Below are 283,226 nucleotides of genomic sequence, written 5' to 3'. Positions count from 1 at the left end.
GTATGAAGTCTTTTTCCACCCCTAAAATGTCCTGTTAATCCTCACTTGGCTTCCCTTGCACCGCCCCAAATCCTCCTCCTTAGGTGAGACAACTGAGGTACAAAAATGTAGGTCAGCTATTTGCCTGAGGTTCTGCAACCAGTCTAGGTCCCATCCTGACACCTTTCCCCGCCCCCACCTGCTGTGGCATCACCTCAGGGAGGATGATGGGGAGGAATGTGCAGCAGAGCCCGAGCTCCTTGCGCATTGCAACAGGCTGCGTTGCTCCCTCACTGAACCTATTTCTCAAAGGGCAGGTGTAATCTGAAAGGGACAGGTACAACCTCTATATAAATGTTGTAGATCCTTTAGTTGGAGCTACGTGCAACAGCAATATCTCCTCTGCCATGTCACTTCATCCCTCAGCCGGAAATAGGGATGGAAATGCTGTAAAGTAAGTGATGTCAAGAGCTTCAAAAGCTGTTGATGAAACAGGTGCAAAAAGAGAGGCCTTAGTGGTCCTTGTTGCAAACCCTGACAAACGAGAGATCGGTGGGGAACAGCATCGTTAGCACAAACGAGCCAGGCCAGGCTCAGCCCAACGCCAGCTATGGAGAGCATTCGGTGTTAAACAGCACATTTATCTCCGCTGTTCCCTCTGAGCCATGCCAATCATGGTGGTAGTTTTTGGGGTTATTGGTCAACACGTGTGGAAACACACAGGGCACGGTGGAGTGGGATCATCAGGAAACCCTTGTAAGCCTGCAGGATACACTTCTTCCAGCCTGGCTTTCTGTTCATGTCCTTGTTTCCCAAAGTTTGCAGGCAGGATTCCTCCACAGGGCACCCACACCTGTGCCACACATTTAGTGGGAGATGCCTGTAGCATTAAGAGCATTGCAATCTAAATGATCAATTGTTTAATATATTGCAAGCTGGTTACCCCTCCTGGATGTGCCATGTAACAAATGGAGTCGGCTGAGATCTCACAGCAGCGAGCTCCTTGCTTGATTTTTAGCCAGCGAGTGCTGTTGGTTTGAGCTTATAAATACAGCCCAGTGCTGCCACCACCTCCTCTGGCAGCTGCCTCGCTGGTCCTGGCCTTGATGCGAGACTTCAAAGAGCTGCTGAAGGATGGGAGCAAACCAGTCTGGACGTCTGAGAGGGGATGTCAGTGCTACATGGGGCAGCTCCTACCCACAGCCCCGCTGAGCTGTGGGGATCAGAGGGGGCAGCCCCAGACACACTGGAACAGGAGAAATGTGTAACAGGGATCAGGGCAGATGCTTAATCGATGCTGTTACATATTTTTATCAGATGTGCGAGGACTCGAAGTAAAACTGAAAGCGTGTAACTCAATGGAAATGTTCTATACCTGACATATAACCAACACACTTAGGGATATGTGCGGTGTTTCACTTATGCACTTAACTTACTTAAAAATCCATATTAAGTATTAGTTCTATTTCAATATTGTACAGGTCACATTTTATGTTAAGGTTCCATTTATAAATAGTTTATAAAGATTAATAGATGTTTTAATCAATAGCTAACCAATAGTTTAGTGACGGGAAAGCCCAGCAGAGGGAATTGCCCTGAGGGTTGCAGGCATTTTGCTCTGTTTTGGTGATGTTTGACCCCTGTTCTGGACTGGGACTGAGGACTGGTACTATTGATAGCAGTGGGATGCAGCACTTCTCCCATCACCAGGTACCCTATGATCACGGGGGCTCTAGGCTGGGCTCTGAGTAACCCACATCGCTACCAGGGAGGCTCGTTGTGGGAGACAGCCCCACTTCTTGCCCCCTAAACTCCCAAGAGGGAGGCAGATGATAAGGGCTCAGCTGTGGTACAGGGTCCGGCAACCCTGTGAGTCTGTGGGACCAAGTGGTCCTTTCTGAGCATCTCATCCCCCACTGGAATTTCTGGGAGGGATCTGTATTCTGTACCTGGGGAATACATTTTGTTGAAACCTAGTTATAACTTTTTAAAAGGTTCTTCTGAGAAATAATTCTGTATTTTTTAATACTACTTTTTTTGTTATATGCTTTAAAGACTCATGCCCACATGGGTACTAGAGGGAAAAATCTAATTATATATTTTAAAAGAATACAGTCAATTCAAAGGAAGACAAACATTAATGTTATAAAAATTGATTGGTCAGAGGTTTCCAAAGCAGAGAGATACGTGCCCATTCCTACTGAATTTCAGGAGGAACTGGGTGTCTAATTCCCTTATGAGCCAAACTCCTGTGAAAAGCCTCCAGAACAGACCCTGTAATTGAATATTAAGTGACTTCTTCATAGTTCTTTATGTACCATCACCCTGGAAATGCTCGAATGACAAAACAAGACCTCAAGTCCTTGACCACCCTGGAAACTCAAGTGAAGCCATTTAACAAAGCCCAGAGCCAACTCCTCTGCCTCCAAACCCTTCTCTGCACATGAGTCTTTGAAGAACTTTTCCATTTTTAATAGCCAGAAATATCTGCCTGCTAAACTTTAACTACAACTGTACCCAAAGCCCGTCTGTCTAGCAGCAGGTGGGCTAGTGAGAGTCACAGTCCTGCTGGGATACAGCCAGCTGTTCCCAGGAATGAATCTCAAGTAAATTAACAAACACCACACAAACCTGTCAATTGAATCATTCTTGATTACTGTAAATGCTGGGCTACCCGTTAAGGAGTTTCTCTCTCCGTGCAGAAGGAGTTTCTTTACGTACCGTGTGTGTAACTGGGGCAGTGACAGCTCATCCTCCAGACAGGGTATCCATGGAGGTGGCCAACTCGGGCCAATGAGTTTGAAGTGGTGGAGAGGTCCAAGGTAGTTCCCTCACATCTCTGAAAGTTCTGTGAGCTTTCAAAGGGCTCATGAGCTATACGGGGATAGGTCAGAGCATCCATCATCCCATACCAGGCACATCTGCCTCTTTTTCCTTTTGGAGGCTTCTCCTTGGCACCGGTGTGGCCTCCAAGTGGATCAAAATCCCATAGACCCTCCAGGACAACCCTGCATGCAACAGCCATTTTCCACTTGGCAGGAGGACACTGAGGAGAGAACATCACCTCTGCAGAGATGAGAGAGCTGGAAACATGTTGTGGTGAAGGCAGGAAAGCTTCTGATACCAGATAACAGCAGTCTACAGAGGCTTGTAGACATCATATAATAATCAGGGTGCTGGGTGAGAAGCAGGTGGTCTTGGCTGAAGATCTGTCCATCCAGTGTTTGGTTTTGTGCTTGAGCTTTGATGGTGCATCCAAGCCTACTGTGCAAAATTACGGACCTCCTCTCACGGGTGGAACAGCAGCCAAATCCCTGACCGCCGGCAAAGCCATGGCAAAATTCAGCTGGGGCTGTCTGCCTGCACTGCCTGTGTGCGGTGGGTGTCCTGGAGTGAGGGTGTGGGAGAGCCAGAGGTGACCAAGCTGCTGAGCAGCAAAGATGTGGGGGTTGAAGGGCCAATTGAGCGAGAGCGGCTGGTGGAGAAACACGGAGGACAGGGCTGGAGGCTGCTGACTGCTGCCAATAACGATGACTTGGAAACAACAGCAGGGAAGGCAAAAACACATTAAGGGGAGAAAATGGACTGTCAAGAGCCAACAGACTGAACAAAGCAAGGATGTGGTCTAGGAAAAGCTGCAGGGGACACCACAGGGAGGGAAGGGAATGCCTGCAAGGCGCTTGGGGGTAGAGGATGGAGGGGACATGAAAAAGACTGTGGTGGCCCCAGAGCAAGCGCTTTGGGTGTCACTCTCACCTTTCCCTGGTTGAGCAGTGGCCTGGCCAGTGGCTGACACTCCTTCTTTGTGCTGTATGAAACGTGGTCCATCGCCTGCAGCCATTAGTATGAGCTGGGGGCAGCAGCTTGGACCTGTGGAGTGGAGTATTGGGTAGCTGTGTAAGACACCACTCATATCTTCAGAAGGAACTGACTGTTGGCAGTTTTCAAGCTAGAAATGGCCGTAAAACTGGTTAACCACATTGCTTTGGTGGTGTTTGTTCAGTGTCCCTGTTTGTTCTTCTGGTTGGTGATGGAAAAGAGCAAGGAGGAGCAGTGCGGCATCACCTTGATCCCATGCAGCAGAGCCCATTGGGATAAACCAAGGTCTTCCCATGGAGGAAACACCCTGCTTTGTGCAGCGCATCAGACACGTGGGCAGAGCGTGGAGCCCACATGGGGCTGGGGGCCACTCCTCGCCTCCCCTCCACAGGACTGGTTTTGCAGGAGGGTTGTTGCATTGTGCTTTGCAGCGGGGCACGTGTGGCAAAGGGTGAAGGCATCGGTGGGACGTACCTGTGACATGTGCAAAGCTCTTGGTGTCTGTCCCCAGACGGTCTCCAGGCCTGATCCCTTGCCAGGTCTCCGTAGGGAATTCCAGCGCTGGTGCTGGTCCATTCAGCTTAGGGCAGCCTGGGAATTCGAGCTTTGACACATTCCTAATTGACAATTGAACCACAATTTAAATCCATGTAAGTCAGCAGACTTAGCACCAGGTTTCTGCTTGTGTGAGAACACAGTCTGAACCGCAGCGATGTCAAGGACCCACAACGAGAGCAGCTCCTGTTGACTTCAGGGAGAGCAGAATTAGTCCCAGGATGGAGGATTTTGCTTGGAAGGGTGCATGGGAGAGGGAGCATGGCCTTAACGTTATCACTGGTAAATCTCTGTCTATCTGGATATTGGCAATGTGTTTCCCCAGCTGCGTCAGTGTATGTGTTTGTGTATACAGACTCAATTTATGTCATTTTGTAAGCAGATAAGTGTTTGTGCCAGACTCTGTGTGATTTTGTGAAAGGCGTGCTTACATGTTTGGATAGATTTAATAACAGCATGCATGTGCGCGTGTTTATATTTAGACAGGCTCATGGGAAAGGCTCAGCACGCAGGGAACAGCATCAGGATGGCCTGGCTGGGGAGGGTTTCTGGAGGCTTGGAGCTCGATCTGCCTTTTGTGTGGGCAGCAGTGAGGCTGGGTCTGCCTGCATCCATGCAAGGGACGTTGCTGACCCTGTGTCCCAGGTGTCTTGCATGGTCAGTGGTGCTCCTGCACGAAGTGGGAGATGATGTATTTGTGTGCATGGTTTCTGCGCTGGATGTGAGACAAGTGTGTATGCCATTTAATTTTGGTGGATGCCTCAGGAGGATGGATTTGCAAGATTTCCAATGTACAGGTACAGAAGAGAGATGTTTATGAACCCATAACAGCACCCCTTCGTATCCTCCAAGATTTAGTGTAGTGTGGATGATGTTGGCATAAATGCACAGATGAGTGTGTACTACAGACCTATACAGCACCAACACGAGTGTGACTTTTATGTCACTCCTGACTCGTTCCTGCAGCGTGCAGTATGTCCCAGGTGGAGGGCGCTTCCCAGCACACCCCAGCATAGCTGAGGCATCACTTCAGAGTTGAGCAAAACTCCATCTCGTCAAGAGGTTATCCGCAACAAGTCTGCTGCAAGCTGAGGCCCATTTGTGGCTCGAGACCGCAGAGGCACTGGCTGTTTAATGCCACACGCAGTTTCACACACTGTACCTTGCAGCAGGTGCATTGCACTTGGAGACACATTTCTAAGAAATGTCTTTCAGTATTTGAAATACCTGTGCTTGTCTCATGGCTTTTTGCACACAGTGGCCCAGCAGGGTTGCAAATGGGGTCTGCCACAGGACACCCTTGGGGTGGGTTTTGCTGGTGGGGTGCTTTGTGGGGCAGGGGTTTCAGTCCCCTTTATGAGGATTCTGGGGATGCAGGCATCGTGCTCCTGCACCCGAGCCCTGCTGCACGCTTGCTTGGCCACCGCCCTGACTTTTGTCCTGCCGTTTGACATCTGTGACTTTTAAGGCGACGCATCCCCAGTGCTGAGCCCTGCTTGGCCCCGCCACCCCGGGCTGCCATCCAACAGCATCTGCCAGCCCCGGCCCCCCCCACCACCGCCACCACCAGCACCCCCATCCCGCCGGCTCCCCGCCGCCCGCCGGTCCTCCGCGCTGGCAGGCAGTGAGCGGGATCAATAAGACACCTCCGACTCTTCTATTTACAAACTAGCTGCCTTCAGCAGCCAGGCTGTTTAAGCACTTCATTCCCATTCAGGAGGGCCATCTGCTGCCTTTTGCTGTAAGTCTCTCTGAAAACCTCAGCCTTGACAAGCTCGAGATATGTCAGCGCAGTTATCAGCGGAAAGCAACATCTGCCGTGCCTGACACCCACTATTGTAGGCCATTTAATCTGTCCCCCTCCTCCCTTTAACTGCAGACAACAGCTCCCTATATTATATTTTCCCACTCAATTAGCACTATCATCCTGCTGAAATAGAGGCCAATTTACCTTTAATGACATCATTGTTAGGAGAGTGGCAGCCCTGGCCGGTGGCTGGCGGGAGGCAGCCCGTCTCCCCGGCTCGGCGGGCGCGCGGGCAGCCTATCCGCACTGCCTTCACCCCGACCGCAGACATTGTTTCCGACAGTTTGCAGAGGCAGTGTGGCGGAAAATTGAGTCCAGATTCATTAGGTTTTTTTTTTTTTCCTCTTCTACCCCCCCCCCCCTTTTTTTTTTTCCACCGTGCACTGCTCAAGTCAGTTAAATTGATACATTTCCTAACAAAATTGAAGTGCTTTGTGCTGCCAGCGGAAAGCCTGGTGACCCTGCGCGGCCCACCGAGCAGCCAAAACGAGTTGATGGATCCATTAGGCCGCGCAGAATGCCTTCCCCCTCTGCCTCCGCTCCTGAGTGACACTGTAAATCTGAACCAATTTCAGTCCCTAATCATCATTACAAACCCCTCCACTGTTCATTTATTACTCTACAATTCTAATACAGCACACGACTGGGTCAGCGCGCGGGGAGCTGGTTGCGGCTGTGGAGACAGGCTTAAAGAGACCATAATCCTTCCCAGGTTTTATCGGGGAAGCAAACCTGATTTGGCCCCCCCTGGTCCCCACGTGCTGCCCCCTGCCTCTGGTCCAGTGATCAGATGATGTCTGTCTGGGATGGTGGTGGGGATCATGGGCTCGGGAGCTGGGAGGATCTGGGGGGGCCGAGGGGAGAACACGTCTGTCAGATGCAGGAATCAAAGCACGCCACATGAGCCCCGCAAGGGATAGAGTGCCGCTGGAAGGCTGGCGCAGCCACTCTGGCCCCAGCTGTGGAATGGACAGGTGTCCAATGGGTGCTGCAACCTTGCAGCCATGCAAAACGGCTGTGCAAAGTGGGTGTTGGGGTAGGCGAGGAGATGGCATGTCCCTGGGAAGGACCACGAGGCTGGGGGATGTTGTGAACTGCGTGTTTATTGAAGTTGCCCATCATTTTGGGTTAAAAGAAGGTCATCTTTTTGGAGTTGAAAAGCCTCAATGGACGTCCCTGCAGGGATGGCTCCTCCAGGTGGAGGTTGGTAGAGAGGCTGGTGGGACCCAGCTGATGCCAGCTCATGGCCACTTCCCACCTGGCCATCCCCGCTCTGAGAGTGCCGGAGGTGCCACCCCACTCCTGCTGGCTTGGTGAAACCTCACCCTGGCTGCAGGTTCCCAGCATGGAAAGCAGATACCGATTGAGTACTTGACCTGCTAAGTGTGTTTGCATGCCTGGATCAAACACTCTTCCAACAGGCTGCTGAAGAATTTATTTATTTGATTTGATGTGACTGATTTTTAATTTTTTTCTCCCTTTATAGCAACATGCCTATCAACATCTCTGTAGGTGCGGAAGCAATTAAGGAATTTGAAAACACACAGAGTAAATAATCAGATCAATGGCGTAATGACATGGCTTGCTGGCACCTGGGATTGCTTTGGGTGGAATCAGCAGTCATTGGGGCACTTGCTGCTGGAGCAAGATGGGTCACATGCAAGACAGGCTGCTCCCGTGTGGGAGATGGGCTGGGGGACCAGGGTAGAAGGGGGTGGGCAGGTTGTGGACACCAACAGTCTAATCAGAGGCTGAGCAGAAGGGTACCCAACTAAGAAACTTATTGCTGAAGAGTCCACTCTTCTCAGGTGGGTTTTACCCATGTAGGGTTTTCTATGGAGGGTTTGGTCCTCGCATGATGGGGCGAGGGGGCAAGAATGGTAGCCTTGCAAAAGACTCTGATAGACAACCCCCTCTTTGCAACTTGCTCATTCAATAAAACCCTGGGTAGCCAGTCTGGACCTCATGGGAAAGACTGGTGCCTTTGTTGGGATGTCAAAACCTGAGCTCCTGACCACTCATCTGCCTGCATGATTGTGAGAATGTCAGACTCCAGAAAGTGTCAATTTTTCTGCTGGTGACAACCAAAGTGGGCCTTTTTTTGCAGCTCATGTGCCAGATGTGTGCTTCGTTTCCTGCTACACGGTCCCAGGCTCGAGGTCAGCCTTGTCTGACAGGGAGACGTCACAGCTGCCAAACCGCGCCGGGGCCAACCGGCAACCCCGGTCAGCCTCGGCCGGAGTGGCCGCTTCAGCTGCCTCTTGCACTCACAGCAAAACTTCCTAAAGTTTTCTCTGCTCGCAGTCCTCATTAAGAGCAGCAGCAGATTTTGTTGTAAAAATGAAATGGCATTAAAAAAAAAATATATTTGAAAGAGCAGCCCTGAAGCCAAGGGAGGTTGGTTGTGGGGTTTCCTGTGGAGATCTGGCCAAGGTGAATAGCTCTTTGCTTCAAGAATGGTCTTGGTGAACCCATCTGGATGTCTGTTTCCAAGTTTGTTTCCAAGCTGGACAGGAGAGCAACACCTCTGCAATGATGGCACCACTGCCTGCAGGCAATGGCCATGTTTTTTAGGAAGGTCCCCCTTCAAGTCTTTACCAGGTCAATCTGGTTGAACCGCCCTCTCCCCATCACCCCCACATCCAGACGTTTATGTGGAGCTCAGACAAGCGTCGGCCCTGTGACGCAGCTCCCGTACGTCAATGTGTTGGCCCTTAATGTTTCCTCTCTGTTTACAGCCTGTCGGATGCCTCTCAATCCGCACTGTTGTTAATGCTCATATCTAAGGCAGTCTGGATTAGTTTCTGAAGTAGCATTTTGTGAGGATCAATATCAAATGCTTTGCTGAAGTCTAGATGCGTTACATCTTCTGTAAGGCCTTTCATCCACTAATTTTGTAATTTGATCCAAAAAAAGAAGCTATCAAGTTGGTCTGGCATGACTTGTTCTTTATAAACCAGTGTTGTTTATTGCTTGTGATTTGGTTATTCTCTAGGTGCTTTCAAACATGCGCTAAACAGCCTATTAATGCCTTCTGTGACACTCTGGGTTTGACGAAACCCAGCCGAACCTGCTGCTTGCACAACTGGGTTCAAGCACAGCTCGCTGGCAGCTGCTGGGACATATGTTTGCTGTGCACACCAAGGGCCTGATGCATCTCTCACACTGACGTAAGGCAGGAGTAAGTCAGCTCAGTGGCAGGCTTGAGCATCCAGAAGCAGGTCTGATGCAGCAGATGTTGTGTTGCTGTTGCAGGCAGTATTCCTGAGCTTGATTTTACCTGCTGTTTCCCACCATGACCCACAGGATCAGACTTAAGGGTTTCTCTTGGGGCAGTGGGGTGGAAATTGCTGGCTACATAATCAGTGTTTTATGCCACTTAACTGAGCGGTTCAAACCTTTGGGTGATTGCTTCAAATTCTAGTGTAAAGGCATTCGGGCTGTGTCCAAATCAGTCCTCTAGACTGCCTACTACAGAAAACGTGAGGGTAAATACTTTGAAGCAGTGTGCTAGCATTTGTATCTGCTCTGGTAATGAAAGTATAGCCCTGGTGCTTCCTATAGCATTGCCTGGTGCCTGGTCCAGACCCCCTTCCTCTTCTGGGGATGTCTCATTGAGTTCTGGGGACCCTCACCTGGGGATGATGATGGTGGTGTACTGTGCTGTGCTGATGTTATCCCGAGGACTCTCTGAACAGCGTCACTGGATTGTGGCTTGGCATTGCCAAGTCCAAAGGTCCCCTCCCCTCCCTGATTACAGTGAAGCAAAGATCACGGCCAAGATGCTGAAAGAGCCCAAGGGGTACCACAGCCTTTCTGTTGCATTAGCTATGCTTCCAAAGCCTATGAAGCTTTGCTGCCGTATAAATAATGGAGCTGACACAGCACCTTCTGGGATATGTTTTCTACAGTTTCATAAGACCTTCAGTACCTGCCCAATGGTGCCTCAGCACCACCAGCCTCCCTGTGATCTATAATGCTGACAGTTCAGGAGGCTTTTGAGGGATATGGCATACAAGAACGAATTTCCAAAGTATTGCATGGGCTTGGCATTGTATTGCTCCCTGCTGACTCCCTGGACTCGTGCAGCACTGCAATACTCTGAAAATTAACTCCTTTATGGCGCAACACTCAAATCACGCAGCCCAGGGGAAAATGGGACAGATCCAGCCCGGTGGGATTGGTTGCACAACACACTGCTGGTATAGCCTGCTCCGGCTGACAGTCCGGCTCTGGCACAGCTCTCCAAAGCCCGCTATGGCTCACAGTTAAGCCAAGGAAAAGATTAATAAGACTTGTTGTAATCTCTTCTGGCATCCCAAGAGATTAAATAGTTTGTTTCACTGCTGGAGCGTAATCTTGAGAAGGACAGAATTAGCCTAAGGAGGATCATGGTGAAGGGTCCTTAGCAGTGTGATTTAGAAAGTCCATCTGACCCAGGGTGCTGATGATCCTACTCTAGTTGAAAATCCACTGTCAACCAAGCCACTTCTACCTCTTCCCCACCTGCAGCTGGGACTTTCAATGGATTTCAAGAAAACAAAAGGTGAACTAAACCCATCTGCGGGCACGAGGAGTCTGTAAAAATGGAGATGCCTCTGCAGAGCTCAGAAACAGGTGACTTTTCTGTGCATTTTCCCCCAGATGCGCATTTTCTCCTTCAGAAGAAAGTTTCCCTGGGTTCAAGCCAAGCTCACCCAGAAAGACTGGGAGTCTTTCAGAGACCATGAATTTCTGGAAGGGAAAATCTTTTGCATTTATGGACACCAGCATATCCAAGTCTTGCATGACAATGGCAAGCAATAACCAGCGTCTCGCCCTATAAAACAGATGTGAGGGAATGATAATATGACCTTCATTCATCGTTAACAGCGTTTATCATGCGTTAGCCCCAAAATGGTCTCTTAAGGTCATCCTTTTCCCAGTAGAAGGTCTGGCCTGTTGTTTTAGGAAGCAATGCTTTGGTGTGGGCATGTGGCTTTGGTGTGGGCTATGGCAACACCCTGATCTCAAAGCTGCTTATGTGGACAGAGCTCTCAATGGGTTGTGGGAAAAATGCAGTGGGTGATGGAGGGTGCTTGCACGGCAGGCATGGGGATCTCCCTCAGAACAAGAGTCTGTGAGTGTGGAGCCCAAAAGGGAGTTGCAGAGCATTTAACACAACCAAATTAACCCCTGTAGACATGCAAACACTTGTTTACAGAGTAGAGAAAAGCAGAGATGGAAATTTATGGTGTCACTAAAAGAACTTCTCACCTGGAGTACAGAGAAGAGGAAAGAGATAGCAATATTTCCCACTGAAAGGAGGAAGAAAAGCTCTTAACAAATCAATACCCTTATTTAGTCAATAAACCCACAAAACAACCCCTCCAGGGGATAAACATGGAGAAAATTCACAGCTTGCAAACAGGCAGGCTCCAATTCTGTCCTTTGACAAGGCGGTCACAGTAAATGCGCTCATCTCTCTTGGTCTCAGGGAGTTCAGCGTGGGCTGGTCTTTTGGGAGCACATGGGGCTGGGGGAGGCTGGAGGCTGAAGCTGCTCACCTGGGAGCTCAGGCGAAGAGGTGAAGGGTCTCAGGAGCACCCTGTGGTGAGGATGAGTGCGTTAACTCGGGTTAATGTCCCTTCTTGGTGTGGTGCATTGAGCACCACTGGCTTTGGTACTGTTATACTGGAGAATGGGAAGGAGTAGCTGGGTCCGGGCAGGGATGCTGGAGGCAGGCCAGGAGCATGCCTGGGGCAAACCTCAGCAAGAAATGCATGAAGCTGCTCTCAGCAGTGGCTCAGAAACGTGTCCAGTGGAAATGCAGAGGCACCTTAGTTTATAGAGAAGTTTGCAGGGCTGTGAACTTTCAGCAGCCAACAGCTGGAGTCAGAAACTTATGACATGACTCTATGATGTGCAAGGTGTTAAGAAATTAATTCAAAATGCTTTCTTTTTTTCCCTCTAAATATATATATTTATTTTTTGCTTAGCCTGCAGGCTTTACATCTTCAAGCTTTTCTCTGTAACTATGAACTAGAAATTTGCTTGGAAGAAATCCAAATTTTTCTCTTATTCACAAGATTTCAAGAGCTGGAGCTTTGCAGAAAAAATGTCTCTGTCATTACAGTGCTCATGGTAGAGTCCCAGGAGCTGCCACACCAGAAACACAGCCAAGCAGCACCACAGCACAGAATCCCAGCACCTTGCAGGGGAATCCACCACCCTTCAGCAGCACGAGCACTGGATACCAGTTATCTCAAAAGAATTAAAATGAAGGCTTTTGTAGCAGTTTTGTTCCATCATAAATGAACCTTTGGCCTTTTTGAATTCATTTTGTCTTTCTGTCCTCAGCCCGGGTCCCTGCAAACCCAGCTGTCCGTGCTAGACCTGGGAGAAGACACTGACCACCAGAGCCAGCAGGGACTTCCTGATGACTCAGCAGGGAAAAAATATAAGTCCTGTATGTTTTGGGCTGTGCATATTAGACTGATGTTGACTGAGATACATAGAGAAATGCATTATTCCTTGACCAGACACCTCAGAAGCAGATCAGCATTAACCCTGCCTCGGTTAACTCATCTTTACCTTCTACAAGGGATGTCCCAGCTATGGAGGAGAAGAGGGGATTGCAAACTGCTGAGAAGGGGTAGCTGTGCTATCACATTGCACAGAACCCTGAGGTTTAGAGATGACATATTCTGTCTCTCAGCTGAGCTTTGCTGGGACCAGTAGCTGTGTGGAAGCCAAAGACTCTGCTGTGGGGCTGTACCACTGACATGCTTGGCCATGCCGACACTCCAGGGTGATGCCTCCATCCATTGAATGGATCAGACCATGGGACTGCATGCCAGCTTTGCTGGCCATGCAGCGTCTCTCCTTTCTACTCAGAACATGAAGCTGAAATAGAAACTTCAGGCCAGATTTTACAGGCGGCATTTTGGTTGGAAAACTGGAGGAATGAAAACAAAGCCAGTGGCTTTCCATAGTGGTATCCAAGACCTCCATGACCTGATGGAGCAGAGAATTATTTCCTTCTGGGTCTATGATTTTCTCCACAACATGGTTTCAGGCTGTAACCTGTGTTAAAAGGGAGACATCCTCAGCCATGGCTCACCAATGTCGCTCCACTGAACTGTGAGATGCTCAGATTTATTCCAGCCAAGTCCTGGCCCAATATATATGTTTCATGTTATATTTAATTATTTTCTGCTCCTCTTTCCTTTGATGCTGTTCACTACCCAGAGCATCCGTCAAGAAATGAAGCACTTATTAGTGTACGATAGCACCTGTCCTCTTGTGTTTTTGAGAAAGCTCATGCTTGAAATTCAGCCAGAGGTTGAGTTATAGGCAATACTTGACTGTTATTGTTCAAATCTGGCTCCTAATTGTGTTTTGGAGCTGGGCATTCACAACTGGGAAAGCTCCTGCCTAATCTTATCTATACTCTGATAAAATGTGTGAATCCCAGTATGTGTTAGTATTTCCTGTTCTGGCTCCTTCCAGAGACTGGGAAGTTTTCGGACTCATTTGGGTAAGGTTCAGCAGACCCATACTGAGTTTAGAAATGGGGAGAGCCAGGCATGGAACGTATGCAGGAGAATTCGCACCCAAACCTGTCTGTCTGCTTTGGGTACCTGGGTTTGCTGACCAAGAACTGATGTAGGCGCCTTCTGTATTCGGAGAAGAGGTTCAGAAATTCAGGGAGGGACAAGTCCAATAAGTATGCAAGAGGCTGCTACTTTGGCGTAAAAGTGAGGAACACCTTTGTACTTTGGGGTCTCTCAAGAAACCCAGATGTCTCCAAAATGAGTATCTGGCCCCAGTCACCCGACTCCAAAACCCTGTCAGACCTCGGATATAGGGGCCAGACACCAAACTCAGTTCTGCTGGTAAATCCAGAGCATTTCTATCAAAATGCTGAGAGTTATGCTAGCATAGCTAGGATTGCATCCAGGCTCCTACTAGCTAATGCTTTAGTAATTGGATGCAAATGCACTGGGGTAGGCAAGGTATGGGGGGTTCAGGAAGATAAAGGCACCTCAAATATGCTGTATAGACAATCTGTGTTTCCTGAAAGAGAGACATCTGTATCTCTAAATTTAGAAACGATACTCTCTTTCCAGTGGGTAATAAACCAGCAAGCGCTGTACATATTTTTTTCTATTTTGAATTCTGTTAACTGACAATTTAACCTAAAATCCCTCGTATTTTCTACTTGTTCAGCTGTAAATAGAGACTGACAGTTTATTTTCAAACATCCTGGTTAAAAAAAAAAACAACCCACAACCTACCAACATTTGAAATAAATACTTATGGGTCCATGACAGACTACAGACGTGCAGTCAATGCTCCGCAGCAATCTCTTGGAGCTGTCACACTCCGTGATCGGTCTTTTACAAACACAAACACTGTTGATTTCTTATCAAATGTAAAACCTCCGCAGCTCTTTCGTAAATGGTTACCGCGAGCATGAAATCGACATTGTGAATCACATGTGACACTGCCTTGTCTGCTTGTAATTGAGCCGTGCGGGGAAGGCACCGGCGCCGCGCCAGCCTCACACGCGCCCCGCTCCCCAGCACCCTGCGAGGAGGGAGGATGAGCTTGGCCCGGCTGGGTGCTGGGGGGTTTATTTCTTTATTCAGTGCAATAAATGCTCCATCCCACCTAGGTGGTGGTTTCAGTTTCTGTGGATGGGGTATGGATACCTGCAAGGGGGATGTGCTCCTTTACAAGGGTGGGTTTGGGTGGGAGACTGCATGGGAAAGGGGTTTTGGGTGCTGGCTGTTCCATCCTAGGAGTGGCGGGGGCAAAGCGAGACCGGTGTGTTAGCAGAATCCCTTTCTGCCTGGCTACCCAAAATACCATCTGGAAACCAGGAATCTGTTGGGGTGTCATCAACAAACAACCCAGATGAAGCCTGTGGGTCCCAGTCCCAGTCGTGGTCCTGCAGGATCCCCCCTCCAACAGCACCTGGGGTCTCTCTCCATTTCTGAGCATGCAGTGGGGACAGCATGGCATGTCCTGGCTGCTCAGTGTCCGCTCAGCTTGGACAGACAGGTGCCCTCATCCTCTCCCTTCCCAATCCCTGCTATTTTTTAGTGTAGCCCAAATGAGTAATTCCCTGGTTTGAAGTTCCCTGGGTGTCCCTCCAGGACCCGGCTTCAGTCCTTACTTTCGCACTTTAGACACATGAAGTGGATCTGTTCTCTGAGCCTCCTCGGCTTTGGGTCCAACTGGACAACCCTGAAATATTCTCCTCTTTGCGCAGACATATGACCTAGCTTGGATTGGTACAATCAGGGTGACCTGTTAAAATGAAGCACAGAGATACAACAGAGTTATGAAACATTTACATAGAAACATTTCCTGCATCTCTATCTATAAATAAAACTATGTCCTATTAACCAGGAGGTGGAAGATGAGTAGAAATAGAGTGGTCTATCTATTTATATAATGATATAATCTATCTAAATAAAACTAATCTATTTTTCATGCCATCTATTTCTCTAATCTAAAATATACTCGTTACCATGGAGCAATGATGTCACTAAAATGAATGACACCCATAAATGCAGACGAGCTGTAGTTATTCTGATGATCCAGGACTTCTCTCTTTGCTCATTTGCTTAATTTTACACATGTGAGGAGTAGCTTGGAGCTAAATAGGATCACACCAGCAGCAAGCTGAGCAATGTTCCTGCTGGCTGCATACTCAGGGCTCCGATCTGTGATGTATCACACTCCGTGTGATTTTGTGTGCACGCGTGTGCCACGGAGACGCTTGTGCACAGTCACCAAGAGAAGTGCAAACAGACCGCCTTTCACAATTCATTACCAGCATTACCAGTTCTGGATAACTGTGGTTTTATTTATCAGTGTTCTGGAGCAGCACAGGGTTGAGTGCTCTGTGTGTTCTCCATTGCGAGAAGTTCAACTTAATGCAATGTTGCATTTAATTTATGGAATGCAGCCCGTTGCTATGGCGTTGAGCACGTAAAAAAAATCAATAAATAAGTGAAATTGGTGTCAGTGGGAATTTTGTACAAAGATGAGCAGTAGAGTATGACTCTTAATTTACAAAGGCGAAGATACAATTTAATTCACCCTTTCTGGATGTAGTTTAACCCCCTCCTCTTTGGAGAGGGGCATCTCCTGACCAAGAATTATGTCTGTTTTGATTTTACTGAAGAGTAATAAAAAATGTTTTCCTTTTGCTGGATTTATTGAGACCTATGGTGTTCCATGACAGGATTTTCATATTCAAGACTAGAACTTACAGTCTAGAGCATCCAAAGGAAATGAAGTTGTGTATCAGTATGAGATATGCATTTGTGGGAAAGTCCTTTGAAATGCAAATAGTGATTATTTGGTGAGCCAGGCAGGATCAAGTAAATAAGAAGTCTCCAGTATACAAGATCCACCTACAGGACTGAAAAAAAAATATCCATCTGGTCAAAAACGACAAGACATTGTGTCCTGTTGGTGTGGCCTGTTTGCATGGGGTTGCCCACAGGGTCACTTCTCCTCCACAAAGTGGTCTTAAAACAGATACTAATTCAGCAATGTTGTATGTTTTTTTTCTTTTTTAAAATACCATCAGTCAGACAGTTTAAACAGGCTCTAGCTAAAAATAGAGTAAGTTGTGGTGTGAAGTGGATATACAGCTGTGGCCATATTAGCTGCCAAAGTGTCACTGCATTTGGCTCTGGAGGGAAACAATCCTACAGAAAGAGTGGATAAACGAGGAAGCAAGGCCTTACACATAGACCTTTTTAATAGAACCAGAACTACAGAAATCCCCATATCTATCCAAGATCGCCGCCTCTTGCCTTCTGGGCAGCAGCTTCACCAGCCTTTAATGAATTGCCCAAGTGGCACAAACTTTTGCACTTCTCTTCCCTTTGCCACTGAGCTGCAGGAGAATTTGGGCAGGTGATTCCCAGGAGGTGAACGTGCGACATCCCTGATGAGCCTGGGAGGACGAAGCCAGAGGTGGAAGCAGCCCAGACCCAAGGTACTAATCTATGTTGTGCTATCAAAATAGTCCGTATGCTCACCAGCCAGGCCCTAGCACCTGGATGCCAACTAGAGAGGATTTACCACTGAGCTCTGTATGTAAGGTTTCCTGCATCCTTTGTTGCTGCCATCCTTTTGGTTCTTCATCTTCTCCTTCCTGCCTCTGTGGAGGCTGAAGCTGTGACAGATGCATCAGTTGGCTTGATTCAGAGACCACAGGTGCCAGCAGGAAACATCCTCTAGACTTCATCAGATTTTGGGATGGACTCCTGGAACCCCACTTGGAAGCAGTCTCCAGGATAGCCCCCTTTGTGCTGACCCACATTCAGCCCTTTGCTTTTCCCATCTGGAAAAGCCCTGGCTGCTCCCAGCGATGACTTATTTCAGAGGACTGGCTTCTTGAAAGCTGCTGAGGATGGCAGTGGGCTTGGATGCAGATTTTCTTATCCTTTGAGGGTCTCCTGCTGCTCCCATGCCCAGACACCTCTCACAGGGTAAGGATGGAAGGGAGCAGCCCAGGAGCACCCACCCTGTGGGAGAGTAGTCCTCACCAGAGACTGACAAGCCCCTGGCCATCCCTGGCTCTGCCTGAATGAGAGGGGAGGGGAAAAAAAAATCAAAACTTTAAGGTATATGAACTGTGAAATTAAATCGAAATACTCAAATAAGGAATCACATAACAACATAAGCAAAGATGTTTACCAGGGCTTGAAGTTAAATACAGATTTTTTCATAAACCCTAACACCAAATGCAATAAAGTTCTCTGGAATGTTAAATATAATTTACAAGGGAAAAAATGTGCCCTGCTGCCATAAACCATCTCGCGCACTGCCCCTTTCCAGGGATCAGGCCAAGAGCAGAAGGAAACGCGCACTGTGATACCTTGCTCAGGATTTCCCTATCCAAAGTAATCACAGCCGCACTCGGTGAGCGAGCAGCCCTTTCCCAATCCACAACGCAGCCAACAAATGGGAGCTAATTAATCTGTGCTGCAGCTACAGCGAAGGAGCTGCTTGGAGTAGTAGCGCTGGGTTGGGCTGCTCGCCGGCACGGGGTCCCAGCTGCCCTGGTACGGGGTCCCAAACAGGCGGGAGCACGGCCCAGCGCCTTTCATCGCCCATCTGGACTTTGCAGTGCCTCTGCTGAAGCTGGAGAGTTCGGTCCAGGGAAAATCACAGTCTCACAGGACGCTTATTCCTTGACTATTGCCCTTCTCTCTCCCCTGGCGTATCTGACATTAACACCCCGAACTGACAGCACAAAGGCGGCATCTGGATAGCATAGCCTGTGGCTCTGGAGTCACGGCTGGTGGACTTGTGGTGTATCCAGATATATTCATTAAAACACTAATCAAGCAGAAGCTCATTTGTGGAATTGTCTTTGAATTTAAAAGGGAAAAAAGATGGTCAAACTACAAAGCCACTGCAGTCCAGAAGCGCTCTTCCCATAAAAGACATTCGACAGCCCAAGCCAGTTAATGCCAGCCCCACTCCTGGATGCCCGTACGGGTTTGCCAGGTCCTGTCGAAATGCCAGGGAGTGACTATCCAGGCATGGTGGAGGCAAGCTGGGGACGAAGAGCTCCTCTGACATGCTGGGAGCTGCTCCCACACCTCTACACACAGAGGCAGGTCTGTGTGTATGTCTACGTGGGTAGATCCTCTCCTGCAGTCATATTGGCATGTGACAATTATTACAGGAAAGAATAGAAATATATAAAATAAAAAACACACATATAGACTATTTCACCATCATCCCCCTCTCTTGTGATGGGGTGCAAGTCTTTATCTCTTCCTTCTTATCATCAAAACTCTGAGGCTGTGAATTGCTCCCAAAAGTGAATGTTGCCCCCACAAGTGTAATCTTGATGGGACTTAAAAAATTTCTAGATGCAAGAAATGGTCTGTCTCATGTTCCCAGTCTCCACAGCAGCTTTAGTAACAGCAAGCATTTCATGGGAGCAGAACCAGCACATACCAGTCTCTGTTCTCTTCATGATACAGGCAACAAAGAGGGAGAGATGATGCTTGCACAGACCCCAGATTTGGTGCATTTTGTCCTGGACCAGTGGCAATTCTGAGTTTTTGGACTTGGACCTAGGACAGACCCTCCTCCAAGGGGCAGGCAGTAAAGATGTGCTGCTGGAGATGAACATTTATGCTCAAGGGAATTTTTCCCTCTAAAGACAGGTTGCTGGGACTTGTTCCTACTGCAATCGGGGACAAAACTCCACCTTGACTTCAGGAGGGTCTGAGGGCTGTTCGGGAGCCGGGCAAGTTGCAGAGGGACTCTGGTAGCTGGAGAGGATCAGTGGTGGGGTCCAGGGCTTGGGAACAGCCAGACTTAACCAAGAAAAACTCAACCTCTGTAAAGAACCCCCAAAATCCAAAACCCAGATCACCCAAACCTTATAGAAGAGAAAGTGCCCTCAAGACTAGCTCCCCACTAGCAACTTGGCTGGACAAGGAGAGATATATGTGCTAAAACTGAACTAATTTTCAGCCTCTTGGTGGAAACAAAATGACTGTTGCTATCATGGTGTAGCGTGAAAGCCTGGGTCACGGGGGGACGGGAGACAATCCTTTGTTCCAGCAGTCCCAGGTGCATCATGTACTGGGCAGAACTTTAGCTTACAATTTGGGATTAAAGTAAATCCTAGTATTTTTCTGCATGCCTGCCCGCTCCCTGGCTCCCAGAGACTGCTGGGTAACTGCCTATTATCCCGTGGTTCCACTTCAGTGCCCTCCCCAATAAAACTTTTCATATCCTTATAAACGAACTAGATTGCCGTGTTATAAACATTTACACTGTGCTAACAGATCATCTCCGCACATCAGAATTGGCTAAATTCCCTTTTCCAGATGAATATATTGAAGGAGATTAGAGATATGATAGCTTTTCAGATTGCTGAACCCAGAGAAATTAGTTTAGTGAGCATTTACAGAGGCTAAATTGGAACCATTAAATAGTGGATTAAATTGATGGTACTTTCATTGTCTGTCCTTCGGTACTGCTGTAAAATCAATTAGCCGTCACTATTCCATTCTCCATATAGTGAGATTGTCAGCCTGGCTAGGAGCTGCAGAGCCTCACAGCAGTAGCAAGCAGTGTGAAAATACACCTATTAGGTGATGTGGCATGAAATAACATCATAGGGCAGAATGTCCCAGTGAGATTTATCCCAGCCTTATCTCTACTTTAACAGAGAGGGGACAGACAATAGACTGTGGTGACACTCTTATCCTCCGAACATGTGCACCAGGATGCTCTCTGGACTGCCAATTATTACATCGCCTCTCGACTGTCCTGAATTTTGCATCGGAAATCCCTGCTTTGCCCCCCTCTTAAACTGGCAGTGTCCCACATTAGGAGATGAGGATTTGAGCAGAGTAGGTCTGCACCTGATGTGGGGGAAAAAAAAAAGAAAAGATGCCAACTTTCTCCTGCTTGCTGTTGTTACAGCAGCTCTAAGTCCTGTTAACTGGCTGATTTATTAGCATGTCTCCAGCCTGTTTCGGGGGCCAGCACAGCTTTGCCACAGCCAAAGAAACTGAGGCACAGGCACTGGTGTCCCACCACTTCCCTGAGAAATCAGAGGCATGACACAGCCCAGAGTACTGCTGATGAGGACCATGCCAAGTACTTACCAGCCCTTTTCCGCTACTTGTTTTGCACTCTTTCTTACACAGGAGAAAAACCAGTAAAGGGTAAGTAACTTGCTCCCAGGTCATGGGGTGAGTTGGTGCAGATGAGGTCCCTTCATCCTCAACTCACCAACTTCCCACCACTGCTCTGCCAGGAAGAGAGCAAAGCCCTGGAGCACTGCTTGCAACCCCTGCATGCAACTACCTCCTAATGGGGAAAATTGAAATATTCCCCAAGTTTGTGCTATTAGACTCTTCTCTTAAAGTGTGGAATTAAAAAGTAGTGAGGAAAACAAGTGTCCTAAATTTAAGCTTTAACCTTTTGACCTTGCTTCTGCGGTTTTTCGTCCCAGGGGAGGTCTCAGCCCTGGTTTGAAAAGATATCGTCCCCATTGTCAGCTGTGGGGTGAACTGCAGGAGATTTTCCATCCCCAGAGAGCTTTTCTTTCAATCTTTAAGTTTTCTATTGAACATAGAAATGGAAAGAAACCCACATTTCCAATAAAACAGCGTCCAGTTCCAATTTCTTGCATTAACATGGCAAAGTTTTTAAATCCCTTGTCAATGTCTTAGTTTTGCTTCATGAAGGAACCATCTGGAGCTGCTGGCCTTCATATTAAATGCTTGCTAGGCTTGTAATATGGACACTCTGTCTCCTTGTTGTCAACAATGCTCCTCTTTGCAGGGGCAAGATGGGACCCCAAGTGCTGCTCACTTAGCTTAGTGTCCTAAACTTGGAGGATGCTCAAATTTCCCTTTATTCTGAGCAGGAAGTGAGGTGAAGTGGTGATTTCAGTGCAGCACTGTTCTGCCTGATCTAAGCCTTTCTCTTTTCTGGCGGAAGTGGATGCAGAGCAGCAGCCCCATTGAGATCTGTAAAACACTGTGCACACTCGCTGCAAGTTCTTGCTCCCCAAATCTTCATCCCTCGAGTCCAAAAAGATGTCCTGTCTATAATGATCATGCAGTGAATATGGGTAATGCTCCCACATGTTCTCAGCTCACGGAAGTGGAAGGTAACAGGTAATCTCAGCCCAAAACTTTTGCCCTGGATTTGGCCATGTTTACAAAGACACCCACTACTACTCCCCTAATCAGGTCTCCCCCTCCTCCAGCCAAGGCAGCAATCAGCGCTTCATTATCACTGGAATCTCATCGCTAATTGAGGTCTGAGAGCCTTTATTTCCTGGACATGTCATGCATGGTGAGGGCACCACCTTTCGCAAATAAATCATGTCATCATCTGTTTGGCATCACTCCCCCTTGCAGAGGGCTGAGGATCACAATAAAAATACTTTTTCTCTCAAAAACATCCTTAGAGCTTCATCCCCTCCACCACTTGGCCCTCCACAAGTACCTTGGGGTTTCCAGCACCTCTCTGTAGGCAGAGCCTCCACAGTGGATCTCCATTGTCAGTCCTGGAGGGAGTTTGTCATGCTATGGGTAGCTGTGTACGTGCAACAGCAATTTCCCTATCTAAATCCATTCATAGCCAGCATATTTTTTTTAATACACCAGCATCTTCTGCTGTCCCTCCTCTTGTAATTCTTGCAACTCTCTTTCTGTAGGAAACATCTTGCCCCTTCTAAAATTTTGCTTCTCCAACTTTTCTGGGGTGCCTGTCTGTGACTGCTGTAGGGACAGATTTAGTGAGTGTAAGTCAGCTTCAGGATGATGCAACCCGTGCTGGTGCAAATCACAAACTTCCATCTTTTCATAGTCCACACTTCCCTCCCAGGGAAGGAAGAACTGATGTGACCTTGAGAAAGTCACGCTGCCCAGCCAAGCCTCAGTGTCCTGTCTACTGGGACTCAGATCAGGTACATCAGAGAAAGCCCTTTCTTGTGTGGAAACAATTTCTTCTTCTCTTCTTTCTTTGAAGTTAAGCCTTTGCTTCTCCTGTATTTTTTATCGCATGGGGCATTCTCTAAGGATCTGTCTTAGTTCACATTATTTCTTATTTATCTTAAAATTTCCACCTCATGGCTTCGTCACTCCCTTGTGTTCTCCCAGCCCAGCTGCATCACTGTCCTACTTCAGCCTTGCCCATGATGCTCACCCTACCGTGCAGCGCAGATGCAGCAGAGCAACAACTTTAGCTTGGGAAAGTACAGTTTGGCAACCTACTGTCTTAAAGTTTCTCAGCCTGGTGACTGTAGCCCTCAACGGCTCACTGTGGATCCCATAGCAGATTGTAACAAGTCACACTTGCCGACTCACAAGTTCACCCCTTGTTGCTGATGGAGGGTGCTGTTCCTCAATCAACAGAGAGCTTCAACAATCAGCCTGCAAGATAGATCTAACTGCTTCTGCCATTGCCCCATTTATCTTCATTTCCATTTTTGCGTTGATGGGTATCATACACCACAAAGAGCCAGCCCAGCCGTGAAATGACACCGGACTGCCAACCTCATAATTATCCGGGCTCACGTATCAATTCTCTTCAATCCCTTCGTGACACTCCATTGCTTCCTCATAACTTCCTCATCTGACAGATCAGCACTGTGCACCCGAACCGCCTGAGAGCCCCTGGGTAATAGCCTCAGGGACAAAGTTAGCCCTGGCAGAAGTGGGCAAAGATGCTTGTTGGCTTCAGCGGGTGTTTTGCTCACTTCGTGCCAAGCCTGAGTTTTGTCCATCCTCTCTTCCATTTCCATGAAGTCCTCAGCTCCTTTATCTGCTGTATGGAAAAAGTCTTGGGGGGTACTGTAGTGTACAGGAACATCCCTGGCTTATGCAGAAACTTGGAGATGACTGTTTACTGTGATGTAGTCTGTCTTAAAGTAGTCCTGTCCCTAGGCACATTCATATTTTCCTTCCTGATTTTGCACTAAGACAACATTGAAACATCTCCTGAGGCAGGATGAGGTTGGTGCTGGTGCAATGCACACCAACTTATTGATTAAGTGCAGAAAGCCTGAGCTCCACCCTCTGCACCCACCTCCGCTGCAGGTTCTTAGCAAAGCATGAAGGCCATGGTAAAGGGTTGTCTGTCTTGGAGACCAAAGGCCACCAACGCCCAGGCTGGAGCAGGACCTGGACCTTGGTCCTGGGCTCATGTGGGAGCTGCTGTGTACCCATGTGGTTTTATACTCTTAAGCGTGGGTGAAAAGCCAGCAACCGGTGCATTTTATACCTGCCTATGGTTCCTGTGCTTCCATCTGGCCCTCACTGGCTCAGTCCTGGGGTTGGGGGCTGCTCCCCTGGGTTCAAGGTGCAGCGCTGCAAGGATCCACCCTGCTCCAGAGCTGTAAGAACCTCCCACTCACTGAGCATGCCCCAGGGATGGTTTGGCCGGACTCTTTTTCCTCTCCTTGGGATGAACATAAAATGCCCCATGTCATCTAAAGTGATTGTACCATGGATTTGGACATGATGTGAAGATGTCAGTGGGGCAAGGGTGGGAAACATTGGTTTTAAATTTCTTCCCCACACAGACTGGCTGTTTCTCCCAGAAGATCTCTCCTATTTTTGGGCACAGTGATTGCAGGATGGGCCACAACCGTGGAAGCACTGGGGAGGGCTCTGCAAGAGGGCTACTGGACTTGCCCCATCCCATTCAAACAGACTGCAATGCCCAGTAGCAAACCTCATCCCAAAATCCCCCAAACCCCTTGGAGCTGTTCCCCCTTCTCAGCACCCAGGGAAAATGCAAATCATGGACAGATACCTGCCACAAGCCAGAGGAGAAGGGGTGCTGGGCAGAAAGCTGGCAGGATAATCCTTGGAGAAATTTTATTCCTGCAGCCACTTGCATCCCAGGGCCGGGTGGGCAAGGAAGCCTCACTGGCTTCCCCCGGTGCTGGCAGAGCTGTGCAGGCAAGCTGGGCGGTGGGTGTTGTGCTGCCCAAGCCCCCTGCTGCTCGAGGCAACTGCCTTCCTTGCCTGCGTCCTGGGCCCCTTCTGCCCATCAGATAGGCACAGCGTGTGTCCCCGGCAAGGGGGGGAGGCCAAATCCTGCCGTCGGGGGGAAGAGGGTGGCTTGTGCGAGGTTGTGCTCAGCTGGGTGCAGGGCTGCTGAAGTCAGGGAGAGCCTCACCACTGATTTTTAATTTGCTTTGGATTGTGGCCATTATCATTAGAATAATCTCAAGCAGGTGATAGGCAGGAGTAAATTAATTCTGAATAAAAGCATTTGGGGGTGGGCGCCAAGGAAAGGCAGGAGCCGGCATTGGGTCCTGCCTTCATGGGTCGGTCAAAGAGGTCGTTTGGTGGCAAAGTCGACTTGGACTCGCCTTGGAAGGAGCATATTTCCCCTCCAACATTGCATTTGTTTCTGCTAAAGATCCCCAGATCTGAACTGCACAAGCCAGTGTTTAACAGCGGATGCAGAGGGTGGTAGGAGCGGGGTTATTTATGCGATTTTATTTTTATTTTGCCTTGTCCACTGAAATCATGTGCATGCAAACAATTGAAAATAAATTATCTCCCATCTCCAGAAAGAACCTTTCACTGTTGTTCCTGGAGCCACCCGGACACATGAACAATTAATCCTCGACTCCAGGCCCAAGTGACTCAACCAATAAAACAGCTGTCAGCTGCCGGTCCTGGGGAGGTGCTGCCTAATATCCCAGGAGAGGATAATTATTCTTATCTGATTTGGCTCTGGAATGAAATCATAAAAAGCCTCGTCCCATTCTGTAAATTCAGTTCTTCTTAGCAGGTTAAGCAGAGCCCAAATGACTAACATTTCTGTCAGCACTGACTCTGGCTAAGGGCTAATATACCATGAAGAATAACCCAATAATAAATCTTATTATAGGGAAGGAAGGAAAAAAAAAAAAACAAAAGAGAGCATGCAAGAGTGTGAAACCTCAGAGACGACCCAGGAGGGTGCGAGGCAATTTCAGTGGCTGACAAAAGTGGTTTCAGATTGCCGTTCAGAGGGAAATTTCTGAGTCATTTTATTAAAAATTCCCCAGAATATTGACCCAAATCTGAATGTTTTGGGTGGAAGTGTTTCTGGAGCCAGAGGCTTATTTTCTTGTTCTTTGGGTGTTTCTCTTTGCTACAGGCGATGCCTCTTGGTGTGCGATGAGCAGATATTGTAACGACCCCCCCACCACAGAGAGAGATGCTTCTTTGAAAGCACAGCGGTGATTTGGGAACACTGGCCCCGAACAAGCCTTCAATGCTCCCTGGGATGGAAAATCCCCCTGGAGCCCGGAGGTGGAGAAAACTGATGCCACATGCCACATCCCCCTGGTAGGTAGACCCAGGTCCCTTGAGTCTTCCTGTGCCTGGAATGTCTCCAGGGATCCCCATCCAAGCTTGTCAGACCCACCCCTGTACCCCGCTGTGCTGCAGGGACAGCCCAGTGCAGGAGCAGGGCTGGGTCACCCAACATCTTGTGGTAGCAAAGAAGCCAGAGGTGGAGGCTGAAATGGGTGAAAGCTCCAAAACCAAATGACTGGGTCTCTCCCTTCAATGAATGCAGGCTCAGATGCTGAAGATGATGTCTGGGAAGGACCTGCTCTTTGGAAATGGTGAGCTCTCCCTCATCACAGCAAGATTTACTGCCTGGGTGGAAAGTGCTTTGTTGGGGGGATGGGGCACGGTGTTGAGTTTAAAGTTCAGGATGACCTTTGTTGTTGCCTTTCATACCACCGATCAAGAGGCTTCTGGAAATAATGACTGTGCAACTCAATCTGATGTCCCTGGGTCTCTATTTCCAGCGGTACCCCCGGCAGGCAGTTTCCCAGGCGAGCAGGTTGGATGCTGTCTGAAGCACCGTCTGGCGGGACCCCAGCAGGGTGTGGGGATGGCTGGGGAGAGAGCTTGAGGGGCCTGTGGGGTCTCTTGAGTTTGGGAAACTGCTGAGAGGTCTGGCAAGGAGGAGCTCTGCAGAAGATTGATGGCACAGCTCTGGTGGTACCAAAGTGTTTCTCCAGCACCTGGCAAGGACGTTAAGGAAGAGTGGGGCCTTGGTGGCCAGGGCAGACTGGAGAGGAGCCTCAGACCTCAGCAGGGAAACCCCAGTCACTGCCATGCAAATCATGTGCATCTTTGCCTTTGGTTTGTTGCTCCATCCCAAGAAACCAGCAGTGGCTGAACACTTCGGGACTGCAGGGACAGGGACAAGGAGCTGAAGGGGGATGGTAAGGAGATGTCCCCCGTGCCAGAGGGACTTGGGGCCCGTCTCATCTTCCCAGGGCTGCCTGGGTCTGTGACACCATGACATTGCTGTTACAAAGCATGCGATTCTCCCATGCCTCACTGGAAGGGCGGCCAGATACAATTTCAAGGATAGGCAAAGCCAGGGCTGGGGGTACTGTCAGGTCAGCAATGCTGTCTCTGAGCTGAGGATGAGAAGTGAGGAAGAGCACCAGGGTACAACTGCACTGGGAGGGTGGTATGTGCCCAAGGCAAAAGGGGTTGCAGCGAGGGTTTCTCATGAACTGGCATGACCCTGGCTGTCCCTACAGCACGAGGTGTTTCAGCAAGGAGCAGGGCAGCTGTGCTGATGAACGGCAGGTATTTAGAGCAAGGGGGACAGAGCCCACGGATGTCACCCAGATGCAAGGTCATCCTCCATCCCTCCTAGGCAGAGACAGCAGCTTTTATGGCTCTTTCCTCTTTGGAGTTGCCTACAACCATTGCACGGGGAGCAAGGGTGCAGCAAAAAGCAATATAAATACCACACATTGCCACTTGTGTCCAGAGTGCCTCCCAGGCAGGCAAACCAAATCTCTAAAAAGGTGGACAAATATTTGCTGAGAAAGGCTCTTCCAAGCCTGGCTTGGGTTCAGGCTGATGGCTGAATTGTACATATAATCTGGAGATGCAAGGCCTGGGATTTGGATTTTTTTAAAAGAGAGATTTATCTGTTTATGGAAGAAATGTTAGGACTGCTAGGATGTGGTATAATCCCTCAGAAATGAACATAAATCTGGGATGGAAACAGCATATATAAATTTCTATAAATCATATGGTCTTTACTACAATCTGGGTACAATTAGATAATACTGCACTAATAAAGCTTAATACAATTCATTTTCAGCCTTAAAACCCCTCTGAAATTCTGTTTCTGGAACAACTTTGATTTATGCCTCATTTTCCTTTCCAGTGATTGTATCTCCATCTGGTGGGAGTGAAGAACTGGTAAGACTGACCAGCACATACAAGCTAAAACCACGTGGGAACAACAGTTTCAGTTGGAGGTGAGCTTTACTATATGCAGGTCTAAAGAGAGAGAGACAACTGCTGAAATCACCCTGCAACAATATATTAAGCCACCTCAGGGACAGAAAAATAAAAAAGAGGAGTGAAGCGTGATCACATCAGGGATCTGGTCTCCGTCAAAGCGAAGCAGAGAGTGGTCCAGTAGTGCTGGTAAAATCAAAGATCCCTTAGAAACAGGAGCACCTACGATGAGGAAACTGCAATGGTTCAGGAATGGGCTCAGGTGGCCCAAAGGTGACCGTGGGTTGCTCCAGTCAGATGGAGGGAGAGGGTGGTCAGTGATAGGAAAGGCTCAGTGAGCCCTGCTGAGATGGGCAGGGCCCGTCTGGACGTGGAGCTCAAGACAAAGAAATGAGTCCAGAGAAAGTGATGGATTGACAGCAGTCGCATGGGTAGTGGGACAGCAAAAATTGCCTCCACTGTGAGTTGTGATGCAAGGCGAATACCTTTTTCAGCTGAATACCTAAGTTGATGATCATATATAGCTGGTGCTTGGAAGGATATTCCAACTTCTCCTCTCTGCAAAGGCAGACATTTGCATGTACATCGATTAAATTTACCCATGAGAGATCTTGGTCCTGTGTAGCTTTGAAAGTGTTCAGACCTGATTACCTTATTAAGTCCAACGCTCATTTTTAAGCCACTATCTATAGAAGACATCATGCTCCAAATTGTACCTGGCTTAGCTTTTATCTCAGATGCCTGCTTACCATAAAAGCCTGGAAAGGCAGTACAGTAACGTCTTCCAATAAAAAAATTAAAAGCTGAGATTTCTCTGGCCAAGGGAAGCAATCAGTCAGTGATATTGAAAGATCCATCCTCAAAGTATAAATGAATAGGCTTCTAAATCAGTCAAACATTTTAAACATCCCTTTTGTAATTGACAATTTTGTAATATTTATTCACAACAGATCTGATTGCTGGATTCCCACTGGCTCCCCTCAGGAGGGTTTGCGTGAAATCAGTTTGAAATGGTGTGTCAATTTTTTTCTGAAGTCACCATCTGGCTGATAGACTTGAGTCTGTTCTAATACACTGACCCAGTGAATCGCTGCTAAACAATTCCCAGGGGTCTCCACTCCTCTCGCAGGCAATCCGGGAGAACGCTGCCAGGAGAGAGCGGGTGAGACAGGCATATTTTAATGCGTTATGTTGAAGGATTGTAAAAGAATTTGATTTATGTAAAGAAACAGAAATCTTAGGATGGTCCCGTTCACTCTTGCGCTCTCATGCTGGTTTCAAATGTGAAGGAAGGTTCAGGCACGGCATTAATGACCTGAAACTACCTGAAATTGTGCCTGGGGGTGGTGGTGTGGGGAAACCCCAACAAATAAAAAGCCACAAAAAGCGCCCCTCCTTGATCAACAGCAAGGAACCCAAACGTGATAGCAGCAACCCCCGCAGTTCAGCTGGCAAAAATAAATATTGGATCAAATACATTGCACATCTATTTCAAATATGTGACAGTATATAGATGACACTGGAGTCCTGCAAAATCAGCCCCATTCCTTATTATCAGAAATCCCTGGGATGAAATACAATGGTCCATGCTTAAAAATAGATTGGTTTAACTTACGCTGTGAAATGAGGTCTCAGCATATGTGTTTTGTATGTTCTCCTACATACCAGCGATGAATTCATATGGTACGTGTTGATAATTAGATGCTTCCTCTCATCATCCCTCTGCAAAGTATTGCTGCCACCCTCGTGAATTATGTTTTCTACTATGCAAGAGACTTTGTCATTGTGTTCCTGAGCTCCAGAGCACAGGCGCACACACTGCCGTCACAGATGCAACGTTGCATATGTACCTATACACATATGTGTGTATACATATCCACGTATACACATAAGCTTGGCATAATTTTAGGATGACTAATTTTTTTTGACAGGCGAGAAAATCCTCATTATAGCATTTGTTTTTTTCCATTACCATCAATCATTATTGTATGTGTGATCAAGTAGAATTTGTCTTTGGCTGCTTAAAATTTTCTTGATCGCTTTTCAAGGCTGAATATCATCTCTAGATAAATAAGACTTACTGTAATAATGTGCATGTTAAAGAGTTGATCCAAACCCCACTGAAATCTCATGAAGGGTAGTGGCTCAATGGACATTGATTTAAGTCCTAAAGGATCATTTGTTTCTCAATAGAACCCCGGTAAGAGACTGAACATGGAGAATGTTTTATAGAGTTTGATTAATTCCCTCTTCTACCAATGGAATAAGGCTATGGCATGTAACTGACAAAGGCAGAAGAATAAGTGGATATCTAAAGCCTGTGAAAGGGTCCAGAATACCACAAGCTGGTGAAACAAGCAGAAAAGTTTTTCGCAAATCTATTAAATTTTAAAATGAATTTCCTTCAGCTATGCTGGGGTCCGTTCTGCAGGTCTGTCTGATGGGAACTGAGACAAAAGTGTTTGGGAAGAAGGGGAAGGAGCAGCAGGAGCAAAGGTTAAATGGAGACCAGGAATAAACTGAAGCGGACATCCAAATCCATAGACCAGGGTAGCAGCCATGGGGCAACACGTGTAGACTGGGTCGGGATACCTCCAGGATATCTTGCCTTATCACCACATTTGAAGGACCTTGCCTTCGGTGGGTCTTGGGATGCTCTCAAACATCTTGGTGTCTCTACACCCAGCATCTGTTGGGGCTGCTTCTCTCATCAGAGGGCATAAAACTCCCCCCAAAATTCATCCCACCATTAAAAACGTGCAGGGAATCAGAGCTTGCCAGGACTGGATGGCAAGCGGTCTCTGCAAGCATTGTAATTAACAGTAAAGGTAATTAAACTTTTAACACAGGCTAAGCTCAATATCTAAGATCTGGGGGTTAATGTAGCAGTTTTCAAAAGGACAGGAAAATAAAGTAGTAATAAAATAAAATGAACGTTGCAAGGACTCTGAGGCATGCTCGTCCTCTGCACAATCCAGTGACAAACGTGTCCTGGGTTTTTTTGGCTGCAGGAAGCCCTCAATGCTCCCTGGCTGCTGGTTAATTATTTTGTTACTGTGGGGCTGGGCAGGTTTGGTCACTGTGTGGATCACAAACCACTGACAGCCTGGAGGACAGGAAGACAAGCTCTGAAGCAGCTGCAGAAAAAAAGTGTTTGCATCCCACTTTCTCTCCCCATTTCTGGGCTTGCAAACCGGGGAGAAACAGATGGGAGGGAAATAAAATTGACAGATGAACATTCAAAGTTTATCCTCATTTTTAGTGGGTCATAGCGGAGACCATTGCGGCAATGCTGTGCAAGATGTTCTTGGGATTTTTTCTTCTTCTTCCAAGTAAGTTTGGTGGTTCTTGGGTTATAAAAAAGGATGAGAAACAGAACTAAACTGTCCTCTAAGGTTTGGGCATGTTTGGGGGTCATTGACCCTTGCCAAGCCTGTGAAACTGGTATGGAGGAGCCCTGTGCAGGGTCCTGGGTGCTGCTGAATAGGAGCAGGGGCAGGAGCACCCATGCTGAGGTGCTTCTCTCTCTGCATCTCGAGTGCCAAGAGGTTTAGCAGGTCATCCCTTCCTGGGCTCCCTCCTCCTGTCCCCTGTCCCTGGGGCAAAGTGCCCCGCCGGCGCTGGTATTTCTCGGTGCAAGCCCCCGCAGGTGAGGGACATACATCTCTCTAGTCTTTGTCACGGTCAGGTCACTTTGCCTGTTGTTTTGCCAGTTTCTCCCAGGCTGGATCTAAAGAGAAAAGCATTTTTCTCAGGAATAGACTTTTTGTCCTTGAAGGATTCTGCTGTTGTCTCCTTACTTCTCTTAATTGTATAACCCTAAGGTATGCCTCAGATTTACACAGCCTAAATCCAGCCTTATTTGACTATATTTGTCGTTATTCCAATTAATTGTGCGTCAACTAATTTTGTAACATGGCTATTTGCATGTCAAACCAGGGTCCTCATGCTGTTCTTTGCAGTGTAATTGCTCTGGCTAAGTGAATACCAGGAATATTCCTAAGGTTTCAGCCATTAATCATGGTCTGTTGAAAGGAATATTAGCACCTTGGGAAATAAAAAAAAAAAAAAAAAGATGCAAAATATCAATGAGATTTTTTTAAATTAAAAGGAAACCTTAAATGCAACAACAAGATGAGTATGAAGGCCAAGGAAAGTCCGGCCAGGCTTACAGAGGCCAAGTCCTCTGGAGGTCTGGAGGACTGGGAGATGCTTGCTGACAAGTGAAGGGGCAATGGTTGGGCTTTCTTTTCAGGGCGCCCATTTTGGGGGTGTTTGGGCAAAGCTGCTGAGCAAACAGTGATAGGACTCCAACCATGTACAGGAGCAGGCAGCCCAAATGTCAGTGGGAAGGTCTTTTTAGAGTTGGATGTCTCGAGGAAGCAAAGTAGAGGGCTGCCTAGTCCAACCCCATGAACATGGGGAAATAGTTGGCTATTCTGGATGTGGAAAGTCAAGGTACTGCTGTAGGGGAGAAGGCTGAGGTTGGGGATGGACCCTGCCACTGTGGGGGGCATGGTGGGGGTTGTTCACAACGGGACAGCAGGCTGGTACCCGTGCAGGGACATCCCGGTGAAAGATTCCCTCCTGGGTTGGAGAAATTGCTCCCTGAACTCTTCACTCACTGCCCTGGTTGGAGAAGACACCCAGAGAGTTGAAGCTCCCACCGAGGCTCCCACCAAAGCTCTCCAGGTAACCAGTGCTGAGACAAATGCACGATCACTCTCCTTAAAACATCCTCAGGACTATTTTGGGAGGAACAAGAGAGATGAACCGTGGCCTGCTTCCAACCACCCACGTGTGTCCCCAGAACAGCAGAGGCACCTGGTGATGAACGGTCCCTTCCCTTTGGGGAGGGATGGGTTTTTATTGTCAACACTGTTTGCCCTGCTGATGTATATAAGGTTGCTGTGGGAGAAACCAGCTGAAGGCTGCAGTGATGGAAAATGCTATTAATATCCTTAGTGAACTATTGCTAACTTAGTCAAAGAGTTAGTGACAGATCCAGTGCTGAAACTCAACTGCTCTTGGTTCCCAGATAGGCAACAGGTCCATTGCATTTTGCTGCTCCACATTACATAGCTTAGGTGTCTCAGAAAAAAATCATGTTTAGGAGAGCATCAAGGATGATAATCAAGGATTATCAAGGATAATCAGGATCCTCAAGGACGTAATCAGGATCCTCTTACACATTCACAAGAAGGAGGCTTACAAGGTGCGGAGCCTGCAGCGATGGCATGCTTTTGGCCATGTTTCAACACCTTTCCTAAGCTGGTGGGAGGCTTATGAATGCCTGTGGGTCCTGCGCTCAGCTTTTTTAACCCAGGCTCCTAGGGGGATCAGGACTGTCCCCACTCAGCTGTTTCCCATCCCTCATGCTGCTGGATGGGCTGTGACTCCAGTTTCTGCGTCTCTCCCTGCTGCCGAGGATAAAGTGAAAGCAAAGCTGGCCCTGGGCTGCTGTTTGCAAATAGAGATGAAGACAAACAGATGAGTTCGAGCTGCTGGAAGGAAAACAACCCTGGCGGCTCCTCTGCTTAATGGTGGGAACCTGGAAGTGTAAACAAAACCCTGGGCAGGTCGTCCTCATTCCCACCAGCCCTTGGAGTCCACCGATGTTTTTCAATCTTTACCTCCTAGAACCAATCGATTTCGTGCCAGCCTGTAACTTTTTACTGATCTTGTGGCTGTTTCAGCTAAAGACAACCAGGTGCTGTATCCCTTCTCCCCCACCCTGCGCCGGGACCTCTCCTGCCCCCATTCTCTCAGACCTGGAGGGGTCCCCAGCTGCTTTTTCATCAACAGGTTCACAACCGTCCTGCAATCGCAGGTCTATGCCCCGATCGACATGGCCAAGAAAGATGCATGCAGAGAGTTTTGTCATCCTCCTGTTTCAGCACTGGGTTCCCGACACCTTTTGCCCTCCACCATGAAACTGTCCACTCCTTTTAAAACTCAGAGAACATTACTCCAAAAGCTTGCTAGGTTTCTGAGTAGCAAGCCACAGGGTGAGGAGGTGCAAGCCCCTCAAGGCATACTCTCCTCAAGCCCCAGCAGCATCTCCCCATTGGCAGTGATGCAGTTACAGGGACATCCTTTCACTGAATGTTCATGGTTTGGCCACCACCCCAGAGCCACGTGTGGCAGAGCCCAGGGATGGGCAAAGAGCAGGCAAATTAGTTTGGGCAGAGAAATAGAGATGTATCTGGGTGCAGAGCAAAGCCCAATGATGTTTCTGTGAAAAGCATCGTGAGGAAGCGCTGTGGAGCAGACCCGATGCTCTTATCAAGCACAGCTCCCTGGAATTGCGGGAGGTTTGACTCGCCAGGCTGCTGCATTTTTCCCTGCGCATCAAGTCAGAGAAGCGAACACAGTACATCAATGCTCTTTATTTTTTTTCATTTTTTCTGACAGTCCCTTAATTAGCATGAGATTTCACAAAATTCACCAAGGCAGCCATCCATCTGTTTTGATGACTTTCAGTAACAATATTTATCATTGCAGAGTGTCAAAACAGTAAAACCAGATGACATTTATGCAGAGGGCTCCTAACTACTTTAAAAAAGGCCCAAACCTTGAAAGCCTCCTGCAGTATTTTGATGGGAATTGTTTGCAGACACAGATCTGAGAGTAATTCCTTCCTTACCCACACAAACATTATAAATAAGCTATAGAAAAATTTTCCAAGGGAGGTGCAAGGATGGCATACGCTTCCCTCTAGCAATTTTGTTCCAAGCGGTCAGACGAGAAAAAAAGAAATCTCTGACCCTGATGTCTTTTCCTGGTTTCACCCCAAAAAATATTAATTTTGGTGAACACTTTCCACATTTCAAAAGAGTCCTATATAAATTAGTTCATGCCAGTGACTCTTCTTAAGAATTTTAACCTGATCTCCCATGCAGTAAGAAGGGGAATTAAAAAAAAATAATCTGCTTATTTAACTTTACGGTATTTAAACCAGTATATAAATGAGAATTAATAAATCTGCATTTCCTATTGTCAGCACTAGTTGATTACAGCACTGTGGAGCCCTATCAAAGGGTGCATACGGCACACTAAGTTCTGCAGTGTGTTTAAATTATCCATAATAAATTTACCTAACAAATTCAAGTGTAGTTGCATTTTCCCCTTGTCAGAGTTTCTCTGGCTGGGAGCACTAGTTATGCTCTGGCTTAAAGGATCCCCATGCATGTGGGAGAGGATGAGCTCCTGTAACCCTGGTTTTGATGGCTTTTTGTAGGGAAAGTGGCTTTGTTTAGCTGAGCGATACCCTCAGCTTGATCTCTGATTGAACGCTGCTCCCTCCCTCCATCTGATCTCTGGCAATGTGAGGTTTTAAAGCCATTTTGTGTTCACAGAGTAATTCTGGAGATTTTTGTCCTGCAGCTTTTGGATGCTCTGTGTTAAGGTTCGTTGATGCGTTTGCAGGGGCCAACACCAAAATGGAGCAGGATGCTGGGGCGAGGCACCGCGGCATGAATAGGCACCACTAGCCAAGTTGGGTTTGTGCAAGAGCATCCCATTGAAGGGTGAGCAAAGGGATGGGGTAGATCTGCTCCTGGAGGAACTTCCCAGGCTCCAGGTCCAGAGCAAGTCAGTGCTTTCCTCCTCAAGCCGGGGGTGGGGAGCCTGGACCCCGTGGAGCCGGGCTGAGCTCCATGCTGATTGCATGCATCTGTCTTCTCCTGACAGCTCTGCCTGTTAGTGGAGTGAGTCTGCTGTTTAATTTACCTGACTTGTTAACAGCTGCCTGTTTTGAAGTTGTGGGAAGTAGCTGATTTCACATTTACAGTCGAAGCATTGAATTCCCATTGGGCGTCTAAAATTCACAAATAATCTGGTAATTTGTCCACTGTCTTGGGAGCCCACGGGGATGCTACTCAGTGTATATCACAGTGTATATCACCACATTTTGGTGAAAAGATTGACGAGCAAAGAGGAGCATGGAGCTGGCTGGCCGTGTGCCAGGAGGAGCTATCAAAACTGAAAGGCTCAAGGAAATCTCTGCCAAAGAAAGCAGGCACAGGGAGTTGTACAGCCCCCCTTGCAGAAGGGCTGCAGATGAGGGCAATGGGGACTGCCTTTGGGGACTGGCCAATTGCAAGGAGCCACATCCCGTTGCTGCCACTGGTGGCCAGAGTGAGCCAGAGCATGGAAATGGGGTGAGTGGGTTTGGCATGTTGCAGCCTTGGCCCCCCGAAACATCTTGTGTATCAGATCAGTCTGTACAACATGGGGGCAAGAGAGAACGAACACGGAGCTGAGCTCAGCTCTGGATTGAGCCCGATCTCCATGATATAGATCTCTCAGAGGGGAAATTGACTCTCAGGAGTGCTGCTGCAGACAGATATCACACCCGATAGCTGCAAGTGGAGCAACAAATCTTTGGAGTCTCTCATCATTTATTGCTCAACCCCCCATCATTCAGCATATCAATAACTGGCAGCCCCAGGAACCAAAAGAAAGGAAAACACCGTGTGTGCATCCTGGGGCATCCCAAGACTGCACGAAGGAGGATTTTCACAGTCAAATCCACACTGAGCACATTCACCATCACTTGCACAATCCATAGAGGATTGTGGGAAGGGCAGACTCTCTGCTACACCCAAGTCCTTTCCCCAGCTGCTACAGCAAGTAGAGAGTGAGCAACCTCCAAGCTCAGGGTCTGACTCTGAGTGTCTTCTCCTGGAGTGCAAACCACCGCGTGCCTGTGCTAAGGAAAGTGCTGCGGCTCTCCCTGAAATCAGTCATGTTGGATTTGTAAATGAGTTTAGAGTTAGGAAAGGCAGGCTGCAGACATCCCAGCAGAGCAGCAGGTAATCAGTAGGCTGTCCTCTATGGGGAAGGTGTTAAATCCTTCTTGGAGTGCTGACAAAAAGAGTTACAGCCCATATGCTTATTGCCAGAAAAATAATAAAAAAATAGAATTGGTTTAACCAAGTCTAACAGCCATCAGAAGGCTTAGACATGTGCTCTTGCCCTGGAGAGTTGGTATACAGAGGTGGGGGGAATGTTTTAACCCAACCTTGCCATCAAATGATCAAAGCCAAACCAAGAACAGCCACCAGCCCAAACTCCCAGTGATCCCAATGGGAGAAGGATGTGGTGGTAAAACTGAGAGTGGGGAAATCCCCCCTGCAAACCCTGGTGGCTCATGAGCTCCCTCCCAGGAGATAGCTGGCTCTGTCTTCCCCCAGCAGTGCTCCTGCTAAACCTCCATCCTTGCTGTGGGTAAGTCCCTCCTCTGGGATGCTGCTGTGGGGCTGGTTATGATGAAAGGTCTCTGCCAGCCGGGCCCTGCATTGTGCCAGGGTTTGACCCACTTTGTTAGGTTCTCCTGGGTCTTTGGGGCAGCAGTAGGGTGCAAATGGGTGGAAAATTTTACTATTTGTGATGAACACATTTGTGTCTTGAAGTCTGGGTGTGATGAGACGGGAAGACCCATCTTAAGACTGAAGATTATTAGACTTAAGAGACCTCTCTGACCAAAAGGATAGGAAGGACCTTGTCAAAAATCCAATGAGTGCATGAAATCAGAGTGGAGGGGAGAAAAACAAAACTAAGTGGCAGCCCAGGTGATGCTGCTCAGCCAGGCTGGCGGCATGGGGCAGCCAGTGCTGGGGCTTGGCTGCGGTGTGTTCTCATTTGCATTAACTAATGCTGTTTGGCATCGTGTAATGCGTTATTGTTTTTATTGTTCTTGTTGTAAATACACCTAAAGGCATCTTATAAATAGAATTAATTATAGTTGTTTAATTCATTAGTTAAGTACATAGCGCATTCTGCTCGCTAGAGAGGCATGGATGGCTGCGGTCAGGGCACACAACATATAAATCAATGTATGGTCACGTTCATTGTGTCTGGGCCTGCAACACCAGATCTCCAGATCCTCTGATCTCCCGTTTTCCACTTCACTCTCAATAGTGTCCTTTTTCCTCAAAAGCTCATGTGAAAATTAAATAGTTGCAAGGAAAGTTTGGAAAGATTGGTCTACAAGAGGACAGCACAAAGGGAGGAGGAGGGCAGCAAGCTTGGGTGAAAAGCATTTCAAACCCTTTCAGGGTTGTGAGGTCCATCCTGGGGACAAGCCTGCCTAGTGGAGAGAAGCCAAGGATGTTCCCGCACAGGGTGGGCCACCGCAGGGAAGGGGGCACCCATGAGGGCACATGTGCATGTGCAGGCAGCAGCTCTGTGAAAAGGCACTTTGCAGCAAGCAGATGAGTTTCCCAGTGTAGAGGCAATCCAGGCAGCTGTGTCTGAGTGAGGATATTCATGTCAGCCTCTGTACTGCCTCTCCTCCAGCCCAGGCTGGGGACAAGCCCAGCCCTTGGGAAGCAACAGAGAGAGAAAGAAGGGGCTTACAACCAGGTCACTGGCTGCTTTGCAACTTGTGCCTGTTCAGCCTGGCAGCGATGGAAACCAGCTCCCATGGCATGGAGGCTTTCTTCCTCCCCTTCCATCTAACATGGCTCACAGCAGAGCTTTACAAGCTCATCCCGCCCCAGCCTGGAGCTGCCTCACTCGCAGGAGCAGAGCTGTTTTTATCCGAATCACAACACAACTGAAAAAACACAGTGGGTCAATACATCACAGGGCACAGACTTGAAAGGGAAGAGAAATAAAACTCCTGTCATTGATGCAGGACAAACCCTGCTTCCTTTCCTCTGATGCTTGAGATATCCCCAGGGCTGGGAACTTTCCCAGCCTGAGGATGCTGATGGAAGCTCAGACACTTGCTAAAGCATGGAGGCAGGTGAAGGAAAAGCTGCTGGATAACCAGTGCAGAGCAATGGCTATGACCACTGGACTCAGAAGGAGCTGGGGTCTGTGGTTGCTCTGACACTGCTTCACTGGGTGGCCTTGGGCAAGTCACCTTCCCTCTGCATTGCCTTTGCCCAGAGGCCTCCCTGGCACCACCATCTCCCTGCCATGTGTTTGCAAAACACAGTGCGATGGTCCCTCAGCCTCCACTGGTGCCTGTGGGCACAGCTGGACCTCAGAGCTGCTTGCAGGTGTCGATGCCCTGCCCTATCAAGTCCCTGATGGACTGAATGGGTAATGGGATACTCTTCTCATCCTCCTGCACAGCTGGAACCAGCCACAATCCCAGTACACCACATGCTGCTGTCCCCATGTCCCCATCCTCCTGAGGAGCTGAGTCATCCACAGTGGACACAAAGCCCAAGCCAGGACCTGAGCACCTTGCAAACAGGCAAAGAGAAGTTCATCTGTCTGGCAAAAGAGCAGGGTGGTGGAGATTTAAACACCATCAGGAAGAGGTTCAAGTCCATCTTTGGTCACCAGGCCTTGTTCTGCACTAATAGCATATGGAAGGAGCAGAGGCACTGGAGAGCTGGGTCACATATCTCAGGCAGCATTGGTATGCCTGGGATCAGGGCAGTTTTTTAAAACACATCCCACTTCTCACCCACATCGAGGCCATCATGAGCATCTTCAAAAGGTGTTTTTGCATCCTTTTGCAGGCAACTGCCTTTAATTAGGGCAGAACAGGGGACATTCACAACAAGATGGGAAAAAAAAAATAATCAAAGAAAACCCAGTGAAGCCCCATGTGATAATAAAAGCTGACTCTAACTAACAGTTGTTAGTCAGACATCGTTAATGATATTATAAGCACTACCATGTGCTAGGCAAGCTGTGACACGCACCCCGGTGGACATATGGATAATAAGATCACATGCCTATTTCAATCAAAGCCATAAGTACGAACTTGATCTGAATCGGAAGAAAGCCACAGCTAACAGTAGCTGGAGATGTGCTTTGGGAAAGCAAGGTCCTACGGTTAAGAAAATAAACAGAAGAGGGAATTATAGGCTACAATGTAGGAGCATGAGACAGCCCAGCCCAAGTGTGCTCAGCACCTCTCAGCATGCCAGGGAAAGAGCCTGGCTCTGAGCATCTGCAGTGAGGGCCTTCCAGCTCCAGGGCATCGCTGCCATCTCAAGAGCTAAAGGTGCCCATAGTCACCTCCATCAGGATTTTTCCCCTACACTGACACACCACAGCGTTGCTTTAGCTCAGGGGCAAGACATGCTGGAGTTGCGAAGGACAGAGGTGCTTGAGATGCTTTACCTTGATTCACCCGCTCCATATAGCCAGCTGCACACTGCAGTGCGGTGCAGAGACGCCCATGGCTCCCTCCAGCCCACACCTGAGCACAGCCAGTGAAGTCACAGGCAGCTCACTGTCATTAGAAACAGTGAACATAATCACCAAATTTAATGCCTTTATCATTGTTCAATGGATCAGTGAACAGAGGAGCTAAAAGAAAGACAATTAGAAGCGTCAGTCTATGCTAAAATTTTTTCCATTGCCTTGCTTTTGTCTAAAGAGTTATTCATTCCCTAATTGTGAAATGTAATTTTGTTTGGAGGCTTTTGTTACATTTGTTTTGTCGTGTGGCTAATGCAGTTATTTGCCGCACACAGCCTCTTTTCTCCCACTCAGCCCATTTAATGGAATTCTTCGGCAGCTTTGATTTAAAACCATTTTGGTTTAGTGACCAGGACATTTCTGGAAGGGGGAATCAGATTGTTACCTGGATTTCTGAGCCGTATTTTGCTCAGCAAGTTTCACTTCTTTAAACGCATGCTTTTGTGAAGGCCTTTAATCTGGCATTTTTGGCTCCAGTGGAGACAAATCTCAGCAAGAAACAGCATCTCCTTCCCAAACCCTGCACCCTGGGATGGGAGACAGAGGGCCCCATGCCCAAATCCTCTTCCCACTCTTTTTATGAGAAAACCCCAAGAAATGACCCCCTCTGTGCCCTTCCTCCCCCCCCGCACACACATTCCCACTAATGGCTGCAAAATCTTAGGCTGTCACAGACTTTTCCTTCCGGCGAAGGATGCCCAAACAAGCCAGTGCCACCTCAGCCCCGCTGAGGCTCGGTGCTCCGGCTGCTTTGCTGCCTCTTGAAATGGCTGTGCACTGCACAAACCCACAGGATCTGTTTTCAGTATGTCATAAACCACACCTGAAAGTTGTTTTTTCCACTCTAAGTGTTTAACTAGAAGGCCTCCTACAGCTCCAGAGCCCTGCTGAGCCTGGATGGCAATGCAGGGAGTGAGTAAATTGCCCTTTTAGCACGTTTTCTCCGACAAGAGGATTTTCAGTCCTAGCCCCCCTCCATGTGAAATCTAGAGCGAAGGAAGACTGATTTAAAACCAATCACTAACACTTACACACAGCCCCTTATTCGAGCATCCCAAGCTTCATCTTAGACTATTGAATCAATCCTGTCTCCACTGTCACCTTTCCTAAGTAACAAACCAAATCAGATGATGGCATGGTTTCCTCTAATTGACTGAGCTGCACAAGTGTATCCATATCTCAGGATGTGGGCATCAGCCGTGCTACGGTGGGGGAGACAAAGCATGCAAAGATATCAATAAATCCCAGGCTGTGGGAGGGAGGAAGCAGGACCAGACCAGGGCATCAAGGTCTGGCACTCACAAGGCTGGGGACCTCTGTAGAGGAAGTATAGCTTGTTGGAGCACCCATGTTCAGGTGTGTGGAAGCTGGGTGTCTCCTTCATCCCAAGATCATGCATTGTTTGTGGAGAAATGACCTGTCAGACCATGACTTAACATGTGTCAATTTGAAACCACATGCAGGACAGGTCAGCTTGCCTTTTGGATTCATCTCTTTCACTGAAAGCGATGGGATATCTGGTTTTAAAAGAATTTTTTACTTCAAAGCCACAGTTTTCATGATTCTTCCAGCCAATTCTGCTGGGCTCACTGAAAACATCTCCATCTTCTGTATGCTGTGATACCCTTTGGTGCCCACCCATTTCTCCCCAGAGCTAGTTCCTCCCACCCCTACCTCCCGCATGGCTCTCCCACTGTCCCCAAACCCCAGCTCCCTCTTGCCCCTTCCCTTTTGTCTTTTGAAGAAGGGCTTTCAAGCTCCTGAACATGTGTTGAAGACATGCCTATTAATAAGCGTCTTCAGAAAGAAGAGGGGGTAAGGAGGAGAGATAATGAAGAGGGAGGAGGAGAAGCTAAACAGAGCAAGCATCCTTATAAATGAATTTCCCTGGCAGAGCCTAAATTATTCAGCAATTGCTGCGGTCACGAAATCCAGGGGCAGTCGGGCCCCTGGTTCCCAGCATCCCTCGGAGGGAGCCGTGCTGCGTGGGGCTGGTGGGGGGGAGCGCCGGCGTCAGGGCTGCCCATCACCGTGCTGCCAGGCTGAGCAGAGCCTGGGGCTGGGGTGTGAGCGGGCTGGCTTCAGGAGACGGGCGAGGGACTGGGGTGTGAGCATACCGGATCGGGCTATGGACCCCAGGAGACACAGGAATCACTGTTCAAATCAGATTTTCTCTGCAGAACTGAATAACGGGCTTTAACCCTTGTGGGTTTGTGCTTTTTGGAGATGAGAGATGCTTGCTTATCTGCTGGGCTGGTACTGAATGCCCTCTGAGGGGTAATGCTGGTGACCAGGACTGCTGCCAGCAGCAAAATACTCCCTGTTTGCCCTTGATAAACTTTCCCCCTTTCTGCAGAGGTGTGTGCATCGCCACCAGCTCTTGCCCCATCGCCCTGACTTGGATGGAGCTCATTGCAATGACAACCTGGCAAAGAAAAAACCCAACCCCACCAGGAACTGCAAGCTTCAAACCAAGCCTGGCTCTGTAAAGCCCATAAAACCCAAGCCCCGCTGCCCCAGCTGGGCTGCCTGCCCACTCAGCCCACGCCATCCTCAGAGCAGGAGCGCCTAGTCCCAGCGCACAGCACTGGGGTGATTTAAAGTCTCGGCTCCACGAGGCACCTCTGGAGAAGTGAAATCACCGACTCGTGCGGCAGAGCTGAGAACAGGTGTGTGAAAATCAGCACCCAGGCACCCGCTCGAACAACGTTGTTTTTTCCTTGCGTGCCATAAATCAGCACGCTAATCTTTCACTGTCCAGCGAGATCTCTCACTGGGAGGGTGATAAATTGCCCTCCAGCCCCTGACAGCTGCTGGGAAATCACTCACGGCCCGAGACAAACCTCTAAATCTGACATTATAGAGTGTTGAAAGGAAGAATGTCTGTTTTTATAACCTACCTCAGTTATAATAAATATTTAAAATCCACATTAACATCCTCTTATAGTTACAATCTGCCCTCTATGGAACAGTGTCCAACTTAGATTTAATTAGCAACTGAACCTTTCCAGCCCAAGCTCCTAGTTAGGCTGAAGATCCAAATCCCCAGTGAAATGCCTCTGTTTTCTTAAACTACCTGCACTGTAATAAATATTAGCCATGTCGCCAGGCAGCCCTGTTGGAGACAGAGCTCTTTTTGTCTTCTCAAAGGCTAACATTTAATTTAAATGATAGGGTCTTTCCAGACTCTGGGGGGAATTTCTTTCCTGCTCTCCAGAAACTTTGCCATACTTCACCTCCAAGAACTGGCGTATTCCTTTGGCACCAGGAAGACACAGGAATGGAAACACCTCGATGCAGGTACGAGACTGGAGCGATGAAAACAAAATCCAGGCACAACCGTTCTGGCTCCTGGTCATGGACCTGTGCTAGAAACACAGAGCAGAGACCTCCCCCTCTGTCAAACTGCAGAGAATTTGGGAGCTGGATTTCAAACTCCTGCAGTTGGCTTCTCTTGGAGAGCTGGAAGAAAAAATACCTATGCAGAAGTTTTTGCATGTTCACTCTATTCTCACCTGCTTTTGCAGGTTGCCTTATTTTCTCATTTATTATTTTACGTCAATTGTTTTCCAGAAAACAACATTCATACTTGGTTCTCCCCTCTGTCCTGACTAGCGTTTTGTCAGAGTATCTTTTTTTAAAATATCACAGGAATAAACATGGGCAGAGGTGTTAAGAACGAAGTTCCCTTCATGTCCCTTAACTAAAAATCCTACACTCATCCATTTTGAACTTTGGTGATTTCCTCCCTGTTGTGCCTATCTGCCGCTGCCATATGACTGTGTCAGCCCATGACAGAAGAAGGAGGAGTGTAACAGCCAGAAATCATCCTGACCCACATGTCTGCAACCCTCCAGCTCCAGAAGTGCCCGGGAGCTGCTCCACCAGCCCATCCAGATGCCCTCCTCTGGCAGGGCTCTGTGGCCAAGGCTGGGGGCGAGGCTTGCTAAAAAGCCTGGAGGTGGCAGCCACCCTGCCAGCACCCTGCTTTGGGGCTGTGGTTAATAGGAGAGGGGTCAGGAGGCTTCAGACGGGAAGGGGAGGCAGGACAGCTGCAGCCTCTGAACATGCTTCCCCTTGGTTTCGTATTTGGGCACCCTGCATCCAGCTCAGCTGCTGCTTGAATCAATAGCAGTGTATCAATCAAGGCATCCCAGAGGAAACCCGCTGCTCATGTACAAATAAACAGACATTTTCCTTCTGCAAGTCATAGAAAGCTGTGGACGTCTCCTGGCATTGTCTGAACTAAGGGTAAATGGGACGCCGCATCTTCGGCTGCACAGTCAGAGTGTAGGTTATGGAAACCGGAGTGTATATTATGTGCATTGGATATAAATAAATACGCAGACACAGCTTGGCCTGTGTTAAACAGACAGACGTGGACTTCTGTTTCATTTCCAACTCCCTAAATGATGGCAGACGCCCAAAAGAGTATGCAGCTTTTAAAAGAGCATCCTCCAAGCCCTAATATTTCGCCTCCCATGTAAGCCCCACACTGGGAGCTTAATCCAGATGACTCCAGCAAATGCAATCTTCATGAAAGCAAAACCAGGGCCATCCTGGTGGCACTTGGGTGATTTGATACCCTGATTGGGAGCTTCTTATCTCTTCTTTTGCAAAGTACATTTGGTTTCCCTTTTCCTTTCCAATTAGTTTCTGGTTGTATCAAAAGAAAGCTCTTAGGAAGGGGCACAGCAGACCCTCAGCAGACAGCTCGGGTGAGTCTCAGATCTAGCTGGGAGCTGGCAACCCATTGCTAAGTCATTGCTGTTCTGCCATCCTCCAAGGACAGCAGGAGATGAAAGGGTGGCTGATCAGCCCCTCACCCACCATTCTAGGCAAAAGCAGAGCCAACTTCCTACCCCTCCTCACCCCAAACCACTCCTGCCCCAGCATCTGTTTGCATAACCTGCCTGCTGTGAATCTTGCTTGGGTTTGTAGAGACAGCGTCACCCCCCTTGGGAAACAGCCAGCGCGTTTTACCAGGAAACCTGCTGTTTTACAAAGGGTTTATGACCAGCGGGTCCTACGTCTGACAGAAGTTACATTCTCAGGCATTCAAGGTTTGTTTTTTTGATTATGCGGGAAGTGGTGTGAATGGAAGTCACAGAGCCCTCGAGGGAAAGAGGTAACATGAATCCCCAGCAGCTTTCTTAACCTTTGCTTTTGCAGATGTTTTCAACTTCGCACAAGGAGCTCCCAGGAAGACTCAGATGCAGAGCACATGGGATGAAAGATGCTGAGACATCCATGCTTTGCACTGTGCTGAGATTGCAAAGATGATAGTGTCTTCCTCCTCTGCCCATCCAAAGGAGCAACGAAGGGATGCACAGCACTTCTGGGGTGAGCAGGGAAACAGGTCTGGAGGAAACTGTTCTCAAGGCCACAGTCTTACCCTACTGGAAAAGAAGGGTTTTCCAGCTCTTCCTAGATGCCAAACTACTATTTAATAGATATTTGAGAACGTTTTGCACAAGATAATCCCAGACCCTCCTAGCTAGTTCCAGAGAGCAAGCAGAAAGCAGCAGCCTCCCACAGCAACAGCACAGCATTGTGCATAGACCTTCCATCATGCACGCAGTGGTGGGTGGTGGGAAAACAGACCCCTCCTGGAGAGGGTAAGGAAGACTGAAGATGTCCAGGCATCCTCAAATCCAACTAAGCTGCTGTGCTGAGCATTTGTCACGCCCAGCTCAGAGACCCCCAAGAAGGATTGCTTGGAGCCATGTGTCAGATGCGTCTAGAATTGTTCACTGAGGAAGGATGAGGACTTAGGTGGAGCTCAAGTCTCCAGCCCACATTTATATTTCCTTAGGATGGCAGATGTGAAGAGTTAGAGCCCAAAAAGAATTAGGTTCTGCAACCTCCCTTCTAACTCCTTGCCCAGCTTACTGCAGTTGGTATTACGCAGAAAGACGGACTAGGTAAACTTATGGTGTCTTCTAGCCTCAGCCAACACCTGTGGAATCCCAGGGAGCAGCTGAAAAAACAAAGAGAAGAAGGAAAATCAACTTTCCTGGCAGAAACACTGCTCCAGCTCCCTAAAAGCCAGTGCTCTGTTTGGTCCAAAACCAGAGCCAGCTTGAAAAGAGGTTGGTCCCCAAGGAGGAGGGCGTCTGGGGAGTCTGTCTGGAGGCTGAAGCCAAAATGCCATGTGACAATGGGCGAGCGGGTGAGAAGAACAGGCAGAGATGAGGTGTAGCTTTGCAACTGCTACAAGCCGCTTGCCAATTTTATGTCTGAAAGCCTGTTGCGGACAGTCGGTGACTGGCTCATTGTGAACACTGGCGTTCAGTTCCTTTATATACAGCTATTCCCCGCAGATTGCATCAACCGAGCTGCTTGCCAGCAGGACGTAGCTGTGTACCGTCATTAATCAACATCATGCTTCGAGAGAAACGCTGAGTTCATTCTCATGTGTCTCCTCAGACCTCTGGGGACTGACTTGCCTCTAGCCAAGGCCGGTAGTCACCTGGAACAGTTTTCCAGCCCCCCTAAGCAGCAGGAGTGTCCATTAACTACCACGGATCGGTGGGGACGGTTTGTAAACTCCGGATACATACGGAGGGGCCTGGGCGCTTATTGGCTGGTGCTTTCCGCTCTCAGAAATGGGTCATTTAAACAGAAAACTGTAAAGTGTTCATGCCTCTGCATGCAGAGAAACTATCAAAACAAGCTGCCGTCTCTGTGCCACAGACCAGGCATTCAAACAGAGACTTGGGGCATGTTGTACGGGAACGAACCAAGTGCTCCCAGCAGATTCCTTTCCTTTTTCTGATGTTTCACACAATAAACATTTCAACTCTCCGGCGTGAGAGCAGACCTACCCCAATTACCAGGACAGCTTGTTTTGTTTGGAATAATAGTTAAGGGTCCCATCCTACATCCCCAGAGCCAGTGAGAAAACTCTCCTTGCCCCCAGTGGGCCTGAGTCCAAAAGAGCCCCCTGGTACATTAGAGACACCGGTGTTACTGGGAGAGTATTTTTGACTTTCTTTATGGAAGCAAAACCAGTTCAAGCAAGTTCTGTCATGGCTCCACCTACACCAAGGTGGAGACATTGTGGCTTCCCAATGAAATGCAAGGCAGAAGCTGGCATCACTGAACGATGCTGCTATAGGCTGATCCGTGACGGCAGGCCACCACAGTTTCAGTGTCCTACAGCTGATTGACCTTTAGTCCATGTCACTTGGACATCTGCAAGCCAGAAAGCAGTACCACAGACCCTGGGGCCTTTGAAATCTCAGCTCTGCAGGGCTACATCTCAGAAAGGTGGAGAGGGAAGGCTTCAGAAAGAGACGAGAAACCTTTAAGATTTGGAAATTAATGCACATTAAGAGAAAAAATATATTTGGCTTAGTGAATAAGATCTGAATAAAAACAGCTTGTCAATAGTTGTTACGTTCAGTACGGGCATTATACAAGGTTGGGTTGTTTTTCTCACCATGGTGAGCGGTATGCATCTGGGAAGTTCAATGACATGGACGAGAAATGAGCTGCAAAAGCATTAGAGAACAAGTCTGCAGTGGTCCTAGAAAGTCAGGATGTTCATCTAGGAGCCACTGTCAGCTGCTAGAGCAGACAGCCCAGAGGAAGGATGTTCTGGAGGGAACTGGACGATGAAATAGGAGCCCAGCAATGAAACAGATCTTGGTGAATCATCATCCAGCCCTCCTGGCGCGCATGGTAATAGAGGGGCTATTTTTGAAGGACCACAATGCCAAAGAGTAAAAAAGTCTTGGAGGGCTTGGAAAGAGGAAATATGCAGCTATAGCTGCCCTGAACCCAGATGTGGCATTTGAGCAGGTACAGTGAGAGCCCTTCTGTGAATAACCTCTAGGTCATTCAGACTTCAGGGCTATGCACACTCCATCTCTGCCTTGTCTGAAGGCTCCAGTAAAGCCCATCAGCTCACTCATTTACCTTGTTAAATGCCATCTGTGCATTACCAACCATGTGTCACATCCAGTTATTCCTACCAGCTCCATCACTGCACTCAGCAAAGGTATATTCACAAGCAGGATGAACTCCATCTGCCCATACTACCAATATATAGCTCATCAAGGCAGCTCCTGTATTATCCCACCTTCATGGGGGTGATTTTACCCTCTGAAATATTTGGAATTTCCGCAAGCAATCTGATCCACCTTGTTACAGACTTCAGAAGACAGCACCACTTCAAGATGAAAAGTATCAACAGAGAGGAGATAGGTCTACACTTTTGGAGTGTCTCAGTGCAGAGAGACTTCAGGATTTTCCTCCTGTCCTTTGAGCTCTGAAAGCATCCCAAAAGTACATAAAATGCACCCCTTGCAAGACCCTGTCTAGCCAGGCAGAGAACCCTGTGGCTGTGGTGTGGAAATAACCTATCATTGAGCATCGCTCTCATCCCATTCTGGTTTCAGATTTGTGCCTGGATGGACTAAGGATGAAGACCTGATGCATCTGAAAATTGATAGATGTCTTCACAATCTGCTAAAAAGATTATGGCTGGTGGCTTCTTGAGCCTCCAAGCAGGTTCATCATTACCACAGGTTTGACCCTGCATCAGGCAGGAGCACAGCTCCCAAGCAGTCTTCAAGTTCTTCAAAATCTGTCTTTGAAAATGAAGGGGCAAGCATATTTTCAAAAGGAGAACTGTATAGCAATGTAATTCAAAATCAGTACAAATATGTCCAACTTTCCCCCTTTTTTTTCAATTTTTTTTCCAGGCAAGCACTGTTTGTCCAGGTTTGCTCCAAAGCCATGAGTGTTTCTGAACAAACTCTAACAACTTTCTTTCCTGAGCCTGTTATTTCTAAGAAAATACATGTCTCTGCAGAGGTTAGGTGAATGGCAGCACCTGGCTGGTCCCATCCACCAGTGCTGAGCACAGCAGAAGTAGGGTGCCCAATGTAAAACACCTCTGCTGCTTCACTTTGCCCCGTGAACTTTGGGTTTAACATAAAACCCCTTTGTAGCAGTGGCCTGAGCAGATGAAAGATGTGGGGTTTAATCTGTGCATGGCCTCCACTCTCCCGCCCCTGGCAAGATGTTGAGCTGGTCACTAGTGTTGGTCCTAAAAATCTCTAAAAGAATGAAACCCAAGGTGTCCTAAACTGGTGTTAACCCTACTGTATGCACACTCTGGGGATGTTTCTGCTTACTCTCCATTGTAAAGCAATTCTCCCAGCAGTGTGGCTTGCAGCTTACTGCACTCTCCTTTCACCACATGTGTTTTGCATGGGGCAGGAACCACCAGGTGCTTCAGCACCCCTGGTGTGAGCACCCTTCACGGCACCTCCCTGCCAGTGCCGTGCTGGATGACAGTGTTGATGAGTGCTGGCCCTGCAGTCCGGGTGGTCACAGGTGAGCAGGGAAAAGCCAGCCAAGTGGTGGCTTGGATGTCTCCTGAAGCCCATCGCCTGCCTGGGCACGGCAAACCCAGTGGCTCCACACCCTTCCATGCTGCTGGTGCTGGTGAAGCAAAGGGTCCGAGGGCTGTGCTCCCCTGTGTGAGCTGTCAGTCTTTCTGTCCACCTAGATTCATCTGCCTTTGTGCACCTTTCCTTGCAAGCGGCAATTCCTGACAGCTAATATTTCACAGAAACAGGAGCCAGCTTTCTCCCTCCCTCCTTTTTTCCCCTCTCTCTCTCTTCTGTTTATGAAGCTGAGGGTAAGTGTTTAATTAGTTGCCTAATTGCCTGGGTAATTGGTAGACATACTCAGCTCTCCAAGTAATCAGTCTGAACAGGCCTTGAAAATATCTGGCCCAATATTCATTAGTGCAGTTAAATCGTTAAACAGTTACTGTGTTGGTTCCTGACAAAGCCCCGCCAACGGCTGCATTGGCTGCACCGCAGCCCTTGTGGGGCTGGGGACAGACCTGGGGAGACCCTGCACCCCGTGAAAATGGCTCTAGCTGTGCACACTGCCGGAGGGGCTGGGGAGGGTGTGAGGGGCTGACGGAGGAGAAAAAACCCCAACAAGTGCAAAGGGTGGCGAAAGTGGGAGGTCTGTCCCCCTTGCAGGGGATGTAGGTGATGGGAGGAGATGCCTCCTTTCCCCACTTGTTCTCTTGCTCCAGCCTCCTCTTTCCCTGCACTGGCAGCACCGGTCCCCGCTGCGGGCAGGCGGCCGCCCCTCTCCCTCCCTTGGCCACTGCAGGTTTGGAAGCCGTTTTTGCCATTAGCCCAAGCATCAATGTGAATATTGTCTCGGCGGGCTGCCCTGACCAGAATAACTCATTAAAAGGGTCTCAGCCAGTCCTGTTCCGGCTCAGTACAAAGGCATTGTTCTGCCAAGTGCTGCCAACACACTGCCTGCCTGTCCATCCATCTGTCCATCCTGCCTCCCTCCCCGTGGAGGGGGTCAGCACCAGGAAGGATCCCAAACCTTGAAGGTGGTCTCCAAAGGGCCCCTCTTCCCCACAGTCAAACTTCAGTAGGGGTCTTACAACAACTTCAGCCTCATAGGAAAGTCCAGATGCAAATTCCTGCATGGCCATCCGAGAGGCCACACTGCAGTGAGGAGGAAGGCATTGACATGGCTGGGTTTTGGGGCAAAAGACCTGAGACTTGAGCAAAGGAACCAGCTTCCCTCTACCTGCTGCCTTGGTTCCTGTAGTGGATTTTTTTGATATCATAAGATGCCACAGAAGATAAAATTAAAAGCGAGTGAAATGCAGTTGTAGCACGGTGTAGCTGGGCAGGGCTGCTGGCCAGGGAGCTGCTCAGAGTGCTCCCATACGGCTCCAAAGCATGTGAAATAGCTGAGCCCCTAAATGCTATGCCCAGCTCAGCAGGTGGTCAGCCAGGATATATGACCTCAAAGTTATTTCTAGCAGTAATTCAAGGAAAATACATGCGTTACGAATTGGGCCCTTAGTAAAAGGTTGCTTGGCTGCAGATCCTTGTGCAATTAAGTGCAGAGGGGACAGGAGCCTGCACTGCCTTCCCAGTCAGCTCCAGCCAGCACACCCCTACTTCCCCTCGGTCCTGCCAGAAGACTGCGTCCAGCAGCTCTGCATGCTTTGTTTTCCACTGAGCTGGCTCATCCCTCTTGCCAGTGCTATTTTGAGTTCATCTGCTTGGGGTGTGAGTCCATGAGCTTATTGCTCCTTACCAGCTCACAAAGCTCCCCAGAAACCCTCTGTGGGACAACCCAAAGAAGGGACCAAGGTCCCAGGCAATGGCAGAGGGGGACATGACAGCATCCGGGCAAGTAAATTCCTAATCAGATCTCAGACCTTGGTTTTTGCCAGGGAAACAGTTGGGTTCCTGGCAGACAGGACACTGACCTGAAAATGATGACAGGACTTGGTCCGTCAGACCCTGGGGCAGCCAAGTGGCCCTGTGCCAGCACTGCCAAGTACCAGCCTCCCCATGTGGAAGGCAGGGTGAAATTTGGGGCAGGGCAAGAGGGAAATTGGAGGAAGACATAGAAAAGGTCCAGAAAGGGAAAAGGGAAACAAAAGCTAAGGGGAAAGAAGGGAGAATTTGGGCATGGGCTTTGACCCAGGGGTGAGGAGGAAATTGGAGATAGTTAGTTAAAAAGGGAAAGGGTGCTGAAGAGATCAAAGAAGCATTTTGTTCCTGTGCAAGAGATATTGACAACTGGAGGAGAAAAATTGGGATGGTAACATAAGGATTTAGGGGAAGGCGGAACACCCTGATGCACAGAAAAGCCAGGAGATGTGCATGAACGGGTTGCACGGGTGCTACCTGACCCCAAAGCCCCAGGAGAGCTGACAGAGAGCATCTTGGGGTGGCCGTGCTTGTCAGAGCAGCCAGCCCACCAGGCAGGAGCCATGTGCTTCACTGGCACGCAGGGACACCTTCCTCCTGTGCTCTTCCTTCTTTCATGTGGTTTTTGGGATTTCCAGGGGAATATCCCATTCTTTTTGGGGAGGATGGAGGAGTTTCTTGAGACTCCCTCTGTTAGGAATGGGGATGAGTCCCTGCCCAAGGGAAAGTTTTTGGGCACCTGGGAACGCTGTTCAGGCTCCAGTGAGCCTCCTGGGAAAGACGGAGACTGTGCAGGGGGAGGAATGTCAGAGGTGAATAAGAAATAGGTTTCCATCCATTACTCTGCTGGGCGGTCCTTTCGAGTCACTGGCTGGCTTTGTTCTCACCAACATCTGTAAGAGATTACAGATGCCTTCCTAGCCGAGGACATGGACGGGATCTATAAATACCACGAGCCGGGGGTTGCTGCTGTCAGAGGAGAGCTCTGCCTGGGTGGCCTGGAGGCAAGCCTTGGACAATGGGCCCTGGAATCACAGGCTGTGTCCCTAGCTGGGTGCCCCGGGGAGATGTGACTAGCGCAAGGTGGTGACACCACAGGCAGGGTCTTCCCAGGGCTGTGCTGATGCACGGCCAGCAGCAGCTGGAAATGCAGTTGGGCAATGGGAGCACAGGGCTGGGGGGTCCTCAGCACCAGACCCAGCACTGATACCTGCTCCTCACTGGCCTTGAGCAGCTCATATCGTTTTTCACCTAAGACCAGACTGACCCCTGCAAGTGGACATGGGTTATTCAGCACTTTTTTTCTTTTTGGCAAGGACCTCAAATAGCTGTTCCCTGTAAAGCTGAGATAATACATGCCCAGGCACCACGGCAATGGGCACTATTTAAAGAACACAGAGCAGAGCTGTTAATGCTTGATCCTCCCAACTTCCCTGTGTCAACACCATTCCCCCGAGACCATCCTCTAATTCCTGACTCCATCCCGGCTCTTGCTCTGAATGTCGCGAGACTTTATGTGGTTTAGGCAGCACTAACGCTGTCCAGCAGGAACTGAATTCTCCAGTGAATAACTGCTTGAGCATGTCTTTGTTTGCTCAGCTTTTGCCACTAAAAAAGGATCCTGATTTTATAAGCTGTTGGAAGTCTGAAGATCCAGGACTACCCTAACACATTGTTAGTCACAATTATCCCTTTCTGACAAAGGATTCCTGATTAGGGCTGTTGCATATTCATCTGTAGGCTGCGCCAAGCTTGGCTTTGTTTTTCAAGGTCGAGGATTGCATTTCTTTGGATTCAATTCCCATCCTAGACGTAGATTACAAGGCAGGAGAGGAGGAGGCAGCTGAGGTTGCTGGAAGCATTGAATCCTCCTGGTATTGCTCAAAACATCCACCAGACACGTGCCAGACATACCACGCAAACCAGCCATCCTCACAGCCTTTGTGGGTTTTGTTAGGTAAGCCGGGCAGCCTCAGAACTGACCCTGGTTTCATGTATGACATGTTGACATCAAAGAGTGGGGAACCCCTTAAGTGTCCCTGGTGCAGAAGGCTGCGTGCTGGGCAGGGATCTCAACGCAAAACATGCTTCCAGCAGTCGAGGCTTCATGAGCTCCTGTTTCATGTCCTCCCTGGGGCCCTGTCCCGTTTGCCACTGAGGGAGAAGGGATAAAAGGGGGCCTTAGTCAAGAGGGAATATTTCACAGAGGAACTTTAGCTGCTCTCCCCTGCTGATTCCTCCACTTAAAAAAAAAAAAAGGGAAGAAAAGGAAAAAATAATTACTTCTCAGCCTCTAACCTTTCCAGCAAGTGACTTTGTAATAAATAATCCACATGTCTCTCCAGTGCAATCCATCAGCAGTAGCGCCTAATTACTTTAGACTCACTTTGAAAACCCTTCCAGTGCCACTTTCAGATAAATAAAAAATTAACGTGGAACTAAAGCAATAACCTGGAGAAAGTTTCCTGACTCTCCCTCAGTTCTCTCCAAGTCTGGGCTGATACCTGGAAGGCTCCATGCCCAAAGATGATTTCCCTTGTCATGCTGAAAGGTAAGCTTGGGTTGCAGTTCGTGGCATGGGGAAACAAGCCTTGGAGTGTCCCTGCGGACACCCTCCTCCAGACATGCAGATGCTTGGAGAAATAGCTGGAGGCAGACCCAGTGCAACCCCTGTGCATGAAGACTTTTTTTTCTGAATCCCTTTCCTTGGGAAATTTCTGTTATTTGTTTCTAAGTGCATTTTACCAGCAAGAAGGTTCCGGTTTCCTTCTTGGAGTTGTTAATTTCTCCCCAGTTGTGCTGTCTTCTGCATCACCCCTTTCTTTCTCATTCCCAAGATTACAGCTGCCAGAAAGGCATTTAAAGTCTGGCTGAGATGACTTGCCCCCCCTTGTACCCCTCACCAGCCCCAACAAGGCTAAGGGGGCATGATTTCTGCAGTGACAGATGCTCCAAGCACTGTGCTCCCGCTCAGCATGCTGGGCACGCTGCAGCACGAGGGCTGCGACAGAGGAGACAGGGGTCACTTGAGAAATTATTTCTGTAATGGGTCTGTCCTCTAGCAGAGACAGGAGAAATTCCCAGTCTTCCTTGCCTGTTTCCAGCTGCAGCATCTACGTCAGTTTTGAGGTAGAGGGATGAGTGAGTGCATGAACACAAATGCAGTGTTTGTTGCTAGAGTGCAGTGAGGTGCTGCATCCAGAAATGTTCAGAATGGAGCTGGACACCAACGGGCAGCACTTCTAGGGAGAGTCTTTGGAAGTGAGTAGAATAACACTGAGCAAGCCAGTGACATACTCATGTTAGGGATGGTGGGCACAGAAGACAGCAAGAGCACCATCTCCAGTGCAACCCTTGGCATCCTCTGCCATGCAGGGATGTGTTTTAATGGAGCTATTACCAAAGCAAATGGGGTTTAGCTGTAGAACTGTTAGAATAGGGATGGTTAGATGAATTTCATTACACTGGAAGTGAACTTGTTCTGGCGAAAGACCAAGCTGGAGGGAACTGATAGTGAGAGGAGGAAAGATGCACAAGCATGCACAACCACGGGCAAGTGTGGTTATATGAAGAGGTTCAGGAGCTGTGGGTGTTCATAGCACCCAGAGGCACAGGGGTTCTCCTGTCACCCTCCTGGAGAGGGTGACAAGGAAGCAAGGGATAGACAGCTTGGCTTGGGAGTACTGCAGGGTACAGGATGCTGGAGATGCTGTTACTGGTAGCAGGGCTGCATTCCTGCATGTTCTGGATTTGCTGGTGCTTTTACCTGCAAACTGCACCCGTTTGTCACAGAAGCCAATAATCCACATGCAGGTAATGGAGATCATGGCGGGACAGCTGCTTCCACTGGCAGCCCAGATTCCTATCGGACCCTGTTAGTCTCTTGAAGGAGTTTTTTGTCTAGAAACAAGAAAGATACTGATTTCTTGGTATTTCCAGCAATAAAATCAATATTAAAAAACTGCCTGCCTTTCATTTTGCAAAGACTAAGAGCACCTCAGGTCTTTGGCAGCTGAAAGTTGGGGCTTTCTAAGAAGACTTTGTCCACCTCTTCTTCCTCATCTTTTCACCCCACTTCTGCGTTCCCTTCTTTCTCTTCTCTCATCCCTGTGCTTAAGGCCCTGGGCAATACCCGACAAGGAATCAAAAACTAAAAAACAACAACAAAAAAAAGAAGCAAAATTAAATATCTGAGAAAAGCAGGCCCAGAACCAATAAGGTCTGATTTCACTGTAGGTTACCACAGCCGAGGCAGCAGTGTGTCAGGGGAGGAAGATGCTTGAAAAACCTCCACAGGAGAATTAATTAAACGAATTTCACTCTGCCAATTGTTTGTTATTTTTGCTGACCTCACCAAGTGGATTAATATTTAATTAGCCTTTAGGAGAAGTGGAAAGCACTTATTAACCTGTTATGTCAATCTGTCAGGCCTGGGGTCTCAGGACAGGAGCTGTTACCATGAAACAATAGAATTATCAAGGTCTGTTTCTCTGTCTCGGCTGTTATCCCTTTGGAAAGCGGGTTTTTGGGGGGGGACAGAGGGAGGGGACCCACTACACCTAGCTGAGGGGTGTTTAAAAGTGAGAGCCCCAAATCTAGATGTCTTTTTGCGGCCAGAGCAAGAGCTGAGGAAGCCATACGTGATGTCCCAGGCACAGGTGGGAAGCACATATGGATATATGATCCCTTTGGAGGTATTTTAGAGCTCAGGCTAGATCTCGTCTGGTGTGATGCTGGTGACTAGGGAAAGGTTTGGGCTTTCCTTCATTTTTCTTGTTTAAAAACACTGCTTCCTTTATATTGTGTTTATAGTTATCATAGTTCAAGAAGTGCTAAACTTGGTGTTGACACATACTCCTCAGTGGGGAGATGCAATGGGGCCCTGCAAGACACAGAGGTCCCGGGTGAGTCTCCATTAAAGAAAAGCTCTAAAACAGAAAACCAGGATGAACACAGATGGCAGAACAAGAAACCTGTCCCCACTGGTGACAAAGACCAGAAGGTCCCCAGCCAGTGTTTGAGCTCACGTAAAGCTGGTGAGTCTCAGCCTGGGATAACAACCATGCCTCCTTGCCACAGGGCTGGGTCTGGCCCAAAAGAAATAAAACCTCAAGCTCAACTGAACCCTTAGGAAACATCCTCAGCAAAACAGTGAGATGAATGTTGTGTGCAAGTTAGTGAGACTGGGAGGAGCTTATAGTGGCTAAAGTGGATTAATATCTTTGGTGGAAATTCTCCCAGACTGTGGGCATGGAGACTCTTAACTTACTGCTCAGAGAGGAGCCAAAGCAAAGTGTCTTCTCCAAACCTCCCCAAATCCTGATGGCCCTGGGCATCCCATGCAGCTGGGCGCCTGCAATTTGACTTCAGCTTTGTGAGTCAAAACTAAACCTCAGGTTAAAATAACCTACTGAGCCTCTCTAGGGGTTTTCAAAACCCCACCAGCAAACACAACCAGCATCCACACCCTGGTTTTGCTGTCTAACAAGCACACCAGAGAGACACCATCCGCCACAAAAGCCAATTTCCCCTCACAGGCAGAAATCTTCAGCAGACGGCAAAAATAACAAACCATATTCAGGAAAGTATGGGGCTGTTGGCAGCGGGCACGGGCTTGCAAGTCCCTTTCAAACTCTGTACGCGAGGTGAAATGAGCAAGCAGAGGTGGAAGTGGGAGCACTCGGAGGCAAGCCCTGAGCGTGCAGCTTCATGCCGTCTGCCAAGGCGGGTCATGCTCCCCCCCTGAGATCTGTACCGGCTTTTGCAGGCTTTGCCCGAGTCCGGCCACATCCTGCTGCCTTGTTCCCACAGGGCAGGGATGCTGTCTGCAACGCCATCCTGCCTGGACTGGGTGCCGCTACCGCTACTCTGTGACAGGTCATATCATTGATTATTATTATTTTTTTTAAATTAAAATCCTCCTGAGCTTTATTAAATAGGGATGCTGATAGGTAATTAAATCGCAACTTAATTAAATCTGTCTGCTCAATCCAACCGCGGCATGCTGGCTACTCTGCAGTCCCTGTGAGAGGTGCTGTCGGTGGAGAATGGCAACGTGAATTAAACAGCATCATGCTCGGCACCGCCACCTCCCCACTGGGCACAGCTGGGAATGGGATGGATGGGTTTCTCTACCTGTAGGGTGACCCACAGCAACAGAAGGAGTCGGGGAGACCCCACAGGAGATCTAACCTAACTTCACAAGAGCTTTTCAGGTAGGGGTTGACTCCCTTCAGCATGGCAGGACCAAACAAAGATGCAGGAGGCAGATTGGAGGTTTTATGACTACCTGCTTTGACAGAACATGATAGTGTTGGGCATGAAGTGGTGTGCAGGTAGGGAAGGACTTCTCCTTCCACTGGTCTGCATCACCTCTGTGGGGTGAAGGCCATGGTGACCATCTGGGATTGCAGAGAGCTTGCAAGGACAGGAATCTGGATGGGAGAAGGGCTCCGGCTGGGGCACCATTTCCCTGGGTTAGTTGCCCCCTCTGCCCTTTTGGATGGAGCAAAAGGTGCTGTATGACACTGCCCACACTGATGTTGAGCCTGATGGTGCTGGGTCCTAGGGTCAGATGAGGAAAAGGCCTGTGGAAGAGGTTCCTGTGGTCCTCTGCTCTTTCTAGCAGGTTTTGCAGATACAAGCCTGCACTGGTGAGCACCAGCCCCCAGCCCTGGCTCTCCTCTCCAGAGTTTGCTGCCTTCCCATCTCTCCAGCTCAGCTGCTCCGAACAAGGGGCCAAAGGCAGTGACGTGGGAAAATAACCAGGCAGTCTTGCTGAATCACTGGGCTGCTCATCCCAAGGAAAACAGATCTTGGAAAGAATTTATCTTTTTTCTTTTTTCCCTTTTTTATTTTAACGCAGGCTCAGCTCGCTGCCTTTCCCAAACCTCAGATGATGCAGTTGCCTTTGCCCAGCCCTGGCAGGCAGCATCAAGGACCGAGCAGCCTCGAGGACAGACACCCTTGATGCTCACACCGTGGATGCCCCTTTGAGGAGACCCACCTCACCTAACAGCAGCCCCAGGTCTCTGCTTTCTCATGCGGTGTCTTTTTCTAACACTGCAGTTAGCCTGGAGAAGAGAAAACTGAGGGGGGATTTCATAAATACCTATAAACATCTAACGGGTGGGTGTCAGGATGATGGGACTAGGCTCTTTTCAATAGTGCCCAATGACAGGACAGCGGGCAATGGCCACAAGTTGGAACACGGGAAGTTCCACCACAATATGAGAAAAAACTCCTTTACTGTGCGGGTGCCAGAGCAGGGGCACAGGCTGCCCAGGGAGGCTGTGGGGTCCCTTCCCTGGAGACATTCACACCCCGCCTGGACGCGTTCCTGTGCCCCCTGCTCTGGGTGTGCCTGCTCCAGCAGGGGGGTTGGATGAGATGATCTCCAGAGGTCCCTTCCAACCCCCGCCATTCTGTGATTCTGTGATTCTGTGGGTATTGATCACCTCTCTAGGAAGCCTGTTTCAGATTTTGACCACCCTCTTGGTAAAGAAATGCTTCCTAATGGCCATGGTGCCTCACAGTCGAAGGCACCATGCTTCTGAGAGAGGTCTCACAACCACCAGGGTTCTCCCAAATTTGCAGCCTAGCATCCAAGTACCTGAGCACCCTCCAGGTCCCCCTGCACTCCTCCAGGAGATGAATGAAGAAAACCTCACCAAAAAAAACCCCAACAAAACCAAAACCAAAACCAAACAACCCAGCCCAAAGGGCAGCAGCATCTAATGAAAGGGAGAATCCCAAAGAGGTGGACAAGCTACAGGGACCCTATTCAAGGGTGACTTTCATGCAGAAATCTTGGGAGATCAAATTCCTAATCTGCTTCCACCTCAGAGGTGGAGGAGTGAAAGTCCTACTGGGATTAGTGTTTAATGCTTGAGTTGGCAGGTGATGCCCTGCGTCGGGATGCTTGGGTTCCCTGCACTGCCGCTGAAAGAGACTGGTACGCAAGCTCAACCAGCATTCATCCCGGATATTGGGGATGACCCTACTCTTACGCAGAGGTCAAGGAGAGGTGGCCAAGTTCAGGATCCCCCACATCATTACAAAGTGTTGTGTGCTGGGGCTGCAACAACAGATGAGTTGTCCTGTCTGTATCTGCTGGGGCGTGTGAAACTTCAAACCTCCTAATTGTTTTAGAGCCGCTGAGGTGAGCTGCTGGAACACAGCATCGGGGAGGGCAGTTGAGAGAAAAGGCAGCTCATTCCCACCACTGGCTTTGCATTTCTGCTCCTGGTGAGGCCACATGTGGCAGAGAACTGCTCTGCTGGAAGTCCACACATGACAGCCTCAGCTCCTGTGCTTCCCACCAGGAAGAGACAGGGATGGAAGGAGAGTTAGGTCAGCTGCAGAGGGACAGAGTGGGACACAGCCTGGGAGGTGGGAAAAGACCTTAATGAAGGTAAAGACATAGGCAGACCCCAGGACACACAGACAAGCCGTTATAAACCCTGACTAACTCTCTGAAAAAAAGCTCATATTAACAGAGCCACCTGTGGAGGAGGCTTTATTTTCTCTCCTCTGCTACCAGAAGACTTTCTCCATTGGAAGTACACAGCCTTAATTTTGAGGGGCTGGTTTGAAGGCCAGACAATGGCACAGTGACTGGGACAGAAGCATCTATGACGAGGAAAAGCTTTTTGCTCTCAGAAAAGGGGAGAAAATTAACTGATCATACCCTGGGACTCCTTCATGAATGCTGTAACATCATCTTAGCAGGTACTTGAAAATGTTTGAAAATGTTGTGCTGACTCTTGAAAGAGGTCTGTTGTGAGTGAAATGATGCAATCATGGATGGTCATTCACATTTACACTAGATCTCCTCTTCTATTGCACACCTGCCTCCTTCCTATCTAGGTTTCCCAGATCTCTCCCTGCTCGCTGAAAGTGGCCTGTCCACTGCTGGTTTTTAGGTTTCCCTAGACAGCTCTGTAAAAGTCACCCAAGTTTCCACAGAATATGACCAGGTCTCCAAAAATAATTTACATAGGTTCCCAAACCTTTGACTCTGGGGCAACTACTCACCTCCAAGTAATGAATGGCTGGCAGGTTCTCAGCAGTTTTATTAGCAGCTACATGTCATCTGATTTTAGATTCTCCAGGAAAGCAATGGGAAGTACCAGAAGGTAGTGCTCTGAGCAAGTGTTCTGCTGTGCTCTGAGGCTGTGGGAGATACTGGTGATGAACTTTCTTTTTCTATCTCTTGAGAGTAGATGTGTGCAGAATAGCTCAGACCTCTAAGTAGTATGACAAAGAGGTTAGTTGATAGTCAGTAGATGTTTGCTGAACTTCACAGCCAAAAGCTTCTTGAAAATGGGGTGCCCAAGTCAAACTTTGGAATAAGAAAGTTCTGATCTGTATCTAAACGTCACTGTTGCCCTATCACGAGAGGGCAAATCTATTAAATTCTGAGCCAAGAGTTTGGACATATAAGGGTTTAGGTCCAGAAAAGGATCTACGTTTTGCAGTGCAGCCCTTCTCTTCTTTGATAGATTGTTTGTTTTTTATTCTTTCATGTGTCCCAGGTGGTGCTGGGACACGTCAGACCACAGGGCAACTTGAAGTAGGTAATTTGGCACGAGAACATTAAAAAGCAAGAGGAGGAAACTATAAATTCAGAGTGTAACCACCATAAAGTATTCTCTTAATTCCCAGCCAGCCCCTTAAAGCACAGATAGCTCTTCCCCCTGCCCACAGGATACCTTTCCCTCCCCATAGGGTGTCGTGTTATGGCTCGGACAAGAGAGCATCATGGGAACAGTGACCCTGATGGTTTTCACATGTGTTGCAAGATCTCGTGGAAGCTCTGCCCTTTCACACGCTGGACTTCTCTTCTGTGCAGTATCAGAGGTTTGGCATCTGATGCCCCTGTTTCATTTCTCAATGTCTGCTGAAGGGCTTCATCTCATCCCTCCTCTTCCCTCCTGATTGGTGAAAATGAACCATCTGCCTTTAGAGGCGGGAATGAACCATAACCCTGACTCCTAAATTGGCTGTAACTCTCATGGCAACATCTAAGAACATTTACGAGGCTCCTTTCTGGGAAAATAACACAGACAAGCCATCAAAATCTTTCCTCATCTCCTCCTTATGTTGTCCCAGGTTTACAGACCCTGGAGAAGCTGCATGTGAGGCTGAGATCTGCTTTCCAGTAAGTCGTGACTAGCAAAGTGTCATAACTTTCCTTTCCTCTACTACAAGTTGTTAATGGAATCGCTACATTTCTGTGTTCCTTCCTCTTAACCAGAAATTTATTTCTTGCACCTAAAAAGCACCAAAGTGCCTAAATTAAGTTTTCAAGAGTCACAAGCATTTATGAACCCAAATCTCATAGAATTTCCTTCCAAATTGTTACTCTAACAATGCCCTTTCTCCCAGTTAGACCAGTCTCTTCTCATTTGCACTTTCTCTCCATTTACCCCCTTTCTGGTTACCTTTTAACCAAAGATCATTGCCTGATTTTTATTCTTGGTCATGCTTTAAGGGCCAGTGTTTACTCCATGATGAGGAACAGGAAACGCTCAGACCTCATTGCCATTTAGCTGGTTACTGCCCTGTCCCCAGCTGAGCCAAACCACTGCTCTCCTGTCTTGCAGCCACATCTGCCTGCTCCCGCGACCATGGTGTCAAGTGCATGGCAAACAGCGGTTGGGAAATTAGGCATATTTGTTGTGAACTTCAGAGTATGAAAAAGAAGATGGGTTTCTGAGGGAAATTGGTCATGGAAATCTGTTTCTGGTTTTGCTTCAAAAAGAAATGATGAGCTGTAACTTAAAAATGACACAAAAGAAACTGCAGTGGAATTAATTTTTAAAAGGCCATTTTTTAGGGAAATTTGAAAGGTTGTTGGAAGAAAACACTCCACTGATCTGGACATCTTTTCTCACTTACTTAATACTACTGGTGGGCCTCCCATTTCTGCTTCAGAGCCTATTTATCTTCAGTGCTGCTCTTAAAGGCAAGCACCTCTGATGAGGATTTAATTCTAGTGTACAGATTGTGGAGTGGAAAACTCATGTTCAAAGTTTTCTTGTAAATATGTAGGTGCTTTAAACGTACTCATATAGCTGAAGGCAAATTTTCTGAAATCAAATATTATCTAATATTACAGAGATGAGCCTTTAAACAGGGAACACCAGAAGAATGAACAAAGTCAGGGAAGAGCAAACTGAAGGGAACTTTTTGAAAGCCAGAAACAGCTGGAGCCAAGCATGAGAGAGCAGAAAGGTACTAGTGCCGGAAAAATAGGGTATGACGTGAGAAATGGTGATAGGAAATCAAAAAGGGCATCTGGCAGACTAAAGGGAAGGTAAAGACAGAGAGAAAGAGAGTGAGAGCAAATGGATAGGGTAGCCAGAAACAAGAAAATAAAGAGTAAATCTAATCTTTATTGTCTTTAGAGAACAACAAAGAATTTGCATTCTGCAAAGCTATTTTTGAACATGGGCATGTTGCAGAAGACACTAAGAGAAGACAGTATGCCTGAGTACCACCAGTAAAGTGACAGAGTGGTAGACGAATGTCATCCACCTAGGGGTTGCTAGAACTTGAAATCCCAAAGCATGATAGAACTTCATGTCTCCCCTTAGCTGGTGTTACCTGCTACTGTCAATGATTTTGATGTTGGTGAGCCTCTGAACCAGCTGCTGGTGGCAGGAACTGCCATGTATGTAGAGCACAATGTCTCACAAACCTTGAAAAATGTGGAGGCCTCCCAGCTGCCCATGTGCATGAAGCATGCTCCTTCTCCAACTCTGATCCCAAGGGAAACAGCCAAGAGGAGCTCCGGAAGGTCAAAATGCAATTAAAACCAATGAGGTTTTCTACTACTTAATGGGTGCAAAAGAAAGAAGGTCTGCCTCCTTGGTCACGCCTCTCCCACCCACGCTGACCACACCAGACTGTCTCCTCAGTCTTCTCTCCTTCCCTGATGCACCTTGTGGCCCTCCTCATTCATAACATCAGCCCCTCTGATGACCAGGTCCAGCAATTGGGGGACAATTAGGTAAATGTGTAAGTTTGGAGGGGAGGGGATTTACACCTCTGTTGCCCTTGCAGTGAATTACCAGGGCTGTTAATGGGCTGGTGCCCCAGTGCCTCGTAAATCGTGCAACTGAGGCCAAGCGGTGACGGGTGGCTTTGATCTGGACACGCTGACCTGCCATGAACAGGAAAAGGAAGAGGTGATTTTTCATGGGTTACTACTCACTCCAGCCTCCAAGTTTTCCACTCTGCTGAAACTTTGACAGTGCCTAATAATCCATCAGCAAGCCTTTCCTTGCTCTGCTTCCACTCCATTACCACCTTCGTGTTCCCATTTAGCTTCTTTCACACAGACCCCGGAAACATTGACTGTCTCCCACCCTCCCAAAGCAGCTTGGAGGATGGGATCAAGGGCTGGGGTCACTCCACACATTTCTCCTGAAGAAAGGAGTCAAAAAGTGGCTGCTGAGATGAAGGGAGTGAGCTAGCTTGTGTCTACAAAGCTGGGAAGAAACTTTCAGATGGGATCTAATGCCCCATTACCTGCAGGGATAAAAGCCTGATTCTTCACCAGGTGTCCTTTTCCCAACCCTTAACAACATGTCCTTCACACCAGTAGCTCTTTGGACAGGGATTGTCTTACTCCCATGTATAGCAACAAACACAGTGTGGTCTGTCCCCTTTGCTCATGGTACTGGGCTGCCTTTGTGCTGCCAAGAGGAAAAGGTACCATGAGCGTTGGCCCCATGGGCTCTGACAGTTCATGGAAAGACCCAGGGGGCTTTCCACCTCCAGGAGCTTCACCATCTGCAGCCCCCGCTCCTGAGCAGCGGTACCCCACAGTCCTTGGTATCCCCCATTCCCTGGAGAAAACCCTCCTCTCTTCTTGGGTCTTGCCACTTTGGGGATGTCATTGACTTCAACTGAAAAAAAAAGCCAGCCTGCTCTCCCAGAAACCCCTTCACAGCAGAAATATTGCAATCTGGGTAGGAAACAACACAGCAAAATAAACCCCAACCATCACCAATTCACTGAGTGAGCATGGAAGTGTCTCTAAATCCACATGCCTAACAGGATGCAGTAAGGCTCACACCTACTGGAGAGGGACCACCTGGGATGTCAGAGCAACTGGTGTTGGTGAAACCTTGAATAGCCTCAGAGGAAAAGCAAATAAAAGCCTGTCTTCACTGTTGAGATGTCATCTGATGTGAGAGGGTTAGATCTCTTACAGTCCATTTGAGGAAGAGCATGGGTTTTCTACAGGTCTCTTGTCACATCTACCAGCCATGCCAGGTGTCTTGGATACTTTAGGATGTCTCAAGTAATGCAATACATCTGGGTACCTGAGCAGAGTCTTTCATCACAACGTTTTTTTGCCAAGGGCTGCTGCTTAGATTTAGTCTCCGGGCTCATCATTTCTCTTGACAGACCCTTCCTTCTATCTCCTATATATTAGACCAATACACTGTATGTGTTCAATTTTGCACCTTCTGCCTTCTGAATGGAACAAAATCCTTGGAACTGCACTGTTTTCTTACACTAATGAATTCTCCAAGAGGGGTAAAAACTACCTCAGTAATAAATGCAAACTGTGAAGGCTTGATGTATCTGTTTTTCTGTTCGCCTCCACTGCTGCTAGACAGAATTAGCCCTCACCTAATACAGAGCGCAGACTTGATACAACCTTGTTTAGCACAATTGGATTGAATCCATTATATTGACAATATCAATTTGTGTAATTCCTACATTAGGATTTTGTACTAAACTGTATTTGAAAGGAGCTGTTCACCTTGATTAGCTCTTTAATTGCGGTTAAAATCCAAAGTAATTCAGATACCAGCCTTGACTGTGGAAGGAAAGGGCCATGCCATGTGACAGTGCAGTCAATAACTGCCATGTTCCCCATGGACACAGCTCCCATGTTTTATAGGCTCTGGGTCTCACCACTGCCTTAGTGCATCCATTTGCCTTCACTTTGACCAGACCCTTGGGGCTTCACCTCGCAGGCTGTATCGTAAGAGCAGGCACTCAAGGTACGCTCTCTTGGACACATTCCAGCTAAGCTATCCTTTGCTATCCATCCTAAGCAGAGCTGTAACAGGGCTGGGTACTACCCAAGGGCTGCTCAGAAAGGGATAGGAAGGAGCCTGTCTACAAAGCTAAATTTCAGTTGCAAACGTTGCCTTACTCACTTTGTGGTCTCTTAGCAGTGGAAAGAAGAGAAGAGTGTTATTATAGCACATTAAGAAGCCCACATCTGCCTGTCAGTGCCCAGATGTCTGCAGGGCATTATGGGGACCCTGGAGAAGGGATGGACAGGCTTGTTGGTGTTTCCGCAGGCACTAAGTTCTCACCAAAACTCAACAGGAGCTGGGTGCCTAATTCTCCCAGGTCTGCAGGAAAAGATCAGCTGTGTGCCCTGAGGTCTGTGCTGGTGCAAGTGTTCTGGCAAGCAGCCAGAATGGCAAGCAGGAGAAAAGGCCATTTCCAGGCCTCCCATGTGCTGAAGGAAAAAATATATGGGATGAAGCCTGGGTGGGTGGGGGAACCCTTTTAAGTCAATGAGGAATTCTGCCAGAAAACAGCAGAAGGAGCAGTTCGGCAGGAATTAGAGAGAAGAAAAAAAAATCTGGCAAGAGATACAGCTTGAAAGATGGAGCACTTCATTTTGGGCAAACTGAATGTTTCAATTAAAAATGACAGAGCTGCGATCCTTTAAGAGCAGTCAGATTTTAATAAATTTTTCATGAATGGAAGCAGCCCCTATCCTGAAGACCTGACAAACTCTCTGCTCATTGGAGATCATGCATTCTCCTGGATCTATGTCTTCCTGGCATCAGATGGGATTGCCAGCCGTGGATCAAAGAGAAAAAGCACAAAAAGGCCTGCCAGGCATCTTGTGCTACATATGTGTGCAGAATATAGTGTGCAGAGAGGAGACGGATGCCTAGTGCTATGGCAGGGAAGGAGATGGTTCATGGGAAGTAAGAGTAAACCAACAGTGGAGAAGAGGACATGGAGACGAAAGAACAGGCTGTGAAGGAAACTGATATCAAGGAGAGGAGTTTGTGAAAGACAAGAGCACAGCAGAGCAGTGAAAGTGGAGACAGGGAGGGAGGGAGGCAGAGGGGGAGGGAAAAACGTACCCTCTGTGCCTGGGAAAAAGACAATAAAAGCTGCAGACTCCTGTCACGCAGGACAAGCCCGGCACTATTTACTGTTTGCTCATTTAACCTGGTTAATTTTTAATAATGTTGAAATTTTCATTTTAATAATTTAGGTAAATTATTTATTAAACCACAGGATAAAGGGATCATAGCAATTATGAATTGACAGTGTTACCTGAGGCTCATGAAAAGGTAAGGGGTTTTGCAAAGTCCTTGTTATTGGATAAACATTAAATTAGTAACAACTTCACATCCAATTCAAATTACCTTCTTCCAAGTCTAAGATTGCTCTCTCTTGGTCTCTCTTGGGAAAGAGCACTGTGGGCAAAGAAGGTTGCGGGGAGCCACAGCTGTCCTGTGTGGGGCTGGGACATTTCTCCTAGATGTCCCTGAGGCAGGGACAAGGCAGTTTCTCTATCAGAGAATGGCAACAGGGTGACATTCGCTGCTCTGATAATGTAGAAATTGTAATGATTTAGAAAAACCAATATGTTAATACGAAAAGATGGCTGGGTGCGTCTTGTGTGGCTATGACTGGGGAGCGGTGGTGGCTTTCCTGGTACAAAAAATGTCAGCAGAAATATGCTGGTACTTCCTACCTATTGCAGGGCTCCTTATTATACTTCAGCAATGCAGCCTCCCAAACCAGTTCACTGACCACAGGAATTGACTGTCTGATGCCAACTGCCTGATGAAGGGTTCCTGAGGAAACACAGCCCCACTCCTGGAAGATCCCAAGGGTGTTCTGGAGAACTTTCTGTAGAAATCTGCAGGCTGCCCCCTGAGGAAAGCACCTTAGTTGAGCAGAAATTGGTGCTTTACAGAGACACAGCTCTTCACTTAAAGTAATTGTATTGGGATTGCAAAATAAAGCCTGAAGTATTTGAAAGGGTGGAACTGATGAACTTTAAAAACACCTAAGGAATCCAGATACTTTCTGAAAGAGCAAGAAGTTTTGCTTTAGAGTAAAAATCTAAATGGAGAATGGCGAGGAATGGGAAAGGAGAGGATAAGGATGGGATCTGAAACCTGGTGACCTTGGTTGGAAAAGTGCTGCAGCATTTGCCCAACTTTCATCAACATAAACCTACAGAATTCAAACCAGCTATCTACAATTTAATAGCAATCCCAGGTTTTAAGTGTTGTAATGAATCAGAGCCAAGTTTGCATTTTCATATTTTGTGATGTTTAATTTTCAAGCATTTTGTTTTAATTACCAGTTTCCAATCATTTTTATGTTAGCTCTGAGTGCCTTTCCTACATTTTCTTCTCAATAATTAAAACTTTTTAATAACATTACTTTCAATCAAAGGATTTCAATTTATCTTGTAACTTAGTTCTATCTTAATAAGTTTCTTTTTTCCCTGGGAATTTCCTAACTTTCAGTAAAGGAAATAAGCTTTATAAAGAGTTATTTTTTTCCTTTTAACATATTGAGAGCTCAATTGTCTTGGAAAAATTCTTTGGAAAAGCATTGAGACACATTCAGAGTCCTAAATATTTGTACACAAGATGGCTCAGATACAAATCTGTCTTTCCTTCTTTCTGGTTTAAATAGCCAATGAAACAAGGTCATAAACAAACATGTCCTATAGATTTGAGAAAATGCCCTCTTACTTTTGCAATCTGCTCAAGCACATTTTTGTATCATGCCTAACAGGTGAAAGGAATAGAACCTATTAACTGAGAAAATAATGTTGAACAAAGTATACAGCTGTGAATGCATGCTTAATCCAACTGGAAGGCCTGCCTAGCTTATAATAAAATAAACCAGCCTCATTACAACAAACCAAAAACAAGTGAAAATACAGTTCTTCAGAGTCTCTAGGCCCCACGTGAAACTAAACTTGCCAATCTCCAGGGTTTATAAGTTGCCAGAGTTTCTAAACTCTGGAGAGCTTAGCAAAGTGACTACGAGGGATGTGCATACTTTACAAATGAAGTCACAGACAGATCTTAGAAATTCATAGGTAGAGAGGACCTAAGAGATAAATATGAATCACTGAGATCTCACCAATATGCTAAAGCACTGGCTGGCATTGTGGACAGTCCGTTATACCTGCATCAGTGTATTCCTGAGAATATCAAGTTAACTAAAACCAAACAAAATCACCAAAGCACCTCCCTTGGGTATCTCAGCTCTCCTTTCTTTGCCCTCAATCTTCCCTTGGATTCTTCTGCCAGGGGATCAAGCAATAAATTTCAAGTGTAAAAACATTTTGTTTCTGTGAGTCAATGACAATGAAAAGATACCAGAGCCAAGCAGCTTTTCACCAGAAAATGCAAACATCACAAAGCTATGGAGTTTGTTATGAATCCAGCGTGCCGAATTTTTAAATGAAAACTGATCAAAATCCTTCATTCTGGTAAGGTCCAAGAGTATGTTTCAAATTAAGCAATTGTTTTTAAATTTTTTAGTGCACAAGAACACTAATGCACAGGCTATTTTAAACCTCTTCCAAGATCATGATATCATAGGACATATTAAACCTGTTCCTTTAATAGTCAGTTTTTAAATTTTGGCCTTTTGTTACAGTATCAAACCTTTCTACAGAAAGTCTGAGCTTCTCGTACTTCAAAACTCAAGCTCACAACGGGAATGGTGTTACAAGCTGCCATGGAGCTCCAGTCTCTGGAAGCAACCCATGACCCAACAACCGACTGCAACCACAAGTGATTTGGTGCAGGTTATTTACAGCCTCTTTAACTTCCTTTCTACAAAACTTCTCTTCAATCTAAATTAAGGCAATTTGGCACCTTCAGGTGTTCCCCAGCGTCTGGGAGGCTAATGAGCTGGGGTGGAACAAGGTGCTCTTTGGGTGGAGGCGCCCATTGGCTCCTAGGGGGCCCCGAAGGATAGAGGAGCTCCTCTGCCCCCAAAGCACTGCTGTCTCACATGCTTTTTTTTTTTCTTCACAGGAAGTGTTTTCCTTGCAAGGTGGCTGTAGCCAGAAGAGGGTTTTGCAGGCTCACAGCTCTGACTGAGTACATCTGACATCTTTGCTGCTGCCGAACAGAGACTATCAGCTGTTTGGTAGAGCCCACACTAGGATAAACGTGCCAGGGCAGGAAGCAATTAATAACAACATCTGATTACTTAGAGCAGCTCTTCACAAACTCCTCCTTGGCTAGCAATAACAAAGGCCTCTGCCTGTGCTCGTCCATCTCCCATCATTGCTGCCATTGGTCTTGGATACCCAAGATAACCGTTACTGTTTTTCAGGGATGGGGGCTGATCCAAAGCGTAATTGAAGATGAGAAGAAGCCTTCGATGGATACCAGACACCAGTTAGCTTTGGATCAGTCCCTTGGGCAGGAGCAAGGACGCACAGAGAAATTCAGATGCACAGAGCTCATGTTCAGGAGCAGCACACCCGGGAGCTGCCATGAGCCCATGCCTTTGCCGCAAGGACAGCTGTGGGGCTGCCAGAAAACCCAGCATGGCCAATGTTGCTGCCCCCCAGTGTGAGGGGCCCTGTCATCTCCCACCCCACATGCTCTGTACTGCAGCCCTGTCTTCCACCATCCCTCCCATCTCTCACTTGGGCAGGCAAGCAGAGCCAGGAAGGGACACTGCGCATGTTTGTCTTTATTTTAAGTTACCAACCATTTCCTCCGCCCTTTTTTATGTTGTTGTTATTAAAATTCTTCAAAAAGGAAAAAAAATCCCTCCCCCTTCCTTGTCCCTCCCTGCCATGTTCCCAAGGTGCCAACTAATCTCCGATGCCCAGCTTGTACACAGCCACCTCTAATTGCTCCTGCATTTTCATCTGGTGTAAGTTCAGCCATCGCTACAGCTGCCCCTCCTCCCCCCGGGAATTCACACCTTCATTATCACTCTTTACTGCAGAGCCGTCTGCAGGCTCCCGGCTCCGAACAGCAGCTCCGATAAAAAATAGAGCAGCTTTTCAGTGGTTTCAATTTTAATTACCAGCATCAAGGCAGCTCGCATTCTCACCAGGCTGTTTCGCACTAATTAAAGTGAGGAGGAGTTTATGGAAGGGACACCAACTCCACTTCACTCCCTCATCTATTATTTACAGACAGTAATACAAATAATTTCCAATTTAAACAGTCTGAGCTGGCCAGCAAAGAGGAGGGAGAGATGAGGAGAACGCTAAGCAAGGAGAAACTCAAATAAAGAGCAGAAACTAAGAGGAGGGGATGGAAAATCGACTCCCAGTGCCCTCTAGTGGGATGATTTCCTGAGGGGTCCCAAGGTCGGAGATGTGAACATGCCCAGGAGGCCCAGTGAGGTGGCAGACACTGGTTTCTCCTTGCCTGGCCTCACCAGTGACCTTCAAGACATGACCAAGCACCAATGAAAGACTGTTTTGGACAAAAGTCCAGTTTGCTCCAGCCCTGCAGTGGTGCAGTGGGTTTGGTCCCATGCTGTTCATCACCGGTGATGCTTTGACTTTCCCATGGGCATAGCAAGGTGCTGGTGGAAATGGGCTCTGAAAACCAAGCCCAGGTAGGCTCTGGGCTGGCAGACACCCTGGTGTTGGGTGCCCAGTCCAGCCTGAAGGCACTGGTCCTGGTGGGGTATGAACCTGGGGTAACGTTGAGCTGCAGTTCAGGAAAGGGTTTTCTGGGTGTCGTGGGAAAATCCCCCCATTTAGAAGATGGGCTGTCCACACGGATGACCAACTCCATCTGTCAGCAGATACGGTTTCCCAAGGCCAGGATTGTTTTCTTGCCCCGTCCCTCTCTTCCTGGATGGGAAATGTTCTCCATCCTTCAGACAGGCTCCAATAAATCTCTCCTAGTGTGGCATGTGCCCAGCCTGAGCCTGGAAGTTTTATGCATTTGGAGGAGAAACCCTGAGAATGGGAGGTAGATGGTTCCCACCCCCACAAAAACAATGCCTATAAACAGAGAATGTTGACAACTCCGCTGCACAATAGATTTTTACCATGTCAAGGAATTAAAACATAATAGTGTCTCGGCCACGTTGCTTTGTTTGTTCTCGTCAGCATAGATGAGGCAATCAATACCAGTGAACTTGTGTTATAGCTCTGATCTTTACAGGGCCCTGAAATGATGTCATCTGTGGGTCACATTCGGATTTCATTTAAAGCAGTGCTGATCAGGAATACTCCAATAAGAACAGGGTTACCCTGGATTTACACCAGGCTAAGGCAGATAAGCCTGAAGATCAGTGACTGAAGGAGAAGAAGTTTCAGCATAAATGATATTACTACAGAAAAGTAGCTTGATTGAAGCACAGGTGTTGAATGTTAATCGCTGTAGGCTTGATCCAGCATCTGTGTAAGTCAAAAGCAATATCCCATTTGCTGCAGCATCTCAGGATTAGATCAACGGCAGGTAAATACTCAGAGACTAATTCATCTTGTGTGTGAAGAGGTGAAGAGTGTGGGGAGTGCCTGGGACTTCAGTGAAGGCATTCCTGATTTATGGCAGGGTGCAAAAGAGAATCATGCCCCACCTTCTGTTTTTTGGGTGCTTCGGGGGATAACAATGGCATTTGGAGCAATTTTACCTTGAGGTTATCGATTCAGACCTGGGCCAGGTTGACTGCCAGCAGAAGCTATTACCAAAGGACAGCCTCTGAAATGAGTGGTGGTCTTGGATATGATAAAAATTTCCACTCGTACAAAAAGAGCAGGTATTTCACAGATCCTCTTAACAAAAACAACTGACACGTTCCAGCTCAGGGTACACCACTGTCTCCCCTTTGGTAAAGATGAGACTTGGGGCTGATGCTTGACTTTTGTTAGAAATGTGTGAGCTCAGCGCTGGTGAAGTCTCCCTCTCCTTCTAGGGTTGGTACTGAGGAGAGTGTAGGTGCAGTTGCAGATGGGGCCTTTGGCCAGGATGAGCATGGAATCAGTTTTTTCCAAAATTCACAATTCCTTTGTGGCATTGACTTACAGTGTCTTTGCTGTTGGCCTCAACTGACTGTCCCACTTGATCCATGAGGAAGAAGCCAAGGTGTGTACCAACACAGAGACAAAACCTCTTCCTTCCCGAGGGGTGGTTTCTAGGGCCTGAGCTGGGTCATACTGATGGAAAGGAGCCAGAGCCTGTGTTGAACCCTAGAGGACTTCACCTTCTAGACCTCAGGACTAGTATCCATCAAAGATTTGGGATAATCTACGTGACTTTTCACCATGTGCATAGTGTGAGCACACTGATATCTTTGTGTTAGACACCATCACCAGCCATCATCACTTCTTTGCTATTACTGCCCCAACCACACTCCTGCACTGGCACAAAAGCCCCAGTATGGACCAGAACTGGACCTTACCACCCACCCCCATGATATACAGGGGTGCTGGATCCCAGTCGTTGAGCATCCCAGAGCATCTTAGTCCAAGTAACATGTATGGCAAAAAGAAGTAGCCGAGAAGCTCAGTCCTCATTCATGTGCATGTGTCATTAATGGAACAGCTGCAGGCCTGACACCCCATTGCAGTTTCCCTGCAAGGCTGAGCGGCTTTTGTGCTAACAGGGGCTCTCACTATTGGGTCGGTGGGTGACCTAGGGGCCATGGGGTCAGTCTCCATCTATCTTTTGCTCCACATCTGACTGTGCCTGTCTAAAGAGAGGGGAACAGCCTTGCTCACGTGCCATAAATGGGTCAGACCCTACACGACGCACACTCCCTGCATGCTGGCAGAGCCCAGCTCAGCTCCGGCACCTGCCAAATGCAGCTGGAAGCACAAATCATTTCATAACTGCTGGTGTTTGTATGGCTGCGTCTGGGTACTCCTGTGGCCAGGCCTGTACATCTTTGTTACGGGTAACTATTTACACTTAAAAAAAATATACAGTGTCATATTTGCTCTCATCTGGATTCATGAGATGGATTTTGTAACGTTCCCTGTGGTGAAAACCAGTCATTCGTGTCTGCAAATAAACACTGCCATTTTGGCCTCAACCAGCTCCTCTCCAACAGCATTAGTTAATTGTACTTTAAAATCCCTTTTTCTGTCCTAAAATGTGCTTTCTGATCATGCTCTCAGTGCAAATATGGTAAATAACAAACCAATATGAACAGCCACAAAGCCATAAATGTTTTACAGCTGTTAAGCCAACGTCCGTGAATGCAGACAAAAATTCCTCCTCCGTTCCCAAACTCCAGCCCCGTGCAACGAGCCTGGCCCAGCTCAGAGGGGAGCGTGCAGCCGAGTTGGTGGGTGCACCATAAATGTGCCCAGTTAGTAAGAAAGGGCTTTTCACCACAGATCACAGGGAGCCCCTTCGTGGAGCTGAAATGCCTTTGCACCAGGTCTCTTGCTCCCAGCCAGAAAGTATCTCTCTCTCTCTGATGAGAAAAGGGGTTTTTCTAATTTATTGCTTTTATGGGATTGTTCCTCCACAGAGGCACAAATAGCAGCATATCAATAAAGCCAGTCGTTTGAAGTTGGATATTTCCACCTCTGTCACAGCAAAATAATTAAAAAAGGATTCACAAGATCATAAATTGCATGTCACCAAGGACACAGCCTCCTTAACCCTTTAAAAGCCAGGCTGTGCCCACCCATGGCCCATATTACTCAAGGCATGAAGACACATTTGTTATTTTTAGCATCTCAGCCACAAGGGCTTTCTTGTCTGGAAAGAGGTACACTAAGGACCTGTCCACACAGGGAAGGAACTAGCTGGTTGGCAGGATCATAGCCCAGCTCTGGTATGCAAATGCACATATAGATTTGATTTTCAGCCAGACAAACAAGAAGCCATACTGCAGACCTGCAAGAGCTGAGCATTTAGTCACATTGAAGTTAAAACACATTACAAACACATCAGGCATCGGGGAAAACACTTTCAAACATATTTGAAGAGTGGCAGCATGGAGAAGGCCTAAAAACATTTGTTCTCAGTTAAAAGCTCCTCTGGCTCTAGCTAGATAATAGAAAAGGATGGAGCCCATCTGGGTCAGAAACTTGTGTTATCCTGCTGGTCCCTCCCCAGCACAGACACAGCCAGATCATATTCCAGCTCACTGGAGAAATGAGTTAATGCAAGAGGAGAGAATGCGTGTTTTCTAGGCAGGTTGCAACTTAGCTCCCGATACAACAGCCAGCTTGTGCTCCAGCCTAATTTGATCACAGCCAAGGTTAACAGCCATTGTTAAACTCTGCAGGTCAAATCCTGCCCCCTTATAAATCCAGAACTCTGTGGAAAGGGCTGGAGGTGTAAATCTCCAGGTCTGAGCCCTGATGGCATGTGGGAGGTGGACTCCCCAGTGCGGCAGGGCTGGGTAGAGAGGCATGAGACTGAATAGTGTGTGCTGGGCTGCAGGCAGAGGAACAAACAGGGCCAGCAAGTGCCTAGGGGGGAACCCAACCGGCAGACAGGTGACAGGTAGTTGCTTTGGGTTTGCTTTTAAAAAGACCACTCTCCAAAGCACGCGGGGGTCTGTCATGTTAGCAGAAGTCCCACTGGGGGTGGATTAGTGAGAAGAATGGAGCCAAGTGTGGTTTAACACAGGGCGGTTATTATATTACACTTATCCCATGGCTACATCCACCATAACCAGCATGTGAGGGAGGGGTGAGCATTTGCCTCCTTATACCCTCCTGACCCCAAGACAAAACCCCTGGAAAATAGTGCTTTTTCCTTTTTGTTACCCCAGCAAGAGGATGGTGGATAGCGTAAGGGCTGGGCGCATTTTGCCCTGCCTGAGGTTTCTTGTGTAAGCTCCTTAGAGAAAGAAGTAAAGAAAATAGCCCTTCTGGTATCCCCTTTTGGTAACACAACCTAAGAGTTTACTTGGGACGGACACTTCTGGAAGAGCAATGTTGGGGTATGTTAATCCATCATCAGAAGCTCAGGCAGAGGTGGTGCCCAGCACCCAGGTGGCACCCATGGCACTCCTCACCACAGAGCCCACATGCAGCTCTGCAGTGAGCTGTGCAGCCTCCAAATCTCCCAGTCCTGAGGCAGTGGTAAGTGGTGCCATAAACAGACATATAACTAGAGGGAGAGGCATGATTCCCCTCTGCCTGTGCTCTGCACCAGCACAAGAAATAACAAGGCTTGGTGCAGTCAGCAGGAAAAGGAATAAGCATTGTGTTGAGGAACCAAACACACTCAAATGTTCTTATTAGACACAACAAGGTTTTACCAGCCATGGGAGATAAAAAATACATATTGTGTAGGATAATACATAGTGCAGAGGGTCTAAAGTTAATTTTTGACAAGTACGGGGTTGCTTGCCCTGTCACAGATCCAGAAAGTCTTTACACCAAAACAGCATCGGTTTGGTCTTTACAGCACCTTTTGCTCTTTACACCAAAACAGCATCCGTTTAGTAATGACCAGCAATGAACACACTAAAATTAAAACCTTAAGCCTGGATGTTGGGAGGAGGAAAGCAGATGTAGAGAAACGACACAGCTGGTGGGTGCTCGGTTTTAACTAATACCCTTTCCAAGGCTTTTTTCATCTCTGCAGTGAGGACCAGAAGGGCAGGGTCTCACCAAGCAGACCCTTTGCGTGGGTGAAAATCAGGAGCAGACCCCAATCCTCGGGAGCCCTGCCCTGCCTTCCGGCCCTCTCTCTACATGACACCAAATTAGGTCCCGTCAGTGGCAGAGCCGCAAACCAGGCAGACAGGGCTAAATGGCCCCTGGGTGCAGGATTACCAGGGCTTTGCGGGAGGATGGGGTGGTGTGGGGAATTGCGGCTCCCTTCCCATCAAGGCCAGGCAGAAAGGCCCCCAAGGACGAGGGAGTGCATATGGAGAAGGGCAGCAGCTGAGCTCTGGCTGGAGATCCCCGGGGACCTGACAGAGAGGGGTGGGAAAAGCAGGGCTGAACAGCAGTGCCCAAAGCAGGACCAATAAATGGCTGCATGTCAGGGAGGGAGAAGGTGCCTGGCCCACGGCTCTGGTTAAATGGGAAGAATAAAGGAGACAGAAGAGATGACTTCCCTTAGGGCTGACACCAAATGTCCGCAGGAACAGTTATTTTTGCTGACCCCGCCTGATGCCACCATGGGAGAGCAGTTAGTGAAATCCTATGGGTTTATTAAGGCATCAAGAGTCCTACAGGGATAACAAACCCATTTCCCTCTCCTGTCCTCATGGTCTCCAGACTTCCATGGGTTGTGAACGGAGGTCTGTAGCAGGCCATGAAATAAAGCAACACCTTTTATGCTTCAGAGCAACACACAGAGATATCTGTGCCTCTGCTGGAAAACTTCATTCAGGAGTCCACAAACTGGAATAAGTTAAAATCACCATTTTATTCCTAAATGGTAGGAATAAATTGCTGTCCTTCTAGATAATTTTTTCTATTATCTATCAAAAAGAAAGCATATAGATAAATAATGAGATCTTACAGTACCTATCAGACTAGCTATAATAAGCATTTTGAGCGGGACGAAATACTGTCTTATTAGGAGAGCTGAAGGTGTGAAGTTTGCCACCAGCTCCAAAGTGTAGAGATGCTCATATGACATCTGTCTCTTAATATTCGTTAGCAAACTGATGGCTAATGTAACAGGGACCTTCACATTATCACTAATCCATCAATGATACGCATGTGGCTCCCATCACCATAACACCAGAGTGCCTCTAGCATCCCTGCAGCACGCCTGTGAGGAGCAGCAAGATGATTATCCATGGAGAACCCAAATAATCCTAACCTGAGTCTCTAAGCAAGTGATGAGGGGGTCTGAGGGAGATAAAAATCCTTATACTCCATGCAGGGGGAAGAGTCTTGATGGGATCAGGTGGTCTGAGTGCTTGACAACCTTCAAGCTGGATCCCAGTCCCACTGAAAGGGGTTGTCCCAGAGGAGGGTTGTCTGTGCTTGTTTTGCAACACCAACAGCCAGACTGAGTTGGGACAGAGGGGTCTGAGAAAGCATGTGGGGAGGTAAAAGAAAATGGGGGGGATGTGTCTCTCCGCCAGCTTTGTCTCAAAGTGGTCTCATTTGGCCTTGGGATGAGCTGGGGGTGAGGGTGTTTTTCTTTGGCCTTCCTATCACCAGCCTTGAGGCGGACACTGATCACTGCTTTGAGGCACATGGAAAACTCAAAGAGGTCAGAGCAGAAGTGGAGGAGCCATAGCATCTACCCTCTGCACCAGTGATGGGACCAGAGGGCTGAAACCTCAGCTGTGATTTCGAGAGCTGTGGACTCCCCAGGTGGGATTCCTCTGGGCTAGCACGGACCCCACTAGCGGGCATGGTGATATATGCAGCAAACCAGAAAGGTCAGAATACATGAACTGGGATTCAGACAGGGCCAGGAGCCCCTGCCATCCTTGCCTGGCCACCAGAGGTGACAGGCCCTTCCTTCCCTCATACCACAAGCATATGTGACAGTCTCCCTTTTAATTTAAGAACTAGCAAATCCTGTTGTACTGGAGCAAATATCCACCAGCTTTTTCCAGCAACCTGCCCTCCAGGAGCAGGGACAGGGTGATACAGAAAGGCTTTGAAAAATAACTCCAACCCCTGCCTAGTCCACAGAGCACACCCTTCCCCTAACTTCACCCCCGGCACCCAAGGGAGGCAGCGCTGGGTCCCCAAGGGAGCCCAGAGCAGAACTCCCCTTGCCTTGCCAAGCCCCAGCAGGAGGCATGAAACATCATTTTCTCTCTAACCCTTTGAACTATGATCCTGAGTAGAGAGGAGACAAAGGAAAAGGGGAGGAATTAATTCCAGGGTGTTGAGTGTGTTCCCTGCTCTAGCTCAGTTTTCAGTAGGTACACATAATAATAACTTTTTAATAATAATTTAATTTATAATGCGCCCCCCTGCCAAGGCACTCAAGGCACTACACAAACAATTAAAATATGATTATAATAAATAAAGAACAATAATTAAACCATCATAAACCAGACAATATTAGAGCCAAACCAAATGCTAAAAAGCAAAACAAAACAGCATCTTTGGAGGAAGGAGATCCTTGCTCAATTCATCTTCCAAATCTCCTGTTGATGTTAGATTGAAATTCTCCTGTGAAGCTGTTTCTGCATCTGCAAAGATTTTGGCAGTGTCACAGTCATTAAAAAAATGGATTTTGTACCACCATAAATTAACTGGAGTTTTGCAAGGCTATAATAATGCAACATCCACTTTCATTTGAATAAATTCAAAACTCAGTTTACTCAGGAAACTTGGTTTATGGCGCTGAGTTTGTGTTGACTGTCCTGAGTTTGGGAAAAACACACATTCATTTTGTTCGCAGTTCATAAAACGTGCCTCATTATAGAAACCAAAATGTTTCTGTAGACACAAGGATGGTGCTCTGAAGATTTAAAACCAAACCCCAAAACTGAATAGCAGACCAGCCTTCTCCTGGCCGTCAGCTCCTCAGAGCCAATGGGATCAGCTTGTCCTAATATACACAACCGGAACCAAAAGACCTAAACTAACAAAAGAAGCAATCTTCCTCCAAAACAAATGAAATTCCAACTTGTGCCAGGCAAAAGCCGTGCACTGAACTCTAATGATTAAAGGAGACAGGCTCTGTCGAGGCAGAGGTGGAACTGAAACACAGCCAGTCGGACCCTCTTCTGAAAAAACCTGGCCACCAGCCCTCAGACAATTACATCTAGGATCCGTTCACTTGAGTGCCTCAGCTGATCTCAGTCGTTGTGGCAGCGCATGAAGGGAAAATCCTTCTCGCAAACCCAAACCACACAGGGATTTCTCCGTACTAGGAAAAAACCCAAACCAAAACAAAATACATTAGGAAGATGAAGCTGTTGGTTTTCTTCCAGCACAGGGAACCGGGAGGACGCTTTCCATCTGATCCCCCTGAGGTTTTGTTCTCACGGGTTTTAATTTGCGCTTCAAATCCAAGTGAATTTTAAAAATCGAAGGAACGGCAAATGAGACCACACGGTTCTCACACACAAAGCCATCTTTTGGCCTGGGTTAATTCAAAAACAGCCTTCAAAGGGGCTCATGAACCTTAGTGTATTGTGTCATAGCTTCAAACTTTTCAAAGCAGGTAAGATGTATGCAGCTGGAGAAGCCACTACAGATTTTGGGCGCAGAGAGGGTGCTTTCATTTGTTTCTATATTCTCCTATCAGGACTCTCACTTAAAAATGAAATGAACCACAGACTCCTGGTTCCCTGCATAGCCACCTCCAGGAACAGCCCCAGACTTTGCTCCAAGTGTGTGCTGGAAAGGGACCTCTTTGTGTCTGCAGAGGAAAAGGTGCTTTCAAGGATGGGGCCACATTACCAGGGTTGGGAGTTGATTGGTTTTTACCTCCATTTAATGCAACTTCCCTCCCTTCCAGGTCTCATTTCTGCATAAGGCTTTACTGCATTTTGTAGAGTTGGTCCTTCCTGGATGCTCTCCTCTTGCGAAGGGCTTTCCAAAGGTAATGGAGCCTTGTCACGAGCTCATGTTCTGGCAGCTCCCTGTGTCTGGGCAGCAAGGACCATCGTTAATCAGCATTCCTATAGTTTTCCCAAATTCTCCACCCTGCATAAAAGTTGTTGACCCAACTTCAAATTTCCACTCCATGGAGGTAAGTGGAAATTTGCGCTTCTGGGGCTGCTCAGTGGATGTGGTAGGTTGACCTTTTCCTCCAGGAGATGTACCAGCAGACAACAATGTTTGGACTCCAGCTCCCCATAAATAGTTTCTGTTTTCCTTGGAGGTGGAGTGCACTGAAACACAGAGCAGGTCATCCAAGTCTTCTGCTCTCCCTCATGCTGGGCCACATTTTAGCTAAAAGATTCAGGTCCTGGGATGAATAACAAAATTTGCATTCAGTTTTCCGTATCACCTTTCCACAAGCATCCTGTGTGACTCTGAACAGGTGACTCAGACTCAAACTGTCAGAAATGTCAGATGCCTCCTTCCCATTTGTTTCAAAGAGAGCCAAGCATCTAAACACCTTGGAGGATCTGGATTAGAGCTCTGTGCCTCAGTTTCCCCATGTGCTTTCCTACCTTCCAGGACAGATTGGACTTCAGTACATCAGCAGTTTTTCTCCTCAGCTTCCTCATTCACTTAGTCATCAGCATTTTTAACCCAGATTTGACTGTCATATGATGTTCATTCTACACATTCTGGCATTTCATCATAGCAAAAGTCCTGGCGGGAGGTTCACCCTGGATTTACACTCAGGGTCTTCTTTCCAGATGTTGCTCAGGGCGCTGGTTCATTTAGAAAGGCCCGTCTGAAACTGAGGTCACTTCCAATGGCTCCCCAGATCCTCCAAGGCCGGGGTAGCTCAGGCACAGGGGCTTGGAAAGTGTCAGGAACCACTGCAGGAGAGCACACAACACTTGAGAGCAGAAATGGGAAGACAGAGGTGGCAGAATTTATTTTATGACAAATCCTAAAAGGAAATTATGCAAAGTAATAAAATAAAGGAGAATTATAAATGAGGAGAAGAAATGGATGAAATATAGAATAAATTATGGGAAGACAGGAAGGTACAGGAGGAGAATTGAAGGCAGAAATGCTGAGTTAAAGGATAATTATTAGGAACTGGATGGTAAACTGAAGAAAAGAGGGCATTTGGGTAAGGGGATTGGTACCAAAGGAAGCTGCATGATTTTGTGTACAGTGGCATTATCAAAGCATCTCCCTGTTAGATGCGTCTTAGGGATGTGCCTTGGGGATGGCATAGGGTGACAGACACCGTTTGTTATTTGGGTGCAAGCCCATAAATCTGGGGACAAGGTTGCTCCTGCTTTGACCTACAGTCAAAATAAGCTAAAACCCAGAAATAAAAGGACTGGGTGGTCACAGCTCAGACAGCACTGCATCCTGCGAGAGCTGCCAGCACAGTCTCGGCCATCCTCCTCTCCTCATTCCCTTCTCATTAGCCTCTCCATCCCCGCAGCACCTGCTGGGGAGGGGGTCTGGAAGGGAGGTATCACCCCACAAAGCCCCCACCAGAGGTTACCCATCGAGAGCAGGAGGGGGACAGGGCAAGCCGGGCTCCTCGGGTTTTGTCTGGGGAATCCTTTGGAGAGTTGGTGAGCCTCAGGTGCGGGGAGGGGGCGAGGGAAGCCCTTGCTCTGGCCAGGGACCCTCTCTGGGTGCAGCCGATGGCAGGAGGAGCTGGTCCCAGGCCCACGGCCCCAGCTGTCAGTCTGAGCGATGAATTACATGCTATAAGAAGGTGTTGACAGGAGCAGCTGGACATCAGAGGGTGATGAAAAGGGAACAAAATTCATTCCGAGTTCAGACAGACTGGCTCGTTAGGGGCACCAGCGGCAGAGGCCACAGAAACACTGCTCCATCTCCTGGACATCCACTGAACCGGCTCCCGAAAAAGCCGAGAGCCCCCAAAGTCCCTTCCCCGTGCGGGTGCAGCCTCCCCGGCCCCGTAACGGGGGGCTCCGGGGGAGGCACCGCAGGTCCCCCGATCCCTGCACGGCCTGGGGCAAACCCCGCTTTGCCCGGCCTGGGCCGAGGTGTCCCCAGCCACAGCACGGGATTCAATTTGGAGATCTTCAAAAGAAACCAAATCAAAGGACTTTTTGTCCCTCTTGTTTAAGGAGGTAATTTGTATCAATGGTATGAAGAGGAATGGAGTGGGGGGGCAGACGGGACCATTTGGCATCAAAACAATTATCTCCATTTTAATGCAAACTAAACGACATGCTAAAGGGGAATTGTTTCCTACATATGTACAGCAAGTGAACATTAAACCATACGGCTAATAATTAACTGGCTCGACATTACCCTTGCTGTGTTAAATACAAAGGTGTCCCCTTACATTTAATGTACGGAGAAGTTTGAGGACACGGAGGTCCCGTATGAGATTATTCCTAAAGCTGTGAAAATAACAAAGAGATTTTTTTCTAAGCCAAGCTACTTCTTGGCGTTCAGAGAAGTTGGCAGAGAGAAAAAAGTATCCGTCCTTCTCCCACCCCTTTCCTCCCTCTCTCCCTCCTTTCCTCCCACTCTCCTCCCTTTCCCGACTTCCACTTCTTTCTGCTGCTGGAGAAAAAGAACAGCAAATTCAGAGAAAATTTCATTGAGGTTATTCAAAGAGTTTTTCATGGATTATTTACACAAGTGCTGTTCAAACAGCCTTTGTCTGAACATCCCTTGAAATCTGCACCCAATCCTTTCAGATTCAAAGCAATAGCTCAGGGGAGACAAAGGGGAGCGGCTGACATGGGTTTCCTCTGCAAGTGAATGAGAGGTCTGGCTAAACACAGAAGGGCTTTGGGATCACAAGCTTCCTTTCAGCCTGGAAAATAAACACTAATCTGAAGCCGGGCAGCTGTACCTCTGACCAGCCTGCCCCATCCGCTGCCACGGACGCACCTGGTTGCTCACCGGAGGGGTGGCTTGTCACCCGTGTCCTGCACCCTGCCCCACAGCACCCTGCCCCATGCCCCATTGTGGTGCTACTGCCCAAACCGAGTGCACCAGCCCTGGGGACCCTGCCTCCATGATGGAGACAGGGAGACCCAGTGTCCTGAGTTAATCCATGCCCAGACTTCCAGCCAAGGGGCATGTCGAAGCACCCGTTGGAACTCCTGGCTGTGATGGTGGCAGAGCTAATCCCGTATGAGAGCAGGGTGGGCTCCCACAAAGGCCATGAATATAAAGAAACAGATTCTCTAAGCAGAGAAAAGAAAGAGGGATGGTGGAGAGAAAGGGAGGGCGAACTGAGGCAGGCAAAGCAGCTGTAGAAATATGACAAGGTGTACTCATGTTCAGCACCAATTCACAGCCCTCTCTCCATCCCAAAGCTTATGCACAGACAACACTCCCTTCCCCTCCGCCCTCTGGCAGAGGAACAGTGCTCACCTCTCTCTGACCTGGGAAACCAGGCACCACGGGCGGATGAAATGGTTGAAATGCACACAATGGGATCAATTAAAATCAAGGGAGTAAGTGACATATGTAAGAAAGGCCAAATTCTGCCTTAAATTATACCCCTGGCAATGACTAGCCACGAGATGGGGAAGGCAGCAGGGTGCCTGCAGTTGAGCAGTGAAGTCTCTGCTCCTGCCACACCTGCCTGTCCTTTCTGCACTCAAAGGAAATGCACCAGGGACGTCCTCTTCAAGTTTTCACAACTTTTGGTTATCACTTCTTTTGGACTAAAATGTGAAAAACATCCTGCACGCATAGTTCCATCAGCCCCTATAAGTGCTCTGTACGCCTCTCCTTTTCTTACATCCTTTTTTATTTTTGAAACTTATTTCCTGCACCTCTTGTTCACAGCTCATATTTGCCTGTTTCTGGTTTTCCATCCCAGTATCAAACACCAATTTACTCCAATCAAAAGAATCAATTTTTCTGCTTTGTTTGATATATTGCAGAAGACTTGCCCCAAGTAACTGGCGTTGCAGTTCAGTGAGAGGTTCTCATCCACTAGCACTGGCCTCCGAAAACCTCCTACGACCTGGAGAGAAAAATCCTTCTTCCTTCTCTACCTGTTTCTTCTTTCTTTCAGATCTTGCCGTTCCTCCCCTCTGGCTTTCCCCCTGCCACTGTAAGACCAATCTTTTCCTTCCCTGACTTATTATTTTCCTTTCCCACCTCCATCTCTTTCACTCTATTCTGGATATCTCCACAGAAGTATCTGAACTGAAACACACCAGTCAGCTGCAAACTCTGGACACAACAGCCCCACTTCCAGGTGCCCCAGAGGTCTCAGGCTCCATCCCCACTCCACCGCTGGAGGCAGAAGAAGCTGGTGCAAGAAACCCTGTTTTGGGAGTTATTTACCACTGCAGAAAGTTTCTTCCTAACTTCAATAGTTGAGGGTTAGCAGAGTCCTGCTGCAGATGCCCAGAGATACTCTCCAGACCCCTTTACAGGGTGTTGTTACTTTGATTTTTAAAAAATAATAAATCCTACAACTCTGAATATAGTTATCCCTAAAAATGTTGAACCTCCTTTTGAACTTAGTTCATCTTTCAGCCTTCAGCGCATTGTGGGGGAGCGATTTCCAACCTACCTGGGCGTTCATGAAGATGTGATCATGTTTTATTTTTCAGCAGCTCTGAATTGATCAGATTTTCCAGTTTCATTCGTCACTAAGAGACAGAGGATGGAGAGCCCCCCTGCAAGGCTGTTTTATCCCTCTTTCAGTCCCATACGCTCCGTGAGTCTTATCGAATTATCACTTTTAACTTTCCTGGAGTGATGTTGCTTGTGAGTCACCTTTAGTGCTGAAGAAGTAGCCTCTCCTAGCATGAAGATTAAAATCCCATTACTTGTTATTCATGTGTTATTTAATAATTTTTTTTCCATTATGTATTTATTTATTTTTAAGTTGCTTGCTTTGCATCTCGAGTTGGTGTTTTTAATATTAAGTGTAGTTTCTAGTTTGCTTTTCTAATTGGAATGAAATAAAAATAGAATGGAATTTTTTAGTGGGTATTTTTATATTTATTAAAGGAACAAAAAAAGTAAACTCTCCAAAACCAGTGACCAAACCCCAATGCCAGTAATGCAGCTGCACAGGATAAAGGCAAAAAGGCAGCTCCTTTACTGCCAGGAGCAGAGCAATTGACATTAAAGACAGCCCTGAAGCTCAACAAAAAAACCCTCAGACTCCAAAGTGTCCCTTGCAGAAGCCCATTATCTCTTGCAGTGATTTGGCATCCAAGCGATGACCATATAAAGTCTGCTTTGAGGACAAGGTCCTCTTCTTATAGAGGTATCTCTCCATCCATGGGGAAGGTGGGATGAAAGGAGACTTGCATGTTAGCAAGTTTTTTTGGGGATGGCAATCTCCATTTTGGGGGAGGACATACCTTCTCGGTGACCGCAGAGCTCTGAAGATGCAGTGCCATGACCTCATCCAACAGAGATCTCACACCAGTGAGGACATTCCTCTAAGACAAACATTTCAGGGCCTGAAAGGAAACCTGGGGAAAATGACTGTTATTGGTGAGATGAAGAGCCAAATGGAAAATGGAAGAAAGGGAAAGAAAGATGGAAGGGAAGAGAGAAAAGAAGGAGAAGGCTCCAGAAGGAAAATAAAGAGTTGGGATAGAGAGCCATAAAGTAGATCCAGGCAGAGAAGTGGGAGGGAGTCAAATAGGAGATCAGAATGGAAACTGGTGCAGAAAAGAGAGGAGAAGGAAAAGAGTGACGAGGAGGGAGAAGCAGGAGAGATGGATTGGGCGGGAAGAGGCTTGGAGAGACGAAGGAAGCAGGGAGGGGAGAGAGAAGACCAGAACTTTCCCCAGGCTGAGGTGCAGCACTCCTCCTGCATCTCTTGGATGCATTTAACAGGGGCCTGGAAGAATCTTCATTTATCAGGAATTCAATTAAGTGGAATAGTCGTTATTAATTTTATAGGAATTATTTGTACAGGAGAGCCTGGAGCGAGGAAGGGCCTCCTGGAGCCATTTCTCCAGTCAACGCCCCAGGTCAGGTAGGCACTGGCAGCGCAGTCTCACCAGTTGAGATATTAATGAGATGCCTCTAGGTGCAAATGATAGTTTAATAGGTGTTACTTAACAGGAGCACCCCTCGCCTGCGCACGCCAGCGTGCGGCTCCTGACGAGGCTGCCTCCTTGTTAGAATAAGTAATTAGAATGTAGGAACACTCGCTTTGACACTTTAATAAAGTGTCAGCCATCATCAATTTAGTATTTAATAAAAATAAAATTAAATATTTACTACATTTTTATAACATCATATTTAAAATACATATTCCTCAAATTTGGGAGATGTAAAATGAGGTCCTGCTAGGACTCTGGTCCCAAAAAATAAGACCCATAATTTCTTCTTGGTTTTGTTTTCCATAGGAGGGACTTTCTTATGGACACCAAAACCCAGCAGCACATGGAGGAAGCGTTTTTGTATGGGTTGGAGAAGAGGTTTCCTTCTCCATCTTCTGAGCCTTCCTGTGCTGTCTGGAGACTAAGGATGAATTGAACAAGTCTACCCCCAAGTGCCACTGCCACTGCTTATGGCAAACCGCCACTGCCGAGGAGTCAGGAAAAGCACAACCTCATTCCTATTTCATTGGTAGAAGAACCTTCCAAACCAGATGATGGAAAGAATTCAGAAGAAAATGCTGAAAATTAAAGCATGCTTTAAGCCTGAGGGGAATCTGAAAGCTAAAATAGTTTGAGTGAGTTTATTCCCCTCCTGTCTCGCCACCCCATGTTCACCCTTCCTCCAGGTGCCCACCTGGCCAAGGGAAGCCCGAGACTGATGTGCCGTGCTGGGACCTCAGGATGCAGATGGCTTCCCAGTGACAAAGCGGTACAGAGTGACCCACAAGGTGCTCAGTGGTCCGGCAAAACAGCCTCTCCCCCCACCTCTGTTAAACCAAAGAACAAAGATATGAGAGCCCGGTCACCGTGGCAGAGCAGAGCCCTTTTGGGGCGCACACAGCACACCCCTGTGCACATGCACCCTGTCTGCACCCACAGAGCTGAGGTGCATAGAGGACCTCTGCCAACATGAGGTGAGTGTTTTGGAAAACAAAAGGGGAGAGGAATGAGCAGAAGGAGGTGCAGAAAGTCCCTCTGGTGGACGTATCTTGGCAACAGGGGGAAGGGGTGCTCCCCAGATAGTCCCCTGCTAACAAGGGAGCCTGTCTGGAGACTAATGAGTCACCAACAAAACCTTGGCAACAATTATATGAATTGAAGCTGCAACCCTCTTGCTCACAGAGTTGGGAGAGCAGCACCGACTCTGCCTTTTGGGGGGGTCCTGGCAGGGCTCCCTGCAGGCTGTTTGCACCCAGGGCAAAAAGTGGGGTTTCATCCTGTTTGTCACACCCCTCCACAACCTGAGGGGCTGCGAGTTTTGTTGCACCCACCATAAAGTAGCAGGAGACTTGTCCAATATCACCAGACACCTCGGGCCAAGGCCAAGCTCAGCTCCTTGGGTTTTTCTAGGCTAAGAAAGCTCTTCTGCCTGGGCACAATGCATATTTTACTCTGGGCAGCAGGCAGGGCTTTCCTGGGGGAGGTGGCTGGGTAGGTCTTGCCCCTGGGGTGGTTTGGTTGCTTTCCCATCTCCTGGACCCTCAGCTGTCACATCCAGGTCCTTGTCCAGATTAGGGCCACATCCACCCAGAAAGAGCACATTATATCCCCCAAAACCAAGGCAAACCAACAATACCTCCAAGTCACATCCAAACAATTCTCCCAGGATTAAAAATGAAGATTTTTACCCCTCTGGAAACTATTCCCTGTATGGTCTAATCACAGAACATTTGTGGTATATAGATGCATGCATCCTGACGCTCTGAGCAGCTGTAAAGCATCCTCTGACCACTTTCCTGAGGCTGAGCCCTGGGATGGCTCAGGCGGCTGCAGGTCTCTGAGCCACGATCCTCAGCAAAGCACTAACTTTGGGTCGGAGGCTCAGGAGCCAGGGTGGCCGGAGCAGGGTGTGTGGGGGGCTGAGCAGAGCTCGGAGGGCACCGGGGTGTCTGCAGCTGCCGGCAAGGCCAGGGACACGGTCAGGTGTGGGGATGGGCTCCCACGGGTGCTAGAAACGGTGCTGTGGAAAAGAGTGCCACGCTGCGTCTGTGTGGGGCCTTACAGCATGCAGCTCCTCAGGGGGAACACAGCCCCCGGCTCCAGCCTGTCCTCTGTGCCTGTGGCTTCCCCAGCACCCTTGTGTTTCCCGCACTATCGGTAGCCGCGCCAGGAACGGCCAGGAGCAGTGTCCCACTGAGAAAACAAGCCACGCTGTAATCAAAGCAAGAGGAAACCTTCCTGTGCTGCTGGCGAGAGCGAGGCAGCCGGCAGTGATCCCTGCAGCTGTAGCAAAATTCCTGCGCTGCTGCCCAAGGAAGGCGAGCAGGCAGCGAGCGCTGGCGCAGGCAGCGCCATGGGAAAGCCCTGCGAGTGGCAGCTGCGAGCGGCAATGGGGCAGCAGAGAGACCTTCGCTTGCATCAAGTGCTGGGGACACGGCCCTTAGCAAGGTCTGCATGGGGGTAACACACCTGGGCAGTGATCCACTTGCTTCCTCCTCCTCTGAAAGCTGAAGACTGGCACGGGGTCTAGCAGAAATTATGTTCTCATTAAGGCTCTGGAAAGAAAACTTTAAATCAGTGCTGGAGAAGTTGGACATGACAGAAAACCAGAATGGAAACAAGTGCAGTCGGGATCTCTTGGCTGCTTGGACTCATCCCAGTAAAGGACATTAATATGGCCAAGGATAGGTCATGTATGTCAGGAGAAAGAGCACAGTGATCTTCTAAAGCACAGAGGGGTGCACCTGGAAAAGGGACAACTCTGGAGGGACCAGGAGCTGCCCGAACAAGCAGCTCAGCACCAGCTCCCAGTGTGCTGCTCTAGCCAAAGAATGAACAGGATCCCTGGATGTATGAACACAGGAGCTGTATGTAAAAACAGCATTTTCCTGCTCAAAGACATAAGCGATAAAATGAATAATAAAATAGAATAAAGAAGGGTGGCTGTGGATCAACAATAAACCCTCCTGTTATCTCATTCTCCCCAATACAGACAGGTTCAAGCTGACATCCACTTTCACTGTGCCCTGCTTGCAGCTCCCCAGATCATATTTACTTTCAACCTGCCCAGCTCAGGCAGGTACTCATTTGAGCTGTTTCCTTATTATTCCATCACACAGGAGCTACCTGCGGCTTCCCTTGGTTCTAGTGATGACAGCCTGCCCCTACCCAAATCAGAAAAAACCAGTCATGTTAGGCACTCAGCAAGCCTTGTTCCACCAGCAACATCTGTCACCCAACAGCAGATGAGGCCACTCTGCTGCCTAAACACCTTCAGTGGAGTTCACTGAAAAGTCTGTCTGAAAGAGGGGAAGGAATTAGGGAATAGCTTGGGGCTGAATGCGATTTTGTACTCCACCAAAGGCTTCCTGTGAAGCCTCAAAGCAGGCAGCAACACGCAGACCCTCCAAGGAAACTGGCCATGCAGACAAGTCCTTACTGGAAACCATCATTCCCCATTAGCAAAGTGGGACCCATGGCACTCCTCTTTTGCAGGACCCAGCCAAAATATAACTACCATCTACAAGGTGCCACTGTGATATAGAAGCAAAGGGAGGTCTAAAGAAGCCCGGTGCGATGGCAGGAGGGCTGTGGATTTGCACCACCCGTGGGCAGATGATCGTGAGTGCTCAGCTCCTAGCCCTGTGCAGGGGAGAGGTGTTATCTCGGAGAGGAGCTCTGCGCCAAAACAGTTCAGCAGCTGCCCACACTTGATTCGCAAGCTAACACTGCGTCATTTGTCACCAAGAAAAGCACCCGGTTCTTGAATGGGTAGCGCTGGCAGCCTCGCATCAATGTTTTCACAGCCAAATTCATACATTGACCTCCTTGGTGAAACACACAGCAAATGCCTGGAGTCTGGTTTACATCTGCCACGGGATCCTGTTACATTCAGAACAACCCCTGTCAACGCTGAATCTGTAACAATCAATAAAGAGAGGGGGTTTGTTTGTTCGCTTTTTTTTTTTTTAAATGTTTTCTCATTCCTAATTGTGTTATTTTGCTACTCCAAGTTTTGCAAGTTTTGCAACTGCCTCCCCCCTCCCCTTCTTGTTTTCTTTTAGGACAAGCTGTCATCTTTTCACATCTTTTCACCAGGCCATTGCAAATGTAAAACTGTAAATTGCAGGATTGTGCAAATAGCACTAATAGCATTTGCATAAAAATTGGTTGCAAAGAGCAATTAGCACTTCATTAATAATCAATGAAGGGCCAATTTGCACATTGCCCAAAAGCAAATTGTAAATTCAATTTTGTCTATAATTGAGCATTTGGTGCTGGGCAGCTATACAATGGTGCCAGAAGAGACGGGCACAGCAGTTTTGGAGTCAAATCTCCAGTGAGTTCAGGTTTCAAGTGATCCCCAAATTGGCTCTTTTGGAGGCCAAGCCAGCACCTCCTTCACAATGGAAGGAAACTCAGGAGGCACACTTGTGTCAGAGAAAATCCTCAAATGTCTGCCTGCAACCAGCCTTGGTCAGATACAGTCCTATTGCCAAGAAGATGGATACTGGTTATATGGCAGAGGTCTTTGTGCTCTCCAAACATACCTTGCAGTGATTCTGTGGAGAGGGGGAAATGCACAAAAGACGTCAGTGAAGACGTATCATCACCTTGGTGCTTAGACCTGAACATCCTCCCGTTCCAATATCCGCTAATGCTCTACAAGTGACACCAGAGCTCTTTCCTTTATCTCTAAGTAAAGGTCTAACATGAGCCTTGTGGGTTAAGTATTCCTACTAAGCCAGTTCATCCAATCTCCCCTTTGTCACCTCCATCCACACATGACCTTTTGGGGATATCCCAAACTTGTATGCAGCCATTAGGGTCAGAAAAAACAAACAGCCTTGCTTTATCACTTTGATTTCAGTGTCACTGAAGTGTTCCTGGGTCCTGATTTGGACATTAGGCGATGTATCCCCTAGGCTTCCCCTCTAGATGAACAGTGGCATCCAGCAAACTGGGGCAGCTTAACCACAGCAGCAACTTTCCAAGCTCCAAATTCTTCACTATCTCATCCTCAACTTAAAAGGCACAGCCAGCTCCATTTCAGGAACAGAGTCTGACTCTAAACCACTTGACATCTGAGGCTTTCTTATCACATTTTGCGTGGATCTTACGAATCTGGTGAAAAGCTAGACGATCATTTAGCAGGGGTTGGTCGCTTTATCTATTTTCCATAATAATTTGAATATTATTACAATGGCACCTTTCATCTGGGGATATACATGCACTTTACATATGTTACATTAATTTCACCGATGAGCTGGGGAAGCACTCTTTATCCCTATTGTGCAGATGAGGAAATGGAAGCACAGAGATGATATACCGCTTGCCCACTATCACACAGGAAGTATCTGACAGAGCCAGGAATAGAAATCACATCTCCCATGTCTTATGCAGAAGAATATCTTTATGTCCCTGCCCAGTAGCTGAGCCCTTAATCCAGACTAAGACACCCACACAGGACCCACTTTGCTAAGAGCAGCACAGACACCCAGCAACAGCAGGGTCTTGCTCTGGGAGGAGACTTGACTGATCCTAAATTTCCACCATCGTGAAGGTCGGAAGTGCCCTCTGCAAGCAGCAGCTCTGGGAGCTCAAGGGAAACGAGGCCGGCTCCGTGAGCGGTTTCCATCTGAAGTGGATGTTATTAGTTGGTGTAAGCAGATGCTCGACATGGGATGCCCAGGACTTCTCAGCTTTCACCCAGCAACGTCCCTGCTCCCTTTTTCCTGCCTGTTCAATCCACCTTTACCAAGAGATTGAATTTACAATGGACTCGAACACATTTAAATCCATTTATTGCAAAATTACTTTTCAATAATTACATCACTGTGCTGACTGTGTTGCATAATGAAATTAGCATGAGAGATATTAGAAAGAATATAAAATTATAAGAAATATTGAAATACCTCTTTCCCCATCTGCCTTAGCGCAGCCCATAGCTTAACTGGAAAACGAGCACTGCTCCTGGATGGGATTTAAATGCATCAAGTGTAATTTTATAATGCCTTTTATATAAATTAATTATAATGGTTATTGCTGCTTTACATTATTAGATTGAAATTTTCCTCCACTTCAGTGCATTATAAGAAAGCTGCACCCATTTTGCTCAGCAACGCCCTGAAAGTTCTCGTGGCATGGAGCCATTCTCCCCACATTGACACCACCACCAAGTATGAAGTTAAAAGCTCTGGGCTCGTGTTGGCATTGCAGTGCCAACTGTGGGTCCCAAACCCACAACCAGACCCTCAGGGGCAGGCTCGCGGGTCCCCATGGAGATCTTTGACTGGGATGGGACAAGGCATCCCTTCCAAAGCCTGCTTTTCTGTTTCATCTCTGTAGCAACAACAGGGATGCCTGTGCTGGTTTAACCAATTCAACTTAAATTTTGTATCTGCAGAGAAGTAGAGGCGATAAAATGCATTGCAAAATCCATGCAATGACACAGGCGAAGTGTTTAACTCGGAGCAAGTACAGCCCTGAGCTAACCCAGCCTGCTGGGTGTTTGCGGGAGCAACTGTAGAAGAGCTGAGGCCATCGTCATGAAAAGCTCTTCTTTAAAAAAGAGTTTGGACACAGTATTGTGCTAACAGGGAGATTCTTTTTGTGTACCCCTGCTTTTACATGCACAGTTGTTTTCTTTTCTAATAGCTGGGCTGTTACATGAAAAACCAGTATAGGAAAGAAGAAGGCAAGCTATTGGGTAGTTAACTAACCACTTGCTACGCTGGACAAACCACAGTCGTGCAAAGCAAAATGAAGACACAGTGATATGCTTTTACTGCCGCTTAATCCTCAATAGAAGTCTACTAATATTCAATTTGTGACATTATTTGCACATTGAATTAATCCAGAAACTAAAGGGCTAATGGGTTATGGAAAGTAGCACATGGCTTAATTGTAACAACAAGGGCCTGCCGGCCTCTGTTCGGTCAGGAGAGCCTGGTTAAAAATACAATTTTGCATGCACCAATACACACCAGATGAGCAGGGGAGCAACAAACTAAACAATTCAAACTATCTGAAAGACTGTTCTTCGAAATGCCCTAAGTTTTCCTTTTTTTCACCCATGCTCCTCATGAAACACCACAACATTCACTAAGTATAGCACAGAAAAGCCAGAATGACCGAAGGGAAAAGAAGAAGATTTACCTCCAGAATTATGTTCCATGAAAATAATTGTGCAATTTCCTTACAGACAGCCAACAGGTCTTCAAGGGGAGCTAGTGAAAACAAGCAAAGACTCTTGAAGAACTTAAAGAATGAAAAGGACAGTAGATACTTTCAGCGTACGATGCTTCTGGCCCTTGGCAAGAGCTGCTATTCTGCTCAGTGCGCTCAACCCTCAGCACAGCACTCACCCTGCGGCAGGGCCCCAGCCTTGGTCCACTCCCATATGAGTAAGAATTAGCACTTAAAAGTCTCCCTCCAAACAAGAAACAATCATAAAACTTTCCTCCTCCTTAAGTCCCCTTCTCAATTAGCTCTGCAGGCAAACGTGTCTCCAACTTTTCATACCTTTCTGGTACCCAGGGATCCGTGTATGTCCCAGAGCGGTCCCAGCTTCCAGCCAGAAACACAGAGCACCATCACATTTCTGCCTACGCACACACCTGTTTTTTGGCCAAATAATCTGAAGGAAGTGGCTGCAGTCAGTAATGAAGTTGATGGAAACTATGAGGAGGAAAAAGAGAGGACTAGCCCTTCATCTCACCCTACCAGTTCCTGGTGAGATGAATGCTGGCAGCACTGTTCCCTGCCTGTTCTGTTGCCATTTCAGAGGATTTAAAGCTCTTCCCCAAGCCTTTTACTCGGAAGAAAAGCCAGGGAGAGCCTCATCTTCTGCATGGTCTTGTAGATCCTGCCCCTTCCTCAAATCACTGTGTGGCAGAAACTGAATAATTTTTGTTACGTTCATGGAGTCGAAAGCTGGCCTTCCCTAAGATCCCCTCCAAATCCGGCCCAGGCAGGAAAAACAAACACATGAAGTGGCATATCCAGCAAAGCCAGCCCAAACGCCTCCTCTGCCCTGCCCGAGCATTGCTAACGGTCAATCCAGGCCACAGCTCCTGTGTTCCTTTTCCCACTGCTGCTTTCGCCAGCTCCTGAAACAAAAGCAAGATGGAGCTGCCAGCAAAGAGGGCTGGACTCCCTCATCTCAAAGGGAGTCAGGCCAGGGTCAGGAGCTCGGGAGATTGCACCATTTAATAGAAAAAGTGAATAAATCTAAACAGCACTTAATTTATTGATGAAGTAAGAAAGACTGTTTAATGTGGAAAACATAAGCAAGATCAATAGCAGAGAGCACAAATAACTAAAGCTATTGACACATAAGTATTTTAAGCCTAATTGCAGGCATATGCACTTTCTAAGGGTATCTCACCTTCTAATAGCACCCTTGAGATTATGGGGTTAATTGATGCAGCTGTTTACTCCTGGCTCACGTGGTCCAGATTGGGATTCCCTGGAGGATGCTATTAAACTAAAGTGTTTAATGAAGTGCTAAAGAGTGGAGTTTCTAATATTCTTCCCTTGAATGAAATTGAATAGAAATTTGAGTAAACTTCTCTTTCCCAGGTGCAAACTGCAGCTCAGCGATGGAGTAGATCGCCCTGTACTCCTCGTAGGGAGAGCCTTGCAATGCAGGGGAAAAGGATTTGCTTGGGATTATTTGTTAGACTGAGGATGTGGGGATACTCTTGGGTTTTTTACCTCCCACAACACAGGTAGAAGAATAGATCTACAAACATGCTCCATTTTAGCACCACTGTTGGACAAGGAAGCCAATTCAGTTCACTCCTGTGGCTTCTCAGATCGACAGTGCATTCAGTATGATACTATGCTACTCTTTTTTGGGGTGGGCTGAAAGGAGGGTTTGATCTCCGTTTGGGAAGGAGAATAGACAACAGCACCAGTGGTGGCACCAGCCCAGGCCTTTCAGCTTGACGGCAGTGGGGCAAACAAAGACTGCCAGAAAAGAGGGTCTTAAAACCAGTCTTCTCCTTTTATAATTTGGCCCTGGTCTGGTTTGGTACCTTTGAAAACCAGGTAGAAGCCTACGTGAGATGTGTTTCCAAGACTGATAACGCTGGCCAAAGTGCACAGCCTCCCCAAACTCATCCTACGGTGCACAACACAAAGCTCAACTATCTTTATCTCTATAATGGGAAGGTCTTGGCTCTCCTTCACCTCCATCCACCACCACCAGCTTCTCCCAAGCGAGGTCTGAGCAAAGAAAAGAAAGCAATGATGGAGATTTCATCTCTGCAACCCCTCACCACCACCTAGACCCTGCCTGGAGGGACCTCGGATCCTCGTCTCCCAGGGGCCAGCCCTCTTGCCTACCATCTACCCCAGCCTCTCACTCTCAGCAAGGCTTGTAATTACTGTGAGGAAGAAATTGCTTTCTCCATTTGGCTTTTCCAGTCTGAGAGGGCACACAGATAATGAATCTGATGAGGACATGCATGTCCCTGGAGGGAGGGGCACAGGGCTGGCCTGCCCAGGTTCAGTGAGCTGGACAGCAGACTGATCTCAGAGCCTTCAAGGTGCACCCATGGAATCAGGTGTAATGCATAGGCCCTTTAAAATCATCCTTTCCCTTCATAACAGCCTTCCTACTGCAACTTGAGGTTTACTTCTCTTTTAAAATCAATTACTTTGAAGCCATTTTACAAAAGCCTTTCTGCAGGATAGCAATTCCCAGTGAAAATGCTCCTTCTATTGCTTCCAACCACATTGCATGTCCCTTGAGAGGGGCAGAAGGATGGTGGGAAGGAAACATTACGTTTGTAGCACAGATAATGTTACTAACTCCACTGAAAATGGTTCCAGAAACAAGCGTGCTGGCTGGCACATCCAGTACGCAGTTGGGAGTGCGCTGAGTTAACTAGTTTGGTGGTTTCAGTGTGTTGCCTACAGACTCCAGAGGGACCCATCAGGGGTTGTGGAAGGTAACTGAGAAAAGCTGGTTTGCTATCAGTCAGCACAAAGTTTAAGTATATGTAGGTGTCTGCACAGGCACTGTGAAAATCTGGGGGTTCTGTGAATCCAAAAAGGCTAAAACCATGGGTGAAGTGGGTTTTGGGGCTGTTTCTCCTGTTTCTGTCCCGCTAGTCACAGGGAACATGGAATGGAAAGAGGTTGTGTCTTCTGCAGTTGGATGGGTGTTATCTACAGGACAAAACCATAATCAGCCTCAAAACATACCTGTGTCTGCTCCATCCTCCCCTCATGTCTGTGACCTCCATAGTTTTGGGAAGATGTGTCCGGAGCTGGAGGAGGGAAGGGTTTCCCGCTACAGCAGCATGGCCACACCCAGGCTCCCGGCTCCCAGCTCTGCGCCATGCTGACCATGCGCTTCTGGGCAAATCTGCGGGAAACCGGGAAATAATATGAAGAATAGTGAAAACCTAAAAGGCTAAAGGGTTCAGCTGTGTGCTGAGGGATGTGCTTGCAGGCTCAGCACCTTGCAGAGGTGGACATTGGAGGGGCTAAAGAGAAAGGAAAGGGTCCCTGTCCAGTGTTTCCCCATCTGCTCCTCAAGTGCTGCCTCACATTTCAGTAAACATTTCTAATACCAGGACTCCCCCAGTTCTCACTCTTGCCCAAGAACACCCCATGTCTTTCCGGTTTTATTCTGCCTGTGATATTTCTGTCCCCTGTGCAAACCCTCCACACCCCCTCCCTTGTGTGCCTTTAGCCAGCTGTGCTCCCCAACCCCTTCCTTTGCACATCAACCCTCCAAATTTGGGTCCTGGAGCCAGAAAAGCCGCTCTTCTGGGGCACTTTTAAGCATGTGCTGCCTCCTTATCAACTTGTGTCATGGAGCAAGGTCAGTGTTGTCCCCTCTTCTCTCCCTGCTCTCATGAAGCCCACCTAACTCCATCCCTGCCAAGGGAGAGTCCTCGAGCCCTGCCACCACCCAGCCTCAGGACACTGGGCCATCTTCACAGCTGCACCTAGAAATGGTCTGTGAGTCTGTGCCCGGGACAAGGGCACCAACCCTTGCCTGGGGGAAGGCGTTATTTGCCTACTTGCTGTCAGCCTAATTTTGCTGCGTTTGCTCACATTTGCTCCCATGCAGATGATTTCCGAGCCTCCTGCAGTGTCCTAGGCTCCCAGTTCAGTGTCACATGTGAATGCCATGAAGGGTGGTTTTACTTCCTTGCTGAGCCAGGGTGGTGGGTGGGCTGTCCTGGGTGCCCCACGGCCACCTCTGCTCTGGGCCTCCTGCCCACGTACAGGACCAGCAGCTCCTGGGCCAGTGCACAGTCTTGCTGTGACTTTCCACCCAATCCAGTAAGCCACAACTGCCCCTCCAAACCCATAGGACATCTCTCTTCTGCTAGCTACAACCACTGTGAAGGCAGGTTTAAACTAAGCTCTTTTATTTCACAAATGCCGCCAGGCCGGCATACAGCCAGATACTGAGGCTCTGCTGATACGTGCTAACTCATTAAATGACCATAATTTAATTGCTTGCAACTGTCCATCCATCCCTAGAGCTCTGCATTTGCCGCAGCATGGGGCATGGATGGTGTCCCACCGCTGCAGCCTTTCCCTGACCCCGGCAGAGCGGGACCCACAGCGGCAGGAGGGGCATCGCCCGGCCCCCAGCCCAATCGGTCCATCAAAGCCCCCAGCACTGGTATTACAAAATCATTTGTAGTGTGCAAAAAAATGAAAACAGCCAAAAGGCCGTAACAGAACAACTGGGAGAGAGGAAAATTAACTAAGAAATATGCAGCCTTGATGTTGATTCACTAAAGAATATTTATTGTCATCTCATGCATCTTGCTTGCTCTCCTAACAAATATAATATTTTTGAAAGGACTAGTCTCCCTTTACCATCACTGTCTCTCTCATGCCCTTTCTCTGTCTCGCTAGCTCTGGCTCTGCCTCTCTGATACCAACTCTGACAAACCGTGTGATTCTGATGGAAAATTCATTAGTCGTCCTTTTTTTTTTTTCTTCCCCATTTTCCCAGTCAGCTTCGCGCCTGATCTGTCAGCCTCTTCCATCCTGATTATCTGGAGACGCCAATTTCAAAGAGACATCTTAATAGTGATGTCAACGAATTAATTAGATGTGTTAATGAGCTAAAAGCAACCCAAATTAAATTAATGCAGTAATAAGCACAGACAGCAAAATTAGCTCCAATTTCTGTAAATGATTCTGAACTGTACACAACATCTCATCCTGCTAGAACATTACCATCCCCCAAAGCTAATCAAGAACTCCAGTGCAATTAACTGCTTAATTACAAAACACACACACAGCTCATAGATCCAGCAGCAGGAGGGGTGCGCCGGGCTGCAGACTGAGCGGGGAAATTCTCTGCAACAAACACCATGCATTGGCCCCACAGGAGAGGCTGCGCCTCCCACCAAAAGCAGCCCCATGGCTCCTAAAATGGGGCGATCCGGAGCGAGGGCAGGAGCAGGGGCAGGAGTTGGGCGGCCAGGCATGCTCCTTGGGAGCACCCCATGTGCCAGGTCCTGCCGTGGGACAACTAGAGTGGCCAAGGATGCTCGCCGTGCCGTGCCCAGCACAGTCACACTGGCGGCAGACACGTGCCCATCATCCCGTGTTGTTTATTGTGTTTATCAGACTGGGGGCTGCATGGAACAGCCTAATTGTCCAGCTCTGCCCACCTCCCCTGGGGATGAGCGGGAAGCCACTAATAGCTTTGCAGAGATGCTCAGGTATCTGATTAGCTCTAATTGCAGCTGCGAAGACAGAGGGAAGGAGTAGGATAGCGCTGTGGACAGATGGAAGGGGAAGAGGATGGTGGAAATGGGAAAAAAGAAAGGGCTGGGGGGGATGGATGGAAATCCCTGGGATGGGGTAGGGGCACAGATGAGGAAGGAAAGAGGAAAGACAGGCCAACAGAGGGATGATGGATGCAAACAACAAAAAAAAAAAAAAAAAGAAGAAAGGGAAAAACCAGGCAAACAAAGAACTGGAGCCAGAAACAAAGGGAATGAAGGCAAGACAAAGAGGGCTGCACACTGCCAGGCCCTGCGGAGCAGCTGGGGCAGGAGGGCTCGTGAAGACAAGAGCAGGTCCCAGCCAGGCCCTATTCCAGCCCCGCAGAGCTGGGACGTGCTGGGATGGTGGGAAACGCAGCCGCCTCGTCATGGGATGACACTACCGATTCAGAGGTTGTGGAGTCATTAGTCCGCCTAGTAAACGAGAAATATTTGCAATAAAGATGAGGGCAGAGATTTGCTGTGACAAATAGCATCTCTGTGTTTCTCTTTTTTTTCCCCCACCTTTTATTGCAATTAGTTCGGTCTGTTAATAAGCAAAGGATATTTTTAGTTAATTTCAGTTCCAGTTAATTGATTCAAAAGCGAAACCCAGCAACTGAGTTAATTGATCCATGCGTCTTATGTTGAAGCAGCGAGGTACTCTCCAGGCAGCTGCCATCGCTGGAGCTCATAATGGCACGGGAAGGATGGAGAGTGGAGGGATGGCAGAGACCCCTGCCCTGAGGATGGGGGGTGAACACCACCACCAGCAGCTGCGCCACTTGCCCCTTGATGCAGAATAAGCTGCGGGGCGATGGCCTTCGCACGCCTGGCATGGGAAGTATGCCAGCCCCCGTGCAAGCTGGCATTTGTGCACTGCAGCAGAAATGCTCATGCCAGAAAGCTTGGTGAATGGGATGCCCTGGCTGGCTCCATCCAGCGGGATGTCCAGCCTGGCACGCTGGCTGTGATGGGCACAGCGGGATAAGGAGCATGCTACCTCGTCCACTTTCCATCCCCTTTGTGCTCCCCAGCTCCCTGAGCTGTCTTGGCAGGGATGCTGGATGGTGTATCCCTGCCCAGGGATTTTAGCTGCCACTTATAAAGCTGCTTCCATGAGTTTGTCTAATCCTGTTTTCCTCCCATGGTAGCAAGTTCCCAAAGTTCACTACCTGCCGTGTCCAGAAGTGCTTTCTCTTATCTATCTCAAACTTAATCTCTTACTGTTTTCAATTGTGTGGCCCTCATTCTTCTATTACAGGATTTGGTGAACAACCATTCTGCGTCCAGCTTATCTGCTGCCTTCAGGATTTCCTAAACCTCAGCCAACTCCCCCCTCAGGCTTTTCCACCTCTGCCTGGCAGGCAGCACCATTCCCAACCCATGTCACATGTCTGCATCTTGTCACAAGATCCTTCTTTTTCCCTGGGAGACTGGATCTCCTTACTTGTTGTACCCTAACACAAGTGTCTCCTGCCCTAGACTGCTGATGCTCCCCCTTTGAGAGTGCTCACAGCCACGAGTAGCCACCTTAGCAGCATTTTGACTCAGTATTACATAGTCTGTACTGCACCTGACTGCTGCTTTTTGGGAATTTTGATTTCATCGCTAAAGGCAGATGCAGCCTCCACCTCTGATCCAACAATCCTGCATACCCAGGCCCTCACAGCTGAGGTTTGCAAAGACCAAGGAGATCATGGGCTGCCTGCCCACGCAGCTACCATGGGCATGGTACGCACTTGGATCGTACATGACTTTATAAGCTGGGTTCAAGTCCAGTGGCAATTGAGCTGATAGCTTTGCAAGCTGCTTCCTCTAGCAAGGGCTGAGAATAACTCCCAAACGCCTTTCTGAAATACCTGTTGATATAGGTCTCCTGTGTTTTCCACAGACCGTTAATGTTCTTCTTGCCTGTTCCTCTTAATAGCTCCTCATGTCAATTCACAACCACCTAATCATTTCCAGGGGAAACTTAAAACTCCTGGGGCAGATAAACCAGAACTGTCAAACACTTGAAGAGCAGAAGCCATAAATTGGATCTCACTGTTATAGGCACTCTGCAAACAGATGAAGACCTGGGCTATGATCTACAAAACCAGGTTTGAAACAAGATGCAAATTGTGATAGTGTCAGATGAAGAGGCTCTTGGCTTCCTCTGCACCATCTTGGGGCCCAAAGAGCAAGTCTACAGGATCAGACGATAATCAGCAGGCAGTTCACCATCTCTCCAAGTACGTGATGGCCATCCCACGTATGGGTGCTCCACCACAACTCTCGTTAAGTAGACAAAGTTTTCCTGGCAGCTCCATGGCTTTAGAAAGCGATCAAAATGCATATCAACTATCTTGAAGGCTACATCAGAGGTTTTCTAAACAAGAATTGCTTAAGGCACAGGGAAACGTGGTCAGTAAGGTACAAGAAGACAGCAAGAGCGTGCTCTTGAATCAGCTCTGCTCCTGAGCTGTACACCAGCCCCCTCCAGCTCGCACCACTCCTGCTCGGTGGCCCAAAGTGGTCATGGATGGAGCAACTCCATGCAACAGACACACCCCTCTGCTATTCTCATGGCTCTGCCTCCACACCCTTTTCCAATTACCCCTCCGAAGCAACGGTGGGACATGTCACCCACACCGTGCTTTGGCACAGCTGTTATCTTCAACCCTCTGAGAAGAAACTCAAAAGTTGTTGCTTTTCCTGTTGACGAGGAGAGATAAAGTTGGTCTAGAAATGGCACATAATTGAACATACTCTGATGATTTTGTACCTGGCCACGTCTTTACCGCTCTCACTTCGATTTTAATAATAGGAGTTACATTTTAAGACAAATAATACACTTCCATGGGAATGTTAAGGATGCTGTTTCAGTCTCTGAAGGCTACATACCACAGCAATGAGAACTAGTGACAGACAGTGAAATTGCTTGGTCTCTGCAACTGCAGTATAACTCTGGACCTACCTAATGAAAAAGCCTAATAAAAATAAGATTTTTCAGAAAGTGCATGCTTAAATGATCTTCTGGAATAGGGCCTAATAGCAAGCTGTCTGTGCCAGGAATATGTAGCTCATCGTGATGCAGTTTCCTCTCTTCCCAGTTTTTTAAATGGGATACTACGATGCACTATCCACATAGAAAAATCAATAGATGCAAAGCTGGGCAAGGAGATGAGCTGCTTCTGTGGGGTTGGCTCTGAGAGCACTCGGCATCTCTCAGGACCAAGGTGCAGGTCCCAGCAGCTCAGTTGGCATTTGGATGAGGGTAAGCCTTCCCTTGTCAGAAGCGATAGGGACAGTTTGCCTTTAGTGCTTGCTGGGAAAAGTTGAAGTGAGAGGGTGCTCTTCAATAATGCTGCAAATTACCCACACTTTAAAATGCTGCTCCTTGATTTGTCAGTGTATTTTTGAATAATTTACATTGGATTTGGCAGGTTGCTCTGATATATAGCGTAATATGCAGGTAGAGCACTTTTGAAAAAGAAGTTAATACTTTCCATGAGAATAAGGGAATAATTGTGTCAAAACAAGCCTTAACGACTGAGGTTTACCTGTTTCTCGATACACAGGAGTTTGCAAGCGTGACTCCCATTAAAGCAAACGAGGAACACACATACAAGTCTGTGTGCCTTGAGAAGAAAATATTCTTCACAAGTGCCTTTCCTGGTGTTGTATGATCAATCCACCATCTGCTTTTATTTATTCATGATTTCTCAGACTACTACAACAATATTGACATTAAATACAGCTTTGGCTTATTAATTTTTTTCATTCATATGTATTTTAAGTCAATTTTATTGATTTCCCCTTGGCTTGCTCTTTTAGCTGTTTGCAATTTTTCTTGGCCTGCTACTTTGTGCCTACCCTTACATCCATTTCCCCTGCTTTCTTTCCAGCTCCTTACTTCCTTTCCAGGTAAACGCCAGAGAGTAATTTTCTCTTCCAGGTGCTGTGGATGAGCTGATTTAGGATCCCATTGACCAGACTGAAAACTTTCCCAGGCTGCAGGTTTGGGGCTGTCCTGCATGTCCCAAGATCACCGAGGCTCCACGAAACTGCTCCCAGACCCCGCAGCTATTCCAAGGTGATGGGGACAGGACGTCCACATCCCAAGGACACCAACAATCTCCCCCACACCAGGCATATGCAGATATGTCACTTGTTCTCAGCAGCTACTGTGAAACTCAGGACAGACATCTGTTAACTGTATTTGTCCTGTTTCCTGTCTTATTGCCCCAGAAGATCCCAGGCCTGGCAAGGACTGCATATCTTCTGACAACCCACCTTTGACTTAGACCTGTCACTTCATGGCTCTTCCAGCTCAGCTCCATACCCCCTTCCTTCACCTCTTCACTGCCTCATCCCAATTTCAAGCAACACAGACCACGTCAAATGGCTAAGAAGCAAAAGGGTCCCAGCTAAGGACCAAGTCTCCATTCGGACCTCAGCCATTAATTTCAAGGAAGATTTTGACTACAAACACATTTTCAAGTTTTGGATCTTGCTCTTAACATGCCATCCCTATGAAAGAGGACAAGTCTCATCCTACCCCACAGCAGCAATTCATGCCCCTATATCCCCAAAAAGCTCCATGTCCATTTTAGGGACTATTCCCATAGAGTCTGTCACTGTTCTCTGTAAGGTGTTTTCCCTGCCTCTCCAATAATCTTCCTTTTCTCTGTTACTGCAGCTTTATCTTCCCCATGTCCCTTGCGAGTCTGTACTCGTTCCTCTTTGTGCTCCGCTCTCTGATCACTGCTTCCCTCTCTTGTCATATTCTTCACTTGTGGAGTAACAACCTGTCACATTCATAACCTCTTTGTACCAAAAATGTTCTTTGATCTGTGTAAACTACATTTGATGCTGAAATCCTTGATATTAATATCTTTTGTTTGTGTGCCAATGTTCTCTAGAATCTAATTAAGCAAAGTTTTGAGAGCATTATATATGTTTGAACAATTTGACAGAGGAGACAATATGAGCTATTGACCTGCAAGGATAAATTGTGCTTGCAGATTCTAGGAATTCACACATGCGTGCTTCTTTATGCTATTTCTTCTGAAATATGTGCATTCGGAAAGAGGCCTTGTTTTGTAATAATCTCTGCAAGGCTTAATCAAGTATCTGCTCAGACTTTTCACTGTAATTGCAGTGGCAGCTACAGCATGGCAAAACAGAAGCAGGTTTAAGCTAACCAACAAAAACAATAATAAAATAAACCAAAGACCCGGTTCTACCCAAACACTAATAACAGAGATTATTCAATCAATAGCCTCTTGTTATGAATGAATAGGCTAAATTGCCTTTGAATGATGTACAGATTGACAAGGCATAGGTCAGCCTAATATAACTACTTACCCTAATTTGACTTCAGCAATTTCAAAGGCAGCATCGGATGGCAGCGAGGTCAAGCCTGCCGCATGCAGGGGGCAGCTGGGCACAGCGGCGATGCCAAGCACGTTGTCGGAGGGTGCGCAGAGGCTCCGTGGGAGATGGGGATGCTCAGGACCTGGCAGCAAATGCTGCATACCTCCTCTGGATTGGACCTTGAGGGGGTTTTTAGAAGAGGGCAAATTGCAGGAAGGCGAGGCAGAGAGCCGGCACCGCAGTGTGCGGAGCTGTGGTGCGCAGTCACTGCTGGCCCAGCTCGCTAGAGAAGGTCTTGCAGCTTAAGACAAGAAAACTGGGCCATGTTTCTAAGTTCCCCCACCTTGGCAGCTAAGCTTGTTCAGCTGTAGTTACCAGCTAAGAGCAGCTCCTGACACTGGGTTTGGAGCCCAGCTTTCCCCATCGCCATCACAGGTATTTGATGTTGAATGGAGGCTGCAATACCATTACAGGAGGGAGAAGAGATCTCAGGGCGTGCAAGCTTGATAAGGGGGTGGAAACAAGGGAGTCCAGCACATCAGTGATGACAGTGATACCCACCAGGTAGGACTGAGAACACAGGGGAACAGCTCCACAAGGCTTTGCAACACTGGACTGGAATGCAGTTAAACTCAGCTTGGAAAACAGGCATGTTTTGAGTGGTGGGAATGTCTCACCCCAAACCACCTGCCCAACCCTGCTAAAAGGCACAAGCCTACGGCTGGAGTTGTGGATGTGTCTCTGCTCCCAGAGCAGCGCGTGCAAACCTGCGGGACACGTAAAAGAAGGACACTCTTGCACAAGGGAGCTTGATGGAAACAACAGGCAGGATTTTACTGCCAGGAGTGACCCCCAGCATCACCCCATCCCTCACCTCTGCGGAGCCCCCAGAGCTAAAGTCAAACTCCAGATGAGGGCCACTGGCTGATCCAGCTGTGCTCCCAAGGAACCCGGCACCTCCTGCCAAAATAATCAGCTCCCCACAATTGATTTCCTCAGCCGGGCACCGGCACAGAGCCAAGAGTGTCTGATCTGCCCACGCCTGTCACAGAGGATGCAGGGAGAAAAATGTTCTGAGTGGGAATTTGAGTTTTTCTAAGAGTCGCCCTTTTTGCAGGATGGTTTTGCATCCTTTTTCCTGTTAACAGGTAAGGTCCTGAGGTTGTGTACAAACATATCTGCTTCGCATCATGCTTTGGGCCAAAGCAGCAGCAGCAGCTCAGGGTAGAGGAAGGGCCACGGGGAGATTTGCCTCTGCCTTTGCACAGGGAGAAACTTCCCTGAAGTGCAATGCTTTTCCAGCACTCGGGCATCCAGTGTCTGACCTCCAGCAAGGCTGGGCTCCTCCAGAAACAGCACAGTGCCATCTGTTGGCTCCCTCACCCTGCGATGGAGCGAAACCCTCGGAAGTCCTGGGAAACGGAAGAAAACGGGGACGGGGGGGGGGGAATGTTATGTGTGCCCTGGGTTTCCCCAAGCTGCTGCCTGACCTCCTCTCTAACTTCTGCAGGCAGAGATGATGGGTCTGGCAGTGTAAACACTTTCCTTTTCCATCTGATGCCTGGCGTTGCGTGTGAGTGGGGCTATGGCGCTGCCCTCCTCGTGGGTCTGCTTCTCCAGCATTAACGGTGACAGTGACAGCTCAGTCCCACCGGGATACTGGATAATTAACTACCACCACCACACACTGTGTTTCTTCCAACACACCTTTCTGGAATTTTTTTCCAGGTGGAAAACATTATTTTTTTCAGGGATATGTAGGTGTTGCATGATCCTGCTGGAACTGCTGATATCCAGAAACCCTGGATGGACGGACATCACAGGCAAAATGTGTCTGGGGCTCATGTACCTGCACAGTAAATCCTACACATCCGACTTCAGCACTGCAAACTGAGCAGAAATGGGCATCTTCCGAAAAGGCTCCAGTTGGATGTGCTCCTGGGTAAAGGAACCAGTGCCCTCGCCCTGCCTCACCTGCGCCGGGGCTGTCTCGCTGTGTTTTAAGTGGAAGCACCTACATTGAGGTGGTGGGTGGATTTATCGCCATGCATTGCTTGCGCATCAGCTTCAGTGCTCAGGGATGATTCAGGTTGAACGGCTCTGGACAAATGCAGAGTATATTACCGCTGTACAGGATTAAGGAACATAGCTCTGCTCTGACCATTTTTCACTGCATTAAAGAAATAAAGAAAAAAAAAATACCAAAAAAGCACTAAATTTCCTAATGGAGGGAATTTTTTTTTTCCTGATTTTATTTTTTTTAACCCGCTTTTTGTACTGGCGGTGAACGTTTTGCAAGGGAGCCCAGAGATGGTGGGCCACTGTAAGGCAGTGAAGGATGCTGCCTGGGGCTGGGCAGGAAGTCCAGGCTCCAGTCCTGATTCTGCCCTACCTCCTGCCTTTTATATTCCACCTGCAAATGCAGATAACACTGCCGTGCCCCTCCACCTCATGGGAGCAGCCCAAGGCTTCATTAGTTAATACCTGCAAGTGGACTTTGAAGATGTAAAGTGCTCCATAAATGTTAAATATTATTATTCTTGCTACGAAGCAAGAAGTGAAAAGAGACAGTGATAAAGTTCAGCCAAAGTATCTTTTTACAGATAAAATAGTGTCTTGAATGACGTGTGGGTAGAAAGTTTACACCCTTCCACAGAAGAATGCAATTTCCACCTGAAGTAGTTTCACTCTCTAAATTACAGTAAGTTCACACGTGTCCAGAACAACCACGTTTAGTTTGCGTGTGGCCTAAGCAGTGGAGAGGATGAGAGAGGGTGACGTTGAGGTGTCCCCATCCACGTCCATCCTCCCAGGAGCCAGGCTGGGAGCTCTTCTCCCATCCCCAGCACATGGTGCATTTGCAGCAGCAGGTACCCAGAAAAGGCATTTTTCCACTCTGGAAAGTGGGACTGGGGAGATCCCTGTGAAGTGGCACCACGTTATTTAGTAAGTCAAGCTGCTAAGTTTAAGACAGGCATCCTGCAGATCTCAGTCCTGGCACCGCTGCAGCTGAGGATGGGTCCTGCTTTTCGTATCCGGGCAGTTGTCCTCATGATCCAGATGACGGAGCTATGGGCACAGGCCGGGTACCTGGGAGCCAGTCTGGGGAAAATCAAAGCCTTTTAAAATTTTCTACTTCCCTTACATTAAAACTAAGTGAAGGAAGTGTTTGAGTCACTGTTTCCAAGCTGAGATGTGCTTGTTTCCGTACTCTCCCAGGGGATGAGGTGGAGCGTGTGAAGGACAGCCTGCACATCGGCTCTAGCCACCACGGCGTGGAAAGGGCAATTTCTTTCTGGAGTTTTCTTAATAATTTTTTGAATGTGAGCAGACCCAAATTTTAAAGAAAATAATTTCCTGATCTGCTTCTTCATCACTAGTAAAACCCTCGAATATTTTAGAAATATGCAAAGGGCAGCCGCATCCAGTGGTCCAAGCTGCATTTTAGGAGTGAGGATGCTGCGCGCCAGGGTGAGCCTCAGCAAGGCAGCGGTCAAATCTGTACCTCAGTTTCCTTTCCCGTGAGATGCGGCTAACACCTATTGACCCATGTGCAAAACACTTTGTAAACTGTGCATGAAAGGCCTTACACAAGTAGTTATTAATATTAATAATAATAATTGTTGTTGTTACTAAGCCAACTATAAAAATAATTTTTCAGAGAAACAAAGTGCCCTGTCTCCCGGTGATAGATTACAGCGATGCTAGAAATTACTCACAGTATGAAGCTGGTTTCCAGTCTGGTTCCTTCCAATAAATTATAGACCTGAGCCCCAAGTGCGTACAGTTTACCAAAGTAAATTCAAAGTAGGCAGAAAGTATATTCTCCCATAAATTTTGCTCATGATTATTTGGGGTTTTCTCCTGAGAAGGAGAAGTTCAATATCCCCCAGCAGCATCCCGGCACCTTTTGCTGGGGCTGGTGGGGATGTGCCAGGGCAGCCGGTCCTGGGCTGTGCCTGGGCAAATGAGGGTACTGATGCAAATGGGAGCCCCTGCGCAAAGGGGAACATGTCCCGGCCACCCCGTGCCCATGCACCGTCACCCCTGGGTGCCGCTCAGCCCTCGCCTGATACACCCCGCGACCTTACCAGGGTGGCTGCGGCTCCCCCTGCGCCATCTTCTTTTTTCAATTTTTTTCATTTTTGGGTTTCGCTGCCCTTGTTTATCCGCTAAATTCCTTCCAGATGGGGCTGCCGCTTTTCCTCCTTCCTTCACGCCGGCGCCACGCAAGCAGCGTGCGGAGGCTGCCCATCGGCAGGTGTAGGGCAGAGCGCAGCATATGCCGTGGGTTTGGCAGCGCCGGCTGCGGCGGCAGCTTCTGCGCGCGTCTCGCCGGGCAGCGCTCAGCTGGGACCTGGCGCCGCTCGCAAACACCATCTGGCCTTGGCAGGCCCGCCGCCTTGCTGGCAGCCCTGGTTGGATGGACGGACAGCACCAGCCACGCTCAGCACGGCCGAGGTGCCGCAACGCCGCTGGGGACGGGGCTCAGAGAAGGGGCTGGGGGCTAAGGGGGGTTTCTTGCTGGGAGCCCGATCCCATGCAAAGAGAAGACTTTGGCAACCCTCAGCTGCATTAGAACAGCTCAGGTATCATCTCCACGGGCCCCCAGGAGCCCCCCAGTCCCTCTAGCATCAGGCGGTGGGAAGGTGGCACCAGGATGCTCCTTGGCACCGCAGGGAGCCCTCCCCAGCACGATGTTCAGGGCTCCAACGCATGACGGTGAGGCAGCAGCCTCTGCTTCCAGTGCCTGAACCAGCCCAGTGGAGGCAGGAGAAAAGCCACAAACTGGAATTATTTACGGCAGAATGAATCTCTCTGATCCAGGAGTCTATCCTGGAAAGTTGCCCTGTGCCTCTCACCAGCATGGTGCACCTGGGAGAGGTGAATTTGCTCTTTGTGGTGCTCATATATTTTGCCTGTACCTTGACGGCAGCCCTGTGTCTCCCACCCACCCTCCAGGAAAGCCCTGCTCCTGTCATTGCTTGCAAAACCCTTCCCTTTGAAGACTGCCAAGAAAAGGCTTGCATGACCCAACATGTGCAATGCTGAATTCTGGGACCAGCTTTGGCTTGGAAACACCTGAACTATGGCAAGAAGCACTTCTGCACTCGCCGAGATGTCCGGCACTCCCAGCTCCCTGCCAAAAGGCAGTTGCAGCTTACGAACACAGTTGCAAAGGAAAGGGGCACGGGAAGCCTGCGGGGGAGAAGTGCGTCGCACCCCTCTGCGTACAGCAAGCGACCATTTCCATCTGCTGGGACAGCCTCTGCAAAACCTGGCCGTCACAGGAGGGGATATGCAGGAGACAAAGCTTTCCAGAATGAGCTGGGCTTGCAAATACCCTGTCTTCCCATGGCAAAAAGTGTTTTCCCCTCTCACCTCAGCTATAGCATCATCAGGAGCAGCAGCTGTTGTGAGTCAGCAGGGCGATGCGCATTTTGGCTCCTGGTGGGACTCTTTCCAACTTGCTTACCCACGTGAAGCCCAGGTGAACAGCCCCCGCTTTACCAGGACCTCTCTCGCTCTGTAGTTGTTGGCCTCCTGCTTGCCCAGAGTGGGCACCCTGTGCTGCAAGGGTCCACCCCACGTGCCCTGCATTACATCTTCTTGGAGGATATGGTCACCACACTCCTTTCCATCTTCACTGCGTGGAGAGGGCCAGGAGTTCAGAAAAAGGCTTGGATTGCAAATCTGGATCTATAATTAATACTAGGAAATGACCCACTGATGCCACTGCAGCCTCCCCATGCAGCAGGTCTGCGTCAGCCAGACCAGGCGCTGCCTGCACTGCCAGGAGGGCAGTCAAACCCCTCTGTCATCCCTGCTAATGGCGAAAGAGCTACACAGCCTCTTGTAACAGCCCTGACACCTTTCGGAAGATAATTAACATCCCCTGGAGCTGCACCCAGCTGACAGCATGAGCCCGTACCCTTCTCTGTTTAAGTTTCATGGCCAGCCAACCTGGCAATGAGCTTTCCTGCCCATCTAAGCCCTGTAGGAGCTGCTTTGTTCTTTCCTCATGAAGTTCTCCATGGCTGTAGACTGAATTGCAACTAATATTCCATGGGCTGTTACTGGGCATCATCTGAGCTACATGCCTCCAGGAGGTAGCCACGCAGATATTACCAAAAGATCCATTTTTACTCAATTTCTGCAGCTGAGGAGGTGTTCTGGGTCCAGAGCTGAGCAGATGGGGGTCTGGTCCCCTCTGTTAAAACCCCTTCTGTTGTGCTGTTGGCTGCTTCTGGTCCATGTCCTGACCTTCTTCCTCCTATGGCAGCTCCTCAGCATTACCTGACCAAACCTGGGCTCCCCTACCATTGACCCAGCAAGGGAGAACAAACTCCCTTTACAGGACTACTGTGATGAAATATGGCTTTGAGATGGTGGAACAGCTCAAGAAAGGTCAAGGCAAGGTGGGAAGAGGCAGGGGATATGGAGACTAGAAAAGGAGATAAAAAAAGAGCTACAAATAAATAAAGACTTGCAAAGCTCTGAGAAAAATGAATTAAGGGAGAGTCAACACAGTCGCCCTCTGCTGAGATCCCCAGGAGATGAAACCACTGAAGTTGCTCTTACCTACTATCCTGCTGGGTCCTGGCAGTGAGGTGAAGCTCTGGGCTTGCTCTGTCTGTGCGGAGATGACGTGGCTGCAGCACCCACTGCAGAGGTCTGAAGCTTAACTCAGCTGCAGCAAAGTAGCTGCTGAGCTCTGGTGCTCCAGGGTGCAGGCAATGGGTGCTGGCCATGAGGGCAACCATCGCCTGCCTCTGCCCCGGCACTTCTTCTGCCATCTCCCAGAAAAACTCCCTTTCCTTCCTAGCCAGGTCCACTGGAAAGCAGCTCACCAATAAAAACAACTTGCACCCACACAAAGAGATGGTGCGACAACAGCTACTGCAAGCGACCTTTTTTTGTGCGTTCAAAGGCAAGTAACGCAACTAAATGACTTGGATCGCGGGACTCTGCAGTCCTAGACAAAGCAGTGCATCATCTGTGCAACTGCACAAGAAATAAGCATGCAAAGTCCTGGCTGCAGTGGTCCATTTGGTGCTATTTGCCAGCAAATTATGGTTGCAATTACACTGACACTGTAAGACAAGTGTCGGCGACGCTACACCCAGCCTCACCAGTGCATCTGCCAGCGTCCATCAGTGTAACATACCCAAAGCTGCTTGCTATTTCCCTCTCTCTTGAAGAAGAAATAGTCTGATTTCTTCCTTGCCAGATCCTGCTCTTCAAACTCAAGCAAAACAAAACAGGTTTTGCCAGACCCCTGTGTGCCAGACACTGTGAACCCACGACAGCAAGGCAGTGTCTGCCCTGCAGATTACTCTCTGCAGCACAGCTATACACACACACACATCTGCACTACATAACTGGCTATTTTGCACATAGAGCAGCTTGAAGACAGGGCAACCTCAAACTTGACTTGAAGCACTTTAGCTCTCGGGCCTTTCTAAAAGCGCGGCTGCCCCTCTGGGCTCCGTCTAGCCTGGGAGGACAGACAAAGGAGAAAGAGGAATGACAGATGCTCCCCATGCACAGAGGCAAACAGAGATGGGACAAGGGGAGAATAGGAGCCTAAAGGGAAAGAAAATGAGTGTGCACGCACACACACACATGTGCTCACAAAGACAGGCAAGACAAAGGAAAGGGGACAAGCAGAAGGAGCGGAGCTGGAGAAAACCACCCTACACGCTTGGCGAGGGTTATTTGCAGCAGCATCTCGTGCTTGCTTCGTGAGATCCATCCGGGACATATCTGTGCTGGGGAACCAGAATCCTGACACTCGTCCCTTTGATAAATATTTATCATGCCTGGCTCTCTATCACTTCAGTTTCCACCAGATTAACCTCGATTCTTCCAACAAAAAATGCCCTGATGTTCTGCCTGACACACACACGCCACACTGACCTTCCTTCTCTGGATTCCCCACGGCCCTTGCTCCCGTTCAGCTAAGTGAAGAATTTGCTCTCATCAATCAGGACTGGATTTCTCCCATGCCATGTAAATAATTTAGAGGCACAAGCATCCATGGCACTGCTTATGTGCAGCCCAAGCCCAGTGCCAGGAATCTTGGGAAAAGGGCCCAATAATATTGTACCAGTCCAAAGTAATTAAAGTGCATCATTACATATAAATTTGTAATTAAACACTTTAACGTAATCATCCCGCACAGCACGATTCCTGATGAATTAATTAAAAGAACTCCAGAAATTAATGTTTTACTTGTCACCATTGTTGTGCTAGCTGTAGCCGCCTCCCTGACTATTCCTGCAGCATGTTGTGAAGTAATTATATAATTACTGAGGAACGGGAAGGCCCAAAGTCCCAACAGAGGAGAAACCTGAAACAAAGTGGAAATAGCAACCACAAAAGGCAGAAGCAGAGCCAGTCTCCCCACCTTCAGCCCCAGCAGAAGAGAGGTTGCGAGAGGAGGGGAAGGATGAGGTTTCCACGAGCTCCGCATCATGGATGTGTTCCCAGGTGGGAACATCTTGCTCGCACCCATGTGTGCGCACATGTAGGGGTGGCTCCTGTGCTCTCCTGCTGTCTCAGCTTGACTTCCTTCACCCTATACAAATGTCCTTCACGCCTATACCCCACCCTTGTTCTGCAGAAGCAGGGCAGTCACACCAACAACCACCCTTTTCCATATGTATCCACCTGTTTTCCTGCCTCAGTTTCCCTCACCTTTCACACCCTTCTACAGCTTGGAGTTTGCTGCCTGAAGAGGGGGTCCTGCCAGACCCACTCTCCACCTGACCTTCCTTTCACGCAGACTTCCTATAATCCCTCCTTTGTGTCCTACATTACACTGGGCTTCAGTTCCCTTTCTCCACCCCCTACCTCGGACACAGCTGAACAATTTGGCCCCCCAAAGGCCAGCCGCATCCTTTCCATCTCAACGTCTCCGTCAAAGTGCCACTGACAGCGTGTCCCTTCATCCCCATGGGACTGAGCCCCAGGATGTTCCTCCTGCAGCAGTGAAGAGGTTAAGGCTGGATTCAAATTGAATTGTTGGATGCAGCGGGCATTGGTGCCCATTCATCCTCCCTTGCGTGTGTGCATGCATATATCTACACACAGCGTGAGGCTTGTCGGCTGAAAAACGCTCCCGGGGCCGTGTGGCTGATGCACATGGGGTATTCCTGCAACACCAGAGCCCAAGCTCTGACTTACTGTTACAAGGAAAAATGTCTAGGTACGTGTATATACAAGCCCAAAGGTGCACCCGCCCTGCCACAGGAGCTGGGCGCCCATCAGTACACGTGCGAGGAGCCACATTCAATGCCCCTCAGCGGGGTGCCCTTGTTTTAACAGGTTTTCCAGCACCGTCCAGACCCGTGGTTTCACATCCCTCTTTACTGCCGGGGCCGCCCACAGATCCAGCCACAGGGACCATTGGATGGGGTCCACAGAAGAGGGAACCCCAAGAGGTGGCCCTCTTCTGCCGCCCCGCAAGCTGCATGGGGATCAGAAGGGGTGTCAGGGTGACCGTGGTGGGTGCTGGCTCACATGCTCCATAACAGCATTGGCTTTCCTTAAAAAGACTTAACCTGCGGCTGCAGCACTCCGTCCATATTTAAAAGCTCCCGGTAAGGCAAAGGCTCTCCTGTTGTGTATTTTCCACAAATGATATTCTCAGTACTGGTTCCTACTGCTCCTTGTGCCCCAGGAATATCCCTTATTATCCCAGGCACCATCTCTGGTCTCACCTGGATGCACCGACGCTGCCACACCATGACAAGTCTCTGCTTCCAGCCCGTGCCTTGGCGTCATAGTAGTCAGTGCCTTCGGGTTTTTCCTTCTTGTTATTTTCTGCCCAGGCAAAAAACATGAAATACAGCTCGGTTTTACAGTGGCAAGGCCAGGGGATCAGGCAGAGCGGGGAAGGCTCGGAAGAGATGACAACACCTTCTGGATGAAGCATGGGATGGGGGCCCAGCAACTCCCCGATCCAGGCTAAGGGACTCACGCAGCATGTGACTCTGTTTCCCCATCTAGAGATTATGCTTAACTGGGACTGTATTAGTTAACATTTGTACAGCTCTTTGAAAAGCAAAGTGTTTGAGGCTTTAAATACTGCCAGTGGGAACAGATCAACAAGATTTCTAACCCTTCTGAAAAATTAAAGCTTTTGCCAATTAAGCTGGCAAACGCATGGATGTGAATCTAAAAACCTCTCGAGCTCGAGACCAAGACCAAAGCCTCCTGAGAACAGCCTCTCCTGGCTGCTCCTCGCACTCCTCCCACTCACCCGCGTCAGAAATACATCAAGTAACCAACTATAAGCCTTTTTGGCAGGCACATACTAGAAATGTAGCTAGGCTACAGATATAACTGCCGTGGAGTTACTGCTCTGGACATTTAAATGGACACCATTACTGAGCTGGTAACGTTTTCCCCCAGATTGCTGGAACTGGTATTGCAAAAATGTCATAGTAAAGCACAATTTCCTTTAATTTTGCAAATAGCCTTATAATTTGAGTTGCAGCTTTGATGTCACAAGCTATTGATGATCTCTATATGCATATCCATACCAGCATATTTATTGCCTATGCCTGGGGGATGTCTACTACTTCAGGGGTTAAGTCACTGCTTCCGAGTCTGCTCTGGGCTGCACCTCTGCTGGAGGTGTGAGGTTACGCTCTCCTGGATGACTCTGGGATTTGAGTGCAAAATTTTATGCAACATAAAGCAATCTGCACATCCCATTCACACGCCCGTTTTGGGCAGATTTGCACCTTGGCAGGCGGAGCTGATGATCACCAGCAGCACTAAGACAAAGACCCTGGCAAAAACCATGGCTTAGCAAAGGGGAAAGGCACTGCCCGTTCATTGCACACATGCTTGGAGAGGGACATGGGCTTCTCTGGAGTCATGCAAGCTGAAGGAAAACAATGTGGGGCAGTGGCAAAGCAGCCCAACACCACGACAACAGACCATGAAGCAAATCACTCAATAACTGAACATCCCCTTCCCTTCCAGGCTAACTTCCACCCTGGGATGTCCCCACTGACTTGGTTCAGCCACGCGCTGCTCTGTAGAAGACAAACACACTGTACCCGCCTGGTGTGCGTCTGTCTGCTTGGGATGCAGCCCTGCCCCAGTCCCGTGGAGCAGTGTTGATGGAGATGTGCGGTGTGGACACTGCTCTGCAGGCCCTGGGAGGGAGCGTTCACCCACCTCTGCAGCGTGCTCGTCTCCAGTGTGTGGATGAAGGTGTTGAGGATACACTGGGAAGGATAAAAATCATGTGTGTGCAAGCACAGAAAGCAGATGAGGTTTTACTGACATGCCCAGCCCTTGGCTAGACATGGACAAGGGAAGGCACCCACATTATTACTTGAACTGTGGAAACAAGACGCCGCTAACCACCCTCATGTGTGTGCAGCGGCACAGATGGATGAACACAACAGGCACGCTTGTCACAATGAATGTGTGCCCAAGCAGAGGCATCTGAAGCAAAGTCAAGGGGCACTTGGGCAGCAGTTTCTGGTGAGGCCATTTATCCCACGCGCTTGGACCTCGGTGCACGCCCAGCACTGCGTCCATGGAGAAACACAGCAAAACCCCTGTCAGAGCCCAGCGGAAGGTGGCACGGGGTACATCGTTGCTTGGAGACACCAGCTCAAGCCTCTGCTCTCCAACTGACCCATGCAACCTGAAATAAGTCACTTGGTGTCCCTGTGTGGGTGGGAATAACCCTGACACCACTCCCTCTGCGCAGCTAGGCTGGGGCTGGGGTGCAGCCTGGAGGGACTGCCCTGTCCCCCTGCACACACTAACCCCGGGAAGGGTCTGGCTCGTGGAGCTGGGGGCCCCTTCTTCACCCTTCCCTGGTCCCCAGTGGAACAATTTACCTTTCGGAGCAAGTCCAAGATATTAATTAAGATAAATCTACCTCAATTTTGAGATTCTCTTATCATGTAATTTATCAAAATTATGTTAATTATTTCTGTAGGGCAGCAAAATTATTACCTCTTCCGTGTCTGATTTGTATTAATATTCATAATTTAATAATTCAGCATCCAAGCCATCTGGTTTGGGGAGCCACGCTCCTTCCCCTCCCTCCGTCAGAGCCAAAATGCTCCCGCCTCCCTGCTCCTGCGCCCGTCCGGGCAGCCCCAATGGCTCCCAACCAAAACCGTGCCACTGTCTCCTGTCAGCATCAGCATCAGTGTCCCCTGGTCCCGCCAAGGGTGCTGTGGAGGGATCCCAATCCTCCCGGGAAGGAGAGCAGCCCCTTCCCCTGTGCTGGGCTGAGCCTCTGTCACCGGCGCTGTCTCAGCCTGGCAGGTGAGCACAGCTGAATTGACATTTTCCACACTTTGTGATTTTTACACTGTAATTTGACATAATTAATGCCTACATTACTGCTGATAATTTAGCTAGTTAATTAAACTCGGAGGAGATAATTAAGGAGAGGCTACTGCTTGGACTGCTAATTGTTTTTGTCATTATTTTAGGGGCCCGACAGCTGCTGGCTGAGTCATCCTCCCCATCAGCTGATGGCCACACGTGACGGCGATGCCATGGGCGCTGGGCTCAGGGCGCCCGGCGAGGCGGCCGGCAGCTCGACCCGCCACAGCCTGGCCGGGAGCCAGCATCCGCCGGGGCCGCACTGTGCAGGCGGAGAGTGGGCATGCTGAAAATGCACGGCCCCGGTGCTGCTCCAGCCGAGGGCAAGTGCCCTCCGGTTTGGTGCTGGAAGAGGAGAGACAGTGAGAGGTGGTTGCCGAGGAAGAATTGAGCAGTGGACGGAAAAGCAGCATTGAGCATGCCGGGGAGGGCAGATATCCATGAAATGCCCCAGGTACCATCAGCTCGTGCTGCAGAGGGGATCCCAGCACGCTTTGGGCTCATGTAGAAGCAGGGACACCAGCCACCCAGCCAGCCGGAGAGCGGAGCTGAGACCTGCAATGCCCTATGCAGTGGTGCCAAGAGCTCACCCTGGGTCTGGGGAAAGTCCATCTGCCTGCAAGTCCCAGGGCAGGCAGGGGAAGGAGGGCAGCAGGGGGTCCCTCATCCCCATGTGGGTGGCTTCTCTCTTAACCCCACAGTGTTCAACCCAGCCTCAGCTGCACTGTGCTGTGCTGCTGCAGCACGTGCCTTCTCCTTCTCGGGTGATCTGGCTTTGTCTTTAACTGTGGATAAATCCAAACACTTACTGAAAGCAAAAGCAGATGGGCAACGAACCCATCTGGTCCCTGAAAAGCACATCGTCAGAGCCGAGTCCTTGCTCCCCACTGCATTTCTTGTCTCTCAGAGCAATCTGCCAGCCTCATCAGCACGGTCCCACAGTGTCTGTCCTAAGCCACCCCTGCAAGACTTCAACCAAAGCCCCAGCTCCTCTACGCACCTGACACTGGCGCCAAGTTTAAAACGACTTCACACTTGTGTCTCTTCCATGCCAGGCCACTTGTTCCTTCATGCTGTTCAGCAAAGACCTAAATCTGGGGTGGGAGCAGAGGAGCCCATACCCTGTGGCTGGTTGGGAGCTGCAGGAATAGAGAACATCCCGGCCATTCCCTGCCCCTCCCTGCAGCCTGGTGGAAGGGTCAACCATGACATTATTCCTGCTCTGTAGCAGCTGGAGAAGCTTCATCTGGTCTTCCTGTTGTGCAAAGCCCCCCCAGCCTCACCCAGCCCACCTAGCAGCATCATCCCATGGCCCTTGATGGCCGGTATCCCTCCCTACCACGGGCAGCCCTGCCAGGCTGTTCGTTGCCGGAGATTTCTTTCCACCCTCTGCCTCCTGGCGAGCTCAGTGCTCTGAGCTGGAGGCCAGCTTGACATCTCAATCCAGAGATTAGGATGGAGACTGGTCACTTCCCAGTTCTGGCGAACACCCTTCAAATAATTTGATTAATCATCTTAGCCCCACTCAGCGCAGTTGGCATCCTCCAGTATCAAAGCCTCTCCTGAAATGCTGTGTCGAAAAACCATAAAGCTGCTGTAAAGGTTCAACCAAGCATGGACCAAAGCAGAAGCCGGTACTCCAGAGGCTGTGCACTGGGTTGGCTAAATACTCCCTCTAAATATCTCTACAGCTAGCAGAGGCATATGAGATGTGTAACAAATTGCACAGGGACTGCTTTCCTTCTCTCACTGTTAGGAGGAGATTTTTTTTCCTCCTGCATTTCTATTTATCACAACACAAAAAAGAAACATGCCAAAATGGTTTTATATTTTCACTTGGAACAACAACATTTGGACAGCCCCAAGGATAGCAATTGCAGTAATCATGAAAAAGTAATACTTTGCGCTTCTGTAGTCCCTTTCATCCAAGCATCTCACAGCACTTTGCAAATGTTGGCCCTGATCCTGTGGGGGCCTATGCACAGGGATCATCCTATACAGGAATTTATTCCGCTGGGTTCAGCAAATCAGGACTGCGGGGCTCTGCGGGGCTCTGGAGTTGTTCACCTCCACGCTCGCCGAGTCAGCTGCTCCATCAGCACTCACAAGTGCATCCTGAGGTATTTGTTGATATTTAAGTCTGAGCTCCTGGAGTCAGGGGATTATGTTTCCATTTTTCAAACCTCTCTAGTTTGTCATCTCAATGCAATCCCTACAACAGGAACCCTAAAAGCCCAGAAAGCAAAGGAAAAATAAGACAAACCAAATGTACTGTCTTTCCAGCATGGTGCTTTTTCACAGGCTCGTCTCTCTTTGGAGTCATGCTTCAGGATTTCTGTATTTATTTTCACCAGAAGAGAGCAATTCCTGCACTCCAATACTCATAAAAGAATAAACCCAGCTGATCTCAGACTGCTCAGGGAACACTATGGCAGCAAGACCAACCTGCCAAAATCTGCAGTAGTGAAACGAGTAAACCTCAAATGTCCTTGTTCCCAGTGCTTCCCCCCGCCAGAAAGACAGCCATGGTTCAAACAGTTGAGAGTTTGGTTGGAGTTTCTGCTGTCATTGCTTTCTCACTTAAAACAAAAGAAAGTTTTCTTTCTTGCTATATCCGATGCCCCGAAGTCCCACCAGGGATGTGAGGACAAGAGTCCCCATGGGCAGCATCCCTCCTTCACCCACTCATGCCACCGTGGCAAAGAGCACCAACAAGTTCAAGCTGCAACCCTCTTGCAGGACTCCTGGGGGTCATCCCTTCCAAATGGAGACCTTGTGTGTGTCTCCTTTAGACTTAGGACTGACACCCCCATGGAGGACATGCCATTGCTAACAGTGAGGCAGCAGAAGACAATTACCATCCCCCACCCTGTAAGGCTATTGCTATGAGAGTGGTTTCCTTTAAGCATGAAGAGCTGGCCCCTTCCTCTCCACACCCCAAGCCCGGCCTTGTTGGGTCACCAGATTCATCACAAGTATAGAGACAACAGTGGTATTGCAAAGAGCCCCGGACAAGCCATTGGTGGTGCATCACCAGGACAGCTCGGCTGAGCAGGAAACATTGTCCCATGGAGGTGCCCAGACACCATCCAGTGCTTTGCTGGGCAACTTGAAGGTGTTCATGGCTACCCTGGGAAGCGTGGCCCAAGGTGACCAGCTACCAACCAGGGCTGACAGCCCTTCAGGGCTGTTTTCGGTGTCTGGGGCACTTCCAGCAAACCATACGGCCTCTCTGGGCCCCAATTCCTTCCTCTGTGAGGAAGGACACATTTGACACACTTACAGATCTACAGCTGAGCAGCACAGCAGGCTGCAGTTAAAATCCAGCAGAACTTCAAGCTACCCTTTAACCTCTCTTACCTCTGTGCTATCTTCCAGTGAAATTAATCTCTCATATCTGCCCAGTCCAGCGACTTCATCCCGACAGAGACAGCCTCAGCCTTGCCTTCCCTGACCCCCTTTTCCTCCAACACACTCGTGCAGACACGTGCGCGGGAAGAGCGCCCTTAGCACTAGAGGGGAGCGAGATGCAAAGGAAGAGCATTAGGTGGAATGAGAGATAGCAAAAGCACGGGCATATCAGACGTCTCCAGGCAAGATAACACGATAAATAATCAATCAATCCCTACAAAATCCTTAAGTGCTTGATGTATCCTCCTGCAAATTGAATCACTTCTCCTACCAGGAAGTTCTCTCTTGTAAATAAATGAGAACAGAAATGGCCCATATTGAAAAATAATGTTGTTAAAACCACTGATTAAGTTTTACACAAGCATATGAGAGCAAACTAAAAGGTTTTAGCTTTTTAATTTAAGAAATGAGGAATATGATATAATTTCAATTTGTGATGAGATAAGATGTTCTCGATATTGTGGCTTCAATTGGATTATATCCTAATGTACTTTTATAAAGTGTCAGGCTAGCTGCAGATTAAGGTATGTGTGTAATATTCTTTATTAACAATTTAATGGACTTGCTTTCACTCTATCCATCTTAATCAGTGTTTCCAGTCCACCTGGGAGATCTAGTTAGTGCAGAACCTGAAACTCCAACCTGATGAAAGAGGGAACTCAGTGATCCGTCAGTGTCAAAAACAAGAGGGAAGCACTGATAAAAGACTGTCGAGGATCATCTTTAACCTCCTGTCATCAGCACCACTCCAAAAGCTCTCAACAACCGCTCTTGGAGTCACTCAATGAGACATATGCCCTCCTCAGATCTGCATCCTTCCCCTGCCAGAATATTGAAGGGGCTTTTGGCAAGAGGCAGGACTTCCCGGATCACAAAACGCAGTTGCCTGTTCTCAAGGGACCTGCTCCTATAATCCTATTTTACAGTCAAGCGCCAGTGCAAGAGCAGCCTGGTTGTGTGGACTCTCCTGCACTTGTCCATAGTCTCTGCTCTGGCGCTTAGACATTTCCATCTCATTTCCCTCTGAAATTTATTCATGACTAGTTTGTGTCTGCATGTTCTGGTATCAACATTGGCCTTTAGCTTAACTAGCTCCTCTCCCTCCCCTGTGTTTATCTGCCTGTGCAATCACATCTCCTCTCAGCCTTCATTTTGTTAGGCTAAATAAGCTGTACTTGTTTAGTCACCTCTCATAAAGGGGCTTTTCGACACCTTCCCCACCTTAATGACCTATCTCTGCACCTTGTCCAGTTTTCCAGACTGTACACAGCACTCAAAGCCCCACCGTGCTTCTAGTGTAAATGGTTTTCTGTCTTTCCTGGAAACGCTGTCTCTCCAGATAGCTCCAAGCACCCTTTTATTTAAGCAGCTGGTCCCCCCGGGTGGCTCCTGCTCTCCAAGCACCACCTCTCCCACCCTTAGACACTGCAGGAGGGGTAAGTTCTCCACTCCAATCAAGACCTTTCATGCTGCAGGTCTTGGTGAGAAATTGCTATTTCACACACACGCCAACCCACCACGGGGTGACCAGGATGGCTCGTGGTACACTGCACAAGATCTCACCGCAAGCCGGTACCCTGCCTCCCCCTCTCCTGCCACTCAGACTGCCATGTGCATGCACAAACAGCAACTTGGTGCATGAAACCAGGAGCAGCAGCCTTGTAAATAATGGCCAATCAGGAAAAAAAAAGTATATACATCTCATCTCCTTTAATTCCCTTGCAATGCGGTGATTCTGCAAGGGTGGGTCGGTCATAGCTGCAGGTGCTCCCGGACGGGGGAGGAGCACAAAAATGAAGTTGTTTGCGGCTTTTGATTCCATCCCTGGAATTATTTACAGCTGCAGGCAATATTAAACTATGTAGAGCAAGTGTCCTCATTTACATGCTAATTCATTTATACCCTCTGGATTGATTTCTCCAATTCATTTTCAGCCCACTAACTCTTCTGATATGAATTATATTATTACCTCCAGAACGGCAGCAGGGAAATGTGACGAAGCCACCCCAGCTCTTCTGATCTCTAATTGCCCTCGTTGTTCGCAGCCGGCGTGGCCAGCTGCAGCTTCGCCTCCCGGCTACCAGCACCCAGCTTTCTTCCATCTCCTGGAGAAAAACCAGCGGTGTGGCTCAGAGAGCGGATCATCCCACCTCCATCACTCAGTGCTATTCTGGGGAAGACCCAAGTGAGCGGACCTTGGACTTGCTGCCTTTGGAAATCATTCCCTCTTTCTGCCCAGGAGGAGGAACCACCTCATTTCACAGAGCAAACCCAAAGTCCATCTGTCTTCTGCAGCAGGAAGTCCTCGAGCCGTAAGGAAATTGAATTAATCCTTGACTTCCCAAGGGCCTTTCTGAGGCTTCTCAGCTTTTTACAGCAGCCTCACACCGTACCTGGCAGACATGACACATCCCCAGTTCTCCATGCCTTGGGAATGAGGTACCCACTGGTGGAAAGGACACAGTGCCCAGGGGTTGGAGAAGAGGGGGGAAGCCTCTCCATAGTGGCAGTGATAGGTTAGCAGGTGGACTCGATGATCTTAAGGGTCTTTTCTAACCTTAACGATTCTATGATAGGTAACAGCAGCTGGAAGCAGTGGGGGTTTTCTCCCATCACTGATGAATGAAAGAGGTTTAGGTATCCTTTTCGAGGAGGTGTACCCAAACACATTGTCTCACCTTTCTGGAAGACCTGGTTGAGGTCTGCCATGGTAACAGTGGAGAAAGGAACCATCTCCTGCACTGACTCTACCTAAGCAGAAGGGTGAGTCTCTGGGACACCAGGTGGATGTGAAGGAGGGCAGAGAAGCCATCAACAAACGGAGGAAGGCACATGCAATGATGCAGGGCTGCCTGCCTCCCCATCTCCCTTAAAATAGCTGCAAAGCTGTGCAGAAGGTTAAACCTCAGCTTCCATAACAGGGTGGATTTCATCAGCCAAATACCTCATTGACTAACGATGACACCATTTTTAGTTTTGGACCAAATACACAGGCCAGATTTTGCTCAGAAAGTCCATTAAAACCCTATCCCTCTGCAGAACAGGATTTTCACAATTATTCCTCATGAAGTTTCAGCATTTAATTTCTTGTATTTAAAATTTTTTTCCCAAACATTGACAAAAAAAAAAAAAAAGAAACATTGGACTCAATATAACCCTGTGTTCCAGGATTGTTTGTCCCTTGATCTGTGGCATGGGCTGATGCCCCTTTAGCAGAGGACACCTTTTCCTCCCTAACTCAGCATTCTGGCTTGACTTTATCACTGGTTATGAGTGAATTCAAAGGGATTGGGGCGTTCTCACCCTGCAGAGCACTTGCACAGCCTCCCTCCCTGCAGCCAGATTTGGGTGCATCAGTCATGTAGTGGGGGCAAATCTGCCTCCTCGAGCTTGAGTGAGTTGTGGCAAGTCACCTCTGTGCATATACTCCAGAGACTATATCAGTGCTTTATAGGCACTGGTTCATCAAGGTGCAAACCCAGCTCCAGCACCCATTTGAGCTGGCAGCTGAGGGACCGATCAGGAAGTACAAGCTCAGGTGAACAAAATGTCCAAGTCTGGACCACTGTGGTTCAGGCTGGCCAGAAACTTCTGCCTCCCTTTGGCGCAAAGAGTCGCTCAGCACAGAAATCCAACTTGTGGGATAAACACCAAACACTGTGGTACATACAGTCACATCCAAATTGGATAAACACACATGGCATTTGGTATTTTAAAGATTTCTGGAAGCTTTTCTATAGCCCAACTCCTTCCTTGCTCTCCTACTCAGCATCTTGTTTGAATAGCATGCAACCAGGAGCTGCAGAGGGACCAAAAGGCCCACGACCATTGGAAGTTAAACGGGACCACTTCCCCCCCACAAAATCCTGGGAAAAAAATAAAGCTATAGGGAAATAAAGACATTTTTCTGGCAGGCAAGGAAAGGACAGCTCATTTTTCCTGATTTACACCATCTGAAACAATTAACTTGTGAAAGCTGAGATATCGTTCCCCTTGGCATCCAGTGTTTATTATGCATCAGACCATTTCAAATGAGCACTTGAAAAGGAGAGGGAGCCTCTCTGCCTCCTGATCACTTGAGGGAGGGAGAAAGTTGTCCTAAATGGAACAACAGACTGTCCCTTCTTAATGCCACTTCAAAGCTCCTCGGACAGGAAAATTGATAATTGCATCAAGTACACTTTTTCTAAACTTCATCATTTAGCGCTGAAAACTGGGCTATTGAATTCACATAGTTCTTTGATCAAGACCAGTTAATTAAGTTATTCCCTTGATATGACTCTTATCACTTTAGTGCCAGACCTACATCACACTTACGCAATTCACATACTGGCTTTGATATGCATCATATAAGCTTCCCAGACCGTAATCACTGGGTTTCTATAGATTTGCTGCTACCTTACCAGTTTCACCAGTAGGATGAACTATAGGTCAGCTATTAAAAGAGCCATTGTGCAGCCCAGAAAGCTCCTGGACGAACTGTAACAAGACAAGTTACTTATGGACTGGAATGAGAGCAGTGATTTCTTCCAGAGCTTGTAATTCCCAGTTACAAATGCTCAGTGCCGTTCCTGTCTCCCTTTTCAAATATATCCAGCAATATTGATAAAAAGTATGCAGCAAAGTATTTGTTTTACCCTCATCAGCAAGGCAATTGAACTTGATTTATCCTTTTGCTATTTTATTGCAGCATCACACTTACAGTAAGAAAAGACAGTAAAATTGCGTGTGAATTCTGAAATACGACAAACCCTTCACCGCACTAAGTTACAGGCATCTCTGTTTAAGCAGGTTTTCCCTGCCTTCTCCCATCCATTCCCCTCCCACATCCTCTAGGTCATCTTCTTCCCCAGCCACCTCTCATGGAGGCTGTCTCGTGGCCTCTCCTTGCACAGCAAACAGTTTCTCCACTCCATGCAGCTTTTGGTGACTCCCATCATTCTTTCCCACCTTCACCTTCACAGCCCTCCTCCAGCCACCCTCTGTTTCTGACCAACCATCCAGGGGCTCATTCAGCAAATCCTCCTCCTCCACACTTCTGCTTTCCACAGGAGAGTGACAAGCTCCAATTTAGGTCTCCACAGTTTTTCTTGGGCTTATCCCCTTAAACCGGATTAGCTAACGTCTTAATGCCAGTGACACCAGTCACAGCTCACCATCTGATCCTGCCTTTCAGGATTTGCTGCATCTATGCACTTTCCATTGCTAAACTAGATCCTGTGATCTTTCCTTCCCAGACCTCCAACTCCCCATCACCCTGCCACCCTGGACTGCTACTTATACTCTACACATCTAGGAGATGCCCAGATATCCCCCTCCTTTCCCCACCTGACACCTCCAGGGTCTGAAATCTTCCAACTCCCTGACAGCCTTTGTGCTTTCTCTGTTTTGATACCTACAAGTTTCTCTTCCAGATCTGCTCCTTCACTTCAAGATACAGACCCCCCGGAAAACTCATGGCACCCCTTCCTTGGGCCTCCTTTTTCTCTGGATTCAGACAGAAAATCTTGAGGCACACAATTCAAAGTCTCATTTCCACTCACCTGACCTATTCCCATATTGAACCTGCCTGTGGTCTCCACCCCACCAGTTTGTCAAGGCCCAGCCCCAACATCCCTGTCTTCTGGACTTTGTCCACCCTTCCCATCTCAGAGCTTCCTTCCCGCTGCCTTTTACACACAAACCACCCCACATGGTAACTCCTCTTGCCTCTTTCAACCCCCCTTTACAGACCCACATCCTTCCCAAGGCTGCTGTTCCTGCACTCCTTCATTCTCCACCCATCTCCATCGCAAGGTGGAGATGCCGCTGCTGTAGCAGTCTCCATTAAGCAGTGCCAAGCAGTCGCATCAGGAAGTTTTTTCCTCCCAACTCCATCCCTTTGCCCAAAACCAGCTCATAAACATCTTGGGGTCAAACCAAGTACTTCATCAAAGCGTCTGTCCTGATCACCTCTATGTTCCTGAATTCTAGCTTGTCCCCTGCTCTCCAGGTAGAGGTGAGGGACTCTCCATAGCCCAGGAAATCAAGTATTACAGGGCGAGACCAGCCTGCAGCTCCTGAGGAGGTTCTGTATATGGCTCCCACACACAACCAAGAGGAAGGGATGGTGTGAGCTGCAACTTTCCATCATGAGCCTTCCTTGGTGGGATGTGATAGAGGAACCATCGAGAGCAGGGTGGAGGAAACACAGGCAATGGTGGGCTTTGGCGGTTGGCCTGCTCACTCTCATCATGCCTCTGGGTGCTCTCCAGCATCCCCACCATGGCTTGCTCCAGTTCCCAGTTCATTGCATGATGCAAAAAAAAGTCACATTCTCTTTATCGATCAGGCTGTCCCTCCCCACATATTCCCTTTGTCCCCCTCTAAAATAAAACCCCAACCGAGAGAGCTGGAGTTTAATTTCAGACTCCAAGGCGTATCTGGAGCCAATTTGCAATACGCTTACTCCGAAAATCGCCCTCCCCTGTGATGCTTGACAGCTCCAGACCACAGTCCTGCTCTCAGCTCCGAAGGAAAAATGTTTTAATTTGTCACAAACCAATTATAGCGTCTCATCTCTCCCTGAATTACTCATCTTGGCTACAGCCTAGGACAAAGGGCCCCTCTGAGAGGAGATTAGACATGGATATTAACAAGAGAAAAAGTGTCCACTGTCTCACCTTGCTGGGGACGCGGCTTCCAACGAGACAGGAAAAGGAAACCCCTCCTGACTGACAGCCGGAGGGAGGGCTCCCATCCCACAGCAAATCCCTCGTTTCACGCGGAAGAATAGTCACGACAAACTCTGTATTCAAATAATATTCATGCATGGCAGATAACAGAGTCACGGCTGGCAGAGCCGCAACATGAATATAAATAACCTTCGCTCCCTTGGTTGCTACCGCAGATGTGCTGCCACTGTGCCGGAGTGTGGGTGAAGGGGCTGGCAGCGCAGCGCACGGGGTGCGGAGGGGTGTGGGTGCTCCAACGGGTGCAATTGCCTCCTCTGAGCTCCATGTCCCATCCCTCCAATGAAGCCTCTTTCCCTCGAGCCCGGCACTAAGCTGCAATGCCCTCCCATGGACTCCCAGCAAAAAGGTCCTCTCCAGCCACTTCCTCTCACCCCAGCTGCCAGGTACTTGCTGCTCTCACAGAGCACACCAGCATCCCTCTGAGCTCTTGCTTTGGACCAAACCTACTTTCCCAGGCCTCAAGTCCCTCCATATCAGTGCTCCTTCCTTCCCTTCCCAACCCCACGCTGGCCTTGGGCATCACCCTTCACCCCAAGAGCGAAGGACTGGGTTGTCACCTTTCACGCTGAGACACAGCCTTGATGATGCTTTTGGTCTGTCCTGTCTCCTGAGCAGCTCGGGTACCGCTTCATCCAGCTGGAAACGGGAGGTGAACACTCAAAAGCAGCACCCAAACCTCTCAGAGGCAAGAGGCACTTTGCATCTACAGTCCCAACTGTGATGAGCCCCAGCCTCTTAGCTCAGCAGTAGAGACAAAAAGCTGCAGGCAGAGCTGGCCTCTCAGTCAGCTGCACAAGCTGGATAGGTTGCTGCTGTCTCAAGCTGACTCGAGGCATCCGAGGGCAGCCACGATGCTCCCTTCCTCCCTGTGCCTACTGCAGATCAGCTTCTTCCTTGGATGAAGAGGGAGATGATGAAAGCCAATTTCCCTTTGTGCTCATGGCGAATAATTTGGAGAATTCCCCTTGTTTACTCAGAACTGTTAATGATGCGTCAGAAATTACCTCCGAGATTGTAATTAAAGAAAACAGCAGAAGAGAGAGACATACACACACACGCGCTGCCTAATCACAGCTTCATCTGCGAGTCTTGAAGTGCTGAAGCAGACAGCAGCCTCCTCGTCACCCCAAGCCTGCAGAAGGACTCCCAAGAGCCTCCTAAATGGCAGAGGCTCAGGGGTGCAGCCTCCAGGCCCTGTACAGCCCCACACACTCCTCTTCAGCTACAAAGCAAGCAGCGGCAGCACTCCAGGTATCCAGGAGCTGGCGAGGCCATGAACCTGACCGGAGGCCATCAGGAAATGAGCGGGAAGCTCAGACCCCTTAAAACCATTTTGGAAGTGGAGCAGCTGACCTAGAAGAGTAATTAAGCTCTCAGTCATCACTGAAATGCAGACACCCACATGCACAGAGTAACGTATCAGTCAACCCCCTGCTAACCTGACCTCAGGGCTCGGCGTCTGATGGGGCTGGAGCAGAGCACAAACATTCCTTTCCCGTGGAGAAGGGAAAGGAATTTGATTCCTGTTCGGTTACAGGAGGGTGCCTGGATTGCCTAATTACTCAGGGGTGACTGCTATGGAGAGGCAGCTGAAAACTGGTTTCCCAATGCTTCCCTGCTCAGTCCCAAGGCCAAATCCTCCTGCTTTGCATCCTGGAGCACTTCCATGAGGCGAGCAAAGCTGCTTGTGCAGGGAGAGCAAATGGGGGTCAGGCGAGGGAATCGGCTCAGCTGAAAGCAGCCAGCTGGAAAAAAGCCATTCCCTTTCTCCACCTTAGCCAATGGTTTTGTTCATCCAGGGCTCGTTTCAAGCCTTGGATTAGGAGAGTGGTGGAAATGCAAATCCTGTGAGTCCCAAATTCAAGGTAGAGGAAGGAAGAACAAGCTGGGTTGTCCTCACGTTCACAACCAGCGGCTGTCTGGGTGTGCAGGAGCTGTGGGGCTGGGCAGGCTGGACGAGGCTTGGTACTTGTAGACCCTGTCCATGACCAGACAGTGCTCCATCAGTGCAGACGAGAGTTTGGGTCTCTGGGCAGGATCCATTTATCCACTATTTATCTGCTCATCTTTGGTGAAGAAATAGTTGAGGTCAGTCTTGGAGCCAGCCTCACACCAGCCTGTAACTCCCTGCTCCCAGGGCAGCAAGGGAGGCTGGGGGCCCCAACTGTCTCCACTCCTGCTCTTAGTATTTCTCTATCAGGAGATCACTTAAACCTTTTAAACTTATATAGCATTTCCAGCTGAGCCTTGTATCCCCTAGGCCACGGTTACCATCTCCAACGACTCCAGATGGGAGAAGCAGCAGAGTTTTCCCTTCAGAATCTCTTCTTGGAGGCAGGTAAGCACGGAGCTAGCAGGTGTAGTGAGTGCCTGCTTTCTGGCAGCAGCTGGCCTTCTCACAAAAGCAAACCCTACAGCAGGTCAAACCATGCACTCATTGCCACTGCAGGGCCCCGGGGGTTGTAGTTTAAGCACCTTTGTGATCACTTTCCTGCGCAGATCCATTTCCTGCTTGCCTTCAAGATGGGAAATGGTTAAACTGCCCCATGCCTCCTGGCAAGTGAAGGGTTGGATGATATGCCACCCCCAAATCCATACAGATGAAACTTCATGAGGTTGGACAATCTGAGCCTGAAAAGATGAAAGCCCAGCAACAACGACAGCCTGGGAGAGCTGTAGGAGGGGGACCTGCCCGTTAGGAAGTGTATTTCTCTCCTTCAGCAGAGGTGGTTTCAGCTCCCTCCCTCTCAGCTTGCAGCCCACAAAGGCAAGTTTAATTCTAGGGGTTTGCTGCTAATGTCCACGTCTGGAAGAGGGGCCCTCCTCCCTCCCCTCATCTTTACAGCTATTGCTTCCCAACAAGCACACCGGGATGGCAAGGCACAGCACGCCAGCACCGGTGGTCAGCACCTCCCCCTTGGCTCTGCGGCTCTCTGAGGACCTGCAATTGGTCTGCAAGCTCTGGGCAAAGGAGCCTCTCCATCACAGGTATGCCAGATTCCTGCAACCACCCTCGGCTCCGGGCTCCCTCATTTCCAGAGAGGAGGTGGAATCACTCGCAGCGACCAGGGCAGCCCACGCCCTGTAACCCGCATCTAGACTCATGCTGGGACTCTGGGATTTGCTCCAGGAACTCTTTATTGGACAAAAGCATATGCAGGTTCGGGGTGACCCACCACATGTAGGCACGTGGCACACACTGTGAGCACCAGGAACCTCCTCGGCACCTGGTACCTCACCCAGCACACCCCTGCAGTGCCCAGGGCGGGCTGCCTGGGACAGAGAGTCCCACTGCCACCTCGTGGGTAAGGGACGCATCGCTTCTGCTTTGCCACCGGGCACAGTGGGCAGCAAACCTCTTCCCTGCAAAATCCCAGGCCCTAAGGGAGAACAGGACCCAGAGAAACCTCAAAGTATCTGGCTTGGAGGGAGGAGGGATGTCCACACATACCAGAGCTAGAAGCATCATGAATTAATCTGATCTTTCCCTGCCTGTCTCCACCCCTGCTCCCTGGGTTGACTGGGAAGAGATGATGTTGCCACACAGGGCAGGTATCTGGCTGCAGTTACTCTGGACTGAGGGGAGAGTGGAAAGACTCACTGCCAAGAGCCCAGGACCTGCTCCTACTCTCGTGGTCCCACCAAGGTGAACTGCAGCACCCTTGAGGGCGCTGGCTGTCCAGGGACAGAACCTCAGGAATTGAAATAGTAGTCCCATGCAGAAGACTCACGGGTGAGGCAAACCCATTAACTCCTTTCTGCTCTTAGTTAGCACCAGGATGTTAAAAGAAGACTTCTATTCATCTTCAGCAGGATGGGCCACAAACAACGAAAACCCTGCTTCACTCTGAAGTCAGAGAAGTAAGGAAGCTACAAATCTCCCCCACAGAAGGAATGAAGCAGTGAGCAACCCCTCGCGGCTTTGAGAAACCAGCCTACAGGAACTCCCAAAAGGAGGTCTGGAAACACAGCACTATTGCTGAAACCCCTCTGGGTCTAGGACATCCCACCCCATAGATACAGAGGTGGTCTGCTCTCTGCCTGCCCGGGCTGCAGACCCCGCAGGTCCAATTTGCACGGGCATAATGAGGGAGAGGCCCTCGATCTCCTGTGCCCCAAAGCACATCCCTGTGTCTCTGACCCTGGCCAAAGAGCCACACCAAATGCAGGGAGGGAGGGAGGAAGAGCTGCCTGTTAGCAGACCAGCACAGTGTCCTTGGTGCAGCACTGGCTGACATGAGTGGGGCACCGTGAGGTGACACGCAGTGCCATGCTCCTGCATTCAGGACTATCATGACCTGAGCAGTGGATGGGCAAATTGAGCTCTGCCCTCCTGAGCTGCCAACGAGGCTGAAGCCAGTCCTGAGCTAGATCCAAAGAAGAAAAACAGTCTTAAAAGTCGATCTTCTGGGAGAGGTGTCATTGGGCCCCATGCCAAGGCCAGAGGGGATTCACAGTCCCTTTAGTCGCAAACCCGCAGTCTCCATGTCAGAGAGCAGAGAAGCCTCATCACAGTCCTGCACAACTTTCCTCCAGGAAAGCAGCAGTGAGGAAGAAACATTCCTTTGACGTCCCTCTCTGGCCCACTGGGCAGGGGAACATCACTCCTGCGCTTTACTCTTATTTTTCTGCTTCCATATTTTGGACAAGCGGAACTTGTTCTTCTTCTTCTCTGGCTCCTGTCTCTCAAAAGATCCATCTGCAGAAGAATGAACAGACATTGAGCAGGTTGAGACCTACAGCCCCAGTGCCACCCAGTGCTGCTCTGTAAGAGTAGAAAGGGCTCTTACCCAACCTCTGGATCATGTCTGCCAACATCTGGTCCTCCTCTTGTTCTCTATAATGGAACAGCATGGCATTAGAAAACTTTGCTGTGTTTCATGACAAGGTGGTAGACACCGAAAAACATTTACAGGCTACACTCTTATTCCCCTAGCCAGAAATGACCGACCTCCACAGCGTACCCCAGGAAGGGTGCAGGAAAAAAAAAACCAGAGGAGTCCTAGACATTTGCAAATCGCACCCGGTTCCCTTGAATGCAAGGGCCTGCGTGGGGATTTCCAGACTGTGGCAGCCCAGCACTGCGGCAGGGAGGCCCTTCCCCTAGCTGGCCTATGAATCATCTGAATTCACTGAGTTGTGAGACAACACCACACCTGAGGAGATGAATAAAGGTTGAGACACCAGTAGCCTGGGGTGCTGCAGAGGTGCTTGCATCAGGGACAAACACGCTGCTATGTCCTCATGCCTGGGCAAGGCCAGAGTGAAAAGCCTGGATATTACTAGAATCCTTGGTGCCCTCAAGTCAAGAAATGGAAGCTGCTCTCAGCAACAGGAGGCACAAATCCAACTGCTTGACACAGCAGTCTTGCTTTGAACTTGGGGAGGATCCAACTCTCAGCTACAGTTGTTCTTTCACTTGCTGCAGCAGACGAACACATTCCTGGCTTCATGTTTCCATCATCCTCCTGCAGCTCCTGTGCTGCCTCTATCCCCCCCATCTCCAGCCTCTCCCTCTCTTCCCCCTGCCTTCTACATTCACAGATGCTGTCCTCAGAGAAGCATTAGCTTGAGAGAGCACTGAACATGGCTGCAGTCCTGATCTCAGTTCCTAACAGCTGCCAAGCAAACAATGGCAGCAGCATTTAGGACAAGATGGTTGGTGACAGGTCACCACCCACCTCTCATGGAGCAGAGGTCTGGATTACAGCCATTCATCTACCCCTACTGCCCAGGCAGCAAAGTACAATGGAAATCATCCCTGGTGGTGGCTCATCTCCCAGCATCTGAGGGCCCTCACCTGAGTCTGTCCTCATCCAGGCACTCCACAATATTATTCCGATCATTGACTGTGTTTAGGTACGACTGCAGGAGCTCCTTCTCGCGCTCCTTCTCTTTGGTTGTCTTCAGTTCCTCTGCACAAGACAAGGGAAGTCCATCTCACAGCTACTGGTGAGTACCTCCCCGCCAGGGCTCCTGCCTCCACCCTGCTCCAGCAAGTCCCTCTCACAGGCCCAAATTTTATTACCCTCATGCTCAGGGGCACATCTTACATCACCTCAGAAAGCACAGGTGGGTTGGATGTTACAGGGAGTCTGCACCTGACAGCTCAACAGTACAGTCAGGAGAGATCCCCCAGGGAAACTGCCATCCCTGGCAGTGTCATTCAGGCCTGAAGAACATCCCTGGGCTGGTGCACAGAGTGGAGGGCTCCACACAGCAGGGGCCAGCAGGACTCGCAGTGCAGCTGGTCCTTACCTGGCTTGTTCATGAGGTGTCGCAGCTCCGTCTCAATGTTCCACTGCTGTTCCTCCAGCTTCTGCTGTTTCATTCTGGAAAGAACCACTGAAGTAATGAGTTACTGACCCTCCATGCCCCAGGGGCTGGACCCTTCCCATATCATGCTAAAGCCTCATCTTTGCACGGCCCACCACATCTGTAAAGTTTCCCTCCCCACAAGTTCACCACAGACCCTAGGTGCTCATCAGTGCTCAAAGGCCCATCTGTTAATACCTCAGGTAGTTCTCCTAGAGATGGTCTCAAGCCCTCCCTAATCCCACCAATTAGCTATTTTTTGGGCTACCATGCTCCCTATCCTTCCCTGCTTACTGCTCACAGGTGAAGTGTACAAGCAGATGGGTGAATTTCTGGTTGTACTTACTTGTACATCAGCTCTGATTCCTGTCTGAGCAGCAGCTGTTTCTCATGGATCAGTTTGAACCAATCCACCATGAGGGCGTCCTCAGACTCATCTGCAATGGAGACAAAGGGCAAGACACCTCCAGAAGCTGCATCAGTTCAATTCCCCTTGACTCAAACACACAATCACTTGAGGGAGAGCCTAGCGTTACCTGTATTAGCCATAGCCAACTTCAAATGAAATCAGATCATCTTTGGTACTCCTGGGTACAAGGCAAAGGGTGCAGACCACCCCCTGCAGGTTCGAGGAAGCTGCTCACATACACTGTGCCACAGGGCACCCAGCTCATCTTCCTTGTGGCTGGCCCAACTCTGCCATTCTGAACGAACTCACTAAGCCCTGTGAAACTGGAGCCAGCCATGACGGCCAGTCTGGCTTAGGATCCAAAAGCCAGATCAATAGCAGCCTTCCACTCCCCAGACTCCCTGATCTTCAGCCAAATAAACACAAGACCTTGTTCAAACAATAGCTTAGGAAACTAGAGAGGGTTCAAATTTCCCAGGGCTTTATCTTGCTATACCAGGTACCTTTGGCAACCTGGTGTCACACGTGTAGCGTTAGCTCCTAGAAATGGAGTCAAGAATGCCCAGGGGTAGGACATGAGCCTCACACCTCCCCACCATAACAGAGCTGGCCCCCAGTCTCCTTTACCTCCCTCGCAGCCACGCAGTTGCTTCTCCAGATCCACTCCTTTCAATTCCAGCTCATCCAGCTGCTTCTCGATGTCACGCACCTTCTCCTGGATTTCCTCCTCAGGGAGGTAGTCTGGGTGCATCTAAGAAAACAAATGTAGGAATAAATACAGCTTAGTGCCCTCAGACTGCCTGCTGAGGCCACAACCCCAACAGAAATAGGAAATGACATAAGAAGCCCAACTGCAGAGCCGTGTCCTGAATGAGTCAGGTCAGCAGAGGCGCAGAGCTGGCCACTCACAACAGCGTTACACAACTGCACTCACAACTCACAACTGCAACGTTACAGTGCTGTGATACATTTGCTGTGAATGATAACTACCCACAGTCATTAGTCCACAGACATTCCCCCCGACCTTGGTTGGGGAAGGCTATGTCTACCAGAATTTTGTTTGGCTCTGTCTTCTTCCAGCCTCTGTTGTCCCCCTGCCCGGGAGATAACCAGCAGTCTCTCTGTCTTGTCTCTGCCCCAGACCCTTTCACCCTTTCCCTAGGAATTCAAGTAAACCCTCCCAATAAGACAAACTGAGATATATTTGGGCAAGGATTCCAGCAGGATACCCAACAACCCCAGCTGATTCTCCTTACACCTGGTTTCCAGCCATACCTTAGTTGGGGACACTGCTTCAGGGCTCTGGATGCTTTTTGGAACAGAGGGTTTAACTAGAAGGGAGAAAAAAAAAAACACAAACAAAGAATGCCACAACAAACTTTAAATAATTTTGTGGTGTGGGACAGTGCCTACATCACCAGAGAGCACAACAGGTCCCTGCCACCCAACAGAGGGCACTGACGACACACATGCATGGTCATGCCTGACTAAGGCGAGAGATGTGTCCACAGGGAACAGCTCGGCCTGATTTACTCCTCGTGACTGGACACTCAGATACCCTCTGGTCACAGGGTGCTCCTTTCATCCCCAGGGCATAGGTAGTCACCTAATTCAGGTGTGACTTGGGCCCTTGCACTCGAGAATATTGGCTTCCATGTTCATTCATTACCTTGTTAAAACTCAAAGATATTTATTGTGGTAAAAGCCACCCCTTATTAAGCTTCCAAAGGATAGAACAGACATACTGGGTTACTGTCACTGGAAACACCAAGGTATACTTAAAAATGCCCCTTTAGTGCTCTTTTACAAAGAGGTATCTGTAAATACTGATGAAACAAAGATGGTCTAGGGGACTTTAGCACAGGTCTCAGGAAACTAACGTTCAATTCCTTCCCCAACACACTTCCTAGGTGAGAAGTCCCTTAGGCCCCACTACACAGCATTATTTAGGCCCTGGACACCTATTAAAATCAATCCTTAAGCAATGTGTATTTGTTCCACTGTGCCTCAGCTTCCTCTGCCCAACTGTGCTGCAAGGATAACTACAGAAGAGTGTGAGGTATTCGGATACCCGAGGGGTTGGGCTGGATAATTACCACAGAGAGAGAACAGAGGTGTACGTGGATGATGTGAGAAGGAAGGAAAACTCTAGTATCAAAAGAGCAGGGCTGTAAGAAAGGCAGCAGTGGTGCAGGCTCAGCACACACAAGGAGAAAGACAGGACAGACAGACTAGAGGAGCCCTCTGAGAGTGTCTGGTGCTGATTCGAGGAAGAGCTCAAGGACAGCTCTTGAATTGCCCAGTCCTTGCTCTATTGCATTTCCTAGGAAAAGTGCAAAAGGAGATGATGTTGGATGTGGCATTTAGCTGTGTTGTCCCTGCACTGCTGGCCTCTGTCAGGGCACTCTTCCCTTTGGATGCTGCTGGTTTGTTGGCCTGTTCACTACCTGCAACTCACACTTCTCTTAGAGGTTCCTCCAAGAGGGACCTGGCCTGCCACGAGCAGTCTGCTGCTACTGTCTGAGCAACACCTCCCTCTCCCAGCTCAGCCCTGCATCTCCAGGGTCCTTCTGAGTGATCTCTGCAGCACCTCCAACCAAGGCAGAAAGCTGCACCACTGATCATGAGAAGACCAAGGTCACTGGAGGGAACAGCTAGTAAAACGACATGCTCCTGGGCAGCTCAGTGGCTGATATCCCCCAATATCCTCAAGTTCTGTCTTGACAGGCACAGGATGGGTTGGTTGCTTGCCTGCAAACTGGAAATAGGACAGTTGGCAAGAAAACCTTGGAGCCTCCTTTCTCAACAGAAAACATTACCTATGCCAAAGAAAACGAATGATCTACAGAAATGCTCACCATTCACAGCCCCATGCAAGACACACAGGATTAAGGGCAGTCATGGTAGCTGACTGTTCACAGCGTCTCTCTGAGTGCTGAGATAAAGACCTATACAGAAGAGCAACAAGTCTGTCCTTAATCCACAGGCTGCCAAGTAACAGCAGCAGGAGAACAACCTTTCAGATGTCAGAGTCGCACCATGTGAAAAACGCAGGGAGACTACTGGGAAAGTTGCCCACAGCGGGCACTCCCCAACAGCAATCATTAAACTTTAGAAAGACGGATATAAAACCAGCCTCCCTTATCTTAACAGCTTGCTTCCTGGGAAAGATGTAATGCTGAACCTTGTGGCTGAGTCTGAGGAAAAAGGAGATGGAAAGTTTTGAGAAAATGATGGCAGTAGAGGCGTGCTTAACTTTTAAAATAGACAACACAACTGGAGTTTGAATGCTTCGTAGCTGTCAGAGGTGCAGGCTAAGGACAACGCTGGAACCAGCTAACAAATGCTAAAGCACGAGGCCACTGAGCCATCAGGACCCATCCCGCTTGCTCCGAGACAAACATCAGAGTCAGGGCTGAGCCCTGCTGTGAGGACCTTCTAGTCCAAACAGATAAGACAGAGCCAGAGGGGGTAAGGAAAGGGGAGAACAAACAAGCTAAGCAAACAGGACAGCAGCAAACATCAGGTTAGTTCCAGAAAATTTAATTTGCATTGTGGTGGGATATGTAGGAGCAAGAACAACTGGGCAAAGGAGCAGAGGTACCCAGTAAAGCTGTCATTGAACAGACAGGAGTAAGAAACTGGATTAAGGGTATGGACAAACTGGTCAGAACTGGTCAGGACATCTTTGAAAGTCCAAGAAGCAGCAGCCTTGGCTGCTGCTACTGTGGGTCCTGCCAGCTGGAGTCTCTGGTGGACAGTTCTCTGCATTCCTTTCATTTCCCAAAGCCACTCAGCTGGAGCAGAACAGAGACATCAGCTAGATCCCAGTTCCCTGAATCAGGAGGTGGTCCTCTTCATTGTTTTGAGACTGAAGAATGACAGGGCAGTGACCTTGAAAAATTCCCTATTTTAATTTTTTCCCACTGAATTCTCTGGCCTGGCTGGCTCCTGCTTAGGCTAAGCTGGCTAATAAAAAGTAACAACATAGATTTGTTTTCCCCCATGACAACAGCCACAGGCTTAGCCAGAGAAAACTTGGGGACACATCTCCCATACTGACAACTCAGGCTGTCCCTTGGCAGTGCAGAGGAGAGAGTGCCTTTAAGCAGGGAGAAGAGACCTTACATGTGGTAGTGCTTTTCTTCAACTGGTTGTCCTCTTCCTCCTTCTTGGCAGGGCCCCCAGGGTCTTCCCAGCCTTGATTCTGACAGCTCCTGATAAGATCTGAGCTGGGGATCAACTTCTTCTTCATGAATCCACCAGATGAAGCTGGATTAAGAAGCACAGACAGGTTTGGGGTAAGAAATTTCAACCCTCATCTCAAAAATCCCTTTATTGCCCAGCATCTCTGGCACTCACCACTAGCCACCTTCATTTCTAGTCCTAGTTCTCCTATTTTCATGACAGCAAGGGACACAAGCCCAAAGGAAACAGGGAGAAACCACCAATTACAAGGCCAGAGTATGAGAGAAGAGTGGAGGAGAAGAATAAATGTTTGGGAATCATCAACAAGATTTCTCAACATTACACATTTATGCAAGAGAAGGTAAGTGAAATCTTGCCAGCTGTCTCGCAACAGAAGGGCACCCTGTGAAGACTGAGTCCTTCTCCTTGGGGAAGGACGGCTCTCCTAATAAAGGCACCACAGGGCCAAAGCAGGTGCAGAGAGCAAAAAGCCCCAAATACAAGGCACAATCTCCACCACCGTGTTCCTTACATGTGCCTTGCAGCACTAATGCCTGTCCCCTGCCTGACTAGCAAAATGAAGGCAAAGCTTATATCCTTCATACCAGAGTCCTGCTTTGCTGATGGGACAACTAATGGACTTGGCTTTGTCTCCTTGTGTGCTGGGCTCCCTGTTCCCACCTGGGAGTTATCAGTAGGTTTCTTAGAGCCACCCTGGTCTCTGTGAAGAAGAAAGACAAAGGTAGGAAACTATCCCTCTTGCAGAATAGTCCACAGAAGTGTTCTGGACATCCTGGGCTGGATCTCCATCTGGGATGGCCACACTTTTCTAATCAGGGTCCAGCAATTTGAAATATGCTTTCCCTCCCCAGAACTGAAAGCCTTTGCCTCTTCCATCAAATTGTTGAAAACAAAATCATTAAAACACAGGAGGTCTTTCCTCCTATGTGCACACAGACCTGCAGCAACAAACACAGCTGTAGACACAGACATCCCCACTCACTTGTCACAAAGACCCATTGGCTCCAAGACACTCACTTGCTGGCTACAGGCTTCAACAGAGATCTCCACTCTGCTGGGCTCTCAGGCTTGTCTTCACCAACATTCATGCATCCTAAGGGAAGGGACATACCAAGATAACATCAGATCTAACAACAAGAAACAAGTCAGATTTGTGTCTCAGGAGGACTTTAGGAGATAAGCCATGCACTGGGGTAGATGCTATGATGTTATTGCAGCAAAGCAGCACCAGTTCAACAAGTTTAACAGGACAGATTCATATACAATAGGTAGTAAATAACCTTGGTGGCATTTTGCCCCTTTTGGCTCAAATGCTTTAAACCCTACACAGCTACAGAAACACAGCCACACTGTAAATAAACAGGCATGTTTGACAGCAATGTAACATAAACAGCTCAGATCTCAGAGACCAAAGGATGGGGCAGAAAGCAGGGAGGGAAATAAAACACCCACAAGCTCACAGCAAGCTGCAGACAGATACTACTTCTGGCCCCAAAAAAGACAGGCCATCTGGAAGTGGCTGAGACACTGGGTATCCCCAGAATATCATTCCTCACCCCACCACTCAGTCACCTGGTGGAAGCTTGGTTCCAAACAGACCAGAAGGCTGGGTAAGCCCCAGCTGCAGTCACGAAATCATCCTGAAGTTCTGGCAAAGTATCCCATCTGGGAAAGTATACCTAAGCCTCTGAAACCCACCATAATCCCAATACTTGATGACAGCTAGTACAACTTCAAATACCTGGAAATCCTCAGAGAAGAAAAACTCACCATGCTAGAGGGAGCAATTGCACAGGGACAAAGGAGGTGTATTGAGCCCCAGAACTCAGAAAACCCTTATGTGTTGGTACAAACAGAAAGCAGAGGAGTCACTGACATACTCATTGTACTGGTCCAAGACAAAGGCATAAAGTTGGCATGACGTGCCCATGCAGAGCTGTGCATGAATCAGTCGTCCTCACCTTTGATGCCTTGTGACTCTGGCTTGTGCACAGAGTCAACAGGTTTGCTGGCAGCCTGGCTCTTGGGCAGAGGGTCTGTAATCTTTTCCTGTTTTTGGGCTGTGTACCCTGTTTTGCTGGGCTGTGCTTTTGGGGCTGAGCTCTGCCACTGAGAACTGGTGGGAAGAAACTTGCCACTGCAAAAAAGAACAACCTAGTGAGACTTTTTTATTGGCCTCTTCCAAAGACTTGGACGAGTCCCTCTATATGTCTTTACATGTCAGCCACAAAAGCAGTCAGGAAAAAGGGAAGAAAGATGCAAGGACGTCTCCAAGTTATCCCAAGGATCATCTTGGGAGTAAAAAGGAAAAGAGAAGTCGTACTTACCTGCTGGAGGATGCTGAGGAGCCAGTGGAACTGAGTCCTGACCTCTTTGGAGAGGTGTTTGATCCAGACAGAGCCTGTATAATATGGTTACGTGCCTGATCCTTCTCAGTATTCACTGGACTGACCTCAGTAGTGGTTCTGCCAGAGGCAGTTTTACTGGGGCCGTGAGAAGGGATTTGTTTTTTAGTGTCAGAGGTTTTATTGCTGGAGGACTCTAATGATTGAAAAAAATTTTCTCGGGCTTGACGTGTTTTTGTTGTGGAGGTTGTCCAAAGCGGCCCTGATGGGGTACCTCCACGGTGATCTGTTTTATTTCCCAGTGAGGTACCTTTGCAGTCATCTGATTTATTTACAGCTGAAGAGGACCATGGAGTATTTACACTTTTGAAGCCAGAGCTACCAGAAGATGGAACAGATGGCTTGGTTGAATTAGCAAGGCCTTCCTGGCTGGGTTTCTTCAACACCTGCTCTGGTTTCTTGGGTTCTGCTGCTTTCTGGAATGCCCTGGCAGCAGTAGGGGCTGGGGTACTCTCAGGTTTGTTCCCGGCGCTGTGGAGACCAGAGATCTGGACATTGTCTGGCTGCTGGTGGCTGGTACAGATGAACGTACCGGGCTCAGGCCCAGCTTTGTAGCTTCCAGGAAGAAGCATGTTCCAACACTGCCTGCACCTGTAGATACAAAAGTCTCAGAAAACATCCTCCAGAGCCCTGGGAGGCCATTGACACACAGCTGACAGTGCAGGCACAATTCCACCATCAGCACAGGGAGGGTGAAGGTACCACACTGGCAGTGAGCAGATCCCATGTGCATATTCCTCAGGCAGTAAAACAAGAGTGGCTGATAGCACAGCCTGAAGTAGTAAAGGTGTGGATGAAAACAGACCTGTGCAAAGAGTTTCCCCTATGCACAGGTCAAGAGCAGGCCCAAGGCTGCCTCCACTCTGACAAAAATGCCCTCCATCACCTTGAGTGCCTCACACCACGCTCCCTCCAGTCCCAAAGGAACGAGGCTGCCCCTCTGCAACCCACAGGCCTGTGCCTCCACTTCAAAGAGCTGTACCTGAAGCAGTTCCTGTGATAGAGCTTCCCATCGACCAAGTAGCGCTGCACCAGGTGCACATGGTTTCCACAGATAGCGCAGCTGCTGCTAGGGATGTTCCCACTCTCTGCCAGGACCCCTTTCTGTGGGGAAATGCAGTGGGTGAGCAGGCAGCACTGGGGCGCTGCATACAGCTACGAATCTCCCAGGGAGGTGAGAGTTTGACGTGCACAGCCAGTTAGCTAGGACAGGGAAGTGATGTCCAGCAAAATCCTGCTCCCAGAAATCCCGTATTCATAGAAAGCGAACAGCCCTCAGGAGGATAGAGTAAAGGGGACTTGTTCCCACAAAGCCAGAGGACCAGGGTCTTTTGTCCATCTGTGGGAAAATGAAGTGCAAAGGTCTCTGATTTGAATTAGCTGGGAAAGGTCCTTACCCTTTTGAGAGAGGAGCTTCCTTTCTTCCACCCTGTTTTCGTCCCTACTCTGCTTTGAAACTGTTTCCAAGATTTTAATCAATGTTTTCTAGCACAAATAATACATTCTGTTAAGAATCTCCATCCCCAAGACCTAGAAACAGCATGGCCATGTCCTAAGACATCCATGTCTTATTCACCACTAGATAAATACCAGGTGACTGATGGCTTTCCAATGACTCCCACCTGAATCTGTCAGTAACCAGACCTCTGGATTAAATCCCCTATAGTGAGCATAAAATTTAGAGGCTAAATCCCTACCACTAGGAGCCTTGAACTAGCATAATACTTTCCAGCTCACTGAACAGGTTTAAGGTTTAAAGGGAACCCCAAAATACATTTCTTACCATGATGACTGGTGAGGTTTCTTTTGGCTTAGCTCTGGCTGGTGGGTGGGCAGGAGGCAGTTTTTGTGACACTGGTTTAGGAGGCTCTGAAACAGCTTTCTTCCCAAGAGGCTGCTCCTGAGGTTCAGAGGAAGGACGCTTGATTCCAGCCATGCCTCCAACTGGAAGAAAGGAAAATGGGAAGATTTTAAACTAACATAAGGAAAACCCATGAGCTTAGGAGCCATTTATAATATAAGAAGATCCAGAGGTGTCTGATGGATAACATGCAAAGCATACAAGGGGGGACACACTTCCTTCACAATCAGTTCTGTAGTGCAGTGCGGGACAAAAGTCGACAAGTGAATTTTACCAACATATGCTGGAATCATCAGGTAGCTGAAATTGCTGATTTTTTTTTCTTCTCAGAGAATTCCATGGAGGGGACTGAAAAAAGTGGAAAACGACAAAACACCATCGGTCAATGGTGTGAACAAGACCTTCGGTTTTTACCTGGCCCACAGTTTGCCTGGAATTGAAGTTGATCACCACTGAAAGAGGCACTGCTGTTAGGTATTACAGCTAAAGAACTGAAGTGTGGAGGGTTTGCTTCATTCAAGTTGCTGTGCTCCAGACTTCCTACACACCCTGAACCTTCACTGCTGTGGGTGTCCAGCCCACATCCCAGCTAGGACTCTCATGGAGCAAACAGGCTTGTCGAATGCAGAAATGACCACTAAAAAAGGGTAATTTGACGACAGAGACATGGAGGTGCCATGATGGTGCTGATGCAGAAACCAACAGGGCTTGCCACAAGAAGCCTACAAATGTCCAATCCTCTTTTCTTTGCAGGTGAGAAACCCTCTAAATTCACAAGAAGTGGATAAAAGAGAATCCGCAGCACACTTCAGCCAAGCAAAGAATGATGCAGGGAGACTTCCCTGGGAAATAAGGCTTCATGCACAATTTTTACAGATGAGACCCCTCATCTGTCTGTCTCACAGGGATACTATTTTTGCACTACTTCATATTCTGAACGAGATGTCTCTGCGTTCCATGTGGGATATCTGAACCACAGATTTGCTTTAAGAGTGACCAATTAAATGACCACCTGTCTGAAAAAAGATTATACCCTTTCTAAGTAAATACAGAGGGAGTCTGGGCAGGGTATAGGGAGCAGAGAGGAAGCCCAGTTCCCAGCAGTCTTCTCTCAAGAAAGCTAGCTATCCAAATAAACACCCAGGGCTCTCACCACAGCGACCAGTGGGCTGGTGACAGCTGACCCAGCAAATGGTTTAGACTTGGGCTGCCCCCTCACTTCCCACTTGTGCCATTTATCGAGTTCCCAAAGTCCAGCACAAAGATGGGTGGTTTCAGCTCTGCTCTTCTGTAAACGCCTGGCCTCAGTAAAATATTGGCCATTGTCCCTCTCTGGCCTCCTGTGTCCCGCTAATTTCATAGTCCTGATGGAGCCCATTTGACGGGCACGACTATGGTATTCAGAATCTGCTTGGTGTCAGAGGGCACGTTCCCAGCTGGGCTCATTTTCAGACACACACTCACCCCAGCAACAGGAATGCAACCAGAGCGTTTTGTGGGACACTAGAGAATATAAAAATGTGCTGTGCTTGATGACGCGGTAGGCAAGATGCTGGGGGGGGAGGGGATAAAGACCCCAGACTGCCCCAGATTCCCACCACTTGGCACAAACGTGATGGAATTTGTTTAACTTCAGTCAGAATGGTTTTAAAACAAGAAATAAAAAATGAAGGGGAGCAGGGGAAGAGGTTGTAGAGGGAGAGATAACGCATGCTTAAATGTGTAAAGAGGTGGAGAAGGGGGAAGAGTTTAGATGTTAAAGGCAGAAAACACAATTCACTCTGAGAGCTTTCTAAGATGTAGGACATTTTCAATACATATTTGGCTTCTCCATCTAGATTCACCTTAACCAGTTAAGTCATTCATGTCCCACTTTCTAAAGTTTCCTCTGGAGGAACCTGTGAAATTGGTTTATCGTATTATTTCATTTTGTATGAGCTTAAAGCCAAATATAAACCAAGTCTACAATAATGCTCCTGTGAGCCCAGATAAACTCTCCTGTACGTGAATATAATGCCTTGGCAGCTCTGTGGACTGTTTTATGTTTGAAAGAATTGCTATCGCAATTATGTCAGTTTAGGGCGTCATTTTCTTCTACTTCCTTATATCAGTACTGCTGTGCTGTACAAGGCCTACCATGGATGTTGTTACATTGGCACAGCCTCGCAGACAAGCTCAGCCTTGTTAGACTGTGTGTTCTCACCATCCCTCTGGTGTGGCAAGGACTGGAGCAGGGACTGAGTTGCTCGAGAAAGGAAAGCTGAAGTGGGGACCATGGAGGAGAACCTTCACTGCTTCTGTCTTGCTGAACGTAAGAAATTTTAGACTGTGTATTAAATTTTAAGGCACAAGTTTTAAAGACAAGGCATGGCCCTGTGCCCTTCCAAAAGCACTGGTGCTACTGTAGGTCAATGCGTAAAGAGTTCAGATCCTCCATTGAAATAGTTCTGGTACCAAAGGGCCTCTGTGCAGTTTATTTTGCTTTTTCAAGCTTGTTAGGAGGAAAGGGAAAGTATAAAACTAAGCCCTGATCTTTCCCACCCCTCCAGAGAATATGGTACTTACTAGGAGACCGTCCATGGAAGTAGTTATAATACTGTGAAACATAGGTGAGGATGCTCAGCCTGTCTGGTACCCTCAGAGCAACCATATCTTCTGCATCCAGCAAGGCTGGGATCCCTAGCTCCTCCTCTGCCACTCGAAATGCCTAAAGAAAGGAAAAAAAAAAAAGAAAAAAAAGGTGAAAAAGGTGTCTTGTCCAGCCCAGGCAGCAGAGTTGCTCCTCATCAGAAGTAAGAAACTCCACTGCAAACAGCCCCACTAGAATAATAACTCTATTGGGGAACAGCTGTACCAGTTTAACTCCTACATCATACGGCCGTTACAGGAACCAACGGAGTCATGGCTTCCAGCCATCGTGTTGAGAAATTCAGGCAGGGAGCCAAAAATCTGGCCTGGCAAGCTGGCCGTAGCTCACTGCACAGGAACTCACCTGGGCTTCCCCTGCTCTTCCTCGAGCCTGCCTCTATCTGGATATGCACAGCTGCAGAGAGCAAGGCCTGGCAGAAGAGGATGTGTCAGCCAGGCTGGCAGACTCGCTTCCAGGCTTCCAGCCCAACCTGGAGCACTCCCCAATTAACGGTGCTCTGGTAGGTGTTTGCAGGCAGCTTTCTATCTCCAAGTGCTGTGCAAATGTTAATGCTTCCTGCCTACTGTCTGCTTTTCCCCATCTGAAAAAGGGGAGATTTCGGGCTGCAGGAGGGAGCTCTCTCCCAGACTAGAGAGAGGGAAGAGAGGAATAATGCAGAAGAATTCCTGATCCCTCGTTCCCTTCCAGCTTAACCATTTCTATGCTGCCTAACATATATTTGGGGCAAACATCCCTCTTTGTTGTCTCTTCTGCTTTGAAACTGCAGGATCAAAGTCAGGTAAAGGAGGGAAAAGCTATTTTCTTTTGCCTCTGAACAAGAGCCTTTACTGGAGGGCAAAAAAATGCAACATCCATAAAGCAACTTTGCCCTTGCTCAACTTGGTGTAGGGCTTTTACTAGGGACTTCCTCCAGCTCTCTTGCTTCCCGGCTTATAGGAAAAAATCCTTTCCCTCCCCCTTTTGAGCACCCCCTTCAAAATGCCAACACAGCAAAGGAAAACAGCACTTGCAGGAGCGGAGGCACAAGGAAGGCTAATGCTGAATGCCACAGCGAAACAGTTAAAGAAAGACTCAAACATATTAAAACCCTCCGCATCTGACCTCTGGCACAGACACACAACAGTGTTGGTGTACAAGCCAACTATTCCTGCTTAGGAGAAACAAACAGCCATTATTTTTTAGCAAGATAATTACCATTTTTTTCCACTGGGTATCCCAGTAAAAATGTAACTGAGCTGACATTAAGCACACACTCAGCCAGTTACCTCTGGCTGCATCAACCCAGCTGCCAGGCCAGCCTGGCACTCTCCTGCCTTGTAACCTAGTACTTCATATATTCTTTGGAGTGTTCCCCATTGCACTGGCTGCACAACTGGTCTGACCACTGAGGTTTTGTTGCTGGACATTCCTGGTGTGCAGTCGAGGGGGAACGCAGGCCGTGCCGCCTCCTGCCAGATGGTGCCATAGGTGAGACCAGCGCAGCAGCTACAGAACAACTGCGAGGGGCTGCCTGGACCGCAAAGAGAAGGATGTTCTGTGCACACACATCTGGTTTGGCCAGAACCAGATAAGCAATACAGACAGCAGTATTAGGATGTAGCACTCCCTGTGCCTACAGCATCCTCGTGTTCCTGGGAACTGCTCTTGCCTAGAGATTCAACAAGATCACCACCTAACATGGCCCAGTTGCCCCTCTCCTGTACCTGCCTGCTCAGGCTGGCCTTCAAAGAGGCAGCATGCTATTTTTGCATAACATTTTTCATCAGTGCAGCTCCAAGTGCTTTATGAAGAGGTAAATGACACTGCTCCCATTCTGCATAGAGGAGGCAAAGTGATATGCTCAAGGCCATGTGAGCTGGCCAGGCACGGCTTTCCTCTGACACAGGCTACTGCTGTATCAGCTACACCACACCATCATCCATTAGAACTGAAAGAACTGGATCCAAGGTCTCTAGAAACCTTTCTCATCTTTATATATTTTTGAAATCTTTAGGGAAAAAAAAATCCCACCAGCTGAAATTTTTCTGGGGTTTGGGGTTGCTTTTATTGGCACTTGAGAAGTGACACATTCTTCCTCAGCAGAAGATCTTATATAGCAAATTGCAGCCCAAACAGTATTTTTTTAGTTAAATAATACAGCCCCTCAAAAGAAGTTATAGAATAGTGAGGCATCAAGGAGGATATGAACAATAGCAGAGGAATAGTGCTGGGAGAAATCAGACCCACTTGTATCCCAAGGGCAGCCAGAGGAAGAAAGTGTAGGAGCTAGGATGGAAAGCAGCCTGAGGGGGGAGGCCAGCCCAGGAGTCCACAGGAGTCCACAACGCCACTCATGGCAGAGCCAAGGCAGCAGCATGCCAACAGTGAAAGGGCAACACAGACAAGTCATCCTACAGCAGGTGGAATAAGGAAGAGAGAGCAAAGTAAAGGACAAAAGAAAGAAACGTAAGAAATGGAGGCAGGAGGCAGGGGTGGGAATGTAGGCTTCAACAAAGGCAGGGAGCAACTCTTTTTATGAGAGGCACAAAGAAGCCTTTCATTAATAAAAGCAGCGGAGAGTGCTCGTACAGCTCATTTCCCAGAGACAACCAAAGCTCCCAACAAAGCAGACACCACCAGCCCATCTGGGGAAGGAGCAACACTCAGGGCTTCACACACAGCACTCTGGCAGGATGACTGTCCATGGCGGAGAGGCCCTGATGCCTGCCAAATACCAAACCTCATGGGCAAAATGCTCAGTCTGAACCTCACCTAAAGTAGAGGAACACACAGGGCTGAACCCCAGGGAATGTGAATAACTGTTCACATACTGCAGCCCCAGCTTGAGGAGATGGGGGATCTGTCACAGTCACCGTGAACATGGGCCAAAGCGGAGCAGAAGCTAAGGAGTGGCAGGGCATGAGTTTAGCTCTCCTGGAGGCAAGGACCACCTCAGACGGCTCACTGCATCAGAGGATGTCATTCCTCCTGTCCAGAAAAGAGTAAATGGCCGTGGTTCATTCACATCCCAAGCTCCTGCCAAGCAGCCATGAAGCTGTGTGGAGTGATGTGAAGCAAAAAAAAAAAGGCATTTTAATCCGCTGCCTCTCTCTTTGCAAGGGAGAGAGGGAAGAAAAAATCCTTCCTTGCAGCACTAAGCCCATGCTTGAATCCAGTGCAGGAGGGGCTTGGCCTGCCCAACTTCTACTTTCTTTGTGGAAAGAATAAAACAAACTCAAATCCCATCCTGGAGTGAAGTGTCGAGGGAGGACGAGGTTTTAGGACATCTCCACCTTCCAGCAGCCTTCATATCCTGCACCAGGAACAAGCAGAAGTGGGGGGAGATTCCCTACACTTCCCCTCTCACAGCAGCTGTCTCCCAGCTCCTGCTCCATTCCTCAGGAGCATCACGTACTCAACATGTCCATGCCCATGTCTTGACCACGAGCATCTCTGTCCAAGTTCCTGCTGCCACAGGACACACTGGACACAGGCATTGCTGTGCAGCCAGCAAAGTGTGAGCTGTCTGAGGGTGCTTTCAAGCAGCTAACAAGCCTGGACATTGCTGTTCAAATCAGAAAGTTGGCTGCATACAGAATAAGGCAAAGGATTTGAATACAGCACACTTGGCACACTGTATCTGCAGGGTTTCTGTCGCTAAACCACATAAGCAAGGTGCCAGGTCATAGATTAGACCAAAAGTACAACATTAAAACTCACTTACCAACTTGTTGTTCTCGTACACATTTTCTTTACTGAGGGCATTGAAGTTTCTGAAATATAGAAAGAAAAAAAACTCAGGTCGGTGATGTAGAGCAAGCTGCTTCCCTTCCAGCTCCTTGAACCTCTCTGAGCCTCATTGGTTTGGGGGCCAGATCACCTCCCCCCACCCTGCCTTCCCAGAGACCCTCCAGAGGGAGCAGTGTGGCAGATCCATCACAGAGTCACAGACCTGCTGAACCTCCCAGGACAGAGACGTGCAGGAGACCCAGCAGGCACAGCCATCTGCCCACAGGCAGCACAACACATTTTTGGCACATCTACCCTTGCAGGGCTGACTCCCACAGCCTCCCGCAGACAGGACGTGCTGATGCCAAAACATCCCATGCAGATCCATGGATTTTGCTGAGACAACCAGGAGCAACCTCTAACTCATGGGATGGTTTTTTCCCCCCAAAAAAGCCTTGCTCCTCTCCCACCTTGAAAAGATACACTGATCCCTGCCAGCCAGATTTGCAACACACTTTTCCTGGAATTACTTTCCATACATCCATGCTCTTCTCCCATCTTGCAAGTTGTCTCCAAACAGAGAGATCTCACAGCCCCAAGGAGGGGTGGATACCTCAGGCGCTGCATGTATCACACACTTCTCTGACGCACCTGTATCCTCTGATCTCAGAAGCTGCTGATTCTACCAGCACACAGGTTCTAGTTTCAAATCCTCTTTTCTTCTCTGGCAGAGCTCCACAAAACCAGCACCAGGAATCTGCCTGGGAAATACCTCTTCCCAGGAAATACCTCTACCTACAACACAATACTGTGGCTGATAACACCAAAGTTGCCTATAGAAATCTTAATTCTCCTTTCCCTAGGGCTGTCACTTTTGATTTGTAATCATAACCAATAACTGAAAAGGAAGAGACAATTGCTGTTTGCAGTTACAATCCAAAGTCAACAATCCTTCTTCCTTTCTGCTGTTCCCGGACATCACCTCCCTCTTACCCTCTCCCCAGGCTTGCTTTCCCCCTCCCTGGCCCAGCCCAGATGCCTCCTCTCTCTCAACTGTGCTGCTGGGAACTCAAACTGGGACCTGTCAGGACAGGCAGGGGGGAGAGTGAGCTTGTGCTACTGGAACTAGAGCTGCGATACAGTGTGCTTTCTCACCCATAGCAGAGGGTGTCCCTCGCTTAGGAAACAGCCGCCATCAGCTTTGTTTTAAACTGACCATTACTTGCTAAACTGAGAATGCAAAACTGACTGTTGGCTGGCAGCCCTGCCCTCCAACACTGCTTCCTTCTGCCCAGGCAAGCGGGCACGGTCAATTCCTTTACAGTCCTTGTACCTGCTGGCACAGAGCTAAGCAAAAAGCCAGCATCAGAGAGGAAATTCTACAGAGGAACAGACTACAGAGGAAAAGACTACAGCACCAACTTTGCATTTTTGTACATAGCACCTTTATAACCGATGTGGACCTACCCTTGTTAGCCAGTCCCTCATCTCTGAGAGGAGCTGGGATAACTGCATGAAAGTCAGGGCAAAGCTGGCTTGCAGTGACCTATTCATGAGGCAAACACATGATCTGTATTTCAGCAGGAGAACTTCTTCCATGACTTGTAACAACAAGGAGTAAGCCAGGAGGTCCTTTATCTATTTAGTATAGAAAGTAGCACATTGCATTATAAATAAGAGAGGCCCCAACTATAAATCATATACTGTTTCTGGTGCAAAATCAAAGGGACTTGCAGAGGTTTTTCTTCAAGCAGTGTTCCTGCCCAGAGATTTCCCTTCCCTGAGACAATGGATTAAAAAGAGCGACAAAAATAACTGCAAGCCAAAAAAAATTTCAGTGAAACAATAGATAAAATCATCCTGGTTTGTGTCAGAGAAGAAAATCAGCTTTTTTAAGAGCCAGCTGAAGGAGGTGATTGCAGCTCTCTGCCTCACTCCCGGTTCCACTCCCAAATAAAGTCTCTGTAGCAGAGATGTCTTGAATGCAGGAAAACACCTGCAAGAGCAAAGGGAAGCTCCAGCTTCCTCAGTCGTGCCGACACATAAGGCATAACATGCCGGAGTTACCTATGCATTGTCCGTCAGTGGCCTTCAGCCACGCTGAATGCTGTTTGCTATGGTAGTGTGTGTGCAGCTTCACACTGTGTGGCATGTAACAGAGACCTAAAAACCCCAATCTCTTGATAGTGAATGTCTGAAATCCCCTTCTGTTCCCTGAAGGAGGGTGCAAACCACCAGGTTACTTGGTCATTTCAAGAGCCTCCTGCCCTCTCATCATCAATCCTTCCCTGACTAGTCTGGCAAACTACTTACATATAATATTTCTTTTGGAAATTGATCTTATCGGTGCATCTCCTATCTTGGAACACCAAAGCTCTCTGACCAATGTAATCCTAAGAAAGCAAAGCTAGTACACATGGAGAAGTAGGAGTTCTCTGCTGAGAAAATACAGGCAACTGAATTAATTGGAAGAGGTGAGAAATATAAACCTGACCCAAGAGAGGGCCTCCAGTGTTGGAAACAAATCAGAGTGAAGTTCACTAGCACAGGAACAGAAGTGAAGTTTTTAGCTCCCCCAAAAATTCTTATCTTAGCAATAAGTGGCCAAGCATTTCTCACGCCCACAAATCTCTGTGACCACCCACTGCTCCAGCTGCACAGACCCAGCACTCGCAAAGCACGCCACAGTTCTTCGCAAGCACATGTGCTTCCACAGGAGTAATCTCTGCTGCTACCGCTGCAAGCGCTAACTTGGTTGGAAACTTGACCTTGGAGCAAACTGAGCAAAAAAAAAAATCCCAGAGCCATGATGGTACCAAAACAGCTTCTGCTTCTCGGCACTTCTGTACTGTTTTCTCTATAGACAATAAGATATGCGCAGTCAAAAGGATCACTAAAAAGAATGAAGCACCCTTTGCCACCTCGCAATCCTTGAACAGAGGGTTCAAATCCAGTGTGCTCCGCTGGGAACAGGACCTTTCAGCTGTGCTTTTTCTGGAGGCTCAAACAAACTGGGGAGAGGGGACAGGGCTGGGAATCCCAGGTGGAAGATGTCCCCCATGCGCCCATCCTCCTCTCAGCAATGCCTGCCCCACACTGCTCTGGTCTTGCTGGTGAGCTGCAGTGTGCTGCCGGGGGTTCCTAACAACAGATGAGACTCCTTAACCCCAGAACCATCCTCCCCTTGCCTACGCCTGCTGCACAAACCACAACCCCGCAGAGGCCAAGCAGGCCGCAGCTCTGCTTCACCCCAGCCTTTTGCTAAAGAGATGGAGACTGTGGGCAACCCATCCTCAGCCCAGGGACCTCCCTGTCCGTATTGGCCACTGTCGGGCTCATCCTGCCCCACTGAGCTGACAGCGGCCCAGGAAACGCTGCTGGAGGAATAGGCACCCGCTGCTGCTCAGCTGCCAAGGGGGATTTCACAACCAGTCAATTCCCAGAACACTGAGCTGAAAACCAGCTCACAGTCTGGGAGAGATCCCAGACAAAGAGAAGGAGCTTAATCAAAACCTTTCCTCAACATCTGGCATTAACATCTGAGGCAGTGTGCATGGCTCCCCTGCTTCTTCCAGCTCACTTATCAGACCAAGGCCACTAAAACCGAACCGTGGCTGGAGCTTGCACAGCCATCACATGCGGCAGCTGCCGACCTCAGTCTCCTGCCACACCGCCTCATGTTCCTCTGATGAGAGGAGCTCAGGGCTCTGCAATCATCCCAGAAAATGGGCTGGGACCTGCCTGACACAGTGTGTGCGCCTGGCTGGGGCTGGCTATGAAGCACTCTTCAGCTGGGACAAAAGAGAAATGAATTTCCATGGTAATTCAGCATGTGCCTCCACTCCCCCAGAGCATCCCTGGGTGAGTGGGAAGTGAGTGGGAAATGCATGTCTAATTTTACACAGCCTGCCCTGTTCAGCGACAACATACAGACTGACATTAGCCAAGTTTGAGAGAAGTTGTGATATTTTCCATATGTTTTCCAGCAAGAAAACAGGAAGCGGGGAGAGACCCCCACCAGCCTGTCCTCTGAGCCACATACCCGACAAGAGAAGCCTGTGATTATGACCATGTTTTGTAATTGCTTGAAGTTTTCCTGGGAATTTCTCAGGCTCCTGCATGGAGAAATCCCCTGCACTCCTCAGCCCAAGAATGTAATTTGTGTAAACCAAGACAGAAAACACACTGTTGCAAAACTTGGATGCCGTGACTGAATTGTGTTCTGCAAGTGATTTATAAAGCAGAGCTGCTGCAAACACACAGAGCACTCCAAACACCAATTATTCTTTTCTAGTTTGATTTTCAGTATGATGCTTTTAATCTTCAGCTAGAGTCTTTGCTAGAAGCAAGGGGAAGAGCTCAGGATAAACCACTTAGAACCCCTGGGAAGCAGGAGTCACAGCCACATGTGCACCCAGCTGCACTTCTCTGCCGGTGGCTCCTGCACCGCCAGTGCTCAGAGGAGCTTTTACAGATACCTGGAGAAGTTGCACAAGTATTCAGCCCTAGGATCTGACACATGACACCTGGCAGCCCTGGCCACCAACTACTTGAAAGCATGACTTCCTTCCAGCAGGATTTTGTCAAGCCAAGGATGCACCTGGTGCTTTCCTGCATGACACCACTGACACTGCTAAGGGAGGTCATTGATAAAAGCCTCTCTTACTTTAACCTTCAGGCAGTCTTTGCTGAGCTGGTCCAAGTCAGAAGGAGCTTATGTAAGGTCCTGAATAAAGGCAGGCAGAATTTCCATCATAAAAGAAAATTAATGGGAACAGAGAGGTGCCACAAGGAACATCTTCCCTCTTCAGCACAGGAGAACTTATTTAAGATATGTCTATCCACAACCCTTGATGCACAGTTCAAGGATTATAAACAACCCACTAAACTGGTCAACAGCTCTCAAGTCACTGAGCCCCTGTCTATAGCCATGCTTCGGATGGGCCACCTGCAGAGTCAGCCAGGAAGCAGTCACGGTCCCTCTGCGAGCACCTCCTGGTCACTTCAGCCTTTTTGTCCTGGTATTTTGTACCTTTGGGACTGTGAATCAGAGGAAGGAAAGGAAATATCTAGAGTGGACATGACAGCATGTCAGGAAGCCATACACAGAACCACCATGGTGACTGCCCAAGCAATGGGGACTACAGAGAATGTGTGCCTGAAGCTCTTGCAGTAACCTCCCACTGCCCAAGCCTGCTCCTGCCTCTTCCAGGGTTCAAAACAACAGAGAGAGAGCGCAAGACGAGATCTTCTCCTTGGGCTTCCACCAGAGGCAAGATACCTGTAAGAGAGACCTCTGCACACAAACCCTAGTGGCAGGCTGTCCTGAGAGCATGAGGAAAAAGGCAGAATTCAAGGAAGAGGAGGAAAACTGCAGTACAGAAAACCCAACCTGGTCCTCTGCCAGTGGGACACACCTCACTGGGAGAGACCTAATGGTTAAATCAATACCCTGGGCAATCTTTGCGCTGCTCCCGTGCCTTGACCTCCTCCCTTAACACCCCCACCTCAAAGTCCAAAGACCTGATAAGTTAAAAAAAAAAACCAAAACCAAACTAGGAAGCAGGATCTACATCTTCCTTTAGCGATTCACCTTCCCAGATGTTAATATTTTGGCAGGGATAGGTCAAAACCCAAAGGGCACCAGCAACAGCACCAGCAATGGCTGGAAAACACTTTGCATTCCACAGACAGAGCTCTAGATGGGAAAAATTAGTGATGTTTGGGAATCCAGCGGCTGCCAGGCCCTGCCTTTCTATTGTATTTTGTTTAAATAGCCCTCACCTCCCGACTCGTGAGCAGCTGAGCTGCTGTTGGGCTGAGCTGCCGTTGGGCTGAGCAAGGAAAGCCCAGCCTAATCAAACACAAACAGCAAAGAAGGAAGTGCTTCCCCAAAAATTGGTGCCTGAACTTGTTTTGCAATGGAAAGGAAAGTATAAAATTGAATGGAAAGTATAAAATACTTATACTTCAGCCACAGAGGGAAGGAAGGGGAAAACCAAAAACTATAGGTAGGGAAAAAAAGCACGTAGGCAGCGAGAGCGGAGCTCTTCACTTGGAGATTTTCAGCGTGGGGGCTAGCTGAGCTCCCAGCGACGGCCGCCCACCCACAGCATCTCCCAAGGAGGAGCTGGGGTTTCCGGTAGGGAAGACGAAGTCCCACGGTGGATGGAGGGCCTGGGGACTCCAGCAACTCAATGGTGGGCTGACCGCAGCCCAGCAAGGGCCCTCGGCTGCGGGCAGAGGGTCCCGGCCCCCGGCCCCGCCGAGGCGGCAGCCCATGCGCTGGCCTCGACGCCCGGCGAGGGTACTCACATGAGGTCGGGCCGGTGGCGGTGGAGGATGGCGCAGAAGGCGAGGCCGTCGCGGAAAGAGGTGGTCATGTTGGTGATGCTGACATCGCGGTAGCCCTCGCACTGCTGCTTGCACCACAGCTGCAGGTTCTGGATGGCCGCCATGGCCTCGAGGGGGCTCGGCGGGGCAGGAGGGAGCCCCGAGCCGTGCGAGCCCGGCCGCAGGCTGCCGGCGTGTGGCGGCCGGCCGCGGCGGCGAGGAGGCGGGGAAGGGGGCGGGCGAGGGGCGGGCGGCGGCGGCCCCTCAGGGCCTCCCTCCGCCTCGCCCCGGGGCCGAGCTCGGCGGAGCGGGGGAAGAAATGACGGAAAACGTGTGTGTTTCGGACGTGACCGGCGGTCCTGCGTGGGCGGGGTGTCGTGTGTGGCCGCGGCGGGGGGTGGGGGTGGGTGTCGGCTGCTTCTCCACAGGGGCTGGGGCCAGCGGCGCCCCGGCCCTCCCGCCATGGCCCTGTCGCGACATGGGGTCCCACACGTTGGGCTTGACAAAGGAAATTCCCTTCGCACCCACACAGAAAAAAATCGGGTTCCCTTCGTGCAGGGGCAGCCACACGGGAGGCGTGAGGAGGAGGAGGGAGGAGGAAGCATGGCGGCCCAAAGGCCTGGTCCTGGGGAGGGAAGGAGGGAGGTCGGCCGTGGGCACAGGGGCAGCCCGTCGGGCACCGGCGGCTGTCGGCCGTCGCCTGCAGCCACCTCCCCTCCCTTCGCCCCCGGAGCGGGGAGAGCGGCGTGGCCGGGCGCGGCAGCCAGAACGGCGGCCGCTGCGTTACGGTAGCCCCGCGGCACAGGGGTCCCGTAAAATAGCTCACCACATCTCCTGCGGCTGACAAAACTGCAGGAGAGCCAAGGTAACGCTTTGAGAGCTGCCTCTAAATTAGGTAAAAATAATTAATAATACATATAATATATTAATGGCATTTCTATGACATGATATGGATAATATACATTAATATATAAATACCTCACAAATAATTCAGTGTGTTTCCATTTCATCAACAATCACTGGCCAATGTATTTACTTTATGGTAAGGATTATACATTTCATTATAAATGGCTTGCTGGGCATGTCAGCAACTTTTACATCTCCATTCACTTTATTATTAATGGTTTCCTGAACAGTAACGGCATAATAATGCACACAATGCAGCATGAATATTTGATGTGGCATCTATAGTCTCCCATTTATCATTTATAACAGGCTACAAAAACATTATAAAACATTTATTACAAATTTATAGATCACTTTATACTAAAACAAAGTTGTGTTATAAATACATTATTAATCCTTTATGCCATTTATAGGAATCCCTTGTAATAAGGCCTTAGCATATGTTGCTGCACAACCATAACAAGAACGGTGTGGCAAGGAGGAAATACGGCATGGTGAGGCTGCTCCCGCGTACTGGGTGTATTCTGTGAAGGAAAGCATAAACATCTGCACTCAAAATTAATCAAGACTACCAAGGGACCGATCAGAACAAACGCTGGATTAACTCAAAGTTGTTGGCTTTTGCCCTTGTCAAAATAGACGCGTGGAAGTTGGGAACTTGCAGTGCTGGAGCCCTGAAAGCTGAGCTGTCCCGCTTCATTTCCACGACACCTTTTCATTAGACTGATAAAATTCACACAATTTACGAAAAGCCAACTGCCTAACAATGGGCAGCCCTTCCCAACCTCTGCCATCAGCGAACTTAGGGGCCGGTGAGAAATGAAGGGCATGCAACAGGTTCAGGAAATGCATTTGTGGGGCTTCTTTTTGTAAGACCCAAAGACTGTTTCATCAGCAGTGTGCATCCCCCTGCCACGCTCGCAGGGTACATAGTGCAGCACTGGGAAACGAGAAGAAAATGATGTTTGAAAACGGAGTTGTTGCCAACTGCTAGTAGTACAAATAGTGAAAATCAGCTTCTGAGCCCAGCTTTGACACAGTGGTAGTTACCCCTTTCAGATTTAATGGCCCAGATGGGGCACAGCCCAGGGAATGGTATCTTTTTTAAAAAATATTTGTTTAACATGTCAATCTGTCTTCTAACAAACCCGGCTTAATGAGTCGATGCGGTTAGTCCCTTCTCATTACCTCACGCTTTGGGAAGGGGCAGCTGGGGCCGGGTGGCAGGGGACCCAGACCCACGGAGCAGAAAGCCAGGCTGGACTCAGCAGCTGCCATTTTCTGTATGTCACTGGCCACTACATTTCACCTTGTCCCTCCCTGCACTAAGCCTGGTCATCTGTGTTTGAGACGGTTGTACCAGAAAGGCATCCAAGCTTGCACACCCAGAAGAAACTATTAGTTGCTGGATCCAAGCTGTGCATCCCAAGAGGGGGTTAGGCTGGAGGTACAGCCCTTGGTAAACCGGAAGAATCAGGTCCACATTATACGCTAAGGTGATTAAAATGACATCGCTTAAGGAGTTAGCTAACGCAGTAATAGTATTACTTCTGGCCCAATAATGGCTTTTCAAAATACAGGCATCAGCGACTTGTGCAGTGTTCCTGGTGATTAAGGAGAGCTCTGCGGGAGTTTATAGCTCTGATGAGTCTTTAATGCGCCAACAGGTAAACTAACAAGCACTAGAGGGAGGAACAGGGCAGGAAGGGAGCAGAGCTGCCTGTGCAGCTGTCTACCCATTACCCACAACCGCTGTTCTCCCAGGACGTTCCTTGTGGGACAATGCTTACAAATCCTTACTCTGAATTGTATTTTCCCCTTCTACATCTCTTTCTTGGAGGAGCTGTCCTCAGCCCACTTTGTGGATTTTGCCCGCACTCACTGAGCTTTTCCCAGTGCTGCTGGGTGAAATTTCCCACCTGTGGTGCACTGCAGGCTCACAGAGCAGAGCGCATCCTGCGAATGCAGTGCCTGCTCCTCTGGATCCCTTCCCGAGGCATGTTTAGAAGCTTGTTGGAGAGCAGCAGTCCACGGATACAGAGTGATTTATTCTTCTCTACTTAACAGACACATCTCCTTTTCTTTCTCTTCCACAGTCCTTTTCAGTTCTCTTCCTAGATACCAAACTGCAAAGGAGAAATACTGAGTGCTTCCTGGCGGTGGCTATGTCTAGTGGGGATTGCTCTGTGCCATTACCTCTTAAGTTTATCCTGATTCCCATATGCGGCAGCCTGAACTTCACTGACAGTAGAGAAAAAAGTTAAATATATAACTAGGACCACCCTAAAGCTCAAAGAAAAACTACAAACATTTGTTAGCTTGAGGACCTGAGGGAGGGGGAAAGGGTCAAATCCTTCTATTAGACAACGTGGGGCCTCATGAAGCCAAGAATCAAGTAATGCATTCTTTTTCATAAAAGGGTGCAACATCATAGACAAAAATCACATCTTTTAACTATTGTGGAAAATCAGCTGATCTAATTGAGCTACTTCATTAATTTTGCTGCAGGCTGTATGCAGGGCTGTTCACTCCCCACAATAGGAAGTGTGTGTCGTAGCCAACAGCTCTCATACGTTCCCGTGCCAATGGCTTGTATTAAATTGAGGGATTCAAAACAAGAAGGAAAAAGTATGCATCTCATCAGTAACATGCCTCATCAGCTCTCTCTTCCCAGAAGGCAGCCAGGCTGACTCCACAGAGACAGAAAGACCCAAGCCAGGGAAAAGAAAGCCCCAACAATTTCACAGCTACTCACACAGAAATGCTTCCGCATGATACCCGCCTCTCCTTCGAGTCTGGCTAGTTTGACCTGCAAAGTAGCAGAAAAAACATTATTACAAAATTCAAGTCTGAACATGAATTTCCACAGAAAGAAGATGAAAGTGAAATGTGAAGTTGCAGAAAAAGGCACTTTGGTAAATCTCTCCACAACACATGCCTCTGAGAAGCTCATAAATGGTAAACCCATTATATTAGAACCTCAAAGGACCAAAAATAGTGTGAGAGCAGAGTGTGTCCTGTCATCTAGGTATAACACAATGTCACATCAAAAAAACCAGTCTCTCTCCCTCATTGACCCTCCTGCCCCCTGGCAAGATGACCTGCCAGCTTTCCTGTCCCCCAAAACAGTGAGTGTGGGACAGGCCAGTGGTTGATGTCAGAAAGTTATTTTCAGGCAACAAGGGTGGGAGACTGCTCACATACTGCATCCTGCACACCAGGTGAGAAGGGAAAAAGGAAGGGGCCATAAACAGCTGCTTGGTGGGTCACCAGATATTCTCAGGGAGCTAAAAGCAGCTCTTCAAGGAGATCAGGGATAGTGTTTGTTTCAGAAGGTGACCTCCCCTCCTCTTCCGAGGAAGCTGAAACAGGCAGCGTTGATCTCCAATCTTTGCACTGCTGTAGCAGAGCACTCCCTCCCATCTTCCAGGAGCTGCAAACTTCACTGCTCTTATCAGAAAGCGAAAGTGAAGGTGTGTTTTGCTGATCAAAACTTGTTTAGATCACAAGATTGGGTGAGGTGACCCGTATCTATCATGGCATCACCATGGGAGCAGGACCCACCCAGGAGCAGGAGCTGGCCTGGCTACTTTGAAATGCTGTGCCTTATCAGCAGAGCAGAGTTTAAAGCCTGGAAAGCCAATAATATTTGTTAGTGATTAACAACGTTAACATGCTGAAGTAAAGAAGCACTTTGCCTCTTCCAAGCTCGTTGCGGACATGAATAAGCGAAGAATCCTTTTCCTGGCAGTGGGGGTAAATGAGGTCTTGTTCTTGTTTCACAGAAACACAAAGGCACTTGCTTGGCATTCAGCTTATTGCCCACCTTCAAAATCCAGCTGGAACCTCACCCAGAAGACAGGCCAGCTCTCACCTCAGTTTACTAACTTAATAAAATCCTTGAGATAGCATAACTTTAAAGGCCATAACGTTCTACTTTTGTGCTTAATTGTTTGAAAAACTAATTGCCTTGTTTTCACCCAGACCAAACCTGAAGCACCAGGTGCTTTATCTGTGGAGAACGGGGACTCCCATAAGAAGTCAAAATTCCAACCCTCTCTCTCCAGTCCTGGTCTAGCAGCATGACCACTGCGTGGTCCTCCAAAGCCATCGGCACCTGCGTGCCCCTGTGCTGCTGCCGGGGTGGCTGCAGTGGGTGCAGGATGTGGGGACAGCCTGGCGCGGTCGCACTACAAACCCTGCAAGATGACTCATGATACACATGGTTCAAAGTGTCCTACTCACCCTGTGCTGAGTGCCCTTCGGGGTCTCACTCCTCTCCAGAGTTGTTCCCAATAAACCCTGGAGGACAAAACCATAAGCATCCTTTTAGATGTTAAATCTCATTATTGTATTAAAAAAAAAAAAAAGAGAGAAAGAGAAAGGGAGGTAATTTTATTACTCTTATGGTATGTTTTCCAGTATTTGCATAATTGTTTAATGCTAATAAGACAATTAGCAATTCTTACAGCTTAATAATTACCCAGCAATAACTGGTCTATTGTAGCTTAATGAATTTTTTAATTGTTGCTGGGGGTCTTGACGTTCTTTTGCCCGCTATCTTCTTGTGTTAGAGATGCTGTTCATGCAAACAAGGTAATGCCGAAGGCAAGACACCACCAGCTACACAGGACAGGCAGATATATTATTATGAAGGTCTCTTGAATTTAAAAGGAGGGGAAAATGCAAGCTCTATATTCTGCTGCTTTAGGGGCCAAATTATCTAAATACACAGAGACGCAATGCAGTGGTTTAAAAATCAGTTCACCCTAGGCAAACGGTACCCCTATAGAAGCCAGGCTACTTAGCTGGTGTGGGGCTGGCTTTGACATACCCAAAGCTAACCAAAGTCTTACCATTTTTAACTTTTAGCAAACAACTCCTCGAGTTAAGCGTGAATCATACCACCCTGAACTGTGGTATGGCCAGAAGGAAGTTAATTGAGGGCAGGCAGGGCCGGGATTATGTGTGTCACTGACTGAGGTCTCAGATGACGTTGGCTGGAGGAAGATGGCAGAGCCCCGGGGAGCCGTCCTGGGAATAGGCTCCATGGCCCACTTCTACACAAAGAGGATAAGTAATGGAAACGGAGCTTTCTTCTCCCTTTTTTGCACAAGATTTCTTGCATGCTGCTCCTTGCAAAGGGAAGGCTTCTCTTTCTCTCCCTTTCCTGTTTTCTAATGGCTAGCAAAACGTTGATTCTTTAACCATGAAATCCCATTTGTTGGCTGTTACCTGTACCCTTCCCTGTGTTTCTGCTGTTGACGTACTGGGTCAGGTTTGCCTCTGAGCTCAGTGCTGGGAGTCTTCCAGTTCCCCAACGTCAAGCATGCCCCAGAGGCAGCTGCCACTGAATCAAGAGCATGCAGGCACCTCCCTGGTTAGTCATGCCCTGCTCATGGCCAAACTCATATGGTGCTCCAGGACAACCCTCACAGTTCCTGGGATGCACAACCCTGCCTGGAGCTGGGTCAAACAGCTGCACCCCCATCCCAGGGCTTCAGCACATGCAAGAGATCCACACTCCCAGCCACACTGCACCGGGCAGGAACGGGGTATGGTCAGGTTAGAGATGCTCGCTTGGGCCCAGCCAAGGCAGCGAAGGTCCATCATGTGCATGCTGGACAAGCATCGTTCTCCCTCCGAGGGTGCCACATCTGGGTCATGAAAACATGATGTTTTGATCACAGGTCATAAAAGCATTTGATCTTTGCAGCAAAGAGAAATAATTTGCAGTAGGAAACTGGCACAAGAGGTGCCTGGTGTTTGCAGGGGATTTGTGATCCCCCGATGCTTGCAGGGTATGGAGGTAGTGCCTGGTACCTCTGTGGGGAAGCAGCTGAGCTTTGAGGACCCGACATGAATGCCATCACAACACGGGGGAAGGAGGTGTCATGTCCCCCTCTTCCCAAGCCTCAGCTCTCCCGCTGCAGCCTGCCTGTACCATGCCACCATTTCCAACCAGGCACGCCCAGGCCTGTCCCCAGCCTGGATTCAGCTATTCCTGCCCCATCCTTGCCAGCCGATGCTCAGGGAGAGGGCCCTGCAGCCCCTCAGCTGCTGCAGGACTGCCCAGTGCCTCCTGGGCCCCCTTTGGTCCCCAGCCCTCCACCTCTGCCCAGTGCCAGCCACACAGGCACCAATGCAGGGCCAGCTGATGCACAGGGGTTGGGCCAGCCTGCCCTGAGCTGGCTGCAGCCACATGATGCTGAACAAGCCTGCAGCCAGTTTTTCCTTCCCTGTTGTGCCTCCTCTAGGAGCTGGGCTGGGATTCCCAGTGTATCCAAGGGGACAAAAAGCCTCCCCCCAAGCCAGTGTTGACCATGTTCCCCAATCCCCTGTGAACTCCTTCAGACACCAGCTGTAGCAGCCCATGGCTCTCCTAGGAAGCTCTTGACTACAACAAATCGTGGTAGAGCAATACCTAAGCAGGGATTTTGCACCAGTTTGGGACATGTTGTCTGGAACACAGACGGGAGCAGTGATTTCCACTGGGTGAGTGATGAGGGGCATATGGGCTTGGCCAGGAGCGACCCTGCAAACCGCCTCCCCACTCCTCCTCTGGGCAAGGCAACAGCTCTCCTTGAAGATAGAGGAGATGGTCCCAGCCCCAGGGAGGAGCCCAGCAGACCTGTGGACAACATTGTCAGCTCAGCAGGGATGGGAGGAGAGAAGGTGCTCAGCCAGGCAGAGATGAAAGTTACAGAGCACTGATTAAAAGGCAGGCGAGTGTCAGGGCATGAGTAAGGCTAACTGTTTTAGTGCTGTCACAGCTGCCTTTACAGACAGGAGGGACAGGCTTCAGCCCCGAGCTGTCTCTGCACAGCCAGGTACCCCTTGACAGCCCCATTCTCAGCCCTGATCTGTTTTCAGTGACATGCTCCAAAGCCAGGGCAACCTGCTCAGCTCCACTGGGTCCAAGCAGATGATGGTGGGAACCTTCAATACAGCAAACAGCAGAGAGATCAACAAATCATAGATGATGCTTTTTGTATTGGGAGATCTATGGGAAGGCCCAGCTCTGCAGCATAACTTCCACCCACGCTCCCTCCCTTTGAATTTGTTTCCTGATCTCCCAAAAGATTATTTCTGCTGCTGATGATAGAGATGCTGCTTCCACCTTCTCAAACACATCTCTTTTTCCCACTGCTCTGCAAAGTGTGGCTGTCCTGCTGTGAAGGGTCATTAAAAGGTTCTGCCAACATCCAAACATCCCCAACTCCTCCAAACCAGGTCTCCTGGAGCTGGTCTGCTTACAACAGGCATCCCCCAACAGAGCGAGTAGAAATTGGGGCCACCCAATTTGTTTTTGCCAATAAATGGTTCTAGCTATGGCCCTGGAGTGGGGTTTCTGCAAAGCACCACCTGCAGGGAAGAACTTCACCAAAGCACCACTACTTTGTTTGACTCGCTGTCTTTGCGTGGTAAGTTTTGAGCCATTTTCCTTGCTCCTTGAGTCAAAGTCCTGTGAAAAGCCCTTTCCCAGCCAGTCACACGAGTTCCTAGTTGCTCTAGGCCCACAGCAGCACCAAGGGAACTACCTCCCTGCTCTGACAAACTGAGCAGTACCTTAATGATGTCTGATAAAGGACTAAGGTAAGAGGAGCCAGTAATCTCACTGGGAGCTCTTTAGACAGACATTAATCCTGCTGTCACCAAGCCCCTCAGGAAAACCATTACACTGACTTGATCTTCTTCAGCTGTTCCTCCCCATAATTTATATGTAGCTAATTGCCACAGCAGTGGCTCCGGATGTGAAGCAGATGCTGCTGAGGAAAAGAGCATGTTGCATCCTTAAGTGATGGCTCTAATCTCTTTAAATAAAGGCAAGACTACTTACAGTTGATGGGGGGTTTACAGGTCCCCGCTTTCTTCCCCCTCTCTGCAAAGCCAGCCGGACATTCATTCATATTTTGACACAGTAGCACAGCTGCGGCACTCCTCATTTGCAAGAGTGGACAATATTTCTCCACCTGGCCACCCAGGAGGTCACTGCTGTCCCTGCCACCAGCAAGGAGACAGCTGGAAGTCTGTATCTATAAAATTCCTCCAAAGTCTTCGTCTTTAGCGTACTACAGAGATTCTCCACTAACAAGTGGAGTGCCAGAGGAATAGACAAACAGTGTGAAATCAAACTGGTGACCAGAATTGAGTGAGACTGGAGAATGAGCATATGCAGCAGTTATTTCTCTGGAGCAGAGGGAAGGAAGACACCTCCTTTTCTGTCCTCAAAGACAGCTGGCAAACAAGCCATCACCCCTATCAGCAGACAAGGGCCAGAGAACAGTGGTCAGAAGAGTCACAGGGAGGAACTGGTGGATCCCAAAGAGGAAACACAGCTGCTTGTTCGAAGACTCTGCTATGACAGCCGCCAGCTGCTGCGATGTTTGCAGATGTATCAAGAAGTTTGTGTTATTTGTTTTTAAAGAAAAGTTCTGTATGGAATCTCTTAAAAGCTGTCCCGTCAGCAGTTGCTGCTGACCAGGCTCATCTATTATACCCCATTGACCCTTCTAAACCTCCTCCATTTCCTGCATGTACTGCAAAAGGCCAGTGAGTGCTCTGTGAGCACTTGGCCATGGAGACAGGTCTTCCAGAGGAGCTTTGTCTAGAATAATGACATTGAAGAACAGGGAGATAGGGATATCAAGCTGCACCCAAGGCAGGACAGAGCAGAGAAAGGCACAATGAAAACAAAGAGACTTTTAATCAAAAAAAAAACCCCAAAACCCAAAAAGAAGAAAAACACCCCACCCACCCCCAGACTCCCCCCTCCCCCTGCACAGATCTGCATATTCCCTCTGACACAGAGTGCAGAGACTTCAAGTGCACGGGCCAGTGCTCCCTTCTGCTCTCCCAGCAGCTCTGCATTCTTGGAGAGACAAAACCCCCAAACAACAAACTGACAGCCACTGCCCCAAAACCCCATGAAAGAAGTGGTCCCTGTTTGGCACAATGTTCAGGAGATTTTTCTCCCACAATAATGGCATCTTTGCCAGACCGACTGATCCTTGCCCCTTTCTGATCTTCAGTCAGCACGCTCTCCTTTTCCAGCACAGTCGGACTGCTACACCACCTCTTTGACCCTCCAGCACATGGGTTGAAATACACTGTCTTCTTACACGGCTTCAATGCAGCTGATGAGTCCAGTTAAATTAATTCATCTGGAAGCAGAGCTCCCAGAACCACATGTTCATATCATGGCCTCCATGTGCAGAACCTTCAAGGCCTCTGAAATCTGAGAGCTGGTGTCAATCTGGCCGTACATCCCCACCAGGAAGGCCCTGTGCAGTAACACTGCTGCGTGCTCTGTGAAATGGAAAGACAGCATGAGGACTGACCCAAGAGCTCCGACATACAAGCAAGAGCAATCCACCAACAAACAATGGGATGAATGTTTGCAGCTGTCCAAGAAATTCTCTCCTTCCATAAGTACATGGCACAAGCCACACTCTAACAGCTCTGTGGGTATGTGACCACGTGAGGGATCACAACTCAGAGACAATCTTAAGGGAGCAAATCTACCTCAAGGAAGCCTGCTGTGTCTCTGTGACAGATCTCCTCTGTGATGCTCAGACCAAAGGTACTATTGATATAGATCACCTGCGTGCTTGATGGTCTGGCCTAGGCAACACTGACCCTTGACAACTTCCCAGGAAGCTGTTCCCAGCTTTGACCCTTGTGAGGCCAAGTACATACCAAACATATCAACTTACCTTGGCAAAGCAGGGTGTATTCAGGCAGGTTCCTCAGTGCTGTCTGCACCACCTCAAAGTCTCGGCTGCCTAGGCAGTACATGAAGGTGGGAAGGAAGTCTGCAGCAATGCTGGGAGTAAAACACGATAGTGTCAGTACAGTCCAGATCACCATCAACAGGTGTGGCAAGATGGGCAGCCAGTGCCAGTGACTCAGGATAGCCTAAGTTCCAGCAGTCCTCACCTGGGGTTGTTCTGAATGGAGCGCAAAGCCAGGCTAAAGGCCAGATTTCGGCATGACTCCTCGGATGAACTCATCAGCTTCTGTAGGTTTGTCTGAAAGAAGATGCACAAATTAGAATCACAGGGCCATTCAGGGAGCACGAACTCCTCAAACTTGCATTGCTACCCTTCCAGCACCAACCCAGCCCAACATGCATCCAGCAGGTACTGGCTGAGCCAGGAAATCCTCTCTGTAAGAAGGATTATCCTGGTTTCGAATACTTTAAAGCACCCTTCTGTAATCTTATTCCATATGGACAGCCGAGTTTTCCCTAGGTTCCAGTGTTTTCAGAGCTGTTGTGCTCTCCTTGCCCCAATACTAGAAAGAGGGCAGAGGGTTAATTCCTCCTCTGACATAAAGAGAAGTTAAAGTGGATGCTGGCAGACCCAGTATGCAATGGAGAGAAGATGGTAGGGAAGTAAATACCACCTGCCATCAGAAGGCCTAACTGAAGATAAGTTTCTCCTAAGATGCTGCAACAACCACCAAAAAAAGCAGAGGAAGGGTAGTACTTCAGCTGGCTGAGCAACAGAGACTCTGGTGAAAAGAATCTCTTGCTTCCAGTGGCAGTTTGAGGCACTAATACTCACAGCAAAAAAGGAGAGAATTTCTGGCCTCCGTCTGGACATCTCATCGATGTCTGTCAGCACCTCCAGGATGTCTGGTGGAAGACACAGGTTGAAAAGGGTGACTAAAATTCACCAATCCAGCAAAGGATCTTTTTCTTTTCCCCTGAAAATCCAATCTCCCAAGCAGCCAAGTCTTCCCACCTGCTAGACAGAGCTAGAGTAAAAGGCACCCTTCAAAAAGGATGAGAACAGGTAGCTCACATGCCAGATAAGCGCATCCCAACCTGCCCAGGCAGAGGTCACCAGCACTGTCATGCCTCAGACAGGAATGTGGGGTATGAGGTTTCAATTCCAGAACACCTTCTTCTGTAACTGAAAGATCTTCACAGAAAACCTCTTTTAAAAACAGTGCCCAGGCAGGATTTCTTCCCCTTATTTCTGATGTGGAAGGAAAACTGTCACCCCAATACTACAAGTTGGGTCTGAACACTGGACACCTCTGATTTCAGAAGACCTTTGGAGAAGCAGCATGTTGTTCCCATATGCCAGGTTAACGCAATTTTCTTCCATGAAGGCCATTTGGGCATTTCTAACAAATCCTGCTTATTGGTTTGGAATTTTTATATCATTACAAAAATGTCATTCGTATCAGCACTCCAGACCTGGCTCGACATGAACTGCAGTGCTACTTGAATTACTCATACCATCTCCCGGAGCACTTACAAGATCCTTGAAGAGCCCCAAAGCAGAGGCAGTTCCAGCACTGCTGAGCTAAGTGATAACAGCATCATAGGAAGCTCTGTCACAGAATCACAGGCTATGGACAAGTTCATCAAAAACAAAGCCACATCCTAACTGCTGGAGACTTCCAAACACATGACTGAAACAGGAAACTAGTCTGCAGCTGACAGATAAGTAACAGGATTGGTATCTGTCTGCTTTTGCCCTGCATCTTTGTACAGCTCTGCAAGTTCTCACTTACCTTCAACCGTTTGGCCTCTAGACAGCCTCTTCATATATGGGGCCATTTCAGCTGGTGTGAGAGGAGTGAAGAGAGACATGCTGACGAGGGGAAGAGAGCCAGCTGCTGCATCGTCTTGGGGGTAAGGAGGGGGAGGGAGAGAGAGGGGAAGAGAGAGAACAGGTCACTCCTGACAGTCTACGTAGTTACAACAGGGAGACAGGTCCAGTATTCCCTGCCAATACAGTGGTGCATCGTGAGCTGACAGCAATACTGTAATACAATTCCTGGGTCTCACACTGTCTCTAGCCTCACTGCACCTTCTGGTACCCATCAGCTGATGCAAAGAGAAGGAGCATTCCCAAGCTGTTTTAATACTGAATAATTTTCCTATGTGAGTCATAAAGGAAACAGTGGAGAAGTGGATGTACCCTTAGGGTCTCTTAACTGGTCAATCCTGAAGTGTGGCTGAGGAAGGCAAAATCCACAATAATGAACCTCACCCTTGTTAAGAGCTATTCTTCTGCTCGAGTAGTGATACTACTGACGGGAAAACAAATTAACCCATCCGAGATACTGGTTCCAAACTGCTGACTATACAAGTGCCATTCTCCACTCTAAGTACCCTTCCGTTGAGCCGTTAGGAGAAGAACAAGCACAGCATACAGCCCATAAAAGTATCTGTGCTCCAAAACATACTACAGGCTCATCAGCTAGGATAACTCTTCCACCCACTCAGACTCACCATCCTTCTCTTCATCAGAGCCCCTGTCCAAGATGCCACTCTTACTAGGCAGACTCAGCCCAGCCAGGAGGGACTTCAACATTGCTAGGTCGCTGTTGTCTGATGATAAGTCACTGGGGGAAGAGATGGCACGTTTAGCTTTCAGTAGCAATGAGGGCATGAGGACAGGTAAGAGCACATATATGTACACTAAACCAAATATTTTCTTAGAAGCAGAAACAAGATTTTTCCTTTCATTGTAACTGGAACTCCAACGCATTTTTCCCCATATCTGCAGGGGGACCCTGCAGCCATCCCCAAGGGAAAAGACTCTCCTGTTGGCCCTCTGGAAATGACTGCAGGTCACTACAATGCCTCAGCAGGACATTTAGGCCATTATGTGGGTTTAAATCATCATCTGACTTCCTTGGGCTCAGTTTTCACCTAGAAAAAGGGATATGCTGCTCTTCTCAATAGAGACTTAAGGGAGCTAAGGGTGGAAAAAGTGCCACAGTAATAGCTAATTTTGTCACATCCTCTTGCTGTCTTCTGTCTGATTAGCTCACAGCAGTCTGACTGCGCAAGCTCTCCATGAGCTAACCATGGGCTAACTGGAGTAAGGAAGCTTACTGCAGCGGATCCGAGTGCTTCTGCAGGAAGGAGACAGCTGCCTGGGCATTGCATGTGATGTACTTGTGGATAAACTGGACAAACTTGCTGATGAAGGCAGCCAGGTGCCGTGATGATTTTCTGTAGTTCTGAGAAAGGATGAAGAGATGAGAGTTAACAAGAAAAGCAGTGATGCACTTCCCCATCCTGCACCTCTGGGGACCAGGGAACAGCTTCTTCATCTCCTGCCTCCTCTTCAAGCTCTCCAAGGTACTTGATACACTTTTTTTTCTTAGGTATATGAAGGTTTTCCCTTCAAATGGGAGAGAGCTGGGCTGGCCCTGCATTATGAGCTTCTCCATCTAGTGGCTGGCAGCCCATGCATGGAGGGGGAGCAGGGACTTTCCTACCAGCAGCAGACGGATGAAGGACAGGAGACAGTCCCATAGTGCCGCCTGGTGCTCGTTCTGGAAGACTTGTGGCTGGAGCAGCTCCAAGATCCCCAGGACATGGATGAAGAAGGTCAAGTGGTTCTGCTGCCTGAACTCCTGGAAATTGAGGTGAACACGGCCGTGCAGCAGTGCTGCGATCATTGGCAAGTGCCTGAAATGCCAAACAGAAGAAAATCCAGATCTAGCCTCTTCCTAGAAACAGTTACACGTTGTTACACCTCAGTTCCTGGAAGGAAGTGTCCCTTATCTTGCAGGGTTCTGGATTTGATCCCTAAATCCACAGAACCAGCAAGCCCCATTTCCCACCCATGTTCTGCTCTCTAGTCTCCAACTCCAAGAGGACCTTTTCCAGACAGACATGGAGCCAAAAGAGGTGCTGCCTCGTTGTAAGAGATAGGACTTTCCTGCCCTTCCTCTTGACTTTTGTATTGAATGCGGATTCTGTCACAATCATCATGATTGCTGCAAGTTTGTTCCCCTTCTAGGACAAGGGTGGATGCTTTTCAATGAACGCCAGCCACAAGGGGTGAAAGAGGAGAGTGGTACCTCAGAAGCAGGATGGGATGAGCCACAGCTAGCTTCCTGCAGGCCATATTGGCATCCCACACGCGGCTTTCTGATGACTTAGAGTCACTGGTGTCTGCGAGGAGGTTAATGAATCTGTGAACCAGAGCATCGAGCTACAAGAAAAGTAATGAGGTAAGAGCTAAGAAGTTTAAAGCACAAGCAAGCCCCTAGCTCTTCAGCAGCATTTCCTAATTCCTTTCCAACTACAGAGTGGGTTAACAGAAATTATCTTCCTGTAGAATATGCGAGCAGATGCAATGCTCCAGCTAGCACAGGACCTGAAGTCCACAGTCCCTACAGACATCAAAGCAGGATCAGCTGCCTGCACACTTGTACTTTACAGAAGCCTTTCGCATACAGAAGCTTGTGGAGCTTATACTATTATATAGAGGGACACTGCAAAATAAGCCATACCTGAGCTCTCTGCTCCTGAGAGTGCAGGCAGGGAAGGGCAACAGAAGAGCAAGGCAAAGAAACGAAAGTGGCTCAGGAAGCTTTCGCCAGTCCTCTCCTTTTAGAGTGGGCATCAAGGTAGCATCCACTCTGGGTGCACAACTGGAAAGGGGTCTTTCCTATGCCTCTAACTTTACCTTGCAAGTGCTGCTGTCTCTGGCTCCTTCACTGGTGAGAAGCATCTCAGGCAGAGGCACAAGGAGCTCGGGTAGTTGCAGGTATATCTGAAGCAGAAGGTCCTGGCAGCATTTTCCCACAGAGCTGAAGGAAAAAGGAAGGGGTCAACCACTGGTTACTACATTAGTTCAACCAGCAAACATCCCAGACCCATCAGATTAGTAACAGCTGTCCTGCATATGGCAAACAGAACACGTAAAACAGCAGCCACTGCTAATCTGAATCAGTGTTTTTTCAGTCTTTGCTTCTTTTGTACTACTCAAATCATTCACAGCCTACAGGGATCCACCCACAGTCTATGGGGATCCATCATTATTCTATTTGGAGTTAGAAAACTGCAGTTACAAAGTGGTGCAGGACAAGAAAACTCTGCTTACATCTCCAGTGAAGAATTCCTGCACGTGGTACTCATAGTCATCCCCAACCCAACTGGAAGACTAGTCAGAAGCACAACTATTCAGACTAGCCAGCCTGTTCTCACACACTTGCCCTCCCCAGATCCCTGGCAGAGCCTGTACTGGGAGGCAGTACAATGCAACGGCAACTGAAACCACTCAGTATCTCTCCTAACACCACATAAGCAAGGTTAACATTAGGTCAGTTTTTTCACTGCCACAAATACACCATCTTCTTGTTCTTCCTACAGCGCTAACATAGCTATTAGGAAACAATCTAGTCTCCATTCAGTTTTGAGAGCAATCATAATGCTCAGAAGCAGGATGCATTATAAGCAGTGATTCAAGGGATGAGTAGACAAGAAATCCCACATTAGGAACTGGTAATAAAAAATAACCATTGACTTTAAAACAAAACAAAAAAAAGAAATGAAGAAAAAAAAGCACCACAAAAAACCATGGCAAGCATTTTGTCCTGAAGTCCTAAAAGTAAAAAGGCCTGGAAACGTAACCTTAAAAGTCACCTTTCTCGTCCAAGTACTACTTAAAATGACACGTAACTACAATTAGAGTAGACAGTGCTCCACACTTCCAGCCCCACCTGCTTCCCCACTGCTGGATGCAGCTGGTCAGATACTCTGTTACTTTTTTGATGCTCTCAAGGTCCCCATGAGAACAACTGAGCAACAGAGGCAGTCGAGACTGGATGAGCGTGCAGGAGCCCTCTTCAGTGTTCTGGTATCTGGTTTCTGCTTCAGCCAGGATCAGTTCCACCAAGCTGATCAATTCTGATGCCTTCAGGTGGAGCACAAATTCCTCACGACGCTTCTGTAATGCAAAAGAACACCCAGAATGAATCCAAACTGAATCCCTAGATCCTTAGTTCTTTCTAGTCACGCTTTCCCCAACTGGAATAGAACATCTCTTAGGACTAGACTTAAGAACGGCCCCATATCTAGAGCTCTGAAAGGATGCATCACAGCCCCAAATGAAATCTCTTTACCCCTCTCCTACTTCTGAACTAATTTACTTCCAACTCAGCATCTGCAATGGACATAAAACATAATCCAGTCACCAAACCAAAGAAATTCCTCTGAGGAGAAGAGGTGCAAATGTCTTTTCTTGGTGACATGGCGATTATCCCACACTGGGTTTTAGCTTGCTCACCACCATAGCCTTGTGCTAGATGTTTAACTGATACAGAGCTGCAGAGGAAATGCCAAGTGGGCAAACTTATGTGTGTTCGTATCAGCTTTTGGGGCTCAGAATTGCCACTGTAATATGTAACATAGCAGAGCAGCTACGTAGCCAGCTGAGGTACAGGCAGCAAACTTGGCATGCTGCACCTGTATCGCTCCAGCCACCTCTTGGACCATGGAAAAATCAGGAATTGTGAAAGCATTGCCTCTTGCTCCATCCAGAGAGGAATCGTGGAAGAACTGAAACACTACCTGAGGAGTTCTCTGGTCCCTTCCCTGCCAGATCCGAGGAATGTGAATACAGGCCCACAGGAAATCCAAGGACGCAGTTGGGTCAAACCTGCCAGAAGACAAAAGACGACAGATTTGCAATTAAAGTCAACGCAGCCCCTGGGCAGCACACAAACACATGGTAGCATCTCTAAACATCATGAGCACTGTGAAGAAAGAAACATCTGCAAATGTAAAAATAGGATCCATTAAGTCCCAAGAAGGGGTTTGGTTCTGTTCCCAGATTATGACTAAGTATTTGTTGCATTAAGCACGGCACAGGGTATGGAGCTGAACAAACGGCATTCAGCAAAAATGTGGTGGCTACATGGAGTCTTGTACCACATGGCCAGAAGTTAGTCATCAACACAAACAATTGGTACATTCAAGACCAGTGACCCTACTGTCCCAGTGCACAGAACATCCTACCCTGGCTGTTATCCTGGACTGCAGAAATTAATGAAGTTGTTAGTGAGCAAGAGATCAATAATAAAACAATAAGCAAACTGAAATACTGCCAGCTTTAGAAGTATCGCTAGTTTAGTCATGTCCTGAATTATTACTGAATTATTAGGTGTTAGCATTTCCTGGTCCATAGCGTAACAATTTTAAGAAAGATACTACTACAGTGACACTTCAGTATTTGAGAGCAATGTATAGAAGCTGAGAGCTAGGGCTGCTCCAGAGATCAGCACTGGGAGCCTGATGCCAGCAGGGGGTTAGAGAAAGACTGGTAATGGAGTTTAGTACAACCAAAAGATCCAGCAGAGCCTGCCCAGGCACAGACTGCCATCAGTTCCCCATCCAAGCTATCTTTAAAACTCCATGTTCATAAAGATTACCAACAAGGGCAATGCTAGATGGATTACCCAGCGATTAGCACTTCCTGTTCAGAACACAGCCAAATCTTTATGCGCTGCTTCCATCAAACAGCAGGTAATATTTGTATAAAGGTACACAAATCAGCAGGACTGAAATCAGCATCCTTCTCACAAAGCCTGTTTTTGGATAGGTTACAGCTCCTGGCAGACACACCATGGAACGAGGCAGCTCTTGTTCTCAGCTTCTGTTTGTTCCCTCTCAGACACAGCGAGTTGCCCAACTCAAAGCTCCTTGCTAGGCCCAAAAAACAAGACTCACCTTTGCTCCCGGTTCCTGCAAAGCAGAAGCCTGATGCACTGGTGCAGCGTGGTCCAGCTAGACTGGTGAGTGAGAAGAGCCAAGAGATACGGGTGGAAGGAGGGCACCTGGGACCCTGCCTGAGAAGACCAAACAAGGAGGAGGTGTAATAAACAGAACCTTGCTGCGAGGTGAATGTAGAAGATACTATGTATATTACAGAAGGACGAGCACCCATGCAAGCAGACAGCACAGAAGGCAACACATGGATTTAGGATTTGAACTGTAGTACTTTCTAACAGAACACGGCATCAGCCATGAAATTCAGTTTTAGTCTTAGCTTCAGCACAGCATTTCTAGGCAAGGTATCTATCTGTCTGCAAAAATACCAATGAAAACACAGCTGGCTGGGCTGTTATGGGACTCTGTTGTGTCTGTAATGCACTTCAAAGTCCTGAAAAGAACACAGCTGAGGAAATACAAAGATAAGATGAAACATAAGCCTTGCACTGAGAAGGATGCACCAGAACCCCCCTCCTAGTCAGCCTGTACTGCTTCACAACTGGTACAGGAACATGTGGCAAAACAAAACAACCCCTTGCACTGTTTCCAGGTGCAGGTCAGTACAGCAGAAAGGTAGTTTCAGCACAGTAGTCCCTTTACCCAACAACTCTTACTTTGTTCCAGGAGAAGAGTAGCTTCTGCTGGAGATCAGGGCAGCTGCTGATCACCTCTGGGTCCAGCATCTCCAGCCAGTCATTAAGAAGACCAGAGGAGGGCCCTAGCCAAGCTGCTTCAGTACTGTGGAGAAAATGAAGCCAGCATCAGCGCTGACATCATGATCCCAGACCTACCAGTGAATTCCCATCATTGCCTAGGCTCACCTGCAACTGTCCAGCTCCTTCTTCACTGGTGTTTCTTCTTTGTCCTGGAGCAACAAGGAGCTCACCACAGCAATTGGTTTCATGGCAGGAAACCTGGCTGTGGACTCAACAGTAGCTGAGAAGAGGACAGTCAGGAGTTCCTCCAAGTACGGAGAGTGGGTTTCAATCAGACCTTGAAGGACTAGCAGAGGGGGAAAGATGTCACTCAACTTCAGAATGTGGTGAAAGCTATGGAACATTGTAAGAGTATCATGAAGGCAATCAGTCCAGCATTCCCAAGAGCCTGCCTCAGTAAGGAAGAGGGAAGCCATTTCTATCTGTGATAGTAGGCTTCTATTTCTCAGTTTGTTAATGGAAACCAACAGTTTGCTGAGAGACTTAATCCCAGCCCCAGATCACAGTTTATAAACCCATATACGGGTGCAGGGGAAGGAGCTGATACAAGATAGGACCAAGTTTAGATCAGTTCACATATTTTGATCCAGGCAGAAGGCAGCTTCCCACAGCCTGCACACTAGGCACTCCCTTGCTGGGCTGGCAGTTCAACCTGCTGCTGCAATAGGGAAGGAGAGCAGAAGGACAGCCATACCTTTGCTGATGAGCTCTGGCTCCACATTACACTTCTCTCCTGATTTCAGGGTTGCAATGATGGCACGTACCGTGGAGCTGATCAAGTCAGGGTCACGACGGAAAGTCAGAGCTTCTGTGAGGTGCAGGAAGCCACCTCGAACTGCAAAGAAATCACTGCATTGGCATCACAGGGCCAAGCCAGCCCCCACATCAGGCTTCCCTTCTACAGAAGCCCCATGTGGCTCCAGGGCACAACTACTCAAACATACAAACACACTACGCTACTGCCATTTTGCTCCCACCGAAACCCTTGACAGCTCTTCTGCATGTTACAGGGACACATGGCTAAGAGAAAACTATAACCACAAACCCATTTCCGTGCCTTAGCTCATGGTTATAGACTCCTCCTCCCAAGAGGCGGTAGATGATAAACAACTCTAGAAGTCATGATGTGACCTTGTTCCAGAGGCATTCTTGCATGCTTATCTTTCAGGACTAGAGGTAGCGCAGAATTTCTAGCCTGACCAACTGGAAGTTTTCCCTGCATGATCTACTGTGCTTACTGAGATGCTACCAGGTGTCTGCTGCGAACCCCCAGAGCTAAATCACTTGTCTGCCTCCTCATGGAGTTCATGTAACACAGTACAAAACCTCTCTTTGCTACTACTAAGCACACCTCTCTAAAAGGCAGCCCACCCCACTTTCTGCTCTGGGTGCAGTTTTTCTTCTGTCCCTTTCTTGCCCCACTCTGAGTCCCATAAGCTGCACAATGCCAGTACTGTCATTGATCCTGTGCCTTGAGGAGTACTGCACAGCAAAGGCCTTCAGCTGGGCACGCAGAGGACCATCTTCCACTGCAGGGTTCTCCAACCACTGCAGCATCTGCATGAGGACTTTGAAGAAGAGTGAGGAGAAGGCAGTGTCTTGCGGCATGCAGCGCTGGGGAGAACAGTAAAAGAGACTTGCTTATACTCACTCCAAGAATACAAGAAAGATAGCACGACAGACGCAGATAATGGCACATACTGCAAGGAATACATAGAGAGCACCTACTCTGTCGGACTGTAGCTCACGCAAATCGAGGCAGCAGCCTCTAGCATACAAATACAAGGCAGAAGACTCAGTCACACACAGAGTACCTCTCCCAGCATAACTAGGGGTAACTTTGCACCTTCCTTCGTCATGATGAAAGGAATCAAATATTTCATTGAATGACTTGCAGGCTGCTCTGAAGATTTCTTCAGCAAATTAGAGACTTCAGCTCTTAAGGTGTCTGCAAATGCCCTGGCTTGCAAGACATGTCCATGCTGCAAAACAGCACAGACTAGAGATCCCAAAACCAACAGAGGTGCACAGCTGCACATCTGCAGTAGTGCACAGTTAGGTAGGGTACACCTAACCCTGCATGTAAGCCCTAAATCTCAGCAGTGCTAGCCTAATGCTAGGCTGGCCAGTCTGCATCCAGATGCCAGTGTCCGGGCAACTTGAGTCCTTCCGTGTCATGGTCCCCAGGCTCCATTTCCAGCATTATACATGTACAGGGTCTGCTCACAGCAGAGCAGATGCACTGCAGACTTTCTCTTTCCTCCTCACCCCTCCAAACCCCATTTGTTAAATGCTACAAAGATTTTCATCTTACACCGCTCACCTGATACTGGTACAACTGGCGCATCAGGGGGCAGGAGATGAAGTGGTTACGGTGCATTGCCATCACCAATGCACCACTGTGCGGTGAGTTCATCAGTGCAGCTACTGCCTGGAGAAGTCGTGCTGTGATCCCGGTCACCTGAGTGTTCCCCTGGCGGATGCGAGCCAGTTCCTGTCCCAGGGCCTGCTGTAACGCCAGGGCAAGAGGGCGCAGGTTTGAATTCTGCCATCGTGGGTCTGGATTCAGTGGGAAAAGCTGGTAGGATACAGAAGGAAATATGTTTATGATAGCAAATGAAAGGACTTGCTACACAATAAACATCCTAAGGCAGAGGGTTGATTAACCTTGTACAATCATACACTGACTGTGGGCTAACTGGAACCTTGTGATGGAGCTTTTTCAATATTTTAGCACCTGGTACAGGAACAGGTGCAGCATCTGCGTGACCCCAACATGACTATCAACACTGACACCATGAAGGAATCACCATATTACCCAAATACAGGCAACTAGCTTGGCCAATTAATTCCCTATAGGCTCCTGGAATCAATGGTGAGAGGGAGGCTCTGCAAGCAGACAAGCCAGAGTACAAATGCTGTTTACACACAGCTTTACCACCAATGCCCTGTGAGTATTTCACAAATCCTCCATCCACTGCTGAGAGGAAAGGCATTATATGCAGAACAAACAAGGTGCACAGACAGTAACATGCTAATAGGCACTGACAGTATTAGGCATGATCAAAAGCCACATCATGTTCAAACTACAAGAAAAAAAAAAATCCTTCCAGTATCAATTCCACCAGGCTGTAATGGTGCCACCTTGTTGCCTGCAAACACTGCAGAAGGAAGGGGTCAAAAGATGCGAGTATAAGAGAAATGGATTTTGTATAGCTTCTGCAAGGAAGCCTCTGATCAGCTAATTATACCAGTACCTGCAGAAAGATGCCTGCTAGATCATCTTCTGGGCCCAGAACCCGGACCTGGCTTAAGGCACGGATTCGGCTCTGGCCTTGAGAGTTCTCAGGACTAGATTTTGACTTTGCAGTCTCAGCACTGTCTGCAAGAGGAATGAAAGAAAAGAAAGAAAAATGATGTTATGGTAGCTAGCATCTGGAGTCCCAACACTGGATCACCTTCAACTTTACAGTCTCTAACTACCAAGGAATTCAGTAGCTTCTCTCTCGAGGCCAAGCAAAAACCTATTTTTCCATATCACTCAGAACAACTCATTGTAGTAAAATCCAAGAATATCGGAATTTCTCCCCTCACCAGGAGCAAAAAACGCTACCAAGGACTGGTGTCTAACTGCAGCTTGCTGATATATTGCAACACAACCCCTTCTGAAGACAGCTCTTTCTGTCCCTCTTAACACCAATGGAGAAAGGACTGGTATTTGTAGGTTTAGGCTATCCCAGGCAGTACCTCGGCGGGCTGGTAAGGATGCAGTGAGTAGGGAGTGGAAAGTCTGGCCTCCTGTTGCTCCCCTCTCATGTTGAACCTCCACAAGGTGAGCCATGTAGTCTGAAAAAGAAGATATGAACACATCGTCATCTCACCCTCTTTAATAAAGCAGGACAGAATTGGTTGCTGTTTGCACAACTCCAACAGCAAAGGCAATTTGCTGTTCCCATGGACTTCATAAACATGATGCTTTTAAGCCTTATTTCTTTTACAAGTTAGCCTCCAAATTACTTTTTGGACACTGTACAATCTAATCCAGAAAATCCTTCTCTACTTCAGGAAATACAGCCAAGGGCCATCCAGACAAGCTCTAGGGAGGTGTATACAGTGACAACAGGCTGCCAAAGCAGCCTTTGCACAAAAGTTTGCTGAACTAGTTTGGATTTTTTCAAGCAATTCACAGGAGATACTTATGAAAACTGTTCAAGAAAAAGTAGAATGTGTGGTCAGCCTCAAAAGATCTTACTCTTGTCCATGATGTTCTGCTCTAGTGTCTGTGGGTCATGAGATACTGCCTGATCCAGGTACTGCAGAAGTTTGCTCATGCTGGAAACTGGGATTCCAAAGGACTGAACAAAGAGAAGCAGCTGCTGTGGCTCCAGATCCTGCAGAGCTGAAATACAGAAACACCGAGTCCTCAGACCTCTGAATTGCTCAGAGAGGGTCATCTTTATTATCTGATCTTTGTGCTTTTGGCTGGACCAACAGTGACACGTTAATGACAGGGCTGCAGAGAGCCCAAAGCCAGGTCTGACAGCTACCTACTATGTTTTCTTCACTCTGCAAATCATTGTCTTCTTATTGCATCTTCCAGTTAATTCACTCACTGGCTAATTGGATCAAAACCTCAGGAACCCAATCATTTGTATTAAAGAAATAACTTCCACCCTATCTGTTGATGACTGCAGGCAAGAATTATTGAATAACTCATTCACTGGCTATAGAGAGCTGTTATTTGATTAGTAAGAAAGGGATGAAAGCTCTGAATACCAAGAAGAAAAAGAGCACTGATGAGCCGTGCAAGGACAAAAGTAACTACAGGTATAGCTTACATCCTTCAGACACTGTTCTCCACATTGCAAGCCCACCACGTCCTATGGAAGAAGGGCTGTGCCTGTTGTCTGGTGTCTGTGTAGCTTAATTCAATCTGAACTGTTGTAACAAAAATGGGATCCAATTCAAAGTCCCCCAATTCTTTTAAAATACACAGAAAGTGCAATAGTCATACGGATTCTCTCTCCTGCTTCAAAAGTAACAGTCATTGCCTCTAAAAGCCAGCAAGATTCAGCACTTGGATCAGAGTGTGAAGAACTGCCTTCCACACTGCAGTAAGGAGCTCTACCAAAGGCACTGACCTCCTCTTCAGTCTGTTTTCACCTGGTTCTGCTCTTAATGCTGTGGGGGTTAACCTGTGGGGCCTGATAGCGAGGTTGTATCCTGTCTCAATCCCTTGGTACATGAACTACACATCGTGGCTGAATAGGGGATCACCCTGCGACATCCCATAACATTCCCTGCCTGGAACCAGCTCACATTCCGTATATCTGTTCGACAGCCCTAAGGGACGTAGCAAAGAATCTATTGTATGTTTAGATTGAGACTGTCACAAAATCCATAGACACACTGCTTTCTAAATCCAAGCTCGCTGCTCAGCTGCAGCAACTGCAGTGAGTGAGGGCCCCACCCAAAGGCACCCAGGTAGGATGGCTGGGCACACAGAGGACTTGAGCAGGGAGCCTCTCTGTTTCCTTTCAGGAGGGTATGAAACACCAACAAACATCCCACAGGCTCACCTGCATCCACAAGACGCGGGACCTCAGAGCGGATCATACGCAGCTTTAGCCAGTCAGGGAGCAGCAGAGCCTCCTCTGAGGTGTCAACCAGAAAAGCAGTAGGAAGAGGCTTTTTCTCCGGGAACCATATGTCCAGTAAGGTATAAAAATCACCATCCCCTGCTTAAGAGTGGATACAAAATTATCTCCCATGTTCATACACACTTAGAACATCCTACCCTTCTCTATACAAATCAATACACCAGAAACTTTCTTGTTCAAAGATCAGAAACAACTTGGGAATAAACACTATCAAGTGGAAATGTGAACGACATATCTGAGTACCCAGTTCTCACACTACAATACGTCTCCAAGTCCTCCTTGTTTAGTAGGGAGAAACACACCATCATTTTAATATTTCCTGCTGTCTGCAGAAGGCAAAAAAAAAAGTCTGCAATTCCTTCACTCTGTGCAGAAATATTTTGATAGATCTCACAGCTACAAACAAATATTGCAAGGGACAAGTCTGCAAGTGGAAGGATTAACACCAGCCTGACCTGTTAGGAGAGGGCAGATAGAGGAAAGGCTTTATGTATTGTTCATGACCCCCTGAATAAATCTGAGTGCACTTCACTAACCTTGAGGTGGCCCTAGTGTCAGGAGAATAACCATGGCATGAACCACAAGGATGTGCATAGTGGCTGTTTCCCCACTAGTCCAACGAAGGAACACTTGATCCTGGGACTCTGACTGGAAAAACGCAGAAGAAAACCAGGATGAACAAAGGTGGGGAGAGAAAGGAGAATGAGATCTGTGAGATGCAGATGAAAGGAGAATATGAGAATGGACAAATTCAGCCAGACCAGAGTTCCAGCTAGCCCATTATCTCCAACAGCAGCCATAAAAGATACTCAAGGAAAAGTTAAAAAGCCTTTTTTGTACACATACACTTGGTCCTGATATTATGCCGACTTCCAATTATTTTCAAATCAGGGAATTCTTGAACTAGATGTGGTTTCTACATACGCAGTAACCCACAATGGGCTCCCCTTTTATTAACTTGTCCAGTTTCTTCTACCTGCTTAAGAAAGGCAGGGAGGCACTCACCCAGCTGTACACCTCCTCGCCCTCCTTACTCTGGCGCATGCGTTTGATGTAGCGAGAAAAGATGGAGAGAAGAGCAACAAGCACTGCATCTGATTCGGCACAGTACGAGAGCTTGGAGAAGAGGTGAGACATGATGGTAGAGCGCTCCACTATGAGTCGGGCTACATCCTGCAAGGGGGAAAGATCCACGAGGTCTTTACTGAACAACGCAACCAGGTCCTCCTGCTTCATTGCATCACACACTCCAGTTTCCATCATCAGCCCAGTTAACACCACTCTGGAGATCAATGTGTAGATTCAAGAGTAGAACCACCACAACAGGGAAAACACCAGTGCTTTGCATGATCTTGTGATACCTTACAGTATCCCCAGTTGTAGCATAGCATGCATTATAAGTGAGCATTTACCTAGTAAAATCTGCATTTCTCTGAAGAAACAGATTTACTGACTCTTATCATTTAATGTTCTCCACATATCTAAACAGTTCTATGCAGAAAGAAAACATGAGACCCTAGAACCATGCATCAATCTCCGAAAAACTGTTATAAAGGATGTAGTTCAATGGACTTAAAAGCAATAAAAACCACCCAGAGATAGAACAATGAAAAATATCATTGTATAATAGCCAAACATAAAAAAGTCACCAAAACCTTTGAAAAAATCATCAGAAATCTGATTTTGATTATAGGAGAGTGCATATCCCAGCACTAAGGTTCCTGACTTCCTGTTCTCTCCCTGGAGAGAATCCCCATGTATTCTCTTTATTCCTTCCCCAGGGAAGTGGTTGACTCGGCCACGTTGGACACCTTCAAGAGTCATCTGGACAGGGTGCTGGGCCATCTTGTCTAGACTCTGCTCTTCCTAGAAAGGTTGGACTAGATGATCTCTGAGGTCCCTTCCGACCTGTGACTCTGTGATATAAGTGACTACAGGTTTAGCACCTGCTTACTTGTGAAACACTACCAAGGATGTGATTTCCTTCACTATCCACTCTTGCATTCCCCATATCATCTAAGATGGGCTGCTGGACTGGAGGCTATTGCTCTGATCTAATTTCATGAGATGAAACTGAAGACACAGGTTGCCTCCCAACACATATGGAGAAACACAAGTACGCAGTTATCAGATTCACACGCTCCCAAGACCCTCAGTGTGCTGACACAGCAAGTCACATGCCTACCACTGTCCTGAGGCATGCCAGGTCTCCCCCATGCAACCCCTCTGCCCTAGCAACCCGGCCTCTCACCAGAGCGAGGTCATTGTGCTGTCCCTGCTCCTCCACTGGGGCATGCTGGGAGAGGTACACCAGGTAAGCACTGATGGTCTGGGGATCTGTCTCCATGTGGATGGCCTAGAATGAGAATTCCTCTCGTTGGAAATCAGAATTTAATGAAAACAAGCACCAGCATAAGAAAAATTCTTCTGCAATTACGTCGATATCACATCCACACGCAGTTTGCTCAGATTCATCGTAGCACGAGTAGGACAAAGAATAAGCTGGTCACCTATCCCTTCCAGCTACTAACACCTACCTGTTGCAAGGCAAGAGCTGTTGTTGCTCTAACACTGTCAAACAGTGGCAGCCTTGGGAGGTCTTTCAGTAGCCACTGATATCCCTGCAGCAGTTCAGAATCGCCAGAGTCTTCTTCCATGGGGTGATCTTTCTCTTCTCCATCACGCAGTCCCCCTTCTGACAGCACCAAGGACAGGCCCTGCAGAAGTCACACAGACACAGCTGTTGCATTTGAAGCCACAGCTGGACCACTAGTTACATACTAGTGAATATAATAGAAACAAGCTTCAAACATCTCAGAACAATCCAAATGCAGCACACAACAGGTTTTGCATCTCATGTTTGCTTGACAGCTACCCTGCTTGAAGTTTCAGCCCTCTGTAAGCATAATCTTTTGAGCTCTCTGCAATTCTGCTTGCCTTGACTATGCTCTAAAGCACCAGGCACTCACTCACATTCCCCACAGACAACAGCTGCTGCCAATTACTCCATCTAGCACATGATCTGCTGAGTCTACACCTGAGCTTCACAGGAAACACAGCAAAATCCAGCTCTGTATCTTGAGAAAAGTGCTACTTGGCTGTTGAACAAGGAAGGCTTCTTAGCAGCAGGGAGTAAAATTACATTTGATGGGGTCTGGACATTGAGACAAGTTACTGAAGAAGGATGATATGAAACAATTCCACTGCACTGGCTCTGAACTCATGAGGATCTAGGACTCTGCGCTCAGCTTCTGAAAAATCCTAGTCAAGAAGGTTTTAATTTTGCTCACCTTCATGGCTAAGACCCGTGAGGCCACCTGGGAGGAACTCAGGCGTCGCAGGAAATAGTCAAGCACCTCACAGGTTGTCTGTTCATCTGCTTTGGGACCCAGCAGCAAGTCTTGCAACCGTCCAAGCAACTGCCTTTGTTTCTGTTGTCTCTGTAGAGCAAGAAGTTGGCCTTTCCAATGAAATAAAATCCAGGATGCACAGAAAGTAGGTAACAGAACTGATCTCCAGGAGACTACTACTCACCTGGCGCTTCTTGGCACGTTGCTCTTTACTCTCGCCCTCTTCTTCTTCTTCACCCGAGGTCGACTCATCAGCAGCATCATGAAGCAGGAACTCACAAAGGCACTGCACAGGTAGGACATCCAAGGAGCCCTCACTGGACTGAACCAAATCTGCCAGCCATGGCATTGACTGTGATGAGGCCTAGGAAGCAGGAGAATAACAATGCAAGATCAGCAGAACATAGACGCAGCACACTGATCATTTAATTCCTGAGCAGTAAAGCACCGTCCCCTGCATCTTTCTTAGCTTCCTTTTGCCCCTCACTCTGCTCAAGTTTCAGAAACGACGGATCAGATCACAATATAGCCAAGCCATCGAGGGAGCCCACCTGTCTTTGAATGATGTTGAGAAGAAAGTCAGGATGGCGACTGCGACACAGGAGGTGACCCAAGCGAAGCGACTGGTTCAGGCTTTTGACCTGCTCCAGGACATGTGGTGGAGGTCTCCGTGGGGGGCCCCTGCCAGAGGAACAAGAAGTTATCCACAGGCAGATGTACTTTCTTTTGTTCTGGAGTTGATGAGGATCAGTCAGTCAGTAGTGCTTGAGGGCCACGTGCAGGTGGCAACAGGATAAGGACCAAATATGACACATATCCCACAGGCTACCAAATCTCAGGGCTCCTCTTGCCCACATCAACCACCCTATGAGCAGTATGGTTTCCTGACTAGCATTAACTGGGATTTCATTATGGTACCAGACTGCAAAAGGCTACTTACTGAGGGTCCAGACTTGTTAGCTGGGACAGCAAGAGGCTGCTGCTCTCTGTAATTGTTTGTTTTGTGGATGCAGCAGCCAGATGACCCTCAAATGCAAGAATCTCCTGTTTTTCTCTCTGGGAGATTTGAAGTTCACGATTAATCATCTCTGTGCGTGTCTCCTCATCCGTCAAGGTACATTGAGGATAGGAATAATTACTGGGAAAATAAGTTAGAAAAGAAAATGGTTACCTTGACTAATTCAAAACCCATGAACCACAGTCAGAAAGTCCCCAGGATCTTGGCTCCATCAGGCAACACAGAAAAAACAAGGCAGCTTCTCAATAGGGCCAGGGAGACCAAGACCTTTTCAGCAAGGCCCATCACAGTCAGCCCTCCCCTTTTTCTCAGCTTTATTCCCTTCCTTATAATATTTCTGTTGGGGGAAGCCACCTTTCCCACTCAAACTGGAGTGTTGCTGCCAGCCAGCTTATTTTATGCCAGTCCCACTGGAAAGGAAGAAGCCAGCTGGCACAAATTTCATTCAGAAATATGTGTTTTCAGTAGCCTATTTGATTTATGTAGGGATTTATGCATACTAACTTGGTCATGACCATTTCCATGAGCATTTTTAGAGAGGGGTACTCCTCCCATGCAGCCAGACCTGCAGCAGAGAAAGGCAGTCAGGAATACAGGAAAAATAGTGAGGGTTCTTTACACATAGTCTAAAACACTCCAAGGTGGGGAGGCAGACAACAAACACTTTGGAACAGCTCACCACACTTCGAGCACAGACAACGTGATTCCAACCACATGCTCGTCCAAACACCCACACTGTGTATTTTTGCACACACAGGGAATACGCAGTTAGTCAACTGCAGTTATCTCACCAGCCCAGCACATGCCTTGAACACAGGCAACCAGACTTCAGCAAATGGCACGCTGGCCAATTTTTGCAGCAGAACTAGTGTCCTAAGAAATGTCCACACTCACCAATGTTTTCAGGATTGAATGCAGCCACTACAAGCAGGAGAGGCCAGGCTTTCCAGTAGAGGGTAGAAATAGCTAGATTTGGAGGCTGGTACCTGCAAAAGCCATCAAGAGATACAAGTGGTTGGATTTGGTTACTTAAGCCTATCTCAATTCTGCTCTTCTCCTTAATTACGCACTGGTTAGATTCAGCCACATCAGTTCAGTGGCTTTCAAAAAGAAACTGCCTTCCTCAGAAGGGACAGCAGGGCTCAGATGAAAATTTCTAGAGGAAGGTCAGAGTGCTCATAGAGGAAAGTCTATTCCATCACTCCGGTCTTATTTCCCCTGGAAAAATTCCCACCTGATCGTGACACTGAAAAGGTTTTCTCACAATTTTGTTATTAGAAACTGTAATAAGGAAATGCATCTTAAAATCTGTGAGCTAGTATTGTTAGTCACAAGGTGAAAATGAGCTAGATCACAACAAGATTGTCTATGTGATAAGCCTTACCCTGGGGGCAGCTGGATATTCTCTGGATGGTGATAAGTGCACAGATTTAAGACTGCATCGATCAGCTGGATTCTTTCTACCCTCAGGACTTCGACATCTGGAGGAAGAGAAGAAAAGACTAAGCAAGTTATTGACCTGTCTACCTGGCTGAAAGTCCTTCAAGAAAAGCATCACAGTATCACAAAAATTTTTACTTCAAGCAACTATGTTATTGTGAGCTTGCTCTTGTGATATTACAGGAACAAAAAAACAACAACACTTAAGAAGCAGCAACACTTAAAAAAGCTACAAGTCAATATATAAGGATATTGAGCTTTTCAGCTGCAATTTGGTTTAAATTCTTCATAACAGCAGGTTTTTTCCCAAATGCATCCAATGTGATACCTGCATCTTTTTCAGAACTCAAATATACTTCTCCAGGAAGGCACTGAATCTGCTCAGAACGTCTGGGGCTCAGAGGAACTAAAAATGCATTTCAATCTTGTTGCAAGTTTTCAGACTCACTTTAACTTAACTCTGGGACTTCCAGCATTTGAAACGGTGCAGTATTTAAAATGCTATACTGAGAGGTTGGGCATATTTATTTTCACAGGATATTCAACAGCAAAGTCTAGCTCATTCCACTTGCACTGACCAGATCTGCATTAAACTTCGCTATTAACCAGTCAGCACTCAGCACTAAGAGTACATAAGATGCTTTAGATTCAAACTCTGACAACCCACTCACTCCAACACAAACACATATAGCTCAATTGAACAGACATACTCTTCAAGGATGCAGGAATTCAGGACAGATGTTGAATGAATTCATAAAAGAGGTAAGAGTTAAGGCTGTTTTTGTAACTGATATTCTGTAACAGTGTTTGAATAACGGAATTGTGAGGAGCATACAATACATGGGTTGATTACTTTAACTTCCAACCCTTTCATTTTCTGATGGCCTAAAAATTTTTATTCATTTTATGGTCTGTATAAAGGACTAAACTAAATTTAAAAATGCTAACTCAAAACTTTGGGTGGCTATTCACAGTCCCTCATCCTCAACACAACCAATAATTTCCTAAACATTCCATGATAGAAAACTAGTAACAGGGAGAAACAGTATGAGAAAATAAGAAGCTTCTCTAGTGAGAAAGCAACAGCAATACATGTCTGCCTTTGAGCCAAATGCTTAGCCATCACGACTAAAACATGCTTTAGGCGATGCAAAGGTTCTTTGGTACAGGTAGAAGCCACCTCAGCCCCAGGTGGCAATAAGAGGACACGTAGGCAGAAGTAACCACTTGCTGGCTGGAGCTTTGTGCATTCTTACCATCTGCTTGCACAGCCGCAGCCCGCTTCACCAAGTGGTCAGCAAGCTCCATGGCATCCGCAGGGCCAAGAGGAAGGTCCCGTGACAAACCGATCACAAGGATCCGCATCAGCGTGTCTTCAAGGATGGGCACCTCAGAGCAGAGGCGAAGGAAGAAGCTGCATGAGATATGAGACATCAATTACGCTTCTTTGACAGCAGCATGAGGGTTGCTGAAACCCTCCACAGACCCTACAGCTCATCTGAGCAGAAGATAAATCACAGCTTAGTTTACAACCCCCTCCCTGGTCTCCAGCCTCAAATGCAACTAATGTGAAACGAATTGCTTTATGGAATATTGCTCACATTGCCTTCTAACTCTGGACTTCAGCCTGCTTGAGTCAGCTCCCTAATGTTATCCCAGTACAAACCACATAGTGCAGGGCTGCCCTTCTTACAATTACAGCACCAAGACAGAACAGCTTGGCACAGGGAACAGAAACAAAGGAGGAAGAGGAACAGATGGAGAATGGAGCAACATCCCTCAATTTTAAGGCAATGTAACAGATGAAGAAAATCTAAGCAGAGTTCCAAACCTTTCCAACACAGAGCTATATAAGGAACACCAGAAAACACCAATTGCTCTGCCTCCAGCTACAGCAGCTTGGCACCTCCACCCAGCTGTGGGTGGGGCACACACTCACTTGCGGTCGCTCTCAGGGGGCCAGTTGTCCCATTTGTAGTAGGTTTCTGGCTGTTCTGTGAAGAGCACCTTGTGGAGGCTGCAGAGATGAAAAGGACAGTAAACACCACGTGTGTGAGGCTCAAGAACACATCCAACAATTCAGTCTCCCCAAACTCCTGCTAATGCTTCCCATCTTACACATGAAGAAGCCCCCTCAGATAAGCTAATATAGCAAAAGTAACAACTCAAAACACAGAGAGGACTATACAGTATGGGCATTGGGCATTTACACTTCCCATGAACATATCTCAGATGCTATTAATTCTGGCTTGTCCTGCCTCAGTAATGTCTTGAGCCTGAACCCAGGATACAGCAAGAAGCAGGCAGAGAAAACAGCACTGTCTACGGAGCCCTCAACCATACAGCCTCAAAAAGTACATCAGACAAAAGAACATCGAGGGGTCCACAGGGATTATGCTTGGTCAGGTAACGGGAAATGCCCTATTGGGTGGACTCAAATAATACAAATCAGGAATATTTTCCATTGTCATACATTTCTCATAAGAGGATGCATCTGCAGGAATTCCTGAGAGGGAGACAGTCCCAGCCTGAACCCTGCTAAAACACTGTTTCTGCTCCCTGTCTGATAAAAAGATTTATCCAAAGAGATCCAAATCTTCTGATTTGGGAGAGAACTCTAACCAAACCCTGGCATATGCATGGTTTTTCATAATATGTCACACACTGTTGGGAAAGCAACTGGTTATGCACAGCAGATTACCAGGCTGACTCTCTTACCAGTGCACATAGTCCTTTGGAGCCAGTTTGCTGATAGATGGAACGACCGTGTGAAGCCACCAGACAGCATCTCGTTGGATAGCAGCAATTTGGTTCTGGAAAGAGCGCAGCACCTCTAGGTCTGAAAAACAGTAAGGTTACAAACTACACACATATCAGAGCCCCATCAGGAGCCAAGCAGGAGAGGGTGGCTGTTTCAACAGCGGATAGTAACCAGGGCTCCAAAGCATCAACAGTAAACTGGGGAGAGGTATATCAGACAGCCTTAAGCATCCTAGCACTGAGCACACACGTGCTTCGCTTTCTGATGTGCACTGCAACAAAACCCCGAGATGTAGCATGGACAAGTTAGCGCTGTGAGAAGATGACATCTGGGCAGTCACTTCAGGACAGTCACCTCAAAGGCCTGTCTTCTCAGCATTAGGTACTTGGTAATCCTTACGGCTGCCCCTCCAGGTGTGACCCAGGTCCCTCAGTCCCCTCCATACACAGTCCCCTTTCCCAAGCCTCTCAACCACTGCCTCCATAGATATCAAAAGTACCTGTATATTCACCCAGCTGTGCACATGACACCTGCCAGCTCTGTTTCAGGATAGCAAGCACTCCTGTGCCTCTATTCAGAATGGAGGCTTACACCCCTTCCTAACCCTTGCCACAATGTTTCCCTCAACCCCAGCGCTGCCAGAAGATATCTGTCAAGCTGCCCATCTTCAGAAGGTTGTTCTGCTTACTCTTTTTCTCTCCTTTGTCCCAAGCAATTCCAGCCTCCTTCACCTGGGCTGTGATACCAAGCATCATGGACACAGCTAGCAGATCAGTTATGTGGATGACAAACCGCTCCTTTAAAAAAAAAAACAAAACAAAACAAAAGGTGAATTGAATCAGAAGTACCCAAAGCTGCCTTCTGGAACAGTGTTTCACCATCAAAAATTACAATCATGGATGTCTAGAAATGGGATGTGGGAGCACTGCTATGAAATACGAGACACAAATACTGACTCAGATAACAAAAAGCACAAGAAAGAATGGCCAGAAAGAGATATAGAAGAGCCAAGTACACCACTGGTACATTCAGCAGCACAAGGAACAAAGAATGTGGTACCTTGAATTCCATTTCTGTGTACTGAGCCTCCTTCCGTTCCTGCATAAGACCCAGACAGAAGGCCTGGAAGTTGATCTCATGTTTCGTTTGTTTTATGATCTCTCGCAGCAGAGCCCGCGAAGCCCGCAGGTAATCATCCTTAGTAGTCAAAAGATCCTGGAACACCATTGCTAGGTACTGACGCCATAGAGAAAGACAACACTTTCAGTGCATTGTAAAGTATCTGCACCCATAAAATGAAAAGACACAAGGAAACAATGCTGGTGGTATGCCTGTCCTTCAGACCCCTGGGGAACCATAACAACATTTCTCTCATGAAACTTCATTACCACAAGGTTGGTCACCCAGAATGTGGGAGATAGGAATAAATATGCATGGGCATTTTCTAACAAGTGCAATTATATAATTTCAAAACAGTATGATACAGATCACACAGTTGTCTGTGGAAAGATTTGATGTGAGCCTCAGTTTAACTAAATCTCTCGGGTGGGGCTCTGGGATCACCGGCAGTCACAGAAGACACTACACTTACCTTTGGAGCTTGCTCTGAGCTATGCTGAAGCACAGTATACAAGATCTGCATGTTGTTGGGATTTCTTGCATTTGATAGTTCGTTGAAAATCACAAACTTAATTGTGGTGCCCAGGTTATCCCTGTGTGCATTCAGCAGCTCTCTGCAAGGGAACACCAGAGGTATCAGAGGTGAGGTTTCATTGCAGCTAGACCCACTGTTTTGATTTCTCTTTGAAGTATTTAACACACAAAAGTGAGGAGCAGCACATGTGTCCAGCAATATCAAAGGATTACTGAAAGACCTCCAAGCCAGTGAAACTCATTTGAATATTACACAGAACACCCCATGGTCCAAGGTGGTATTTAAAACCACTATGCAGAGACACTGCAACCATCAAGATCCTGGGCACATCTTCCAGAGTGCTGTCTCTTCCCATCACAGACCTGGTCACTCACTCACCTGACACACAGCATGTAGTGGTTGAGAAGGACTTTTGGCTTGAGACGAATTTTGATCAGGTTGGAGATAACTTCCATGTCCTCTGAGCTGTGGGTGTTGCAGTTCATACAGACTGACATCAGCAAGTCCTGAGCTGGCTTGGTCAACTGCAGACGAAGAACAGAAAGGCTACAGCCACCTGCCATCACAGATCAGAAACATAACTGGCACACAGTACGCAGCCCTCCTGGCTGGATATCAGATCAGGTCCAGAAGAGTTGTGCTTCAGCAGCTTCTGTCCTTACCTTTGGATTCTGCAGCCACATCTCTAGCCTCTGCACAGCCATCTGCCGCACTTCTTTGTAGCCACAGGTTGCTGTCAGCAGTCGAAGGAGGTTCCTGGAGACATTGTCCATTGGCTGGCGCCGGTTGAGTTGGTCCCGCAGCATGTCTAGGACGTATTCCTCCACACTCTCTGCAAGGTCATCATACCTGGGACAGGCACACTACATTTTATTCACTTCCACACAAGCCAGCTCGGTCACACTTTACTGCGTCCAGTGATCAGCATCATTTCTTGTTTGTGGTATGCATTACAAACAGACAAAAAAGCCCACTCCTTTCTCCTGGAACCAGTTGTGTCTGATACTCAACATCCTCTAGCAAGTGCCACAGGATAGCGAGTGCAGAGAGGGAGCTCCCTGCTGCAGCACTGCAAGAGTAGGTCAGCACAGACAGATCTGCCACACAGCTACGTCAGGAGAAAAAGAGGCACTGTACCTGGGCATGAGCTGGCCCTCCTGCTCTGGGCTCATTTTCTCCTCTGCAATCAGCAGCTCACTCTGACTGTCTTCTTCCTCTGTCATAGAAGGGTGTGGACTACTCCCTAAGAGACCAGCACACAGCACACATCATGAGACAACTCTGCTTTCTAGAGATCGATCACTCACACTCTTACGTGCTCAGCTTCTCTCAAGGATCTCCTTCAGCAACACTGAAGGAGGCCACAACTAGTCACTTCCTCACACTGCATCTCATACAGGCACATTCTCTAAGCCTCTTCCACTTCCTGCCCTCAAACATCCCCGAGAAATGAAAGAGCCCAAAGAGAGCAAAAGCAATGTCTGGAACTCAAAGCCTGGTCTATGTGATTCCATCCAGTAACAATCTATTCTCACCAGTCAATAAGCTCACCAGGCTCCATCCTCTCCCTAGCCCTTTGTTCCCGCTTCCTAAACATCATCTTACCAGCGCTAAGGTCCCCTCCGCTACGTCCAACTTCTCCATGCAAGAGCATGCTCTTAGGAGGCATCTTTGTGTTAAAAGCTGTTTGGATGTTATCCACAAATGTCTTGCAGTGAGGGCTGTCCACCCAGATGCGCTCCCCAAGAGAGTCCTCAATGTAAACCTACAGGACAGAAAGCAGAAGAGAACACAAACCACACTCAAGCCTTTTTTGTACTGGTTAATCAGAGGAGTATTTATAAGCTCCCCAAGTTCCTGTTTGTTTCCAATGTACAGCTGTGAAATAGGAAAGCAGCATAACCACCACATGGATGAAAAGCAAAGACCAGATGACTGCAGGCAAGTCACATAAGAGCAAAAAACCAAACACAACCCAAGCTCTACCAGGCACCAACCCTCTGAAGCAGCAAAGCTGATTTAGCTTTAGCAAAGACTTCACATTAAATTCTACCATCAAAATACAGAAGTTGGTCTTTTATAAGCTTAGCCTTGTTAAAGCAACAGGTTGCTTAATCCCTATAGACAAAATTAGAAAGTTAGAAGCCTTTGGGACACATATCAGTACAGATTATCAAAGGCATCTCAAAAAAAGAGCAGAGATGAGGCAACAAAAGGCAAAGGAGGCCACAGCATCTCATCAACTAGCGGAGATTTTTCTTTAAAAAACCAAGGACTCTGGGTTTCTCCCTTGTCAATACAGCACAGGCCCAGCCTCCAATTTCTGCCTCCTCCACCTGCATTCCCCATCCTGGGCAACAGGCCACTGGAGACCCCCTTCCCTTGCCACAGGAATAAATAGTCTGCTTCTCTCCTGCCCACAACACACACAGCCTCCCCAGCCCAGTCTGCCCATGTTCTGGCAGAAGCCCCCTTGGTTCAACAACCTTGACAAAGATCTCTGGCCAGTTCTCGTCCTCTTCGTAAGCTGCCATGAGAAGGTTGCAGGCCAAGACAGACACGAGGCTATTCCCTTTGGCTTTGAAATTGATAGAGGCATCTCTTCGGAGTAAGCTGCACAGTGCCTGGAATATCATCCACAAAAAATAAATTAAAAATAAAAATCAAGCCAGATTGAAAGAAATCATACAGAAAAGCTTTAGAAATACAAATTGCAGCAGGTTGCAACAGAGCTATGTTTTTTACAAAGACATGCAGATTACGCTCTGGCTTGAGAGCGACTGCAACTATGCTCGCCAGCTGGCAGCGACGATACGTCAGTAAGCCCAAGAGTCCCGATGCAGCACAGCCCTCACCTCGATAACCCCTTCGGTAGCAAATATGTTTGGTTTGATTTTTGCCAGGTACATGAGGCTCAGGTACAGCGTGGTATCAGGTTTGGCTCTGTTCATTTTCAGCTGCTTCACAGCTCCACACAGCACCCCCTCAATACGGTCGTCATTGCCTTCTGCCTCTGCTGCCTCAATTTCATCCAGCAGCACCGTGGGGACAACTGCAACCATCAACACACAGGCATCAGTATTTATCCTTCTGCAAAATAACCCACCTGGAGCTGCTGGCAGGGCCAGTCACCAGGAAATTAAAGCATGAACTTGCTCACCTTTAGCACCTGCAATGGCTCTTCCCTACCCAATTGCTATTAAAAGTTCTGTTTCACACCTGATAAGACCCCTGATTATTTTTCCATTGGTCCGTGCTAAAATACTCCTCTGCAAATCCATAAAACACCAGAAAATTACTTAAAAGAGGACTCTAGAAATGATGGCCACAATCTCTTTAGCAAGGCCTGTTGTGACAGGACAAGGGGTAATGATTTTAAACTAAAGGAGAGTAGATTTAGACTGGATATAAGGAAAAAAAATTCTACAATGAGGTTGGTGAAACACTGGCACAGGTTGCCCAGAGGGGTGGTAGAAGCCCCATCCCTGGAAACATTCAAGGTCAGGTTGGACAGGGCTCTGAGCAACCTGATCTAGTTGAAGATGTCCCTGCTCACTGCAGGGAGGTTGGACTAGATGGCCTCTAAAGGTCCCTTCCAAGCTAAACCGTTCTATGATTGATTCTATGAAAACAGAATGATACTTCAAAAAGTAAGCAATGTTCAGATCCAGAGTCTACTAAAGAAAAACATGAATAAAATACCACAACCCAGGCTCAAAGATTTCCTCAGGGAGTCTTTCAGATGCTGCTGTTAAACAGCTATCAGACTGGACAAACACAACCCAATGCAAACAGGAGAGGAGACAAAACTGTGTCCCCACGCCTGCATTCAGCACGGGACACCCTTCGGGACTGCACTCCGATGTTAGTGTACGGGCTTGGAGAAGGGCTCCCGGGCTGAAGCCCTCGGGACAGGTGTGCTGAAGCCTGCATCCCTGCTCGCCTGTCACGGCAGGGGCACAGCGAGGCCTCACCTTCAATCGGGATGACGGACGGCTCCTTGATGGAGGGTGAGATGGCTCGCTTCTCCGCCACAGCCGCCTCCGCCAGGCGTCCCAGGGCGCTGAGGGGAGGCGTGGAGGAGAGCTTGGGCCGCTTGGTCAGGCCGGTCAGCCCCGCCGGGCCCGCTAAGGCGGCGGCCGCGTCCCGCTTGCGCTCGGAGGGCAGCCCGGGGGGCGCCGGCTTCAGCAGGGTCGCGGCGGCCTTGCCCTCGCCGCTCTGCCCCTTGGAGCCCAGAGCGATGAAGTCTCCCGGCGGCGGGTGCGCTGCGAGGGGACAGGGGGCAGACGTGACAGCACCAGCCCGCGGCGACCGCAGCCCCCCCCCGCCCAGCCCCAGCCCCAGCCCCAGCCCCGGCCCCGGCCTCCCTCCTCCCCGGACGAGGCGGCCTCAGCCCGCCGGGACTCACCGGAGGGTTTAGGCACGGCGCTGGGCCGCCGCACGGCCGCCGCCTTCGGCCGGTTCATGGCGCCGCCGAACGGAGGCCCTGCCAACGGGCCACTGCCCGGAAGCGGAAGTGCCCCCGCTCCGCCCCGGTCCCGCGGCCGGACGGCGGCTCCTCCCTCCCCGCCCCGCGGGACAGCGCCGCCTGGCGGCGGGAGGGCGCGGCGGCCGGGGGCTGTGCGCCCCGCAGCGGGCTGGAGTGTGAACTGCACCCCGGGGCGGGACGGGGGGAGATCGTGGAATCATTAAGGTTGGAAAAGACCTGTAGGATCATCGAGTCCAGCCATCAGCCCAGCACCCCCAGGCCTCCTAAACCGTGCCCTGAAGTGCCACGTCTACACGTGTTTTGAACACCTCCAGGGATGGTGACTCCCCCACCTCTCTGGGCAGCCTGCTCCAATGCCTGACCACTCTTTCGGTGAAGACCTTTTTCCTAATATCCAACCTAACCTCCCCTGAGGCAGCTCGTGGCCATTTCCTCTTGTCCTATCACTGGTTACTAGGGAGAAGAGACCAACCCCCACCTCACCACCACCTCCTTTCAGGTAGTTGTAGAGAGCAATAAGGTCTCCCCTCAGCCTCCTCTTCTCCAGACTAAACACCCCCAGCTCCCTCAGCCGCTCCCCAGCACACTCACTTTCCAGACCCTTCCCCAGCTTCATTGTCTGAATGGGGGAGGTGTCTGGGATTGGGGTGAGGGCTGGGGTGGTGCTGGGGGCTTTGGGGGAGGCTGAGGCCACAGAGGGACTGGGATAGGTGGGGTGGGGGGCTGTTTGATGGCACTGGGATTTGGGGGGGACTGGGATGGGGGAGGTGGAATCTGGGCGATTAGGAGCAGAAACTGAGGATGGCATTGGGGGCTGAAATTAGTGACTGATTTGGGGGGTTGGGATAGGGCATTTGGAATCAGGGGCTGAAATTTGGTGAGGGCTGAGATTAGGGTCTGAAATTTGGGGGCTGGGATGTAGGGTTGCAACTGGGGCTGGGATTTGGGGCTGGAATTGGGGGGGCTTGTGTTGGGGCTGAAATGAAGAAGCTGAGATTTGGGCGATGGGAGTGGGAGAACCAAGATCAGAGACTAAAACTGGGGTCCCTGACAACTGGCTGGCCCCTGCCTCGCCCCCACCCCCCCATGCCACCACCCCCATCCCCACATCACACTCCCAGGACAAGTTCTCCACCTGCCTTTATTGCAGCCAGGACCGTGGGCGCCCACACCTTGACCCACGCTGCCCACCTGGGACCACATGGGGGGCACATGGCAGCCAAGCCCATGCCCCCCTTCCCCAGCCATGCCAGAGCAGGGCCACACAGCAGCAGGCGACAGTCCCCACCGCCTTCTCCATGGCGGCATCCCAGCCTCAAGGGCTGGAGCATCAAGCATCTCCCGGGTCTGTGGTCTTGGCTCCCCACTCACAGCCACTGCAGGGAGAAGCCCTGGCTGAGGCTGAGGCCAAGGTCATTCACAGTGAGAACCTGTGATAGGAGAGGAGACATTCTGAGGTACAGCCTCTGCAGGTGGGACGCAGAGCATCCTTTCCCCTACCCAGCTTGGCTGAGCTCTGCGTCTGCTGAAGCCCGACATGGCAGGAGAGCCATGCCAGAGTCCTTACCCACCTCCTCAGCCACCCACCCTGTGACAAGTGCTGGGGGAGGAGGGATGGAGAACCCCAGGATGGGGAGCCTCAGCACAGGCACCCCAAGATGGGGCCGTACCTGGTTGTCCAGGTAGGAGAAGGGCTTCTCCTGGCCATTCAGGAGGACCTTGCTGGGTGCCTCCTGCACCCCAAAGATGCTCAGTGTGCCAATGGTGACCTTGGTGGCCTCAGTGCTGGAGTGGAGGATGGTGGAGGTGAAGATGTTCTGCAGGAGGGGACAGCATGAGCTCAGGGTGGCCAGGTGCCACAGGATCCCCCACCCCTGCCCTCCACACCACATCCCACCTGCGTGACATTGAACACCAGGTAGGAGTAGCTGCCCTGCTCGAAGGTGTCCAGGCTCTCGCCATCGTCCCAGAAGAGGTCCCCCCAGGCAGTGGCACTCGAGGACAAGGCCACGATGAGGCGCAGGGGATTCCCTCGGGTTGCCTCGCTGGTGGTGCCTGGTTTCTGGGGTTCAAAGACATGGGTGCTGTATAGTTGTGAACACCCAAGATGGGGATCTGGCAGCTGAGGTGCTGCTGGGGACATACACGCTGCAGACAGCCCACGGGGAGGTTACACGTGGGTGCTTACCTGGGTGGGCAGGATGGCACCCTCCCTGACATGCAGGTTGAGGTGCTCCAGCGGGGCTGACATCTTCAGCATCTCCCCACTGCTGTTCACCGAGGAGCCCTGGGCAGGCAGTGAGAGACATGGGTGTGAGGGGATCAGGGGCACGATGGTGGGCTCGGGCATGGGTCTGGGGAGCAGCCACCCCCAACCCTTGATTCATCGGGGCTTGCTGGGCTCAGCCGTGGCTTCCCACCCACAACCCCTGTATGGTAAAGCAGGGACTAGCTGACCCCCAGCTGAGCACCGTGATGCTCCTCACCGTGTAGAAGTCATACCACACGCCTCGGGGGACATAGCCTGTGACGGAGTCCACCCCGGGCTCCAGCACCGGTGTCACCAGCAGGCTCCGGCCCCATAGGAACTGCCTGTCTAGCCCCAAGGTGGCCACATCCTGGGGGAACCTGTGGCAAAAATGGAGACACTGCTCAGATCAGCTGCTTCTCCATGATCCAGCCTAAGCATCTCCCCAGCTCCCGGTGGGGATGCTCTTACTCAAAGAACAAGGGCCGGGCGACAGTATCCCCTTGCAAGTGGGCCCAGTGGAACAGGGTGTAGAGGAAGGGCAGGAGGGAGTAGCGGGTCAGCAGCACATTCTTCATAGCTGTTCTCGCTGCAGGACTGAACACTGTTGGGTCCTGGGCCTGGGGGAGATTCGGGGAGTCAGTGGCTGCCCCATCCCTGCTGGGCATCCCCACTGCCCCTGCCCTCCTGCATCCCCCATCCCACATACCCCATCCCACACCCCACCCCTGGGATGCCTCCCACCAGGAATGCTGCCCTTGACCTTCTCATTCTGGGTGTTGTGGTTGCGGGCAAAGGGGTAGAAGGCTCCAAGCTGCATCCAGCGGGTGCACAGCTCCTCTGAGGTGCTGCCGGAGAAGCCGCAGATGTCCGCCCCGACCAGCGGGATGCCGAAGAGGCTGAAGCTCAGCAGCCCTGAGGGCAGAGACACTCAGCAGAGTACAGGGATTTTTGGAGATACCTCCAAACCAGCAGAAAGCTCGATGGACCTAGGGAAGCTGACTGGGGGGGGCGGTGTCTGCATGCAGCCTGTGCCACCCACCTGGGATGGAGTAATACATGTCCTTCCACTGGCTCCGGTTGTCACCCAGCCAGTGTCCCGAGTACCGGCCCTGGCTGGGGAAGGTGGAACGGGAGATGACAAAGGGGCGCTTCCCCCGGATCTGGATCAATGCACTGGAAGACAACAGGGGGAGCCAGGGGCAGGAGGTAAGAGCAGCTCACCAGAAGTTCGCCTTATCCCTCAAAAGTGGAGGGAGAGGTCTGGCCCCATGTCATGGGGCAGTGCTGGATGTCAGCTCAAGTGGTATGGGGAAGGCTCAGTGCCTGGACCGGCCCCATGCACCCATCCTACCCAGAGCAGCGCTGGCTCCCCCCTCTGCTGGGTTATTCCTATCCTGGAGACCGGGAGCAGCCAGAGCATCTCCCCTTTGGGTCAGGCACACAAATCCTTGACCTTTTCCTACACAGCCCTGAGCAACAGGATTTTGTCCCATCCCATCCCCAGGCTGGCACGAAGCAGGATGCTCAGGTACCTTGCCGTGGCTTTGGCTTCCATCAGCCCATAGAGGTTGTGGAGGTTGTAGTGCACTGAGGCTTTCTGCTTCGCCGAGGCACACACCGTCTTTGCAGAAAGGGAATCACCCAGCACGGCTGCCAGGAGGGAGAGCCCCTGTTGGCACATGGTGGTGGGGGGTACAGGGAACGCGGACCCTCCCCCTACACTTGCTGGCTCTGGGCTAGCCCTCCTGCACGCAGAAGCCAGCCATTGCTGCCAACCCAGTGCTGAAAGCTCAAGCAGATGATCCCATCCTGCACCCTGACACAGCCCTAACAAGCGTGCAAGGCTTGGGCATGGATACCGACACACGCAAGTAGGGATGGAGATGTTCAGAGTGTAAAATGGAGACATGAATTCTCTTAAAAATGGTTTTCTCCCATAGCACTCAGCTGCCAGCGATCTGAAAGCACTCAGTACCTACCAGCCCAGCCTTGTGTTTAACCTCCCCTCCTTACCCGGGGTGTACGGTGGACTGTCGAGCTCTCCTGGGGGGCAGCCATCTTCAGACCCATCCATGAAGTTGGATGGCTCATTCATGTCCTAAGGAAAGAAAATCACAGACCATTTTCAAGGGCGGGGGGTTTGGGGATTAGTGGATAGACCTGGAAAAGCTGCATTTGAGGGACAGACAACCCTGTCAGGACCAGTGAGAGACATGCAGCAGTTGCAAGTCAAGCCACCGACAGGGAGTGACCCAAGGGCAAGGAGGGACTTACGATCCAGAGGCCATCGAAGGGCACATGGGCATGGAAGCGCTGCAGGTTCTCCAGCCACCACTGGTGTGTGTCCGGGTTGGAGAAATCTGGGAAGGCGGTGAAGCCGGGCCAGACCTCGGGGAGACCACAAAACCATGGCTTCAGAGGGCAGGCAGCTCCTGGGGCGCTGCTGTGGCGAACGGGGTGCCAGGGGCCCGTGAGCATGTCAAAGGACCACGGGTTGAAATGGGCAATAAACCAGAAGATAACCCTGGGCTGATTGCTTCGAGTCCTGGATGCTGCACACGCAGCATCCCTCCTGCCTCCATGGTACCTGGGAGCCTTGAGGTGCTGGGGACACCCCCGCAGCCAGGTGAGGGACACAGGGCCAGGTGGGGAGCTGCTCTGCCTCTGCTTGCACAAGTCCTGACGCCACCCATGCCAGAGCACATCAGGGAAAAGCCATGACTCCTCCACACTTTGCCTCAGTCCAGCAATTTTGGCTGATTAATTTTCCCCTATGTGTTCAGGCTATGTTAAAAGACCCCTCCTTATAGATGGTAAGGGAGAGCCAGTGGGAGCAAACGGCTGGGAAAGACAGAGACAAACTGGGAGGGAACTGCTCTGGAGCAGATCTGGAGGCATGTGTCCACCACGGACAACCTCCCCTCACCCCAGAAACAGGAAGGGAGAGAAATCAGATGACCGGCCTCAAGCGGCATCGCCAACCCTGTTAAGCTCATATGACTTCCACGGGTGCCTCTGCTGTGGCAGGGGCTGGCTCCTGGGGCCGGTGGAGATGCCGGGAGGTGACACGTGAGGCTAAGGTCTGAGCCAGACTCTGGCAATCATCCCAGAGAGGTCCCTCGGCTGCTTGGCTTTCCCTCCAGCACAAGGGATGAAATCCCAACCCTGCTATTGCACAACCCCCCAGGGCTGGGATTTCCTTCCTGGAGCTCCTCACCTGCCCGATGAGCGGCTGCCCTTGGGTCGTGTTTAGGAATAAGCCCCGTCTCAAGCCTTCATCAAAAGGCCAGTAGGAGCCATGAGGGTTGGTGCTACTGATACCGGGATCCTGGGGACAGAGGAGAGGGTTAGCGCCTTTCCTGGCAGACCGTGGCCCCTTCCCCCTGCCAGGCCAGCATGATTCAGAGAAGATGACAACCGAGACGGGGTCAGCCAGAGCCCACACACAGCGACTGTTTTGCCCAAGGGGAACAGAAACTTGCTTCAGCATTTCCAGGCATGTTTTCTAAAATGCCACTTCTGCAAGTCCCCAGGACCCGTTAGGGCATTTTGGGGGGGGCCACACAAATATAAGAAATCTTGCGCTTATGCAAGAAACATGGGGTCACGGCCAGGCTTGGGCTACAACAGGGACAGAACCCTACCCTTCCCTCCCCAGGACCCCCTAGTCCCCACTGCCACCAGCAAGCAGAACCCATACCCCCTTTCCTCGTGGAGGGAAGAAGGGAGATCATAGCCAGGTCACGAGGTCCCATCACTCGTGGGGATGCGGGGGCACCCAAGCCAAATACCCACGAGTTAAACAGCCTGACCCACAGTTCCTTCATTCTTTCACCCATGTGGAACAGGGGCATCCTCATACTCTCGCAGCAGACAGGAGCATGGCACGAGAACCTGGCCTCTGTCTCCATGGTCCCTGCATTAGGGGGATTTCCAGTGGCAGTTTACAGCTGCCGGCCCAGCACTGGGGTCTGACCTTGGATAAAAATCCCCAGGGCCAGGGATGACCAGCTGGGACCACAAGCATCTCTTACACCTCTGCCTTTCATGCCAGCTTTGCGGCAAAGACAGCACAAGAGGAGAGGAAGGGGAGTACCAAGATGATAACGTAGCGCTGCCCATGTTTGTGGAGGTCTTCCACCAGCGAGGGGAGGGAGGCAAACTTCTGAGAATCAAGGGTGAAGTCCCGGTACCCATCCATGTAATCGATGTCATTCCACTGTGCATCCTGCAGGACAGAGGCTCAGGGATGGGTGACAGAGTCCAGACCCCCCCTCCACGGGTCTGGGGGGTTACCTGCGGGATCTGGTAGTTCCTCATGGCTCTCACGGTCTGCCAGGTCTCATTGCTGGACCCATAGCCCCAGCGGCAGAGGTGGAAGCCAAGCGCCCAGAAGGGTGGCATGGCTGGGAAACCTGCAGCAAGAGAGCAGGAGCATGGATGTGGTGTCCAGAGATGGCAGCAGCATCTCAAAAGAATAGGGAAGGGAATAAGGGGGAAAGGAGGTGACTGCTGACTCCTGACATGCTGGAAGGGCTGTGGATGGGATGGCTGGGGACTGCTGACCCCTTCCCCTGATGGGAGGGGTATGGATGGTGGTGAAGCTGGGAGGGAGTGGGGAAGGTGCGCGCAGATGGCCACATCAGGATGCAGGCACTTACCTATCACCTGCTGGTACTGCTGGATGACCATGTTGGGATCAGGCCCCAGGAAGATGTAAAAATCCAGTACCCCCCCAATGGTCCTCCAAGTCAGGCCTGGAGCGGGCTGCAGGGCCACCTCTTTGCAGGAGAGGGAAGAGAAAAAGTCAGTGAGAACTGGGGAGCAACCCCCAGACCCTGACCGCCAGGGCTGTGACCAAGCAGCACCACAGGCAAAGGTCAGCCTCTGGCAGGAAAACAGAGAAATCCCTGCCTTGCACTCAGTGGATGCTAAACAGGCATCTGGAGGCTTAAATCATTGCAGCCCAGGGAGATAGCCAGTTTACACAGGGAGAAAGCTCACTATCTTAAATATTTGCTCTTTAAGCCCAAAGCTGCACCATTCTCCCAGCTTCCTCTTAAAGGTGAGACACATGCAGGGCTTTTCTTCACGTCCTCCCCCAAAATCCCCTCTTAAGTGAATTGAGAGCTACTTGTACAAGCAAGCATGCAGGAGAAAGGGCTTTCCTGGGAAGTGCTTTTCACATGAACGAGCCCTTGAACCTCAGCTCAGGTGGTTACACCTCCCATGAGCTCCTCCTCAGGAGCATCGCTACAATAAAGCTGAGCGCAGCTGGAGCTGTGCGAGCCCTGGCGTGCGCAGCATTGGCCCATCTGGCTGCAAACGGTGGCTGCTGGGAGGGACGGGTGGTCACCCGTGCCATCGACGACATGGCAGGAGCCCGCGGGAGCTGCTGCGTTATCAGCTGGCACACACGGGCGGATCCCACGGCCGCAGCTGGCGGAGCACAGCTGGGAAGAGCGTAGGCAACAGACGGCATCCCTGTCTGCGCCCCAGCCACCCCACGCTGCCAGGCCTGGGGGCAAGGCCGTTTCGGGTGGAGTAGGAATGGGCATGGACCCACACACGAGGGACTTGCTTTTCTGACAGCAACTTGGCAGCTGGGCATGTGGTTAAACTGCTCGGCAGTTGCTAAAGAGCCTTGCCGTAGCCAGGAAACAGATGGCTACGCTCAATAACAGAGCCATCAAACCACATCTTTCCCGTTTACATCTTCCTCTCACCCCAAGTTCCCAAACTGGCTGCTCTGGCAGCTCCCATCTGTCCCCACCTGCCGGGTCATGCTGCAGGGACAAGACAGCCAGGGTGCCCTGGGACACCTACCCATTGCGTTGCTGTTGAGGAGGAAAACCCCATGAGCATCTCCACCCTCCTCCATCAGCAGGTAGAAGGGGTGAGCACCATAGAGGTTGAATGATTCCTGCAAAGAGGAGGTGCTGGGTGAGAGAGCAGCTCCTGGGCAAAGCAGGAGAGCCCCGCACGTGCCACAGGGGGCAAATAAATGGCCCCGAGTTGCATGTGCTGCCACCTCCTAACCAGGCATCTGTCATCACCTGCAGAGGATGAGAAGAGGGATGAGGATGGTTTCAGAGCTGGCGCTGAACGCCATGGGAGGCTGCTTCTTCCTCACAGCTCGGGAGCTGCTATTGAGCTGGGCTGGGTGAGGGGGAAACCTCCTGCCTCCCCACAACCTGTTGCATGAGCGGCAGGGTGGAGCGGAAAACACCCGGGGCCCTCAGAATGCCAAGACTCTTTTGCAATTGCTCTGAAGTCCTCCCCAGCACGTATCTGCCCATTGGCCTCAACCACCCCCTGCCTCTCCCAGGTCTGCTGCCCACCTCCCTGCCATGTCTGCCCAGGGCTTGTCCAATGCACTGGAGAGCGGTCCCCCCATCCTCGCCCCCTGCACCCCCACAGGGAGAGGGGAGATGGTACCATGGGAGAGACGTCGCGTGCCCACAGCGTGAGGGTGCTCCAGTCCAGGCTGTGCAGGAAGGTGCCACTGTGCTCCCCTAGTCCGTAGAGGAACCTGGATGGGAGTGACGTGGCTATCTGGAGAAACTGGTCAGCGAAGATCAAAGGGGCCACGGTGGTGTTGAGCCTGCCGGGGTGACACCAAGGGAGAGAGAGAGTCAAGAGGGGATGCTGGGATCCACCTGGATTCATTTGCCCACCAACAATTGACCCCTTCCCTCTTGAAGCATTCCAAGGGCCAGTGTGGCAGCGTATGTCCCACCCTGCATCCAGCCCCAACACCTTGGCCCAAGAGACAAATTCAGGTCTGGCTGGACACGAGGCAGAGCCTGAGAGCCTGAACCAGCCTGCCCCAGCATGGCGCAGCCTGCCTTTGACACCAGAAGGTTCCACGCAGGTTATTATTAACCACCAAGGCAACGCAGTGGTGGAGTTTGTCAGCCTGTTGTCACAGATAAGCAGCTCCCAAATAAAGTATGGACCACAGGCACCAGCAAACAGGAAGGAGGAAGAAAGGATGGGATCTTATACATCGACCAGGTGTTGGTGCTCATCAACAGCTTAGTGAGGGCAAAGCCATGGAGGTGACTGAGAGCAAGGCAGCAAAGCTACCTGCAGTCCTTTTCCACAAAAAGCCTGGAGCTGTGGGTGTCCCTATAGCTTAGACAGCCAGGGAAACCCAAAAGCAGGGTGAAACTGGCAAAGCCACAACACTTTGGTGGCCGTTTCCCCAAACTACCAGGTCCCTTAACGGTGACGTTCTGGGGACCTGCACAATATTTGGCTGCTGTGGGACCTGGTGAGGAATTAGGGCACTGGGAGGTTTTTGGAGAGGTGCTGATCCCACCCAGCCCTGCCACGGCCACAGCAGGCATGTGGCCAGCCCGTGGGGCCGGGAAGCCACTTTAGCACTGCTAGAAGGATGAAGATGAAGAGTAGTTACTGGCTGGAGATCTCACAGTGTCGTTTTTCCTAAGGAAAAGCCTCTGGGAAGTGTGCTGGAGCCTGCCTAGGGTGGGATGAGCTTTCCCCCACCCGCTGTGGGATGCAGAGGAGGTGGGTTCTTACAGCACCGTCCCTGTTGCCCTGCGCCGCAGCAGCACACCAAAGGGGTCCCAGGAGAAGTCCAGACTGTAGATGGGGTTTTCCGCTCTCTTCATCGCCCGGGGAATCTCGAGAGGAACCTCATACCGTGGGTTGGCCGCATCTGTTATCTGCCAAGGGGAGAAAATACGCTTTAAAGACCAGTAAAGCAAGAGGGTGAAAGGTTGGAGATGCTCATTGAGGCCACATACAGCCATGCCTGGAGCAGGGTCGCTTCCAGACTTGGTCTGCGCAGGGGACAGTCACCTATAGGATGGAGGGTGCAGGAGGTGCAATAATGAGCTCTGGAGGGCAGCCAAAGGGGAACTCACCTTGATGTGCAGCCGTGTGTCTGTCTCAAACTCCACATCCAGCCTCAGCATCTCGATGTCCCGGGGGTAATAGGTCTTCTCCCTCCGCATCAGCAGCCCCACCATGCCTAGCGCCGTCTGGTTGAGGCTCTCCAGGGTGTAGCTGGGGAAGTCGGGGGGGTAGAAGCACCAGGGCATCCCCCGCTTGCCCCCCACTGGTGGGGTGCTCTCAATGAAGCAACATCCCCGGCTTTCACAGAGCTCCTGGGTCACCACCACGCGCCGCTCCGGGTAGCAGTCAAAGCGGTGGTTTTCAGGTACCAGGAGACATTTGGGGGGCAGTGCGGGCCCGAGCCATCCCCCTGATACTTGCCGAAGCACCCAGACAGTGATGGTGCTCAGCAGCATGGCAGCCACCAGCAGCCCGCTGCCCACCCATGACGGGGCCAGCTTCCCGCGGCCAGTGGGCATCGGGCCAGCCCCTTCCTCCTCCACCCGGCATGCCACTGGCTGCGGCACCGCCGTCGTCAGCTTCTGGTACGACTTCATCGTCCTGGTGCTGGAGCGAGGGGGAGATGGAGGCAGGTGTGAAGGAGTCAGAGTGGGAGAGCTCGCCCAAGCCTCGAGGACAGCATCCCCGCCCCCGACACCCGCGGTTCAGGCAGAGCCTGCGTGCCTCTGCCTGCCTCGGCACCTTGCACCATGATGTCTGTGCCCTCAGCTAATATGTGCTCAGCAAACTCGGCAAAGGATGGCTTTGGGTCACCCAGGGTCAGGTGGTCCTGAGCCTGCTGGAGTGTGAAGAGATGCTGCCACATGACCCTCCAGCAGCCCCAAGGGACAAAGCACCATCCACCTGAACCCCGCCTGCTCTCAGGGGGTGGCAGAGCGGCCCCTCAAGGAGTTTTTCCCAGGTGTGAATTTATGGGTTGCAGCGTTTCTGGAAGCTGCAAACAAAACCGAGCTCACTCTGCCCATCAGAGCAGAGTCGTGGTGCTGGGAACTGTGGCTCCAAGGTGCAGAGCATCCTCTACCCATGCTCTGTTCCTGAGCATCCTCTGCCAGCGCCCAAAGCCCTGAGTCAGAGGTTTTAGTCCCAGGGAGGGATGGCAGGGAATATGCCCCAAGTCTTTGCTTCCCAATGATAAAATCTGGTTTTAACAACCTCCCATGCAAACATCTCCTGGACTGTAAGCGAAGGAGACCCCCATGCTCCTGCTGAGTGCAGGGAGCAATCTCAGCACCTTAAACAAGAGACACAACTTTATTCCTGCCACCTCCTGCCCACGCCACAGGCACTGAGACCCTGCTTACCTCTGCCCTGTAATCTGCAAAACCTCAGCACAACGGCTCTCCCCCAGAAGCAGATTTTATTCCCTGGCAGCACTCCCCCCAGCTCCGGCACCAAAATGGCTCAACAACCTGCCAGGGCCTGGCTTCGAAGCCACTCCTGAGTGGCAGCGCCTTCCCCACGCAGTGCCTCAGCTTTATGCAATCACGGGGCACCTCCCCACGCGTGGGTGGCATTTGGGGGGCGGCAGCACCTACCCTCCGCAGCCGCTGAGCACTGTCGCGCTCGGCGTGCGAACCTCGGAGACCCACCCCGGCATGCCCCCAGCCCATGCCCCCATGCTCCCATGCTCATGCCATGCGATGTCACCCTGCAGCGGTGGCACCGGGGGGGGTGGGGGTTCCCCAGCCCGGCACGGGGAGGCACCGCACCCCGGGACCCCCCTGCCCGGCCTCCCTGCGCCCCGCTCCGGCCGTGCCAGGCCCTTACACACTCGTGTCTCCTCTTGACATTGTGGCTGCGGGCAGCGGGCAGCGGGCAGGCAGCGCTCCCAGCCGCTGCAGCTCTGCCTGCTCCACCGTAGAAACCCTACAAGACGCGCAGCTCCTACCGCGACTCTCTAGTAGCAGCGCCTCCACACACGCCTCTCCGGCGACTTCTCAGATGCTCGCTGCTCTGGTCTGCGTGCTTTGTATTTTTGATTTTTTTAATACATGTAACTACACTCAGTGCTGTTCAAAAGCCCCGAGGTGGAGAATATGGGAGATAGATAGCGATTTTTTAAATAGCGATTTTTTAATATTTTCCCCAGTCTGGGTACACGCAGGGTCTCAAAACTCAGCGCGTTAATGCCTCTACCCACCTTTTAGGGTGAGAGTACTTAACGCAAAGCAATGTGAAAGAGATGCCTGTGATGAACCCTGCACCATGGCTTCAGGTAGTGATGCCGGGCATGTTTTGAGCACACGGCAGGTGGGCTAAACCCACAGAGCCCCACACTTCCCAAAGCAAAGCCCTTTTTCCACCCAGGCTGTCACCAGAGGTTCTTTCTCCTATGTACTCCTGTTCATCTGGTTAACGAGTGTATATAATTGCACACTCCCTGCCCAGGTTTTCCCACTCTTGGGGGACCGGAGAGCTGCTTGTTGTTTACTGTCGAAGGCCACTGCAGTCTAAAGGTCAGCAGCAAAGGACAACAGACCTTTGGAGCAGAGTTGCTTTCCCCAGGGAATGAAAACAAAAAATAAGAGCTGCTGTAAACAGGACGATTCACCCAGAAACAGAATTTCAGGCGACAGGACCCCCCTTTGCCGTATGTGATCCATCAAACCCACATTGTTGCAAAGAGGAGGATAAATACCTCAATTACGGTGAGCCCCGCGCGTGGGGCTGTCACCACAGACAGTGAGACCCCCCCACCCAGGACGCAGCCACCCATCCCTCCTGCCCTTGGGGACCACCATCTCATGGATGTCTCAGGGAGAAGCCTTGGATGATGCAGGACAGCTGGTTATTAGCACCTGCAGAAGGCAGCGAGGCAGGTGGCCATGCTGGGGACATCAGTGGCCCCAAGGGTCCCACCATCAGCACCCCTCTCCTTGCTTCTCTTGGTTCCCTGAGCCATCAGAACCTCCCATAGATGTAAAGAATATCTGGAGACAAACCTCACAAGCATCAGTGGGGACCACAGGGATGGGTGAAATCCACCCTCCAGCCCTGAGCTCAACCCTTCCCAGCGCCCGGGGCAGGTTTTCAGCCAGAGCCTGCAAATCTGGGAGAGGTGAAGGCTAACACTGTTGCACTCACACCAGGCGCCAGCTTTCTGCCATCATCCGGGAGCTTTAAACAGCCTCATTAGCTCAGTCCCAATTAAAAATATGGGTTTCTTAACAGTGGGGTGGTGCATCTGCCCAAACCCCGCTTCAGCCAGGGCTCACTCTAGCTGCACGGACCCATGGGGCTGTGCCAGATGTGGGGCTCCCCATGTTTTGCAGCTCACGTTGTGCAAAGGGAGCAGCGAAAGATGGGATCTTACTCAAAGTGTCAACTGGTGCCCTTAGGTCCGCTCCAGTGAGGACGTTTGGCCCCGAGGCTGGAAAGGACAAATTGCATGGGCCGACATGGACTTTCTAATATAGTTACGGACACAAAAAAATCAAAGGGAGCCCAGTTTTGATGGAGGCAGTTGGGTTTGGTCAGCCACCTGTGTTACTACATTTTTTGGATGCGCTTTCATCGTTAGTGGATGTTCCTGGGGTACGCAATGCTGCTCACGCCATTGGGGTCAGAGTGTTGTGCTAGCAGCTCTCGTGATTGCACAAGCAAAGAGCAAGGACTGGGTGCAGGATCTGGCCCTGGAGTGGGATTTGGCCCTGTTGCAGCGCTCGGGGGACTCCGTGACCCTGCAGTGCCAGGGCGAAGCCTTGGTGCGGTACCCGGTGGAGGAGGGCAAGCCCAGCCAGTGGCCCCCTCATGGAGCCCGGGGACCAAAACCGCCTCCGATCACCCCGGGGGGCCTCGCGGTGTCCCGGACGCGATCCCCCGCCGCCGCCGCCGCCCGCCCCGGCCCGCTGCGAACCCACCCACCTGTGGGGGTGCAAGGCCCCACGGGCACGCCGCGACCCCCGCCATCAGGGCGGTTCGGGGCCTGCGGGAGGTTTCGGCGAAGGCCCCGCACGGAGCCCGGCCAAGGGGAGGGGGTCGGGGTCGCGGTGCTCGGCGCTGCACAGGGCGGGGAGCGGGGGGGGGCAGCTACGTGCCGGCAGCGACGACGCCCCGCCCCCCTCCCCGCGCCCTTCCCCATGAATGAACCGCGCGGGCGTGGCCGAGGAGGGGTGACGCGTCGCCGTCGGGGCGTGGCCGGGAGGGGTGACGCGCGGCGTGACGCGCCATGCCGGAAGCGGCGGGGGCGCTGGTTGGTCGGCGGCGCGGCGGGGGGGAGGGGGCCGCCCCGCGCTTGTTGTTGTCCGCGGGACTCGCTGGCAGGGAGGGAGGGAGCCGCGCAGCGCCCCCGCCGCCGCCGCCGCCCCCGCTGCCCCCCGCCGCCGCCCCCCGCCGCCGCCCCCGCCCCGGGCGCGCGCGCGCGCGCTCCCGCCGGCACGCAGGTGAGGAGCCGCCGGGGCGCGGCGCGGCGCGGCGCGGGGGGGGGTGGGGGGGTCGGAGCGGCGGGGGTATGGGGGGCGGCCGATCGCTGCCGCCGATCGGGGAGGGGGAGGGAGGTGAGGGGGGGTTATCGCGGGTGGGTCCGGTCCGGCCCGGTCCGGTCGGGCGGGGCGGCTGAGGTAAAAGTGCTGAGTCACCACCGCGCCGGGCACGTGGTGCCGCCGCCCCTCGCACCGGGCCGGGCGGGCGCGCACGTGGGCCCCGGCGGGGCGGCGGTGGGGGGGCACACACCGGGGGGAGCGCTGCCCGCCCTGCCCGGCGGCCTCTCGGCCCGGGGAGCCGGGGCGGGGGCTCGGCGGGCCCCGGGGACCAGCGGTCACCCCCTTCCCCGCCTTCTCACGCCCGGCGCCGCTCAACCGCCCGCGGGACGGGGCCGGCGACGCCCCGGGGGACGCCGGGACCCCTCGGGAGGGGACGGCGCGATCGCGCCCGGACGATGCTTTCCGCTCCCTTGTTATTATTTTTATTTCCCCCCCCCCTCCCGAGGACGAGCGTACAGCCTGCCTCTGTCTTTGAATGGTTCTTAAAATACATGCGAGGAAACCTGTTGTGACGCCGCGCGCTCCGCCGTCTAAAAATAGCCGCTTTTGTAGTACGGAGGGAGCCGGGGCGCAGCCGGTGCCGGGCGGCGTGGCGGCGGCGTGCGGCGGCCCCGGAGAGCCGCTCCCGCCCCGCCTTATCGGGTGGGAGCAGCCGCCGGGGGGCCGGGGCTGCTCGGGGAGGGCTTATCTCTCCCGGTCACGGCTTCTTTTTGGGTTGGGGTGGCGGGGAAAGAGAGGCATGTGGTGTACTGGTCCCGGAGCCCGTGGGGAGGGGTGCGTGTGCGAGGGGGAAGCTCTGAAAACAAGGGTGCTCTGCGGTCACCCCGGGACACGGCAGCGGGAGGACGGGGGATGGTGACGTTCCGGGAGCGGGCACTGTCGTGTGACTGTCTGGTGGGCGCGGGGTGGTTTGGGGGTTTAGTCAGAAGTGGGGTGGGTGGGGGGAACCTCTAACGGGCTCCCCGTGAAGGCGGCGGCATGAGCTTGGGGAAACATCCAGGCTGTGAGCGAGGGGAACTGAGATCTCTGAACTCTCACGGTGTGTCAGGATCTGTCTGAGAAAGGCCTCCTTCCTCCTCTTCCTCAGGCTGAGAGCCCGCTCCCCTCCCTCGCGGGCTGCTCCGTGGAGGATTTATTTTACAGATTCTGCCGAAAGCAGGCCACGAGGTCTCAAATTAGGAACGAGCCCCCTTTGGGCAAAGTTGTTACAGAAAAGGGAGAGGCCTCCATTTTCGCTTTCACCTGGCCGCCCCCTCCTTTGCCAGCGTGGTCCTAAAGCTGAGCCGAGACTGCAGAGGCGGGGGGAGCTGGTAAGGGGAAAGCGTTTCCCCAGAAAGCTGCACGCCTTTTTCTTGCACTTTCGGTCTTTATAAGCCCTGTCCGTCGAGAAGCGCGGCCCTGCGCCCTAGCCCGGCACGTTGCGCCGTGGTGCTGTCAGGGTTCTAGCAGCAAATGAATTTACCTTGTGATTTTTCTCACTGGTGAAACAGGCGCGCGTTCCTCGGCTTTGCCCCCTCTCCTTCCGCGTGTACGAGGTGCTGCCTGCGGAGAAGCCTTCCTCGGAGAAGCCTTCCTCGTGCAGTCACTTCCTAGAGGTGATGGACGCTGCGGTTGCCCAATGGCAGCACGCAGGGCTGCGCGGCGCCCGAGTTAACTCTGCTTGTACCCGGCGGAGCGGCCGGGTGGCACGGTCCGGCAGCAACGGGGCGATTGCCGCAAGATTGGGGCGTGCGGTGACTCTCACTGTCAGGACACCCTGCCCGCTTCTGCGGGCTCTGAGCTTGTCAGGGCTTTGTACCTGAGCCGTGTTAGATGTTATGCCAGGCTTGTACCCTGCTTTGCAAGTGTTTCTTAACCAGAGGCAGAGATTTCTTAGCTTTTTTTTTAAAAAAAACTTTTGTTTTGCTTGCCTGTCAAGGACAGTGTGCTTTGTCATGTTTTACCTCATTTCTGCGCCGTCGCCTGTCTTGGCAATCTGTTGCAGCAAGGAGTTCAGTACCGCTGTGTGCCTCCTGAAAGGGAAAAATACAGATCAGCTCGATAACACTCTTATTTCCATCATCATTGGAAGATGATTAATGGCATGGAATGCGTTGCAGAACTTGGTACTGAAAGTCTCTAGCTGTGTGAGGTGTTTGGGAAGCAAAGAAAGGACAGCTGGGAGTGCTGGCCCCTGTGGCAATCCGGGTTTGTGGAATAAGCTCGCTCACTGAGCATTTTTGTAAACATCCAGCTGTGGAATACTTGAGCGGCACTAGCACTTTCAATTATCAGGAAGTTTCAGGCTCAGCACTCTGTAGAGATGAACAAGCACTTTCCACTTCTGCCTGAGCTATTGTTTCAGGCTATCTTCAAACTCAGGCAGAGTTTTCCAAGCACAAAAAAAGCACAAAGCGATGCAGCGCTCTGCGGCCATCACACAAGAACTGAGGGAGAAAAGGCAGTAATGAGAGCGATTACCATGCCGCTAAGCTCCCGAGCGGAGGGACGGGTTGTATAGCAAATCCCACTATTTCACGATATTGCAGGACCCTGAATAGTGATGCCATTGTGCTCCATTATTAGCCGTCGGTGAAGATGTCTGACTCGGTGGCTGGCACGTGGGGTCAGGAGCCGTCAAGTTAGGAATCCCAGCTCTGACCCGGGATCCATCTTTGCGTACAAGCAAGTTATTTGTTGCTCCATGGCTCAACTCAGCTGTCTGGGGGAGATGCATCTCTGGGCTAGTGATGCTGAGGCGCAATTCTGCTGTAGCTCTGTCACCGCGTTTTATGAGCATGCGATGGAAACATGCTGTGTGCTCGTCAGGACCGGGGCTGTCTGCTGCATACCTTTCCCCTTCAGCCACCTCCTCCGTGAATTTTCTGAGGTGACACACAAGTGTACCCTCCTGGTACTCTGTATCCTCTGCTCCTAACCACAGGCTATCTGCAGCATCTGACTAGGTTGTTTACCAAACCACTGAAGACTGTCTGATCTGTGTCCAGGCTTCCCCAGAGAGCGCCTCAGAGAGCTGTGTCCTGGCAGCTCTCAAATGCACTCTGAAGGTTCCTGAATCTCCTCTTTGCTTCTGGATGCTGGTTCCGATCCATAAGGGAAATGGAAAGCTGGCCAGCTGGGCGAGGGCTGCGTGGAGCTCCTCTAGAACAGTAAACAGTGACTCACCCCCTCCTTGTGTCTTCTCTCTCTTCATGTCAAATATATTGCCTCACATATGCTTCTACTCTCTGATTCACACCATCAGCCCGTCCCACCCCGCTGTCGTTACAAATGAGTGACAAGCGTCAGTCTGCCTTACAGGATGTGTGAAGATTGTCAGAGCAGGAGAATGGCTTTTTGAATGATGGGGAGAGGGATGGTGCTCTGCCTACCATGCTGCAAAGTGCTGGGAATCCGTCTCATGCCTTGGAGCGGCAGAGGCACGGCGACGAAGATTTAAGCATCTGTAGTTCCCCTCACCTGTCAGCTCTCATGTTATCCTTGGTAGGCGCATCTGTTTGGCTAGAGCTGTGGAGCTGGGAATAGCTTGTGGATAAATGAGAAATTTGGGTAACTTGACTAAAACGGTTGCCTGGGAATTAAATCGCTGTGTTGGGGAATGAGTAGAGTATTCCCCGCATAACTGTCGGTGCTGAATTGAGATGCGATGGCAGAGATCCCCATTGCTGCTTGAACCTTATGCTGTTTTTCTGCCCTCTGGAAGTCATTGCTGGCCTGGCTGAAGGTGAGGGTTGCATGTTTTCAGTTTGCTGTATGTGTCTGAGGATGGAAGCTAAACACCAGCAGGGCTGTCTGCCAGGCACTCATGTTCTGGCTGGGGTTTGTCTTTCAGTGTAAAAAGAGTTTTAAAATTTGAGTTCATCGCCAGTTATCGGGTGTCGGCAGTGACTTTATAGTAATTCCTTAATGCGTAATGCGCTGTGAAAGCCCTGTAGCGTGGAAAGTCTAAAATTTCATTCTGGCATGTTTTCTTTCTTAATTGCAAGCCTTGTGTGGAAAGCTCTGTCCTACCTCTGCCCAAGTCAGGCTTTCTGCCGTCTTCCCCTTTCAGATCAAAGGAACAGTCCAAGCTAAGGTCATCGGGCTTGGGGTGTCAGCCGGAGACCTCCAGGTGTTTGGGATGATGCTGCAAGAGGCTTAGGAGTTGTCTGAGAGAGGGAGAGGGCGTTGGCAAGGCTGTCAATGGGTAACTTTATTGCAGGATTACAAGGGCTCTTTATGTAATGCACAGTCAAAATGCTTGCTTTAGATACCAGCGTGGAACTGCACTGGAAAAGCCTTTGCCCCTTACAGTTGGTGTATTACTACTCGCTGCTTTATTTATGTAGCATTCAAAGTGTGTCATACTGCTTACAGAATAGAGATGTAATGCAGTCCTTGTTCCAAAAAGCTGAGCTCCTAATTTTAGAAGTGATGCAGCAAATGCAATTAAGAAAAGAAGGGCAGGAATAGGGTAAAGACTAAAAGGGTTCTAGTAATCAAATTGCAGGCAGGGTCCCAGAAGACCCCTGTGCAGCCTGTTTAGGGAACGCTGCTGGGTATGACATGTTTGCAGGATGGTTTACGATTTTTGTCACAGGGTTTTGCCCCCTAAATGCGGGAGACGCTGTGCTAGTTTCAGTTGCTTGTTGTTGGTAGCTGAATAGTCCCAAACAGTCCTGATGGGAAGGATTTTGTAGGTAGGGAGATAGAGACAGAGCACAAGGCCCTGGAGGGCTGTTGGTGACGGTTGAGACTGTTGTTGTATTGGTTTTGAGCAGAGCCCGCACCACACCTGTGGGCTCACCTAGCGCAGAGATAAGACTCGCACTGGCACTCGTGTCTGAGTGCGAGAGCTGAGCTTGTTTTGGTGCTTCTACTTGCACTACCAAATCCTGCCCTTAGGGTGGGGGCAGACCCCCATCTCCTGCCCTTGTTTGAAGAGGGCCTGGTGTCGTGATTCCTGACGGTGCCCTGAACCTCCTTGCTCATCTCTCTGCCAGCAGCGGCTTTGGCGCATCGCTCCTGGTGCAATAGGATGGATCCCAGCCCATCTTGGAGGCATACTGGCCCATCCGGGGTGCTCTGGTGTGCAGGGGGAGAGAGGTGTGCAGCGCAAAACCTCGTACTGAGCGTGAAGGCTGAGTGTGAAGGCATCTGTGCCGTCCACTAAGGAATGTGCAGGGTAAGGAGATGTTGCTTTGGTGACACGGAGCAACAGGTGACCAGAAGGGGTTTCGTCACCTGGAGCTGTAGCATTGCTCGGGGTGGCAGGCGAGCCTGCACGCTGACCCCCACCGGAGGCAACCTCGCCCCTCGGCTCTTGTTTTCCATGATATTTTACATTTCTTTCCATCTCCGTGCAGCCAAGCGGCCCTGTTCAGTTTTTCCATCGGCTGGCGTAGAAAGTGCTTTGAAGACGCACTGGGTGAGGATCAAAAGGGTTTTTGTGTAATCGGTGGGTGTGACGGGTCTGTCATCGGCCTCCCCCTCCTTTCTGACTTTCCTTTTCCGGTTTTAGCAGCACGGAGTGCCGCCAGAGGGACGGCAGCATGCCCCTTTCCTTGTAGGGATGGGGGCGGCGAGGGAGGGGGGATGCCGAGGGAAGGAAGAGTTTCTGATGCTGTGGGAATGTGAGCTCTCAAACTCTGTAAACAGCTGGTGACTCACTGCATAACTATGGCACCAACTGCCTGCGCGGCCCGCGGCGTCTGCAGGGAGGGGGCTGCCGGCCGTTTCCTTTACGCACTGGCAGCGCCTCTGCTCTCCTGAACTTGCCGGGACCGTTTGGCCAAGACGAGGAGCTTTTTCCTTCCTCCTCCGTGCTAGCGCCTACGTCTGCGCCTCTGGCCTGGAGGTAGGGGTGGGCGGCGAACGCCCAGCGTGGAGGGGAAGTGATGGGCGGCGAATGGGCAGTGCTGGGGTCTGAAGAGGCGCCTGTGCTCACAGGAGATCCTGCCTGCCTGCAGTCAGCCCTCGTGCAAAACACGCAGCGTGGCGGCAGTCAGAGGTTGGGCGCATCCTCGTCCTTTGGAGGCAGCTGCTGGGGACTGGGACTTGCTCCCCTGCCCTGTGTCCAGCCCGCTCCAGAGGCCTCAGTGAGGCAGGGGCTGCCGGAGGTGTGCCTGGGGTGGGGTTTCGTGCCGGAGGAGAGGAGGGAAAGGCTCGATGATGCTCTAGAAAACACAGCGCACACCAGTTGCTGTAAGTGGTCCATTCATCACAGAGCATCTTGGCTTGTGCGCTGTGCGGCTGTCCTTGTCCCTCCTCCAGACATGGAGAGCTGTGCTGTCTCAGGCTTAAAAATAGAGGAGGTGTCTAAATATGCTCCTTAATATCTAGGATAGTATCTTGCAGCTTTGCACTTAGGGGACTATTTCCCCCCCATCCCACTCTTCATCTTGATTTTTACGTAAGACATGTGACGATGAGGTGTCTCAAGTGATAAAATTCAAGTGACAGCAGAGCGGGCTGAGCCAGCACCTTCACCCGCCCTGCTCCGCAGGTCCCCGCACCCCACCTTTGCGCCCCCCGGATCCCGCCACCCCCTGTTTGCAGATATGAATGAGTTTGTTTACTCTCCGACGACCTCGTGATGTCTTTGCACAGACATGACCTGAAGTCATTATTGCTTTTGGGCTTCTCTGTTTCCATGGCGACTGTCTCCGGGTTGGCTACTTTCCCAAGGTCACCATGGCAACTATCAGAAGGGAATCATGCTTGGGATGCTTTGGCTAGATTTTTCATGAATGATTAGGATGTGTGACACGATGCAGACGTGGAAATGGGGAGGGTTTGGGCTGGGCTGGAGAGGGGGGGAAGAGACAGAGAGAGGACTCCCGCCAGACAGGCTGCGCGCTCTGCGGTGCTGCTGGGTGTGCAACCCTCGAAGCCGTGCGCCGGGGGGCACCGGCACCTTGCACCCTCCCCACGGGGGGAGCGATAGGCAGAGGCTGTGATGGTGGCACGGCTGCGGTCCCCTCTCTCGCGGTAGGTACCTGACAGACCGCCGTGCTGCCGTCACTGCGGGGTGAAGGTTTTGGATGGAGGTGCGGGCAGGTGGGTTTTCTGCAAGGCGCTGATCGAAGGGGTGTAGTCGCTGGCTAAGGTGAGAGTGAAGGGCAGCAGCAAAGCAGGGGATGGTCTCTCTGTTGGTGGACGTGCTTCCATGTCACTAGAAATATCAGGCAGGTCAGCTCTCACAGCCTGAGGCCGAGAGGATTGGGAAGCAACACTCCTGGTGCTTTGAGAGAGGCGAACTCCTGCCTTGCTTTGTTATCGGGGGGCTTTTGTTTCTGTTGTTTGGGTTTTCTGGTAGTGTCTCCTTTGGGTGGGGATGGCACTGAAAGCAGATTACAAACCAGGGAGCTTCTTTCTGGGTTGCTGATTCAATTTTGAGCTGGGTTAATAATAATCAAAATAAGAACGAAGGGAGTTGTTGTCTTGTGGCTTTTCAGTGCCTTTTATGAGCGGAGGTAACTCTTAATTCAGTCCCTAATAGGCCATTCTGGGCGTCTGGGATTCCTCTGGAGGGAGGTGAGCGAGTCACTGGGCCTGGGAGGCCACGCTCCGCGCTCCCCTTGAGAAGGGGCGGCATATTGCAAGGCGGTGCATGGTGGGTAGCGTAACCTGTTTACGGGGGGGGGGAGCTGGTATCCTTTCCCCCCTCCCTGCCGTGTCTTCATTGCTTAATCTGGGCATAGTTAACAGCAAAATACGTGGTCTTCAGTGTTAAAAAGCAATGCACTTACCAACACAAATTTATTTCTTGTATCTGAATGGGGTAAACTGAACTCTGAATCCATCCCAGTGTTTTAAACAACTGTGTGGTTATTTTAATGGTGGTTGAGTTGTGGATTTGGACTGCGTGTTGGGGGGTATCTTCTTCCTACCTTCATCGCTGAGATTACTGTAACCTGAAAATCTTGTTTTGTTTTTCCAGTTGCAATTTCTGAGCAGTTTTGTCCGGAAGACTGTGCTCAGGTTATGACGACTAATCCTAAACCGAACAAGGCATTAAAGGTAGGGAAGAAGGCTGACTGGGTGATGCTGGGAGGCAGGGGAGGCTGTTGCAGAACCATGCTCCATGCGACGTTGATCGTACATGACTGCTCTTTTTCGTTCTGAGAGACTCTTACAAATGGGTGCCAATACAATTTCCCACAATCTACAGGAAAGGTTAGGGTAGAAGAATACTGGTGATACCAAGAAAGAAGTCTAAAGCCTCTGGGATGGCATGAGGCTAGAATATCCCAGTTGCTATCCAAGAGACTTTTGACTATAGTAGGTATTGGCAGCATCCTGAAACCAGTGCTCCCAGGCCTGTCAATGAAGTACTTCTACTCTCAGGACTGGGAGGTGCTGGGGAAGGGATGTGTTCAGCAGGTGTCTCCCAGATCTGTGAGAGAGTAAATGCCATGGACATACCAGCTTGGTGGTGGCCTGCGCATGGGTTGTGCATGTGTTGTCGCAGTTTCTTTCCAGTGTCTTAGCTCTTTGTTCCAGATATCCTGCAGTCTCTGAAGAGACGGAAGGATGAGGTCTTAAAGGTTCTGGGCTCAATGATCTTAAAGCTCTTTTCCAACCTAAATGATTCTATGATTCTAAAAATAACTGTGGCAGCAAACCCGCTTGAAAAAAAGGCACGAGACGCCTTGCTGTAGCTTCGGAGTCCGGCCTGTGCACCAGGAAAACCAAATCAGGCTGTGGTCTTTGAAGCTGAGCAGGGCTGGTTTTGTTCACGAAAAGCCACAAAATGCTGAATTAAACCCTATGTACAAGTGGCTATTCTGCTTTTGAGATGCTGCACTGGTGGCCCAGCATAATGCTGAGAGAAGGTGCCATCTTTAGCATTCAGTATGAATTCTGGGTCCTGACAAAGGAGCACAAAGGTTTTCAGTCTGCTTTACATTTATCTCCTTGAAAATCTCCCTGTTCAGTTCATACTGGGTGTGTAAGGCTTGTGACTTTCCCTGGTCTAAGAGGGTTCCCCAAACCCAGACAACAGCAGTGCGCAGATCTCTGCCAAGTTTTATCTAGATGTTTTAGTGGAGTATGTGCTCTTTACAGTGCTTCTGGGGTGTTTTCCAGGTAGGGGTGACATGTTGCTGAGGGTTGGCCTGTCTCTTTTTGCTGTTCAGAACAGCTGTTCGCATTAGGGTTGTTGCTACCCCTGTGCTGTTGATATTTGCAGGTAAAGGAGGAGTCAGGAGAGAATGCCCCTGTGCTGAGTGATGATGAACTCGTGTCAATGTCTGTACGGGAGCTGAATCAGCACCTGAGGGGTCTCACCAAAGAGGAGGTCATCCGTCTGAAGCAGCGGAGGCGCACGCTGAAGAACCGGGGCTACGCTGCCAGCTGCCGCATCAAGCGCGTGACTCAGAAAGAGGAGCTAGAGAGGCAGCGGGTTGAGCTGCAGCAAGAGGTGGAGAAGCTGGCCAGAGAAAACAGCAGCATGAAGCTAGAGCTGGACGCCTTGCGCTCCAAGTACGAAGCACTCCAGACCTTTGCTCGTACTGTGGCGCGAGGGCCTATTACCCCGACCAAAGTTGCCACCACCAGTGTCATCACCATTGTGAAATCAGCCGAAATCTCATCCAGTTCTGTGCCGTTTTCAGCAGCCTCCTAGTGCCCTCGGTGGGGGGAACTAGCAGCCTTTCAGAGGGGAGGGGAAAAGGCTCTTACGCATTGTTCTGGAGTCCTTGGTCGTGTCAAGAATTGGCATTTTATCAATTCTCTTCCAAAAGTGCAAAAAATAGAGGAAAAAAAAAAAAAAGGAAAAACCCACCCCAAACATAGAAAGGGAACTTAACTGGCTGCTTCTGTCTGGACTCGGTGGCTCCATCAACCTCTCGTGTCCAGGATTTGAGCTCTGTATGCAGTACAAATTGCAAGATCTGCTTCCTCCTTCCCCTTGCCTCCCCAAACCCCTCTCAGCTGTGGGCAGCTTTCCAGCTGGGAGAAGATACCTGAGGAGCCTCCGGAGTCTTCGTGAATGATGCCCAAGAGCCAGGAAACAGATGGACCATAGAAATCATCATGTGAGATGAATGTATGGGAAAAAGAGTTTCCTTTAGTGGCATCCTACTCCCAGTAAGAAGGGTCTCCCCTACCTTCCCCGCTTCTGTCTGATATTACGAGGGCAGGGATATAGTCTTTTGGATTAGATTTCATCCTGCTATGAGTGGATGGGAGCGGGAGGATGATGGAGACTAATGCTTGGGTCTGACCACACCCATTAGGAATAACCTTTTGTTTTCAATCCATGCTGTTAAAATATGGAAAAATATATATTTTACATATTTTAATATGCCCCATTACCTGTGTGGCCTATAAAAACTACATTGCAGCCTTCTGTATTCCAAGCCCAGGTTTCCTGATAGCTCCTTCCCTAAGGTGTGCCTGTGAATTGGGTATATTTATGCAGTTTATTTCTTCCAACTGATCCGCAATCTCGAAGTAGCGGCCTTTTTTGTTTTTTGGGTTTGTTGTTTGTTTGTTTTTTTTTTCCGGATTCCCTGAAGCTGAAGGGAAGGAGGCACAGTAAATGCTGTGAAGAGCTGTGTGATGGGGAGGAGAAGGGGAGACGAGGAGGAAAAATGCTGCAAGTATTATCGGGTGGAGGCAGAACTGGCTGCAAGAAGGTGGGACGGTTCTGCTGGGATCAGCACTATGAGAAGGGGTTTGTGCAGAATATTTCAGAAAGATGTTTTTAAAGCACTGAAGTGTAATGAGAGGGCAGTAGTGTTCAGACGGGAAGAGAGAAGTTATAGAGCCTCCTCTTTGACAAAAGCATTGGTAGGTTAGCAATGAACATCCCAGCTGGAGAGCTGGGCTCACCAGTCTTTGACGACCAGAGAAGGGCTATGGGAGGTTGGATGGGAGCTGGAGGAGTCTTTTCCTCTCCGTGGCATGTCAGGCGCTGAAGTTGGGATCCAAAGAGTACGGTGTACAACCCACGGTGTTCAGACAACCTGTGTGAATGTGACCCTGAAACTTGTTGCTTTCTCTTGGGAATGGGTGAATTATCCCGAGAGGCGCACGGAGGGCAGGATGGAAAATCGGGGGTGGTGTGTGTGTAGGGGACAGAAGAATTGGGATTGAGAAGTCGTTTGTATGGCTCTGAGCAATGGTTTGGGAGAGCGATTTCTGGCTTGGCAGTGGGCAGGAGGTGGGAGGCCAAAAGGAGAGATTCTGCTGTTGCACAGCAGCACTGAAAAGATGAATGTTTCCAGGTCACTGTAAAAAAAAAAAAAAATAGCTATGTTGGTGTTTGTGTGTTTTGTTGTTGTTTTTTTTTCTTTTTGAAGTAGGAAAGAAAAGGGACTGTGAGTTTTGCGGGGCAGGTCAGAGACTTGTGGAATGGACGATGCCTGTTGTCATGCAGGTGAGAGCGGAATGAGATTGCTGAAGTTTAAGATGAGGAGAAGAGCTTAGAGGATTTGCGCTCCAGAACAGAAAACAAAGATCACGGAGAATTCATGAGTGTTTTGGACTGAAAGAGAATAATCAAGTGCCACCGTTGTTGCAAAGGGGACAGTGAACTGGCATCTGACACCCAGTATAATTTGTTGTATGAGGCTTTGTCTTGCCTTGAATGGCAGTAAGTTTGTAGAAATTTAGTGAAGCCCTACTTGTCTTTGGAAGAAGTTGTTAGCTTGCTTTTTCTTTTTTTTCACCTTGTCATTGGAGTCTCTGGATTTCCCAGGAGGGTCCTTTGTGAAATAGGTTAATGAAGAGAGAAACCTCAGACTTGGTTCTCGTTCAGTCCTCAACATCAACATCCGTGACCTTACTGAGCCAGAAAGGGTGTAAGTGAAACGCTTCCTGAAGGCTCGTTACCCCTGCCAGATCCACGTGTTATGGAGGGGAGCAGGGAGTTTCCTTCAAGTGATTTTTCCAACATGTAGAGTTTGGATGACACTTAGCGTTACCTCATTTCTCCTCCACTCCCTCCCTATCTCCAAACAGGCAGATCGATGTCCTGTGTATCAGTACCAGTTATTGACTCCCACAGCAGAAGCTGAGGAAGAGAAAGATGTTACTGTCATTTCCTGGTCCTCTCATGTTCTCCAGCTCACAGACATTGGAAACTTTCCCAGACCTTACAGGTGCCTCCAAAAACAGGCAAAATGGAGACTCCTGGCACTGTTGGGGCTTTAAATGCAAACTTTAATGAAAAAGGCCAGTTGACTTGAAAATGCCCAAATGCTTCCAGTCTTTAAAACAGCTCCAGAGCTCCATAACATGCTTGGCTAGATAGGAACACCCTCTGGCTGCCCTTGACCCCCACGCCGGGGAAATCAGACCGGTCACACCAAGGGGGAAGGAGATTGAACTTTGTTCCATGGGGTCTTCTTGCTGTTGGAATGAGTTGAGAAACATATCTTTACGTGGCACTTCCCTTGTGGCCAAGTATTCCTTTTTTTCCAGTTCTTGGAAGGGTGCCAAAGGCTTGTCCAAGTGATTGCTAGTTTAGTGCTGGTAGGCACTTAAATCTCTGGTCACTCGATAAAGAACAAGAGGCCTGGGTGTTGTTAAAGCTGTTGATACCATAGCCATGGTAGGTAATCCATATTGGATATCCATAAGGACCACGTGGAAATATTTAAAGAGAGAGAAATATATATATAAATATATAATTATATACATTTTATCGTACAGATTTTTCGTAAAAAAAAAAAAAAAATTTTTTTTCCAAGTTTGATACTGTAAATCTTTATTAAAAGAAATTGCCAGTCCAGGGCTCCCTGGGTGGTGACCTGGAGGGGAATGAAATGTCCTGGCTAAACTTCCACAGAGGGATCAGAATTGCAAGGTAACGTGGAGGGAGGAATGACCCGAAAGCTGTTGACTGCGTTGGAGACCTGGCTCCTCCACCCTGGAGGGCCCTCCAGCTTGGGGTTGTCGCATTGCATTCCTCTGGGGTTTGGTTTGTTTCTGTTGTTGTGTTTTGTTTTGTTTTTCTCTCCGTCCTGCACTTGCAAGCCTGACACCCAGGGCGAGCGCTGCGTGGGGAGCTGGCTGCCTGCAGAGTCGCCCAGGCAGCTCCAGCAGCGCTCCCCCACAGCCATACCTCTCGCTTGTCTCTTTGCTGCAGTAGTTTGGATGCCGGGGCTCCCTTCTCTGCCCCTCTTAATTTGTACTCCCCCGCCCCACTGAGGAGTGGGGGCTCTGGGTTTGAGTGCTGGGATCCTCTCCCCTGGGCCTGGCCTTTCTTTGGTTGCTCCCCATGCGCAGTGTGACGTGGGAACCATGGGCTGGAGAAGACAGAAGCGTTGGGCAGGGACCGGGAGGGACATCTCAGTTCTAGTAGACGTGTTTGCTGTGCTCTCTACTGGGAGTGGGGAACCTTTCCCTCCAGGGCAGCTCCAGATCCCTTTGAAGCAACTCGGCGTCTCTGCTCTTGCCTAACTCTACCGTCTGCCGGAGGAGACCGCAAAGTGCAAGCTTAGAGACCTGGGTGACACCGCAGCTCGGGGGCGACGGGGTGCTGGCGGGTGAGCCGGTGTGGAGGCGAGCTGTGGCAGGGCCAGGCGCGATGCCAGGGGAGCGCGGAGCGGTCAGGCCTCTGGATGGCTCAGACCCGGGGAGGAGGAGGAGGTGGCATTTTTTTCTCTCTCAAATCATTTAAACTTCATTGTCATGATTGTTTTTATTTAAAAAAAAAAAAAAGAAACAAAACAAAAACTAAGAACTTTTGTAATGTGGATTTGTTTTCCTTCGTCTGTATTTCAGTCTGCTGGGGTGTTTCCGTAGATGGTGGATACTTGCTTTCATTTTTTTAATGATAGAAGTCTTCTGTTTTAAGTTGTTTTTTATCACCAGCTCATTCTATCCTCTGTGGTTACTCAGTAATTTCATTTCAATATTTATTTTTGTGCTGCTTTTTTATTATAAAATAAATTATTGATATACCAAGCAATGTGGATTCCTGTTTGTAAGGCGAATAGCCCTGTGTATGTGTCCATTACTTTCTCTTGACAGCCACAACGTAATTTATTGCTGTAAATTTAGCTGCAGTGACTGGTTTTTTTTGTACCTTTCCAATAAAGCATTTTCTGGTTTCAGACTTGCCCTGGTCTATGGTCAGCGTTTTGGAGCTTGAATTGATCTTCAGCAGAGTGTTTTCCTCGGGTTTTTTTTGCCTGCCCATCCCTGGTGCAGCATACGGCTGACTGTCGGCTGCGGCGCTACTGGTGAGCGATGTTTTAAGGAGGCGGGCTGGGCTAAGGCGAGCGTAGCAGCTGCTCGGGCTTTTACAAGCATCTGACCCAGCCTGGCGTAGCCGGCTCGCCCATCTCCCAGCCTTGCTGTGGTGCTTCCTTGGTGTATCTGGAATGCGCTCAAGGGATAGCTCTTGTCTAAGCTGCTTGTCTGGTAGATCCCATGCTCAGACCAAGTTTATCTCTTCTAACCCAGGCTGTGCGGGTATTTACGGTAGCACAAGCGGAGGCCGATAGCTCGGCAGGCACCTGCCTGCGTGATGCTGAGGGCCGGCTCTGCAAGGCTACTCCTGGCTTGGAGGCCCTGTGCTGCAAGACAGGTCACGGTGCTGGAGAGAGACGCTCCCCTCCCCTCCTTTGGGTTGTGAAATGTCCCTTCACCGCTTCCCTGTGCGACTGCTTGTGAATAAACTTCATGAACCCCTAATATCAGTATTTCATCTTTCTGCTTTTCCCTGTTTGGGCTTTAAAGAGGTGGTGCCTTGTGCCAGTGAGCTCCTAGGGGCCATGTTAGCTTTAATATCCTGTTCCAAGGGGTCGATTTTCTTTAGGGGACAGCCGAAGGAGGAAAAGGTTTGGCCTCTGCTGGGTTGAGGCAATAGGTTAGAGGCAGACAGGTGCATTGGCCAAAGTTGGAATTAGAGGTAGGGCAAAGTGGAGAAGCAGGGCTGAAAAGGCTTTGTGTGTCAGCAGGTAATGGATGGTCATTAGGTGCCAGAGGTGGGGCCAAGCGGGCTTGGCTGAGCAGGGATGTGTGTGAAGCCTGTGGGGCAATTCCAGTCACTGTGCTGGGCAAGAAAGTCATCATCAGCTGCTTCAGCTGCCTGGAGAGACTGGAGCAAGGAGCCGGTGACGAAGAGGAGAGGAGTTGGGCCAGTTATCGCTGTTGGAGGGATGGAGGAGCATCAGGAATGGGCCAGGGGATGTTCAGAAGTGAAAGGAAACTCGCCTTCTCTGCTAAGCATGGTGAAGGTTCCTAGAGCTGGGGGGAGAAGAGTCTCTCTGACCACAGCTGCAAAAGCACGAATCCTACTTTCCAATGCACGCCTGGCAGCCTGCTGCCTGTGAGCAGCTGGGCTTAGGGACGTACTGGTAGGTGCTAGAGCCCAAAAAAAGAAGTCTCTCTGCCTCTGACTGGGCACTGCGAAGCAAACAGCTGTGTGCGAGAGCACTGGCTGCTGCGGTGCCTGCGGCCACCTTCCCCTCGTGGCCAGCCTCGGCTCTCGCGGGTGTGATGGCAGGGTGTGTCCTGCGAGGATGCATCCCCAACACAGCAGGTTGTAAACCTGCCTGTCCCAAGCCCAGAAAGCACCGAGAGAACCGATAGCCGCAGCCCAGCCTTGTCCTTGGGGAAAGCCCGAGGACAAGCGACAACTGGAAAAAATATCTGCCGACCACCGGAGCCTGCAGCTGGCAGCGAGAAAAGCCTGTTCCTCCCAAGCTGCCTGCTGGCGTGGCTCCAGGCACAGCCGGGCTCCTGTGTAGGTCACCCGTGTGCTCGCTGCCAGCTTTCCTCGCGTCCTTGTTGAAGAAGTGGAGGAGACACGTTAGCAGAGGACCACAGGACTGTGTCTGCTGGGGAACACGTTCAGCCTACACCACCATTGGTATTTCTGTTCCCCATGGATGCGTTTTGACAGCATAACGGTTTGAGGGCCATGACGGCACCCAGCCTGAGCTGTGAGCTCTTGCCTCTCCTCCCTTTCCAAGAAAAAGGATGACCAGGAGGCCAAGCTTGTGCCTGCTGGAGAGGGGAGCGTTGCCTGCTGTTGCACGGCTCAGCAGCCAGCTGGTGTCCAGCCCAGCACGGCTCCTTCAGGCTGGTATCATGCTGCTGACTTAGATGAGTCACAGCTGATTCCGCCCCCCCCACCCCCTGCCTTGTTTTGCTTGCAAGAAAGACCTGTTTTACATATAATACAGTAATCAGGGCTTGACATAAATAGGCAAATGTTGTTGTCTGCAGTGGGACTTGCACCTGCTGGCAAGAGCAATGAATGCAGCCCATTATGCACCGGAGTTGATCATTTGTGCAATGAAGTACAACTATGTTTCTTGCTGTGTTCCTGTGCGCGTCTTTATCTCAGCGGCCGCGAGCGTGCCGACAGATGCGCCATCATCACCTTTGCAGTCTGTCCTCACCCTGGGAGTCAGGGCAGCCTCTGTTTCTGCAGCTGTGCCCAGCCCTCTCCCAGAGGGGTGGAGGAGACCAAGATGTTCAGCTGAGAGATGCTCCTGCTTTGGTGCTGGCTGTGTTATGAAGCCAAGCAGCCTCATCCCTGAGCATCAAGGCTGTACTTTGTGGGCAGGAGGGCCCTGCTCCCTGAATGCACAGGACCCTGGGTAGATGCCTGGATGCACAGAGCGTATGGCTGTTGTTATGGACATCGTTGTAGGAAAAGTGGCAGTGGTCTTGCTGGCTGAACAGGTATGTGCTTCAGAGCAGGGGGACTTGCAAAACTGGCTTAGCTATAGGCAGCTCATGTGGAGTCCAGGCTTCCAGCAGGATAAGAGCTCTCCAATAATAATAGAGGTTGTCTGGTTGCTGTTGGAGTGTGGGCTTAACTTGGCTGAAGCGGATCCAGCAGCTCTGAACTGCTGCATCCATAGCTTAGGTGAGGGTTGGAAGAGGTGCAGTGCAAGGAGAGGAAGTGGGGGACAAATACACTCTTTGTGGAGTGAAAAAGATGAGCACAAATCCCATGGGAATGCCAAAATGTGCAGGATGCTGCGTGTGCAGGTATTTCTGCTGGGCTAGCATCGAGAGGCAGGGAGGACGTTGAGCTTAAGAGCATCAGCATTAGAGCAGGAACAGGCAGATTGTGAGCTTTGCTTGCTGAGCTAAGTAAAAACGCTCACTCCGTAGTAGAAATTGCTGTTTATTAGAAAAAAATTCATAAATAATTTCATGTTGTGATTTACATTTTGCAGCTTAAGGGTGGGGGTGGGGGAAAACCCACTAGGAGTTGTGTGTAAAACGGCTCTAAGCCCTACCCATTTCGGGGTTTGCCACATGACTACAAATCTGAAGCTATAGACTTGCCCTTGTCTTGTCACTACCCAGATGCCATCCCCAAAAAACAGCCCAGACAGCGCCTAAGTAAGTTCCCAGGGAGCATCTGATTAACAGGAGAATAGAAATTGGACTAAAAATTGGGGGGAGGGGGGGAAACACCAGAGGAATTTTAACAGGAGGACGTGCACTTTCCATCACTGATATGGGGAAAATCCCTCCATGCGGTATCTTCCCCTGCCAGTGGTCCCACCCTGAGTGGTGGCAGTCCCCTGCACCTCTCCATCCCCACCACTGTCACCCAGCCAGGCTCAGCTCCCGCCTGCCTTCCCACAGGTCAGGCAAAGCCTGGGGATGGTAAATAGCGAAGGGTTAGGAGGAACAGACAGTTCCCAATAAGTGCATTCCTACCACCACCAGTCACAGTCTGGTTCCCTATTAAAGGCTCTGATAAGGAAGCTGGAATCCCTTTTAACTTATGATCTGTTCAGAGATAAGTGAGTTTAGACATAAACAAGTGCTTCTGTCACCAGCAGCTCTCAGAAATGCAGCTGCGAGACCTGTGTGTTAGCCCCGAGTGGGACCTCACTGCCGCTCCCAGGGGAGTTACTCAGACAGCTGCATCCCCATCTGGAGGGAGAAGAGGATGACTTACTCTTCCTCCCTAGTAAAGGTCTTCTGTACAACTCTGTAGGCTTTTCTGGGAGGAGAGGGGAGAGGATGTAAAAATAAGGAATGATGTCTTTCAACCGTTACCGGGTTTTGAGGTGAAGTGAAGTCACCTTCCTGGGCTGGTTTTCTCCACAGGGCCCTTCGAGACCATTTTTTACTCAAACTGGGAGAAACTAGAGCAGAACTGTGCTGAGAAAAGCATTTCTCTCAGGCCTCAGCGCTACATGGAGGTAAGAGGAGGGTGAGGGCAGCTGGTCCGTCCTGCTGCCTGGCTCCACTCCCTTCCTGGCATCCCCCAGCATGGGCACAAACACAGGCTGGCAAGGAGGCACCAGCAGTGGGGCAACAAAGTCCAGACAGCAGCGCAGGGCTGCTTAGTCACAGGAGCAAAGTCAGCCCAGTCCCTGACACCAGTGGAGATGGGACAGCAGAACCTGGCGCTATTTGATTTAACCATTCCCTGGGTTATTGCATCTTCCCTTCGAGAGACTGGCTTTTTGGGTAGAGTTCCTGGCTTCTTGGTACTCCAATTAGACCAGGTTGTCACAGCCTCGAGACAGCTCCCATTTGCATGGGTTTAAACCTCTCCAGTGTCACTGTCCCCTCTGACATCTCCTACAGCTCCTCATCTGGCAGGATGAGCACTCTCTTCTCAATGTTTTTGCTCTTTCTGCCGCTCAGTCCCTCCACCTTGGAGGCCATGTGCCCGTTCTCCCCCGGCGCTTTGCACTCTGCCTCCTGCATCGACTGCTGGGTGTACTGCTGGTATGCAGGAGAGAAGTTGTGGATCGCATCCTGCACGATGTCCTGGGGGCTTATGGTCTCCTTCAGCCCACTCGAGATGCTCTGCATTGGGGCAAGGTTTGCTGAAAAACAGGGAGAGTGGGAGGGTGATGGGATATCAGACAGTCAATGTGCCCAAGTGCTCCAAGACTGGAGTGACACTTTTCGCTAGAAATCCAAAATCAAGGCCTCATTGGGGCCCCCGTCAGCTTGTGGTGGCAAGTGCCAAGAGGAAGAAAGGCAACCCAGCTCCATGATTCAAAGAGGATGGAACCTTTCCAGCAGCATGTGCCATAATACCGTAATCCCCCAGTTCTGCCCATTTATGCCAAGGTCTCTTTTCCTATTCACTCGCTGTGGCTTGTGTGTATCATAAGAGAAGAGGGAGAAGGAACTCATGGAGCACAGAAAAACTCCTCTGGTGGCTTTTAGCATCCCCTTGGTAATGCTATAAGGGGGAGTCTCCTCTTTCCTTATTCACCAGTGAAGGAAGGATGAAGAGAGGAAGAGTTACCTGTCGAGTTTTCTTTCTTTTCTCTGTACACCTGGCAGGTGAACGCGTAGCGCAGGGCAATGGAAGCAAAGAGCATCTCAATGCAGATGATGAAGTTCTGGTAGCCAGCAGCCACCGTCCCGGCTCCCACCTCCTTCCCATCGATGATCTGAACTTCAGGGATCACCCCACATTTCTCCAGGATTGCAAGCAGTGTTCCTGTGCAGGGGAAGGGAAAGGGATCAGCTCTGGTCCTGCATCCCTGGGTCAAGTAGGGCTACAGGAGGAGAAGCGCTGGGCATCTGCAGTGGGACCCACCTTGCCAGAAGGAGAGGAAGATGACTGCCTTGATGGTGATGAACTTGAGAACCGGCTCAAATGGGCGCAGCAGGTCCATGGTGGCAAAGTAAAAGAGGAAGAGGGCGTAAAGTGCAAGGCTGACGGAGAAGTTGTAGATGATGGTGATGTAGAGATAGCCACTTTGGACGCTATGGCGGGAGAGAGAGAGATGCTGCCCTGGGCTGCAGGACGTGAAGCGAATGCAACCGAAGGCAAGAAAGGAAGAAATGGAGGGGGAGAAGTGCATGGCTTACCACAGGGGAAAGCACAGCCCAGGAGGGGAAGGAGAGGCAGGGAGAAAGGGGGGAGCAGGGGGCCACTCTCAGCTTTTCCTCTGTTGGTGAGACCTCTTTCATAATGGCTAACAGGAGTTTTGTCCCTTATTTGGGGAAGTGAGTCTCCATTCCCCAGTGCTTTGGGCTCCCTGTGCTCTCACTACCCATGGAGCAGCTCCCCCGGGAGGGCTGGCAGGACTCCCTGTCCCTTTTGATGCAGCAGGGACCTGTCCTGTCCCCTTCACCCGACCCAGCCCAGCCCAGCATCCTCACTTGAAGTCCCCGTCGTGGTACTTCCCAAAAGCCTGCAGGATGATGGTGACGATCGCCATGAGGGGTTTCACGATGCAGAACTGCAGTGTGGCCTGCACAGGGGAGAGATACGGTGCACCCCAGGCAGCAGGGACGTCTGTCCCACCGCCCTCCCTGCAGCTCCTGTCACCCCCAGCCCCTCCACGTGAGCTAACCCCTCTGCTCCCAGGGCAGACACAGAGAGAAGGGAGCAGTTCTCCATCACAGGAGTGACCAATGCTGTGGGGTGAAATATGGACCAGCTCAAGGTCTGCAGACAGGAGGGAGAATGGCTCCAAAAAGGCAGCTCCTGAAAGACTGGGGTGGCTTGGGGACAGATGTGTGCCAGGATTCAGCTCACAGTGCAGCCCTGGAGAATTAGACAGCCATCCAGGCTAACCTGGGACTGGACAGAGATGGCAGTTTCATCTCTGCAGTGGGAGGAGACCCTGACTCAGCAGTGAGTCAGAGGCAAGGACAGTGAGCAGGACACCCTGCTGCTGGCCAGGTGCTGGTGAGCTGGGTAAGCTGCCTCCCTCAGAGGAAAAAAAATCCACAAAGAGCATCTTGGGAGAGCAGCAAAGCAGAGCCCTCTCAGCAGGGCAGTGGGGAAGGGACCTGCCACCCAGAGAACTCTCATCTGAACGGAGCAGAGCCAATACGCCCTGTCGGGTACCCACCTGCTTGCAGAAGCGCAGGAACCCGATGGAGTAGGACATACCCTGAAGGCAGCAGGTCCCATAAAAGCAGCTGGACCTGGAAGCAGAAGCCAAAGAGATACTCTTGGGGCTGCTGGATGGGGAAAGCAGGTGGAGGGCCAAGGACTTCATGGGACACTGGGACTTACGCAATGGGCTTCCCTCGGATCTCTGTCATGATAGTGCTCTCCCCTCCAAGGTACTCGAAGCACAGGCTCAGGAAGCTGTAAATCACAAAGGCTGGCAAGGCAAGGGCAGACACAATCAGCAGGGCTGATGGAGATCCAGGAGAGGGGTATTATTATATTTCACATCCCTTCCTGCTCAGGTGTCTTCTCATCCACCCCAGAACAGCAACAGAATTTGGGACACTGGTAGGTGGGAGCCCAGCAAGAGGAGGAGCAGGTCAAATCCATCTGACTTACAAGTGGAGTCAGATGCACTGCACCATGTGCACAGGGTTCACTGCAAATGCAGCAGCTCCTCCGTGCACACACAGACCCTGCGTGCATGTGGCAGCAATCGGATGTCCCAGCAGTGCTTGTGGAGCCAGCCTCCATGCGCACCCAGACAAAGCCAGGCAGGAGTGCAATGGCCAGAAACCATCTGCGTGGAAGGATCTCAAAATTGCTAAGGGGCAGCACAGCGGCTGGAGGCCAGCAAGGAGCAGGTCCTCAACAGTTTTCTTGAACATCCCCATCACTTGTTTTTCATATACTCCAAAGCTGAAGTAATGTACATGCCCACACTCCTCTGTTCCCCAGGGGGAGAGCAACAAGGTAGAAGAGCAACCTCAACCCTGACGAGCTTCCCCTGTACCTCAAAACATCCCAACCCCCCAATTTCTTAGGTACATCTACCTTCTGCTTTAGAGAAGCTGCATTTCTACCCCAAAGACAGCTAGAAAACCTCTTGCCCCAGGCGCATGATGCTGAGGTCCCTCTGAGCCCGCAGGCACACAGCAGAAAGGCACCAGCTCATGTCTACCCACGGGGCATCCCCTCCCTGCTGCCAACGGAGAAGGATGGGGAAAACCTCTGCACAGAGGAAGGGAGAATGGGAAGTGAAAGAGATGGAGATTTGCTGCTTTGTGCAATCCAGGACACTCCAGAGACACAGGTCAGCAAGATGACAGCCCTGCTTTGCCATCAGCCTCCCTGCAGAGGAGAGGCTGCGCTCACCTTCATAGCAGTCGCGCACCGAATCGAAGTAGACGTAGTACTGGTGGCTACCAAGGAGGAGGAGGCTGAGCCAGGAGTCGAAGGCATAGATGGGCACAATGAAGAGGATGCGGATGATGTAGCGCTGCTCCTTGGGGATGGTGTAATTCCTCAGGTGTGTGTAGATCTGCAAAGTGCCCAGCATACAGAGCTGTGGCTACCATTGCTCAGGAGGGGAACCAGAGGTGCTCCCAGCCCAGGGGGCTGCAGGAGGCTCTTGCCATGCTGACCCTCCTCCTGGGGATGAGAGCACCACTGGCTTTCTACCACAGACCCACCGTAGCGAACAGACATGTGAGACGGGCTCTGTCCCAGTCCCCAGGGCAATGACTTCCACAAAAACACGTAGATATCAGGTCCCTTCCCTGGTGCTGTGCGAGGAGCGTGCTCTCCTCCATGCCAGACCATGTGCAGCCCCGTCCCAGCACTCGGAGGCACCAGCTTGCCCCAGGACTGCCTTCAGCAGCACGGATCTGTGCAGCATCCAAAAACATGCCCACTGGCAGTACATTTCAAGGCAGAGAGTGGTGCATGCCCCAAAGACAGAGACCCTGGGGTGCCAGATGAGAAACCCCACTGGATGTTGCCTCCAGGCAGTGCTGATGCCCTGCAGCCTCTCCTGGCTCTGGCAGCCACCTGGTGAGCACATGGGCAAAGTCCACCCTCCCGAGCTGCCAGCACTGGGCTCCCGACAGCGGAGATATCCCCTCCAGGCAGCACCAGGAGGAAATATTTATCCGGAGCTAAGCGATCTGCAGTGAACTTGGGGACAATCAATAGTTTTGCCCTTGTGGCAATCCCCGTGCTGAGCCCCATCTCCACTCCAGCCTGTACCTGGTGGAAGGTGATGATGAGTGCCAACCACACGAAGATGCCAGAGATGACCTGTGCCGCTGTTGTGGTCAGGAAAAGCTGCTGGCCATCCTCAGAGTTGTTGTGGGCAGCTGTGAGCGGGACGAGGGCTGAGGATGGGGGAGCCGAGGCCAGCCTGGCCACTGTGCTGGGCCCCGGGGCACTGGGCACCACAGGAGAGGGCAAGGCATGCGTGGCATTACTCATCTGCAGGGAGGGAAAGGCAAGGGGAGCAGTGCAGGAAGGCAGGGCTGAGGTAAGCTGGTGAAGGGGAAGGACACAGCAGACTTCCCAGCCCACACAATATGGACAAACCTCCTGTGAGGTTTATCTCCTCCCCAGGCTTTTTCCAGGGTGGTCCTCCCCCAAACCAGCCTATTCACCATGGTTGGCCCTGCTTCTCCCAGCAGGAAAATGCACGTGTCCTCCAAGAGCAGACCCTCTTTTCTCAGAGGTGTATGCAGTCCCTGTGTCCCTCACATCTGGTTTTCTTGGGGGTCACTATCCCACTTGAAAGGGAAAGACCTGCCTGTGTTTGTGCCCCTGTGAGTTCACACTTGTAGCTCAGGACCCTTTTCCATCAGGAAGCAGAGACTTACAGGTTAAACTCATCCCTCACCCATGACAATAATGAGCCTCTTACCAACCAGCCATCAGGACACTGATGTCCTCCTTGGGAGCTCAGAAAACACTGGGATCCCTGTGGTCTCCCCTGCAAAATTTGGCTCCTTTCCTTGTGTGTGGCCTGCTGGGGGCAAACTGCAGGGCTGCCCAAAAAAACAGAGGTCTGGCATCACCCAGGGCGTTTGCCAGCCTCAGCCATTTTGGGATTATGGGGGTCTTGATGTGGTGGCAATGCCAACCCTGAGAACTAAAGGGCAGCCAGTGGTCCCTCCTGCACCTGAATTAAGCACAAGGGAGCAAGCCTGCCATGCTGCAGGCAGAGCAGGCAGAGTTGCTGCCCTTTGGGGATGCTGAAGCACTCTGGCATCTCCCCGAGAGGTCTGTCCTCCTCGAAGCTGGTCACCCCAAGGCACTGAGCGTTCCCAGCACAGAGGGTGGCCAGGGTGTACAGGCGTCTGTGTACCCTGTTGCTCCAGACAGCAAGGACCAACCTAATAATATGCTCTTATTTATAGGGCAGCTTCATATCTCAAGGCCAACAGATGCATAAACTGCCATGTTTGGCCTCTCTTTCTGCTAATCTATGGAAAGCTGCTTTTTCCCCAAGTATAACAATAGCAGTTTTAAAAAAAAACAACAACCCAACAACCTGCGAGCAGAGCTCTAACAATATAGATGCTTCTCAGTGCATTGTTAATAAACAAAGATTTCAGCTGCTGGGTAACTATCACCTAGGGGTAAAATGGTAAGCATGAACTGGTGAGAGGCAAGAAAATATCTGCCACCGATAAGAGTGGTAGGGAATGACCTCGGTCCAATTAAACATAGAACCCGAAGCAGGAGCTTACCCAGCAGCTTCCTCTCCTGCCCCCTCCCCAAGCCCCAACCTCACAGGAGAGGAAACACAGCTGGTGTCAGATCAACAGACCTAAAAATACCTTCCCCCCCACTCTGCCTGGCAGGAGCCGCCTGTAAGCGGAGATGCCTGGGGCAGTGGCATGCTGGCGAGGTCCCAGGAGCTCACCCCGGCGTACCTGCACCCGCGAGCAGGGAAGCGGAGTCGGAGATAGCTGGAGGGAGAGTGGGGCCGATAGTGTTGTGGAGGCAGCAGGGAGCCAGGTTTTTCCTCCCTGCGACTGTCCTGTGGCCCTGCCCCGGCCAGCAGGAAGCACAATCCCAGGGAGAGCCAGGGAGGGATCTAGTCTTTGGACAGACGACGCCGGACCTACCTTGTAAACATTAACAGGAGGCCAGAGGTAGCTCATGGCACGGGGAGGGAGGCAAAAGCCCAGCTGTGCCCCATTCCCCACAGCTCCTCACTCTTTCAGGGGGCTGCCCTGCCACAGGTTGGGGCTGTAGAGCCAGATTTGGCCAAGTTTTCCCTCTGCCAGAGGACCACGATAGGGAAGGACGTGATCCAGCTCACTTCCCAGGACACAGGAGTCAGCTGTGCTCATCATTAGACCCATTCATTTTGTCTTCAACCCAGCGCTGTGCCACTGGTGCTTTGCCCACGACATCCCACCTCCTATTAGCTTTCCCAGCCATTGCAGTACGAGCACAGTGGCACCAGCAGCCGGTCCTGGCAGGCTCCCCTACATTGTCACACTCTGAACATGGTGGAGCAAGTAATGAAAAACAAAAGCCTTGGTGCCACATGGAGACAGGGCTCCCAGCTCCACAGGTAATTAGATCCTGGCTGTGGAAGGTAGCCGGGCAATTCAATGCAGTTAGAGGCCCATTTGCTTCCAAAACAAAGGCAGTGAGGAGACACAGAATAATACTAGCTGCAAAACTCCGCTCCTTATTGGGGCTGTGCCAGTGCCACATCCAGTCTGGCTGTTTTCAGACACCTTGCAGGTACCTGCCATGCAGTGTCTACCTGTTATGCTCACTCCCTGGGATATTAGAGATGCTAAGTGAGAACAGAGCAGAAGGTAAACCAAGTAGCGAAACCCGTGTTCAGGCAGGCCCCCTGCAAATGGGGCTTTTCACTTTGCCACGGATTTCCCTCCATCTGCAGGCTGCCAGCGCCTGCACTCCCAGCCCACACCCCTCCCAGTGTCCTGAAGCACTGGGTACAAACCCCTACCTCAGCAGCAGCCCCCATAGTGCTGGGGCAGTCAGAAAGGTAAGGTGAGCCCCTGCAACCCCCCACCACTGCCTCTGTCCCCTCAGCACCAGTGTGGTGCTGGCTGTGCACTCCAGTAAGGGGGGAGAGATCCTTGACCCCCGTCCCAGGGTGATCAGTCCCACCGGCACAGAAGACATGCCTTTCCTCCTGATTGTTTTCATATAAAGCCAGGGCACGAGGGTTATTTATCTGACCAGCCTCTCCATACCACCCCTCACCACCCAGGAGGAAGAACCTGTAGCACGTAGCTATAAATGAAGGCAGGGCAGTATTGAATCCTCCTTAAAGCCTGTCCGGAGGACCGGGTGACGCACGCCCAGGGCTCTTGCAGCAGGCTCTGCCCTCCCACAGATGCTCAGAACCGATGGCTGGGGCACCCTCTGCTCCGTGGGGAGGTGCCCCCAGTTGCTGCGCGCCCCTCCGGGGCCTCACTCACCCTGCGGGGCTCCTCCGGGAGTGGGTCTGGCTGCCATGCACCTGCCTCCGCATCCCCTGCACCCTCCTCCACCTGCACCTGCGGGAGACTCCTCCTCCGGGCACCCTCCCAGCCCTGCCCGCCCACTGGCAGCGGGCCCTGCCAGTGCCTCGCTCACCCCCGCTGCACCCCGGCCCCTGCGGGAGCTGGAGCAGCAGAGCCGGCTTTGCCTCCTGTGGAAAAGCTACCAAACTTACCCTTCCAGTCTGCCGTGCTCAGCACCCACGCCCAGAAAGCAAACACAGATGGAAAGCCATGGTGCAGCCCGACACAACTGCCCCCAGCCTGGCACACGTCCTGTGGCCGTGGGGGAGAGCTCTGCCTGGGTGGCAAAGGCAGGTTATCTTGCAATTGGGAAGTAATCCTTACCTGAAGGACAGTGATGGCTAGAAGGCAAGCAGCTGGTGGTACCGGCAGACTTGTGAATGTTTTTTGGGGCAGGCCTTCCCCCTAGTTTACTGCGGAGCAAAGTCGAAGGACCAATTGCTCGTGGTCTAATTTATTGCCTGTGGAAAGACAGCAAGATAAGTCTGTCCTGGCTCCGAGCATTAAATGGGTGAGATCTCCACATTGCTTCTTTACCCACCATGCTGTGCCGACCTGGTGGCACACAGAGCCAGGAAATTAAGGTGGTTAACCCATGGTTGGCGTTTAGGTAGTAACACTCAGGTCTTCAGGGCATAGTGGTGGTGTGCCACCTTATCACCACGGTGGAAGATGTGATCTACATTCAATTTGGTAATTAATGTATAGCTTCCACAAGTTGCTGGAGCTACGGACACCATAAGAGCACCAAGATTTGGGAAATATATTGAATTTTGTGTTGGAAAAGAATCGCTACTAGCAAACCAGGGTTGACACTAACAAATTCCACATGTCTCTCTCAGCCCTCCTAGACATGAAAAAAAAAAAAAAAAAGTGTAAAAGAGAGAAAATTTGGAGTTCTGACAGATGCAAATCTTTGATTCTTGGAAGCACAGTTCGGAAAATTATTTTTAGATTAAATTTCTTGTCAAGGGCAGCTGCAAGCCTGTAGTGTTTGGATGTACTTTAAAAAAAAAAGTTTCATTTCTCATAATGCTTTAAATACTGTAAATAACCCTTACTTCAGAGAAAAGTGTCCTTTCGAAATGTATTTTCTGCTTTTCTACTTTTAGGGGATTTTTTTTTTTTAGCAACAGAAATGACCCAGCAACGGGATCGACATGGGGCAGGCACAGGATCTGTGCTGATACTGCTGATACCAGCAGGTCTTTACACAGCAGAAGTCTTCCCTGCGCGGAATCCAAGACCTGGCCTCTGCTCAGCCAAGTTCATAAGTGACAAGTGTAACAGCTCACTTAAAAATTGACTACTTGGTGTTGTTACATGAAGAGGTAAAAATAAACGTGCTTCCCAAACAAATGGCAAAAGTTTGGCCATTGAGCATTGAATCAACTCATGTAACTTCACCCAACACTTTTTCTTCAATAGAGTCAGAAGAAACAGCCCTGAGTAACCCCCCCCCCCAAAACCCTTCTGTCCCCATGTCTCCTACAACAGCTGCTTTAAGAGAGGGACCGCTGCTTGCAGGTGGTCCAAGCTACGTATGTGCTGCCTCTCTGCTGTGCTGGTACCATGTAAACCGTAAGCAGCTGTTATTTTGTCTTTTTCTCACCAGTAATTTGTGTTCCTGTCTTCCACCCTGACGTCAGCTTTCATGAAACTTGCAGAGCCTAATTATCTGCCTCTCTCTAAAATCAGAGTGAAAGTGGAAAATGGATTCAGACTACATCAGGAAAGGGACTGACAGAAGGACAAAAGCAGTCATACAGGACTCATTTCCTTAAAAGCAGGCAAGAAAATATTTCCTATTATGCAATTGCTGTTGATTTGTTACTGAGGCTTGTATTTCAGTTGAAGTGATTTTCACAGAGCAAAAAAGAAAACAGGTAAAATTAGATTTGTCAATGTTTCTTTTATTCACTCTGCACTGGGTGTTCCCCCTTTGCGGTACAGCGTAGCTCCAGAGCTTGGCACCTATCGCTCCTCAGGACACAAATGCAGAGCCGTGCCTTTTCCCAAATACACATCCTACCCAACGTGATAAAAATAATACTTCTCTTGTGCATTGAGACAATTCTTGTCTCATCACTGACTATATGGACTGCAAACCTGTCACAGTAACAAAATCCACAAATGTTCTACACAGTAGAGAAAAATTCATGAAATTCCTCAGTATGTCCAAAACCAGCACAAAGACATTCCATCATTTTCATTTCTTGTCCTCTTAAATAAGTGGTGATGAGTCATGGACTCAAGATCATTTCCTTGAATCCAGATGGCACAACTTCACCACACTTGGCAACTTCGGATCACTTCCCGTAGAGCTTGTATTCCTTCCATGGTCTTGTCCTTTAAAGCCATGGCGAGAAGAACAGGTTTGTTCCCAGCTTCCCGAGACACGAATGCCACCAGGTTTTTGGCACAAACATGGATGAGGGGCTGAAAAGCAAAGGTATACAGATGTACACTCTGACAGCTGGGAGAGCCCTCCCACATGAGTTAGGAGAGGAGGAGTCCCGCAATGACATGGAGCGCGTCAAGAACCTGTCAATACTGGACTCAGACTGAGCGTGCAGTTTGCTGAGCAGTTCCAACATGACTGGGAACAGACACACAGTTTGGCTGGTCAGCAAAGCCAAGCCACGGTACAGGGAACTTGAGAAAGCACTTTCTCAAACAGCTTAAAAGGGAAGAGTTTGGACCCGTGTGTGACAGCCACCCAAACCACCCTGAAAGAACTGAACTGGAGCTGTACTTGAGTAGAGTTTTGACCCGGTCTGGAAAACTTGGAAAGTTGGTACGGAGAATCTTTCCTTCTGCTAATGCTCCCACCCAGACTACGTCACCAAATATCAAATTATATGAAATGCCATGGATCAAAATGCCTCTATTTCTACCATAAACAGATTTCTGAAGAGGTCTCCAACTACAATTTTTCTTTTAAAAACTTGTTGCTGAAAAGGGTATGTTCTGCTGCCAAGCTCTGGAAAAAAACTGTTATTTTTGCAATTCCTAGACACCCCAAAATGGTGCTATATACACAGTTTTTGCACACCATGTGTAAAAGACATGTTGTTTTTAGTAGAATAATGAAAACCAGAAATAAGTAGTGAGGCTGAAGGATAGAAGAAAAAAGGTATAATCTTCTTAATGAGGTTTCTTTAACAAGAATAGACTAGAACTTCGGTTGGAAGGGACCTACAACGACCATCTAGTCCAACTGCCCGACGAATTCAGGGCTGACCAAGTTGAAGTATGTTATTAAGGGCATTGTCCAAATGCCTTTTAAACACTGACAGCCTTGGGGCATCGACTACCTCTCTAGGAAGCCTGTTCCAGTGTTTGACCACCCTCTTGGTAAAGAAGTGCTTCCTAATGTCCAGTCTTAACCTCCCCTTGGTGCAGCTTTGAACCATTCAGCTTGTTTAGGTTTTATTTACACCCACGTTTATGTATTTATCAGAAGTATGAGTAGCTTGATTTTAGCTACCAGTATGGTTTGGAAGCATGCACCATCCCAAGCAGGGATGTTAACGGTGACAAGCAGGAAGGCAGCAAACTAGTGAAAGCCTTTTCTTAAAGTTAAGATTGATTAAGTTGGTAAAACAATTTAAAAGCACCATGTAACAAAGTAAACAAAAGCACTTCCCATTTCCAAATAAAACACAAAACCAGTGTGGGGGTGGAGGTGGTCAGAATTAGCAGACATCACACCAGAGAAAGCAAAGCATCTCCCATCCAGAGAAGGAAGGCTATTGCTGTAGAACGAGAACTCCATAAGGGGAAGCCGTGGACAGAATCAGGAACTTGTGTTGCTAGAGTTTTTCTAGTTAAGGTTAGCAAATAATATTTGATAGCTCCAGCCCTGATGGAAAGCCTCATAATCTTGTAGCTTTGTAACTTTGTTTTAATGCTTGACTAGTTGACGCTTTGTAAAATACACTTTCTTCCGCTTTCTCTCCAGCTTTGTGAAATGGTCGATAAAAACTCATTTTGTTGAAGGAAAACAAATTAAACTTTATCAATGGTAGGTGCTGGCAGGCACACTTGGGAAAGAGCAACTAAAGTCCATTATGGGGCTGGCACAGATTGGGGGAAGGAGGTGAGAAAAGGGACCTGAAAGGAAAACAAACTCACTGAACAGAAACCCGAAAAAAGTTATCAAAAGCTGCACGTTTGATCTTGCAACCCTTGAATCAACAGGACCTTTATCAAACCTTCCATAAACATGCCGAAGCAATCCGTACCCTGTAGGACACAAAATAACATACCCCCAAACCACTCACGTTTAGTTAAACTTTTGTTACGTCACAGAGCAGATGAGTGCACATACTTTTCTGATCAACCCCTCTTCCCTCAGAAGAGATTTTAAAATTAATCTTACCACTGTGCAAACACTGCTTAATGCTGTGATTCATCAACTCCCTGGCAACTTATACAGCCCCACCTACTATGTTTCCCCCTTATCCTTGCTGCCTGTGCACTGTGTATCTGCTCTCACCTCGTCCTTGCCCAGTAGCACTTTTGTGGTGAGTGTGGGCCTGCCCACGTTGTCACTGACTGTGTTGGGGTCCACGTAGATGATTGTCCCCATCTTGCCATACTGTGTGACCACCACAAGGATGGAGTTGGAGAATGCTGTGCACACCACCTCCGTCGGGACCCCGTGTACCACCTCCTCTCTCTGCTTGGACGTGACGATGGGACTCGCTTCCATCGCTGCAGAAGAACAATAAAACAACCATAACAATAAAATACATTAGATTAAAAACAGGGACTGTGGGCTACAAAAAGCCTGAATCCATCCCTTCATTTGAAATATCCACGTTAAGTTGATTTCAGAGCACTAAAGCATCTGGAGGTGTGTGTCTCTGCAGGAACAAGTCAAACATCCCACACCCCTGACTGGCAGGGGGAATTTAACTGCCCCGAGGCAACGGCCTGCACTCCCCCCGCACCAACGAGCGGGCCAGTTTGGCCCGAATTTTGGCCATAAAATGGCCAGACGAGCCATTTATAGGGTTTTGTACTGATCACCGTTTAATAGTGATCGCGCCTATGGAGCAGGCCGCCCCCGAGCCGCCGTGCTGCGCCCTCCCTCCCAGCCTCCCGGCCTCTGGCACCGAGGGGGCGACTCCCGAACCCCGCTTTCCACCCCGGACCCCGCAGGCCTCGGCGCTTCTTGAGGGAGGCGGCGGCCGCCGCCCCCTCCGGCCGGGCCGGGGCCGAGCAGAGGCCGCCGCCGCCGCCGCCGCCGCCCCTACCCGCGCCGGGCCCCGCCGCGCTGCCGCTCTCCGCCCAGGCCCGCCCCGCCACGGCGGAAGCGGCGCCTTTCCCCTCCCTGCGCCGGGCGGCGGCGCGGGGAGATGGCGCACGACGGCTGCGGCTCCCCCCTCCCCGCTGCGCCGCGCCGCCATTACCCGCGCCCGGTGAGGCGCCATCTCAGCCCCCCTGCGTTCTTCTCAGGGACATCGGCCCTCGCCGGGCCCGGGGCTGGGCTCCTTCCCCTGGCCCGCCCTCCTCGGCCGGTTACTGACCGTTTTACGCTAGAATCACAGAATCATTAAGGTTGGAAAAGACCTCTAGGATCATCAAGTCCAACTGTCAACCCAGCACCCCCAGGCCTCCTAAACCATGCCCTGAAGTGCCACGTCTACACGTTTTTTGAACACCTCCAGGAACAGTGACTCCCCCACTTCTCTGGGCAGCCTGCTCCAATGCCTGACCACTCTCCCAGTGAAGACATTTTCCCTAATATCCAATCTAACCTCCCCTGAGGCAGCTCGTGGCCATTTCCTCTCATCCTATCACTGGTTACTAGGGAGAAGAGACCAACCCCCACCTCACCACAGCCTCCTTTCAGGTAGTTGTAGAGAGCGATAAGGTCTCCCCTCAGCCTCCTCTTCTCCAGACTAAACACCCCGAGCTCCCTCAGCCGCTCCTCATCAGACCTGCTCTCCAGACCCTTCACCAGCTTCGCTGCCCTTCCCTGGACACGCTCCAGCACCTCAGAGGGCCTCCTTGTCCTGAGGGGCCCAAAACTGGACACAGTATTTGAGGTGGGGCCTCACCAGTGCCGAGCACAGGGGCACGATCCCTGCCCTGCTCCTGCTGGCCACACTATGGCTGACACAAGCCGGGATGCTGTTGGCCTTGGCCACCTGGGCACACTCTGCTGGCTCATGCTCAGCCATGTGCTGACCAGCACCCCCAGGTCCTTCTCCGCTGGGCAGCTTTCCAGTTGCTCTTCCCCAAGCCTGTAGCGTTGCACGGGGTTGTTGTGACACAAGTGCAGGACCCAGCACTTGGCCTTGTTAAACCTCATACAATCGACCTCAGCCCATCGATCCAGCCTGTCCAGGTCCCTCTGCAGAGCCTTCCTACCCTTGGGCAGATCAACACTCCTGCCCAATTTGGTGTCATCTGCAAACCTACTGAGGCCGCACTCAGTCCCCTCCTCCAGATCATTGATAAAGATATTAAACAAGACTGGCCCCAACACTGAGCCCTCAGGGACCCCGCTTGTGACCGGCCACTAGCTGGATTTAGCTCCGTTCACCACAACTCTCTGGGCTCGGCCATCCAGCCAGTTTTTTACTCAGCGAAGAATACCCCCATCTAAGCTATGAGCCACCAGCTTCTCTAGGAAGATGCTGTGGGAGACAGTGTCAAAAGTTTTACTGAAGTCCAGGTAGACAACATCCACAGCCTTTCTGTCATCGTGGTTGTGTGTGTGTGTGGGATGTCACACGGCGGGAACCCCACGCATGGCCATGAGAGGGTGGCATGTGCCCCTTTTCAGGCCCCTGAGGGGACACAGTGAATGTGGGGGGCTGTAGGGAGGCTGCTAATTTTGATCTTCTTTTTCCACCCATTTCCACGTGGGATGTGACTGGTCCCACCCACTGGGTGTTGTTAGGCCACACTTTAAGACCCTAAGTGTGCTTTGCCACCAAAGTAAGGCTGGTTTTGGGCCATTGCACTCAGCCCTGCCCTCCCCATCATAGCAGGCCGCACAGCTTTGCACCTCACTGCCAATGAGATGAGTGGTGGCATATTCATTGCTGAAATACTCTTCCATATGTGGCCCAGCTCCTTCATGAGCAAAGCATGGGGCTTGAGGGAACAATGACAGTTGCCTGATGGTGCTGTGACGGGAGATAAAGACATCTGTGTGAAGAGTGCAAAAATAAATGTTTATCCCCCATGAGCAATATGTGCAAACATTAGTTTCTCTTAATTGCGTACAGTGCTATTTTTTTTTTTAAATACTAGTGCTCATGAATAATGATTTTGTATACCAATTTATATAAAGCTCTGAAAATTGGGATTTCATAGAGGTTTGCACCTTTCCAGACTTCTGCGATTGCTGCATCTAAAAGATGCTCCAAACCTTCGTTTCTGTGTGGTAGCTCTCCTTTATCGTCATTCCTACCACACACAAAATGTCCCAGCTGTGGCTGCCACAATAGCTGCCTGAGTTGTGGGTTATCTGTTTGGGTAACATCTCTTAAGGACCTCACAATTTTCTTTTGTTTAGCATTAAAAGTTTTAACAAAACTTGACAACAGTTATAGTAAGAGCATGTAAACTTCATGCTGAATATCCTTTAAGGCACCGTTAGAGAGCAGCAGAGGTCCATGGAAAAGCTTTTAATTCAGCAGGTTATTCTTGTAGTTAATTCAAACGGAGAAGCTTGATGCCTTTTCGGCACTCCTTGCAATCTGGCAAATAGTCTGTTTTCCAGCACTGCGAAAAACCAACATTCCTCTTTCTTGCTTACCACAATCACTCGAGGCTTTGCCTGTTTGACGGAGATAATAGCAGCTCTTGTCAGTAAAGTCTCCTGACTCATAAAGGAGTTTATTCCTGCTCTGCCTTCTCTGGAGAATAATTTTACTTCAGGGAACACAAAGGACCGATTCTTCCTGCCATCCTTCCCAGCCTCCACTTTATTTTTCACATGACAGGGGGCAAAGGGAGCCCACTCTAGTTCAGATTTACATAGAAACATCGTACTTCACTGTTTTTCATTAGTTTGGGATGAAAGAGTTATCTTGAACAGTTTCAGTCAATTGGATATCTCATTTTGGCATGGAGCTCAGCTAGGATATAGCAAACTCGAGAAGCAGATGGCAGGAGGTAACTGAGCACTGAATCTTCATCACTGAAAGTAAATACATGAAAAAAAAATGAACTAAGGAGAAGGCTCCTATTGTCCGTTTTAAATAAGGTAGGGGATGGAGATTTGAGAATACACACTGTGGCAGATAACGGGACCTTTCCTGATGGGTCTGTCTGCCTGCCACCTGCTTCCCAGTATTTTCTGGCTGAGAAGGACGTGCATCCGTATTTACACTCCTGTTATCTATAACAGTTTTCCTCCAAAGATCACTAATCGCATTGCAAGCATTATTACATTTAGCTTCATAAACTCTCTTTCGACATAAGAGATTATTAATATACCCCATTTTATGGTCTGAGGGAAATAAAGAATCGAGACAGACAGCAGTTCAGAGCCATCAAATCCTCGGCTGGAGATTCTGCAGGATTTCAGGATCCCTTCTTCCACTCCCATGCACTTGCTGCTGAAGAAACATAAGTTGTGAATATCACTATCTCAATTACCGAAGAAAATCAATGACTGTGCAGCCCCATACTTTAGTAAGAAAAATTACCCATAGTATTGCAGCTTTATACCTTTATTATTATTTATTTGAGCAGTTTCTTACTACTCTTCTTTTTAAATTGCTTAAGTGCCTCTGTGTGTGTAGGCTGGGAGGAGGCTGCTTTTTATAATAATCTTTGCGTTTATCTGAGCAGATTTTATAGAGCAAATGTATAAGATCCAGAGAGTATCAGAAATGTTTCCTACTTCTCTCAAAAACTAGACACACAGTGTTTCAGGACATCCATTAATAAACCCTGCTCTTGGGAATGCCTAGCTATCAAAGTGCTGGGTTGGTTTATTAGTTTACAGGGTATTATTTCTCTAGTTCAGTTTTCTCTCTTGTATCTTTTATGATGCAGAATATAGACTGTGAGCTGGAACCTCAGGTGCAGCTGGGCTCTGGGCTGCGCAGCCAGGGAGAGAGGAAAGGAATTAGTTTGCTCCCTGATGCGGGAGCTGCTTGGGAATTATTCTGCCCCTTGTTATAAATCAGGTATGTGAAGCAGAGCTGCCTTTAAGTACATTCCTCTGGCCAGACAATATCAGAGTGCTTCTCTTCCCCTTATTACTGTCACAGCAAGGTCGAGGGGGATGTGGGTGGTGTGGGGTTGTGTAAGCACTCTCTCCATGGGGCCCTTGTGTCACAGGGGTAGGAGGGATGGCAGAAATCCACCTCCTGGTGCTTTCAAGTGGTTCTCACTGCATTTAAATAGAGTCTGGCAGAGGCAGTGTTCAGAAAATACTACTGAAATGAGGCCCTTGGGGAAGAGGGTAGAGGAGCACATCCGGGGCTGTTCTCAAAGTCTAGCTTTAGCCCCAGAAGTCTGGTCTCCCTGGCTGGCTCTCTGCAGTCAGTGGAAAGAGGCTGTGTCACCGCTTGGTGCAAAGTAGAAACACAGCTTTGAATGTGTCTGTCCACAGTCAGAAGTTAAGCCTGCTGTGGCTGAAGTTGGCTGTTTTATCTCCTGGTTTCTAGATCTGAGCCTGACATAGTTATGGGCCTGCCAAACACGACCAAAACCCAGCTGCTTCTGCACGTGGACAGAAATGGGACATCAGGTTTGCAGGGAAGCCTGACGTTAAAGTGTGAGCAGCTGAAGGCTTCAGATGTGTCTAGGATTAGGTGATAGCTGAAGAGCATTCTCAGAGCTAAAGCTCTGAGGCTCTTATTTTACGTGCTCATATTTTGAAGGAAGGTGAAGGGATTCTAGCTCTTCTGTGCATTGGTTCCTTTACTGTGCTCCCTAGGATAACGAGTAGTATCATTTCTTATTCTGAGAGACAAGTTTAAGAGGTTTGCTTTGTCCTTAAGTTGTCCACACAGCTCTTATTGTATGGGACATATCTTACTTCATTCATTGCATGAGTAAGAGGAAGGCTAAGCCAATCAATCATGCATTGCAGAACCACTCTAAGCTATTTAGTTGTTGATTAAACCTTTTTTTTTCCAGTGTAGAATTCAGCTGGAAAAAAACAGTCTTTTTTTTTTTTAAGAAAAAATAAACATAAAGCTCAAAACAAAATTGCTCCCTTTCTGCGGGAGCTGCACTCAGCTGCACATCTGAAATGGAAATGCTGTATGTCTTTGCAAGCCTGAGACTGTCAGGTCATGCTATCGTTTTGCTTTCTTGCATTTGCAGCTTAGTAAGGAAACAATATGGGAATGTTCATTAATGTTTGTGTAAATAGTAACTGCCCACATATGAGCACTAGCATATTTTCCTGTGAAAGCTCGATGTGCAGGGTAGGATTTAAAAACATGGCAGTAAGCCAGCACACGCTGGCTGGGCCTGGAAACATCTAGGTAGCAATTTGACTGGAGCTCTCTGGAAATTTTTTTTTAGTCATATTTAGCGGCCTATAAATAGAGGAGTGCTCCAGTCCTTGTAGGACTTTGTTATGCTGTGTCATTTGTGTTTTCTGAGCTGCTGTGCAGGCTGGAGAAGGAGGACCTCAGATCCATGGGGTCGGGATGAGAAAGGAGCTTCCATGGTACTGGGGAGAGTTTCAGAAGGGGGGCTGATGCTGATATTGCAGAGCCTGGCAAAAGTGAGGCAAGTCACACCTACAGAAGGACATTGCTGAAAATGCTTTCTTGGGTGCTTGATCTCAAACAGGAGTAGTTTTCATATATACAGTACCATTAAAACCAGCAGATCCTACATTTCTTTGCAAAAAATATCCCAAAAGTATTTCAACAACCACTGAAAGGAAAATGACATGCTGGAAATGTGTGAAATACATCTCCAGACTAGCTCCAGACTACCTAATAGAGATAAAAGAACTCCAGCTACCTAAAAGAGTGAGGATTACATCATGCAGTCAACCTGGTGCTGTCTAATGATAATTTTATCCCCATTATTTGTCATGAGATAACAGCTGGCTGTACTGGACACTGCAGCCAGGGGGTATGGAGCAGACAGAGTCATCATGAGGCAAGATTGAGTTTGAGTACTGTTTATGTAATTTTCATTTGTCAAATAACAGCCCTACATAGATTATGACCATGACAGCGCCTGTGGATGGTATCATCCATCAACAGATCCACCCTGTGAACAGCAGAAGCTTTGCACTGCTTTGATGGCTGAAGAAATTATTTCCATGGATCAGTAAAGACAGCAATAATTGCCATAAAACTCACAATAGTTTATGCAGGAATTTTTCAGCTGCTCGTGGTGGTCTGTCAGATGAAAGACAGCATGCAAATGGAGTGCATAATAAAAATAATTGTAGCATAGCTTCTAAGAACAAAACTCATACCACTCTGTTCCCAAGAAGTGCGAAAGCCAGAAAATAACAACATGGCCTTGCAGAAGCAACAAGAGAATGTCAGAGTATTACTAAGATACTAATAGTATAGTCAGATGTATTAATCACTTAATTGTGACAGCAAATTAAATAGTGTTGTTGTCTAGAATTCACCCATAGTTAAAATGATATATCTTGATGAGACAAATGCCTTGTGCAATGCCAGTAATAAATTAGCTTCTCTTTCAAGTGAGAAAACAATTAAAAACTTGGTTGAAAAGGGCATATTTTCTCTGTGGCCACTGATCCCTCAAACTCTGGAAATAATAAAGTGTTTCTAATAGTTGTTCATTATTACACAGTTGAAAGAGGAAAAATCCATTGTCTCATTATGTTCAAGACAGTTATGAAATTGCATTGGGAATATTTGAAAATGTAAGAGGCATATAACCAAATGGTTTCAACATTGACAATGTATCATCATTTGCAGTTCATAATGCTGCTGTTAACTTTGGGAGATATCAGTTAGGGCACACAGTGGAAAATGAGAATAAATATTTACTTTTCATTTATATACTGCATAAATAACAGCAAAGTATGCGCTAGACAGGTCATGACTCAATTTCGAGGGTTGTGTAACAAAAGCTTCAGAATTACAGGAGTTATTCGTTTTGCAAAACTTAAATATGTGGAAACATTGAGGCATATCCTAACAAGGTGGGCAACCCTGTGCCTTACCAGTGAAACAATAACAACATAGTTTCTGGGTATTATGAACTACACTTGAATATTAGGTGAAGATTGGCCCCATCTGATTTTCAAGTTCTTTATGGAAGTTGAAGATGGAGATGGTGGAAGTGCCTGGTGTCTGGATGCTTCCTCTTTCACAGTACATTAAATTTTTTTGCCATCTAGTTAAAATTAAAATCTTTTCTGTTGCTGAAGCTTAGCACATAAAACATTAGTTATGCTGTAGCTCACAATAAAGAATCAAAGTCAAACTTGCATAAAGACATGCCATGACAAGGCAAAAGAGTGTAGGCAGATACCCCTCAGTGGGCTGTAGAGGCTCACAGATCTCAGTCCTCATCTACCTCCACCAGCCTGATTCACTTGCTGTCTCTGAAAAAGCGTGAGATTTTAGGAAACTGGAAGCCATATTGAAGGACTTCTCTGTGGCACAAGGTTGGAAATACATTTATGAGGAATACTGTGGTTTGAAAGATTTTGTGAGGCATGTGCATATGCTGCAAAAATTGGTATTTAGAAGTGCTTCAAATCCTAGTTATCTCCATTTCAGAAAACTTGTAGAGTTTACTGCATCTGCTCCTGTCTCTAGAGAGTAATAGAATAAATATTTTCTCTTGGAAGCAGATTTGACATTTCAGAAACCTGCAAAATGTTAAGTCTGTTAAAGCTGAATTTTAAAGTTAATTTTAACTGACCACATGAAGAATTTTATGAATCAACATAAAAAGAAGTAAGTATTGAAATTGTTTGTTAGTGCCATTCTAAGTAATGAACTGAAGTTTGTGATAATTGAATTGTGCATTTGATGGACAGTAAAAATGTACTCTTAGGAGAAAAATACCATTATATACTAAGGAAAATGGCATTAAAATAAAGTATTGTCCCTTGTTTTGCAGGTGCTTATCTCCTGTTTCTGTACAAGAAACATGATAGACAAGAAAAGCAGATGTGCTATCATCTTTTTGAGTTTCATCCTGGAAATGAGGTTGGAATATTCCATAAGGAATCAATGTCATTTTCCTACTCTCTTCTGTCTGTAAGAAATACTCTGCTTAAGCCTTTCTCTGCTCTGCACTTGCAATTCTTCTTCTATTTCTCTAGGCGACTCTAGGCTGAGCTCATCATTTTGCTCTTAACTTCATGTGAGCCTCCTTTCCTATCTCTTCCATAAGCATTTTGGAACCAGTTTGCCCTGAAACCCTGAGATCAGAGAACACTGAGGGATTAGGTTTAAACTTGTTAAACTGAATTAACACTCCTGCCACATGATTCTGGCCTGTGCCAGTCCTTCTAATCTTGTTCAGAGTTTAGGATAATCTGTTTAGTAGTGCTGATCAGCTGGAGGTTAATTCAATTGGACTTTGGTTATTTATTCATGCCTGGATTTGCTAAGTGTCACAGCAGATACATGAGGTCTCTGTTACAGTTATGAGACGGCTTCATTAGTGTGACGGAGAGTCCATCTGGATGGCTTCCTTTCCTCACTGCAGTAACTGGCTGACAGGGCTCTCTCCAGTGAAAAAAAAATCTTATATAACATCTCACTTCCATTTGTGTCATAAGTGTATTGATTACAACTTAAAATGCACTTCTCTCTTCTGATAGCTGGGATTGCCAACGATCTTCTCAGGGATCTCAGTGATATTCCAGCTCTACACTTTAAATTGATGCCAGAATTTAAAAGAAAAGTTCAAATGTGTTTTAAAAGCCATTTATTATTAATAATGCGTTTTCACGCAGCATTTTGGTCCTGCTCACTTCAAGGTCCACTTTCTCCATCAGTGAAATGCAGCCAGCGCTGAGGTGGAACACGGTCAGTCCTTTGCACTGTCCAGAATTAACTACCTAGAAACGGAAGGCAAAAAGGAAGAAGAAAATTGCATCCTGCTGAAACCTCTGGAGGAATTTAGGTTGGCAGAACGTTGTTACTCGAACTGGAACATGGCCAGGACACCAGGATTAATGTTAGCACAAAATGCCACTTGATTGCAAGTGTTCCGATAACCTTGGATGAAAGTCTTATCTGAAAAGAGGCTCTTCTAACAGAATAGGGCTCCCTAATATTGGCTGGGACCTTGGTTCAGGGTTGACTCAGAGAATTTTTGCTATTTGCTTCAGTTTTTCAATGGGGCAGCTCTTGAATGGTAACAGATCTCCCCTTCACAGCCTGCAGCACAGCAGATAATGTCCCAGAGAGGTTTCCATGCCGTAGACTGATGTCTCTTTTTAGAGATATTTCCTGATATATCATGCACACTTTACAAACAGGAGCCTGGAGGGGTGCTTGTTGGGGAAAGGTCCTAAGGATCAGAAGGCAGGAAAAATGTTCAGTATGGAGAAGGCACCAGGCCAAGCTGAGCTCCTGCAGCCACAGAAATGTGGCATAGCTACTTATGTCTTGGAGTTACTCCTGAGCAAGCAAGACCAGCATTTGCCTCATTTTTGTTTTATTCTCCTCTCTGAATGTTTCTACTGTCAGTCCTCTAATACATGTTATGGGTTGGGCTGGCAGAACCAGGTGGTGCTCAGTGAAAGCTTTGATGATTAAGAGCAGCGTTAATCAGAATTTCTTCTCTTGCTCTCAGTTTTTCAATTAAATTGTAAATCTGTGCTGAGGAACAACCATTAACTTCCAGGGAGTGAGAAATGTTCCCACATGCTTGGCCTTCTTCAGAAAACCCTGTCACAGTTACATACCGTGAAATATGGTTTCCAACAGAACAATGTTCCCAAAACCGGCTGGGACCCGCATTACAACTTGGCATTCTTTGCAGAAGTTTATTTGCTGTGGACTTGGAAGTGAAGTCAGAGCTTTTTAGAGGAGTTTCTACTTATCTACACAACACTGCAACATGGGTCCTGCAGCACCAGCTCCCACAGAGTAGCTGAAGAGAACAGGACTAAGAAAAATGTGTCAGTACCCATCTTTGCCACCTGCTGAGTGACCTGCTGCAGGGTTAGATGTTTCTTGCACCGGCCCTGGGTCTCACATGCCTGTGTGGGTAAAAGGAAAGCACCCAGGGACCATGTCAAGGCAGCCTGCCATAAATTATCAAGGGGTCTGTATCTGCACAAAGCCTGTGTATGTTTGCAAGAGACAGGATCCCTGTCTGGAGGAGAAGGAGCAGTGTGCAACTCCATGTCTCTGGGCACTTTCCTGAATCTGCAGCCCCTTCTTTATAAGGCAGGAGTCTCATGCAAAGGGTACTGCCCTTACAAGGCTGTATGTCAGCGGCATGTGTGGTTAAGCTGTATGTGAGCATGAGACTTGCTTTGCTATTTGGTTTTGAGAGCAAACCCCATCACTGTTGTGTGGAATGAGTCTGACCTAGACTGTTTTGTAAGTGGGGCTATTTTCCATCCTACCCGAGCTCCACTGAAGTTTTCCCTTGTTTTCCATGGAAGGACACTGATTGTTCCCTCTCCCCCAGCCCAGACTTCCCATTCCTCTCCTGCAGCAGTTCAGACTTGTATGAGCCAAGATATGATTCCCCTAAGAATTCACTTAATTTAATATTCCTCTTCCCTGTCTTCGTTACCTTTCATTTATAGGTTAACCAGCACCTGAGATACTTAGTGCTTTCCGTAACTTTACTTTGACTAGATAAACTTTTAAATTAAACATTTTCATTCCCCCCTCCTTCTCTTTGAGGCTTACTGTATAATTCTGTATTTTAAAAGAAGAGGAAATGGAGAAGTAATCACAGATGCATTTTGCTGAGAAGAGATAGATGGCCTGACATAAAGGATTGAACATACTATTCCACAGATATCCCTGCATCCGACAAAATAGACCAAACCCGTTCTTTAGGTAGCTCCACCAGGGATGAACAAGACCCAGGGGCTGTAAGGAAGACCACATGCTGACACTTTGTTTCATCGAGTCCCTGGAACATTGAATATGCTCTTGATATGCAAGAGTAGGCTGAAATGTGCAATCAGCTCCATGAGTGTAATTGAATCTGAGTCAGGAGAAGTGACACCTGCATGATGAAGAAGGGCATTCATTATGTTCTGTTCAGGTCTGTACCATCCTACTTGTGTGGACCGAGTTCAGCATGTACTATCCTGAGCTGAGGGATCACACAGTTGTGCTCCAGCTATCATTTCCTATATATATTTCTACTACATGCTGGACATCTCAGTGCTATGCTGACGAGTGCATAAGCACACACCATCCTACCTAAATATCTGCTCTGTACATGTGCATCAGCTTACAGATGCACATTGGACTTAGGTATATGAATGGGACAAAATGTGTAGCGCAACCTTCATGTCAGGCTCACTTTCCTTCATGTGCCCGAGCTTCTGATAAATCACTGCTGTCTTGGGGACATCTGTATCAGTTCAGGCCAATCCCCTGTTATTGCAGGCAAACATCATACAGCTGTGAAGTCTGCAAGGGTCTATAATGTTGTGTATCTTCACACGCACGCTCCCCATGGCCAACAATAACAACACTTTTGTACAAAAGACTAAAAGTCTTTTGTACAAAAAGGAAGAGAGAAGGAGAGGCCAATGCACATTGCCACTGCCTCAGAAGGAAGAATAAGAGGAGGAAATTCCTGGATGATCTCTTCATGCTATCACCAGGAAGGTCCTTTTGGGAATGGTGCAATGAAGAGCTTTTGAGAAAAATGTTGTCAAAGCAATTTTTGTTGGAAATGTTATCTTGACACATCAGGCCATATTGTTTTGATCGCTTCCTTTTCAAAAGCAACTTTTAGGTTACAGTGTTCCGCTTTGATGATTTTTCCAACGAAGTTACAGTCATTTCACTTCATGTCAATTTTTCATCTGCATTTTATCTTACATGGGAAAAGAGAGCAAAAGAAAACATTTGATTGACCCAGACTACCCATGGGATATGATGTTTTTGTGAAAACTTTCAAAATATTGCTTTCTTTTTCCCTGTTTGGGAGGAAATTCTAAGGCCTCTCACCCTTTGGAGAAAGGAGAACGCACTCTGATGAGGGTATCTAGTACAGAGGCCAAAATCAAGGTGCTAAACCAGGGCTGGTACTGAATCACTGTGTTGTACATCTGAATGCAGATGGGTCTCTTGTTTAGCTATGCAGTGGTCCCATGTTTTGGCCATGCCACCGTGTGAGCACTATTCCTGGGGGAGTCTGGGCTCAGGCAGGCCTTTGGGACCACGTGCTGAAGACTTCACGCCCTCTGAAACGCAACACAGGGCTCCTTGGCAGGGATCACTAGTGGGAGGAGTACATCTTGGCATTTAGCCTTCAGGGAACCTGGCACTTCTCACAATTAGCCCTCAGGGAGGGCACTTGGGTGCCCTTGACAGGTGGCTTAAATGGAGAAAGCGTCACTTCTTGGTGGGGAGCCAGAAGAAAAAGCAGCTTTGGCAGGTAGCCTTTGTGCAAGGCAAGCACTCTGCAGTTCTCCTTTAGCGGAGAGAAGCATGACACAGTAACAGAAGGGTCAGATCCACTCCAGCCCCTTTGGCCTTGCACTCAAAGTTGGAGTTCCATGTTTCCTCCCTATGTCAAGTGGGAAGCACCTACTGTTTCTCCCTACTTAGAGGAATTCTTACCAAAATTGCCTGTGTATAACATACATATATATATATATATATATTTTTTTTTTAATCTATAGCTACATGTATAAAATCGGTTACTGAAAGCAAAAGAACAAAAATATTGTGAAAGTCAGCTGGATCCTCCAGAGAGAAAGATGCAAAATATGTATCCAATAAAGCTTTTCTGATGATACCCATAAATACAATGCTGAAGTGCTGGCCCTGCTGTCCCCTCCAGTACCATTCCACCAGAAACGTGTAGCTCACATCCTGAGTCATCCCCAAGGAAGGCAATAGATGTTATACACTTGAAATAGTTTAATTTCTAACTGGCCCAAGCACAGTTCATCCCTCCTTCATCAGGCAAGAGGAAGATGGAGAATTTTAATATCTTCTGGTGAGATCATGGGACCTCTGAGTCCCTAGCCTTATTCAATGCAGTCAGTGCATTTTGCCAGTTCCTTGCAAGAAACTGCAGGTGTGAGAAGTTGGGCTCCTAGATTGCACTGCAAGGACAGGAGAGTGATGATGCTTGTGCAGAAAGTTGGATCTTTCTGGTTGTGCTGACTGAGCTGCTGGACATTGAGATCTCCATTTTCAGCTGCAGAAGACCATCTTTAGGCTCATAAGTTTATAGCAAGGTACTCAAATGGCTTTATTTCCAGAGGCAGAGGTTATGAATTCCCACCTGAAGAAACAGTTCTGTAGACAGATGCGTTCAGTGAGGATCTAACACTTTATTTATCCTGGAAGACCTTAGCTTCTACATCTGTTCCTTGCTTAGTGCCACCCTATGCATTTTGTGTGTAAACTGAGGTAGGGGGTTCACAGGCTCTGCTGTCCCCTCCAAAATAGTTGTCCCAGCATACAGAGAGGGGTTGGCTCCCGGGAACCTGCCCTCACCACACACCTCAGGCACAAGTTTCTCTGGGAATGAGGTAAATGACTGACAGCTGCTATTACAGAGGAGATCTTTGGAACAGATCTGGCCTCCTCTGTGGTGGAGTTGAAGGGCAAGAAAAATCTTTCAGACAGGCTATGGCTGTGAGGTGGATTTGGTTTGAACATAAACAAATAATACATTTTCAGAAAGCATGGAATCCACACACAAAAAGGAAAAAAAATGAGGAAATCAGATGGCTGAATTAGTAACTCATCGGAGGCCGGTGGGGACTGCAGAAATACAAGCTATATTATATTGTCAATTTGTATTGTACATGTGGAACAACAATAATCACGTTGTTTTGAAATTAAGAATAACCTGGAGGGGGCAAATAAACTAATAGTATACCACATAGTTGAGAGAGGGAAGGAATTTGTACTTGGCAATAATCAATACTCCTGTACGTCTTCTACTTAAGTCAGCCTAGCCTTCCTCTGGGATGTGACAGTGACAACTGAACTCCTCTTCCTGTTTGATGGATTTGATTGTGCTGCAGCTGTAAATAGAGAATGCACCAAAAATGGCTTTGGTTTGTCCTCAGCGCCTGAGCAACAACCCTGTTTGGTCCAGAGCATCAATCAGCCAGGCAGGATGTGGGCACTGATGCTGTCTTGCCTGGGAAATATTGAGGGCACAGCCAAGAGTAGGTCCTGAGGACCTTTCCTAGAGGAAGGCCTAATCTCCCCAGCTTTCAGCTCGCTTACAAACATGTAAAGCAAGCATTTTCTTTAATCACATGACCAGTTCTGGTGGCTTTCTCAACAATTTGGTCCTTGTCCTGTCTCCTAAAACAGTCTTTTAAAAATACATCGCTCTCAGAGGCACTGAGTGGGTTGGTTGATTAGCATGACCCAGTGCTTGGGGATCCACAGCTGAAGTGTGTATTGTTCCTTTCCAGCCTGAGGACCTTGCTCATGTGCATAAGTTTGCAATGGTTAATTGGATTCATGACTGAGAAAGAATTGTGTTGACCTGGGGCTTTCATCTGGGATGTTTCCAAGGCAGACCGCAGGCACCCTTAAGCTTACGTCTACACGTCTTGGCATTTCGTAACTTGTACTTCTTCCTCTGTCCCTCTGCTGTGGCTGGAGGCACATCCAGATTGAAATGAAAAGCTTTCTTTTTCCCTTTTCAGATTGCTACTTGCATTGCCGACTCAAGCTCTTCACTTGGTTTGTATTGGGGGATGAGTCAAAACTCTGGCCTATTCATATTTCATATCATGTGCACGTTAATTGGTACTTTACATCCCAGGGACTTCCTAAGGAGGCACCGATTTTGTCTCTTAACAATTTTACTACAAACCCACTCCCCTCCCCTTCCTTTTCCTTTTTGTCATAGATAAGATTCATTTTTTTCCGGACATGAATCCATTGCCTGAGGTTTCTCAAATCTCTGCTCTGGGACACTGAAATCTTATCACTGAGGCAGAGCGGGAAAGGAAAAGTAGTACATGAGGAGAACTGTGACTCATGCAGAAATTGAAATGATGAAGCAGACACTGCTATTATGAAGACCCAGAGGTGTTCAACGACCTATTGGTGGAAAGGCAAAAGCCTGGGCTTTTTAGCCTGGAAAGGCTGCTGCATATTGAAGCTTTGAGCGCTGGATGAGGATTGCAGACTGGTGAGCTCTTCGCTTGCCTGCTAAGACCCTTCCATGTCAGCAGCAGTGCAGCGGAGCCAAGAGCTCGACTGGAGGCAGTGCGCAGTGCATTTAAGCCTGATAAATAGATCTGTTAAAACTTGAAATGGTGCCGCCTTCTTCCCCGCAACAGAAACTTCAATGATTTAAATTTTTTTTTTTCTCCTGGAGGGGCTGAATCTGAATGAAATAAAATGAGGAGAAAACGCGCCTGATTTTTCTGTTTCAATGAATAAGCGGAAGGAGGCACGTATGTGTCATCCTGAAAAGCTCCTTGTTTTCATGGTGCCTTAATGGTTTTTTCAAAAGACTCTTTGAATGCCTTGCCCAGCTCTATTGGAAACAGTTATATTTTGAAGCTGGCACCTTGCCATGTCTATTTCCATTCAATATTGCCCTCAAAAATAGCATGGCTTCTCTTTTCCCAATACTCAGAGTGGTATTAGTACATAGGACCATGAGCTGGCCTTGCCTCCCCTGTGCTAAGGAAGTGCTTCGAGGGAACCCAGACCAGCTCCTCTCCTTGAGGATAAGTAAAATTCCCAAATTCCTCTTGCCACACAGATGGCGTTTTAGACACCACAGAAGGGAGAAAAGACCTGTACACTAAGAGGAGAGAAAAGTTTGCAGCTCTCATGCTATTAAGTCCCTCAGTATAAAGACTCCCCAGCATCCCAAGGTTATCTGCTCCAGAGGCCCTGTTAGCAGTTCTCCGTGTCTAACCTGATTTGCTCTTACTGCAGTTCAAACCCATGACATCTTGTCTTGTCAGCTGCAGCTACAGAGAACGGACCGTTCCCTCCCCCCTGAAGGTTATCTTTTAAAGGCCTTAAGGACTTAGAAGTTAAGCTGGGGGAGAGATGAGGCTAACATCCCCCCTCTCCTGCTTCTTAGGCTATGTTAGGAGAGGGACTGTTCCTCTTACGGTACGGAGCTGCAGGGCTCTGTGCCTTCTCATAACAGACCCTTGCCCTATGTCTGTCATCCCAGCTCCTTTCTGGGAGAAAGGCCATGCCTCCATTCATTCCCACCCTGGATGTGAGCAGTCTGTGCCTCCTGCTGAAGTGCAGTGCCTTGCTGTTGTCCCAGCTTGTGCTTCACCTCAGTATTAGGGGCCATTTCATCTGACTTGTCTAAATAATTTTGAATTCTAGCCTTGTCCCCAAAGTGTCCTTGCCGTCCCTGCGCAATCCCTTTTGTCTGCATGCATAATAAACCTACTCCTTCATCCCTCACCCATGTCTTCAGTGCAAACACAAGATGGAGCAGGAGTCAGGAGAATGTGCAGCCCAGTCATCCATACAGACACAGAACCATTGGAAACAGCAGCTCCCTCGGGATCTGCCCTCCCATTGTGTGCCTGCCTGGGGTGACAACCCTTTCACCACATGCTCTTTAACCAAGGAGCCCTGAAACAAAGGGGCAGAGGCTTGCGACCCCAATATTACAGTTACGATGCAGCACCATTACAGCACTTGGCTGAGAAGGTGGCAAGGCGAGTGGAGGGCCCATTCCCACGAGGATCTCCCCTCCTCTGTGAGCAGTTGGCTGCAGGATGAGTAAGGTGCCCAGTCATGTTTTGACTCCTGAGAAATCCATTATCACAAGCCATTTTTCCCTTCGAAGTATCCTGAACTTGGTGAGCGTGCAGTCTTATCTCTCCCTGTGCCAAATTCTCCTTAATGAGGTTTATCCAGCTTTTCCAGCATGGCTTAACATTGTCCATCCAGTCTGGCCAGAAAGGATCCTTTATTTTGCTAACATAATTAATAGCAATAAGCTGTCCATGGTGTGCGGCGATAATGGTATTGATGCTGTAATGCCCTGCAGACAGAGCTTGGGATTTAGAGAAAGTTTCATTCTGTGTGCAGTGTTAGCAATTTCCCCAGCTCCCTTCCTGAACAATTTCTCTTTCTATTTCACATCCTATGCTGGAATTATGCCTCCTGCTGTTTACATTAAAAATGCATTATACATGTGTTGAAAACATTGAGTTCTATGTTGCTGGCAAGGAAGGAAGCTGTTATGTTTAAGAAGCACTCTCTTATATTATTATCACTTTTGTTTAATTTAGTAGGATTATTTTCTCTAATTCCAAAGCTGGGAAAAGACTCCTGTAAATATTCTTCCCACTAGCCAATTTCGTTATCATCCAAACCCACGTATAAGCTGGCTTGCTTATGAACTGCCACATCACCAAGTTAAAATGCTGATTTCCCTCTGTTAGCTTTCTCCTGTGCTTTGGATCAAAAATATACAAGGAAAAGGTAATGTCATTTAAAAGCGCTCTAAAAGGCTTGCTGCAGCACAGGGGAGCTAGGATTTATGCTAGCAATGTAGCAATGCCAGGCTGGGGAGGTATTGAGGTTTCTAAACTCCCCAGAAGAGCTGCATGGGCTGGGGAAATGTGGGATTGAGCATCTCTGCACCTGTAGGGACTAGATGTTCAAGTGCACTGTACCATCCTCTATAAATAAGCCTAGGAGGCATTTTCTATGGGACTCACTGCTGTCATATCTAAGCACCTTACTGTGCAAACAGAATGTGGCAGGGCTGAGAGTTAAACCCGTATCTTTCAGACTCAGAGCTTTAACTACATGGGCATTTTTATTCTCAATAATATAACTTGATCCGGGTAAATTAGAGGCCTAAACTGACATATAGTAATGAGGGGGCAATAAGGCAATAGGACAGAAATGATGACTATAGGTTGAAATCAGAGCAAAGGAATGGGGTATGAGAGAGGAAGAAAGAGAAGAAGAAAGAGAAATAAAGATCAAAGAAATGAAGAAAGGAGAGAAAAGAGCAAAAAGAGGGGAAGGAAGGAAGGAAGGAAGGAAGGAAGGAAGGAAGGAAGGAAGGAAGGAAGGAAGGAAGGAAGGAAGGAAGGAAGGAAGGAAGGAAGGAAGGAAGGAAGGAAGGAAGGAAGGAAGGAAGGAAGGAAGGAAGGAAGGAAGGAAGGAAGGAAGGAAGGAAGGAAGGAAGGAAGGAAGGAAGGAAGGAAGGGAGGGAGGGAGGGAGGGAGGGAGGGAGGGAGGGAGGGAGGGAGGGAGGAAGGAAGGAAAAGAGAGAAAGAGTGAGAGAAAAAGAAAGAGTGAGAAAAGGTCTTGTGGCAGGTGATGTGCCACTTGGAGGTTCTGCATGTAAGAACCAGGAGCTGTTTTGTGTTGTACAGCAGAGGGGAGATCACAGGGGAATCCCGTCCAGCTTGGGGCATGGCACCAAAGTGGGACATTGCAGTGAGGAGTTACAGGACAAAAGATTAAGGAAATTAAATCTGTGGAGGAAACTAGGGGAGATTCAGGCTAAGAAGTAAGGCTGTAAGGAGCACTGCCTAAAGGAAGGAAAGAAATTTTTTTCCTTAATTAGAGACTGACAAAACTGTACCTTGTGGGCATGAGCTGGAAGAGAAAAAAATCAATTTACATAACGAAAACCGATTTTTTAGGAGTAAGGCTGGCTGGGGTTTGGGACCTGCAGTGGAAGTGGGCAGCAGATCACTCGGTGCACAGCACTCAGTGTGCTCTGCTGGTGGGCAGGAGGGATTTCTGTGGGTAATCGGTGGATGCTGTTGGTACAATTTGTATTTGTTCCTGCAGCACTTTGCGAAGTGATGGAGGATTTGAGGCTGGCATTACGAAAGAGACCTCTCAGGGGGGCAAAGTGGCAGCTGTTCAATAGCAGCTGGCAATAACGCATTAGGAAGCCCAGCAGAGCTGTGTGTCTGTGCAGGTGAGCTGGGAGAGGAATGCCAAATACTGGAGGCTGGCCAGGGAATGGGGTCCCTTCCTTCCTGGGGCAAAGGCAGGGCTTGGGGTGACTTCCCTCAGCAAAGACCTCCAGTTTGTCTTGTTCCAAACCCAGTGTGCCCAGCAGCACAGAGGCAATTAGAGACCAGCATGGGTTGTTGGTGATCCCTCAGCCTTCAGGAATACAATAACATGTCTGTTAGATCTCCTTAAGCATTCGCCAAGTCACTGCCCTATCCTAGAGGGAAATAACCTTGTGCTGAACGGTTTGATTGTCTAGTGCTAATATAACAGGAGAAAGCCTATTAAATGTTGTGCTGGAAGGATCCTTTGGGTCTGCAATAGCTTTTCTCTTTTTTCTTCCTTTTTTCCCTTTCCTTTTTCTTTCCTTTTTTTTTCTTTTTTCCCTTTCCCCCCCTCCTTTCCCTTTCTTTCCCCTTCCTTCCCTTCTCCACGGACCAGAAATGGGCAAAAGCAATGAACTGAAGGCAGGGAAGAGAGCATCTGTATGGAATGAGATTCCAAACCAGCTGGCACAATTGCCTGTGGCCATGCATCCGCTTACTGCTGAGGTTGGACCTGTGTCCTGCCTCCCTGCTCTCGCACCGTGCTGCATGCTCATGAAGGCTGTCTCTCCCTCATGTTTCCCCTAGAAAAAATCCCTACCAAACATTTGAGGAGTTTTTCCAGCACTTGTACAATAATCTTTCTTCTGCTCCTCGCTGGAGAAACCTCTGCGGCAGCACTGGTCCTGGATTGCCTCCTGCTCTCCGCGCACCAGCAGCTGGCCAAGAGCTGACCAAGACCACCAGGCTCCTGGACCCAGGACTGTGTCTGGGCAAGGCTCTGCAAAGATGAAGGCATCCCATCCAGTTGACACGTTGGCCAATGTAATGCCTGGACCAGCTGTGTTTGATCTCTCCCTTGCTTCAGCAGAGGTTTCCGTGTCACACTGGTGCATGGCACTTCAAGGGGCGAGCCTCAGGACTTCTCCTGGCATTGCTGAAACACTGGTGGCCCATCAGAAACAGCAGAAGAGACACACATCAGGCTCTACAGTGCATCTCCCATGCAGGTGTGACTCTGAGCACTTGCTATTGATTTTAAGAGCAGAAAAGAACAAGAAGCCTATTCATTAATCACCTGGGTGAAACACCCAGCAGAGAAGCACCACATTGACAGAGTCCCTTTCCCCTGTGAGCTCGAGAGAGGCAATTTTGAGGCCTGTGCAACTGTTAAACCATGAACTTGCCCTGCTAACAGCAATGGCAGGAGGCACCTTCTCCCCACAGTTGTGCCTGGATACAGGGCTCCTGCAGCGATCCTCTCCAAGGAGTGAGGAGTATGAGCAAGGCCATCGCAGCAACAGGCTCACTGAAATGAAGATGCTTGTAGACTGTGATAGAAACCAGTGTCATCAGTGCTAGGGAAACGTAAGCTAATGTAGAGAGCACAGATCATGCAATAAGGTGGTGACCTTACTGTTAACGTGGCTTTTTAAAGAGCTGATTCCTTAAATCAACTAATCTTCTGGGTCCGTGACTGTTTGTGGGTCTCTGCACATCTTCCAGGGCAGTGAGAGATGCCTGTTGACCCTCTGCAATTAGTACCCCTGGCTTAATCGACTTTAGCATTCTCCCAGGCTCCTTTGAGATGAATGGCTTCATCTGCTAATTCAGGGCAAAAGTGGCTCTACCTGAGATGCAGTTACAGCTGAGATGAGAAGCAGATGAGAAGCAGACATGTGCAAACCTCACACTCTTATCACAGCACATGCGAGGGAAAGCTTCATGGCTGCTGCCAAGGGGTGAGAGGCTCCTGTGACTGTGCCATGGCCATGGCCTGCACCCACATCAATCCCAGTTGTCCAGTCCACTCTGGCAGCAATGCAGGGTGCTGGAGCCCTTGTGGTGAGTGCAGCCCCCGTGGGATGCTCAGCCTCAGCCAGCAGTGCTGTCAGTCCAATCTCTGCCAGCCCCTCTGCCAGCCCAGCCCATCTTGCGAGCTGCCGGTGGAGAGGCACTAGTGCTCACTGCTCCACTTGCATGACTGTATTCTTCATGTCTCAGTGACTTGCTCAGGGTCTGGGCAGGCGCACATGAGCTGAGCTGGGTTTGATGCTGGAGCCTTGAGGGGAACCAGGGACAACCATGCATGTAAAGCCATCAGCTCCAGAGTGAAACCTCTACCTGACCTAGTAATCATGGGCAGGGGCAAGCAGAGAAACCACTCCTGACAGGCTTTGCCAACCTAGCTTTCTGAAAGGAATGCCTTCAGAGACTTTTAAAGACCCAACAGCTGGGCTCTGCCTTCAAATAAATCATTCTCCTGCCTTTTCTGTCATCAGGGTATGTGATAGCCTCTGTGGTGGCTGAGCCCCAGACACTGAGTCTTGTTTCATCCCATGCAAATCCTGCTGATATGCTGCGCCTCTGATCCCCAAAAGGTGTTATTGCAGCCCCTGGTTTGGGCAAAAGGGACAAGAACTCCCTGTTTCTTGAAAAAGGCCCTGGGATGCTGCTTGGTGTTTTTTTGGGTTGGCTTTGTGCCTGTTTGGGAGCCTGACCTTGCAGGAGGAGGGCTGCCAAGGGGATCTCCAGCCACTGCTTCTGCAAATGCAGAAGGCAGCATGGCTAGGACTGATGAAGGGGCAGCATGGCTGGGAGAAGAAACTGATTCCAGACCATCCCCCAGACGCCAAGGAGACATGCCCCTGTCCAACATGCAGACAAGGTGCTTCTCCTACGCTGAAGCTGCTGGAGTTGAAATGTTCCCCAGGCATTGTCCCCATCCCCGTGGTGTATGTGCCCGGGGACCCCTTTCAGGGCAGTTGCTGAGAAATCCGTGGGGCACAGCAGTCAGTGTCACCCATGGCATGGACACAGCAACATCCCACCAAGTTGGCCTCTGTTGGTGTCCTGTGTCCCAGGTACCCTGTCATGGTGTCACAGTGTTTCGGGGTTCCCTAGTTTCCCTGGACACAGAAAGAGCTTGGCCTGACCTCAGCTCTTGTCACTCAATGCCACAAACAGTGTCAGCATATAGTGCACACACTGCCTGACTCTTTTGTAGGCTGGTGTTCACTATATGTGCTCCTCCAGCAAGCCTGGGGTATGCCCAGGACAGCCAGAAGAAGCAGAGGCCTTGGCTCTCATTCCACTCCCTCTCTGAAATCAAGAGATTTTTAACTTCAAAAGAAGCAGGCTTGGGGCTTGCCGGGGAGGATTCAGCAGGAGCATGTCCCAGGAGCAGGTTCTCTGGCTGCTGGAGGAGCCGTAGGGCTCATCCTAGTGTTGTTCCTTCTAGGTGCAACAGAAGCCTGGAGTGACCTGCAAACAAGTCTGTCTGCTCCAGCCTGTCCCACTTTAACTCCCTTGAGCAGGGACAGGACAGGGGATGCTCATGCATGATTCCCCTTGAGGACTAAGCTAACCAGCCACTGGATGTCATTATTGCGCCAAACAAATACATCGAAGAATCTCTTCCAGACCTGCAAAAATGTGACTTTTCAGTATAGAAAGCTTAAAACATGCTTCCTGAGGACACAAAGCTGTTCACCTCTCCTCCTGCAGCTCTTGACTTCCCCAGCCCTCCTCCACGTGCCCGAGAACAGGGTGCCTGGGGTTCGGCACAGAGAGGACGTGATCCTGTGGTGACCTCTCTGCCCTTCCCGGGAGCTCCTTCACTACCTCCTCATCTGCGGGGATGACATCATGGCTGTTTCTGTAGCAACAGAAAGGGGCACCGCAATTACCGAGTGATGACACTGTAGCAGGATTGAGCAGGAGGGAGGCGTTTCCCCAACAGTGTCCCATCAGTGTCCCTGACGTGGTCCTGGGGTGGAGAGCAGAGGTGGCAAGTCGAGGGCTTTTGGCTGGTATCTGATCCAATAAATCAGGGGGGAAGAATGTGGTTCAGGTCCCCCCCTCTCTCCCCTTGTCTTTCAGCTGGGGACCACAGCTGTCTCACTGGACCTGAATTGAAATGTTTTGCTTTTCGTTATTCAACCTGTCAAAAACTTTTCCTGCCTCCTCTCTGCTTCACTTTTAAAGGGAGATCTGGTCTTAAAAAACCTGCCCTTTGAAACCACAGTGGAAAGTTTCATTTGCAAAAGGGCAACATCTTCCCTCTGCCTCATTCCCCCAGGGATTTTCATTGCAATTTTCCCAAATTCAGCCTGGTTTCACCAATGATTTTGCTTCTTGGATTGTCCATTTACTGGATGGTTTGATATTTACTGAAAACATTGTGCCCAGTTTGACAGAAGAGCTGATGGAAGTAGGGGATCAGGGGTTCAGCCAATGCCTGACCCCCCTCTCCCCAAGCTGCTTGCAGGTCCTCTCCCAGCACTCCTGATGTAGGTGGGCCACCACAGCCTCCCACGAGCTCTGTGTGTACCAAACGGGGTCAGACTTTTCCCAACACACTGGGAAGTCTTGGACATCCCATTTGGGGTGTGTATGATCAGGGCTTTATGGGGGAGTGGAGAGCAACTGCAGAGGAGGACCAGCATTAGCACCGCAGTGCAGTGTGGAGAAGAGTGGACAATCCCCGGGGAAATCCTGGCACGATGCTTGCTGGGGAGAGCTTCCATATAGCCTTGCTGATCTGTACTCTTTCATCTTTATGTGCCTGCTTCTAATTTGCCGTATTTCAGTTATATCCCTTTCATTGGCTTTTCTTCTTCCACCACAGCCATAAAACAAGCTGGGGAAACACCAGCTGCTGCAAGCCTGATGTAAAGAAATAATCCTGAAACAGCAGAGCCAGATGCACGTGGGCTGTGCCTCATCTCTAGCACTACCTCGGGTCCCACAAACAGCTCCGGCCAGCGTCAGCATCTTTTGCTCCCGCTGCAAACCATTGCGAGGAGCCACAGCCCAAGGGGAAAAAAATAATAAATCATTCTGCTCAGCCTTGATCTTAAGCTTTTGGAAAGAAGAGCTCGGGATAGGCCTTGGGTGCGTGTTGGCAGAAGGGAAGCCGTCTCACAGCCCTGGTAATAGAGCTCAGCATATGCCTGCACTCCCTGCTTGTTTTGACGTCCGTGGGAATCTTTGCAATCAAAATGATACGACAATTCCAATCACTGTCGATCGCTTTAGGCAGGTGTAATTCAAGCTCTGGCTGCAGACGGTTGTCATTTAATTAACAAAGGAAGAGCCAAAATTCTGCATAAGACTGGGGAAGGCAAAGAGAAGAGCCTAAGGGGGACTTGTGATAATAGAGAGTGGAGGATGCCAGCAGACTTACTCAGAGTTTAGCTGTTCACACAACCGGGTAACGCCGACATTATTCCCTGTATCACAGGCAGAGACATGTGCTCGGCAAGCTGTGGTAGGCAACACAGTTATCCACTTATTTCAGTCCAAATCGTGGGGAATGACTTGAGGACAACACAGAGGGAAGTCCTGCGCAAATCTCTTCTTGGTATTGTTACCAGCTCTAGGAATTCGCAGGCTCTTAACCCTCTTATCTCTTCTCTTGCCGTTTTACCGCTTTGATTTCATTCCTGGCCCAAGCAGCACTTGCTCTCAGCCCTCCAGGGCCAAGCTCAGCTGGGTTGCAAACAGTTGCAACTCTATTTGGTCGGTGGAGCGGTGCTGGCCCTCTGACGGGGCAGGATTTGTCCCTGTCATGCTCCCTTTGCAGCTGCTGACTTGCCAAGGGTGGTATTTCTTTGCAGTTGGCTGTGTACGATGTGTGCCTCTGCCTTCCCCGCTTCCGACCCAGATTTCAATTTTCTACATCTAAAATGAAATTAATAGGTCCTGTTACTGCAGCGGGGGAAGTGGTAGGCAGCAAAGGAAGGGCTTCATTCCCGCTTATTGTGGGCAAACTGAGCATGTTTTGAAACCATTTTCAGTAACTTGTGTCCTGGTGTTGTGATGCTTCACCTTCTGCAGCAGCTGCTGTGCAAGGTTCTCCATCTTCTTGGTCACCAAAAGACCTCAGCACCTGGCTGTGGGATGTGTGTCCAGAGTCCCCTTCATGGAAGGGAAATGGAGGCACGTGCCTGGCAAATACCACATGTGAAGTCACTGGATGGAGGTGAGCTCAGAGCTCAGTTCTGAGCTATTTCAGTCCTTGGACCATCCCATTATGGAATAACTAAGCCAAAGGGAAAAGTCAGTCTGCAAATATATAGGTAAGACAGGTCACCTGGAGAGATATTGGAAGAATTTTGTGTTCCTACTCCAGCAACTGTGGCAACAACCCTTTGCTTGCACCATCTCTAAGCCCAGGGTCCTGCTGGCTGCTGCAGCAGCCCACGCTGCCATGCACAGATGCTCCTACACTCAAGTGAGGGAGCAAGGGAAAGACCTCCTGTGCTGCAATGTATTGAGCTAACAGGGATTTCTAGTTGCAGAGGTGACAAGGACTGTCACTGCCATCCCTTGGCCCATGGGAGAGCCTGTGTACATTGATACAACTTTGCACATGCGTGACTCGGAGCGTGCATCATGCAGGACCTAATCCAGCTCAAGAAACTCCCCCTTTGTGTCCCTCTTGGTGTGCTGGCTGCTGGCTGCTGAGGTCCCTGAGCTGCCGGGATGGCAGGGCCTTGTAGTCTTTTAATTCAGTCCTCTCTCAGCAAATGGCTGAGAAACTAAGAACCCGATTTTGGAGAGAAGGGAGATGAAAATCCAGGGGAAATTGCTGGCTTCCCACAGTGCTGACTCCGAGCTGTTTGATATTCTCTCTTTTTTAAGGTTTGCTTGTTTTAAAGCAACATTAATTGGAAAGATGCTGGAGTGTCAACTAGAAACCACTCCCTGAATAACCTTGCTAATGAGCATGTTATTAAAGCAGGGTTAGGAGCTCCCTAGAGGGCTCTCGCTGGATAGGATTAAATTAAAAAAAACAATCTAAGCTAGAGAGAAAATCTCTGTTAGTCTGCAGTGATGAATATAGAAAAGTCCAATGAAAAATGGCTTTGGAAGGTTTAAGCGTATGTCTTCCTATCTGGGACTAGTCTTCTCCATCCCTCAGGGCTTGCTCAGGCAGGGAAGAAGGTTTTAATGAAGCAGAGGATGGAGAAGTTGCAGCTCAGAGCCTGACAAGCCCACTCTCCAGGAGGTCACGACTCCATGCCCCCAGCGTTTGCCCATGTAGGTCAGCAACAGCAGTCCCTGCATGTCACCAGCATGTACAGTGTCTCTGCCCAAGCAACGTGGCTTGTAGGAGGCAAGGCCCAGCGGAGATGGGGTTGCTGAGATCCTGTGTCAGGAGATGAGGGCATGCCTGTCCTCTCTGCAAAGGTTTGCACTCACTCTATTGCAGGGTTTTCCTGATAAAGCTCTGCAGTGCTCTGACCACCTCAGTTCTTTGAGACAGTGGCATCTGTGGCTCCCCATTCATCTGCCTCTCCGTAGGTCTGGAAGCATCTGTGAGAGCAAGGAGACAGCAGTTTAGTTCTGGGGCAGATGGGGCCGTGGGATGGGGTCACACATCCACCCTCCCCTGAAGGGATGCTGGTCCCCACCCTGCCTCCATGTTCAGGCAGCCACAAATGCTGGGCGCTGGGGCAGCTTTGAGGAGGGATAAGGAAGGAAAGGCTTCATGGTACCCAGTCCTTTCCCTCCTTCTAGAAAGGACGTGGGAGGATTTAGGGCAAGAAAACCATTCTCATACCATTGTAAGACAGGCATGAAATGCTTTAGCAAAGCTTCCCTGCAGGCAACGATGACTTCCAGAGCAACTCTGGCTTTTTTTGTGGCTTGCCCTTGCTTCCCATGGATGGTGGGCAGGTCAGCCCTGCCCCAGCCACAACAAGATGGGGTGGGGGGGCTGGCTGGGGGAATGATTTACTGCACCTGCAGCCAGAGATCTTAATAGCCTAAGGCCATTCTTTGCCTGCATTACCGTGGAGCATATTTTTAGGGGAAGCTTGGCTGCCTGAGCTGCTCCTGCCTAGATATTTGGGCTTTGCAGGCACGAGCATCTCTTCGGAGAGGATTTTGTCCATGTGCAGAAGGAGGTGTATTGCCTGCCTTTGCAAAGCACGGTCTGACAGGCTGATGCAAAACATGCCAGCACCAAGCTGTGACTCTAAACAAAGAGAGGGAAAACATTGTATTTTTATTTTCTCTGTTGCTGCAGTGAGTTGGGATTTTTTTTTTCTTTCTTGTTTTTTTGTTGCTTTTTCTTTCCCTGAGACAGGTATTTGGATTCTCTGTGCTCCCCAAACTCTTCCTCAGGCTGTCTCCAGCAATCAGACAGAGTGACAGCTCTGAAACTCTCCAAGTTAACAAGTTCAAGTGCTGATGATTAACTAGATTCACAAAGTTGATTGGAAAAAAATAGGGATATAAATAAATATTCCTGGAGATATTCCACCCCCTGTAGTCATGAACTTTGAATAATTGGAGGGAATTATGCTGAGTACTAATCAAAAGGATTTTTTTTTTTAATTTGCTAATTACTGCTGGGTTTCATCAGTGTCAGACTCTAATCATCTCAAGACATGTTAATTGACCCTTGGGAGTTGTTTATCTGATGCCGAAAGTTTTAGATGGGGTCATATAAAAAAATGCAATCACTGAGGTTACTTCTTGCCTGCCACTCAGCCGGAGGGAAGAGTTAAGGAGACTTTGGGCCATGAGGACACGTGTGCTGCCCTTCCCATTAGCTGAGCTCCAGAACAGCTCCTTATGGATACCGTGGCTTCCTCCGTCCATTGGGGACCTTCTCTTTCTTGTCCCTTACACTTCAGTATCCTCTCTGCAGGCCTCCTTTTTCATTACACTCACAGTTATTAACTTTGGTGATCAACATCCAGTGAGTGCTAATAGTGATGGCCCTGTGGGATGCTGCTCTTTACAATGGGAAAATCATCTGGGAACGGTTTGTGTTGCCCCAGGAGTGGGCTGTGGGTCCTGCTGTGGAGTGCAGGCGTCATCATGGAAGAGTATCTGCAAAGAGGAGGGTTTGAAATTGTTTCCTAAGTGAATTCCGATCCAGACCTTTCAATCCAAACACCACTTCCAGCTCCTGAGAAGACAGTGACCAGCAGGAAGTGGGAATGGAGAGTCACGCTGCGTCAGGCCATTGCTGTGACCACAGGCAGCTTCTGTCTGTCCCTGAGAGCAGCTGTGTGGTCCCCTCCTCCCCATGTAGACAAGGCTGCTGAGATGCACGCTTCAGAGTTCGGTCACCTTTGCAAGATGTGTGTATGCAGACCAGCCTCTTCCCTAAGCCATGTCTTCTTTTTCCATTATTATGCCAAAATTTACTTCTCAGGCAGTTTCACAGCCTGGCTGCCTTGCCTATCTCATGTCCTGTTAATTAAACAAGTGGAGGTGGGAATTAGTGGGATGAAAGGTGGGGTAATGTGGAGCAGAGAAGCATGGAGCAAAGGGCTGACAGTTCACCAAGTTTCTCAAGGACAGGTTTCAGAGATGACAATGTTTTCACCATATGATGTTTTAATTAATGACCTTGGTATAAAATTAGTCTTATGCTAATCAAATGCTCTGGAGATGCAGTGCTGGGAAGGATCCTCAATACAGAGGCTCATAATGTCATGCCAGAAGACCTGGGTGATCTCAACATGAATAGAAGTGATTAAGAGTGCCAGCAGTGCAAGGCTGCACACATAAGAGCAGATGATGAGAAGTTCTGCTACCAGCTGGGAACTGAGCAGCAGCTCAGGAAAAATGCCTGAGTGACCTAGTTAGTGATGGGTGACTACCACTGCAGAGATGCAACCCAGCCCTGGGATGGGTCTGTCACGTCCATCACACAGTGTCACAGCAAGAAGTTGAAGTAGGAGACAGGAGCATTCCCAGGTGGTGTGTTATCATGATGGCATGTAGGGGAACCACCAGGAGCTCTACCAGGCTTGCACAGAGGGCTGAAGCTACCACATTGGTGTGTCCAAGAGCGTGGAAGGACAGGGAACTCCTTGAGCAAGCCCAGCTGAGAGATATGAAGATGATCATAAGGCATCTCCCTTATGAGGAAAGGCTGAGAGACCTGGGTTTGTTCAGCCTGGAGAAGAGAAGGCTGCGGGGGGTTTTCATCAGTACCTATAAATACCTAAAGGGAGGGTGTCAGGATGATGGGACTGGACTCTTCTCAGTGGTGCCCAATGATGACAGGCCAAGGGGCAATGGGCTCAAGTTGGAAAACAGACAGTTACACTTAAACATGAGAAAAAACTTCTTCCCTGTGCGGGTGCCAGAGCAGTGGCACAGGGTGCCCAGAGAGGCTGTGGGGTCCCTTCCCTGGAGACATTCACACCCCGCCTGGACGCGTTCCTGTGCCCCTGCTCTGGGTGTGCCTGCTCCAGCAGGGGGTTGGACAGGATGATCTCCAGAGGGCCCTTCTAACCCCCACCGTTCTGTGATTCTGGGGTGTAATGAGGCAGTGGCTGGTTGCTGGAAATACTCAGAGAAATGCTCTGTCAGTACTCTGTTAGGGAAGTCCAGCATGGGTGTGATGGTGTTACCTTGAAGGGCCTTATACTGATCTGGTTCTTTGTCATTGCCCTGTGGAAATAACAGAGCTGGTACAAAGCACCTCTGATGGCTCCGGCTGCATCTGTGCTGCGTGAATCTGTGGGAGGAGGAGCTCTTAGGCAGGATCATGCTTCTGGAAGAAAAGAAATGGTGTTTCTGATTTACAAAGGCTTGCTGGTGACAGTGGGAAGTTGAGGAGCAGGGCCCAGGAACCTTGTGAAAGATGGTAGCTGGATTTCCCCCAAATCCCAAATGAGACTTTAAAATGCATCATTGTGAAGGACAGGGATTTTCCCCCATGCCTGGTGGGAGCAGAGGGCAGCCTGCCTCTGCCCCATGCAGCTGTGGCCAGCCACAGGTGGTACCCGTGCGGATTTGGAGACATGTGGAGGCTGGAGGGGAGACCACAGCATCTCCCTGGGCTCCTGGTCCAGCCCAAACCCTCGTTGTGGGGCAGCAGGTCCTGGGGCTGAGCTCTGCACATCCACTGGAGCCACAGCTTCTTGGTGACAGTGATGGAAGGAACCGTGTTCCCATTTCTGACTGATAATATTTCACCACCTCTTTTGTACCCATTTTCATTTTGATTCCAGGATAATTTGTATCAGTTTATGAAATGTGGCCTTTCTTTCATTGCAGAAAAGCACAAACCCAACCGCAATGTCTAGGTGTTATTGACTTAAGGCATATATGTGTGCGTGTTTTTATTTGATCATCTTCATTATTCTAATTTTCCCCTTCCCATCTTTTTTTCCCTCTTTATTACATTGCTGGCTGTTGGAGGCCCTTGGAATAGAAATAAACTTTCTAGGTAATATTTCTTAATAAAAAACATCATTTATTATTGTTTCTCCCTACCGGTAAATGCCAAGCTCCTTCTCTCATTTGTTATAAGCCTAGTTTAACATCTTTCCTGTCAAGGCTGGGATAGGTATCTGAATATGATGACACTTGTGCTCCCATCCTGGCTGTACCCAGCTGTAGGTGTACTAACAGAGGTCAGGTCTCAGCCACCAACAGCATGTCACGAGTGAAAATGTGGCAAGTCCTCGCTGCCACGGCAGGACACTAAGTGTGGAAGAGATTTTTTTTTCAGGCTCCTGCATTTCCCCTGTAGCAGCAAGAGGTGAGAAGCTCCCAACAGCAGTGCCTGATCCTGCACCCCGTGTTATCACCAAGTCAAGCTGCTGCTTGTTTAATCTCAGCTCAGATCCTTCCCCTCCCATTTCTTCAACAGTTCATCTGGAAGTAGTGGTAGGGGTGTCTCTGGAAGACACCTGAGCTCTTGTTTACTGTATTGCCATTTCAAGGAAAAGCCTTTTCTGTAAAATACATTAAAATAACTAATGACATTAATATAAACATATACTTTAACTACTGTTTAAAGCTGTCACTGGGTTAAAAAAATACTGGTGCTGCATCCCAAATGCACAGTAATTATGTGGCGAATCTCTTTATTACAGGGTGTCAATCAGGCAATGATGTAGCTGCGAGTGAAATCGCTTTGTGTCTCCACTGATATTCCCAGCACGGAGCTGCAGGCTCTCTCCTCTCCACAATGCTTCTTGAGGTCTGTGTGCCTGTGCCCAGTACGTCTGATTAAAAAATGGCTGTAGGAAGGAGAATTGGGCACAGCATCTGTGCTTGGCTTTTAGGGAAGAAAATGGTTCTGTGAAGTATCTGTCCATCTTTGTGTATCAAAGGTAAACACACACAAATACTTGCCCTAATTATGTGCATTGCCAGGTGATGCTCGCAGGAGACTGCACTGCAATCCTTCAACCGGGATGTCCAGGTGGTTCAGGCAGAAGCTGCTCCTGCCTTTGCCAGTCCTGGCAGGCACAGAGCTGTACGTACCGCTGCCCTCACCCACAGCCCCAGGCTTCAGCCTGAGAGAAGACGCGGCAGTGCTCCGGGGAAGGTCTGCCTGCACCACTGGCCGTGGCGTCCCTGTGCATGCACAGGGACTCCTGGCACCATCTTTTGTTGTTCCTCGTGCTGTGACAAATGCGCGGTGGCAGGCGCTGTCTGCCCTCACAGGCACGCGGGGAACAGTGGCATGGCGCTGGAGGACTGCCAGACCTTGAGCAGAGCTGGCTGGCGGCAGCGGCAGCACGGGCAGCTGCCTGAAGGCTCCCGGTATCCCCATGCAAGGGCCAGGGGGGAGGTCATGGCAGCCCAGGTTAATTCTGCACAGTTGGGGTCTCCAGACCCGGGTGGGGTGAGTTATTAGGGTTTTGGCCTGGAGGCTGCACTGTTTGGGGCTCCTCTGTTAGTTGCTTTAGGAGAAAGCTGCTCAATTTTGTCTCTAAACACAGTAGCGAGCTTCTGCTTTCTCTCGCAGATCTGTATCCCCATTGATCCTCCTTTTTCTGGGCTGGGAGCCGGAGAACAGATGCCAAAACTTGAGCATCTCGGAATCAATGTGAAGGTGAGAAACGCAGGCATTTCCCCACCTGGCAAAGGGTTTTCACTTCATTTTTTTCCTGCTGCCACTGCTATCAGCTGCTGGGATCTCATCTGCAGCTTTTGCAGGGAGAGAGATCCTCTGGGAGAGACATTGCATGCATCCTTTGGGGATACATGTCACAGGGACCGTGTGGCAGCAATGAGTCTCTCCCTCTCCCACCCTTCCTGGCTGTTGCTCACTGAGGGTAAATCTTTCCTTTGCTTTTCCTCTCCTGGTCTCACTCCTCCCCTCCTCCTGCTCCCCTGCCCCTCTGCCTTTCATCTCCTCTTCCCTGTAACACCGCCTTTCCAGTGTCCATGCTGTAATATTGGTGGGTCAGGCAGTTTTTTGAGCAGAGGTTACAGAAATAAACCCAGGTTTTGCTGTGTGAGCATCTTTCCACAAGGAGGGCTGGAGAAATGCATTTCCATGTGTTCTTGCATGAGGACCAGAGATCGCGGCTCAGGCCCAGCAGCTGGGGTGAGCACAGGCTGTGTTCTCTGATGGGAATGTGGGTCTGGTGTGGAGCAGCAAGGGATGGGTCAGGCTTAAGGCTGGAGAGGCTGCTTTTCACAGGAGCCTCTGGTCCAAACCTGGCGAAGGTCAGAATTTGTCATCCCACCAAGCTCGATAGACAAAGTGGACTTTCTTGTACACAGGTCTTTTGGGTAGGACCATAAATTCCACATCCTTGCTGGTTTGCAAGGGTCTGAGGAACCAAGGACATGGTTTCTTGGTCCAAATTCCCCCTTTCCTTGGCCCATAAGTGGGGTGGTGCCTGCTCTGCTGCTGCTTCCCAACAGGGCCTGTATTTCAGTGGCTTTCAGAGGACACGATAGCAAATCACTTTGGGAACCATTTGTGATAAAAAGTGCAATACAAATGGATAATATCATCATACTCTACTATTAACAGGCTTAAATCCCAAGGATGGGAAGAAGCTCCTGTGGAGAGCAGAGCTATCTCTCAGACACTTCTGCTGTAATTTAAAAGCACTCCCTAGCCTGGAAAGGCTAATTTCACATCTCTTTTTCTCCAGGGAATATATCTGGGTTTCTCCCTGCTTGAGGCTGGAGCCCTCCGTGCTGATTAGATTCAGCCGGGGATTTTGGTTATCGCTCTCCGTGAGTCCCGATGGAGTGTGACAGAGGTGCCCAGGTGGGCTGCATCCCACACACCGACCTGCCTATGTGTCCCCTTGGTGAGGACAGACCCTGGGCTCTGACCTGTCTCCTTTCATTGGACCCTGCCCAGCTCCTGGCATGAGGTGTCTTTGTCCCCCTCCCCAGAGGAGAACAGCTCTGGGTTCCCACTCTCCCACCCAGGATTAATCCTGGGCTGTGTCCAAGCGTCACTTTACAAGGACACATCAGATGGTTGCAGCAATCCCACTGTGGCCAAATCAGCTGTGAGCTGGGCAGGACATGCTTGCCAAGTGGTGTCCCCATGAATGTGCCACCTCTGGGGAGGCTGGCTGTTTTCTGGCTCATCCTTCTCCCTGCCTCGACTCCCCACCTCCCTCTGCCCTCCCTTCCCCATGGGATCTTATCCCAAGCCATCAGATGCAAACTTGAATTAGCACTGCGATTTGGTCTATGCCTTGCTGACCTGCCTCTGCATCTCCTTTCCAAACCTTTTGTGGGTCTCTTCAACCACCTTCTGGTGGGGTGATTTAAGCCTCCTTTTTGCAGTGGAATGGATGAGGCCACCTCTAACGCCTGCAGCGGCACAGGGGTTGGATAGCTCATGGGAGCTCAGGGCTGCGCCTCTTGGGGCAGGCGCTGAGGGTAGCTGGGTAATCGTTGCCCATTTTTATTTATTACTGCCACTACACTTCTTGGCCGGTCCGTATGGGAGGGTCTCATGGGTGAGGCAGGAGAGTCAGTAAAAATAAGATAGAAAAGGAGAAAAGCATGAAAGGCAAAAATCCTTTTCCTAATTAAGGCAAATGTCCCACCCTTTCAGTTTGCATTGAGGGGTGGAAATTGCTTTCTCAAATTATTTCTCTTGGCTGGAAAGGAGGCGTTTATATCCAGATGTTGCTGGTGTGGATGGTGTCTCGACTAGGCTTTTTCATTTTGATGGCCCTTCTGGAAAAGCCAGGATTTCATGCATTAGGTTTGGTTTCTGCTTTGAATGGTGACTCACTGAGCCCTAACCTGGGTCCTCCCTGGCACTGCCCATGGAGGCAGTGGGGATGCCAGAGATGGAGAGTGGGTGCCAGGATGTGCTCAGGACATCCTCCTTGGGGAGCTGTGCTACAGCTACAGCCCCGTAGTGCCTTCAGGAGCGTATCTTCAATCCTCACCACTCACTGTCCCACCAACACCAGCTCAATGCACAACTGGGCCCCAGTTCAGACACCGCTTAGTTCTGACTGGTTTTCCTTGCATTTTCCTGCATTTTCCTTCATAATTTCTTTTGCAGTGGGGGCTTTTCCCCCACTTGGCGTCATTTCCCTGCTCATCTCCGGCTCAGACAAGGCAGGAAACGCATTTTCAATGTATTAATTAAAATGTCTTTGTAGCAGAACATCTGCATGGAGAGCGATAGATCACCGAAGTGTATGTGTGTGTGCGTGTGCGTGCGCGTGCGCGTTGCAGGCTTCCAGATAACGCATTGCTTTGCATAATTTATTCCAGCTGGCACAGCAATAATTTTCATACCCTGTGATCTTCAAGTATGCGATTATCAATCTGTGACCCGACTCCACATGACCCAAATGTTAGGGTCATGTTTATTACCAGATAAACCTATAGGAGGGCCAGGATGTTTGAGTCTCCATCACCTCCAGCTGAATGGGTTGTATGGGATGAAACCAAACGTTCTGTTTTGTTAGATCCCACCATGTTGAAGCGGTGGGTCTTCTCAGGTATTCATCACTGTCAGCTTTTTGGGGAAGGGATGGTCTTTGCCAATGATGCTATTCAATTTCCTGATTGTTCAGCTCATATCGTTTTAGCTTGAAAGGTAATAAGATAAGAAACAGAGACTTCCCAGTCAATAAAAGGAAACCTCAGAGGCTTTTTCCATCTTGTGTCTGTCATACTTTGTTGATATTTTAGATGCAGAGCATTTGACAGCTGGTTGTAAAACTCTTATTTCCTCCTTTGAGAGAATTAAATGAAGAACATTTAATTTATCCCACTGAGTTTTCCCCAAGCGACCCATGGAACCGTCCTTTTCTGGCAGCTGGACCAAAACTGGAGGAATTTGGAGCTTTCTCCACCTGGGAGAGAGAAAAAGTGATTTCATTACCTCTCCCCTTTCTTTTTTCATCATCAAACCAATTCTGCATTTTCTAGCATTGGTCCTACCTCCCCTGAGGACCACAAACCACCACTTGCATCTGTGGGTCCAACCTGGCCCTGCCAGTGGCAACCCACATCTCCTGAGTAGAGACCTTGCAGGATTGCATCACTCCAGGCACTGGTGCAACTGGGGATGGCAACTGGGAGCATTTCTCCTGCTACAGGTGCATGGTGCTCCCCCCTTGGGGTGGGCGGACACGGAGGCGGGTGCCTGGCTACATCACTCACTGCATCCCAGCCTGTTTAGCAGGTCAGGGCATTAAAGGGCTAATGGTTAATGTTATTAACCAATATGAGGCGAAGGCTCCCTCGACTGTGCCAAGGGCAGGCGGCTGCTCAAAGCAGCACAGTAATTATGTATAGCCCAAGTAATTATTTTTGTCACATCTTCCTGGCAGGAGAAGACCATTTGTGGGATGGGTTTAGCTACCTTCTGCAACACGCCTATGTCTTATTTATACAGAGCAATACACTCAGCGTGATTTTTCTGTCTCCTTTTTCCTTTTAACATTGTTTCCAGCCCACACTGCTTTTAATTCAGTGAGGTAAATTGAGACTGGGAGGGGTAGCTACAGAAATTCTGCAAACTCCCATTCTCTGAGCAAAATATTCCCTCAGGATCTCACGGCATCGCTGAATAGCAGGTCCTTCCCTTCCCAAGGGGCTTGTGAGCCTCAGTGGAGAAAAATGCTGTTTTGGATGGCTGTAGTCACTGCACAGCCAGGTCTCGTTGTGGGATCTGCTCACAGCGTTGCAGCCTCCCCGGTGGCTCCTTCTTTACCTGGGTACCTCTGAGTCAGCGGCCCCGGGTACTGTGCTATTTTGAACATTGTGTCAATAAAAAGGAAATTACCCCAGCACTGCCTTCGGAGTCCTGGTGCTGCGGGTTGGTGTGGATGGAGGAGAGTTGTTCCCCACACTTTTATTTCAAGACTGTGCTCAGCCTGCCTGGAATCAGATAAAGATGGTGAAGGACTCAGAGGTCTTCACTCCCAAGATCCCAGAAAAGGAGATGCACCACGTGACTCATTCTGAACCCACTTCCAAATCTCTTCCTGAATACACACGTGTTCTCCTGGATCCCTGGTCATCCTTAAAATAAGAGAGGAAGCTGAGATGGTGCCATTAATCTGAGATTTGGTGTATTGGATAGTGGGATTCCCACCTGAATTTGCAGTTTATTCAGTGCTTTCACCCATCTTAGTTTTCTTCTGCTTTTCAGAGCCAAGGAGTTTAAGTGGCCACAGCTGTGACCTAACCGATCCTGTCTTGTAGCTTCACCTACACATCTCAGCTGTTCTCTCCTTTCTCCCCATCTCCTTTTGGCCCAAGACACAATTGACCCTTAAATAACCAGATGGCCACACACAGGAATCAGTAGCCAGCCTCCATGGTGGCAGTCAGCCTATTGCACTGCCATTTCCCCTTGTTGTGGACATCTTGAAAACGCTGCTGGAAGGTCCTGGTGAGGTTTCCCTGTCTGGATTTAGCACCCCTCATCTGTTGTATCCACTGTGGAGTTACATGGCCTTGAAAGACGCTATTTTGCAAGCGGACAGCTTCCGAGACTGTTTAATACATGAGTGCTCACTCAAAGGTGTCCTTTCATTTACTGCTTTCACCATCAGCAATCTATAAAAGTTTAGGGTGCCTTAGGGAATTGCTTGCTTTAACGCCTTTGCTTCAATAACAGAACAGCTGCTCCTGGTGAGAACAGGCATCCCCAGGCCCTCTCCCCACCACGTTGGAGCATCGCCCATCCTCTGTATCTTGGCTTTCTCCTTCCTCTTCCTCTGGGTCTACTTGCAAAGTGTTTGCTGTAACTGTTGAAATGGATATAGTGGCAGTTTGGGGAGAAGATGCTGTTTAAAGCTCTTTAATTTAAAGGATGCTGATTCACTCCACTCCAGCCTCGGGTGAGTTACCCAGCTATGTAGAAGCCTCCTTTTCTCTGGGTGTCAAATGGGAGGATGATTTTCCTCGGTCAATATTTAGAACCTTTGCTGAGCCCACGGCCTGCGGGACATCCTGCCGAGGCTGGTGGGGGGAGCAGAGATCTTGCAGGAGGCAGAGACACTTTGGGACACTGTCCCCATGGAGCTGGGACACTGCTGTGGGTGGTGCAGCCCTGGCCAGGGGTTTCCTGGGTCCAGCACCTTCTCCTGAAAACTCTCCCTCGTCTGTCCTGCTTGGATCCACACCACAGTGAGAACCTGAGTAGGGCTGTGTTCGGCAACCAGGGATCAGTATGAAGGCAGCTGCTGGGAATAATAATAAGAAGCTTGGTTACAGATCTCCAGCGCACAGCCTCTGCTGGCCTCCAGCAGGTTGGGTGCTCCAAAGGCTGTAGCTAACCCATGTGAAAAATTGGCTGGAGACCTCCCTGTAAACGAGGTGCTGCCTCCAAGACAAGCAGGATAAATAGCTTTTCAAGCCAAAGGGGGTGCAACTCCAGTGAGGAGCCGCAGGGTAATTCCCTGTGTTTAAAAGACACCCCCTCCCCCAGCCACCATCCCAAATTATTCCTGTCCTGTGCCCGAGTGCACTCTGTTATGTCTCAGGCTGCTCCATATCCCCCCCACAATCGCTCTGCAATCTCCCCCATGCAATATTGCAGGATATTCCACCACATTAGCAAGTCAAACTTGTTTTTACTGCCCAGTGTCTCTCTATGCAATATTTCACTGTCTTGCTGGCTATTATCCTGGCGGCACAAAGTCCCATTGAAATTCATGGTGCAAGTCGCCCATTTGTTTCCTTTGAGCTTTGCAGGGTTGTTCTATGCAGCTTTATGCATATCATTTTTGCTATGCAAAGTGAGGGTAATGACTTTACCTGATCTCTTTCAAAGCACTGAACAAAGCCTGTCCCCATGCTGTAGACTGATTCTGGAGTATTTGTTCTAGGGTTTGGGAGGGATGAATCAGAGCTCTTAGGGAATGTGCAATCTGATGCTCTGTAAATAAAAAGAAAGTCATGCTGCATCTACATGTCTCCAAGGCAGGCGTGTGCTCCCTGTCAACCTTTCTTGCTGGGGATCAGCTTCAGGGATGGCTCTGGCAAAGCTGAGTAGCTTCATCTCAGTGACAGCCCTGGAATAGCATGCTTGGTTTGGCCACTGCCACTGACAAGCCTTGAACCAGTTCTGCCTTTTGAGGGACAGGTGAGGTCCTTCACGCGTGACAAGGTGAGACTCCTCGAACAAAGGGTCACTGGAGATGTCCTTAGATGGGCACCAGGAGTGCAGGAGAATTGAAGGCACAGCCACAAAGGAAAGGTTTTGCTGTGAAGACCTTCAGACCCACCTCTGGAGGTGACTTACCTCTATCACCACCCCAAAGGAGACTAAACCTTGGGTACCAGCGGTGTGCCTTTAATATCTTGAGTGAGGCCCCCAAATTAGTGGCCACTTGTGAAAACGGGATTCATAATGTCTGTACTTTGGTCTGTGCAGTGTAAGGAGTCTTTTCTCTCCATCCACTGATGTTTGGAGGTGAGTAAATAAGCAGGGGAGATTTTGGGCCTTGCCATGGGACACATGGTTTGAAATGTTCATTTTGTTGGGCCATGACCGAAATTGCAATTTGAAGATTTGTTCACACACTCCCCAGTTTGAAAGCACCCACAAGCCAAGAGTTATTCACCAAAGAGACTTGTGAATTACACTGAACAAGTGCACTGGAGAATTTCACATTCTCTTCATGGATAATGTGTGTATGAGAAGGGAAAAAAAAGGACATGGATCTTGAAAGAAATCACTCATTGTGAATTATTCATTCTGTTTACTCACTTGGAGGTCCTCATGTGGAAGGTGGTATGTAATCTGCACTACAATAGCATGTCAGGGTATACAGTGGGGGAAAAAGAAACCATCAACAGTGGGATGGGTCGCCTGGGACCTTTGTGAAGGACACCCAACCTTTGCTGCACTGACGAGGTGATGACTGATCCAAAGTCATAGCTGTAGCGTCCCTTATGCTCCACAAGGATGCAGGCATGGTAGGGAGGTAGCAGTCAGCATCAGCGAGGAGGAGTAGGACCAAATCAAGCCCATTTTCAAACTTTGGTGGTCAATGCAAGCAGCATGTGGTGTAGGGAAGTGTCTCTGCTTTGAGAGGTGGTTGAGCTGTTCAGCGTCTGCGTGACAACTCCACCGTCCTCATGGACATCACCATAGCTGCCAGGCCCAGCAAGTAAAGGTAGATCTAGAGACCAAACCAGTCCTGAATGTATCCACCAGCTCCAGGTAGGAGGCCCTAAGCAGAGCAATTTGTGGTGCACAACCACTCTGCATCTGGGCTGTGGGCTGGCAGAAGTCCCCCGTCCCCACTGCTGATACCTTTCCCTGACACAAACTCTGACTTCTTCAGAGTTTCAAAGACAAAAATGAAACAGAAAATCGGAACAAATGTGAAGCTATAAAAACTCATCCAAGCTGCCAAGTCTATAGCAGATATGATTTGCAATGGATGAGGTATTAGCACCCTGAAAAATTTGGGTAATGATGTGCAGTAATATTTGTCATCACCAAGGCTGAGTATCTTAAACAAAAATGTTCTGAAATGCAGCTTCTGCCTGAGCCTGGCAACTCTTTCCCAGATGTAAATACCACAGTTGTTTTCCAAGCATTCTTTAAATACCATAAGGCCTTAGTCCACTTACAGCACTAACAGCCCGTAAAATGTCATTTTTTGTTTTCTAATTAGTCTGATGATTTTTAAATAGGATTTGACAACAACAGCTAAGAAGCATCTCAGGCTGCAAAAAAATTATCCCTTGGATGGTGAGTTACCCACAGCTGCGCTGGAGCAGCATCCTCTCGTATTGCTGGACGGTGACTCGGTGGTGGGACACGTCTGCTCACCCTCCAAGCTGGGCTTGTAGGAATGTGAAGGGGGGAGATCATGCCTTTCCCGCAAGGATCATTCTCCCTTTTTACTGCTGGGAGCTCCCTATTATGGCATGCTTTGCACACATCCGTAGCAGGAGTGGGGAGCTGCAGGCAGAGCCCTTGTGGGAGCCCTGGATGGAGCAAGGCTGGTTGGACTTTCGCCCTCTGTGCACAGTGGGTCATTGCTGTTATGGGTCTCACTGGGGGGGTTCAGGTGCACGTTGTTTTTAAGACACTTAAAGCCATTGCTTTTGGGAAGAGAGGAATGGTGTAGCTGACTGAGCAAAGGACCCCAGACCTCCATCCGTCACCCCACATTGGGTCCCATGAAGGTAGGGTGGAGATGTCTGACTCTCCCCCAGGCCCTGCAGAGGCAGCCACAAGGCTGTCACATTGCCACCTTTCCCTCCAGACTCCCCTATTTTGGGGAGTGCTTTCCTCTCTTGGAGGACACTGGGCTGTTGCCATCACTGCGACACAAACAGAATCCAGAGTCAAGCCCTGCTGCTGTGGGCACTGCACGGGGGACAGCTTGGGTCCTGCCCTGAGTGAGGCCAGGTGGGATATTGCTCACCCAAGGTCACACCGTGTTTCAGAGCCATTGATGTCCTTATCTGACTTAATACCTCCCTGTTCTGCACGGACAGACAGAGTGCTGCCCGGCCAGCGTTCTGCCCCTTGGCCAGCATTTGCCTTCCAGGTGATGCTACAAAAGGCAGCAGAAGAGCTCTCATTCCCATACAACCTCTACATTGCTGGGAAAAGCAGCCAATGTTTTATTAACCACCTCTCCCTCCCATACCGCTTGATAAACTGGGTTAGGACTGCTCGAACCTGCTGTGTCAGACGACGTCTGCTGCTGGTCGAGGGGAAGGGCCCGCGGGGGCTCTCCTGACCCGAGACACCTTTCTCACAGCACTCCTCCAGCCATCTCACATAAATAGATCAGTCATCCCAGCAAGGCTACATCTTCTTTTACTCCTTCCTGTCTTTAATAATATTATCAATATCTGGTTTAGATTTTTACTAAATATAGGGCCAGAGGCTGGGCTGGCGTCACTTCCTCCCAGACTAACTGGAACAGTGTGCTCAGAAGTACTTACTTCTTTTATTAATTTATCTCGGTTTGCAAAGTTGTTTGATTGCACCAAGTCTTTCCACACCCCACCCCCCAGCCAGCATTGGCCTGGCAGCTGGTAGGAATGATGCTGCTTTAGAGCTTGGCCTTGATCTGAGGGTGAGGCTTGAGGTTTGGGAGGGCTGCGTGTCTCAAAGCAGCCCTGGGGAGTTGGACGCTGCGTGCCAATGGGCAGCAAATTTGCAAAGAGTCTTTTGCAAACCTTCCCTCTCCTTCCTGCTGATCTCCATGGGTGAAGACCTGCAGTGGAGCACAGCGCCCGTGGCATCCCTGTCCCCTCCAGGCAAGTCTTCTTTCAGCTGCCAGGGGCCAGATCCAGATCCAGGGCTGGCATGAATCTGCAGAGTTTCTGGTTGCCCCATGGGCTGGGTGGCATTTAGGAAGGGACTGTGCCCTGTAGCCCGGAACACCCTGCTCCTGGCACTGGGAGGGACCTGGCAGTGCCCTTTCCCTGCTCAGGGAGACATGACAACTCACTGATACAAGCCCTGGGCTCGAGAGCCTTCTCCAGCAAAGGCAGAGGAGGGATGGAACCTCTTATCTCCAGCCTCCCCAGGAAGACACTGAGCCCAGAGTGGCCACCTCATGGTGGCCCCCTGCCTATTTCATGTCACTGTCCACATTTATTAATCCAAAGCAATTTCAATGGGAACTCCTTGACTTCAGGGCATCCCATGGGACATGGGACAGGGGAGAAATGGGATACCCATGCTCCGGGGTGGGAGGGATCTCCATGCTTCAAGGGCATGAGCCCAGGTGGGGGGGGGGAAGGAAAAGGGGAAGAGGAAGAGGAATGCAAGAACACCAGAGCAACCTGATCACACAGAGACCAAGCCCTACAGCCTCCCCAGCAGGTCAGGGGCCAGGCCAGGGCTGCAGAGCATAGGACACTGGAGCCCTTCTCCCTACCCCATCCTCTCCATCATGCAGGATTGTCTCCTGCATTTCCATGGGCGCTTTCCCAGGCCTGTGTTCCCGGCCCGCAGCCGAACACTGTGCCAGGTTGCCAGCTGCCGTTTGGAGAGGGGCCATGGCTTGCCTGTTCCCAGGCTGTCTCCCAACTCTATTACTCCACGCTTCAGGTTTTTTGGCTGCGGTGGTGTTGGTGGTGTTGTTGCTATTAAACTGAAAGGAGTGAAATTTCTCTCCTGCACCCCTTTCTCTGTCTCCCCTGCCACCTCCTTGCGGGGCTGCAGAAGGTACTCGCAGGCTTGGAGATGGTTTTGGAGATGGCTTGGGACACCTTGGGCCGTCACAAGAAACACACTGGCCAGTCCTTACCTCAAATGACAATGCGTGGGGAGAGAGAAGAGAGCTTTCATTCCAAGGGCCGGCTCAGTGCCAGCCACACTTTAATCACCCTGAAGTTGTGTGTTCTGTTGCTAAAACAGCATAACCCCCACCCCCCAACCCTGTGGAGACAGGATGGCAGTCTCTGGGTCAGGTGAGGAGTGGTCTGGGGCAGGATGCCTGGGAAGGGCTGAGCACAGGTGTTGGGGACCCCAGTGGGCTGCAGGTGGGGGTCCTGGCCCAGCCCCAACACTGTCCTGGCTCTCCTGGCTGGCTCACCCCAGTCCCTGTGCCTACAGCATCACATGGCACTTCCCAGCTGGGCCCAGTTTGACCCGTGGAGGTTCAGGTTTGGTGTGAGGGGAACTGTCATGCACACATGGGGGCACCAAAAGATTGGGGTTCACAGACAAGCGTGCATAAATACAGACACACCCAGGCTCCTGCACCACCCTCCGGGCCTGTCACACACAAACACACACTCACACAGATCCCCCCCAACATACACCCACCCCCCCAACACACTCATCCCTGCACCCCCCCAGGTGTCACCACATACACAGCAGCACAATGTCACACACACACACAGGCAGACACACCCGACATGCACACTCACACCTTCACAAACCCCGACACCCTCACCGCCCCGCTTTCACAAGGTGTCACACACGCAAAGTGCCGCCAACACGGCGTCACAGTGTCACGCACGCTTTCACAGTCACACACAGAGTATCTACATGCACAGTGACACACAACAGTGTCACACACATGCAAGTGTCACACATGCAGTGTCTCACATGCACAGTGTCACACACGCGGTGTCACACACACACGCCCCCCCCTCCCCGCTCCCCGGGTGCCAGCCCGGCTCTCCCGGCCAAGCCGCTTATCGCTCCGCGCCGTGACAGCGCGGCCGGACCCAGCCGGGTCACACCGAGCCCAGGCGTGC

At 49.3% G+C, this 283,226-nt stretch overlaps 6 protein-coding genes and 1 long non-coding RNA gene across 28 annotated transcripts; 1 reads left to right on the top strand and 6 right to left on the bottom strand.

Annotated features, from left to right (window-relative positions):
• Positions 1-106,266: 106,266 nt before the first annotated feature.
• MICALL2 (MICAL like 2) lies at positions 106,267-154,665 on the bottom strand. 8 transcript variants are annotated; one of them, XM_064461619.1, is made up of 23 exons: positions 154,407-154,665; positions 148,087-148,135; positions 144,299-144,440; positions 141,656-141,816; positions 140,855-140,976; positions 139,795-140,463; positions 139,429-139,604; positions 138,485-138,560; positions 138,052-138,167; positions 137,387-137,530; positions 134,534-134,589; positions 133,886-134,009; positions 133,196-133,286; positions 132,793-132,866; positions 132,335-132,449; positions 131,325-131,371; positions 126,463-131,233; positions 121,770-121,905; positions 119,750-119,901; positions 115,093-115,263; positions 113,743-113,845; positions 108,109-108,432; positions 106,267-107,119 (listed from the first exon to the last, which is right to left on the bottom strand). In XM_064461619.1, the coding sequence occupies exons 1-17, from the start codon at positions 154,547-154,549 to the stop codon at positions 131,136-131,138; spliced, it is 2,403 nt and encodes an 800-aa protein (XP_064317689.1). In that variant the 5' UTR covers positions 154,550-154,665; the 3' UTR covers positions 106,267-107,119; positions 108,109-108,432; positions 113,743-113,845; positions 115,093-115,263; positions 119,750-119,901; positions 121,770-121,905; positions 126,463-131,135. The 8 variants fall into 8 exon arrangements, with proteins under 8 accessions (XP_064317689.1, XP_064317688.1, XP_064317690.1 ...); XM_064461618.1 differs by lacking the exon at positions 108,109-108,432; XM_064461614.1 differs by lacking the exons at positions 106,267-107,119; positions 108,109-108,432; positions 113,743-113,845; positions 115,093-115,263 and adding an exon at positions 118,197-118,615 and having other exon boundaries at positions 126,463-126,587; positions 127,092-131,233.
• A 506-nt stretch (positions 154,666-155,171) lies between these two features.
• On the bottom strand, positions 155,172-163,595 carry LOC135315171 (uncharacterized). Its single transcript, XR_010374603.1, has 5 exons — positions 163,171-163,595; positions 159,576-159,632; positions 158,086-158,139; positions 157,250-157,456; positions 155,172-155,854 (listed from the first exon to the last, which is right to left on the bottom strand). It is a non-coding gene; the product is annotated as an uncharacterized LOC135315171 (long non-coding RNA).
• A 515-nt stretch (positions 163,596-164,110) lies between these two features.
• On the bottom strand, positions 164,111-193,994 carry INTS1 (integrator complex subunit 1). Of its 3 annotated transcripts, none has more exons than XM_064461610.1 (47): positions 193,874-193,994; positions 193,440-193,730; positions 192,321-192,517; positions 191,952-192,089; positions 191,071-191,230; positions 190,603-190,708; positions 190,128-190,314; positions 189,844-189,989; positions 189,403-189,544; positions 188,871-189,047; positions 188,500-188,608; positions 187,769-187,889; positions 186,990-187,067; positions 186,307-186,464; positions 184,995-185,091; positions 184,505-184,596; positions 184,115-184,175; positions 183,533-183,730; positions 183,144-183,273; positions 182,777-182,956; positions 182,533-182,682; positions 181,780-181,959; positions 181,494-181,598; positions 180,248-180,415; positions 179,779-179,890; positions 179,162-179,323; positions 177,835-177,981; positions 177,330-177,428; positions 176,840-176,964; positions 175,906-176,160; positions 175,037-175,196; positions 174,277-174,417; positions 173,688-173,868; positions 173,481-173,604; positions 172,825-172,943; positions 171,667-171,754; positions 170,817-171,043; positions 169,781-169,904; positions 169,170-169,303; positions 168,582-168,774; positions 168,193-168,320; positions 167,584-167,696; positions 166,860-166,973; positions 165,899-165,969; positions 165,270-165,361; positions 165,047-165,156; positions 164,111-164,639 (listed from the first exon to the last, which is right to left on the bottom strand). In XM_064461610.1, exons 1-47 carry the CDS (start codon positions 193,929-193,931, stop codon positions 164,524-164,526), a joined length of 6,564 nt encoding a protein of 2,187 aa, XP_064317680.1. In that variant the 5' UTR covers positions 193,932-193,994; the 3' UTR covers positions 164,111-164,523. The 3 variants fall into 3 exon arrangements, with proteins under 3 accessions (XP_064317680.1, XP_064317681.1, XP_064317682.1); XM_064461611.1 differs by having other exon boundaries at positions 179,162-179,320; XM_064461612.1 differs by lacking the exons at positions 164,111-164,639; positions 165,047-165,156; positions 165,270-165,361; positions 165,899-165,969 and adding an exon at positions 165,976-166,258.
• A 1,083-nt stretch (positions 193,995-195,077) lies between these two features.
• Positions 195,078-210,157, bottom strand: LOC104045677 (alpha glucosidase). 7 transcript variants are annotated; one of them, XM_064461600.1, is made up of 20 exons: positions 210,033-210,157; positions 204,098-204,635; positions 203,751-203,896; positions 202,644-202,809; positions 202,032-202,128; positions 200,867-200,986; positions 200,502-200,620; positions 200,302-200,433; positions 199,423-199,533; positions 198,480-198,593; positions 198,219-198,303; positions 197,738-197,855; positions 197,245-197,378; positions 196,966-197,117; positions 196,674-196,822; positions 196,441-196,582; positions 196,143-196,241; positions 195,852-196,016; positions 195,625-195,771; positions 195,078-195,384 (listed from the first exon to the last, which is right to left on the bottom strand). In XM_064461600.1, exons 2-20 carry the CDS (start codon positions 204,623-204,625, stop codon positions 195,322-195,324), a joined length of 2,787 nt encoding a protein of 928 aa, XP_064317670.1. In that variant the 5' UTR covers positions 204,626-204,635; positions 210,033-210,157; the 3' UTR covers positions 195,078-195,321. The 7 variants fall into 7 exon arrangements, with proteins under 7 accessions (XP_064317670.1, XP_064317669.1, XP_064317666.1 ...); XM_064461599.1 differs by lacking the exon at positions 210,033-210,157 and adding an exon at positions 207,403-207,422; XM_064461596.1 differs by lacking the exon at positions 210,033-210,157 and adding an exon at positions 206,230-206,459.
• Positions 208,367-223,190, top strand: MAFK (MAF bZIP transcription factor K). 4 transcript variants are annotated; one of them, XR_010374602.1, is made up of 5 exons: positions 208,367-208,471; positions 216,492-216,571; positions 217,743-218,600; positions 222,620-222,747; positions 222,971-223,190. XR_010374602.1 is itself a non-coding variant. In XM_064461604.1 (3 exons), exons 2-3 carry the CDS (start codon positions 216,536-216,538, stop codon positions 218,175-218,177), a joined length of 471 nt encoding a protein of 156 aa, XP_064317674.1. In that variant the 5' UTR covers positions 208,367-208,471; positions 216,492-216,535; the 3' UTR covers positions 218,178-222,469. The 4 variants fall into 4 exon arrangements, 3 of the variants coding, with proteins under 3 accessions (XP_064317674.1, XP_064317675.1, XP_064317676.1); XM_064461604.1 differs by lacking the exons at positions 222,620-222,747; positions 222,971-223,190 and having other exon boundaries at positions 217,743-222,469; XM_064461605.1 differs by lacking the exons at positions 208,367-208,471; positions 222,620-222,747; positions 222,971-223,190 and adding an exon at positions 214,046-214,406 and having other exon boundaries at positions 217,743-222,469.
• A 2,447-nt stretch (positions 223,191-225,637) lies between these two features.
• TMEM184A (transmembrane protein 184A) lies at positions 225,638-234,658 on the bottom strand. Of its 3 annotated transcripts, none has more exons than XM_064461603.1 (10): positions 234,605-234,658; positions 231,393-231,617; positions 230,837-231,031; positions 230,520-230,685; positions 229,488-229,578; positions 229,321-229,396; positions 228,623-228,714; positions 228,054-228,223; positions 227,757-227,954; positions 225,638-227,325 (listed from the first exon to the last, which is right to left on the bottom strand). In XM_064461603.1, the coding sequence occupies exons 2-10, from the start codon at positions 231,615-231,617 to the stop codon at positions 227,075-227,077; spliced, it is 1,464 nt and encodes a 487-aa protein (XP_064317673.1). In that variant the 5' UTR covers positions 234,605-234,658; the 3' UTR covers positions 225,638-227,074. The 3 variants fall into 3 exon arrangements, with proteins under 3 accessions (XP_064317673.1, XP_064317671.1, XP_064317672.1); XM_064461601.1 differs by lacking the exon at positions 234,605-234,658 and adding an exon at positions 233,069-234,545; XM_064461602.1 differs by lacking the exons at positions 230,837-231,031; positions 234,605-234,658 and adding an exon at positions 233,069-234,534.
• Positions 234,659-236,580: 1,922 nt separating this feature from the next.
• On the bottom strand, positions 236,581-240,197 carry PSMG3 (proteasome assembly chaperone 3). Of its 2 annotated transcripts, none has more exons than XM_064461609.1 (3): positions 240,109-240,197; positions 239,190-239,407; positions 236,581-237,127 (listed from the first exon to the last, which is right to left on the bottom strand). In XM_064461609.1, exons 2-3 carry the CDS (start codon positions 239,403-239,405, stop codon positions 236,975-236,977), a joined length of 369 nt encoding a protein of 122 aa, XP_064317679.1. In that variant the 5' UTR covers positions 239,406-239,407; positions 240,109-240,197; the 3' UTR covers positions 236,581-236,974. The 2 variants fall into 2 exon arrangements, with proteins under 2 accessions (XP_064317679.1, XP_064317678.1); XM_064461608.1 differs by lacking the exon at positions 240,109-240,197 and adding an exon at positions 239,953-240,061.
• Between the last annotated feature and the right edge of the window lie 43,029 nt (positions 240,198-283,226).

Source organism: Phalacrocorax carbo, chromosome 10 (assembly GCF_963921805.1).
Source record: "Phalacrocorax carbo chromosome 10, bPhaCar2.1, whole genome shotgun sequence".
Classification (NCBI taxonomy): domain Eukaryota; kingdom Metazoa; phylum Chordata; class Aves; order Suliformes; family Phalacrocoracidae; genus Phalacrocorax; species Phalacrocorax carbo.
The sequence above is the reverse complement of the archived record's forward strand: the minus strand, read 5'-3'. Positions and strand labels throughout refer to the sequence as shown.

Bases quoted from the DNA above. Each gene is read 5' to 3' on its own strand.
- MICALL2 (XM_064461619.1), bottom strand. From the start codon at position 154,549: ATGGCGGCCATCCAGAACCTGCAGCTGTGGTGCAAGCAGCAGTGCGAG. The intron at 138,561-139,428 runs GTGAGGACGACT...CCCTTCCCTTAG, and splicing joins AGAGTCACAAGGCATCAAAG to GATGCATGAATGTTGGTGAA. The intron at 134,590-137,386 runs GTAAGGTCTCTT...TCTCCCTTCTAG, and splicing joins GAAGAAAAGCACTACCACAT to TTAAACCCTCTGTTCCAAAA.
- INTS1 (XM_064461610.1), bottom strand. From the start codon at position 193,931: ATGAACCGGCCGAAGGCGGCGGCCGTGCGGCGGCCCAGCGCCGTGCCT. The intron at 193,731-193,873 runs GTGAGTCCCGGC...GTCCCCTCGCAG, and splicing joins CGCCGTGCCTAAACCCTCCG to CGCACCCGCCGCCGGGAGAC. The intron at 186,465-186,989 runs GTGAGTGTGTGC...TATCTCATGCAG, and splicing joins CCCCCTGAGAGCGACCGCAA to CTTCTTCCTTCGCCTCTGCT.
- LOC104045677 (XM_064461593.1), bottom strand. From the start codon at position 205,879: ATGTCAAGAGGAGACACGAGTGT. The intron at 203,897-204,097 runs GTGAGTTCCCCT...TCCCCTTGGCAG, and splicing joins ACACACGGCTGCACATCAAG to ATAACAGATGCGGCCAACCC. The intron at 196,017-196,142 runs GTAAGCACCCAC...TTTGAACCCCAG, and splicing joins GTGCCATCCTGCCCACCCAG to AAACCAGGCACCACCAGCGA.
- MAFK (XM_064461604.1), top strand. From the start codon at position 216,536: ATGACGACTAATCCTAAACCGAACAAGGCATTAAAG. The intron at 216,572-217,742 runs GTAGGGAAGAAG...TGATATTTGCAG, and splicing joins AACCGAACAAGGCATTAAAG to GTAAAGGAGGAGTCAGGAGA.
- TMEM184A (XM_064461601.1), bottom strand. From the start codon at position 233,299: ATGAGCTACCTCTGGCCTCCTGTTAATGTTTACAAGGTAGGTCCGGCG. The intron at 231,618-233,068 runs GTACGCCGGGGT...CCCTCCCTGCAG, and splicing joins TTCCCTGCTCGCGGGTGCAG to ATGAGTAATGCCACGCATGC. The intron at 227,326-227,756 runs GTAACTCTTCCT...CCTGTTTTTCAG, and splicing joins AAAGAAAGAAAACTCGACAG to CAAACCTTGCCCCAATGCAG.
- PSMG3 (XM_064461609.1), bottom strand. From the start codon at position 239,405: ATGGAAGCGAGTCCCATCGTCACGTCCAAGCAGAGAGAGGAGGTGGTA. The intron at 237,128-239,189 runs GTGAGAGCAGAT...TTTGCTTTTCAG, and splicing joins TGCTACTGGGCAAGGACGAG to CCCCTCATCCATGTTTGTGC.